At 47.0% G+C, this 288,358-nt stretch overlaps 1 protein-coding gene across 1 annotated transcript; it reads right to left on the minus strand.

Moving 5' to 3' along the window:
• Positions 1-15,660: 15,660 nt before the first annotated feature.
• CMTM6 (CKLF like MARVEL transmembrane domain containing 6) lies at positions 15,661-239,313 on the minus strand. Its single transcript, XM_069648811.1, has 4 exons — positions 238,806-239,313; positions 114,530-114,706; positions 41,920-42,018; positions 15,661-17,116 (listed from the first exon to the last, which is right to left on the minus strand). The coding sequence occupies exons 1-4, from the start codon at positions 238,929-238,931 to the stop codon at positions 16,946-16,948; spliced, it is 573 nt and encodes a 190-aa protein (XP_069504912.1). The 5' UTR covers positions 238,932-239,313; the 3' UTR covers positions 15,661-16,945.
• Positions 239,314-288,358: the final 49,045 nt, after the last annotated feature.

Consider the following 288,358-nt stretch of genomic DNA (forward strand, 5'->3'; position numbering starts at 1 on the left):
CCCCGAGACCATGTGTTATCCATTGCACATTTTCCTTATACTACATAACGCAATCCCCAATCTTCCATGTATTGTGCCCATTGATGTCCACTCTTACTGGACCTATTCATGGGACCATTATGACAACTTAATAACCTATTAGAACAGCAAGCATTGAAATCACCACCCAAAATGATAACAGCATAATACGTAGTAGCTGATACAATTTTGAAACATTTGCCAACTTCACAGAACATTTCTTCGATCAAATTTTTTTGAGGGTTCCAGTAAAGAGTAATCAGCGTCAGGAGTTTCTGATTTTTTATCCAAGATAATCTCCACCGCCGTAATATACTGAGAGACAGAGAAGCTCTGATGGACAGTCTATGCTGTTGTCAATTGCAATTGCCAAACCCCCCATTGGTCTACCCTCTTTGCCTTTGAGTGCATTAGATGAATATGTACAATACCCACCTATCCTAAGTTCATCGATTTTCACGGTTTCTTGAAGGAGTAACAATCTTGGCTTCCAGAGCTTTCTCTCGGCATCCCTCTGTCGGTTTAACACTTGCCTCAGTTCGCAGCTTTCCTCTTGGCTACGGGTCAAAGACATTTGACAGTACAAGGGTTTTTACTTGACCCTTGTATGACCACTTTGACCTCTTTACTTCAGGCTCTCCTAGGGCCTTCTGGTATCCAGTTTCAACAAAAAGGTGGACCAGCCAGAGCCTTTTGCGTGAGCACCCACGTGGCACTGGACCACTCTGCAGTTGGTCTTTCCTTATGCTATTAAAAGTTGAGTAACACACCAGTTTGTTGTTCACAGGTTCATTCATATTATGTTGCCGTTTACAACCTTCTCTCAACACAGTTCGGTTTACTAACGGCTCTCCCTCCTACTCACCGCTGTGATGAATCGCTTACTATTTCTTGTCTCTGGAGTCAAGTATGGTACCACCGTAGCAGTTGTCTCTCCCTGCCTTAGTTATCAGTATGGGAGGGCACTGTGTACGGTTGACATCTGTTACACCACACGCTAGCTGTAGTTCCTGGTCTTATGATTCCTTTCACGCAGGCTTTGCGGTTCTGGGTCAAAAAGCAAAGGGCACTTCCCTCCTTGTCCTTTCAGCTCTTGCTGTCTTTCTCCTCCTTTTGAACTGCCATCCTAGAATAGCCATCTTCTTGTGCGGTTTTTCCCTGCTCAATGTGTGCTTCTGTGATCTGCCTTTTTTATTTATTTATTTATTTATTTCATTTGTAAAGCACACATACAACCCGGAGGCATTGAGGAGCTGTTGCAGGTACAAGTCGAGAACATACTTTGTATTACGATTGTGGTTTTTGTGCATAAAAACATAAGGTAGCCTAGGTCCCAGTTCCAGTTGTAGCACAATAACATGATTGAAAGGGATTTCCATGCAACAAAAAGGCTAGCATAGGGACAGTTACTGATATAGCACAATACATAACTGAGAAAAGGTAGCCTAGGCGCAGTTACCGTTGTAGTGAAATTACATGATTGAAAGGCATTACCTAACAACAAGGGTAACATAAGTGCCGTTACAGGTGTAGCACAATTATCAAATTGAGAGGCAATACCAAATATGTTAATGGTATAGTGTGGGGAGAGATGGCAATCCTATTTGATGAGGGGGCAGTGTGCCAGTGGTGTTGTGATTTTAGGCAAACCGCTGAGTTTTGAGAGCTTTCCGAAAGATCCAGGAGGATTTCTCAGCCCTCAGGGTGGGTGGGAGGTCATTCCAGAGTTTGGCTGCAATGTAGGGGAAGCTTGAGCCTCCGGCTTTGAATCTCTTGACTTTGGGAACGACAAGTCGATCAGCGTAGGGAGTCCTATTGGGTCTTGTGGTGTGAGTTTTGTTGATTCTTCGGATGAGGTATTGGGGCGCTGTATGTGGGGAAGGGAAAGAGCCGCCAGGTGTGTGTAGTTATTGTCAATTGCCTGACTCTGCCTGTCCCTTGTGTTGGGACAGGACAGGTAAAAGGCTCTGGTGCAAGTCAGTTGTCTTTCGGGGTGTAACAAAGTGTTTGTGTTGGAAAGGGGGGGGGGGCGGGTTAGAGTTTCTACTTATCCTGCTAAGCTGGATGGCGAAAAGGTGTCATAAGAAATCATATCCCTCGTCCTAGGGGTTTTGCTAAGCTAAGAAGGATGAGTTTGGTACGGTTTTGTCAAGGTGGACTGCGAGTTCGGGAAATAATAATCAGAGGGACGTGGAGAAGAATGACTAGGAGGACTTGGGTAGGTAACAGAAAGGCAGGGAAACTGGAAGATCTAGTTAATGGGGTTTCAATTTCTAATAGGTTTACCAGATGCATACGGATTGTTGGATTCGGGTAAGTGAGACTCGTTGGGTAGAAGGGAGGTAGATTTGGAGCAGCCTACAAAAGCTTCAGGGACTTAGTCCTCCTCACCTTCTTCCCTTGTATGATACCACAACTCACCTGGGGGATTCCCTCAAGCATAACCGCGGGCTCCCCTACCCAGGTGATCCTACGTCACTCGTCCACCCCCAGGGTTGGGATCTGAGAGCGCCAGCCCTTCCCTGGCCACCTGAATAAGGGATTCATGAGGTCGACTTGGGACAATACCCTCAGGTTTCTCACAGGATGTAAGCACTAAAAAGAAACAGTGATCAAAGTAAAGTTCTGAGTTTCTTCCAGGCTCTGGCTGCTTTACAGCTTCATCTTTTTTTCCAAGTTCAACACAGTAGCAAAATGTCTCAGGATTCCCTTCCCCAAGTTAAACACAATTCACAGAAACCTTGGGGTTCTGTTAAGTCTTACACAGTTCACAAAGTCTCGGGGTTCACTTCCCCAAAGAGGCAGCTCTTCCACTAGAACTGCTACGAGACTCTTGACTTGTAAGAATGTTTTCAGTCTAACTTTGGAAACCTCTAGGCTCTTAAAATGGCTCAAACAAATGTGTTCTTTCACTTCAGCAATTGTCATGTAGCATAGCCTTTGTATTGTGGCTTTCTTTGGTTCTTCCTTCAGTAGGGCTACTCGGTCTAGGTGCAGTTGGCAGACCACACAGTGCATCCATTACAGGTCACACAACCGATAACCCTTGGCACTTTGTGATGCACATGGTTTTCCTTGGTTCTTTCTGAGGAAATCAGGAGCCGGTCGTTCTGTCTAGGCGCAGTTGTCGAACCAAATAGTTGGCCCACTACAGGTCACGCAACCAATGACTCATGATAGTTGACTATCACCTTATGTACTTGACAACTTGTATCAAATGTCAATATTCGATGCCACATTTCTTTACCCACCACCTGGGGATGCCACCACGGGTTTCCTGTTTCCCCCGATCTCGGTTTGATATTTGGTTCAGACTGGCCTTGTTACCATTCACATTTCATACATTATATCCAGCCTCCCGCCAAAATAGGCTTCCTCTCTGAAACCATGTCAGTAAGTCACAATGATTGTAGATTTCCCAAAGGCAGTCTCTTGGCTTTGCCACAACTTGTATTCAAGTCACTCTGTACTTGGCTTTTCTTAATATCCATTCAATTTCATCAACTTGTATTTCACACTTGCTTTTCTGCTTAATTCAATAGTGCTTCATCTGATTTCCTCATCTTTCTCTTGAAATCGATATTCAATCAATCTTGTGGCATTTCAAAAAGTGCTTTGCAGTTTGCTCAGTATTCAATATTCTTCCCTTAGGATTTCAAACCCCACTATTATACTTGCAAAAGTCCAATTCATGCCCATGCTGTGCGCCCCGGTAGGAGTGTTCCATCTATCACACTCACCGGTACTCGGTTGCTCCTCCGGGCGTCTCTGCAGTCTTCTCAGACTTCCACTTTCCTCCCAGGTAAGAGTCGGTAGCTCCAGCAGTGTTTGAATGTCTTTTGTGTTCCCCAGCTCTAGGTGGGAGCACGCGGATCAGATAGTTGCTGGGGCTATGTTCCTCTCATGGCCCGCTCCGGTTGAGTTACCTCTCACCACTGGCAACACACAGCACACTCTCTGCCAGCCCTGCTCCAGCCTGCTCCTCGCCTTTCAGCTGCCACCTTCTCACCAGGAAGGTTCCCCCTTCTCTCTCGGTTTACCATTTTATGATGCACCCGTGGCCTTTCAATTGGTGGCAGGTGCAAGTCTTTTTCCTGACCACAATGACAGTAATCAACAGGACATACCTGGCCTTCCATAGTCCTCTTCCTAGTCTGAGTACCATAATGGTGAAACTGACTAGAAATGTGCATTACTCCTAGTTGCCATTGCCTCGTCCCAGTTGTAATGGTATGTAAATGTGGGATAGTAGGTGTGTAGGAAAGACTGAATGACGGGGGGTATTATTCCCAGTTGTTTACTCCCTCGTTTGGCATAGGCTTGAGGTGTCTTGGACTAACATAGGAATGTTGAGGTGTGTTTACCTTGCCCATATAAAGAGCAGTCCTTCAAGGTGTTCTGTTACTAAAAAATGTATTATAAGGGCGTTTCCAAGGATCATTCCGAAAGGAAGGCAAGGGGGTTGGTCGATAATAATAAATAATAATAATAATAAATAGTACCCTATAAAGCTTCTGGGACTGAAGGTTCATCATGAAAATGGAATGGGGACTACTGTGTCTCACCTAAGGACCCCCTTCAGTCCATTCCCCAAATCTCCTCCACCCCGGTGATTCTCCCTCGCATATCCAACCCCAGGACCGGGATCCAAAAGCGATGGCGTATCCCTGGCCAGTTGAGCAGAGGATGTTGGGGAGAAGGAAGTGAGGACACCCTCATATTTCTCACAACCCACATCATATAATGCAGTCACTGTTAGGATTCATAATGGCCTATTCAATTGGTTTAGGAACCATAAGTAGACTTACATTTTCAACAAAAGATATGGCTTATTCACGCTCTCCTATTCATCTAATTCTTGAAACAGCTTGGGGGATTTGATTCAGAATTCTACTGTGCAGGAGCAATATTTTTTCCTATATGGGGGAAGCCTGGCATTTAGGAATTGTAGGTGCAGACTTGTTCAGTACTGTAAGGTAGTTAAGTGGTCATCTAGGCACATGACTGGCTCTCTGGGAAATATGCAATAGAAGTAAGAATATAGCCACGCTCCAGGAGTAGGTATGTTGTATTGCTGTGCAACACCACATCTTGTTCCTTTTCAGCATCACACCTCAGAATGATATCTGGAGAAAACAAGTACCAAAGGAAGTCTAGAAAGCATCCACCAAGGGCAGAGATGTGTGCCAAAGCAGAGGAGGGTCTCTTCTATCTGCAACCAGATATTATGAATCACCTTGATAGTCTGAAGCAGGCCCATCTAACTTCAAACATAATGAGGAAAAGTCCAGTGATTCTTGTGGGATTAGAGGTTTACATAAGCAAACTCTTCAATGGATTGGGCTCCATAAAGAATGCCACGTAGGAAAAAGTTTAGAGGGCATAGACACTTAAGGCATAAGACCAAGTCTCCATGATGGGAATACAGAAATCTGATGGCAAATGAGACCCCCCTCAGGTTAGGTTACAGAGCTGTGTGGCAGCCTAAAAAACCCTTAGGTGTTGGTACTATTTGGAAAACTAGGCTGTGGCATATTTCCATGCAACCTGTTCAGTAGAAAATATGGAACATGAAAAATAGAGGCAGCTCGTCCATAATGAGGGACGGGGGAGTCAACCCGCCATCCATTATGGAAGTGTCACTCCAGCCCAGTGAAAATACTGAGCGCTCCCTCATCCTCAGCAAGCAGCTAAATGAGGGCTCCTGGGCTGGCTTTATAGTACCCCAGCCGCCCAGCGCATGCTCAATAAGTCATGCAAGGTCAGGGCATGTGCCTTTCCAGCCTTGCAAGGCCCACTGGGGAAGCAGGCTCGAGTATTGCAGGCCTGAATCTGAGAGACTTACAGAGCCTGACTTGTGTCATGAGCAAAACGCTCTGTCTCCACCGCCACTCCCCGCTTCCTGGTGTATGATGCGTGGGAGCCGAGAGGACCAGAATCGGGAGCGATGTGCGAATGTGAGTGATTAATCAATGATGCGCGTGTGAGTGAAGAATCAATGATACGCGTATGAATGTGAGTGAAGAATCAATGATACGTGTGTGAATGTGAGTGAAGAATCAATGATGCGCGTGTGAGTGAAGAATCAATGATGCGCGTGTGAGTGAAGAATCAATGATGCGCGTGTGAGTGAAGAATCAATGATGCGCGTGTGAGTGAAGAATCAATGATGCGCATGTGAATGTGAGTGAAGAATCAATGATGCGCGTGTGAGTGAAGAATCAATGATGCGCGTGTGAGTGAAGAATCAATGATGCGCGTGTGAGTGAAGAATCAATGATGCGCGTGTGAATGTGAGTGAAGAATCAATGATGCGCATGTGAGTGAAGAATCAATGATGCGCGTGTGAATGTGAGTGAAGAATCAATGATGCGCGTGTGCATGTGAGTGAAGAATCAATGATGCACGTGTGAGTGAAGAATCAATGATGCGCGTGTGAGTGAAGAATCAATGATGCGCGTGTGAATGTGAGTGAAGAATCAATGATGCGCATGTGAATGTGAGTGAAGAATCAATGATGCGCGTGTGAATGTGAGTGAAGAATCAATGATGCGCGTGTGCATGTGAGTGAAGAATCAATGATGCACGTGTGAGTGAAGAATCAATGATACGCGTGTGAATGTGAGTGAAGAATCAATGATACGTGTGTGAATGTGAGTGAAGAATCAATGATGCGCGTGTGAGTGAAGAATCAATGATGCACGTGTGAATGTGAGTGAAGAATCAATGATGCGCGTGTGAATGTGAGTGAAGAATCAATGATGCGCGTGTGAATGTGAGTGAAGAATCAATGATGCGCATGTGAATGTGAGTGAAGAATCAATGATGCGCGTGAGTGAAGAATCAATGATGCGCGTGTGAATGTGAGTGAAGAATCAATGATGTGTGTGTGTCAATGAATGATGTTGTATGAATACTGAGGAGTGTGTATGTGACTGTTAGAGTGCATGAAGAATGAATGCTGTATGAATGATCATTGATGAATGCAGATGTGTGTGCGCCAGCTGGGCACCAGATATATTGATGGGTCAGAAAGAGCAGGCGGCCAGTCAGGCTTTAAAAAAATAAAAAAGGTTGAGGTGAATATTGGCCCACACTGGACATACCAAATTGGTGTGTCCAGTTTAGACACATTTTCACAGTGCCATGGCATTTTTTTTTTACTGTGCAACAACAACATAAAACCTGGATGTTCTCCTTAAAGCTCCCCGAGATTACAGACTAAGACATTTGGATACATGTGTCTCCATCCTCCCCCCCCCCTCGGACAAGACACAGCCCTCCCACACCATTGTTCTCGTTTCTTTCCTGTATTCTCTATATTCTGTATTTTTTGTCTCACTACTCTGTATTTCTATTTGTCACAATGTAACTGGCGCATAGATACCCAAGGGTTCAGTGTGCTGCAACAAATGTAAAAGTAAATAAATAATGAGAGTTCCTACTGGTCCTACTGGAACTGGCCCACATTGGTGGGGCCAGTATGGGCATATTGTTGTTTTACTATGGCGTGGCATTTTCTATTGGGTTAAAGTAGAGGTAAGTGTACCTACATGGTACTGGCCCACTGGTAGGCCCAATTTGGACACATTTTCTTACTGTGGCATGGCATTTGGTACTGGTAAAGCCAACAGGAGTATGTTCTTATATGGTAATACTGACACATATTGGTGCATTCTCCATGGGCATGGGCACAGGTAACTTGAAAATGGTTTTATACTTGCATATACTGCATGTAAAGGCATCAAGTAAATGAGGTAGACAATCCTCCTGTGCAATGGTGATGACTTGTATCTATTGGATTTTTTCATGCGCCTCAACAAAACCCACAAACTGTTGCTTTTTACCTACTTTTGTTTACATAAAGTGTGGTCAAAATGATTTTAACCCAATATTTGAAAAAAGATTTTGGGGGTGGTTCGGGCTCACTCACTACACTCGGTCGCTCCCTCCTATTCGGGGAACACTCCAATTAAATAATTAATCATCCACCACTGGATAGAGGGTTATTGGTTAGCCTTGCATGTGCTCTGGCCTCACCACATTTTGCTTTATCGCACATTTCCAGTACCATCCAATAGGCAGCAGTAGCCCCAAATATTGGGCCTTTTGATTGCTATATTGTACAATTTAAAAAATAAAGAAAAGTACTTATGCACCCATTGGCTCCAGGGTAAAGCGCATTCCCCTCCTGCAGATATGAAGTACAGAAAATAAGGTGCTTTTGTATGACAACACCACCACATTCAAAATAGCCACTATTCAACACTCTTTGTCATAGCATACGACAAACCACATCACACAATAAAATGAATGCTTCGCCGAGATTCCCTTATCAAAAGACAAGCATATATTTATAGTGTACAATAATTTTACATTTGAAAAAACAAATACAAAAGAAGTTACAACACACTTCATGACAGCATATTTCATGGAAAAGGCACTTTTGGTTCATAAAGTAGTCTACAAAAAAGCTGGATGATTTGGGCCCTTGCAAGATAAAGGGACCAACACAGTGAAGTAGTTTTAATTATTAATTACAATGCTTCTTTACATAGTTTCAGCCATTACCAAAATAGCAGAATTAAGAATATGAGTTTGTACATGCTTAAATTGATTCAAAGAAAGATGGAAAAAAGCCGCTAGGCCACACATTTAGTTGTAGAAATAAATGTATATTTTGCATAGAGGGTTTAAACAACAGCGTGACAAAGGAAACGTGTGCCTTCGGACCTTCATTTACAAACAGCAGTAAACAGACTCGGATTACAAATTAAATTCAGCTAAAAAAATAAAAAATAAAAAAAAAAACCAGCACACAGAATTCAGGGAAAGTGATGGGCAATTTTGAAAATACAAAATCACTAATAAAAAAGTTGTTCCTTTTTTCAAGAGGCTCTGCGGTGTGAATTTTCGCTCACATGCAGTAGTGTAAGTGGGTTGGTTGAGAATTCGAGTGGGTAGCATGGCACAAAATAAAGCGTGTTGTGCGTGGGTTAAAGGTAGCAGGCAGCCTAGGCAAGGGCAACCAGCCCCAAACAATACTAAGACTTGCAAGGGGTTGGTAGGAAACATCCTACTTTGTTGCACTCTGACGGCCTTGTTTGCATCCAGTCTGGGATGGCGGCTGCATGGCGTGAATGCAAAGGTCATTCCCACAGCAAACCCAATGTACAATAGGTTATAGAAATCCACTGGTGGTTTTCCGTTAATAAATCTGTTTTACCTGGTAACTTAGTCTACTGCATTGGTGTGCAATCTACAGACCTATAGCTATTTTTAATATCTGACTGCCATAATTTCTCACCACGAAATATACTGGGTTGGGCTGATGGGGAAACATCCGGATAGCCAAAAAACCCTGTAACTCAGGCTATATTTTTTGCATAGTTGTAATCCAGAGGTATGAAGACCAACAGTGAAGAGTATTTGTTTTAAGCAAAATTCACGGGATCTTCAGAGTAAATAACAAGGTTGTGTAGAGAAAGAAGACAAGAAAGGGCAACGCAACCTCACCGAAAACTATACATGCACGGGATGAGTTCCCTCTATGAAATGGCCCCGGCCGGCAGGGCTAAGCCTCAACAACATAGTTTAATTTAGTTGCCTTTAGTTTAGGACATGTCCCAGAATCCACCTCAGATGAACACGAAGGTCACCGAAACTGAAGCTCTTACTTTGGGAAGAGACCAGAGTTTAGTGACTTAAAATACCATGCGATTTTCAAAAGTTGACTAGTGGTCTAGCAGATGTGTGGGAACAAGAACCAAGGAGATCCTACTCAACACTTCTTCCTAGAAGACACACAATGAGATCAGCACTTGGCCAAATGGCTGGGGGCGGACTTCAGTTAAAGGTGCCCCACAAGGAATTAAGGTTCATTTCAATTAACACCAAAAGAGAATGAATTACATTTGTTGAGCCACAATTAATCAATAAAAGGTGAGAATGAGGGGCGTGGGACTCTTTTCCTAATCTCAGCTTAATATCAATTCTGATCTTACATGAAAATGTACCTTGGTCCCGTCTATCCTATACTTCAGGAAGGACCAGAAGACCCTACTCTTCAAAGAACATCTTGGCAATTAATGATCACTCCACTCAACTGTAATTCTCCCCTGTACATCCAGCTCCTCTACTACGCTCACAGGCTTACTCAGAAACCTTCTGGGTATATCCCATATGTACATCGCTCCATTGGTTCCAAGTAAGGTCCTATATATGCATGCCCCATACGACCAGATGCCTAAGGCTGCCACGCCACCGCCCACTTGCCGTTGAGCCATCCAAGTACAAGCTGTGTATGCAAAGATCAACCGCCTGAAACGCATTCACCTCAGACTCGCTGGCAAGGTCACACTGTTTCAAAAAAGCCCCCAAGATCCATCCCCTTAATGACTTGGGTAGCCTTGGAGAAACCAAATGGTGCCTGGAAATCTTTTATTAACATGGCCTTCTGGACTATCCCATAACCCTCAACTTCTTCCCCTCCTCATCATCATCATCATCTGCAAGTGTCTTGAAGTTTCGAAAAACCTGCTATAAAAAAACAACATATAGAATAAACATATTGTCTTACAGTAGGAGACTGCAACTAAAAAGTGGAGATACTAAAATAAAACTATGGTTTATTCAGTTTCATGATGTATTACCCCCAGTCCAGTTTTGCCCAGGCCTGATTTCAACAATGCAGCAAAGCAGCCTACTTCTCTGCAGCTCCCCCATGGGTCTTTCAGTGCAAGGGACACACCGCTGCAAAGCTCTGCTGATCATAATGTTGACAGGCAAACTAATACGACATTCATGGCGTCAGCCCACCCCCCCCCACCTCCTTCGTAGAAACGAGAGTAAAACGTCATTTATGGTGACTGCCCCTCTCCCATCTCTAACCAGCAAATGCGAGAGACGCTATTCACTAAGACAACCTTACCGACCTTATCCTGGAACAAAAGAGGAAGAGAAGAATCTGCAAGCTCAAGAAGATATGAACATGATGTAACTGAAGATGACGAGAGCAAGTGACATCACTGCCAAGCTGACAAACGTAGACGCACTAGACATGAAGCACATATGCATTCACCAAGAAAAAACGCAGACATTAGGTCAAACTTACATGAAGAATATTACCTACATCATATAGACACTAGTAAAAATCTATGTACACGCTGAAACGCAAAATAAACTAAGTACATATAAAACTTGCTAAACGTAGAAACGAGACAGTAATGAGTGGCCATTTAGGAGAAAATGGATGGCGAAAACACATATGAGTGAATGGGAAGCCTGGAAGCAGTAGGAAGATTTGACTGACTGAAATTAGCTAAAATACAGACCTGTGCGGACCAGACATTAGCTGCACAGCCCTTTCCAAGGTTACTGCAAAAAGGGAAGAGAAAAGAAGATAATAAATCTGAAGCTTTAAGCATATTCTGCTTAGATTGGGTAAAAGAATAAACAGCCTTTCAATGCCAGGTGCCCGTTAATTAGAAGCATATTATTGCATGAAGAATAGCTTGAACAAGTTTGCAGTGGCCAGAGCGAGAATGGCACCTGCATTAATATGAGCTAAAATCCTAATAAAAGTCAAGCAGAATAATCCAAAACGGTCTCCTCATAAGTGACCTATAATTGAAGAACAGTGTCTATTCATGAACTTTTGACAATGAAAGGCACCTGCCCTCACTCCCTACAGATTCTAGAAAGAGAGACACTAGACAAGTACAAAGGTACATACCATGGTATCTGGCCTAAGAAATCAGGGATGGTGTCTTATTCAAGTAAAAGAAGCAGTTCCTTGATGTCACTCCTCCTACCACTATTTTGGCTCATGTGCTGATGACCAAAGCCAAGCAATCACAGCTCTCAAAATGATGCTGCCACGTGACTGTTGCAGTAGCCAATTACCTGTTGCAAAGATGATGTTTTTCTTACCTGTATCAATATAGGGATGGTCCACGGGGTGGCCATTAGATATTCCTGACCAATGAAAATACTAATCCCTATGTATCCTATATATAGACGATTCCCCTAACCAATCCTCAGACTGTAGGTTTTTGGAACGAAGATTGCAGTGTAACGTCAGTGTGACGTATTTTTGGCTTATAACCTACTATCCCCCATTGTAGAGAACGCAAAGCATTGGACACTGGAGTGCTTTTCTGCCCTCCCTGTTTTTGTCCCTGCTTTATATGGATTGTTAATAAAACAGGCATTTGCCATTTATCTCGACTATTTCCCTTATTGGGTGCAGGAATCCCTGCCCTGTCCGTTTTGCTAGCGCTGGGACTTTCCAGCGTCTGTTTACAATAACATGGCGCAAGTCCCCATGTGAGTGTGGGGGAGACTCACGCAACCCGGATTTCCTCTGCTTCTGTGAGCAGGGATCATGTAACTGCCTAGCATCTATTCCCATCTCTCTCCTCCTTACCGGTACCTGCTGATGCGGTCTCACCACACGCACTTCCTGCTCTCGCCCCATTCATGAGTGAATATTGCATGGGTTAATATTTGTGCAAGAACAGGGTTAAGAAGCCGTTCCACTACACAGATGCAATGCCTGAGCTATGCAGTAATATACATGAAGGCTGAAAACTCAACAAGAAGGGTTAGCGAGAGGCCATCAAGAATCTGTCCTGCAGGACTGGTCAATATCGCTTCACGAATGGCCCACAAACAAGAACAGACTAGATGTATAGTAACAAGAAAAAAAACAAGTAATTCTTCATAATCACCTGAATGCAAACTATACAAGCATAAAACACGTTGTAAATACTTTAGCACCAGAAAGGGGATGAATGACCTGGGGGCGGGTAAACAAGAGATTTGCTAATAGGAAAGATCCTCTTGTACCAGAAACCACGACTTTGCTCCTTGTACAATAAGTACAGCAGTTTGAAATCTGCAGTGGAAGAGGAAGTTTGAAAGAAAGTAGTTGCTTTGTAAATTTAAAAAAGGCCATAAACTATAAACAAATGTTTCCATTTAGATTTGGAGAAATATTATCCTATGGATTTATTTGCCCTTTTACACAGGCGCTTCGACAACTCCTAGAGTGCAAAGGTGATGCATCTGTCATGTTGGCTATGTATGCCACAATAAAATGCAAACTTGATGCATTAAAGGACACTCCATCTCAATACATTTTAGCTACATTTTGTATTACGTGAACTTTTTAAAATGTTATTCCTACAAAAGCCCACGCAGCCATTCCTTTTGCCTCCAAATCGTTCACCTGTTCTTTTTACCTGCATTTCACATTTTTCAGCGCCAAATTCCTGCCTCAATCCTTATGTATATTTTAATTATAACACACATTTATGTTTAGTTTTACGCATACAAAAACGTGCAAACTTTCTGAGGCATGTACCTGCATTGAGATGGTTTTACCCTAAGTTGTATTTTAGTGAGGGAAAAAAAAAAAGAATGGGTCGGATGGCAGTCTCCTCTTAGGATTACTGAACACAATGTAAGCTTGAGAAATAAACCACAATTCTCTTTTCTTAAACAAGGTTTTCATTTTCTTTGGAAGCTTATTTCTATTTATTTTGTGCTTGAACTTAAGGTTTCAACGTTTTGTAAAAGGGTTTCTTAAAGGAATAGTCCAGTAAAAAAAATGTATTTAAAAAAATAGATAGGCAATATAAAAAAAAAAAAAAAAAAGAATACTAGCACTATTTTTTTTTAAACTTCCTATGGAAAATTTTGAGCTATTCAAGCTCAAAATTTGCAAAAGCAAGCACATGGGCGCATCCATTTTGTGAAATGGATGCCCGCCCGTGCTGGCTTTTGCTTTTGCGGCACTAATGAAGGAAAAGCCAGCCAGCTGTAGTAAACAAAAGCTACCGCTGGGTGGCTTTTCCTTCATTGGTGCCGGGACTCGGAGGACGCGGACCGGAGACCAGAGCAGGAAAGCTGCAGCTGAATCTCGGTAAGTGCTATTTATTTATTTTTTAAAATAAGCACTAGCTGCGTTTTTTTTCCTACGTTTTCCGGGCTGGAGGAGCCTGGAAAACTTAGAAATAAAACCGCAGCTTTAAAAACGTTGTATTTATGTTTGCGGTCGCTTTTGAAGCGACCACAAACATAAATACAACGCTGTGTTTGAAAACGCTGCTGTTTTTCTTTCCAAGTTTCTCAGGCTCCTCCGGCTGCGTTGTGTTTATGCCTGCTGTGGCTATCACTTTGGGTCTTCGGTGAAAGCCAAGGCAGGCAGAAACACAACACGGTTGTGTTTACATGGCGCTGTGTTTCTCCCTACAGCTGATTTCCCATTTGGGGCTCTCGGGCTCCCGACGGGGGGCCCGAGAGCCCCAAATGGGAAATGCTAAATGCTGCAGTGTTTCTGCCTAAATCTGATTTCCCATTTGGGGCTCTCGGGCTCTCCACGGGGGGCCCGAGAGCCCCAAATGGGAAATGCTAAATGCTGCAGTGTTTCTGCATAAATCTGCCTTCCCATTTGGGGCTCTCGGGCCCCCCGTGGGGAGCCCGAGAGCCCCAAATGGGAAAGCAGATTTAGGCAAAAACACAACCGTGTTGTGTTTCTGCCTGCCTTGGCTTTCACTTTGGGTCTCCGGAGTGATAGCCACAGCAGGCATAAACACAACACGGTAGATTTTAGCAATAATGGGTATTATGTCCAATGTTCATTAAAATATGTATTTTCTAAATATAAGTAGCAGTATTTAAGTTTTATTTGGTCACTAGCAAAAGTACTCATTATCCGAACGGGTTCTGTAGACAGACATAGCACTCATCCATTGTTGAAAATCAATGATCTTTTAGGTGACTTACAAATGATGTGCTTTGCACCTTGAAGTAAACTGCCCTGAGAATGGGCACGTGTGGCTGGCTGACATACCCCGGAGCAGACGTTCGGGGGGGAGGAGAGAGTTGGTGTGCTCCTGCATACTGGGACTTTGTGCTCTCTCACCCTGGCGTGGTGCAGTTCATTGCGATGCAAATATCTCGAAAACCACGCATCCTAGTGCCTTGAAACTTGTTTTTTGTGTCAGGACCGGTCCTTGTACGACCACATTGATGTTTCGCGGATTTCAGGCAACCGTCTCATGTGAGAGAGAAGGTGGTGAAATCTGGGGTGGGGTGTCCTAATGTCATGTACCCAGGTAACTAAGTAAAATGTGTTGCAGATGCGCGAAACGGTGTGGAATGGTATAAGGAACAACGCTCCGCCAAGTCACAAACCCACACATTTTGACTTTTATTCATATAGATGGCAATACGCTTTTTGCTCTAACTTTCATCTTGCACCACGCATTGCCTCTCAGAGAAAACGAACACATTGGTGGATGGGGATCCTGGGTCACCCCACACGTCAGCAGGTGTTGGGAAGACACGCTCGTGGCAAAACACTGGCCTTAATCATGATCGTTTCTTCCCTGCCTGTTCAAAGTCTAGCATTGCAAATTCTATTTTAACGCTGGGGCAGGAAGGCTGCATTTTCTTGGGTTACACCCCCCTGAAAATTGTAAATGCACGGAAGGACGGACCAGTGTATTCATCCAATAAGTTTTCCCCGCTGCTGGAATGTCGTCTCAGCTCAACCGAACGTTCCACAATGGGCGATACCGCTAGCGAGCAGAACCTAATGTGATTCTCTAAATTGAATTGTCCATTAGATAACAATTTTAAAAGAATCTGCTTTTATTAAGGTTTTAAAGCGAAATTATAATAATGTTCGCATTATTAGGAAATATGAGATCAAGTAAAGCAGCAAGCCAGACTAAAGAAAGAAAATGTATGTTTCTAGAAATATAAGGAGAGAACAAATCATTACCTATGAAAAGCAGAGACATGCTATAACCATGCATAAAGTGATTTATTTAGAACTTTGCATGGGTTTTTGTAAAGAAATATTAAGTTTTCCTAAAAATGCTGATAGTTTTTAGACAATTTACAATCGTTTGTTTTTATAAACATGAAGTATGGACGTAAATGCAGGAGCCTTATAAAAGTAGGAATTATTTGAAGGTTACGGGGATATCAATTCCCTCATGGGATTTGCTGTCATTTATCAATTTCGAATATTGAATATATTTTAGGTAGCCAACCTTCTTCACACGAGACCAACTGGTAAAGAGTAGGCGATCGGCCATAAGCAGTAATGAAATCGACATCATATGTACTTAAACCTCGCGTTGCAATGCTCCCCTCTGCCCCCCATTACTGTATGCCACGACATGTTAGGATTGGCGGGTGCTTTGGGCAACAATCATTTGAGGGACTGGAAATCATTTCATGTTTTGCCTCAGTATCGACCGTAGACTAGCGTCTTACATCTTGACACATTACCTTACATTACATTCTTTAAGTAATGTAATTCAAGATGATTGCTTATGCTTTTCAAATATCTTTATACAAACGTTGGGAATGTAAATACGAAGACAGCCTTGCGCATGGGCTTTGTATCAGTTTTCATTCCCATTCCTTTACTTTTAGTACAGCGATTTCTAGAGCTAATCCATCATGTAATATCAAATTTGTGCTAGTAAAGTTAGTCATTTATTTTGCGCATGTGTTTCACCTCACAAGTCAGCAAAACTACAATCCGAATTATGTATAAACAGTTCAACTGCTGCGTGGCATTTATGACTAATTCAAACAGTCTCGACTTTGTATTCAATGGCACTTTCTATTTCAGCTCTCGTACTTCTCATGGGCAGAAATAAACTACGAGGGCCAGAATGCAAAGTGCTGATAGTTAAAAAATGTTTTTAAAAATGCAGGATCCGCTTAAGGTGCCAATGATGACATTGCTCCACGTGGCTTCTATCGCTATATTTTATGTTGTACCATTTCAGGCCTTGGAAGTCTGCATTAGTCGAAAATTCAGAAATGCAAGTTAATAAAATATCTACAATGTGTCCTTGATGTGGTCCTGAACAAACAAAAGCAACAGGTTCTCATGTATTTAGGGCTGGTCAGGGGAAGATGCTCTCAGTTGTTCACTCTCAGCTGCTTCACCGTGCTGATTTTCTTCCGGTTGCTTTGTTGTCTTATTATAGGACAGTGGTCGGACTCCTCGTCTCAAGAGACAGCCAAAATCAACCAGAAAAACAATACTGGCCAAAATACCAAAGACCTACACAAAGGGGAAGAAAGACAGAAAAGGTTCATGAACAGGTTTTGCACATATCCCCTAGATGACAGATATTCCGTTTCAACAGTCATGGACACCATTTACTAGCACTAGCCTAACTAGGCAAAATGACAGCGATGATAACATAAGCCATGCCACCCAATGACTGTTTACAACAGAAATTGCAGCAGTTCTTACATGAGGAGCTTCTGAAATACAAGGTGCTCTGCCTAGAACATGATGGTGGCCTAGAGGAACACAACGTGAGGGATCTAGTTCAGAGAGGGTCGCGGAGGCCAGGGTGTAGGTGGGCATGGAGCTGTGAACATGCATTAGGGACAGCACCAGAGGGCAGACTGACTGCATGGTCGATTTTACAGATTTACATTGTGCAAGGAAAGAGGTAAAGGTAGAGATACGCTCGCATAAATGGTTCGCTCATTGTTTCAATATGTTATGGTTCATTTATATGTTGGATCACTTGTTTTTTTGTTTTTGGTTTCTTACAAAAAAACCTTTACAAAAAATAGCATTTACAATAACATTTTCCATTACATCTTTTAAGACATGTGAAGAGTTAAAATATATATAATCTTCCATTTAAAAAAAAAACCTCAAATTTGTTCTCCAATATTTGGTTTGTTTCATTTCGTTAAAAGCATTCATTTTATAGTACAGGATTGTTATTTGTTACACACCCTACAGAGTTTACTATGACTTTAAAAGAACTAGTGTCCATTAGACCGCATACTATAGACAAGAATCATACAACCGCCATTTTTAGAGATACCAATTTTCTGTGGAGCACATTCCACCAAATTACCTCTGGAAAAACTAAATCTGCATTAGCCACAAATTTACCAAAGTATTCAAGTCTTTTTGCAGATAGAGACTCACATTCCAAAAGCAAATGTCTGATGGTTTCCTTAACAGTTTTACTCTTGCAAAACCGACACGGCACATGCCCCCCCCCCCCCAAACCCACCTGTGCGACCTCTAATCTCAATAATTTCTCCTGTTTGCAGCACATTAAAACGAAAGCTCAATGGCGTATCCGCACCCTCTGTCTGGGAATCTAATCAGGTATAGTTCCAAGGTTCCCTGACACTTCCAGTTTGATATTAATTACCTGTATAACGCTGCATTAGATACTTTCTGCATTGTTTCAGCCCAATCAAAATGCTGCAACAAGAATATCACTTTCTTTGGGTTTGAGACCAAAAGTTCAATGTTCACTTCAGTTTTATCTAATGTCTTTCCACAGCCTTCTTGCATTGATGAACTAGAAGTTACTCACCGTTGTGACTAGTACTTAGTCCCATTTCCTCCATGCAGCATCAGCGTCCATTCCGAGGGAGGGGAGACAGAACCTTTTTCACCAGTAAAAAACCTTCCCCTTTAAATTTGTAGGCGCGGCTCTGGGAGCATGCGCTGCCCTGACTCCACCCTCCAGTGCCACACCTCAGTCCCCATAGACGCGTCAACAATAGATTAATATTGCTTATGACACCAGTTTTATTAGGGGGATGATGGTGGGACGTATGGAGGAAAGGGGACTAAGGTTAGTCACTACGGTGAGTATATTAGAATTACTCTTATGTCCCGTCCCCTTTCCTACATACTGCATTGGCGATTACAACTGAATGTAGCCCCAGGGTGGAGTGGAGTCCCTCATTAAGCAAATAGGTTTCTAAGAACTGCCTGGTCGAAAGCAGCATCTGACCTAGAGCCAGCATCAAAACAGTAATGGTTGCAGAAAGCCGAAGGGGTAGCCCAGGTGGTCGCCCTGCTTATGACCTGCCAGGGACATGTCGCTGGAAGCTAATGCCTTCTGACTGCATGGGCATGCATGTTGGCCGGCGGTGGCTTATGCTGCCCCTCGTAAGCTTCTTTGAGGGCTGAGACCATCCACCGGGCTATGGAGGCCTTGGATGCACGATAACCCGGTCTTGAACCTCCGAAGGTTATAAATAGAGCGTCCGACTTGCGGAAGCCCTTGGTCCTGTCCAAGTAGAATTCTAGTGCACGCTTGACACCAAGGTAGTGCAGGACTCCCTGTGCCTCGTCCTTAGGATCAGAGAAGAATGTAGGCACCACTATATCCACGTTTAGGTGGAACACAGTCGGCACCTTAGGCAGAAATGCTGGGTGTGTCCGGAGGGCCACCTTGTTCTTGTGGAATGTAGTGTATGTTTCCGAGGCGACCAGCGCCTGGATTTCGCTGATTCTGCGAGCCGAAGTGAGGCAGACTAACAAGGCCGTCTTAATGGTGACCAGCCTGATGTCCGCAGACGCCATTGGTTCGAATGGTTTGTGCGGTTGCCAGACATTTGGTCGAAAAAAATTGGTCGACCAGACAAATGGTCGAACCAATTTGGTCGAATTTTTTTTTTTTATTTTAACCCTTTTTTTTATTTTTTTGGGGGGTCCCCCCAACCCCCTTTTTTCTCTAAAAAACCCTTTTTTTACTAAACGAAAACCCGAAAAATAAATATATAAATAAAAAAAAAAATTAGACCATTTGGTTTTCGACCAAATTGCGTCGACCAAATTGCAGTCGACCAGTTTTTTTTCGACCAATTGACTGGACACCGGTTTGTGCGCCAGGACTATGTTGAGATCCCACACGGGGTGATGGGTGGGTAGAGCCTGGCGAGATACGTCAAATGTCTCTTAACAATTGGTTTGTAAGAGGAAAACCTCTCCTCCTCCGAGTTTCTGTACGCCCCAGTGGCTGCCAGGTAGGTGCGGCAAGTGTCCACCTGCACCCCTAAATGGGCGAGATGCGCCGAAATAAAGAGCACGTTGTCCAGGGAACATGCCAGGGGGGTCGATGTCCTTAGAGTCTACCCAGTGACAGAACATGGTGCACTTGCTCTTATACTGGGCCCTGGTAGATTTTCTTCTGGTGCCCTGTATGATCTCTAGATTAGCCTGAGAGAGGCTGAGATGTCCTAGCGTGACCTGTTCAGGAACCACGCTGTGAGGGCTAGTTTCTCTGGTGCAGGGTGGATGACCCTGCTCCCCTGCTGCGCCAGAAGATGTGCTGGGCCTAAAGGCAGGCGGACGGGGGGCCTCTCCGAGAGGCTGAGCAGCTCCAAAAACCATGGCCTGGCTGGCCACCATGGAGCAATTAGGATGACGTGGAGGAAGCCAGACTTCTTGATCTTGCATATCACCCTGTGAATCAGAGGAGTGGGGGGGAAAGGTGTATGCTGTCCTTCCGTCCCACCTGATCTGAAACGCATCGCCCAGGGAGCCCGAGCCCCGGCCCTACCAGGAGGGAAACAGATGGCACTTCCTGTTGCCCCTGGAGGCAAAGAGATCCACCCGAGGGTGACCCCAATTGTGAAATATATCCTGCAGGACTATGTCGTTCAACTGCCACTCTTAGTTGTCTGCTCCCAGTCTGCTCAGCCTGTCTTCCTCCAGGTTGGGTTCCCCCGGCAGGTGGACCGCTGTGAGGTAGATGTTGTCCAGGGACCAGCCTACACCGTGGCGGTGGGGGGGGGGCTTGGGTCTGGTGCCTCCCTGCTTGTTGACATAGAACATGCTGGTTGAGTGGTCTGTCTGAATGAGGACAACCTTGCCCTCTATAACCGGAAGGAAGGCACTGAGCGCCAGCCAGATGGCCTTCAATTCCAGCTAATTGATGTGGGTCTCCTGCTCTTGCCGGGTCCAGGTGCCATGGATGCAGTGGTTGTCGAGAGTGGCCCCCCCAACCCTCGAGAGAGGAGTCCATGGTGATGGTGACCTGTGGAGTAGGCTGCCGGAAGGGCTTGCCCGTCCTCAGGTTGCAGTACCTGGACCACCATGTGAGGTCTGGGTGAAGCGACAGAGGAATGTTGATCATCTCTGACTGATGGCCCCGTTCCTGGTTCCAAGATGCTGCAACGTGCAGCGGTATCCTCCTCATCCAGAGTCTTGTGTGGGGGACGGCCAAGAGGACTGCTGCCATGAGACCGAGTAGGTGTTGGTACCACCAGGCCAAGGTCACTTCTTTGCTTAGGAAGTGCGCTGTGGCCCTCAGGATGGCCGTGATCTTGTCCTCCGAGGGAAAAACATTCTCGGAGCACGTGTCCCAAATGAGGCCCACGGTCAGTCTCTGCGTGGGCTGCAGCTGCGACTTCTTGAGGTTGAGTGAAAAACCCAGCTTGTGCAGGGTGTTCATAAGAGCGTGGGAAGTATGGTGCATTGCTTCCAGAGATGTGGCCCCGACAAGCCAGTTGTCGAGGTACGGGTAGATGTGGTGGCCCTGCGACCTGAGGAGGGCCGCCACAGTGTTCATCAGCCTGGTAAAGACTCTGGGGGCCGAGTTGAGGAGGAAAGGAAGTACCTTGTATTGGAAATGGTAGCCCACGATCCTGAATCATAAAAAGGAACAATGAGGCTGCCATGTCAGGACGTGTAGGTACGCGTCCTTCAGATCCAGGGAGCACATCCAATCTCCCTTGCGTAAAGTCTCCACTATCAAAGCGGGAGTAACCATCTTGAATGTTTGTAGAGGTAGGGAGAGGTTGAGGGTGGAAAGCTCCAGCACAACTCTCAGGCCCGCCTGGTTTTTCTTTTAAATGGTGAAAATCCTGGAGTAAAAGCCCAAGCCTCGCTGGGAGGCTGGGACTTCCTCCACTGCCTGGATCTCGACGAGCGACCGGACCTCCGCCAAAAAAAGAGTTGCTGTCCCAACCTGTGGGAGTGGAGGGGAGGAGGGAGGAGAGGCTGGGATAGGGCGGCGGTGCCCCGTGGAGACTACCAAGAGGATTCAGGGGTCCACAAATTTCTGGTGCCAGAAAGGTGCATGAAGAGCAAGCCTGCCCCCATCGGAGACACATGGACCCGGCGGGAGTGTATCATGCCTTCTTTCCTTCTGAGGCTGTTGCGGAGGAGGGGGACTGGAAAAAACCCTTACTCCCGCCCCTTCCCCCACCCCTTTTTGTTGTTTGCGCCACTGCTGGGACGGCGAATGGTCAGGCTGCCTGGACCTCCGTTCTTGGAAGCAGCGGAACCTTACATACGTACGTCCCTTCTCAGAGCGCTGCTGTGACTGGGTGTACGTTTTGGGCGTGGTCATTGTTAGAATGGATAAAGACCTGTCCGTTTGTGAGCTGTTTTTCTTTTTGTCCAGCTCCTCATCAGTTAGAGTGAAAGAGGTCACCCCCTTCGAATGGAAGATCTAATGTGCGTTCCTGGACGTCCGGGTTGAATTTCATAGCACAGAGCCAGGCTGTTCTTCTGATGTCCATGGCAATACAGATGGCACGGCCCGAGGTGTCGATATGGGCCACAGGCCCCCACGATGACCTGCGCCCCAATCTTGACCTCTGCCGATCCCGCCTTGAATCTGGATTGGCTTTGCGCCAGAAGCTCTGGGAGGAAATCCTCAATTTCCTGCCAGAGCCTCTGGTTAAAGGCGGCCAGCATGGCATCCGTGTTGGTTTGACGCAGGTGCAAGGATGCGCTGGAATACAGCTTCTTCCCGTATGCCTCCAAGATTTTCTCCTCCTTGCCTAGCAGCGCCACAGAGGAGGAGGCGGAGGATGACTGAGGCTTGGAGTACAGTGTGGCGGAGGATGGGCCGATAGCAAGAGCGTATCCCCCTCCATCTGCCTATACTTGGTGTCCAGGCGTTTATTTACCGGCTGGGCTGAGTGGGGCTTGAGCCAACCCTTCTTGGCCAAGGAAGCTACATCCTTCTGCATTGGAATCCCCGTCCGGGCACGGGACGTAGCGTGAGGACTTCCACGAGGACCCCCCCCTCTGCTGGTTGCTCGACCTCAGGTTGAGGAAGGCCCAAATACTCTGCCAGACATTTGTGGAAGGCCTTGGCTGAAGATGGCGTGTTGGGGTCCTCCTCCTCATCTGTGTCCACCTGCAGGTCTGCAGGGTCTGGCACCGGAGGGGGTGGGTGCTAGGAGTTGAGGGCTGAGGTACAGGGACTGGAGCCCGAGGCTGCAGCGGGGGCTGGTACAGAACCGCCTGTGCAATCGGTTGGGGGGACGAGGCGGGCTGCTGAGGCTGAACAGAGACCAGAGGAGCCTGTACTGGGACCCGAGGCGCCGGGGCCATTGAAGGGAGCAAGTCTCTAATGGCGTCCTTGAGGATGACTCCCATCTGGGGAGACTTCATGAGCCCAAGGAACTTTTCAAAGAACCTGCCCTTGCAGGCTGGATTGGTGGTAGGCGATATTGACGGGGTAGCGGGCGGCTGCTGGAGCCGTTGCATGCCCTGCCCATACGGATGCAGCGGGAACCTGCCTTGCACAAAGGAAGGGAAAGCTGTAGGCCTCGTACCTGGTTGACACCAGTCCCATCTGGACACATGGTCCTCCACCTGCCTTCCTTGGAGCGGCATCGACCAGATGTCTGGATTTTCTGGCGCAGCAGCCATTTTTTCGAGCTACCTTCCATGTGCCTTTGTCGTGTTGCTCAGGTCACAGGGCCCGCCCCATAAGTGTGGCTCATGGGGCCTACTCTGTTCCTCGGGCCGAGGTCCGGTAGGTGTTTCGTGCTCAGTGGATCTGCCGGTAGAACTGCGTAAAGGCGCCCCCTAGGACATTCTGCCGGTACGAGGGTGCAGCCCCTCGGGTGAAGACCTGGTAAAAGAACCTTCCTGACCATCAGCAGCGTCACTGGGAGGATCTACTGACCCCTCCGCCTGTCGGCCGGTAGCTGATACAGCCTAAGTATTTGTGCTGGTACCAGGACCTGGGCAGTCCCTACCATGGGGGCGAGTCCTTGGGAAGGAGTCTCCCTTGTGGGGTGCACTGGAAAAGAGCGGCCCTACCTTGGACTTGGATCAATGATAGACAAAGTCCTTCAGGCCCTCTGGAGGTGATCTGTGGAACAGCTCCCTCCACCTGGCTAGTCTGTCCGTCAAAGACCTCGAGGAAAGCGCATTGCACGCGGTACAAGCTTACCAGCCGTGGTCAGGGCCAAGGCACCGTAGGCATAGGGCGTGGGGGTCTTTAGTCGGGAAGATGGACACCTGCTGAACCCTGTCTAAGTCGACATGCGCCGGGGAGGAGCGTGATGCCTCAGGACGGAGTACCTGAATGATAAAAAGACAAAAGACAAAGAAGAAGTATCCGCGCGTAGAATTACATGGCTGAAGCCAAACCCAGGAGCGCTGGCGAATTCAGCCCGTTCCCGTCGACACGGAAAAGGGGACTGAGGTGTGGCGCCGGAGGGCAGAGTCAGGGCAGCGCATGCTCCCAGGGCCGCACCTCCGCGCGCCTCTTAATTTAAAGGGGAAGAAGGTTTTTTTCTGGTGAAAAAGGTACAGTCTCCCATCCGTTGGAAGGGATGCCCATGCAGTATGGAGGAAAGGGGACAGGACATAGGAGTACAATTGTTACCAGTCACCTGAATCAACTTTCTGAAGAGTGCAATTTTTCTCCATTCAACTATACTTGACAATGACTGCAGCCCCAACTCATACCCGAGAGCTGCCAGGATCACTTGTTGCCTGTGTACAATGTGACTTTAAAAACTAAAAAGATGTTTGAACCAGTCAAACTTGTGGCATTCAATTTTTGCAGTTCGTGCGCACCACTGACTTGTGTTTACGAGCTTCACCTAGCACATATGAGCTTTTTTATGGCAGTGTTTAAATAAATGTATGTATATGGAAGGTGTTATATGCTGGGTTTCACATAGCGTATTTGTAATGCAACGAAGCACCTTAGAACAAGAGAATAGAGTAACTGGGTAGAACAACATGTTTCAGTTGAACTAAGAGTACAACTGAAAAGACATGGACAGAGGGAATACCAGAGGGTTTCAGGTGGTGGCTACAGGTTAGGGAGTGAAAGATATACCACATCTGGATTAATTTTTTGGTTTGGGGAATCCACAGATGTGCTCCTGTTGAACCAAATTCTGCTGGGTTCCACAAGCTCTTCTCCTTCCAACTCCATTTTTGAATCCCTGATCTGCATTAACGATTCCAGACCTGGCTACCTTCTGTTATGGGTGAGGAAGAGTGTACCTTATAATCTCTCCCTCTCAGAAGATCCTTAAGGCAACAAGAAATTAAGCGGCGCCCACATTTTTCCTACTTTTCTCTACACCAATCCCTCTCAGAGAAAACTAAAGAGGCACCGAGTCATTAAGCAACTCCACCTCCTTTTTTCTGTGGGTTTACTGGCTTTAGAAACCAACTCTGGGAAAAAAATATGCGTGCATCAGTTCAGGGGGCTAATGCACCTAGTGCAGACACGGAAATTATGAGATCAATCATGCACGTAGAAATGGTGGAATAATGACTCTGGTGTGCCCTCCACCCTGCGCCTTTCACCCGGTGCATATCACTTCCTGCCATATGAGTCCTAATCTAGCTTTCAAAAAACTAGTGGTACCTCTCTGATCAATGCCAGCTCCTCCCTCACTTACGGCCTTCATGCCCACTGGTTTCAGCCCCCTTTTTCTGTCAGACTGAGCTGATCCAAAAAATGGCCAACCACGTCTTGCACCCATACCAGACTCTGCAAGACCTTCTCTCAACTCACGAGGAACCTTGGTTTCATCCTGTGGTTTAACTTGCACACATGTCATGGTGGCCACTGACTGGACATTATCTTCACCTTCAACGTCCCACCTGGTGTGTCCATAGCGACCATGCATAGTGTGAGAAACCTGAAGGCGTCTCCCTAGCTAGTGCCCAGGATCTGTCATCCAGGTGGCGCTATTGGATCCAGTTCCTGGGGATGGACCAGTGAGGGAGGATCACCTGGATTGGGGGTCCTCTGGGACGACGGGCGAGACGCGGTAGCCCCCTTCTTCTTTCAACACCTTTTCCCCTTCCTACCACATAGGACATTCTAAAGCACTGACCCCCAACCCCTTTCCAACACGGACACTTTTGCATAATGGACTAACACCAGAGCCATTTACCTGACATGTCCCAATACAAGGTTCAGACACCCGACGGCCTTTGCCCTACCCCACAGGGATAAAAGGTAGAGCAAGAGAGCACATACGAGCAAGTCAGACCTCACGACGAGACAGCTATCCAGATCCGGCAGTTGAAGAGGAGGAGAAAGGCGGCAAATATCGAGAGGCTGATGAGGCCAGACACGACTTTGCCATTTTCGACAAAACCCTGCGAAACCTCTGCAGACTGAATCGTAAGACCGAGGACAATAGCCCAAATGTGCTGCAACAGATGCCACCGGTACACAGAGCGTGCCTATGCTGATAGGCAGCAGCAAGGGAGGCTCCCGCTAGTGTGGTACCAGCCTTGACTCAAGATACGAGAAGAAGCAAAGTGGTTCATCACAACCGGTGAGTTGAAGGGAGAACCGATAAGAACCGGGCTGTGGTGAATCAAAGTCTGAAAGTGGCAAAGTGAGAGAAGTTCAAAGAACTAAGATTGTAAAGGGGAGACCAGCTGCAGAAGGGGACCCGCACCACGTGGGTGCTGCTCTGAGAAACTCTGGTCGATTCCTGTCTGAGTGAAACTAAAGATTCTAGAAGGCTGTAGGAGGGCCGCCAACATAGGTTGAAGAGGTCATACAGGAGGTCACGCTAAATCCCTGTTCAGTCGAAAGCCTTTGACCCAAGAACTGAAGAGGAAGGGGAGTAAATCCTGCTTCATGAGAAAGCATGGGAAGTGAATCCCATAAACATTGAAAACAAGTGTGAGGTTGGCAAGAGTGAATCCAGAAGAGGGATGCTGATGAAGAGCGGGCAAAGTCTAAAGTCACAAGAAACTGTGTTGACAAGAGTGAACCCGGCCGGGGCATGTGCACTTGAACTGTTTAAGATATTAAGATTCGTGCAGCAATAAGTATTGCAAGACGAGAGGAAGGGAAGCACCCCTCGTCATTTGGGATTCGAGCCCGGCCGAGGAAGATCCAGGGTTGGAAAGCGGTCACCTTGAAGTATACCTGAAGCACAACTTTTATTTTGTTTTTTGAATATGTTAGACCCTCGAAGGTGAGACACTTCTAAAGTAAAAGAGACTTGGCCATCGAGGCTCCTGATCAACTGGAACAGAGCTGTCGACTTCTGCTGGGAAAGCTCGAGTGTGTGTTGTGCTCCAAGATACTACCTTTTCCCTTGCTTAAAACATGGGGAAGGGAGAGCCAAGCTACCGAATCCTGACATTATTTGTGAATACTTCTTTCTTTTCTTGAAAGCCATCCCACACCCCTTTGTGTATTAGTTGTAAGGTTTGGCAATAGGTTTCTTAGTGTAGGCCCTTTTTAATTTGACAACGTCACTAGGACTGCCTTATTTTCAATTGATGGTGGATTCTTGCTCCAATCTTAGATTTAGGTTTAGATTAGACATTTTCCAACCGGCATACAGTTTAATAAAGACCATTGCGCTGTGATCACTTGTGTGTGTCTTTACTGTTGCCACCATGAGTTGTAGCCAAGAAGGTCTGGTCTCAGCTGTCACCATTCCAGGACAGCAATGTTTTTTTCCATGAAGAGCCCATTCGAAAGGTGAAAAGAAGGGTACACCTTTTTCCTCTGTGCAACTAGCAGATGAGTCACACAGATCAGAGAATATTCCATGGACTATGTGGTAAGGGAAATAAAATAAAGACTGTGCATCGTCACCCAGTGTCTGTCATTCTTCAGACAGAACACCACCCGCCATGTTCCCCTCCGTTGTTCAGATCACCATCTCCTGCTCGATGGTCAAGCCGACCCGCCTTTACTCCACCAACCCAAAGTCTCAGGATACTCGACAGTCCTCACAATTTCTTAAAACAAGACCAAATTCAGATAAACCTTCATACCTCCCACTCGTGCCACCTTGTCTTTCACAGACCCTGCCCTCTGCAATCTCTAAATTGCGACAACCAGAAGACTCAGCATCCTTGCTCCTACCAAAGCGCACTTTGGCATAACCCCTCAAACAAGACAACAAATGGTATGATGAAGGACTTGCCATGATGGCTGGAGCACTGAGAATACTACAAAGTCTTCGTAGGAAGGCACGCTAACCAGAGCCCACTACCCCAACTACCACTATGCATTTGAAAGTTAAAGGAGCATCTACTTTCAGAACCGCATCATCTATAGTGAGACAAGACAGCTGAAGTATTTTAAAATGCATGCTGAACTTGGCAAACCATCTCACGCCAACTCTACTCTCCCTCCACCCCCCCCAAACATCCCTCCCGTCGCTCTGGCCTTAAAACCTGGTCTCGGTTTTCCAGGAAAAGGTTAAATAAGTGCACAACTGGGTCAAACAATACTCGCACATCATTCACCATTATTTACTGGTTCTATCACTGCCACGTTTTCCCAGCAGGACCTGCTGCACTCACTTTACCAGAACCACACCTTTGCTAAAGAAACCCTTAGCTGACCCTCCAACCTGGAAAAAGTCTGACCCATTAGCACTGCCTGCCTGAGGAAATTCCTAGAAAGGATCAGGGCTACAAAGCACATGTCACTGTGCAAGATCCATAAATTGGTACATGGCCAGCCACACTCGTTCCTGCACCCTGAAAGCCGGTCCCTTTTTTATGAGCAAGAAATTCCTTGACGCTCTGGACAAGAACATCCCCGTAACACTGATTCTTCTGAACTTTGTCGCGTTTGATACTATGAAACACACATTGCTCATTAACAGACTCACTCCACATATTAGCATCGCTGGCACGGCACTTAACATGGTCAATAAGTACCTTTAGGGATGCCCCTTGCTGGAATAAATGGGCGATTTGACCCCCCCCCCCAACAGCAGAAAACCTGTGGCCCACCAAAGCTCCATTATATTGCCTGGGCTCGGAATAGGATGAAATTCCTGAGGTAGAAAAGTCTGACCCTTATTTATTCGCATATGTATATGTGGGGGGGGTAATAAAAATGGATAGGTGTAAGGTGAGGAGGATATGGGGGGACTCCCCGAAATATATATGAAAAAATGGGGGGGAACCTGACTTTCGGTGGTCAGACTTTTCATCTCGGTCATTTCATGCAGATCCCCTGGGCTCTATAAGATATGCGAGTCCCACCACCAATCCGAGGAATTTACCATCCACTTTCAGATCTATGCTGATGACTCCCAAATCTGCTTGAAGACCTTACCTTGCCCAAAGATAGTTGTACGTGGATTGGATTCTAACCTTCTGCGACTTGATTTACCAGCCCTCAAGGGATCTTCTATCCACTTGGCAATGGGGGTGAGCGTGCAGTGGCAGGCGGCTTATCACAGCAGAGTGGATTTATTTTCCACCTGCATAACAATTTGGCTCCCGTCACCAACGCTGCAGAGAATTACAAGTGTACTGGGGACCATTACCAGACTAATCTAGATATCGGAATTGTCTTCCACCCAAGCACGAGTACCGTCTCGGGGTTCCTTAATGATCTTGTGTCTTATCATTCAAAGAAAAGCGTATGTTCCTTGGAATCCACTCTATAAAGGACCTTGCTTACCGCTGGGCACTATCCAGTCCCTGACAAGCTGTTCATTAATTCTGGCACTCGCTCAGCTCTCCCTGCATAAAGACTTTAGCTATTGGGTTTTCACTCTACTGTTCCGGCATCTTAACCATCTCCCTTTATCTCTGAACCAAGTTAGAGGAGCACCCATGGATCACCCTTTAAGTTTAGTTCCCATCACACTAATATGAAGGAAAGCCTCATAATTTGTGAACCATATCAGAGTCTGAATGTACACTATCCAACATAACGAAAACCTGCTCAGCATGTTCACTGGCTTGAGTAGTATATCCCATCTTACATCTTTTGGAATCCTTTGTGCACCTTTCGTGGCGACATCTGCACCACAGAGTACCACCCTGCCCTTCTAGGAAAAGTCCACCATAACTGTTTCAATGTTTGGAATATATAGTCACCATTTACTTTGATTGAGGGGTCTTCACTTACATAGAATAGAATTCCATATATTAATCTTCCCCTTCCATGAACCTTGAACTTCTTAAACTGCTCAAACTAGAAAAGTCTACAGTGACGCATTGGATTCTGCCCTGCAAAAGTACAAGGCTGAGTATAGGCTAAAATGCTCATTCGGCCCCACTGCTACAAACCAAGAGCCAACACAATCATAAAAGGTAGAACAGTCACAGTTAAGAGATAAACATCCTCCGTCTTTTATTGTAACTTGGGCCGAGGCAAGGCTATACTCTCAATAGGGGTGTGAATGTGATTCAGTAGCGACCCAAACTGCAAAGCATAACAGTCCAAAATAAAAGGAATGTCCAAGCAAGTTTCTATGAAAAATAGATATACTTTAATAAGACACACCATCTGCAAAATAATTAAAGATGAGAGAATAAGCAAAGATAACACAATGCAGAAATCTGGGTAATGAATCAGGGGTGCAAGGCAAGTGAAAACCACAAAGTGCATGTAAAAGGATACGTTTCTTGTAGATAAGAAGGGATTTAGTGACCTCACCAGTCTCTAAGACCCAAACTGGACCAAGGGGGCTGTTAATAGTATTTTTTAATGTTGCTTGGCGGATCGACAGTATTGCACCAGGCTTTTGGGTGCTTCTCCAGCAGTTCGAATTTGGTTTGACTTGGTCGCCCGCGTTGTTCCGGACTGGGAGCAGGCGTCGACGAATGTGTTGGGCTAAGTTTGTTGCAGTTCAAAGAAGTGGGGATCGTGAGGGCGAACCGCGTTGTTTCAGTAATGAAGTGGCTGATGATTGGATACGTGGTTTGAGTTGAACAGCTTGAGTGCAGTGTTCGAAGATTGCGATTCAAAATTACATCCAGGGTCTGGCCGACTGCTAAGGTAGGTCAGCAGTAAAGATGCTGGTGGTTCCAAAAGGCAGTTAGTAGACGGCTGGTGAAACGACAAGCTTCATATACGAGCGGGGGCACCATGCCTTAAATCAGAAATATCTTACCTTCAGAATTTACCCTGCCACCAGCCTGGGCTATTTATGATCATCATATTTTTGGCACAGAGATGCATAACCTGCAGGCAGAGACTGCGCTGCAGAGACCTGGCCGTCACTGCCTTTGTCAAAGGTGCACCTGTAACCTCTGAACCTGCTCTGTGGCACTGGTAGAGCAGGCGTTGCAGATCAGGATACTGATGCAGTAAGGCACAGACACACACTATGCTTTTGAAATGGAGTTTATGCCCGGGGAATCTGATCTGCAGATTATTCTTCCAGAGATGGGGTTACCTGCATCGTTTTATTAATTAATAAAAAAGCCAGGGCTTCACCAACCTTGCCAAATGGCAATCCTTCACACTTAACTAAACAATTTTAGCACCTATTTGGCCACTCGAGCATTATAATTTTAAGATACAGGAACTGTAACATACTGATTAATTTGAAGATGTCTGACAGATTCATTGTTTGATATATTTTGGACATAGCATACGCCCAATCAGCTCAGGCCATATGCTGGTACTTTTAGTTAAATCTGGGTCACTTTTGCTAAGACTTAAGTTAGTGGCTCTTCCTTAATAAGTATTTTTCTTGTAATAGAATTGCTTGCAGCTTGTTTTCACCGATGCACTCTATGTATGGACTATTGCTGTAATGTTATTTTGCTGAAATATAAATAGTAAATTGATCTCTGCCAATAAGATGACAACCAAAGATTTTTACCAACTAATTTCAGTGCATGACGCTGCTGGCCAAGCCTATTTCTAGTGCACTTCAATATGCTTGCTGTTTGCATCTCTTGTTCGTAAATCACACTATACGAAAGGAGTTTTCGTTCATAGTTACAGGTTTATATTGTGTTTTATCCATTTTTGATGGACATATTGATCTACTAACCATATTTCCATCCCATAAAAATCATGGGACAATTTTGAGACTTATAGATGTTTGTTTACATTTTCGGGGAAACCTATTTTCCATATATATTAAATCACCTTGTTATCACTTAGGTAATACACTTTTTGAGTTTTCAGAAACATCAGGATCTCTAACGAATAAGGATCTATAGGATAGTTAAATATGCGTTCGATGTTTAACGTGTCAACATTGTGACGTCATTGCGCCGCCGCATCAGAGGATGCGATGATGTCACTAGTCAAATAGCGGCCATTTTGTGATGCCGTTCTTTCACGGCTTGGGAGATTCGGAGACGGACGTTATACGAATACAAGGTAAGAGACCAGTTAGCTACTACCCCCTGTTAATATCAGAGGCAGCAGTCGATTTCTTTAGGCGCTTTACTCATACTGAGATATTTTTACATTGTTTACCCAGATACTTCGGCACGAGCGGCTAAACACCCTCCTGAATCTCGAGTCCTTTTTGCAAGGATTCCATCACAGATGCACAAGAGAGGAGGATATTTCCCACCCACTTGACAAATTAAGATATCTAATCTTGTTAGTAGGAACTACCTGTGATTTGAACAGATGTCATTTATTTCATCATAATTACTCCCCAGATGGTCTTGAAATTCTGATTCGACCATGCATGGATAGATGACGTGACCCAGGGGTTGAATTACTGAACCATGGTGACCACAACATTGGGACATCTGCTTCTGATAACGGAGTTCTCCACCTTTAGAATGTACAGGATACACATTTTTACCCATTGTTATTTTATACTATGTGATTGATATTGGTTTTTTATGAGGCTATGACACAATATTCATATTAGATCTATGCGATTTATTTTAGGCCAGCTAGCAACCCAGGATACAGAAAGTGGCCGAAATAAGTTGAAGATTCGAAAGTAGAACTGGACATCCAGGTGATTATTGCTGGTCAATGCAGAAATGCTTAACAAATCATGACAGGTTTAAAGTTTGATATAGGACACTAAAATATTGTTATTAAATATTATAGATTTAAACAGTGAAGAAAAAAGAGAGGTTGAACACCTCCTGAAGAAGAGACTGTTAGTCTGGAAACGCGTGTTATATGAATCACTCTTAGGCATATGCCAGGAACCGGATGAATACAATTGTTCACCTATAGCAAGCCATTTGAGAATTGCAAATGCTTCACGATTGAATTGTTACATATATGTTCATTAATTGGCGACACCTGATATTGTAAAGAAAATATATATACAGCCGATGTTAAATGCATTATAGTTTTTTCATATAAAAATGTATGTTTTCACAAATATATAATTGAGCAAACGTGGTTATCAGGCAATTTATTCAAAAAGCATTTTTTGATAAATATAAAAAATAATTACAAATATTGATTGTATTATACAATAACCTTTGGGTGTGCAGGGGACGGGAGAGTTGCAAAAGAGTGTGGACATCTCTTGGCTATACAAATTATAGACTTTGACTCACCTGGTGTTTCTGTGGCTTCATAGCCACTGGGCAGCACCAGCACCATCTTGGTTTCTTGTCCATAACAGCTCTTCCGTCTGCAGTGTACCCTGTCTTACAGAGAGTGGCAAGCGGACTTCTACGATGACACTGCCTGGCTTTGTGGTATTAGTGTTTCTTCTCTTCCGCAGGTAATTTCAGGGGTTTTTACTAGAAGAATCCTTGAACTTTGCATGCTCCCAAATGAACATTCAGCACCTCCTACCAATGTTCTAGTTTGACATCAGTTTCAGCAGTGCTTAAATGAGTTTTCACATTGCAGGGCCAATTGAAGAAGGTTCGGTGTTGGACAATACTGATCGCATAAAACTGCACCTTGCTGGGGCTGGTGAGCCTGCGAGATCCCACCCCATCCGCCGAAAGAGGACTGACCAACCCAGTCCTTTACAGCACTCCCCGCTCACCAGGGGCATAGACCGGGTAGGGCCTGCGTGGCCCAGGCCCACCCAGAATCTCCAAATGCCCACTCCGCAGAGCTGTGTGGGCATTTACAGATGTTAATATCACTGTGGTGGACCCAACTACATTAGCTTCAGGCCTCATGTGTTTGACAATCCTGGCTACGCCTCTGCCCCTCACATAGAAGAATGGGAAGTTCTGTCAATAGCATGCCCAGGTGGAGTGAGAATTTGACATCAGAATAGACTGGGTAAGACTCAAAAGTCATTAGTTGTAGGCAGGTTCACTTGGGAGATCTGGTGAGACATTATTCCAGTGCTTGGAGCCAAATGCAGCAAGAGTGTCTATCCGCTGTGCCAGTTTTTTCAGAATTTACGATTCAGTATGGTAAACCTTAAATCGGCAGTGGGGATGACTCTCTTGATGCTGGATGTGAGGTAGTTAAGCCTTTAATTAGAAAGGCTCTTGTTGGCCACGCAGCGACTCTTAAAAAGGGATTTACTCTATTCCGAGACAATTCAGAGATGGTGAAATGGGATGGCAGGGTTTAAGGGGGAAGGATAGGTCTTGCTACCTTCTTTTGGAGGAGCTGTAACTGGAACACCGTGTCAAGTTGAAAGCTACTAGCCAGCCATCAAAAAGTCACTCACCACCTCAATTCTATACATACAGCAGCACACCATTTCTTACTTGCCTAGAGTCAATTACCACTTGCCAATTTTGCGCTCCGATTATTGTAGACTGAGTTACAAGTAGTCTTGATAAAAGGAGGCCTTGTGCAAGCTCAATGATTTTGGGGCAAACAAGACAGGGAGCCATTTTTCTCAATATGTGCATTTGGCAGTACCTCTTTTGGGCAAGCATGTTCGAGAGCCAAAGGACATGTTGTCGAAGAGAATCCGCATGTTCCTGACTTGAAGTCTCCCAAGAGGCAGCTGTAGGGAAGACATGGTATCACAAGTATGACACTGACAGAATATATACAATTTGTAAAAACCTTTATTGAAAATGTGGGGGTCGGAGTAACTCCTATTTTGACCTAAAACTAATATGGGACTAGTCTCAACCATCAAACGATAAACAAAACAGTCTTAGTGACGTCAGTCAAATCAAAATGACCTATGCTAACAAAACCGAATGCCTTCCCTATCTCTTATACAAAAGTGTAAAAGGAGAAATGAATACAAAAGAAAAAAAAAATCAGTGTTCAAAAGAATAAAAAGGTAGTTGAACCAGCGGAGTGCGGCTCTCCCTGTAGGCAGGATGACGCACTCTGGCTCGGTTTCTAAAACTCTAACCAGTTCCAAACCGTGGATTGAGACCTGCCTGGCCTTCCACATTAAAACATTTTTCTTGACTTTCCAAAATGTTATTTCCAATGTAAACTCCACAAAGGTCCCCCCCTGCCGGGCTCTGACCTCACAGCACATAATTCACAAAGGTCCCCCTCTGCAGGGCTCCCTTCCCCAAGTTTATTGTACTTCGGGTCTCCCTCAATCGGGCTCGGATCCCTTTCTAATGTGTGTGGCGCTTTTTCCAGACCACCGTAGGACCACTGACTCAAAGTTCACGGTTACTTTCACTTAATTTGCTTTTCCTGTCTGTTTGCTTTATAACTTCAAACAATGTACCTTTCACTGAGACTTCCTTTTGCCAGACCACTCCGTTACTTAGAAGTATTACTGATCTCACAGCTGCTTTTCAATTCAAAGTTCATTCACAGGTCTGCCTTTCTTTGCGTCTCATCCACATGCGTGCAGCCTTCACTTGTGATATAATGTTGCTACATCATTCACTTTAACACACACCAGTCTCTCAGGTCGCTTGCTAGCTCACAGGCTGAGTGCGCCTCTTTCTTGTTTTGCCATTTCCAATTCACGAGTCAAGATTAGTACCATAGGCTTGGCCTCGCCTCTCCAACTCTGCCGTTCACCCCAGAGGGTGGCTGGCGTCATTGGAACGCAATTCAATCTTCACTTATGGGATCTTGCCTTCTCCACGTGTCTTTCACAGTCTGTCTGAGGCAACGACCTCCAGTAGGAATCCTTGGGGGTTTCGGCCTGCTGATCTCGTCCCTTGGTCCGTTGCTCTGCTCCAGTAGGTGTGCTCTCGTCCTGGAAGTTCTGCTTGTGCTCTGCCTTGCTCACAGTGTGTCTTTAGGTGTTGCCTTTTATTCATGCGAGGAGAGCTAACTGGTATTAGGTGTATGCACTTAGTGTAAAGTGCCTTACTTTGCCTGACTCATTTAACGGGACATGTCCAGTATGATGTGAGAGTTAGTCTGATTGCTCTCAGTCCTCCTCTTCCTAGTGTTTGTAAAACAAGAGGGGGGGCGGAGTTGAGACAGTTAGGAGGTCCAGATAAGGGGGACCAAAGCAGAACAATGCAGTCTAAGTTTCATACAGAGCATATTATTGATACTGCAGTCTTTGAACAAGAGGATTGATTCTCTCATGTTAGAGCAAGGTCTATGAGACCACAGGTGAACATTGGGGAGTAATGAGCATATGCCAACTTGATACATAAATGTCCCAAAATAGTGCACCTGCTGATTCTTACTAGCCCCCCTATATGTAAATGGAGGACTGGTGCATAGTCAAGACTAATGTATTCAAAAATCAAACTGCTTCTGCTTGTGTCGGGGTGGGCATGTGACAAAAAGGCAGGAAATGAAGGCGCAAGAGGGGAAAGGGGAAATGGCTGGTAGAAGTAGGGATAGACGTTTCAGGGAATTACCTGAGAAGGATGGGTGTCTGAGTGGGGGTAAACAAGTATGACAAAAATGAAGCCTATGGTAAGGGCAGATGATGGTAAAATGACAAAAGGCATTGATTAACAAGATAGTTTGTGGTTTTGTGCAGGGACGTCATTTTGGTGTCACCAGGGGTCACTGCTGCGTCCCATGAGGTCTCCCTTGCTACCCCTGTGGTCTCCCTTACTACCCCTAAAAAAAGAAATAAAAATACAATTATTATTGCCATGGGGCTCTGTTTCTGGAGTGGCTGGCTTTCTGGTTTAGGCCTCTTAAAAAAAAAAAACAGGTGGTTCCCACAAGTGTAACACTGAGCAGTGACCATAAATAAGAAAGACTAGGAATAACAAATAATTTGTCTTTCTGGAATACTACACAATAATTGCTAGACTCATTAAAGGTTTATTTCAGGCACACTTCAGGAGCCGAATCACTGATTTAGTCTGTTCTTAAACACCTCAAATTCACAATGCAGACAAACACTTACAAAAAGCATTTAAAGTAGAATAAGCATCCATTTCGGACTATGTATTTTGATTTTCACAAGTTGCAGTTATAGTATGTTTTTTTCTGCCGGTGTGTCTGTTAAGATCATCACAAGACAATCCGTCTCAGTGTCCTCGGTCACTTCTCAAAACCCTTGTGCCTAAAAGCTTGTGTACAGTGAGAAATGTTTGACCGAAGCACATAAAGTGGCTCTTGATTTCATTGTGCCACAATTAATGCTTTGTTGTAATGTGTCTATCATTCCTATCTCCCTGGCATGCTGATCGGGATGTTTGTTTGAATGTATGAGGCAACGAGTGCCCAGAGTACGGGATGGCGTATGAGTGCACTGTTTTCTCTGTGCTACTACTCTAAATTCTTTAATACAAAGTTATGAACCCTCCCAATGGTATGTATTTTGCCAACCTCTGAAGCATGAAAAGTAGATCCATGCAGGCTTGACATGTGACCAACTTTGCACTACACCTGCAGATGAACTGGCCTGCTGTTAAATCTCAGTTATCAGTTTAATGGTATCCACTACAGAGTGTAATTAGCCGGTAAAATAGCTCAGTGGGTTGAGCACCCAATGCTGCGATGTGTGTGCGATTTGCAGGTTCGAATCCCGGCAAGGCAAACTCAGCCTTTCATCCTTAAGAGGTTGATAAATGAGCCCCAACACAGGTTGGGTGATAGTGTATGCATATTTGTTCTATATAAAGTGCTATATAATAGCACATCATCATTTGGCCTTGGATGTCTGCGTGCATGCTCAGTAATTTGGTAATATGGGCCTATACACACTGATATTAACGATACACATGGTGATCCATTTTTGTATGAAATGTAGATCACATTTACAGTGATATCGTAACCATTTTTTCCGTAGTGAACTTAGGAACAATGCTATGCAATGCCACTTCCTGTCTTGTCAAGCGGTGAATGGTCGAGTTCCATCGCTTCACATGATGTACTTTGACCCCACCCCGAAGTGACATCACGTCCTCTGATGTCGTCAAAGGTGTGTGATGTGACTCCCGCTACCCCTGGCATTTTGGTGAAACGACGCCCCTGGTGTTGTGTCTCCCTGTGGTCACCAGCAGAAGGAACGATTGTGAAGATTAAGAGCCGGGGTTTATAGTCTTACTCTACTCGAATAGCAAGACGTACAGCTCAAGATTTTCACACAGAAAGGAGACGATGGTGGGGGCTGAGGGGGGATATAGACCCTAGGAATTTATTTGGAATCCTCTCTAGGAGCCAACGCCCATCGCCCATGTAGCATATCTAAAAATAGAATTGCAGATACTACCACAGACTACTCATACACAGAAGACCCTTCTTAAATGAAGAAAAGAAAATAGCACAACCATTGTTGGAGTCGTCATCCTCTCAAGACTTGACTATGGCAAAGAGGATTGCATCGATCACTGCCATCTCATTCAGAATGATGCAGTGAGAAACCTCGACATAATCACCTCACAGAAGACCGTAAAGCCTTACACTGGCTGGCGGTAGATGACCGCATTACATTCAAAGCGGCCTCAATCGTCCACCATGGCCTATACAGATCTGCTCCTATCTACCTAAAGGAACACATTTCCTTGTACAAACTAGGACGATCGCTGAGATCAAAAAACCAAGGTCTAGTTAAGATCATCCAGACTAAGAAAGCAAACGGAATGGGGCGCTCTTGCCCCATTAAAGCATCACTCAAATGGAATAGCCTGCCTACTGCGCTCAGACTAGAAACCAACTTTCAGATTTTCAAAAAGAAATTGAAAACGCTGCTCTTTAAATAATGTCACATAATAACTCGAGCTAGATTCTTGTTCCTGTCCTGTTCTACTCACAGTCCTCATCTGTATGTCCGTGCCCGGATGCCTGCGGGCTTTAGGCGTGTAATAAAAATAAATACAAGCTACTGATTCCATGCCGAGCCTTCTTATCTGGGGCCAGGGCTGTGGGGTGTCAAACGGACAGGATGATTCCCGCTTAGTTCATACATTGGGGTGTGCATGTGCGGTGACAAGGAGATGAATGAACCAACGAGACAAGGAATTCCAAAATGCACGTACAATGTCATCCGGGTGCACCAAATTATCCAGCCACCTCCCAACCCCCGTCCCCACCCATGGAAATTACAAGTCTGGTTTTTCACTGCCTTTTAATATGGCACCCGGAAATTACCAGAATAGTGCATCAAATGAATAAAGAGTAGGAAAAGTGACCATTCAGCTAAGAAAGTTAAAAACAAATAATTGTACTAACTACCCCCCACATACGGCCACCCGAGCGATAGCGGTCACCCAATACAAAGCTAACAAAAATGAAGAGAAGGAATTCTTGGCCTACCCTAGTTCCCATTGAGCTGAAAGGAGTCGTAATGTGAATAGGGTAAGCATGGGTCACTAAATAGCGCGGTCAAAAGATGGACGTTTGGAGCATAGAAACACGGAGCATAACTTTCACATATTTATAAAGTTCATAAGTCATAACAAGGCCCCTTACCTTCTTTCACCGGACCTTCTAGTCGGTTAGGGATGTGCTGTTTTGATCTGCAATGGGCCAACTTGAAACTCCCCCACCATCCTCAGATACGCGTGCTGGCGCATCTGTGGATGTTTCACAGCCAGTTTCCCAAGACTCTTCACTAAACTGCCATATTCGGGCTAAAGGGTCCCCTTCCTCCCTCCTGTCCCTTTGCCACAATCCCCTAATACCCATTCCCACATTAAACCAATTTGGCCTCAGTCTGCCCTGGTCCAAGGACCTACTAAAATGAGAAGTCCCCACCCAGCTGCTAAGTGGCACGAATTAGGAGTTCAGGAAGAACTCCTGGTCCTCCAATCATGAGCCTGCCCAAGGGTGCCGAGGTCTTCTATAATCCCTGCCCTCACTGACCTCAATGCTAATGATGCCTCCCTGTGTAGGACCCATGACATGCCGGAGAGTCTACCTCATACACTCCCCTAAGCAGAACTCTAATATACGACCACTGAAATGTTCACTCCCCTGATGCAAATTAAAGATCTAGACCTTTCCTCTGATGCATGTAAACATTTTCAACATTGATCCGTTTCATTCCAAATATCGTAGCCCAGGCTATCCATCATCTGGACAGACCCACATATTCATGCACTGTCCCAAACATACCCTTTCACCCAATCCGGGAACTTAACCGATATGCCCCATCAAGATCACCTCCTAAAAAACATGATGCACCCCCCTTTCACCATACTATATGCGCTGGAGAACACAACTGAGGAGTCGGACACCTGATACATTTCCCACTTTGTGTTGATGTTGATCAATCCCTTATTAAGAACATCCTTATATTTTATAGGGCTTCCCCTAGTTATAGGTGTTTAGTACAACCCCTTCACTAATTTCACTGATTTAAGACTAAATAAACCCACTTGTTTGAACCACATTTGTCTAGAGCAGGGTAGTCCAACTCCAGTCCCCAAGGGGTGGAAACATGTCAGAATTTCAGGATACCTAATTAATATTCATTAGATAAATTCATATACTAGGATTCTAAATGTATGCAAATGTGTTCTCCATGAATATAAATGAGGTGATATGCCCCAAGGCAGTGAGCTGACCCAGTCGGTAAGAGCTTGCCGCCCAAGGGCATGAGCGAAGAGAGGGTCCATTAATGCGGGCGGCGGTACTGTTACCGACAGGGTCAGTCTGCCGCCTCAAGGAATATGGTTTGATATAGCTGAAAATAATAAAAATTTACCTCGCTGTGCTGCCCGGAGCTGCAGTATTTCCACAATGACAATGATGTCATCAACAATAAAATGGAATCCACGAAACAGCCCGGTGCCAGTGGTCAAAGTGTACAAAAAGATGTAGTGGAACTATGTTCCCTGCTGGCCTGCACCCACCCCCCACAAACCCCATCACCACGTCCTCTCCCATACACAATACACACTCCCAAACACTTGCACCTGCTGTTTAAGGGAAGGTTCCGTGCAGTGCACTGAAAGGGCAAGTTTCAACTTCTTCCTGCACTTTTATTTTCACACGAAACCATTCCGGAACGGTTTCTTTTTAAAATAAAAGTATAGGAGTTGTAAAAGGTCATTTAAAAAAGTAGAGGAGCCCCACTCACGACCGCTCCCGCCCACTTCGACCACTGCCCGGTGCTGGACACACAGCAAGGTAAGTATTTTTGTTGTTTAATATTAGACACTCCACCCGCGTAGGAAAATACATGGGTGCTAAGAGGAGCAGGGAATGGAAGGGGGCACTGGCTAGCAGCTGCTCGGAACACAGGCTTGTACCATATAATACAGCCTGCGTTCGGAACATCCTGATTGGCCAGCACCCACATAGAGGGTACCAATGAGGGATATCCTGACAATCCATCAAGATTCCGACTATTGAGGCCAGGAGTTGAACAACCCTGGTCTAGTGCCATGCGCGTCATTACAGACCTCCTTACAAGGATCAAACCAGGCCTTCCTCCTTCTATATTTATATATTTATATATTATTTATTTGTACTTCTGCACCCCTCCCCCCTTTGCAGTGCTTGGTGTACCATCATTCCACCATCCATGAATGTGATTTGCTGCATTGTGATCTGATGTGAATGTGTCCCCTTTTCCCTGCACTTCGAAGTGGTTGCACTACAATTTGGCACTTTGCAAAACGTTTGAATAAATAAAAGGCATTCTGACCTGTAGCTGCGCACTGTGAATCTGCTTATTGTCATCTCAGTATCTGCACAACTCCTAATTCCAGATGGCCATTCAAGCCTTGCATTATAGTTCGGGGTTATGAATGGCGACAAAAGGTTTAAACATACATGGCGCCTGCAACTCAAAGGAATGTATGTGTGTTGCACATGCAGACATGGTTGTCAACTGAGAAACCAGTTCACTACTTACGCCTGATGTCCGCTCCAGGGGAGCGTTGTAGCTGGTGGAAAGAAACGCAATGGAAGAAATAAGGAAGAGAATCCCAGTGATCCCAGTCCACCAAAGATCCTGTACCAAAAACAGAAAAAACACAGAAATGTAAACATGCAAAGCTCTCACGAAGCAGTGTAAAATCACAAAGACTTCCTTATTGTGTCAAGTTTTAGAATGATAATGGCCAAGTCCTTCATTTCTGGTGGAAAAGAGTTCTGTATTTTCTTGCCAGGACATTGAATATGCAATTCTTCCAGTACTTTAAAAAAGGCATTCAAAGGCACTCTGAGGCAAACATTTTTCTCCTCCCTCATTCTAATAAAACTGGGCATATCCTTATAATAGTCTTCCATCTGATTAATAGATATTTTCAAGTTGTGGGTGGTACATTTGTTCAATATGCATATCCTAATTCCATACACAGTAGGCAAACAATATATACATTCCATAAGTATTCATCCCAAGTGTGGCAATTCCATTTAATAACTGCATAATGTTACCAATCATTAAATGTGCATGTAAGCACCATTTTGTGAACCGATATTGATATTTTATTTGTATCGCGCTCGTATACAGTGTTTCGGAGCGCGACGAGGCAAGGGAGAACAAAACAACGATCTTACTAGGCCCAGTGTCATTGAGAACGCACAAGTGCACGGGAGAGGGAAAGGGGGAAGTGCATTGGAGGGGGAGTGGGGAGAAGTAGAAAGTGCTGAGCAAAGGAATAACAAATCATAAAAAGCAGCAAACATTGGGGGCGTGGCTAGGCAGCACGCCATGCGGACGGGGTCTGCTGTAAGCTCCATGGAAGGGCGCCTGACAGAGCCACTTTTAATGCCCTAAATACTGCAACTTGATCCTGGATCCTGGCGGAGGGATCCCCCGGCCTGGAAGAGCTATGCTGGAGCTTTTTTTTAGGCTGCGCTGAAGGATATCCAGGGTCCGGAACCCTGATCTGCTAGGAGGTGCGAGCACCGACATACAAAATGGCGGGTGGACCGTTGGAACCCTGGCACCGTTAAGATTCGGTTCTGTGAAGCTGGCGGGCGGCTCAGCGCTGAGGCCCAGGAGAAGCTGAGCCCTGCAGAGACCCGTGCGGCGGAGACACAGTGAGGCGGGCACGCTGCTTGAGAGGAAGAACCCGTGCAGGCGAGGGATGAAGTGCGGGAGACCCAGGTTCCCTCTGGGCAGCGGCCGCGCTGCAGAACTCGTCCCCAGCATAGAGCGGCCTGTGGGGGAGAGCAGAGGAAGAGATTGGATCTGCCTGGGTGAGGCATCGAAGAAGGTAAGGGGTGGGTTAATTTCCCCTGTCGGGAGCGCCTGTGCAGCTGGGCTGTCGCCGGGGCACCCCCCTTTCCCCTGAGAGCAGCACTGCCTCGATGTACCGATGTGCGCTCTTGCAGGTGAGGCGGAGGGACGGCACGAGCAGGGCTGCGCCCCTAAGCGGTAAAGCACGCTTGCCTGCATCGACCTGCGGAGGCCGAGGAGAGAAGGAGCGACACCCTCTAGGCAATCGCCTGGTCTGCTGGAGGACGACAGGGAGAGCGGATAGCTGGTGCGCCCGTTTTCTGGTCTTGGTCGCCCGGATCCTGTTGGGGATTGCCCCGGGCAATTAGCGGTCCTACTCCAGAAAGCCCACAAATTGAGACACTGTTGGCGTCTGAGCGAGTCCCTGGTGCTTCAATAAATTTGCGCATTGCGGAATGCTCCATTGAGGTGGACTCTCACCTGGTGATCCCCCTCCTGCCTGGCACGAGTTTGTCACCTGCTTCCTCTGAAAATGCCCAGAAGTGCACACAAACATAAAAGGAGTGCAATTACTGCATTCCTGACTCCCTCCACCTCTGTAGCCCAGAAGATGCAATCTACGAAAGCTGATCTCCATGACTCACTGGGGGCGGAGTCATCTCTTGAACCTGCTTTGTCCAAGCAATGCTTTGAAGAAATACTAAGAACTCTCAAGCAAGATATTACCCAAGAGATAAAATTGGAAATAAAATCTTCTAAGGACTCCCAAGCTCATTCTATTGCTAATCTGAGTTCCCACTTGACAGGCCTAGAGGGCAGAGTTAATGACTCGGGTGAGCTGATCTTGGACAGGACCCACCGAGTCTACTCATCAGTCGTGGAGGAGAGGCGAAACCTGCTTCCCTACGTGCCACTTCTTTCATCATAAGGTGCCCACCGCACCTGCGACCAAGACCACAACTAAGGACAGCATTAAGGCCACTAGCTCGTCATCTCTAAAAGGGGCACTACTCAACGTTAGATCCCTAGTAGCCCACCCCACTGAAATTGCCGACATTATCCTTTCAGGAGACCTTGACTTCCTTGCTACCACAGAAACATGGCTACACGAAGCAGCAGGACCCTACCTCACTCTCGCTATTCCCGATAACTACTCCATCCTCAGAGCGGATAGACCTAATGCTCGCGGAGGAGGTGTAGCAATCATATTCAAGTCCTTGCTTGACTTCAGACTCATAACCTCCCCCCCGCTTAAGTCCTGCGAGCACCTCACCATCAAAGTACAAACTACCCCTAAGAGTACCATTACCCTGCAACTCATATACAGGCATCCAGGCCCCATAAGCTCCCTCGAGGAAGACATTACCTCTCTCATAGCAGAGAATTCCAAGCCCCACTCCCAAAATATCATTCTAGGAGACTTTAACCTAGGGTTTAATGACCCTAACGACTCTCCAGCTGCCTCCCTGGCTAACGCCTTATCCGAGCATGACTTCACCCAAGTCGTTACACTACCTACCCACCAGAAAGGTAGAACTATTGACTGGGTCGTAGCCCACAACTGCAATATCACCTGCAAAGCCCTTCAACCTCTTGTATGGACTGACCACTGCCTCATATTATTCGACATCTACCAAAACAATCCAAACCTAAAACAGCGCCCTTACACACCAGCCTGCCTGACTAGAAACAAGCGCAACATCACTGCAGAAAACCTTACACCACTGATCCTCCCCCTTCTAAACACAATCCCAGCTATCGCCGACCTTAACCTTCTGTTCGACTCCTACAATGATGCCCTAACCAGCACCATTGATGCAGTTGCCCCATTAAAGCAACGCAAATGTAAGCCTATAGCTCACTTGAACCCTTGGTACTAGCGATGTAATGGTATTACGGTATACCGTTAAAGATACCGTGAATCACTTAATTGAACAATAATAACCGTCACATTGTTTATACCGGTATACCGTTCATACCATTAAGTGTGCTTTTCAATCTGATTTGTAGAGGCTGCAGTAAGCAAGTGCTGCACAGTCTTGGTCTTGCACTGTTGGATGTGCCATCTGCCAAGTAGTTTCAGTTGGAGCAGTTTTTAATGCCATTCCATAAACCACACGTGCCTGACGCAAAATCAATATGTTAGCAATAGGAAGAATAAAAACAGTGCCAAGAAGGAAAAGGGTTTACTTTGGGTTGGCGGCTTTGTGGATTATATATTTATAATGGATAATGTTTTCTAAACATATGACAATGGGGGATTTCCCTGGTTCCATCATTGAATTTATATATAATAAGCCATACTGCGAAATTTACTAATCTCTGTGGGTATTCCCTGCTGCCATACCAAAGGGTAACATGTCTGTGATTACTGAACACCTTTTGGCCCGCAAGTAAACTTAAGGCTGTAACGTAAAGAGAGAAGTGTGTGAATATGCGCACAAGCGCATACTACCTTCAGCCTCCATTGATCTGTGGCATGCTGATTATCAAGATGACATGTTCATCTTCACCAGTAGCCAGTGGGGGAGCTAAAAGCCTAAATGATCACTTAAGAAAAGCTATTAAGTTTGCTTTGCCAGTCGCTGCAGGGCTTCCTCCGCCCCCTCCTCCGCTCCATACGTGTGTTTTTCTGTTTGGTGGAAGCAAGGGGTGGCATTTCAGTGGAAAGTATGTTGAAACACCCAATTCTGGCCCTGGGTGCCTGGGTTTGTTTGTGATGATAAATCTGACAATGTACGACCTTTTAAGAAAATATTTGTTAAGATTAGTTAACTCCACCTGCTATACCGCGATAACCATGATATATCGTCATTTGGCAAGAAGGTTATCGTACCGTCATAAAACTAATACCGTGACACCCCTACTTGGTACACACCGGAACTCAAAATTCTTAGAAAAAAGAAAGCCAAGATGGAAACCCTTTGGAAAAATAACCCCTCTGCAGAAAACAAAGTTACTCTTACGACCATTTCCTCCCACTACAAGAAGGAGATAATCCGGACTAAAAAAGAAGCCTATAATGTCAGAATAAATAATGCCCAATCCTTTGCTAAAGAACTCTTCACCATCCTGAAGGAATTAGAAAATCCGAATCCTCCAACCGATACCTGCGTGAAGGACAAGGCATGGTGCACCAGCATCCAAAATGCCCTAGCTAACAAAATCACTGGTCTTCAAAACAAAATCGAATCCAAAAGACTACAACTCTCCAACAGCAACGCCTTCATACCTAGCACACCCACCCCTACTAGCAATACCTCCGGCTTTACATTCAAACCGGTTACTATACCCGAAATTCAAAAAATCATAGCATCCCTTAAACCATCTAATTGTAAAGGGGACAGCTGCCCCGCACAGATCATCAAAGACGTGGCGCAAGACCTCGCCCCATTTATATCCAAACTAGTAAACCTATCCTTCGCAACTAATTCTGTACCTAACAACCTAAGTCTTGGGTTCTCCCCCTCCTAAAAAAACAATCTCTCGACCCAGCCATTCCCACCAATTACAGGCCTATCACCACGGTCCCCTTCCTGCTAAAAATCCTCGACAGAGTTGCCCATCTGCAAATCCAGGATTACTTGGAGTCTAATCAACTGCTTGGCCTGCGTCAATCTGGCTTTCGCCCTCAACATGGAACGGAAACTGCCCTTGTTGACCTTAAAAGCCAGAATGATGACAAAGGACAAAAACAAAGAAGCTATCCTACTCCTCCTAGACCTTTCAGCAGCCTTCGACCTGGTTGACCACAAAATACTCTGCAACCACCTTTCTTCTGCTGCCCACTCCCCCCCCCTGCTGTCATGTGGATACAATCCTTCCTAGCCAACAGAACCATGAGGGTTTTTCATCTGTGGCTGCAGCTGACCCCATCCCCATCACCTGTGGTGTCCCACAAGGGTCCTGCGTCTCCCCTACCCTCTATAACATCTTTACGAAGCCCCTCTTCGATAAATTGGACCATCTGGGTGTCACCTACACCAACTATGCAGATGACACCCAGATACTCCTCACCATCTCTGGCAACTACAACACTGACGCCACCAGGATTAACGAAATCTTCGCCATCATTCAGGCATGGATGGCCACACACGGCCTCTGCCTGAATGATGAGAAGACTGAGCTTCTCCTAGTCGGGTCCCCTAATAATCTACAGAAACTCAGCCCCGATTATTCAAACTTCACCATAGATGGCAACATCATCCCAGTTGTGAAAAACGTGAAAAAGTTAGGCTTCTACCTTGACGCCAATACTAACCTCGCCAAACAAGTTAATATGACTGCCTCAGCCACCGCATACACGGGAAAACTAATCAGGGCCTGTAGACCGTTTCTATCTACAAACAGTTGCCTCATTCTGGCGAGGGCCCTTATACAATCAAAGCTTGACTACTGTAATAGCCTTTAACTTGGTGCCAACCAAGCTATAATCAAGAAACTTCAGATCCTCCAAAATAATGCGCTGAGAGCAGCACTAAATATTCCCAAGAGAGAGCACATCTCCCACACAAGAACATCTTACAAATGGTTATCCATTCAGCAAAAAATTGACCTAAAAACCCTTTGCCTCACCTACAAAGCCTTAAACTACCTAGCCCCCCAGTACCTGACCAACAAACTCACTCTTAAACCCAACACAAGAGTCACCAGATCATCCAATACCCTCAGCCTCATCGTGCCCAGATTCACTGCCAAAAGAGCGGGAGGCTCGAACTTCACTGTCCTCGCCCCTCAACTCTGCAACACCCTGCCACTGAATATTAAACTGGCCAAATCCTTCCAATTGTTCAGAAAACTAGTCATTAGCTGGCTTCTGGAGAAGGTAATGCTCAGATAGACTAAGCTTAGTACTTATTGTATATATTGTACATATTCTGAAATGTTTCCCAATACCTGCCTGTACATACCATATATGGCATACTTCCGCCACAATTGTTTAACTGTTTGTATACTGTAACCTTGTAACTTGTCCTTTAAGCGCCCATTTACCCCTGGGTCTGGAGCGCTATACTAAATAAAAAAAACAAACAAGGAGGAAATAATGGCAGCAGCTAATTACTTCTATCTATTCTGTTATATATGACTCTTTCTTGATTTCTAGGTATGGGCGATCTTATAGTTTCTTGTTTTTGGTGCTTTTTTCACAATGCCGGCTCTAAAGCCGCTCTTAACTTGCAATTGGTTATCATCTGATTGTGGAAATACTATGATATTCAGAATGTATCATGGCAGCGTGCATTATGGAAATGCTGGGGAACATGAGGGATGGAAGCTGGAGGGACTAGTTATTACAATGGGGAAATATGTATATGGGGCTGCGCAGAGGCAGATGCGATACCAGAGTGACTACCCCGCCCATTAACTGCCTCACGTTGAACGTGCAGGGCCTAAATTGCCTTTAAAACGTAAAGCACTTTTTCACAGATTGGTTACCCTCAACCCTGAGGTCTTATTTCTTCAGGAAACCCATCTACAGTGGTCTGATATGTTTCGTCTGGACAATAAAACATACCCCATTAGATATTGTGCCTCCTCTGGATAAAAGAAGCGAGTAGTGGCTATTTAAATGCACAGGGATCTCCCCTTGAAAGTGCAGAAAGTGTTGCGGGATAAAGATGGCAGATATATTCTACTGGTTGCAGCACTTTGGGGGACGAATAGTGACTCTGGTCTCGTTATAAGTGCCTAATTCTCATCAGGATCTGTTTTTCACCTCCTTATCTAAAGAGGTATTTGAACAGGCGGAAGGGGAGCTCAATGTGGGGGGGTGATTTTAATGCTGTGGTCAATCCATTGGTAGATAAGTCTCTACCTCCTACTGCTGGTGACAAAAGGAACTTTCTAACGCTCACTTCCCTGCTCCGTGAGCACTCGCTTATAGGGTTCTGGTGATTCTCCCACCAGGAGGAGCAGGATTATACCTTTCATTCTGCAGTACATGGGCGCTTCTCTAGATTCGATAGGTTTCTCATCTCAGATAAAATTGTTCCCCAGTTATTAGATAGAGATCCTCCCACAAGCCTTGTCTAATCATGCCCCAGTGATGCGTACATTGGCCCCCTTTAGTGGCAATCCACGGCCTACGAGTACTTGGCGTCTGAATGATCTTATATTACAGGAGCCCCAGTTCAGAACTAGCGTCTCTGCAGTCATATCCCAATTCTTCACTGAGAATGACACATGGGAGGTGAATTACCTCACGGTATGGGATGCGGGGAAAGCTGTGATCAGGAGACACATCATAGCCCAAATGGTAGCCAGACGGGAAAATAGGAGACAGGTACAATCCCAGTTAGAGGAAGAGCTACGTAGAAGGGAAGAATTGCATAAAGAAAGACGCTCCCTACGGGCACTTCGAGATGTGCGAATAGCCCGCAAAGCCCTGGAGGCTCACCACATGAGTCAAGCGGCATATGGCATTATGAGAACCAGACAATATTACTATTCGAAAGGGAATAAGGCTAATTGTCTCTTAGCGGCCAAGCTGAAAAAACTGGTTGGGCGCAATCGTATTGATTCTTTGAGGGACCCAAGTGGGAGGCATATCAACAAAATAGAGGGTAAGCTTCAGGTAATAGAGCATTTTGTTTAAAGAACACTCAGCCCCTTTTCATACTGATTAGAGTATGGGCCGCAAATTTATACGTGAGGCATATCTCCCTCAAGTCTCCCGGGAGCACCGAGACCGACTGGAGGAGCCTATTACGTTAGAGGAAACGGAATTGCCAATTTGCTCCCTCCCTCTTGGAAAGGTCCCGGGCCCAGATGGCCTTACGATCAAATTCTATAAAACTTTTAGTGCTGTTCTTTCCCCCTACCTGACAAAATTGTTTAATACTATTTGGGACACCGGCTCTGTATCTAAATCTATGGCTGAATCTGCAACTACTTTGCTCTTGAAGCCGGAGAAGGATCCCACAGATTGTACGTCCTATCGGCCGATCGCCTTACTCAACACAAATGCAAAATTATTAGGCAAAATAATAGCTGGGCGCTTGGGGGAAATTCTTCCATCACTAATAGAGAGAGATCAAACAGGCTTTATTCACAACCCTTCTACACATGACAGCATCCGCCGTGCGATAAATCTAATTGCCCTTGCTCCCAAAATCCCAGGGAGGTTGTCCCTTTTATCTCTGGATGCCCATAGGGCTTTTGATAGTATGTCCCAGGGATATTTGGGGCTAGTAATGAATGGGTTTGGCTTTGGGTCTAGATTTTCGAAAGGAACAAGTTACTTACCTGTAACTGTTGTTCTCCAGCATGGGTCTGGCATGGATTCACATGCTCATGAATATTCCCCGTTGTCAGGCTGGGAATCCTCGGTAAAGAAAAAACCAGTATCAGTTTTGTTTCTGATCTGTCTTTCGTAGTAATAACCAATCACTGGTCTCTGCGTCATACTGACCACAGCCAATGACTGCCCTCTACCTAAGCACCGCCTCTGGCAGCCATCTTCAGATTTGGAAGCACGTGAAGTGGCAGTATGACCAAGTGAAGAGCCGCAGAGGGGTAGGCGGGAGGGTTCGCATGTGCATCCATGCCAGACCCATGCTGGAGAACAACAGTTACAGGTAAGTAACTTGTTCCTTCTCCAGCATGGGGTCTGGCATGGATTCACATGCTCATGAATAAAGAATACATAGCAGTACACACATGCACAACCACGGGAGGTGGCAAAGGCTCAACATTAAGCAGTACATCAAACTCAACATTAAGCATCTTACCTCCTCACCAGGCTCACCTCAGGCGAACAGGTTGCGCAGCACTGCTTGGCCGACCCTGGACTCCTCCCTGGAATCCCGATCGACGCAGTAGAATTTCGTGAAGGTGTGCGTCGACCTCCACGTAGCAGCCCTGCATATGTCCAGCAGGGGCACACCAGAAAGGAACGCCGTGGTAGCTGCGATCGCTCTGGTGGAATGGGCTCTCGGACGGCCAGGCAGCGGTCGGTTTGCCAACCGATGACAGTACATGATACAGCCGGAGAGCCATCTGGAAATGGAAGCCTTCGAGAGAGCCTTCCCCTGATTGACAGGTCCAAAGTTCACAAAGAGTTGTGACGTCTTCCGAAAACACTTCGTGCGGTCCACGTAGAACTTCAGCGCTCTAGCCACATCCAGCGAGTGCAAAGTCCTCTCAGCCGGCGACGAAGGCGACGGGAAGAACACAGGCAACACCAAGGGTTCGTTGAGATGGAAGTCCGACGGTACCTTGGGCATGAAGGAGGGGTGCGTCCTGAGCACTACCCTCGTGTTGTGAAAAGTCAAGTACGGGGCCTTGCAGGAAAGGGCCTGGATCTCTCCCACCCGTCGTGCGGAGGTGATGGCCACAAGAAACGCTGTTTTCCACGACAGAAACTTCAACGGGGCCGAGTGCAGAGGCTCGAACGGAGGTCCCATGAGCTTGGTCAGCACCACGTTGAGCTCCCACGCCGGGGCCGGAGCCTTCACCGGCGGGAACGATCTGAACAGTCCCTTCATGAACTCTTTCACCAGACGATGAGACCACAAGGACGTCCGGCCCGTGGTTCTGGTGTATCGGGAGATCGCAGCAAGATGAATCTTGATGGACGCTTGTGCCAGTCCAGCTTTGGCCAGCGTCAGCAGGTACGGCAGTACCTGGGGAGCCGTAATCCGTAGAGGGTTAATCTTCTGTGCGTGGCACCAGACAGAGAACCTCTTCCATTTGTGTCCGTAGCATTTAAGAGTCGAGGACGCCCTGGCCTTTGCAAGAACCTCTCTGCAGTCGGCCGGTATGTCGTATCCTCCAAACTCTAGCGCTGCAGGAGCCAGGCCTGCAAGTTCAGCGATTTCGGGTCGTGGTAGAGGATGGCGCCTCCTTCCCTGGAGAGTAGATCCGCGTCCACCGGCAGCTTGATTGGCGGGGACGCTGACAAGTCCAGAAGGTCCGGGAACCATATCTGCCTCGGCCCACGCAGGTGCGACGAGGATCATCCTGCACCGTGACCTCTTGAGCTGGTTGACGAGCCGGATTAGCAGTGGCAAAGGAGGGAACGCATAGAGGAACAGGCCCTCCCAGGGGAACGAGAAAGCATCGCCCATGCTCCTCGCCTGGGGAAACCTGCTGGCGAACCTCCGGCACTTGGAATTCGTCGCCGTCGCGAACAGGTCGATCTGGGGTGTGCCCCACCGTCGGAAGAGGCGATCCACTAGATCCTGCCGTAGTTCCCACTCGTGGCACGAGCGCAGCTCCCTGCTGAGTGAGTCGGCGATGGTGTTTTTTATCCCTGCCAGATGAAACGGCACCAGAAACATCCTTTGGGCGACGGCCCAATGCCACAGGTCCTGCGCCTCCTTGGACAGTGCTGGGGACCTGGTTCCGCCCTGTTTCCTGATGTAAAACATGGTGGTGGTGTTGTCGGTGAAGATCCTCACCACCTTGCCCTTGAGGGACGGAAGGAAGGACCTGAGGGCCCAGAACACTGCACGGAGCTCCAGGACGTTGATATGGAGGGACTTCTCCATCGGGAGCCAAAGGCCTCTCGCGTGCAGATTTTCGGTGTGCGCTCCCCACCCTTCCAGGGAGGCATCCGTGGTCACTGTCTCCTGGTGGTCTGGGGTCTGGAAGTCCATGCCCGCCGTCAGATGCGCGCGGTTGCCCCACCACCGGACCGCTCGGCGGAAACTCTCGTCGAGTGTGATCCTCTCCTCGAAGCCGCCCGTCGTTTGGATCAAGCGCGCCTCCAGGAACTCCTGCAACGGGCGCATCCGGAGCCTGCACATGGGAATGAGGTAGATGCAAGAAGACATCATTCCGAGGAGGGACTTGATGGACCTCACCTTGGCCGCGTCGGAAACCAACATCCGCTGTACCTTGCCCAGGATGGACCTGGTCCTTTCCTCCGACGGGGAGGCCAGAAGGGACACTGTGTCGAGCTTCGCTCCCAGAAACAGTGCGTTTTGCGCGGGTACCAGGTGGGACTTGGCGTAGTTCACGGAGAATCCCAGGTCCGTGAGAAATTGGACGGTCCTTGCCGTGTGCTCCACGGCGAGCTCCCTCATCTTGGCTCGGATGAGCCAGTCGTCCACCGCCACCGGTGCAAGGCACTTGGTGAATACCCTGGGTGCCGACCGTAGTCCGAAGGGGAGGGCTTTGAACTGGTAGTGACGCCCTTGGACCACAAACCTGAGGAATTTTCGGTGCCCCTTTAGGATGGGAATATGGAAGTAGGCATCCTCCAAATCCAACGACGACAGGAAGTCTCCTTCCTCCAGCTGACCCAGGACGTGCTGGAGGGTGACCATCCGGAACTTCTGCGCCTTGATGAACTTGTTCAGACGTCGCAGGTCTAGGATGGGGCGCCATCCTCCCGTCTTCTTCTTCACGAGGAAGTATCTCGAGTAAACTCCGGAGCCCCAAAGCCTCTTTGGGACGAGTTCGATGGCGCCCTTCCTGAGCATCGCCTTTACCTCCAGGAGAAGCTGAGGGACGTGAAGCTCTTTCCTGGCCACGGGGGGGACGCGCGGGCACCTTCTTTGAAACTCGAGCGCGTGGCCCCGGGCTAAGGCGTCCAGCACCCAACGGCCGGGGTGCTTCGGTGGGGGCCCGACCCCACGGCCGGTTCAATCCTGTTTCGACGAGGCTTTGCCGCCTTGACCTCCTTGGCAACGACGGCGGGGTCCGCCAGACTTGCCTCGTCCTCTGTAGGCCTCCTGAGACGACGAGCGGGCCGCTTGACGGTAGGTGGAGAAACCGCCGCCGGAACCTTTGGAGGCGCCCTTGCCTCCGCTGCTCCGAAAGGGCGTCCGTCGTTGCTGCAGAACCCCAAGGGCCCGGGCCGTCTCAGTGTCCACTTTAATGGCCTGAAGGGAATCGTCCACTGTTTTCCCAAACAGGTTGTTCCCATCGAACGGCATGTCCAGGACTCTGGTCTGTACGTCTTGACGGAAGTCCGTAGCCTTGAGCCATCCACGCCGCCTAAGGCACACGCCGTTGCCCAACTGGCGAAACCCAGTGTCGGCGATGTCCGTCGCAATAGTGATGGCGTGGTCCGACGCCACCTCACCTTCCTGTAGGATCTCCAGGGCATCCGCCCTCTTGTCATCCGGTAGGAAGTCCAGCAGGGGAGCCAGTTTGTACCATAGCTCCCTGTCGTAGCTGGCCACGATAGCCAAGGCATTGGCCGCTTTAATCGTCGTCGCTGCAGACGAGATGACCCTGCGTCCCATAGCGTCCAATTTCTTTCCCTCGCCGTCCGGTGGGGAAGTCGATGTGGAGGCCGCACCCCCCCCGCTTTCTTCCTGGCCGCCGCGGAGACGACGGAGTCCGGGGTAGGCTGCGCCCAGAGGCACAGGGGGGCCGCGTCCGGGACCCGGTACTTCTTCTCGTACGGGTCTCTTCTAGCTGGCGTCGTGGAAGGGTTCTTGAGGAGGGCGAGGCCCTCATCCCAAATGTCGTCCAGTAGAGGCACCGCGAGGACCGTCTTCCTCTTGGCCTCGCGCCGTTGATAAAGGAATCCTTCCTTTTTCTTCTCCTCAGGGCAGAGTTGGAAAAGCTCGGATGCCCTGACGATCATGGAGTGGAACGATCCAATCTCGTCGGGCGGAGAAGCCCTGGTGGGAGGTGACGACGGTAGATCCTCGTCGTATACCTAGTCGTCCGTACCCGTCGCTGCCTTGTCAGTCCCCGTATCATCCCCTCGGGTGGACGGGGAGGAGGGCTGGATGGGGCGCGACGGCTGAAAAGGAGGTGGAGGGTGAATCCTTCTTTTCTTGGGCGGGGGAACACCAGAAGGTCCCGGTTCAGGATCCCCCGACGGGAGAGGTTCCTCCGTCGGCAACGGTAGTCTCGTCCTTATCTCTGAACATAAGGACTGTATAGCCAACAAAATGGCCGCCGAGTTGTCTTGCGGCGCTGGCAGAGGGGAATCCGACGGGCGATCAGGGGCCCCGTCGGCACCCTCGACGATGTCGTCGTCACCTGCGTCGGGATCCATCCCGACGGGCCGGTCTTCTTCCACGCCAAGGCCGTGGCTTAAGACCTCAATCAGCTCTTCCTCCGAGGTTGAGGCCGAATCTACGACAACGCCCTGCCCCCCCTTTTTCTTCCCCGCCGGGGATTTCACGGGGGTCCTATCAATGGGCACAAAAGAGGACTCCCTCCGAGGTGGCAGGGAGACTCTGAGCCCCGAGGTCGCCACCACTGGTGTAGCCTCCACAGGCTGAGCCAGGGCCGCCGCGACAGTATCGATAGAGGGCTTGGCCGGATGGATTAAGGCCTTCACCACCTTAGGTGCGCTCACCGCCTTATCCTTGAGGCGGGGGACACTGCCTCGCTCCCCCTCCGATGGGGCCTTCGAGCTCGACCGGTGCCTCTCCAGGAGCTTCGCCGGGTGCTCGCCCTTCCTCTTACCCGACCCAGAGCGTTGGGCTCGTGGCTGAAGGTGCCGGGGAGGGTGCGCCCTGCCTGGCGCCCGTAGAGCCCGACCGTTCGGCGCTCCCGGTGCCAGCGGACTTGCGGTGCTTGGCCTTGTGTTGGACCCCCGTCGCCGGGGCGTCCTCAAAGGTCTTAGAAGACCGCTCGGATTTCTTCCTCTTCTTCTCGCCTGACGGGCTCTTCCCTTCCAGCCAGTTGGCGAGACGTTGATGGCGGTCCTTCATGGTCCGCTCCGACATATTGCCGCAAAACGCACAGTCCTTCTCCACGTGCGTCTTGTCCTCATGTAAGCAGTAGAGACAAAAGGAGTGTTCGTCCTCCTTAAAGACGTTCTGCAGCTGGCATCCAGGGCAGATCCTGAACAGCTTTCCGGGCGTCGAGCTTCCCTTCTCCTGGGCCATGTCCGGGCCTGAGAAGCTTCTGGAGTCCTCCAAAAGCGTAGCTCGACGAAATCTTCACCCTTGAGGGGCGCAGACGAATCCGACACGGGTCCCCGTTGATCGGATGGAGAGTCGGTGGAGCTTGAGGCTCTTTTGACCGAAAAAACGAAGTTTTTGAGAAAAAACGTGAAAAAATAGCACTAACGCTCGAGAGCAATAGCACGAGGATCCCAACACATGAACGTGCAGTAAAAATCTGAAGATGGCTGCCAGAGGCGGTGCTTAGGTAGAGGGCAGTCATTGGCTGTGGTCAGTATGACGCAGAGACCAGTGATTGGTTATTACTACGAAAGACAGATCAGAAACGAAACTGATACTGGTTTTTTCTTTACCGAGGATTCCCAGCCTGACGACGGGGAATATTCATGAGCATGTGAATCCATGCCAGACCCCATGCTGGAGAACTGATTCATTCAAAATTCCAGTTTCCAACAACCATGGTAAACATGAACGCTCAATGCACGCCTCGGATTACCCTGGGCAAAGGCACGAGGCAGGGTTGTCCCCTGTCACCTTTAGTATTCGCCTTGGCGATGGAGCGCCTAGCTCAACAAATTCGATTCTACCCTGAGATACTAGGCTTTGAATATGCAGGACAATGCCATAAAATAGCCTTATATGTGGATGATTTGCTTTGCTTTGCTTCTTAAATGATGCCGGTAGATCCATCCCTCCGCTGCTGAACCTTCTGTCCCGCTTATCGGGCTTCGAGATGAACCCATCCAAATCTTTCAGGTTGGCTTTGACTGAGACCCCCCCAGTGAGGTGGCATCTATCCAGGCACAGTTTCCTATTCCTTGGTCCGATACAGGGATCCCCCATCTGGGAATAAAATTTACCTCATCTTTCTCGGAGCTCTTTAAGGCTAACATACCTGTTCTATGGAAGGAGACCAAAGATTGGCTTTCGCGTTGTGATTCTCAAGAGATCTCTTGGCTGGGATGGATTAGCGTGGTTAAGATGACCTTGCTTCCGAAGCTCTTATATGCGTTCCAATCTTTACCAGTACGGATCCCGAAAGGAGACCTTATCAATATGCAAAAGGCGCTGGGCCATTTTGTTTGGAAGGGGGGAAAGCCCAGAATTTCCCATAAACTCCTTACTAGGGGAAAGGCATCATGCGGCTTGGGGCTCCCCTCAATTCAGCGTCATTAAAGGGCCGCACAGGTTGCCGCCATGCTGACCTGGGTTAACTCTCCAGAGCCCCCTAAATGGCAGGAAATTGAACAGGCAGTGGCCCCATTCCCGTATGACCATCTCCCGTTTATCCCTAGAGAAGCCCGAAGACACCAGAGCGTGCTTCTGCCTACCACGTTGACAACGCTCCAGAATTGGGACAAGTCAAGTGCGCAAAAACGTATCAAATCCGGCCTGGGTCCTCTTTCCCCGGTCACCCAAAACTCGGCATTCACGCCAGGCCTAGATGCTGGCTCCTTTCAGAGCTGGGAATTGGTTGGACCCCTGAGCCACTGACGTTTATGGAATGCAAAGCAAAGTTTAATTTGCTGGAATCGGAACGTTTTCGGTACATTCAGCTTTGCCACTGGATAACCAATGGGGATACTCGCCGTGCGGTGCGATGGCCAGGGATCCGATCGGGATAGAACTTAAAATTATAGAGGGTCAGCAGGCGCATAAAGTCTCAACCTGTTATAGACTTTTAGAGAATGTCTCCCCTGGGGAGAAACTTCCGTAGATGATAGCGTGGGAGAGGGAACTGGGTCTGGAGATCCCAGAGGAATCTTGGTCCAGGATCTGGCACAGAGCTCAGAAGAGCTCCCGATGCTCTTTGTGAAGGAGAATGCTATTAAGCTATGTTACCAGTGGTACCTGCCCCCAAGCAGGCTGCATGCAATGAACCCGGACTACTTCTCCCTCTGCTACTCCCATCTCTCAACGTGGCCACACACTCCTGCACTGATCCCACTTCCTTCGCAGATACCTACAATCTTAGTATGCACTCGGCCATTAACGCCATAGCCCCCATCAAATTGAGGAAATCCAAACCACGCGCACATCTCAACTCCTGGTTTACAGCACAGTTAAGAGTGCTCTGCAAAGCCAAACGCTGCACAGAAAACCGCTGGAAAAGCCATCCCTCTGATAACCATAAAGATGAATTCTACCTTGCTTCCCTTACCTACAAAGATGCCATTATCACAGAGAAAAAAGAATCCCTTAATAACCGCATCCTGCATGCAGACTCAAACACAAAGGAACTTTTTAAGATCCTAAAAGAACTCGAATCTCCAGTCACCCCTCCGGACACCTGCACTAAAGATGGTAAATGGAGTGCCAATATCCAGTCAGCGTTATTAAATAAAATGTCTACGCTACAATCTAAAATCAAAGAAAACCGTCCACCCACCCCTGCTAGGGTGCTCACACCCAATATCAAACCTTTTGCATTCTCCCTTCTCACTATTGCCGAGGTGGAAAATATCATCCTAAGAATCAAGCCTTCCAACTGTCAAGGCGACGCTTGCCCCGCTCTAATCATCAAGGAATCTGCCCATGAGCTGGCCCCATTCATCACGGCCTTCATCAACTCCTCCTTTAAAACCGGCATTGTCCCTGACAACATAAAAGATGCATGGGTGATCCCACTGCTCAAAAAACCCTCTTGACCCAAGTATAGCCACTAACTTCAGACCTATAACCACTGTGCCGTTCCTACTCAAGATCTTGGACCGTGCAGCATACCTGCAGATCCAAGACTACCTGGAATCGAGTAATCTCTTAGGTCTATGGCAATCTGGATTTCGCCCGAGACATGGAACCGAAACGGCTCTGACAGACTTAAAAACCCAAATCGAGGTCCTGAAGGACAAGGGCAAATTAGCTAGGCTACTTCTACTTGACCTCTCCGCGGCATTCGATTTGGTCAACCACCAAATCCTATGCAGGGACCTGCACTCGGCCGCCCACTTCTCGGCCTCAGCTTCAGCCTGGATCAAATCCTTCCTGAGTAACAGGTCCACGAGGGTCTTCTCCCCTACAGCAGCGGCGGACCCCGCTCCGATCTTCTGCAGCGTCCCCCAAGGATCTTGTGTGCCCCCGACACTCGTTTTTACCAAACCACTCTTTGATGCACTTGACTATCTGGGTGTCTCCTACACAAACGACACCCAGATACTCATCCCCATCATGGGAGACTATCTAGTTGACACCAGGGCCCTTAACGACATCTACCTGGTCATTGGCCCCAACACCAATTATGCCTCAATGACGACAAGACGGAGCTCCTCATTCTGGGCTCTGCGCAGCGTCTAAGCAAACTAGATCCCTCCTACCAGTCTTTTAACATAGATGGTAATACCATCAAAGTCTTAAAAGACACAAAAACATTAGGCTTCTACATTGACGCCACTCTTACCAGGTAAATGCAGTCAGATCATACTCTGCATATACCTGCAAATTCATCGCAGCCTGCAGACCATACCTGACCACTGCTAACAGTGTCACACTAGCCAGAACCCTAAAATCGACTATTGTAGTGCCCTTTACCTAGGAACTAGTCAAGGGAACCTGAACAAACTTCAAATCACCCATAACAACGCTTTTAGAGCAGCATTAAACATCCCACGCAACCACCACATCTCTGAATCTAGAACTAACTTACCTTGGTTACCCGTCAAGCAGAGAATCTCCTTGAAAACTCTTGCCCTCACACACAAATGCCTGGCTAACAAAGCCCCCCCTTACCTTAGTAGACAGATCTCACCCCATTCTTCAACCCGACCTCAAAGAACTGCCCAGACCCATTGTCTCTCGATCCAAAGATTCAAACTCCAAAAAGCTGGGGGCACGAGCTTCCCCGTCCTTGCCTCCAAGCTTTGGAACACCCTCCTTGTTACCATTAGATCTGAAGACTCCTCTAACTCCTTCAAGTCTAAAACGAAATCCTGGCTTTTCAACCAGAACTGAGACACTCTCATATGCTTCCGCATACCTTTGCCTGATCCACATGCTCGGCTCTACGCCTCCAATGACCAACACAGGGCAACCCACGTACTCTGACAAATCTGTATTTTTCATGTACTCAAGCTTATAATGTATGTATTGTATATAATATTTTTTGTACTCATGCACATAATGTATGTATTTCATATAAGTCGTTTGTAACCCTTGCACAAGTAACATGTATATAATGTATGTATAAATATAACCCTGCATGTAACGCCTGCACAAGTAGCGCCCTGTTACCTCCAGGCCGGATGGTGCGCATTATAAATAAACAAAATACAAATACCCCGACACCTGCTGGCACGGGTGTGGAGAGAAAGGTGATCTGGCACACATGTGGTACCACTGTTCAGTCATTCAGTCGTTCGAGTTGGATGTGCGCTCCAAAATTAAAGAGGTCACAGAGGTATTGCTTCCTATGGACCCACGGGTTTTGGTGCTGGGGGACGTCCCGGAAGACGGGTCCCTCCCGATGTCGGGCCCTAGGGCAACCCTACTCTCCCAGCTACTCCCAGCAGCTCGAATCACGAGAGCCCGCTTTTGGAAGTCAGTGGAGGGACCTTATTTAGCATACTGGTGGGTGAAGGTGTGGAAGCTATTGGGCCAGGAAAAGCTCACAGCTATGTTGGAGGGGAAGGTGTCAAGGTTTATGCGCACCTGGGGACCATTTCTGGAGTTTGTACAGGATAGAGAGCAGATGTTTTTTTGCCCGTTGCTACTGAAACACTTCATGAAACCTTGATGTCAGCACTATAATTTCTATATAGAACCCCGACGCTGGCATTGTGAGCTAGAAAATATATATATTTTTTTTTTTTTTACTTTTCGTCTCTCTCTCTCCCTCTTCAGGCTATGTTTTTCTTTTCTCTTCTTCCTCTCTTTGCTCATAGTGCTCCTAGATGATCGCTTCTACTGTACGGGCCCAGGTTGGAGTTAAAGAGGAGACTGTTATGCTTAATGAATTGCGTCAACTAAATGTGATTGGGGATGGAAATGAATGGTTGTTTACGCTGCAAGCCTTTGGGCAAGGCGTTGTCTGTTGATTCGCATTGCTGCCTTGCTCATCCATCTCCGATTGAACTTACAGACAAGGTCCAGTTGTTTTAGGAATTATGACTATCAAATGCAAATGGAGGAGAGGGGCTGACGCTTGATGAATTTTATTATGAGCCTCTATGAATGTTCTGTTATTGGTTGATTATTATACTTTGAAAACTCAAAATAAAAAAAAAGATACAAACTGGTCGTGCAGCCAGCAAGTGACAGGTGCTAGGTTTAAGGCAACAGACAGGGTGTGTCTGATAAGTGCAGAAAAAAGAAAAGGGGGGTGGGTGGACTGTAGGGTTACAGATACAGTCCCCAGTGCAAGGGATTGCCAGGAGGCAATGCAGGTGGGTGGCAGGGTGAGCAGGTATCTGGGCCCGAAAGTCAGAGGGTAACCAGGTACACGATGCCGAGACAGAACAGATCAGCAGGGGAGAAGAGGATCGAAGGCAGAAGCAAAGAGGAAGGTCTTGAGGTGCTTCCAGAACCGGCGAAGGTTCTCCTCAGGTTTCAGAATGGAAGGGAGGCTGTTCCAGAGGAAGGCCCCAGCCGAAGACAGATCTACCCCCAGCTCGTTTCTTTGAAAAACGACTGACCGTCGGGTAGTTAGAGGTGAAGGACCCATGAGCTAGGGAGGGAAGGTATTTAAGAAGGGACAGCTGAAGGTATTTTGGACACAGGCCCCAGAAAGCCTTGTGGACAATGCAAAGGGTCTTGAATTTAATCCTTGCACTGGGAGCCAGTGGAGAGATTTCAGGGCTGGAGAGATACGATCCCAAGGCTTGAGGCCAATGGCAAGTCTTGCGGTCCTGTTCTGGATTAGTTGCAAAGTGCGGAGAGTAGAAGCAGGGAAACTGAGAACGAGGCTGTTGCAGTAATCCAACCTAGTGAGAACCAGGGCTCGAGAGACAGTGAGCTTCTGGGGGAAGGAGAGGAAAGGCAGAATAAATCTGAGGAGGTGCAGTAGGAAGTTTGACCTTTTAGAGACAGAGATGTGGGCAGAGAAGGAAAACGTGGAGTCAAAGATGACCCCAAAACATATATCAAAACCTATCATATGATATATCATATGATACAAACATAACATATCAAAACGAGTTTGCCTTAGGTTTCAATGTGACCACTATTTATTGATTGAACAGGTCTTCGCGTCCTTGCAATTCTCAATTGAAGAAATCTGGGTAGAAGCGGTATCCATTGCTTAAAGCTGGCTGTGAAGAGCATCAATTACTACTGAAACACAGTTCTTGACTGCTCACCTGGAAACTCAACACAAGTAAAGCATCCCATGCTAAAAAGGTATGGAGTAGTGGAGTGAAACTGTGCCAGGGTCTGGTTCTTTCCAAGTGGTGTGAAGGCACAGCATGAACGGCAGCTGCCTTCTGAACATCGGAAACTCGAGAGTCAAAGGAAGGAGTGCTAACGGTGGCAGCCACTCAGCGTGTAAAGAGCCTAATGAAGAGAATGTGTGCACGACCCTTGACATTGTGGCTTGGTAAGCCAAAATTACAATCTCGATTACTGAGACTACAGGACTCTCCCAGCACTCTCCCAGCCAGCTGTTCTGCCACATGGGCGCTTAGTCCTGCAGTTGATGCCGCAAAGAGTTGACTTTAAAGTTTATGGTTTCTGTGAGCATTATGCAGGGTGTAATCAATGGCACTGAACCAACCGAACTGAAGGGACCACTGGGAAACTGATCTTCCAGCATTTATAACAAAGCTTTCACACCAGAAATTAGTCTATTAAGGCAGACTGTGGGGTTTCTGCAAGTAACACAAGGAAGGGCCACGTGATAAGGCCTACCTGTCATTGCAAAGGGAAAAGCAGCATTTTAATTCACAAAGGTAGAAGAAATTCAAAGGTCCCTTTCACATGGAATATAGGATATAGGATTCGTTTTAAACATGGACTCCAAAATGGCTCTGCATGTGTGTTTGTAGTATAAATGTGAAAGATATACCCCTGCGAACATAAAAATCAGGGAAAAGACGTGGTGTATGTTGACTAAATAAATAAATAAAATGAAAAAAAAGGTAATGTATATCATGTTTCGCATGCAAAATACCAGAAAACGTATGAAAAGAAAAGCCAACTTTGTTTCCATGAAACCCTGACACCAAAACGGCTTTGCATGTGTGTTTGCTGTTTAAATGTGAAAAATAGACCACTGCCAATATAAAAATGTGAGGGAGATGGGGCGTGGCCGGCCAGCTCGCGATGAGGATGGGACTCCTCGGAGCTCTGCGGCCGCCAGCCATATTATACAAATATCCTGCAAAAAGCTGAATGGCGACAGGTCAAAAAGACACTGTTCGGCTTCGGAACCTGGTGGCGCTGTTTCGCTGCAGTGAGAAGCAAAATCAGACAGCGAAGACAGTGTAAATGACCACCTGAGGCGACGAGGTGCACGGCCGTGTTCCAAGAAAGATGGCTGCCGCAAGTGTGCGTCGGCAAGGAATGCCGAGGGCTGGAAGAGGAAAGGCGGTGGCCCCTGCCCGCTGAGCTGCTGGTCCACGGGGGGACTGTGGGGAAGCCAGGGGACCCAGCTGACCCATGACTAGGAGTCGGAGCCTCGCACACAAGGATGTGCGAAGGTGGGAAAAGTGCCAGATACCTACGCGGCGGTTCAAACGGACCCGCGCGGACGAGCAGAGCAGCCAACGGCGCCATAACAGGAATACAACTGGAGCCCTGCGGGTGCCGGTGCGCAAGGGAAGCACGAACCACCAGAGCAGCAGCAACTAGCTGGGAAGCATATACAACATGCGCCCGAGCAACCACACAACGCTGGGGCAAGGCAGAGCCCCTGGCCTGCCAACATCGGAAACGGTCCATCAACAAAACCCTGGGACAACACCCTCGAGCGAACAGGTGATGGTGGGGAGCAAACACATGGCAGGGAGGGAAACACAGGCGAGATACCCCCCAATGACTCCTGAACATAGAAAGACTGATCCAACGACCCGGCAAGCATAGGACGCGCTGGAACCTGGTAGGACTAACATACAAAGGCGACTCTCTGTGAAGAACCTCCAGAACAAAAACCTAATTCGCCCTGTCAGAGGACTGGTCCCCACACACGGCGTGACCTCCCAGTCTGCTTAGTGCAATCCCGGTGTGAAGGGAGTTGGTAAAGAAGCAGACACAACATCCAAACTGCGGCTACCCTGCAGAACGATAATCATCAACCAACCCCTGTCACCAAGAAGCGACAAAGTGATACTCTCAGGCATATGCCCATACCCCAAACTGCCTCACAGGCTAAACCACGAACTTGCGATATATAATCGTCAAAGGGAAGGAAACCCAAATAACTAGCAGCCCGCACGGGGGTTACAAAGATAAGCTGCCCGGGAGGCTAGGATACCGGAGGGACGCACCGCCACTACGCCATAGAGACAAGGCGTGAGGGTGCCGCGGAACTACCTCTGAAACACAGGCACCCCGCGGAAAGGCGAGATATAACAACGGACTGCGCTCTGCCCTGTAAAGTACCAAATACCGGAAGTTCATAGACATAAACGCACAAACTTCAAAATGGGCAAAGAGAAGGCTAGGAACCTGGGCACATAGAGCACAATGGAACAATTCACGATGTCCACCTCGACTCCCCCAGCAGAACAAAACAAAGCCGGTGATACACAAGACGCTGAGGATGATATATCCCTTAGAGATGTGATGAATGCCATTTCCAGCTCCCGGACCTCAATGGAAGTGAAAATGGACAGTATTAGCACTTAGGTGTCCCTACTGCATCACGACCTGCAGAAATTGTCATCCCGCACGGGAGAGGCCGAAACTCGAATATCCAGAAGATGAGCTACGGGGTATGGGACAACAGATGAACAATGTGTTGCAACGCATTAAATCACAGGAGGAGCGAGTAGAGGAGTGAGAGGGACGCTCGAGGAGAAACAACATCCGAATCCTCGGCCTCCTTGATAAGACAGAAGGGCCAAGCATGGAGCTCTTCCTAGAACAATGGCTCGCTGACTTATTCGCACCAAAAGCTCTGTCAAAATTCTTCTCCGTTGAACGTGCTCACCGGGTACCGACTGGCAGACTGATTCCAGGTGCACCGCCAAGGACGATAATTGCTAAGATTCTGAACTATAGAGACTGACGCGGTGCTCCAAATGGCCAGAGTAAAAGGCTCCATAACGTACAACGGCTCCAGAATTGCCTTTTTTCCTGACTTCACCTAAGAGGTACAAAAGGCAAGACAATCATTTGATCCTCTGAAGAAACGACTACAGATGCTGAAGGTGAAATACGGCCTGCTATTCCCGGCGCAACTAAAGATATACCATGGAGGCACGACTATACACTTCACCGATCCAAAAGAGGCATGGTCCTGGGCGGAAAAACACCTGCAAGGCGACTGGGGCCCAGGGAGAAGGCAAGACAATCGAAGGAACAGACCTCGCCCAGAGAGACCTCCGGACGAGAGACCGCAGCAATAAGCAGAGGCAGTGCCGCAGATGGAAGCTGAATAAGTGTGAACAATGGACAGACAGGCATGTATACTCACTGCACTTATGCAACTACAATTCCGCCTTATGACACCACCAATATATAACAAACTCAGCAAGCAGAATGGCTGGCGGCCCGCGATTTGCCGCCCCGTTACCCGCCTTAGTTGCAGTAACAGTTGTATAATCTGGTAACGATGTACCAACCCTACCACAGGCCGGGAAGCCGACCAGACGAGAGTTAATGCATGAGTGTTGAAGTTTAGTATTTTTTAAGTTTGTAATGGGGCGACAGATGCTTCACTTGGGGATGTAGTATAGGGAGGAGGGAGTTGGGAATGAGTTTCTAATTCAATAGTTTGTGTGCAAAGGCACTGTGATCACACTAAACACAAATGACACAACGACAATACAAATGCTGGCACTTGCAGAACAGACATCTCCCATAGGGCACGAGCATGAACCACAAAGCCCAGATACCCAATGGCGCTGCCTACTGCGATAATTAACAAGCGCTTAACAATGACATGGAATGTTAATGGGCTAGGGTCTAGCATTAAGAGACACCTGTTGACACAATACATAAATAGGCATTCACCGGATATAGTGCTCCTAACAGAAACATTTGGCCGGGATGGTATGCAATCTCTTTAAAAGATCCAACTATCGGACTGCGATAAATGCAGGCATCTCCATGGGAGCTAGAGGGGTGTTGATCCTAATTCATAAGACGTTACCACTAACGATATCAAAGGTGACTCATGACACTGGGGGAAGATATATACACATAAACGCTACACTATTGAACCACAGACTTGCGATCATGGCAGCATACGCCCCGCCGGCACTCCTACCTACACTACTAGCCGACATTACACCCATTCTCGCTGCGAACACTGCTGATATCTGGGTAGTGGGCGGGGACTTCAATGAGGTCATCGATAACACACTGGTTCGAACACACATAAGGAGGAGGAATCCAACATCTAACACCAAGATAGCTACCTTTGCCTCTGCACTAGGCTTGAGAGACGTATGGCGCGACTTTCACAGACACACGCAAATACTCCTTCCATTCAGGCATACACACCTCACTATCCAGAATAGACTACTTCTTTCTACCAGCTCATAATATTCACAAGGCATACAGCGCATCCCTACTCCCACGTGGCATCTCCGACCACTCCCCATTGCTGATAGAACTCGAAACCGAAAGGCCACGACACCATCCCGCCTGGCGACTAAACAATTATTACCTGGGGTTCCTGGACCTAATAGAACAGATAAGCAACACTACCTCTACCTATTTTGAACTCAATACAGGTTCCGTGGACAATCCTGGAACACTATGGGAAGCCTAAAAGCCAGTACTGAGAGGAGAAATCCTCGCATGGACAGCAGCACACCAAAAGACACACCGTAAGGAGGTTGTAGACGCTGAAAAGGAGGTGGCACACAGGGAAACAGCACATAAAAAATAACACCTGAGACAAACAGATTTAATATTAGCACAAAGAAAACTGCATAACCTATCACTAGATTGTGCCAAAAAGGCACACAGAGCCATGAGAGCACGACTATATGAAATGGGGGAGAATGCAGGGAAATTACTAGCCTGGCTGGAAAGGCGCGATGAAGGGCATCAGCAAATAAGAAGCATTAAAGATGTGAACGCAGAGCTAGTCTCAACTGACAGGGCGATAGCAGAATGCTTTGCAACAAACTATGAAGGGCTCCATAGCTCCCCGAAAACCCCAGTAGATAAAACAGCACTAGATGTAGTTGACCTCCCCTCACTAGACGCAGAACAAGCAGACACACTGGAAAGTAATATTACGGAGAAGGAAATATCGACAGCCATCTCCCAACTGCAATCAGGCAAAACGCCAGGTCCGCATGGTCTCCCCGTTGATGTTTGGAAGAAACTAAGCCATGAAGCCATCGCACCCCACCTGCTCAATATGTTCGAACACTCAAGAAGGAAGGGAAAACTCCCGATGGACCTGCGCAAGGCTACCATAATGGTATTGCCAAAAGAGGGTAAACCCCCAGACGAATGCAGTTCATATAGGCCTATATCCCTGATAAACAGCGAAGCTAAGATACTGGCAAAAATACTTGCCAACAGACTCCAAAAGGTAATCGCGTCCCTGATCCACCCCGATCAATGCGGCTTCATGCCAGAGAGATCCACGAGAATGAATATCCGTAGACTGCATTGACCGCTTGAAAGAGCACCAACCCTACAGCAATCACTGGCGCTATTGGCTATAGATTTTGAGAAGGACTTCGACTCTGTCCACTGGGAGGCACTATGGATAATCATGAAGAAAATGAGCTTTGGGGAACAATTCATAAAATGGGTTCAGCTCCTGTACAATGCCCCCATAGCCGAAGTGAGAGTAAACGGCTGGCCCTCCTACAACATCCAACTGGGAAAAGATACCAGACAAGATTGCCCGCTATTTGCCATGCTATTCGCGCTGATAATTGAGCCCCTGGCTATAATCCTAAGGAACACAAACAATGTCATGTTCAGGGTTCCGATAGAACCCAACATGGGAAGACAGGATCTCGCTCTATGCCGATGACCTATTGATTTATTTGGGTAATCCGGCAGTCTCCTGTCCAGTAGTCGCACAAATACTGATAAAATATGGCACTTTCAGTGGCTTAAGAGTGAATTGGAGCAAATCGATACTCTTCCCGGTTAAAGGAATAGACTGTATACCTCCCGAAGGCTCCCCATTCAAAGTCGAAATAGAACATTTCCGTTACCTGGGCATCCTGATTTCGAATAGACTGGAAGACTATGTGACCCTTAACTTACACTCAATTATAAAACGCTTTACACAAGACGTAGGCCACTGGGTGACACTACCACTGACCCTACTAGGAAGAGAAGCACTCTTCAAAATGCTGGCTCTGCCTCGCTTTTTATATATATTACAAAATGCCCCTCTACACATTCCCACAGCTGAATTCCGCAAAGTAGACAAGACACTACGGAAATTATTGTGGTGGGTGCGAGGGACACCCAAGGATAGCATTGAGTATCCTCAGTGTGGGAGGGAGGATTTGGGCTCCCACACATCCAAGCATATTACTGGGCAAGTCAAATGGCAACTGTAAACGACATACTACATGGTAACCCAGAACTACCCCACATGCGAGCAGAAAAAGCAGCAAGGCATGGCATACCCCCACTCGAGAGCTTTTATAGCACAGCGGGCCATCCCCTCTCCCACACAATAACAGCCCATACGACCCAAATCTGGGTGGAAACACACAAACACATTGGTTGGGGAAACAAAATCACCCCCGCACACCCCCTCTGGAATAACACCTTCCTTCCGGAGCTATGCAAACTACCTAAATGGCCAATTTGGGAAACGGCGGGAATACTAACAATTCAACAAGTGTTTAAAGATGGCAAAATCATACCCTTTGCTGAAATGTCGACCACTCATGGTCTCCCACCTACTGAACACTACGTTCATACGCAGCCGTCCCATGCACTCACCAAACACATAACACACCTTGCTGATCTACCAGAGTGCACACCTATAGAAAGGAACATCGTCTTAGATAGCGTGAATACTAAAACTACATCTGTCATGTATAATGCAATCTCTTCTTTTGCTACGAAAGAAATGTGTATCCTAAGGGCAAAGTGGGAGAGGGATGTGGGCCCGTTGTTACCTGAGGAATGGACACCAACTCTAATGTACCCCAGAGAGACGGCAATATCGGCTAGAATAAGACTCATACAAAGTGCTACACAGAATATACTATCCCCGAGTAGCACTGTATCGTTGGGGAAAGACTACAGATGCTAAATGCCTACGCTGTAAACAGGAAGAGGGTACCTTTTATCACATCCTGTGGCAATTTACACGCATACAGTACTTCTGGCAAAAATGCTGTGACAGGTTGTCGAGGGTTATGGGTCGACCAACCCCAAACGAACCAAAACTCCTACTACTGGGGATTGAAGAAGAGGGGGAAATGACCCGATTTGAAAAACCTTTGCTCTCAATGACCACAGAGCTGGCCAAAAGGAATATCGCACAATTATGGGGCTCGGAGATCACCCCTCAATATGACCAATGGGTAGCAGATGTGGACGCCTGCATAGTAATGGAGCATCGAATCTACAAAGCTAGGGGCTGTCCTGGCAAAGCCAGTAAAATATGGCACAAGTGGGAACAAACAACGTAATACACAAATAAGAACTGTGGCACCTTGAGAGGCAATAACTGCACAATACGGTGATGACCCAGCCGTGGACATCTTGTGCTACGAACTATTGTGCCATTGCGCTATTGTGTTTTAGCTATGAGAAGGAAATAATTACAATGCCTTTGTAGCAATTATGCATGTTTGTTTGTATATTGTATACTGTTGTTTGAAGTAACAAAATACAATAAAATGTGTTATAAAAAAAATATAAAATGTCAGGGAAAAGACATGGGCCCTCATTACGAGGTATGCCGGTAAGGGAAAAACGATGCCGGTATGTAAATAGCATTCCGACCCGCAAACCCGGTATTACCGGCATACCAAACAACCGGTGCCGCTAATAGCGGCATAGGTGCGTACACACGCCCCTTCAGGGAGCAAATACCGGCATGCCGGTAATAGGGGGTAATTCCAACCCACGCATACATGCAAATACCGGCATTGCAAAGCCGGTAATCACGGCCTGCACGATGCCGGCCATACAGGCATCTCAGACGACCCCGCAAACAGCAAGCAAGATACAAGGCAGCTGCCACAGGTGCACACAATCCCCACAGGTGGAATCAAAGGAGGCTGTGCCAGTATAAACTGAGCACACCCACACACCACAACCCCCCCCCGGTGTAGGCAATGCAGAGTTGCCCAGTACAAAAGGAGCACAACTAAACACCACACCCCTTCCTACACCAAAATGCCACCACTAGCATTTGCAAACATGGTCCAGGAGTACCTGCCTATACTGATACAACTACAGCAACAACTGCAACAACAGCAGCAGCAAGAACAGGCAGCACAGAGGAGACACAGGAGAAGGAGGTTGAGACAGGCCCATCCATTACCACCAGCGCAGCCACCAGAGCCTCGTAGGCAGCCAGCAATACCTCGCACCAGACCCAGCCCATTCAACCCTACCCCTGAGCAGATCCACACCCTGTACCGGTTGGACCGTGACACCATCAGCACCATAGTGCACATGATACAGAATGACATTGCCAGCCATATACAAATATGCACTGTCATCCCCCCACTACTAATGGTGGTGTCTGTGCCACACTTCCTGGCGACAGGCACCTACCAACACACAGTGGGCCAGCTGCATGGCATTTCACAACCACTATTTTCACGCATGCTGAACCAAGTGCTGGATGCCCTCCTGAAGCACGCAAGCACCATCATATCCCTACCACGACTGCCCAGGAGATAGCCGAAACCAAAGTAGGCTCCCATGCACTGGCAGGCATGCCCAATTGTGTCTGGGCCATTGACTGCACCCATGTGGAATTGATAGTCCCCCATGCCATAGAGGCCGTGTACCGCAATCGCAAACAACACCACTCCATCAATGTGCAAATGGTATGCGACTCCAGGAAGATCATCACCCATTACTGCGCCCGATTTCCTGGATCAACACAGGATTCCCTGTTACTGGGTAAATCCATGGTACCCCATCAAATGGCGTGACATGCCGGATCACGTGCCTGGCTGCTTGGTGAGTTGCACAACCGTCCCATGGCAGTGCTTTGGGGTACTGATGTGTGGGGATGCATGAGGGGGGGCAATACTGCACCTGGGTCTGAATAGCCAGGGATTGGAGAATGCATGCAGAACCAAACACTCCTGACCTGAACCAGTGAAACGGTACATGACACTTCCTGGGCCACATATCACAAATAATGCATATCAATGAGAACAAGTAAGAGGCACAACCAGGCCACCATGGTTATGGCAAGCAATGCATGAATGAACAGGACGGCAAGTGTGGCTATGTGGGCAGTGTGACCATGCATAGTAAATAATGAACAGCATGAATTGGAGTCAAAACATTGTTGCACTACCACAGCATATCTGCCTCAGCATGCAAGGAAAGTTGAGGATGAAGCCGATGACCCCCCGCTTTCTTCTTGGTCGCCGCTGAGACGACCGAATCTGGGGTCGGCTGCGCCCTAAGGCACAACGGGGCGGCGTCGGGGACCCGGTACTTCTTCTCGTACCGGTCCCTCTTGGCAGGTGTCGTGGACGGGTTCTTGAGGAGGGCAAGTCCCTCGTCCCAGATGTCATCCAGCAACGGCACCGCGAGAACTGTCTCCCATTTGGCCTCTCGCTGTTGGTAGAGGAAGCCTTCCTTCTTCTCCTCAGGGCAGAGTTGAAAAAGCTTGGATGCCCTGGCAATCATGGCGTGGAAGGAGCCAATCTAGTCGGGCGGGGACGCCCGAGGAATCGGAGACGGGAGGACAGTCCCGTTTTCACCGACGTCGTCATCCGTCCACGTCGTGGCCGTTCCTGTGTTGTCCCTCGGGATCGGGGAAGGCGACAAAGGCTGAGAAGGCTGTGAGGGCTGAAGGGGCACTGGATGAATTCTCCTTTTGTTCGGAGGGCTTCCCGACGGCTGGGTCGTCCGTCGGGGGCAGGGGGAGTCTCGTCCTTATCTCCGTGCATAAGGCTTGGATCGCCGTCAAAATGGCCACCGAGTTGTCCTGAGGCTCGGGCTGTGACGGGCGTGCCGGGAGCGACGGTTGTTCCTCCACGGGAACCTTGTTGTTGTTGCCACCCTCGCTCTCTTCATCCCCCTCCTCGGGATTCCTCCCGTGGGGCTGGGCCTCTTCCAAATTCTCGGCCCCCCCCCTCTTTTTCCACTGGGGTCTTCACGGGGGTCTTCTCGATGGGCCTAAAAGAGGATTCCCTCCACGGAGGCAGGGAAACTCTGGGCCCAAGGTCGCCTCCACTGGGATAGCCACCACAGGCTTCACCAGGGCCGCAGCGACTCCCTCGATAGAAGCCTTAGCCGGGTGAATCAAGGCCTTCACCACCTTGGGCGCGCTTGAGGCCTTCCCCTTAGGGGGGAGGGTCACCGCCTGGCACCCCCTCGGCCGGTTCCTCCGAGATCGACCGGGGCCTCTCCAGAAGCTTAGCCGGGTTCTCTGATTTTCTCTTCCCCAAGCTAGAGCGTTGGCTCGCGGTTGATGGCGTCTGTGAAGGTGCGCCCTGCCTGATAGCCGAGGAGCCCGACCGTTCGGCGCTCCTGGTGCCCGCGGACTCATGTTGCTTTGCCTTCTGTTGGGCCCCCGTCGCCGGGGCGCCCTCACAGGACTTAGAAGACCGCTCGGACGACTTATTCTCACCTGCTGGGCTCTTGCCTTCCAGCCAGTTGGAGACGGGTCCGGCGATCCCTCACCGTCCGATCCGACATGTTAAAGCAAAACGCACAGTCCTTCTCCACGTGCGTTTTGTCCTCGTGGAGGCAGTAAAGGCATTTCGAATGCTCGTCCTCCTTGAACACATTTTGTAGGTTGCATCCCTGGCAGATCCTGAAGAGTTTGCCGGGAGTCGAGCTTCCCTTCTCCTGAGCCATGTTCTTCTCGTCCACGAGGTAGGCCTCAGAAACTTCTGGAGTCCTCCAAGAAGCGTAACTCGACAAAAAACTTCACCCTTGAAGGGCGTAGATAAATCGGAAATGGGTCTCCGTTGATCAGATGTAGAAACGGTGGAGCTTGAGGCTCGATTAAACCGGAAAATTAGATAAATCTCTTTGAAAAAGCGCAAAACGCAGTAAAAGCTCGAGAGCTATAGCACGGGGACTCCCAACACTTGAGCGTGCGGTAAAAATATGAGGATGGCTGCCAGGGGCGGGGCTTAGGGAGAGGGCAGTCATTGGCTGGGGGCAGTATGACCCAGAGACCAGTGATTGGTTACTACTAAGAAAGACAGATCAGAAACAAAACTAATACTGATACTGATTTTTTTCCCTTACCGATTCCCAGCCTGACGATGGGGAATATTCATGAGCATGTGAATCCATGCCAGACCCCATGCTGGAGAAAACCACCTTCCACGAGAGGAACTTCAAAGAAGCCATCGACATGGATGGTTTCATCAAAGCCGAAAGAACTACATTGAGGCTCCACACCGTTGCAAACCTATTCACAGGAGGAAAGGTCCTAACACAACCCTTACAGAAAATGTTTCACCAAGTGATCACTGAACAGTGGAGCAGTATGGCGCTTTCTCGTGAACCTAGAAATAGCCGCCAAATGCACGTTTATGGATGACAATGCCAGGCCCCCTTCTGCAAGGTGTAACAAGTATGAGAGAACCTGAGCCGGGGAGACGTCCAAAGGCTCCATCTCAGGATGACCCTCGCACCAGGTACAGAATCTCGCTCATTTATGACATACGAGACATTCGTAGAAGGAGCCCTTGCTGCCTCAAAGATCCGTCGACACTCCCTGGATATTCCTAGATGATCAAACTCAGAGTGATCAGGAGCCACGCCGCCAGGCTGAAAGATGCCAGATCATGATGCCACATTCTGCCGTTGTCCTGAGACAGGAGATCCGGATTCGCTCCCAACCAAACCGGCTCTTCCACCGCCATATTGAAGGAGATCTGAAAACCACGTCTGCCTGGGCCAGAACGGGGCATACAAAATCACCCTGCACTGGTACTTCCGAATCCACTGGATCATCCTCCGAATGAGTGGAAACGGGTAAAACGCATACATGAAGAGGCCCATCCACGGGAATGAAAACACGTCCCCCCAATGACTACGGATGAGCCCCTCTGCTGGCAAACTCCAGCAGAGTTCCCTCGTAGCAAACCAATCTATCGGAGGATGCCGCCATCGCCAGAAGATTCTTGCCACCTGCTGCGCCTTCAGCCTCCACTCGTGCAGCTGACTGGCGTCCCTGCTGAGCGCGTCCGCTTGAACATTCAGAAACCTGGGCAAATAGAAAGCGACAATATTGATCCCCTGAGCGAGAGACCAATGCCAAACGTCCTGCGCCTCCTTTGACAGGACTCTGGAATGCATGCCCCCCTGTTTCCTTAAATAGAACATTGTGGTGGTATTGTCTGTTAACACCCTCACCACTGATCCGCGGAAGAAACGACTTCAGGGCCCAGTGCACCGCCCTCAACTCGAGCACATTGACATGCAACGCAGTCTCCACCCGAGACCATAGGCCTCGTACCTGTGATTCGTCGAGGTGCACCCCCCACCCTATCTGGGAAGAGTCTGCCACAATCGTGAATTGGAACGGCACCAGCAAGGGCATGCCCTTCACAAGATTGGTCGTGCACGCCCACCATTGAAGGGCGTTCACCAAGCCCTCATCGACCACCAGCTTGTCCGCCCATACTCCTCGACTTTGCGACCACCTGTCTGCGAGGAACTCCTGCACCGGCCTCATGAACAGGCGGCAATTGGGAAGAAGAGGGATACATGACGTCATGGCCCCAAACAGTGACATGTAACCTCGGACCGAGACCAATGTGCCCCCTTTCCACTCACCTGCCTTGGACCACAACTTTTCCACTCGCTCGCAGATTGTCCAGGGTAAGAAACTGCACCCCGGGAAACACCAATTCTCTGGACGGCGTCAATTATGATTTGTCGAAGTTGACAGTGAATCCCAGCCGTTGCAAAAGCTCCATGGTTGCCATGAGAGACTCTCGTGCCCTTTCCCGGGTCTAACCCCTCACCAACCAATCGTCCAGGTAGGGATACATATGATGACCTTCCCTAGGGAGGAAGGCAGCCACCGGGGCCAGACACTTCGTGAACGTCCTGGGGAAGACTTCAGGCCAGACGGGAGTACCCGAAACTGATAGTGATCCTCTCCAACCACAAAACGCAGGAACTTGCGGTGTTTCAGCCTCATAGGGATGTGAAAATAGGCATCCTGCAGATCTAATGATGCCAGGAACTCACATGGTTGCACTGAGCGGATGACTTCTTGAAGGGTGAGCATCTTGAACTTAAGGCATTGCAGATTCTTGGTCAACACCCGAAGATCTAGAATAGGTCTCCACTTGCTGTTTTCTTTATGACGAAGTACCAGTAGTAGACCCCGTGTCACCGCTCCGCAACCGGAACTGGTTCTATCGCCCCTTTCTCTAGCAGGAGAACCACCTCCTGCCGCAGGATTGGAAGATTCGGCTGCACCACATGCCCTGGCGGAATAGGGACCGTAGGTTGCCGAAACTCCGAGTGGCCGAGGCGCACCATGTCCAGCAGCCAGCGATCTGATGTTATCCGTTGCCACTTGTCGACATGAATTGCCACCCTGCCCCCAGCAGATTGTCCATATGACAGTCATTGTTGAGCTTTTGATAGCCTTCCCTGTTCCGCTGAGGACTGCAAACCTTTCTTTCATTGAGCTTGAATATCCCTGCTCTTCTGAGCCAACCTTGAGATGAGTAGCTGGAGCGCCCGTAACTTCGATCTCCGGAGGAGGCAAACCTGGCCATTCCCCCGAGGCTCCCCGAAAAGCAACCACTTTGCAAGGAACCCATAGATTTTGCTGTCTTCGTATCCTCTTTCATTCCTTTCAGGGCCTCATCAATTTTTTTGCCGAACAAGTGTTCACCCTCACAGGGCATATCGATGACCTATTGGACTTCAAGACGAAAATCTGTACACTTCAGCCAGGCCTGCAGTTGTAGCACCACCCCATTATTAATTTGCTTAAAACCAGACTCCGCCAGGTCCACAGCAATATTGATGCTGTGGTTGGAGGCCTCCTCCCCCTCTCGAACCAACAGCATTGCCTCCTTTCGGTGTTGCTCCGGAAGATGTTCAAGAATCGGGGCTAGCCGATGCCACATTTCTCAATCATATCTGGCCATAATAACTAAGGAATTTGCAGCCTTCACAGGCGTAGGTAGCCCCTCCCGTCAAGACCTTCTTTCCAAAGGCGTCCCATTTCCTGGCTTCACTGTCGGAGGCCTAACACATTTGTGTTGGCTTCTGACCTTACGGCTGGCAGCCACCAAAACCACAGACTTGGGCTGCAACACCAGACATCTAGTGGTAGACTCAGGAGCCTTCCATTTCTTTTCAAGGTGACCCTTCACCGCTGGTTCCGAAAACAGGTGGCTCATCGTGCGCAGGCCCTCCTGCCACACGTGGTTGAGAATCGGCACAGAGAAGACCACCTTCCTTCGCTTTCCCATATGGTCGAAGAAAAAGCAGTCCTTACGTTCCTCTTCAGGCGCCAGTCCAAGCTCCACACAAGCCTTTGACACCATGGCGTGGAATGCCCCAATATCATCCGGCGGAGATAGTTGTGCTGGACTACGGGGCTGCTGGACTACGGGGCTGCTCCACCTCTGGGTCAGTGTCGCATGCGTCATCCCTCGTCGGCGACGAAGGCACTGTTAATCGGGTGTCCCGCAGAGCACTCTCAAGGTCCGATTTAGGCAACTCTCCCTCCTCAGGATGAGACCATGGACGGCCCAACCCCACCTGCAAGGGCAATGGCAACCTTGCTGGAGGAGACTTCCTAGACGCCTCACCAGGCAATCCGCCAACCACCGGCACGGCCGGACTCGGAGGAGGTGGCAACCTCGCATCCAGTTGCCCCAACAAAGACTGGAGCGTAGATAGCACCTGCAACTACAGCAGGGATTACTGATTAACCACCGGGTAAAGGGGTGGCCCAGCCCCCACCCCACTCGACGTCAACAGCCTCGCACTCTGCAGACTCAGCGCCGACAGGTAAAAAACTGGCTCCTGTTCCTCCTCCATCCCAGAGGAAACAGAAAACGTAGCTGGATCCTGCTGCAAAATGTTCTCAGGAAGTATGGACTCAAAGGCGGTGGACTGACACGCCGATCCCATCCTCAACAATCCTTCAGACTCCATCTGCGACAACGACAACAGCAGTGGACTGTCCGTCAAAGCCGTGGACAGCGCTGATGACACCACCGTGGACGACAGAACCGTAGATTGCATCATCATCGTCGAGGAAGGAATATCCGTCGACTAGCTCGTCATCGGAACCACGGCCTCCCCAGGCTTTGATTTCACCAGAAACCCAGACTTTTTGGAAGACGAACCAGAACGGTGCTTCGAAGACTCCCAGCTGGACGAAGACTTGTGATGATCCCTGGACAAGTTCTTCGATAAGTATGATGTGAGTAAAGATAGTCCATATGACCATCCCCTTCATACACATTCTTCAGGCCGCAGGTAGCACAAGGCCAAGGCCAAAAGAGACTTCCTCTGGGCTACCGATGACATCCTAGCCCACAAACCAAAACGCACGTGCAGAGCACGAAGAAACACGAGGTGATCTCAACAGTTTGGAGACAGTTGAAATCTGAAGGGAAGCCACAGGGGCGGGGATATTTATATCAGACGTCCTATTGGTGTGGCCTAAAGCACCCAAAAAGAACGTTGATAGGACACTAAAGTGTCAAAGGTTTCCATAGGAAAACGTTATGTTAAAGTTACTGAGGTTTCCCAGCCTGACGACGGGGAAATATTCACAGCATGTGAATCCATGAAAGATCCAATGCTGGAGAAACATATGAAATGAAAAGCCCACTTTGTTTCCATTAAAATGTTCTGTAGGCCCAAGGCAGACCCTGTTTGCTTGCTGTGGGACAAATGTCCCAAAACTCCCCCCGCCCCCCTCCCCAAGGAAAGCCTGGCTTTCATCCCAGTGGTTTACTACAACAATAAAATGTGTCCTGCCTGAAAGGTGTGGAAACCAAGTGTCCTTTAGACTTGCTGTCTCTAAAGGCAGTTATATGCAGGCCAACTGTTTTGGCTGATGCATGACCAGAATGTAAGAAGGTGTGAAAACTGGGGCTACAATTAAGGAAGACTGAAACGCCAACTTCAAACAGCAAGCTTCATACACAAAGAGACTAATTAAAAACTGTGGTTACAAGCTGGCATAGTGAAAACAAATGGCCTGGAGATGGAGAGCAATCATTTGTCCAACATGGAAGATTTACTGTTCATTTAAAAAGACTATTATAGTTTGGGCAACCATAACTTGTACTGATTACATGTTAGTGTAATTTTTCTTTTTTTTTTAAAAAAGGTAATTACTAGGTAATTTTGGGGATATCAAATTCTTCCGCCTACGACTCAGGGAACTGTAATGGCCATCTAAAATGGGTTTCTGGCTGATGTGAACATTTTCCAAATTTGAGAGTTGGTGAGCGGGTTGAGGGTAAATTACATGTTCCTAACTATTATGCTTTTTGGTAAAAACGGCTGGAAATTGCCACACACCGTGCAACATGGTGCAGACCCGTCTGTTGTCTTAACTGCCCCATGATTAGCTGAATCAGAAAATATATTATATATATTATATATATATATATATATATATATATATATATATATATATTATGGCAGTTATTAGTAAAATTATCTTGTTTTGCCACAACTAGTTTTTGCCAAATTTGACAGGACAACAAATGGGGATTGCAAATAGAAGCTGCCATATGTCTGCTCCATACTCGTAAGCCAATCCTTATAGATGGCCTGGAGTTGGGAGGAGAGAGAAGGGTAACTGTCCAATCCTATTTGCGAGAACATTTGCAGGGTACTCCCCCAAGATTGTAAACTTGATGGTGTCATCACTGCCATATAATGTGGAATGCACTATGAGGAAGGGAGAGCTGCTGAAATGTACCAACTGACAGCTGCCAGGAAACTCCAAAAGAACATTTTTCAGAGACTGTCTCTGGGTGGAGCGGTCTATATCTGGGAAGGCCTAAAAGCTGACTGGGTCCTATGATGGAGAGCAGGAGGCCATCCTTGAAAGTGGAGTGACCAGACCCCATGCTCCATCTTTCCAGAGCGCCTGGACATGCAGCTGGCTGTCCTCAACTTTAAACAGAGGGTTTCAATGGAAGTAGACTTTTGCCCTTTGAAACCAAAAGGTGGGGGTAATATGCAGGACTAAAATCCTTTCCCTTTTATAGTGGGTGGGGGTGGGAAAACCTGTGGAGATCCTAAGCCCATTTAACTAAAAATATTTGTTTAATTCCCCCATGACGGGACACCATGAGGTGATTTTTGTTCAAATTCAAAATTAATAAAGCTCATTCCTGGTGTGCGCTAAAAACTATAGACTGTAATTTAATTGGGTGAATCAATTTGTCCTGTTGACCCTGATGTCTTTAGGAAGAGGGGCGTCTTTGTCCCTAAACTAAAAATAAATCCCTAAACTACGAACTTCCCCTAACACAAGCCTTTAAGTGGGGGAAGGGAGCTGAAAATCCCAAATTCTCAAATCATCCCAATTTTGACTGTCCAACTTCCCCGCCAGACCTTTCAGTGAGTGGGACTGGGGGGGCCTAAAAGCAAACTGCTAAATCGCCCTGTATTTATTTGAAACCAAACGTGTGGATGAAATCATGATTGCCATATGCCTTTGTCCAAATCTGAAAAACGAAACTGCTAGCCTTTTAAGTGCGCAGGAAAATCGAAATTGTACAGCACTACATTTGTTAATTGTGTTCACTGACCAGCACTAATTATTTCTTGAAGTGAAATTTGTAGAAAGTAAAGAATTGGCATTTGTGTTCTTTTCAATTCACTTGTGTGATTTATTTATGTTGAGTCAAGTTTATTGTGTTGTGCCACTGATAAAGTGGTTTATGACATATCAGTGCGAGTTTTGTAACATCTAATTAAAAAATAAGTGATACATTACTCACCGTAATCGTATTTCTGATGCTTGTATCTGCTTAGATTCACGTGCTGTGCATAGCCCGACATCTAGTGGATGCTGCAGAGTGTTACAGTTGTTGTTTTCGAAACGGGACGTCGACAGGGTGTGCCCGTAATACTATCCCTAGTGTGACGTCCACTGTACCTATGATCCCTCACGCATTGAGGTCCCTCAGATTGTTATTTTTTCTGTCATGAGGTAGCATGAGGTGTAGCGTGAGTACAGTTATATCCAAGCAGATACGTATTAGACAACCTCATAAGCATCCATGCGCCTTCTCTGAGAAGGGAGGAAGGACGGGCGCATGTGAATCTAAACAGATACAAGCATCAGAAATACGATTACGGTGAGAAATGTATCCCTTTTGAGGCTTGTGGAATCTGCTTAGATCACATGCTGTGCATAGATTAGCGAGCAGTGGAAGAAGGTGGGACGTGAGCAGGTTCACGAGCGAATAAGTGTCTTAGAACCGCTTGTCCCACTTGTGTGTCTTTGAATGGGTGTCAATGCAGTAGTGCTGAGTGAAAGTATATATAGAGCTCCATGTAGCTGCTTTGTAAATACTGTCTAAAGGAACATTTGCAATGAAAGCCAGCGTGGCTCCAGTACCTCTTGTCGAGTGGGCCCTGCGCGTAAAAGGCAGTGTCTTCTTTGAAAGGGAATAGCACAGTTGGATACATCTGACTATCCACCTTGAGATAGCGTACTTAGAGACGCAATTTCCTCCTCTGCCTGGCGCTATGGAGAAAAACAGCTGATCTGTTTTTCTTAGCGGTCTGGTCTTGTCTACATAGTAGAGGACCGCCCTCCTCACATCTAGTGTATGGAGTTTTACCTCAGCTGAGCTTTTGGGTTCTTGGAAGAAAGCCGGTAGCTCAATAGACTGGTTAACATGGAATTTCGAAATGAATTTAGGTGAAAACCTAGGGTGAGTTCATAAAACCAGTTTGTCCTTGTGTACAGTAAAGAAAGGATCCTGCACTGAAAGAGCTTGGATTTCACGGACCCTTCTTATGGAATTGATGGCTACTAAGAAGGCAGTTTTATAAGTCAAATGTTTGAGACTAGATTTGTGCATGGGCTCAAAGGGGGGCCCATGAGCTAAGCAATTACCACATTAAGAACCCAACCTGGTGGTGGGTTACAGATTGGAGGGTAGAGTCTCTTTACCCCTTCCATAAATGCTTTGACAACTGACGCTTTCCACTATGACACTTTGTTATGGGAAGTGGTGTAGGCTGATAACGCTGCCAGGGGCACTTTAAGCGAGTTAAACACTAACCCTGCATCCAATAGGTGGAGCATATAGGTGACGACATTAGAAGGAGTACAATCAACTGGGCTGATTTGCTTATTCTGGCACCAAATGATGAATCATTTCCATTTGTCGTAGTAACAGTGCCTTGTGTTAGGTTTTCTTGACTCTTTCAAGATCTCCATACATCTCTGGGGTAAATAGAGATGTCCGAACTCTAGGACTCCAGGAGCCATACTGCTAAGTTCATTGAGTTGGGCTGAGGATGCACGGTTAGCCCCTCGTGCTGGGGGGAGTAGGTTGTACCGGCACAGGAGTTTGATGGGGTCGCACACCGACAGTTTGCGTAGGTGTGGATACCATGGTTGTCTCGCCCACATAGGAGCAACTAGGATAAGCGTCATCGGTTCCCTGTGGATCTTGTTCACCACCTTCCTCATCAGAGGGGTTGGTGGAAAAGTGTAGGCAAACATCCTTGACCAATTCATCCATAGGGTGTTCCCCTTGGAGCCTGGCTGGGGGAACCTGGACGCGAAGTCTGGGCATTGACGATTTACGCTTGTGGTGAATAGGTCTATCGTTGGAAAACCTCACAGGGAAAGGAGGTGTTCTACGACCTCTTTGTGTAGATGCCACTCGTGTTCTTCTGGCAGGGGGTCTCTGCTCAGTGAGTTTGCTAGAGCGTTCAGTTCCCCTCGAAAATGTTGAGATGCCAGGAACATCTTCCGTCCGAGTGTCCATCTCCAGATTTTCTGTGCAAGTCTGGATAGATTTGGAGAACGTGTCCCCCCCTTCTTTATTGATATAAAACATTGCTGTGGTGCTGTCTGTTATGATCTGCACCGACAGACTTGTTAAATGGGGTTCGAATGCTTGGAGGGCTTTGAACACTGCTAGAAGTTCCATCACGTTGATGTGGTTATGAGCCGTAGAGTGAGACCACAGACCCTGAGCTGTGTGGTTAAGGTAGGCATCTGTTGTGACCACTGCTTCTATCTGTGGATCGTAGAAGGGTTTCCCCTTGGTCAGATTCTCTCTCGTCCACCAGCGAAGATTTTGTACTAGTGTTGGCGAAATGACCACTAGATCGTCCCACTGACCGCTTGCCTGAGACCATTGTTTCGACAACCCCTCCTGTATGGGACGCATGCACAGGTGTGCGTGGGGAACCAGGTAAATGCAAGATGCCATCATGCCTATTAAACGCATTGCTTTGCATACCCTTATCTGGCGGTCAGCCTGATAGTGTGGTATTTTCAGTAACAAGTTGTTTACTCTCTCCTCTGAGGGAAAAGACTAACCCTTCCTCTGGAATGCCTTTAGAATAGGTCCTAAGAACTGTTTGGAGTTGCTGGGCATCAGGCTTGATTTTTTTATCGTTGATCGAGAAGCCCAATTGAAAGAGGAGGTTGATTGTTGTCTGAATGTTTTGTCTGCAAATCAGAGGTGATTCCCCCTTTATGAGCCAGTCGTCCAAGTAAGGGTACACTGGGATTGCCTCCCTGCGCAGGTGCGCTGCTACCACCACCAGTACCATGGTATACCCTTGGAGCTGAGGCTATTCCGAAGGGCAGCACCTTGAATTGGAAGTGCTGGTTCGCTATCTTGAAACGCAAGAACCTTCTGTGCGCTGGAAACATTGGAATAGGAAAATAGGCATCTTTCATATCCAGTGTTGCCATGTAATCCCCTTTTTTAGAAGCGGATTACTTCATGTAGGGTGGTCATGCGGAACTTTTGCGGCTTGACATACTTGTTTGCAGGCCTCAAGTATAATTCTGGATAGGGACCCCAAAAGTCAGACTTGTGGCTGCGATGAAATCGACTTACACTTAGACTCCCCTGCTCCTTGTAGGAGCAATCATAACTAGGTTCTTCTTTGCTGGGGCTTCATATCATTATGTTTCTGTAGAACACATCCTGCTGAATTTCTAATGCGTCTATCGAGCTTGGTGACCGTTTCATTTGCAGAGCTTTCTCACCGACCCTTCATGAATCTGGACTCTTGTGTGTGTGCAGGTATCCTAACGTCCCCGCCCACTGTACTGCTGCAACAGACCACCTCGACTCAACACTGCAGAACTTGAGCGCATGTTTTCAAATGTTAAAGCAGTGATTAATGACCTTTGAAGGGAGCCATAACTTCATTAATGGTCGAGTTACTTTTATAAAATATATTCGTTTTTGGGGGGCTATTTTTAAAGCGTTATTGTAATAATAACGCATGAAAAATATAAACCAGATAGTAGTATGTGCCATGTGGACCTCCCCCCGTAGCGCCCCTTCAGGCACCGCTTGCTGCTCTTATGGTCACGCTTGCGTACAGGCAGGGCTCTTGCAGGAGCACTTGGCATGAAGAATATTAAACCTCTCTGTAGACGCAAAACGTACATAGGTGCCACTCCAGGTGACCCCTTATTTCTCGACGCTCAAAGCCATATGTCCACCTCTAGGGTTTGGCTAAGAGCCTCCTACAGTTCAAAGCATCAGAAGGCCACTCTACAGTGCGCACCTGTCCTATGACTGGAGAGGGCCCATTAGGGCCCAGTTCCGGGGCTCCATACGCGGTATCAGCTTGAGCTAATTCAGGGAGTAGCGCGGCATATTTGTGACAGTCTAAGCCTGCCTTACCACATAAGTATCACGCATAGGAGGAGTGATTCCCACTTTCATACACAGATCAGCCCTGGGCTGCAGCAGTACATTTTGCCAGCCTTCCATGGAAGCTGAGTGGTTAACACGTTTCACACCTTTTAAATGTGGGTGCTAGGTTTGTCCTTCTTAGTGGACGCTTAAGTTCTGCGAGACTGGTGTGCGGGTGCTTATAATCGTTTATTTATTCCTAGGATGGGAAATTCTGGCGTTCACCTGGCTAAGCCCTACAAGGCACACCTCCGAGAAAGAATTCCTGGTTCACAACCTTCAACCTTAACTGGGGGGAGTAAGTGCAGCCTACAATGATTCCTTATGGGAAAGCAGGACAAAAAAGCACGACCTTAGCACTCAATGCAAGCGCCTACATCTGGAACGAGATCCTGCCCAGCCCATGTCGCCCCCGGGTAAAGGAGCAAGTCGATGAAGGTACACAGCCCGTTCTGGCGAAAACTTGGTATTGCTACACTGATCTCGAATGCTGACATATTAATCCCATAAACTATTTAGCTAAGCGGGCAGGCTCTGCTCCTCAGGGGCGCGAAGTGCACGGGCTCTAGGGCCTGAGCACCCAGAGGCCGAAGTCTGCTCATCAATCAGGCCCCAGAAGTGTTCTCGCCCTTTCATTCGTGCTCCTGCCTTATACAAGTTATTGGTTAATCTACTGTGTTTGTGGCTATAATCATTTATTAGACCATCTGTGCTAACAATAACAAAAATATTACTAGAGAAAGATTTTAAGCAGAGATCACCAAGGCGACGAGTTAATAGAAACATTCGTAACATTATTTTTTAAAACTGTGAAAAACCCTTCCCAGCCATATCAAAGTAAAGAATAAAGGCCATTGCAAATTACTAAATGCCAATCAGTTGTCCTTCCCTTAATGTAACCTCTACATAAACAGGCTGATGCATTGCTCTGCTATACTCCCTTTAGCTGTGGTTACTGGCCGGGATGTAACATTAACGACCCCAAGCAGTGCTCCAGAAAAGGTTTTGCAGTGGGAGTATTTTATTTATATGAGCTTCTGTTTCTACTGTGGGGAAGCCGGCCACCCTGTGCGATATTTGTAGCAAAAGAGCTCCTCAATCATTTTACTCCCAACTTTAGAAAATAGCCCACTCATCATGGAGAGGAAAGGAAATGACGAGCCCCCCTAAACCACTTGCTTGCATCATTTGTATCCAACTCCTCAACCTTACCTAAAGATACATAGGGAGGATAGCTCAGCGGTAACTCGAAAGGATAGCTCAGCAGGAACGTGCTCGCCCTGGAAGCAAGACACGGAGCGACGCAGGTTCAACCCCCGGGTCCGCGCTTAGAAACCTCTGGGTATTAAGCGCATTATAAATAACCTATCATATCATATCATCTCTACGCCTTCCAGCAACAGACCTTGCTTTTGCCAGGCATCAAGAAATCCCGTTAATATACAAAGAAACCCCAGAACTAATAGTGTGAGTTGATGGATGGTGTTTAACCTCTGTGCCCGTTTCACAATGAACTCCTGCTCTCCGCATAGTTTTTGATATGAACCATCAAGAGATTATCAGTTTCAACACCATAGCAGTCACACTTTTACTAATCATCATTTTAGGTGTCCATGGCTGCGTGGTCATAATCCACACATCTACTGGAAGCGGATGTTGTTACCAGTGCTCCAGATAAGATTGTGAAGTGGGAGTGTTATACTCCCTATTTTCTAACGTTGTGAGTAAAATGATCTGCTAGGGGACAAAAAAAAAGTAAGCCCCATTCAATAGGGGAGTATTTTATAAGCAAGTAGAAATTATTTTGTAGTAAATATTTATTTGCCCGTAGTTCTTCATGCACTTTAATAGATACATTTTCCCCTCTTCAGATCACGCTGTAATAATGGTAGTTTCTTCCTGTGGCACTACGTGCACGTGAATCAGAAAGTTTAACTCTCGAGCCGCCAGGCCGGGTGGGCTACCAAATGTATTTAAAAATTATCCGGCCCTGTGGGCGAGAATCCTCTATTCACTTTTTCCTCTAATTATTTCAAGGAAACAGATCCTGACCTCGGGGCAGACTGCTCTTGTGGGCTCTATATTTAAAAAAAGGAGAGTGGATGGATCCCGCTAATTATCGTCCAATCACTCTCTTGGATACAAGCTATAAAAAAATATCTTTCTTACTGGATGGTCTTCTTGAGTGGATCACAGACTAACAGGTCCGAGATACATCAATCGGGGGTTCAGAAAAAGGGTGGGCACAGGGCTTAATGGCCTTCTACTGGCCCTTTTGATGCAAGCCTTGAGAGACGAACACCACTGTATATGGCTTTCATAGATTTGTCAAGTGCATTTGACAAAGTGAACAGAGCAACCCTTTGGGATAAGCTTAGATCATGGGACCTGCCTAACTCTTTATCAGATATTCTGATTCACTTGCACTCCAACTCTTCACTTATGGTTTGACTGGATAAATCAGGATTGACCACCAGAGAAATACCAATATCTGATGGGTTACGACAGGGATGTGTATTGGCACCCATTTTAATTTTGTAGGTTTCTGATTTACACACTTTTTGGTTACGAGCAATTAATCCCCTCCTAAAATTGGTCACATTAATTACATACTTAGCTTATGCCGAGGACGTCCAAATTCTTGGCAAAACACAAATAGGCCTTCAAAGAACCAATAATGTTTGAGGATTGTTACCTAGCCATCAACAAGGAAAAAACGAAAATCCAGTTACAATAGCTAGAAAACCTTCCGTAAATACTTGGATAATGGGTTCATTTGGGCTAGAAATTGGCAAGGAATTTATATATATTGGGTACCACATCTGCAGCAAGCCTATTCAGACCGAATTATACAAAAATGTGTGTCAAAAAGCTATGGTCTTTTTAGTTCAAATGATTAGGCACGACTGCAAACATTGCCGCTTTACAAGTCTGCCAGTTATTACGTTTTTAGTCAAAAGGTGACTCTGTCTTTACTCTATGGTGCCAAATGTATGCGTCGTAGACACTTTCTTTGGGATCATATCAAGGGAATCATTTGGAGGAAGGTTTTAAAACTCCAGAATTCTACCCCAGTGCTGGTTATACGATTCGAATTGGGGCTTACATCATTGGTCACTAGAATTAAATGGCAAAATCTGCTACTGTACAGGAAAATCTGGGATTGCCCCAAGAATTCCCCTTTCCCATTGCTACAAAACTCAATTTTAATTGGAGATTCCCCGCCTCTCTAAAACTGGATGACATCCTGTGAAAGTATACTTACGGAAATAAATAGGTCCAGAGATTGGCTTGTGTGCTCTAGCACCTTGAAGCGCCTCACGTGCTGGATGGAATTACCAACAACGATCGCAGACCTAAATAACCGGACAGACTCAAAGAATATGGCAAAGTTTATTATTAGCATAAACTAAAGTAGGGCAATCTGGCAAACAACAAACCGTGGCCGATGAATTCACACTCAAACTTTATTATACAGAGGTTTTATACCTCAATGTATGTCACCTATGATGTCATCCTACATGGCAAATTGTAAAACCTATTGAAGGGAGGGATTGGTTAAGAGAACATATATATACGTGTACATCATATAAGTATTACTAATATTACTGGATGCAGCTCATCTGGTGGGCATGCATTGAACCACCTCTAAATATGTATAGTACAGATTATAGCAGAATACTAACAGTGGATTGGCCTATGCAACATTGTATAGCATGTTGCTACATAGACCCTCTGATGGGTTGGCATGCTTTCCCAACCTTGTTAGCAGCACGTAAGCGAAATGGAACCCAGGTGCCCAGAGTAATTTCAGACTACTCCCCACTTTCCTGATTAGTCCATCATGTCTAATCTGTCCGGTCCTAAACCAAGGGTGCTCCTTTGTAGTTTGACCTTGCAGCCTGTTCTCTATTCTGGGATGTTTAGGTGCACCATTATCTTCATCGACTTCTGAACAAGAATGTGTCCATTTCGACCTTCCATTTACTGCCATTTAATTCAATTGTGATGTCATTACTTCTCTCGGCTTCTAGAGATTTGCTCACTCCACCTTGAAGAGGCTTTTTGCATCTTTACTTGTCCAATACTTGGCTCTTGCAGATGTTACCTTGCGGTTCTGCGTATATACATATACACTTATTAGTCAGCAGGTTTATATTCTTTGCATATATGATTTCATCATACTCTATTACATGTTTCTCTTGTTACTTCAGTTACACCTTCATTCTTTAACTATTTGCATATCGTTTCAGTGTGTCTCCGTATCTTTCCTTCATGTCAGACCACCCTTGTCCGATTTTCACTTGTAACTCCAACTCCATGATGTCCAATTGTGTGTGCAGACATCCTTCCATACTAAGTGCGAGGATACATTCCATACGCATGTCTATGTGCATATCGTCCCTCATACACTTGATGCGGTATTGGGATGATACCTGGTGTCCCACGTAGGGCCCTTCTCCTACTGTTCCAGTATGACAGAGGTGAGGGGGAGAGAGCTAGGGATGACGTGTCTACCTGCTACTCTACACTTGTAAGGGACCCCTTGAGGGTAAGGAAAGCATTATATTGATTGGTGCTGGATGTGCAACCATAGCTCATCCTATAGGTTGTTCAGAAATGTGCACGTGGAGGAGAAGACACGCAATACTAATCCCCCATATCTAATCAAAGCTCCGTCAAAATGTATTTGGACAAATTACATGAGAATAAGATTAAATCTTCACCGTACGCATGAAATTGTGGGGGAGCAGAACCGATATGCAATAGCATCTGCAAACCTGTAGATGATGTAAGAATAAGAATGAAATTGAAACTTTGGACCACTGTTTTTTAGATTGTATTTTTTTGTAGGATTTAAGAAATGTGCCTTTTAAACGGTTTGCTTATGATTTAGCCTCTCTTGAAACTTTCAAGCTCCAGTATTATGGTGAAAGCTACATAAAGTCAGTGCTTGATCTCCAACTCCTCCTGTACTTTGCTCGCTGATTCCATAAAAAGGAAGAAAAAAAAAAAACAAAAGCCGATCCTCTGCAAATCCATCAACAGTGAATCCAAGACTTTAAGTACCCAACACCCTGACCCCATTTAAAGACATTTCAGTAGGGCTGCGCTCATGATCCACGTGAATATAGTATGTAGAGTATGCATAAGAAAAATGGACATAAAATGGGTTTCAGTGAAGATATGTGTCTATTTCTTGGTCATTAAAGAAGGAGTTGAAATTTAGAATTCAATGCCACGGTGACCCCAGCCCAACTTTTCTATATACAATCTGCAGGTCTTCCTTACATTAATGGTCAGATAGCACATAGCTGGTCAGATAGCACAGTGAGTAGAGTGCTCGCTGTGCAGAGCTTGCAGATGCAGGTTCGAATCCGGCAGGGCCAAACTCAGCCTTTCATGCTTCCGAGGTCGTTAAATGAGCACCACACACGGTGGGTAATAATAAGCAGCGCTCAGGTGCCTTAGGGTTTGTAGCGCTATATAAATGCAAATTATTATTAAAAGTTTATATGGGCCTTTCATCCTGCTTATGCCGATGCCCCCGGGGCTGACGTGTGCTTTAAATAAATAAACTGTACATTATACAATGGACATTTTAGATAAATATTTAGGGCCAACACACAAAGAAGTTACCAATAGTAACTCTAACGTACTCTTAGAGAGGGGAATCGCAAATAAATACGAAAATACAAAATACAACTATTGGATTCACAAAGCACTTACCAGGAGTAATTCTTCTCTTTCTAAAAGTACGTTTGCAGTCATTTCTTGGTGAACCAAAAAAAAATCTCTACAGGAGTAACTAAAAGTTACAACTGTAAACCAGTCCCTTGGGTTTCTGCTCCACTGTTCTGCCCCCCCCCCCCTTAGGGAAATGTACTCGTTAGATGTGCATTTCATTCTTTTAATCATCCTATGCCCAGCTAACACAGCAGCCCATCCTTTGTCTTCTTCTGGCGCAGTATAGAATATCAGAGACTTGTGCAGTGCTACAATATTAGCTCTTTACCACTCTAGGACACAAGCGGCGCGTGCATATGCCACCTTCAAGGCAGACTATCAAACACACCGGGCCCAATGCACCAGAGCGGTGACATGTTTAAGACGCAGGACAACACAATAGAATAGTGAACGCATAAGCCCTTCTGTAACGTTTGATTACTTGTCAATGTGATTATTTTACTTAACTTGAAAAATACATTAATTAAAAACACTTTAGACGGGCCTAGTGTACGAACTAATACAGTAAGACATAATGTGTATGTTGTGAGCAGTGAATGCAGTTAATCTTTAACCACGGAGCGACCTTAGACACGCATCCCCATTCTGTACCCTGGAACGGGCATGCAAAGTGGCAGAGCTACAGGGCAAAGCTCACGCCATTAAAGCAGCTTTTGAAATGGGGGATGCAGATGGCTGCCATGGTCCCTTCGCCCGGGCCCCAGCCCACCATGCCATTGGGTGCGTTTCTGGGATGTTCCCACTCATCAAAACTAACGTTCATTAATCCAAGTGGAGATCCTATTTTTAGTTTAGTCCTGTCCAGGTGACAAAGCTTCCTCTACAAATCTCTGATAAGGTTTCAATTGATACGATGGGAACTGCCTAGCAGAGAAACACAATGAGGAACAGATGGCAAAACATGCCTAAAAAGAAACCGGGAGTTAAAACTCAGCTTCGATCTTAAATCTACTTGTAAAGCGCATTGTTCCCCCGAAGGCATCATGGCGCTACAACTGTGGAGGTGGGGGCCAGCCAGGCGACTCAAGAATACTTCAAAAATAAAGGTTTTGAGAGCCTGCCGAAAAGGGAGGTGTTAGGAAAGATTTCGTTATTGTAGGGAACTTTCCTTCCATGTGGCAACCCCTAAACTTTTTGCTATTGTATTCAACCTGTTTTCTTGACTTTGCCAGAGAAGTGCAGCCTTCTGCCGTACTCCTCTGGGCTTTCGCTCCTTTCTTACGGGGAAACTGACATGCCCTTAAGACAGTCAGTACCGGGGAACGCTGTTTCCCGTAGTTTCTTTTATCGTGTCGCCATTTTAGTGCAACACGACACAAGAGGGCACTGTAAGCTAAGTTACAGCTCTCTTGGGTCTCTAGCCTTCTACAGACCCTAGACACTCTTGTAGGATGGTTTTTGGATCGGTGCAAGTCATTCAGGGACTGGGCTGGTGGCAGCGATCATTTGGTTTATTTTGAGCTCCTTTTGCCGTTCTGCGCACCTTTTTGCCGCGAACACAAAAGGGTGGCCCGGCTACCCAAAATGGCCGGACCACGAGGCTCCTTTGTCTCGTCCACTGTCCGTCTTGCTCCCTTTACCTTCCCCCGGGTCAGGCGACCCGGGGCCTTCCTTATTTGGGCATGTAGTTTCCCGCGAAACACGGTTGCTTTCGCGGGCTTCTACATGTCGTTTGAGTGCCCCCAGGATGTGGGCTGGGCTGTCTGGTCCCAATACACATCCTGGGTGCCAGAGAGTCTAGGGTGGTGTGAATGCCTGGGACCACTGTGGTCCGTGATTGGTCCACGTATGGTATGTGTGTTGATGAGCGGATCTCCCATTGGCTCCCCTCCGTTTTGGCGCGAAGGGAACCGTGGATAAGAGGGAGCTGGAAACACCACTGCCATGTCGATCTCCTGAGTTCTTACGAACCCAGGGATACAGGAGCCAAGTATCCTGCGAACACGAGGCTGGACCGAGGAATCGCTGGTGACCCCCTGAAGAACTTCTGCTCCTCATTGCTGTCGTCCGGTGAAGCCCTTTCCACCTAAGATCGAACAAGAAGGCCTGTACTGGCGCTTCGACCTATTGGAATAGCAGGACCAGCTATTCCCGGCACCTTCATCAACTCCTGCCGTAAGCCTTCGGAAGTGTCTCTGGGCCATCCAGTTGACTGACCAGCTTACTAAGGAGTCCTGCTCTGTAATCGCCGACAGGTTGGGTGGTATTCTGAGTCCGGGGCACGCTCACACGCTTCGTTTGCTTAGCAACCCTAAGCTAGAGGTGAACGGTGCTCGTTTGGCTTGAATACACCCGGCCGTTCCGTTGCCCTGCCGTGGCGACAAAACTGTGCAGGATTCTTCGATCGGGACGTCTTTTTACTCTGCACGACGACGAGACGTTCCCTGCTCTTCAGAACCTGCCAGAAGCTGCATCTATCGAGGAGAAGCTCGGGCCTGCTTGCTTCGGGGACCGGTGAGTAGATTAGCTAGGATCTGGTCGCCCTCCTGCAGTGCCCCTTGCTTTTCCCCGCTGTAAATACAGCTCCCCTTGTCCGTACTCGCGCCCTACTTCTGCCTCACAGTGGAGGCTGCGCTAGAGTCGCGGACCGTGTTCTCCTTCATTAGGGCACCCTACAGAGCTGTCCAACGTCCTCCGAAGAGCTTCACCTTTTGGCCATTGGCACCGGCGTGTGCAGGTACTTTTGAGCGCTAGGCTCCACTCTTCGTAGGGATTGGACTACCATCTAGTTAGGGGCCTCAGAAGGCGGACATATCACACGCATTGGTTCGCACTGCCTGTTTTCCTTCCCCTGCAGGTGGATAACATATTTCGTGCTGCTAATGCTGTGAAACTGTATTCTGTATATATATTGGGTGGATAGTGTATGTGTTGGTTTAATATCGTTGTATATTGCTGCTTTTACTGTGGTTATTACTTTCAAGGCCTTATAATAAATGTGTATCTATTTTTGATATAAACAACTGTTTGGAGTAGTTTGTAAGCGCTCTTGCTTTGTGTGCTCACTGCGGGCTTTCAGTCACCCTCACCCCTCTTGAGACCTAGTCTTGACCGCCGCGATCGCTACCTTGATTGGTCTGGCTTGTCCAGAGGTTACCCTGTTCCAAGTAATTAGGTTGGCCTTCTGAACTTCTGCGCCACCAGGACAGAGTTCAGAAATCCGTCTTAACAAATTGGTGTACAGCGGTGGGATACGACTGAAGGTATCCAGTGTTGCGCACGAGCTAAGGCGTTTTCAGGTTATTCCAACCAGGACACGCAGTAAAGTATTGAATATAACGTTAAAAAGGCCATAGTCCTATCAACAGTATGGAAACGAATACTTTATTAACCTTAAATGCTTCGAAATCTGAAACATTGAAGAAGATGTGTGCGGAGAGAGGGGTTTCCTCTCAAGGCACTAAATTGGAAATGATCCAGAGAATCGTGGCGTGGCAAGAAGCGCAGCTTGACGCTATAACTTCCGAGGACAGTGCAGAAGGTGGTGGGGCTGCTCTCACTGGCAGAACCGACGGTTCTGCCGCTGCACTGATCCATCACGACCACGAGGACAGGGAGGATGTAATGTCTAACGTTTCCTCTGCCAGTGTTGATGGGGAGGCTATGCTTTAATTCAAGAAGCAAGAGCTGCGGTTTAGGCAGCAGGAGCTTGAATTCAGCATAGCCAAACTGAAAATCGACCAGGCAGAAAAACAAAAAGACAGGGATCACCAGTTGGAACTGGCCAAGCTTCAGTTCGCAAATGGGTCCAAGGGTCCTGGACATGGTTCTGGGGCTTCCTCTCATCCACGGTTTCCAAAAGATCTGCTCAGTGTGTATGAGGAACGAAATGACATTATGGACTGGTTAAATGCGTTTGAGTATGCATGCGAGGTTCAAGAGGTTGATAATGCGGATAAGATTGCATGGTTACTCAGCAGACTGCCCCATTCTGGTTGCAGTGCCATTATGGAAATGTCGAAGGCTGAGCGCGCTGATTTTGCAATGTTGAAGCAGACTCTCATTTTAAAGTTTGGGAAGACTCCGACCCAATACTTGAAAAGGTTTAGAGAGTATAAGAAAAAGGAAGGTGGTACTTGGGTGTCGTATGTAGCGGAGTCCCTGAAAAACTTAACTGGCTGGGTTGAAGGTTATAAGGTTTCTACCTTCGAAGGCATGATCAATCTGGTCATGCTGGAACACATTTTTGCTTCTTCTTCCCCGGAGCTTAAGCAGCATTTGGCCGATTCGATAGATCCTAAGAAGCTGGCCATTGCAGCAGACTTATGGGTGTCACATCGAGTGTCCCATAAGGACAAAACTCATCCTGGTAAGCAGGAGGAAGGGAAAAAGTCCAAAGATATGGAGGGTGGGGAATCTGCTAAATCTTCTTCCCATAAGGGCCACAAAAAGAAAAATAAGGGTAAGCCATACGAGAACTCACAGGGTAGTGGAGGTTCGCCTCCGAAACAGAACTCTGGTTATAATAAGCCTCCCTACGTAAACAGACCCAATGGGGCTTGTTTTTCTTGTGGAGCAACTGACCATGTGAAGGGGGATCCCCGTTGTAAGGTTAAACCTTTGGGGGTCCACTCCGCTAATCTGGCCTTCTCCTCCTACGAGGAAGAAGAGATTACAGGAGCATCCTTCTCCTCAGACTCATTTCCCAGCGGAATAGAGGCTGAGGTAGTTTTAGTGTCCCTGGGTTCCTGGGAGCCTAAAGTCGCAGAGGCGTATGCTAGGATTCCGGATAATACCAAGCACTACTTTAAAGACAGTGTGCTGATCAATGGAGTGGATACTCCAGCTCTTAGGGATAGTGGGTGCAGTCGAACTGTAGTGGATTCTACCTTGGTAGACTCAGAGGAAGTTGCCAGAGCTCCTCTGATGCCCACTAAGTTGGCTGACGGCCCCCTCCGTATGTTTCCCGTGATCCCTGTTAATCTAACTTTAAATGGTACAGCAGTTAGGATTCCAGTGAGCATTCAGAGAAACGTCCCGGGAAAGGTCTTGTTGGGCAATGATCTCAGAGCTCTAGGGCTCGTAGGAGACACTGCCGAAAGACCCTACACACGGTCTCAAGCACGGGCAGCATTGGCCAAGTCCAATACGCCGCCCCAGCCGAAGGGGAAACCCAAGGCGAAAGGAGTCAACAAGTCCCGACGGGGGAAAGAGAATATTCCCCCGAGCTCGCCTACCACTGCGGTGGAGGGAGTTGGTCAATCGCCCGAGCCTGACGAGGAGGTGGCGATGCCTGAAGTGTTCGACCCCAACGACCATCCTGAACTAAAAGACTTGTTAGTTGAAGGAGGTCCTGATAGGGACGACTTCAGTAAGGGCCAACGTGAGTGCCCATCTCTGGAAGGCCTAAGGAGACAGGCCTGCTCCCAGCTTGAGGGGGAACCTCCTGGGAAGCATCGGATTTATTGGGAAGGTGGACTCCTGTACAGTGAGCCCACAGAGTCTACAGAAGGAGACCATAGGAGGTTGGTGGTTCCCCTTTCTGTTAGACCCTTCCTCCTGCAGTTGGCGCATGAAGTTCCCCTTGCTGGTCACCTTGGCATGAAGAGGACCAAGCAAAGGTTATCTATGCACTTCTACTGGCCCAAGATGGGGGTGCAAGTAGAAAGTCACTGCAGGAGTTGTGCCTCCTGCCAGTTGTCTGGTAAGGTTGGCGCGACAATCCAAGCTCCGTTGGTACCGCTCCCAGTTGTGGGGGTACCATTTGAAAGGGTAGGGATCGACATCGTTGGTCCCCTTGACCCGCAAACATCCTCAGGCAATAGGTTTATCCTGGTGCTGGTCGACCATGCAACCAGGTATCCTGAGGCCATCCCATTGAAAACTGTAACTGCCAAGTCGGTTGCAAAAGCTTTACTCGGCATATTTACTAGGGTTGGCTTCCCTAAAGAAGTTGTGTCAGATCGTGGCAGCAACTTTATGTCGAAGTATATGCAGGCTATGTGGAAAGAATGTGGGGTCACCTACAAGTTCTCTTCTGCATATCACCCCCAGACCAATGGTCTGGTGGAACGTTTCAACAGAAGGTTAAAGAGCATGATTGGGGCTCTGGAGGAGCCCCAGAGAAGAAAATGGGATCTTCTTTTACCATGCTTGCTGTTTGCCTACAGAGAGGTACCACAGGAGGGTGTTGGCTTCAGCCCCTTCGAACTTCTGTTCGGTCATCCCGTACGGGGACCCTTAGCCATCGTCAAAGAGGGATGGGAGATGCCCACTCCCCCTGTTACTACCAATGTAGTTGACTATGTGCTAGGGCTCAGAAAGCGGATGGTACTTCTGATGGGCTTGGCTAGTGATAAATTGAAGGCAGGGCAAGCGCTGGTGAAACATTGGTATGACCAGAAAGCTTCCCTCATCAACTTTACACCTGGTCAGCAAGTCCTGATCATGAATCCAATAAGGCCTCGCGCTTTACAGGACAAATGGTCAGGCCCTTACACAGTGGTGGAGCCCCTGGGTGAGGTGAACTATTTAGTGGACCTTGGAAGGCCTGGACAGGCTCCAAAAGTGTTCCACGTAAATAGGCTGAAGGCTTTCGTCCCAAGAGTCGAAATCGCAGCACTGCTACTGGCGTCAGACGTTGAGGAAGAGGAGTCAGAACCTCTTCCCGACCTGTTCCAAAGCGGTCCTTCAGATAGCTCCGTTGAGGGTGTCCGAGTGGCCCCTCACCTGACTTCTGATCAGCAGGCTGAGGTGAAAAGTTTGCTTAGGCAGTTTTCCCCCCTGTTTTCACAGTCGCCTGGTTTGACACCTTGGTGCAAACATAACATTGACACAGGAGACAGTGTACCTACAAAAAGTAGGGGATACAGGATGTCGGATAAAGTACGGTCTTATATTAAGACCGAGGTCAACAAGATGTTAGACCTTGGGGTGATTGAACCCTCTAGTAGTCCTTGGTCCAGTCCTGTGGTATTGGTTCCAAAGGCAGGCACTTCTGAATTGAGGTTCTGCGTGGATTACAGGGCTCTGAATGCTGTCACCAAGACAGACGCTCACCCCTTGCCTCGAACTGACGAGCTGGTGGATACCTTGGGTGCCTCCAAGTACCTCAGCACGTTTGACCTGACTGCGGGCTATTGGCAAATAGCTTTAGCAGAACATGCCAAGGAGAAGACAGCATTTTCAACTCCCGACGGGCTTTACCAATTCCGGGTAATGCCGTTCGGATTGAAGAATGCACCTGCCACTTTCCAGAGGCTTGTGAATCATGTGTTGAATGGGTTGGACGAATTCTGTCTTGCATATCTGGACGATATAGCAGTTTTCAGTGCCACCTGGGAAGACCATGTGAAACACCTCGGGATTGTGCTCCAGGCTCTTCAGAAAGCCCACTTGACCATCAAGGCGAGTAAATGCCAGATTGGACAAGGCTCAGTGGTTTACCTTGGGCATGAGTAGGTGGAGGAAGGATACAGCCTCTCCCCAGTAAAGTACAAGCAGTACAAGACTGGCCTACCCCCACTACGCAAACCCAAGTGAGAGCCTTTTTAGGACTCACGGGGTATTACCGCAATTTTGTGGCAGACTATGGCACCATAGCTGCTCCTCTGACTGCCCTCACAACTCCGAAGAAACCCAAGAAGGTAACTTGGACTGACGAGTGTGAGAAGGCCTTCAATGGCTTGAAAGACTCCTTGTGCCAGGCCCCTGTGCTCAGGGCCCCTGATTATCAAAGACCTTTTATCGTGCAGACGGATGCCTCTGACACTGGGATAGGAGCTGTACTATCACAAGTAGATGAGAAGGGTAAGGAACACCCTATCGGTTTTATTAGTCGCCAGCTTAAGGACAGAGAGCTCAGATGGTCCACGGTAGAGAAAGAATGTTTCTCTGTTGTGTGGGCCCTAAGGAAGCTGCGGCCCTACCTCTATGGGCCCCACTTCACTGTGCAGACTGACCATAAGCCGTTAAAGTGGCTAATGAACATGAAGGGGGAGAATCCAAAGTTGCTTAGGTGGTCCATAAGTCTACAAGGCTTCGACTTCACTATTGAGCATAGGCCAGGTGTCCAACATAGCAATGCTGATGGGTTGTCCAGAATGTTTTACCGACCTGAACAAGAGACTCATCCAGGGGTGGATTAGTTCCCCCTGTCCATAGTCTGGGAGGGGCGAGTGTTAGGAAAGATTTCGTTATTGTAGGGAACTTTCCTTCCATGTGGCAACCCCTAAACTTTTTGCTATTGTATTCAACCTGTTTTCTTGACTTTGCCAGAGAAGTGCAGCCTTCTGCCGTACTCCTCTGGGCTTTCGCTCCTTTCTTACGGGGAAACTGACATGCCCTTAAGACAGTCAGTACCGGGGAACGCTGTTTCCCGTAGTTTCTTTTATCGTGTCGCCATTTTAGTGCAACACGACACAAGAGGGCACTGTAAGCTAAGTTACAGCTCTCTTGGGTCTCTAGCCTTCTACAGACCCTAGACACTCTTGTAGGATGGTTTTTGGATCGGTGCAAGTCATTCAGGGACTGGGCTGGTGGCAGCGATCATTTGGTTTATTTTGAGCTCCTTTTGCCGTTCTGAGCACCTTTTTGCCGCGAACACAAAAGGGTGGCCCGGCTACCCAAAATGGCCGGACCACGAGGCTCCTTTGTCTCGTCCACTGTCCGTCTTGCTCCCTTTACCTTCCCCCGGGTCAGGCAACCCGGGGCCTTCCTTATTTGGGCATGTAGTTTCCCGCGAAACACGGTTGCTTTCGCGGGCTTCTACATGTCGTTTGAGTGCCCCCAGGATGTGGGCTGGGCTGTCTGGTCCCAATACACATCCTGGGTGCCAGAGAGTCTAGGGTGGTGTGAATGCCTGGGACCACTGTGGTCCGTGATTGGTCCACGTATGGTATGTGTGTTGATGAGCGGATCTCCCATTGGCTCCCCTCCGTTTTGGCGCGAAGGGAACCGTGGATAAGAGGGAGCTGGAAACACCACTGCCATGTCGATCTCCTGAGTTCTTACGAACCCAGGGATACAGGAGCCAAGTATCCTGCGAACACGAGGCTGGACCGAGGAATCGCTGGTGACCCCCTGAAGAACTTCTGCTCCTCATTGCTGTCGTCCGGTGAAGCCCTTTCCACCTAAGATCGAACAAGAAGGCCTGTACTGGCGCTTCGACCTATTGGAATAGCAGGACCAGCTATTCCCGGCACCTTCATCAACTCCTGCCGTAAGCCTTCGGAAGTGTCTCTGGGCCATCCAGTTGACTGACCAGCTTACTAAGGAGTCCTGCTCTGTAATCGCCGACAGGTTGGGTGGTATTCTGAGTCCGGGGCACGCTCACACGCTTCGTTTGCTTAGCAACCCTAAGCTAGAGGTGAACGGTGCTCGTTTGGCTTGAATACACCCGGCCGTTCCGTTGCCCTGCCGTGGCGACAAAACTGTGCAGGATTCTTCGATCGGGACGTCTTTTTACTCTGCACGACGACGAGACGTTCCCTGCTCTTCAGAACCTGCCAGAAGCTGCATCTATCGAGGAGAAGCTCGGGCCTGCTTGCTTCGGGGACCGGTGAGTAGATTAGCTAGGATCTGGTCGCCCTCCTGCAGTGCCCCTTGCTTTTCCCCGCTGTAAATACAGCTCCCCTTGTCCGTACTCGCGCCCTACTTCTGCCTCACAGTGGAGGCTGCGCTAGAGTCGCGGACCGTGTTCTCCTTCATTAGGGCACCCTACAGAGCTGTCCAACGTCCTCCGAAGAGCTTCACCTTTTGGCCATTGGCACCGGCGTGTGCAGGTACTTTTGAGCGCTAGGCTCCACTCTTCGTAGGGATTGGACTACCATCTAGTTAGGGGCCTCAGAAGGCGGACATATCACACGCATTGGTTCGCACTGCCTGTTTTCCTTCCCCTGCAGGTGGATAACATATTTCGTGCTGCTAATGCTGTGAAACTGTATTCTGTATATATATTGGGTGGATAGTGTATGTGTTGGTTTAATATCGTTGTATATTGCTGCTTTTACTGTGGTTATTACTTTCAAGGCCTTATAATAAATGTGTATCTATTTTTGATATAAACAACTGTTTGGAGTAGTTTGTAAGCGCTCTTGCTTTGTGTGCTCACTGCGGGCTTTCAGTCACCCTCACCCCTCTTGAGACCTAGTCTTGACCGCCGCGATCGCTACCTTGATTGGTCTGGCTTGTCCAGAGGTTACCCTGTTCCAAGTAATTAGGTTGGCCTTCTGAACTTCTGCGCCACCAGGACAGAGTTCAGAAATCCGTCTTAACAGGAGGTGGGCCTCAATGTCACGCAGACAGAAAGGGAGATAATTCCCCGCGTTAGCCGCAGCCACAGAGAAGGCTTGTCCGCAGACCCGAGGGAGTCCAGCTGTAGGGGGCTGGACAGTTTTCAAAGATTGGGAGCAAAGAGACCTGCCGGGTTTGTAAGGGCAAAACATCATCTGAAGGTATTTAAGAGGATGCGCTGTGAGACTGGAAGCTAGTGAAGCTGGAGCAGAAGCAGCGGCATATGGGCGCGGAAAGGTGGGTGAAGTACCGTTCTAGCTGCCATATTCTGCAGCAGCTGCCGGCGATGGAGCAAGTGTCACAGAAGAGCCAAATACAATCCTGCACCGGTCATCACTGCAGTGATCCTGGGTCCTTGTGGGCTTTGTGCTCAAAGGGAGTTTGGAGGAGGAGTGGGGGGGGGGCTGGTTTTATGCTTGACAGGTGGCTTGACATTTTTACAGCTGTATAGTGATAGAGAGATATCTCACTATTACACTTAACTCCTTACGTCTCCAGACATACTTTCCTGCATGATTGCAATCCTTCTCTGCCCACCACGCCCTGCCCCGCCAAGACACAATGGCCATCAGCCAATGGCCAGAGCATACCCCGGGATACAGGTTACGCTATATTATCCTGTTTTTGTATAGACCCTCCTGCCATTTGTTATGGCGCCCAAGTGCTAAGAATAAAGGAAACCGCAAGCACCTTCTAGAACATGGAAGTGTACAGTGTGATTACCAGGCCTGTTTTGGATTTCTGTAATAAGGCAATAGTCCTCCAAGTCATTCATCATTCAGTTTAATGGGCAAATGGTGGTGGTAGGGCAGCGATGAAGAATGGTAGATGGCCCCAAAACGAGAGCGGCCTGCTCGATATTCCATCCTGGAAGCGTCCCCCCACCCCCGACCCACGCTGGGGCTCAGCTTGAGGAACACTATTCCATGTGTAGATGCTAAACTTGGCTGTTTGACGTGTGACACCTCTCTGCTTGGCAATCTGTGCCCACAAACTGAGAATCTATGAGACAAGACAGGAGTGTAATGCCAAGGTGCCTCCCTGTAGCAAACCTGCAACACTTAAGACTGTTTCATTCCATTCCAAATGTCTTCTGTGCATTCCCAGCTAAGCTACGTCCATAGTGGCTCACTTGAGTGGTTTTCTGGGTTTGGAATTCAAGGGTTAGATCAGTGCTCCAGGTAAGACTTTAAAAAATAGGGAGTAAAATACATCCAATTCAAAGTTGGTCGTAAAAGGATTTTTTTCGGGAGTACAAATGTAAGTACAATTCTTAATGTGAGTATTTTAGAAACGAGTAAAAATGTTGTAACTGAAAAACCTAATTGTTTTATGTAATAATGATTCCTTAGCATCTAGTTATTCATACACATTAAAAGATACTGGTTTACTACTTCCAATCGGGCAGTAATAGCAGTTGTTTCTTCCTGTGGCTCTCTCTATGTGGACTACTGAGCCAAACATTTCCATGGAGCTGTGTGGCTGAAAGCTGCAGCACAAGGTCGAACGGGTCAGTTTTCTATTGTTTGTTGGGAGTATTGTTATTCCCCATTTTTTGGGGGAGTACTTGCCTATTTTTAGGGAGTAAAAGGGACTGGTACACTCCTTATATGTAGGTCTGGGTGAAATGCACAAGGGGCATTGAAGTGTTACAAGTGGGATAGACGTGCTGGCATGTAGAGTGAACCACATGGCTGTTCTACAGACCTCAAAATCCAAACTTGGGTAGATAAAGTCATGAAAGCTGCTTTTTGCACTAATGAGTGCAGAATGTGTCGCTCACGGATGAAGGCACACAAGGTATTGTACTAATGTGGGATAAGAGCTCTGCTTGCTTGCATGCAGACTGCAGAAATTGGCGTATTTAACAGGTGATGGGTTTCATTCAGAACGTTCTACTTGTTCAAGGTCGATAACAAATACAACGGAGTTGTGCAATATACACATCCGCGTACCTTTGCTTAGAAACAGGACTACTACTTCCTGTTGAGTGCTAGACAGAATCGGGTACAATTATTATTCATGCAAAACAGAAAGATGATGCCTGCAAGCTTATTAATTAACCAAAACCACTGGCATTTCCCCCCCCCCCCTGAGTATGACCGGTATGCACATGCATGGGCTCGGAAACTGCGCTGGATAGAGGCTAAAACTACACCTCACTGATGATGCCCAATGTCTGGGGTTGCTTGTGGTCTCGTGTAGAAGGGATGTGAGCTAGCGGTTTCGTCTGGAATGCCCCGTTTCGGGTGGGACCACACCCAACTGGCATATGGTCTTTCCCCTTCTGTTATGAAATGGTAAGCTGAAAGACGGTGGTCTGGAGGTTTGCTCGGAGCAATGCCAGTGGTTTCGATTAATTGAAAACCTTCCAGCCATCAATTCCCCTACTACCATCATGGACAGATTCTAGGTAAAGAGCAGGTAGTCAGCAGAGACACGGAAGCTCGGATCCCAGTCAATCTCTCTGTGGCCTTTGACAGAGTAGACCAACACATTCTCATATGTTAATCGAATGTATATAGCGCACGTACGCCCAAAGGCATCATGGCGCTGGCTAAGTGAAAGGAGATTTTAATGATATGTCAGATTCTAGAATTATGTCATTTTCAGTAGTCAACGTATGGCGAAAGGGTCAGCAATCCCCCATAGGACAAAAGGTAATTCCAAGTTGTAGCCGCTTGATCAAATAGCGTGGCTGTGCAAAATAAGAGTGAATTGCAATAATCCAATAGACTCAAAAACAGAGCTGCTACCACCGGGGCCTGACACACTGTAGGAATGAAAGGAAGGACCTTCCAAGAATCCTAAGCTTAAAATGGCCCGTCTTGCAGACCGCTGAAACCTGCTCATCCTTGACAAGGGATGCAGACATTTTTACCCCCAGATTCCTGATCGACAATACAGGCGTGGGGAGAGGGCCAAGAGAAGAAGGCCAGAAGTTTGCAGTCCAAAACAGATGGGGAGATGTAGTCCCCACAACCAAAACCTCGGTCTTACTGCCATTGAGCTTTAACCAATTAGTCCTCATCCATGCCCCCAAATCCTCAAGACACTTCCTAAGCCGGTCGGCTGTCTCAGATTGGGTGAGGTCCAGATGGACCAAGATTTGGGTATCGTCCGTGTAAGAGTAATAGCGGAACCCATGAGACTGAATGAGGAGCAGGAGAGGCCTAACGTAAACATTAAACAAAATAGGGGACAGCGCTGATCCCGGAGGAACCCCACAAAAAGGTGAGACAGGGCTAAGCGAAAGAGAGGAAGGGAAACTGACTGGGATCGATCTGCCAGAAATGTGGTAAACCATTCAAGGACTTGGCCAGACAAGCCAGCCGTAGAGAGACGGGAGATGAGGTGGGATGATCAACTGTGTCGAAAGCAGCCGAAAGATCACTAACAGCAGGACTGCCCAGACACCCCCCTGATCCACCAAGCGAACCAAGTCATCCAGCACTGAATTCAGTGCAGATTCAGTGCCTCTCCCACGCCAAAACCCGGACTGAAACGAGTCAAAGTACTGAGAAGACTCCAGGAAAGTAGACAGAAGAGGGGATATCAGAGCTTCCAAGACCTTCGTCAAAAACGGCATGAGCGAAATTGGATAATAATTAGCCAGCACTTCAAGGTCTAAAGAAGGCTTCTTAAGCAGAGGGATTACCAAGGCATGCTTAGGTGAAGGCGGAATCACGCCACTTGTAAATGAAGCATTAAGTGCAGTAGTGATATGAGCAATCTGATCACCAGACACTTCCTTTAGAAGAGCCAGAGGTATAGCATCCGCAGGGGAGGCTCCGAACCGTGCTTCCAGGGTAAGAATCCTGAACTGGATTTGTTCTGTTCTGAGCAACCGCTCTCAATTGATGGAATTGAGCCCTTTCTCACCTAATGAAAAAACATTTTAAAACGTATTATACGCAGTGACATTTTACTTCCCCATTTATGCTGAAAACAACAAACAGATTTTTGTAAAAGTAAAATCGGGAGCTCACCTCCAAGACCTTGAAAGTGTGTCTCTGCTCAATAACTTGGTAGATGGATCAAAATGCCATACATATCAATCTCACAAAAACGCAGGTGCTGACAATCAACTCTATGGTCTGGTATTAGAGCCAACCGCCCAGGCTCGTGCCCCACTACAGTTCCCTCAATAAACATCTGTAAATATTCATGGTCTTTGACCTCTCCCTGCTTCAAGAAGTGGAGAGGTCACGAAGAGTTCTTTTTCTTCTTAAAGATAAATATCTCCTGTCATTTCTGACTTTTCCACAGTGAGTGAAAGATGTTCATGCCTTCATCTCACCAATGGTAGACTTCGGCTACAGCGGGTTTAGAACACTTGTTTTTGTCGTCTTCACATCCCCTCTTCCTAAGAACCTATGTGCAGTGCCCATCACCCAGGTGGTGCACCTACACGATATCGACCTAAAGGGGGTTGAACATCAATAATCAAACCCAGAGGGCAGCCAAAAAGGTACATTTAGGTTAGACTTACAGTAGTAGTCACAAGGACTCCTTGCACAACTAGAAAAGACACAATAGTACAAAAGGTAGCCACAAGCATAACCAAGTAAAGCCAATCCATAGGCAGGAGTGTGATGCTGGAATTTACAAAAAGCTGACATTCTATTCTTTGGTCCCAAGACTCAGGGACCCGGGGATTGGGGGTCCCCGAAAAATGTCAATGTTCATGGAAGAACCTGGAAAAGTAACTTCAGAAACGTTTCAGGTAAGCTGCAAAAGTTCCCCATATGAAAAACAGGACAAAGTCAGTAGGCAAACCCAGGGTTGTGGTGAAAAGCCAGGTAAGTCCCTCTTCTACCTCACGGGTCATAGAAGATGACCACAAAGAACACCAAAGAAGTCCCTCCATCAAGTGCCAGGTTCGCGATCCAGCAGCCCCCAGCAGAAGAGATACAGAAGTGAATCTGAGCCAATGACATGACCAAACACAGTTTAAGAGGTTCTGAAAGAACTCACAATGGACCAAGAGGACTACCATGGGTGAGTATTTTAGATAACCCACCAGCCCAAGACCCATTGGTAGGTATCACAGTGGCAGTCCGTGAAAACCTGTCAGAGGAACAGCGAAACAAACCAGTGAGTAAACTGCCTTCATTTGCAGGTGAAATGCAGGATCCAGTCACCCAGGAACTTGAACCCCGGACCAAAGATGACCAGACTGCCCAAAAGAAGAACAATCGGCCATCCTTGAAGTACGACCCATCAGACAGGAATGGAACTAATGACTGAGGTCTACAGAAGGATGGAAGAATCCAACCAAGCAGGTTCCAGCAGCTTGAAGGACAGAGGTAGGCCACCAGCAGAAGACAGACCCACAAACAACTGTCCCTTGACGAGAGCACTGTGGGGGAAATAGAGGATGGAGGGGTCAGGGCTGGACTGCCCCACTGGGACATCCCCTGCTAGGCTTCTGGCCATAGAGCCTCTTGGGAGTGGAAGGATACTCATGCAGCACATCGCGTGATTGCGCCTCTGCCTGGATGGTTTGCCTTGAATTGGCTGCCTGCAGTGCTGACTGCCACCACCGACCGAGGCAGGCGCTGCGTTTTTTTCTTTTTTCCCCCAGCAGGGCTGGTCCCGTGCCTAAGCAGGAGGGCCTCCTGGGCTGTCCTGGGCACCGGGACCGCACATGCCCTGCACAGTGCAGTCATTGCCAGCGAGGTCAGCAGAGCAGCCTGCAGCAGCCGGCCCGGGCTGCGTCACGTGAGGCCTTCGGCTGGAATCTTCGATGTCAACTAAGGTAAGCTGAACAACAACATCACTATATCTATGAAGGAAGTTAAGGAACTTTTGCTATGAATGAGATTCTACTGGAGTGTACTACCTCAGCCCGATGCTTTAATATTCCTTCCACATACGCAAAATCGCCTTCCATATTATGTAATCTCTTATCCCTGCATAATGACAGTCCTGTACTCTAGCATGACCTACTCATGATGTAATCTGTATTTGTGCCATAATTGTCCAGCTATGTGCTGTAATATTTCACCCTATGCATTAAAATTCACATTTGCCATGATACACTCCCATGCCGTGGGATTCCTGTACTGTAATATTCACTCCACGGTCTCTTATCCTCATCTCTGTGCTGTATTTGTATTCGTTTGGGCTATTAGATGGCTCTAGCACCACCGAAACTATTGCATTAAAGTACAGATAGGGAGACATGGAATATGAGGGGGGGACCCAACTTCTAGGTGTTCTTTGGTCATTTGCCCACTCATGCTAATCTCTGTTGAATCATGGCAGTTAGCCACGTTCCACGCCCTCCCCGCCCCGTGCTGCTGCTCCATTCTTATGACCAGATCAGGTCCTACTGGCTTGTCCCTGTGCCCTGGGCTCAGCTCAGCTTGAACATTTGAGTGCTCGATGTCTATCCAGGGCTGTCCTCCTGGTTGTCCTCGTTGGCTGGTTCAGGCATCTTGTGATGAGACCACCTTCTGGGCTTTTTTACTTCACACTGATGAGTACCTGGACATATAATAGCACTGCCTGGTGAATGCCTAATATTGATACACAAGCTTAAACTGTCGGCTTTGCCAATGCTGGTTTATATGCTGAAGGCAGACCTGGTTGACATTTTTATTCCACCAGTAGCACCATTAAATCTCCAATTAAGTCATGAACTGTGAGAAGACAGTTTTGAAAAAACACTGTCTGGCACTTTGAGTCCAATGTTTGATGGTAAGGCTTGTTTAAAGCGAAGTAAAAGAGTTCCCCAGCGGCGGTGTTTTGGGCAGGGATGGGCAGGAACTGAGTTGGAATGGCCATAGGGATCAGGATAACAAGATTCTAACAGCACTATTAGCGAATAGGCTCAGGAGAGTAATAACAGAATTAATACACCCTGATCAAACGGGTATGTACCGGGAAGGAACATTTCCTGGAACTTGCATAGATTACATCATGTGATTAGCAGTACTAAAGATTGGGATGAGTGCTGCGCAGTGGCTTCGTTAGATGCAACAAAAGCATTTGACTCAGTCCAGTGGGACTGACAATGAGGAATTTAGGCTTTGGGCCGAAGTATATGCAGTGAATAAAACAGATTTAAACTAAACCCATGGCCAGGTTGAGAACAGGGGTATTTTCCATGAGAGATGGGATTTGAGAAAAGGAACCAGACAAGGCTGCCCACTATCCCCGATGTTGTATATCATAGCAATGAAACCAATAGCAGCATTCCTGAAGCGCGAATACCAAGATGCGGGAATCAGGATAGATGGTGTGAGGCACATAATATCTATGTATGCGGAAGACACGCTACTATATATACACACATGACCCTCAGAAAAATCGGCAGCACATATTTGATGTATTGGACATTTTTAGCGCGTTGTCTGGCATCACGATCAATAGGAGCAAATCCTGTGTATTCCCGCTAGCCAAGTTCACCTCTGGAAACCAGGTGGAGCTTCAATTACTACCACTCCACTACCATGGGCAAAAGACAACTTTAGATATCTGGGACTGGGTATATACCACACCCCTGAGCAGGAGCATGCAAACAGTACTGTAAAGGCATTAGCAGGACTAGTGAATTCAATGAAATTCTGGGCCAAGTTGCCATTGTCGGTAATGGGAAGGGCAGCACTGTTGAAGATGGTGGCACTACCCAGAATCCTACATTGCTTTGGGAATATCCCCTACAATATACCCCAAACATTCTTTGCCAGACTAGAAAAAGTGCAGAAGGTTCCTATGGCAGGTTGGTAGACAGAGTAGCGCTAAGTACTCTACAGGGACCTTTTGAGAAAGGTCTAAGTGTGGCAGATGCTAACATTCACAATCCTATCTAGATGCGACGCAGGCTAATGTTCACAATTCTAAGTGTGGCACATGCCAACATGTGGTAAAAACAGTTTGACTTAGGATGCTCAAATTGTTTTGCACGCGTACTGGGAGGCAGGTGGAAACCACACTTTGTTGCTCATGTTCTGTATGAGCAACATGTGGTACAATACTAGATTGATATTTTCTATTTTGAGTCCTCTCTACCCTAAAGGTAAGTAGGCTGGTTATCCCGGCAGGCTGGACGTCCTCCTTACCACTCATTATCAGCCTGGGGCGCACAGTTCTCCCTCTCAGCACTTGGGAGACTCAAAAAGGGCACAAGCTGCAGCAATTATTGATGTATTATTAGTGTAAGCAGCCTGCTCAACCGTCATCCCTATCAAAGGTATTCTATCAGTGCCCGAGGAGAGTGCATAGGACTTACTTCGGCGATCGCCTCCAGTACTTCGGTAATCCACATGGCGCAGAAAGAAATAGAAACAGAGTAGCTTGCCGCACCCGCACGTCCCAGCACCGGCTGGCAGAGACCGGCGAGCTCATCCGCTCCGGCGCGTTAGAGCCGGGTTTCAAATAAAATGCGCGCTTTGAACTACAAGAGACGCTGGGAAATGTAATTCAGAGCTGTACCAGTGGGTGCGTGCATAGTAAGACAGTCATTCTGTTATTACGCACCGTCAAATTTAAAACAATCAGAACACTTGTCTCAAAGTTACCAGTAAAATACAATGAATACAGTATTTAAAAAGGCTAAACATGATTACAAATCAGGCTAAAACAACAAGCAGACTGGAAGCAGTAGTATATAAATCTCTGGGGCACAAACAGAAACAAGCCCATAAATACTGGCGGGCTCCTTCCCGCCGGTTTTCAAGTAAAATGCACGCTCTGAACTAAAAGAGCTCGTCATTGATTACTTAAAAATGCTGTGGGGAATCCGTCTCGCGAGATCACGGACATATGAACTTGCGAGATTTACGGAGTGCGAAGCCCACGAAGGAGACAAAGAGAACAGAAACCGCCGGAGGCTGCAAGGGTCAGTCTGCCCCAGTGCTCCTTCTGCCCTAAGAACTACAGATGGTGGAGGGCCTGCCCTCTGAGGCCCCAAGACAGCCAGAGCGCAATACCAAGGCTGAGGGCAGCCTCATGGGTGCTCTGGTTGTCCTGAGTGCGTTAATGCTAGCACACCCACATGTAGTGTAGACAACTAATTGACATGACTGCTCCACAGTGAGTAAATATCCCAGCCCTGCCTAGAACTTGAAATACCATAGATACGATGTAATAAGGTGTCTCAAACACCCTTGAACACAATCAGTGTCCTGTCATATGTCTAGGCCTCTACAGATGATGGGGACTAAGACCCACCCAGACAGATCATGCAGGGCGCCACTCTGCCCCCCTCCCCTGCTTTCCTCCCCTCTCCGAGAACCCCCACCATACCATGGCAGCAATGGGAACCTTTGTTTTCCACTTACCTGGAGGCACTGAATACACACTGGCCAGGAAGAAAGACATGCTGCTCAATGCCATGGGGGTAGAAGGGCAGCGCATCTTTGCAGGGCTCAAAGCCATGCCCGTGACGGACAATGATGATGTCTATAAAGAGACGGCCCGCTGCACTGTGAAGAGATTCACAAACAAAGAAAACGTAGTACTTCACAGACTCAAATTCTATACCAGGAAGCAAGAAAGCAATGAGCCCGTAGACGACTACATCACCAGAATGAGGCAACTAGCAGCATCGTGTGGGTTTGGCGACAACATCGAGCAAGCCATCTGCGACATGCTGGTGGTCCATACCAACTCCAGAATGGTCCAGGACAAGTTTATTCAAGAGAAAGAGATTGACCTGGATAAAGCAGTACAGATCACCAGGGCTGAAGAGGAAACCTCCAGCAGGCGCGAAGTCGTCGGAGGGCCATCACCAGTCCCCGAACGGATCGCCCTACAGTGGAAAGGGCGCAGGGACAGGCAGCCCCACAATGCCAAAAATGATAAGACTCCCAAACAGAGAGAAGCACCAAAGTGCTATAGGTGCACCAGCACCAAGCACATGGCAAGCTACCCGGACTGTCCAGCCAGGAATAAAGAATGTTCCAAATGCAGACGATACAGCCACGTGGCTGCAGCCTGCACTTGGCGAGGAAAAGCCGTCACACCTGTCGATGGCGACAGGGACGCTGGCGACGACAACGACCGGCACGACAAGCCCATGGTGATCATGGTCAACGCACCCAGTGTCAGGAGAGAGAAACCCCACTGGGTTGTGAAAGTCGATGGCATAGAGCCGCGGGTTATGGCAGATTCAGGGTCGGACCTCACCATCCTCCCCATCCAGACGTACAAAGAAATGATGGGATGGGATCAAGTCGAAATCAGGAGCACCAGCCAGAAACCGACAGACTTCGGAGGGGCCACCGTGGACCTTCTAGGATACATAAAGGCAAAAATTGAATTCAAGGACAGGTCCGCCACCACGAAAGTGTACTTCTCCTCCCTAGGGCCCAGCCATGTTGGGATGGGACAACCAACATAAGCTGAGCATATGGCTAGACCCCAGCACCCCCGATCAAGTTCTGCTGGTCTCAGCAGGAGGAGCGCCTAGCCTGAGAGAAGCATTTCCTGGCTTGATCTCCGAAAATGCCAGGGAAAATAAGAGACTATGTGAACAAGAGTTCCAGTGAAGCACAAGGTCAGACCAGTTCCGGCCACAGCAAGGGCAGCACTCGAAGCTCAACTCCAGAAGATGTCATAGAAGGCACATAGAGACAGAGGAATCCTCCGAATGGCTGAGACCGGTGGTACTCATCAAAAGAAAATCTTCCAATGAGCTAAGAATCTGCATAGACCTACGCAGTTTGAACTTGGAAGTGGTCACGGATAGCTTTCCACTTCCCAGCATCAATGAAATAGTACTCATGATAAAAGAAGCAACCATATTTACAAGGCTTGACATGCGAGATGCATACCATCAAATTAGCCTGCACAAGTCCTCACAACCTCTCACTGCCTTCATCACCCCTTTCCAATACACATGCATGCCGTTCGTCCTATCCTCAGCAGCTTCGGCGTGCCAGAGGATGATGAACTCTGTATTGCATGGCATTGCAAATGTTTCGTACTTCCGGGACGACATCCTGGTATACGCCAAGGACACAGCAACTCAGGACGAAGCCCTGAACGAAGTATTGAGCAAGCTACAAGACACGGGCGTCCACCTGCGCCATGAAAAATGTATATTCAGCGCTCGAGAAGTTGAATACCTGGGCTACCGCATCTCGAGAGAAGGGATGAGCCCCAACAAAAACCTCCTCAAAGCCATAACCAATTCCCTGGCCCCGATGTCAAAGGACTAACTTCGGTCTTTCCTGGGGCTCGCGGAATACTATGCGAAGTTAGTCCCCAGATTTTTCGAAACTACATCACCCCTGAGGGAGCTACTAAAAAAGCGCACAGCCTACACATGGGAACGCCAACAAAATGACGCCTTTGCGGAGATCAAAAAAAGGATCCTGCACGCACCCGGTCTCAAACCTTTCAATCCCGAATGGGAATCATGCATCACGACAGAAGCTAGCCCCTATGGTTTAGGCGCCACCCGTACTCCAAAAATAGGCGACTCAAAAAAATATTGTGGCTTTCGCGTCCAAAGCACTATCCACATAGGAGAAAAACTACTCCACCGTGGAAAAAGAAATGCTGGCATGCGCCTGGGCCATAGAATACTTCAGATAGTACGTTTGGGGCACAAAATGCCGGCTGATTACCGACCACAGGCCTTTGATACACATGCTGAGCCCTGGCGGCACCAAAACAGCCACTCCAAGACTGGCCAGAATTACTGCGAAGTGCCAAGAGTTTACCTACGAAATCACCCACATTGCAGGCTGGAAGAATTCACAAGCAGACTGCATGTCCAGGCTACTCGACCAAAACACCACAGGGACCACATTCCTCCGAGATGAATACGTGGTGGCTTCCATAAGCGACCTGAGAAACAGGGACTTCATGGAGATGAGCGAGCGACATTGGCAAGAAGAAATTGAACAAGATGGCACTCTGCGCCGAATAGCAGACTGGGCCTGTGAGGGTTTGCCCAACGAGAAAACAGTTTCTGAAAGTCTTCGCTCGTATTGGAAAGTCAGCGACGAGATCACAATGATGAATGGCTTCGTACCGAGAGGTGACTGCGTCATTGCCCCAACAGTAATCCGCAAAGTAATACTCTGCAGAGAACATTCAGGGCACTTGGGAAGCAACATGACAAGACGCAGAGTATGCGACGCCTATTGGTGGCCCGGAATGGATCAAGAAAAAAGGGCGATGGTCAAAAGGTGCCACGAGTGCGCGAACAGTGACAAGCGGCTCACAGTGAGACAGGCACCCATGGTACCCACGGAAATCCCACACAGTGTATGGTACAAGTTAGGATTGGACTTCGCTGGCCCGCTGGATGGCTTGTCAGCAGATCACAAGTACGGAGTAGTAATGGTGGACTACTTTTCCAAGTGGGTAGAGGTCGAATTCGTGCCAGACATCACCACAAGCACAGTCATTGAAGTGCTCAGCGTCTGTCTTCCAGAGGGAGGGGTTCCCTGAGGAGATCGTAACCGACAATGGCGTGCAGTTAGTCTCCAGGGAAATGGAGAAATTCCCGAGGAAGCACAATATTCGCCAACTGAGGGCAAGTTTGTACCACCCGCAAGCAAATGGACAAGTGGAAAGGGCGAACTGTTTTATTAAAGGCACTCTGCAACTGGCCTGTGCATCAGGCCTAGAACCCCACAAGATAGTGAAAGAGGCCGTTGCGGCCCACCACATCACGCCAAATGCAATCACTGGGGTTTCCCCATTTCAACTGTTGAGGGAGAAGGGCTGCATCCATACTAGTACCCCCACTGGCTACATCAAGTCAGAGAAGATGAAGACGTTGACATGAGAGACATTGTGTTCCGCATGCAAAGGAACAAGGAAGCAATGAAATCCCAAGGCGACAACCGTCGGGTGGCCCATCGCACAGAGGTCAATGAAGGCAACCTTGTAAAGATACGCCTGCAACACAAATACACCACTACAGGTTCCAAATATAGCAGGGCAATAGAAGTAGCCAGCAAAGGGACCAACCATGTCCACACCAGCAATGGAAGATGATGGAATCTGAAAAGAGTGGCCGTGTACTGCAAGAGAGCATCCACCAACCACCCCTCCATGGAAGCAGGAAGCGACAGTGACCAATGGGGTTCTGTCAGCGACCACCAACACTCAGGAACTGACAACTCAGGAAGAAAGGACCAAATAGAACACGTTTACCTCAGGCCCCCGACCCAGTCCCAATAGCCACACTGGGAGGCATCCCCAGAGGACCTCACACCACCCAACACGCCCCACACCACCCAAGACCCAGGCGTCATTCCCAGCCTGGACAGAACCCAAAGGGAGAGAAGGAAGCCCACCAGGTTCACTGACTTTGTCATGAACGAACATCCATGTTTTCCCACCTACGGAGATGTGTGGGGACTCCATCTTGCGAGATCACGGACATATGATCTTGTGAAATTTGTGGAGCGCGAAGGAGACAAAGAACAGAAACCGACGGAGGCTGCAAGGGTCAGTCAGCCCCAGCGCTCCTCCCCTAAGGACTACAGATGGTGCAGGGCCTACCCTCCGAGGCCCCAAGACAGCCAGAGCGTAATACCAAGGCTGAGGGCAGCCTCCTGGGTGCTCTGGCTGTCCCGAGTGTTAATGCTAGCACACCCACATGTAGTGAAGACAATTACATGACAGGACTGATCCACAGTGAGTAAATACCCCAGCCCTGCCCAGAACTTGAAATACCACATACAATGCAATAAGGTGTCTCAAACACCCTTGAACACAATCCGTGTCCTGTAATATGCCCAGGCCTCTACAAATGCATTTTCTTTAAAAGACAGGTTTTGTGGTTTATACTAAGTGAGTTATAAAGTAAAGCAGCACATTCAAAAAGATAAATGAGCCAATCCTCTAAACGTCTGCTTTCCAGATAATGAGTGTGAATAAATCTAGATAGAGGTCAGAAGAAAGGAATGTGGATTGCTTTTAATGGTTTCAATGTTTTTGCTCAAAGAGCTGCCTTTGGCACCCTCTTTTGTGTCGGGCCGCAGGCACTGTGACATTACAAATCCACTGCAATATGTGAGAACCGTGGAGTAGTGATATTTTCTTATTCCAGGCAAGCAAGCGGTGATGCTACAACTACACGGTATAGGCTTTCAAAACAGATATTGCAGGCTTACATACCATTATTGTAATAATAATTCCATGTCACATACAACTCAACCACACACTGCACTGTCTAGTGGTGCTTAATGACGGGATCAATCCCCACCAGATTGATTCCCATTTCTCTTCATCAGAAGGGAGCATGGTTGAATCAGGCTAACCCAGACTCGTAACCAGGAGCCAAGCCGAGCCAGTTTATTGGCCAGTAGACACTGCTAAAGTTTACATACATTTCGGTTCTGGAATGAGGCGCTTTTCAAGTTTGCGGGATGGTGCTTAGGTGAAAGGGAAAGAACATCTCGTTTGTGGAAGACTGTAAAAAAAAAATAAAGTTCTTACCCAACACATCAACTTTTCCAATGTAATTTTTTCTGCAAGTTTTGTGCAATACACAACTAATACGACGATGGTCAAGAGAGAAGCCGTGCAGCTCATGAACTCAAAAAAGTAGAGTGTGCCGCAGTTCAGACAGTGCTCCACAATCTCCTCGCAGATGAAGGCAATGGCCGAGCATACCTATAGGGAAAGAAACAACACAGTTACGACGCAGAAAGAAGGGCAGTCAGCATACCCTTACAGTCCCATACACCTGGCTATTTGAGACAAATCCCTTCGCACTGCTTTAACCCCAATGACTGTCCCAACTCCATCCATTAGACCTGGGCTTTTAGCCTAAACTTATCTCGGAGGAGAGATTTGCATGAGGGGGGGGGGGGGGAGTACTTATCACTGCCAAGTCGTATGAGACTTCTTAAATGATCTCCTGACTGATGATAGTTAATTCTACGTTTCTTCAAAAGCACCTGTCCAAAAAGGCGCTAACAAACATGCTTTACTTTTCTCTTTACTATCTCTCTGTTCTCAAGTTACTTGCCTGTAAGTGATCCAGGTGTCTGTTACACAGGCTTTCTTCAGTGGGCGAAGTTTACAAAAAGAAGTAGTGGAACTATGTCCCCTGGTGGCCTGGCCCCGCTTCCCACAATCCCCATCGCCAAGCCCCCTTCCATGCACAATACAAACACCCAAACAAACACCTGCTGCTTAAGGGAATGTTCAGTGCAGTGCACTGAAGTGCGAGTTTCAACTTTTTCCTACACTTATTTTAAAAGCAATCTATTCCTGAACGGTTTCTTTTTAAAATAAAAAGTATAAGAACAGTTCCACTTTATTTTTATTTTTTTTTTAAGTAGAGGAGCACCGCTCCAGCCCATTTCACCATTGGCTTTCCAGGTTTAACCACGTTACTCACCGTAGTGACCACCTTACTCCAAGTCCATAGTCCCCTTTCCTCCATACTTATGGGACATCTCTCCGTCCTGTGGGATGGGACCGGAGCACTTTGTAAAAAGCATCCAAAAATTTTGCAAATATTTGTCCTTCCTCTCTTTCTTGCACGGGGCCGGAACACTGCCGTAACCCCGGCCATCTCGGTTCTGCCCCGCGCATTGCCCATTAGTCCTTTTCTATCGCCAGGTCTAATACCTATTAGCAATAACAGAGGAACCTTATTAGAGGGGGCGGCGGGCGGCTTATGGAGGAAAGGGGACTATGGACTAGGAGTAAGGTGGTCACTATGGTGAGTAACCTGGTTATACTCCTACGTCCCATCCCCTTTCCTCCAAACTTATGGGAGATTCCCAAGCACGCCTAACAGGAACTATGGGTGGATTGAAATACCCCTTACTGAAAAAGGTTCTTCAGCACAGCCTGACCAAAGTGAGCATCAGCTCTTGAGCTCATGTCTAGACAATAATGCTTACAAAAAGCAGATGGGGAGGCACAAGTAGCTGCCCTAGCAATGGTCGCCCAGGGGACATATTTCTTAAAGGCAACCGAGGCTGCCTTGCCCCGCACCAGGTGTGCATGAATGCCTTTAGGAGGCTTCAGCCCTTGGACAGTGAAAGACTCCATAATGCAGGTGGCGATCCACCGAGAAATAGTCGCCTTAGATGCCTGCTTACCTTGTGGGTTACCAAAGGTCACAAACAGTTGAGAAGAAGTCCTAAGCTCGGATGTTCTGTCCAGATAGAACTTAAGAGCCCTTCTGACATCGAGACAATGCAGAACCCTTTCTGCCTCTGAGGCAGGGTTCGGAAAAAAGACTGGCAGGGAGATCTACTGCTTCAGATGGAACTCAGATAGCACATTCGGCAGGAAAGCAGGATTTGTCCGTAGGACCACCTTATCCTTGTGAAATACCAAGAAGGGATGCTCCACCGACAAGGCCTGGAGCTCACTCACCCGCCTTGCTGACGTAACAACAACCAAAAAAGGACACTTTCCAGGATAGGTACTTGAAGTCCACCGTGGCCATCGGTTCGAAAGGTTTATGGCACAACGCCGTCAGGACCACATTCAGATCCCACGTCGGGTGCGGACTACGAATTGGAGGATAGAGGCGTGTCAAGCCTGCAAAATGCCCCTTAACCACTGAGTTACACAGAGAGTAAGAGCATTGGTCCGTAGAAAGGTAAGCGGAAACCGCTGAAAGATAATGACAGAACGTGGACACCCGACTCTGCTAAGAAGGATACAAAGGACAGTACCGTGTAAATTGTCGCCCCCCCTTGGGTCCAACTGCTTGCTTAAACACCAATGACGGAACCTGAGCCATTTGCTTCTGTACTGGGACCTAGTCGAGGGTTTCTTGGCTGCCTGGATAATACGCATGTTATCCGCAGACAAGTTAAGATGTTGTAAAGACTTGAACCATGCCGCCAAGCTGAGCGATTGTGGGGAGGGGTGCCACAGCTGCTGCTGCTCCCCTTGGTGAAGAAGATCGGGGGTCACTGGTAACCTGATCGGTGGATACACCGACAGGTGTTGAAGTTCTGAGAGCTAAAACCTGGCCGGCCACCAAGTGGCTAGGAGTAGAAGAGAACAGCTCACCGAGTTCTTCAATCTGCAAATTGCTCGGTGAACCAGAGGCAGAGGCGGGAAAGTGCAAGCCCTCATGTTGTGCCATGGAATCTCGAGAGCATCCCCCAGAGAGGAGGCTCCCAGCCCCCCTCTGGAGGCATACTGAGGAAGCTTCTTGTTTGCTGCCGTAGCGAAGAGGTTCACTTCCAGTGTGCCCCAACGCAGGAAAATCCATGAGAGGCCCTCCACCTTCAATTCCCACTCGTAGCTGACCATTGTCCGCCGGCTAAGGGCATCCGCTGTGACATTCAGCTGGCCCGGTATGTGCACTGCAAGCAGCCAAACACCACGAAGAACAGCCCACTCCCAAATCTGGATGGACAGGTCCACGAGAGGGGGGGACTTGGTTCCCCCTTGCTTGTTGATGTAATACATCAACACCACATTGTCCGTGTGTATACGGACCACCTTGTTGGCAATGATCGGTCTGAACGCCCTGAGCGCTAGGAAGACCACCAGAAGCTCCAGATTTATGTGGAGGAGCTTGTCCTGAGGCTACCAAAGATCCGAGACCTGAAGAAGATCCAACATCCCACCCCAGAAGGGAGGAGTCCGTTTCGACTGTCACCTTTGGGTCTGGGTCCTGAAACTCTGTACCCACCGACAGGTTGATGAGAGATGACCACCACTCCAGGTCCACTCTCATGGAAGCCGGAATCATTAACTTGGAGTCCGGATCCACAGCCTGACTCCAAGAACTGTGAAGAGCCATCTGAGTTCGCCTCATCTTTAGACGAGCAAGAGGAAGAGCCAACACGCACAAGGCCATGAAGCCCAGAAGCCTCTGAAACACCAGGCCGACATGCTCTCTGACTGCGCAAACATCTGACACGTGGCTAACAGATCCGCCATTCTGTCCCCGGTCAGGTACACTCTGCAGTCGAACGTGTTCCAGCGAAAACCCAGGCAAATCAAGTCCTGCGAGACTGTCATGGAAGATTTCTGCCAGTTCACCGACAGCCCAAGATGGAACAGGAGCTGAAGGAGAGACTGAAGATTGCACGCGGCTTTCAACGGGCAAGGACTGCGTAAGAGCCAGTCGTCCAAATACAGATACACATGGATACCCTGCAGACAAAGATAGGGCGCAATCACTGACATCTTCGTGAAGACACGCAGCGCCGAGCTGAGGCTAAAAGGAAGTGCTCCTCTCCCAAAGAGAAACGGAGGTACCTCCTGTGTGTATTCCAAATCAGAATATGCATGTACGCATCCTGAAGATCCACCAGGCTGAGCCAATCGCCCATCTGCAAGGAAGAACGTATCTGGCTGGGCGTGATCATCTTAAATTTCTCTTGGGGTAGGAGAAGATTGAACTGGGAAAGGTCTAGGATGGTGCGCAGGCCAGCCTGGTTGGGTTTAGGCACCGTAAACAGCGGGAGTAGAAGCCCTCCCCTCGTTCCCCAAGGGGAACGGGTTCCACCGCTCTGAGGTCCAGAAGCTTCTGCACCTCGGCATTCAGGGAGGGCGATCCAACAGCTGGAAAGGAGGGTCGAAGGGTGGGGTAGGGGTAAGCGGAAGCCCGCCCGAGCGACTGACAAGACCCATCTGTCTTCGGTGATGGTCTGCCATGCCTCCCAATGAGACGCAATGCGCGCTCCCACCGGGGTCTCGTGCGGGTCCCTGAAAACCAGAGGAGGGCCGACTTTGCAACAGCGGTCTCTGGATTTTAAAGGGGGTTTTAACCAGGACCGACAAGGACTTAGCTGTCTGCGTGCTATCCTTAGTCTTGGTCGGCTCTACATCCGTTGTAGAATGAAACAGCTCCTTACCGTCAAACGGAAGGTCCAACACCTTGTCCTGTACTTCCTTCGAAAACTTGGTGGCATGTAGCTACACCTGTCGGGAGGTATCAACCCCCAGCATAAGGCCCCGAGCCGAGATGTCTACGTGGTGAGCCGCAGCCTCCAGGAGATCCTGGGCCAAGACCCTGGCGTCTGATAATCTTGCCTTAAAATCCTCCAGCTTCTCGACCGGAATTAACTCCTCAAACTACGACAGACCTTTCCACATCCGCATATTAGCCCCCGCTAACACTAGTTCGACATTGGTCTGCCGAAGCTGCAAGGCCGAGTTAGCGAAATCTTCCTCCGAAGGGAGTCAAGGAGCTTGTCCTCTTTCCCCAGAACCTGAATAGCCATCGTGGAAGAGGACGCCGCAGCCACCACTGTGGAGGAGGGGGCGGACAAGACGACAGGGCCACCTCTTCCGAAGAATACAACCTAATTTTCTTATTGACGAAAAGTCCAGAGTGTGGCTTTTCCCAGACCCTATGGACCTCGGCTAGAAGGTCCTTCTGCAAGAACAGGCCGGTACGCTCCAGAGGAGACAGGGTGAACGCCCCAGAAAGAACGCCCTCCTATGGAGCGGGTGCCTCGGGCACCGGAACATCCAAGAAACACATGTCCAGTACCCGGTCATGAAAAGCTCTAATAGAGCGGGGCAGGTCCTCGTTGTCCTGGTCGCCCTGTGCGTCATCCGACAGGTCAGGATCCTGCTGAGCCGTGTCGGGCACCGCATTGTCGAAGGGGGACAATGGGGCAAAGGCGGAAGACTCGGCGAAGGCACCATAGGCAAGGGAGGCGCCGGCGGGACCACCGTAGGAACGGGTGGAGCCAGAGGCGCGGGTGGACATATCTCCCTAAAGAGCCCTTTGAAATATTCCCTCATGTGGGCGGTACGCATGAGCGTCTGAAATTTGCCGAAAAAGGCCTCCTCCAGGGACTGTTTCGGAACCAGAGAATGCCTCTCATGAGGAGGATAATTCCAAGGACGTAACGGGGAAGGTAGCCACACCGGCCCATCTCCCAATGTATCCACAAAAATCAGAGGTGCCGACCCCACAGGCAACAAAACATTGTGCGGAAGGGGGATCCGAGCGTTCCAATCATAGGCTGGCCGAAAGGGATGCGCACAAGGAACTCCATGTTCACCCACAGAGCCAAGCCCTACACCTGAGGCCGATGGCGTAGTTGTAGGGGTAGTGCCCAAAATGGCCACCGTGGTCGTGGTGGGAACAGCCACCATTTTGTCATCACCTGAGGGGAACTGCGGGACATGAGGAAGTGAGGCCGGGGTCCCCGTCGATGGATCAGGGGTCTTAACTTTAGCCTCAACATAATGAACCTCGGCAGAGCCGGTATTATGCGGCCTGGAATGTTTCTACGACATACCAACCGCCAAATTAGCCTTCCCAGGAAGGACCTCGGCACTGCTGGTAAAAGAAGAGCTCTCCTTCTTTGCCCCCTCAACAGATCTGGCATCGCTGCAAGAGCGGGAACGGTGAGGAACACCCTTCACCGATAAGGCCTTGCCAGGCCTTCAGAAATGTTGGTAACCTTAACCTCTGTACGAGGGACCTCGAACCCAGGTCCGGTAACAGCCTTACTAGCGCGGGCCTCGAACATCCTTTCAGTAACACCAAGCCCCACCAAGGCATCGGGGCAAACCCCGGTCTTATTTTTGAGGGAAGCCGATAGAGAGGCCTAAGAGCAAACTCCGGTACACCACAACTCAGTAGAACTGGGTCTACAAGCAGCCCCCACAGGAGGGGCCTCAGAGCGCACTCCGGTATCCACAGGCCCCTTACGGAGACCCTCAGAGAAAACTCTGGTACAATTATTAGGCCCCACGGGCACCTCAAGGCAATACCCGGTGACAGAGCGATCAACGCCCCTCCCGGCTTGGGAAGAACCCGGTAAGGTGTCTCCCGGCCGGGGTGCTCTGAAAAGTAACAAACCGATTGGGCGTTTCTTCTTTTCGTCGATAAACGCTTGAAAATGCGAAGGAGGAGTTTGTCGGAACACCCCCTCCCACCGCGCTAACCGATGCGGAAGTGCCCGGACCGAAAGGGAATCACAGTAAAAACAGGAGTCCCAACGGTGATCCAGACCCAAACACTCTAGACAAAGAGGATGGGGATCCGCCGTCGTGAAAAGTCAGTGACACGATGAACAATCTGGAAAGTCTAGTTTGAAAGACAGACAGACTAATACACGATCGCTAGCGAGAGCCAGAGAGGAAAAAGGAAAGAAATCTTCCGCGGATGCAAGTGCGTCCAGTCCTGAACGAGCAGAGAAAAGGACTGATGGGCGATGCGGAGCCGAGGTGGGCAGGGTTACGTCCACGTTCCCTGCCCAGCACAAGAAAGAGAGGAAGGACACATTTTAGCAACATTTCTGGATGCTTTTTACAAAGTGCTCCGGTCCCGTCCCACAGGACGGAGAGATGTCCCATAAGTATGGAGGAAAGGGGACGGGAAGTAGGAGTAAAAACTTCTACGCTTCAGGTGTCTGTCTGTGAGCATGTGCCTGGGTGCTTAATTCTGTGTACACGAGCTCTAAAGGGTGTTGTGCAGGCGTACTGGCCTAGTTACTTTTAACAGCAGTAAATGGAGAGCAAATAGAGGATGCAGGCACACAACTGGGTGTAGATAACTGGACCACACCTTACATCAGTGCTCGGGCTTCATTTGCTCTGCCGCATCACAACATCCCTTCCCAAAATATCCCCAGGGTGCAAAATGTGCACACACTTCTATATATTCGCTAGTAATATCTGACTCTTGGCAAGTAATAGAGTGCAGCGTGTATGCATAGAAATGATGGGGTTAGAGACTTTTTGCTTGATTTAATTACCTTTCTGCTTCCTATTAGGGACCTAAAATAAGGCTTTATAGTCCTTACACATAGTAAATCAGGAGTCTGCAACCTCTGCCTCTCCAGATTTTTCGAACTACCACCATCTCTTACCTCTACCCAGTCCAGTAAATGGTGAGGGATAAAAGGTAGGTTTAGTCCAAAATAGACACTGCCCTGTAGGCTGCATATGCATGTAGTAGGGTTGGGAGTCAAAAGAGGCCCTGGAAATAATTTTCAGTGTGGCTCCATATTACACACTCTCAGCAAACCCGACCCCTTTCCTATGGGAAAATGTGGAAATACCATACAAAACAGGCCATAGGTGCAGAGGCCTGCCGGGAAATCTCCAGAGGTCCCTATAGGCCAGCCCACCGCTGCCCGGAAGTAAATAGCTATGAAGCTTTTTTGGAATTCTTCCTGCTCTTTTGTCTGGTATACTTCCTTGGGCAATCTGCTGCTTGCTATGCTACCCATTTCCTGTAATGAAGAATGCGATGCTACTCCTAAGCCCGGTATTCCTTTTTCTAGGGAGATCTCCTGTGCTGACCCCTCATGTCAAGCTTCAACTTGCAGAACCAGTACGTGTTTCTTGCTATTTGATCGTGACCATTGTTTGCAATTACATAACGTGTATTTGTAGAGTGCACAGTTCACACCCAGAGGGGTATCTTGGCGCTATTGACAGATGACTGATGTTTATGGTTACCCAACTCAATGGTACGCATTTTATCAACCTCAGAAGGATGAAAGGCTGAGTGGACCTGGCAGGATTTGAACGTGTGACAATGAGGTCAATCACAATGCCCAACCAGGAATGCATTAGTCCATTGAGCCACAGGCCCAGCTAGTCACATGGAGCCTTTGCTCACCAACATTATCCACAGGTGAGGGTTTCAGAGTAAACTGAAATTATGGTGAGGATCTCTGTTATGAGAAACGTATGGCCCATTTTAAGGCTTCTCCATTAACCCTTGGGACCATAACACAGGTGTTTATCTTCCTGCCCAGAAAGCATTAGCTGGGGAGCTGCTCATCTTCGGGGTGCCCCGGCAGAGTTTCCCCTTGCTCACAAGTAATTACAAAAAAACTTTGAGGGTTCTGATAAACAATCAGTAATTGCTTAATCCGGCACATTTGCCTTTAGTACACACAATTAATCATCATTATTAATACATAGATTTCATGCCAAAATGTGGAATTCATATAGATAATACAATTAAAATTTCATACAAAGGCACGACTAAAATACATTAAAAGCCACAACAAGTCAGTCAGTTAACAAATAAGCGTTCTCCGAAACCAAGCACGATTAACATATTTCACAACAAAATATGTATCTTTTCCCACCACATTACATCGGCATAGAGCAACGGCTTCTGTAATGTTTCTAATCTGGGCTTTTCTAAACAATGGGACCAAATACATTTTTCTCAAATCGCTGTAGCGCTCACAAAAAAGCAAAAAATGTCTATCAGACTCCTGAACCAACCCACACACCGGACATATTTGCAAATTGTCATCCGTCCAGCCACGAGCAAAAGTTGCAACCTGAGTACCAATCCTGAACTCCAGGTACAAAGGGCACGCGTAAACTGTGGTTATTAAATCCAGGTATCTCTTCCCACATTGGTCGGGTTTCGAGGAGAGGTAGTCCAGCCCCAGTTACGAATTTAAGCACCATTTTATAAGCCGTTCCTGAATATCACGTTTGGAAACCAGCTTAACATCTCTTTTGGAGCTAACGGGCACGTTTAGCAGATGCCCCCAAATTTCCTCCAGACCCACCATTTCAAGTTGGTGCCTTTCGTGCGTCGGCCTTTGCAGAGAACGTCCTCCCAGATAATTCAACAGGTCTGCATATGCTTCCTCATACTTACCAAGCACTGGAGACCCCGATACTCTAACCCAGCAGAAGACAGTTTCCAACCCAATTGCTAAATAATAGTTTCTACCCCACATTCCATTGGTAATGGGGCACTTGGAGAGCTGCTGAGTAATCTCAGTAACTTTTAAAAAAACTGTTCTCGGCCACTCCCAGGTTTGAACAATTTGTATGGCCCCATATCTCGGCTCCATAAAGTAGCGCTGATATGGTCTGGATTAAATAAATATTAATGGCAAGTTTAACCGTTTGCTCTCCATGGGAGACAACACGTATTTAAGCGGCTAACAATAGCAACCTGCACCCTTGTTCCGCACGACACGCGGAACAATTAATGAAATTGAACTTGCCAATTAATCGTTAACAGTGTAATAAGGCTCCATTAGGACGATATAACGTTACAGAAAATGTATTTCTCGCGCAGCCTTCTGACCAACTGAATGGTACCGAAACAAGCATTAGATGCTGTAAACACGTTAACAATCTAACTTTACATATGGACCGGCGTAAATCAGAAAGTAGAAATCAATTCTATTCGGACTCGCATAAATACGTAAAACTAAAATAGAATTAAGTCAAAAGAATATCAAACTATTTTTTTGAGCTGCTGAAAAGCTACGTTCCGAAATATAAAGCAATACTATTCGGTAAGACGCAATTTTTTCTGCTCTAAATTGAAGATTTTTCATTTTTTACGTTTATTTTTGCAAATTAATACTGAAAAGACACATGAACTCATGAAGAATTATACTTCCCTTCTTTTTCTTATTTTTTCCCCCTTCTTTTCCGTCTCCCTTACTCTTAGATTGTATTGTTTCCATTGGATTTAAAGAAAAAGTGGCAGAAAAGGCCAGCAGGATACAGCGCATAGAACGGTAACTTATGTGGCTGTGATAGGGCTGCGGCTGAGAGCTTGAGTAGGAGCCTGCCAAATTCCCACTGGAAATTGGAAGTAGAGAAAGAAAGGGTTTGCTCTCAAACTGCGCACACACATAGAATAATAAGCAATTGCAAATTAAATGAGTGGTTTTAATCAGAATTGGTGCAGCCTGACACGTGTTTCGAGCTTCCCGCTCTTCTACTGAGGCTGCTTGTGCAAAATTATAAAACATTGATGTACAACGAAAACATTTGTTAAGCATGATTCAATAGCAAAACAAACCAGTCCCCAGACCCAGGGCAAGGAGGCAGTTAGGTTTGCCAAACCAACACATTGAGTATATGGTTTAAAGTAACAGACAGTTGCAACGAATGCACATATCAAATCAACCCAATTCAAAGAAAGAAAATGAAAACACAAAAAGTGCGTAATTCGGTGGAAAAAACATAACACATTATAAAACAATGAAAAGAGGGAGGAGAGAGAAAAAAGACAAAAGAACAACAAAATTATTCAGTGAGAGAAGATGCTCATGGTAATCAGCCAGAAATACATGTATAAGGCCACTGACTGTTAAAATTGTACCTTAATCTTGGCTAGTGTGTATTTTGAATACTAGAGAAAAATGCAAAATTAAAAAATGTTTTATCAAGTGGCAACTTAATGAATCGAATACGATAAAAAGAGGGGTTGCAAATATATTGCGTCATAGAAAATTGTTTTAATATTATATATATAGTTTTATCCCACTTACCAAAGGTAGAAGTTGAGTAATCTGACAAAGTTAGGCGTGGGCTCCCTATAAAGCAAAAGACGGGATGGCTATTTATGTAGGAATCTGACTGACTAGATTTCCACCTAGCAGTCATTTGAAAATAAAGAAATGACATACCATTATTTTGCAGTTGCACGAATGAATTTTCAGTAAATTATTATCTTGCTGCAGCACAGGCAGGAAACGAAGAATGCAGGTGCGGCAAGAGCCAAAGAAAACAAAGCAACAAAAGGTCAATTAGCTAATTGAGTGGTTTATCTCTGTGGACATCTGAAGCAGCAAGAATTCTTGCTGGAAGGGTCCGTGTACAAATTGTCAACGTTGACTCACCAGTACTTTCACTGCTATGTGGGGAACTGGAGCCAAACGGGAACCCTCTGTGTGCCGAGTATAACTCGGAGATGTGAGGGAAGCAACAGTGAAAACGCCCGTGCACAGGCGAGTCACCACAGAGTTAATGGGAAAACAAGAGCGCCATGATGGACTAGTGTAGATATCATGTAAAGGAAATCATTAAGGCTACTCCATATAGACAAGGATATGTTTGAGGTGTGCGTATGCCGGAAATAAATTGCGCATGGTAAATGCACAAATAGAATTGGAATTACAAAAAAATAAATAAAAAATAAATAAATAAATAAATAAAAAAAAAATATTTAAAAAAAAAATTGCGAGACAGAAGGACAGAGATCCGGAAGACATTAGTTAATTAATTGGAGTATGAAGTCACTTGAGCTGTCCACGGATGGCAGTAGTGTATTTTAAAACACCTGTGCCTGCATCTATAATAAAGAGTGTTGCATGTGCTGAAAAAGATGCTAAATAAAGGAAGTGCGCCTCGACCTGACTGGATATGCAAGGATTGTGTTAAAACGGTTGCGCCCATGCTAGCAAGTGTATTCATTAAAAAAAAAAAAAAAAAAAAGGGGGGGGGCGCTGCACCCGGGTAGATAGCATGATAGTTGAGTAATGACATGTAAATAGCGGCTGATTACCATTGACATCCATACAAATAATCGGTACCTATTGGCATGACATGTGCGAAGACCTTAAAAAACACACGTGTACCATAACTTTTAAACAACATGTAATCACAAAAAGACAGATAGTTCATGGTCTGTGTTCAGGCCAAACTCTACAGTACGGTATTGACAAATCAATCGAGCTTCCAATTGTCTAAGTTTGAGTATCTGGTTGCCTCCACGTTGTGGAAGTGACACCTTCATCATTCCAGCAAATTTGATCATTGTCTTGTTATCCATTTGATGGGATCTTTGCCAATGCAAAGCTAGGGGATATTTGGAGTCAGATTGAGTAATTGAGTACAGATGTTCCCTGATACGAATTTTCAGCGGGCGTATTGTACTGCCAATATAGAATAGGCCGCAGACACATTTAATACAGTAAATGCAGAATTTCGAATTACAATTAATAAAAGACAAAATCTTATGTGTACCTAAGTGTCCGAAGTCGATGGAGGTAGTCTCCAGTGCATGTGAACACGTGGAGCAGCCCCCACACTTGTAAAAACCAGGGCGTGGGGGCTGGTGTAACCAAGTATGTTGCTTGGGTGGGATTGACATGAATGAAGGAGAAAGTATGTTCTTGAGGTTGTTTGCCTTAGTATAGATAAAACTTGGTGAGTTGTCCACCCAAGGAGTAATATCACGATCAAGTTGTAGGATGTGCCAATGCCGTTTGATTATATTGTAAAGCAGCGAACTATCGGAATTAAATCTAGTAATAAATTTGAGTTTCTGAGAATGAACAGTCTCGTTCCTTATTTTCGGAGTGAGTAGATCGCATCTCTTCATGGTCCGTACATCATGTTCTGCTTTTACTACTGAGCGTACGTCATAGCCTCTAGCTATAAACCTTTGGCGTATCAATGAACATTCCTGGTCGAAGTCTTTCGTAAGCAGACAATTCCGTCTTGCCCGAATGAATTCGCCTTTGGGTATATTGGAAACTACAGTTTTCCTATGACAGCTAGTAGCATGCAGAACTGCATTCACGGATGTAGATTTTCTAAAAGTTTTAGTTACAAACTGATTATCTGAGATACTGATAGTAAGGTCTAAGAAATTAACACATATGGGGCTATACGTGTGTGTAAATTGAATGCCCCAATTGTTGGAATTGAGATAAGCAACAAATTCATTTAAAAGCTCAATAGAACCATTCCAAACCAAAAGCACATCATCGATATAACGTTTCCACATGTGAATATGTGGCGTGAAAAGCTGGTTAGAGAAAACGAGTTGTTGTTCATAATTATGCATGAAAATATTAGCTAACGCTGGGGCATAACTTGCCCCCATTGCAACTCCGATCAACTGTCTGTAGTAAGTGTTATTGAAAAGAAATACATTGTTGGTAAGGGCAACAGATAGTAAATCTTTGATCATTTCGATATGTTCGAAAAACGAGGCTGAATGAGCACGAAAGATAAAGTCTATACTGCTGATTGCTTGCTGATGATTAATGGATGTGTAAAGCGCTTTTACATCAAGTGTAACCAGGACAAGATTAGGTAACATAGGCAGTTGGTTAAGCATCTGGAGAATGTGCATTGTGTCACGAATGAAAGTAGGTATGTTGTTGACTAATGGTGAAATGCATTCATTGATGTACAGGGAGGTGGGCTCCAGGATACCACCACCTCCACTCAGTATAGGTCTCCCTTCTGGTATTTTAACAAACGGTTTGTGAATTTTTGGCAGGAAATAAGCAGTTGGCATTGTTGGCCCATCAACAATTAAGAATTGTCTTTCCACATCGGTTAACAGGCCTGCTGTAAGCCATTTGTCCACCACTAATTTGATTGTTGCACGGAGGGAGGTCGTAGGGTTACCAGGTAAAATTTCGTAACATCCAGGAGAATCAAGGTGGGCGAGGCCCATTGTGATGTAGTCTACTTTGTCCAGAATCACAACATTGCCTCCCTTATCTGCCTCCTTTATGATAATCGTATCAATTGAAGCCAGAGTGTGCAGAGCTTGTTGTTCTTTGATAGAGAGGTTAAATCTCGTGTTCTTTTGTTTGACAGAGTCTTGTAATTTGTGGATGTCATTGGTTACGACTTGGATGTTACGAAATTTTACCTGGTAACCCTACGACCTCCCTCCGTGCAACAATCAAATTAGTGGTGGACAAATGGCTTACAGCAGGCCTGTTAACCGATGTGGAAAGACAATTCTTAATTGTTGATGGGCCAACAATGCCAACTGCTTATTTCCTGCCAAAAATTCACAAACCGTTTGTTAAAATACCAGAAGGGAGACCTATACTGAGTGGAGGTGGTGGTATCCTGGAGCCCACCTCCCTGTACATCAATGAATGCATTTCACCATTAGTCAACAACATACCTACTTTCATTCGTGACACAATGCACATTCTCCAGATGCTTAACCAACTGCCTATGTTACCTAATCTTGTCCTGGTTACACTTGATGTAAAAGCGCTTTACACATCCATTAATCATCAGCAAGCAATCAGCAGTATAGACTTTATCTTTCGTGCTCATTCAGCCTCGTTTTTCGAACATATCGAAATGATCAAAGATTTACTATCTGTTGCCCTTACCAACAATGTATTTCTTTTCAATAACACTTACTACAGACAGTTGATCGGAGTTGCAATGGGGGCAAGTTATGCCCCAGCGTTAGCTAATATTTTCATGCATAATTATGAACAACAACTCGTTTTCTCTAACCAGCTTTTCACGCCACATATTCACATGTGGAAACGTTATATCGATGATGTGCTTTTGGTTTGGAATGGTTCTATTGAGCTTTTAAATGAATTTGTTGCTTATCTCAATTCCAACAATTGGGGCATTCAATTTACACACACGTATAGCCCCATATGTGTTAATTTCTTAGACCTTACTATCAGTATCTCAGATAATCAGTTTGTAACTAAAACTTTTAGAAAATCTACATCCGTGAATGCAGTTCTGCATGCTACTAGCTGTCATAGGAAAACTGTAGTTTCCAATATACCCAAAGGCGAATTCATTCGGGCAAGACGGAATTGTCTGCTTACGAAAGACTTCGACCAGGAATGTTCATTGATACGCCAAAGGTTTATAGCTAGAGGCTATGACGTACGCTCAGTAGTAAAAGCAGAACATGATGTACGGACCATGAAGAGATGCGATCTACTCACTCCGAAAATAAGGAACGAGACTGTTCATTCTCAGAAACTCAAATTTATTACTAGATTTAATTCCGATAGTTCGCTGCTTTACAATATAATCAAACGGCATTGGCACATCCTACAACTTGATCGTGATATTACTCCTTGGGTGGACAACTCACCAAGTTTTATCTATACTAAGGCAAACAACCTCAAGAACATACTTTCTCCTTCATTCATGTCAATCCCACCCAAGCAACATACTTGGTTACACCAGCCCCCACGCCCTGGTTTTTACAAGTGTGGGGGCTGCTCCACGTGTTCACATGCACTGGAGACTACCTCCATCGACTTCGGACACTTAGGTACACATAAGATTTTGTCTTTTATTAATTGTAATTCGAAATTCTGCATTTACTGTATTAAATGTGTCTGCGGCCTATTCTATATTGGCAGTACAATACGCCCGCTGAAAATTCGTATCAGGGAACATCTGTACTCAATTACTCAATCTGACTCCAAATATCCCCTAGCTTTGCATTGGCAAAGATCCCATCAAATGGATAACAAGACAATGATCAAATTTGCTGGAATGATGAAGGTGTCACTTCCACAACGTGGAGGCAACCAGATACTCAAACTTAGACAATTGGAAGCTCGATTGATTTGTCAATACCGTACTGTAGAGTTTGGCCTGAACACAGACCATGAACTATCTGTCTTTTTGTGATTACATGTTGTTTAAAAGTTATGGTACACGTGTGTTTTTTAAGGTCTTCGCACATGTCATGCCAATAGGTACCGATTATTTGTATGGATGTCAATGGTAATCAGCCGCTATTTACATGTCATTACTCAACTATCATGCTATCTACCCGGGTGCAGCGCCCCCCCCCTTTTTTTTTTTTTTTTTTTTAATGAATACACTTGCTAGCATGGGCGCAACCGTTTTAACACAATCCTTGCATATCCAGTCAGGTCGAGGCGCACTTCCTTTATTTAGCATCTTTTTCAGCACATGCAACACTCTTTATTATAGATGCAGGCACAGGTGTTTTAAAATACACTACTGCCATCCGTGGACAGCTCAAGTGACTTCATACTCCAATTAATTAACTAATGTCTTCCGGATCTCTGTCCTTCTGTCTCGCAATTTTTTTTTTAAATATTTTTTTATTTATTTATTTATTTATTTATTTTTTATTTATTTTTTTGTAATTCCAATTCTATTTGTGCATTTACCATGCGCAATTTATTTCCGGCATACGCACACCTCAAACATATCCTTGTCTATATGGAGTAGCCTTAATGATTTCCTTTACATGATATCTACACTAGTCCATCATGGCGCTCTTGTTTTCCCATTAACTCTGTGGTGACTCGCCTGTGCACGGGCGTTTTCACTGTTGCTTCCCTCACATCTCCGAGTTATACTCGGCACACAGAGGGTTCCCGTTTGGCTCCAGTTCCCCACATAGCAGTGAAAGTACTGGTGAGTCAACGTTGACAATTTGTACACGGACCCTTCCAGCAAGAATTCTTGCTGCTTCAGATGTCCACAGAGATAAACCACTCAATTAGCTAATTGACCTTTTGTTGCTTTGTTTTCTTTGGCTCTTGCCGCACCTGCATTCTTCGTTTCCTGCCTGTGCTGCAGCAAGATAATAATTTACTGAAAATTCATTCGTGCAACTGCAAAATAATGGTATGTCATTTCTTTATTTTCAAATGACTGCTAGGTGGAAATCTAGTCAGTCAGATTCCTACATAAATAGCCATCCCGTCTTTTGCTTTATAGGGAGCCCACGCCTAACTTTGTCAGATTACTCAACTTCTACCTTTGGTAAGTGGGATAAAACTATATATATAATATTAAAACAATTTTCTATGACGCAATATATTTGCAACCCCTCTTTTTATCGTATTCGATTCATTAAGTTGCCACTTGATAAAACATTTTTTAATTTTGCATTTTTCTCTAGTATTCAAAATACACACTAGCCAAGATTAAGGTACAATTTTAACAGTCAGTGGCCTTATACATGTATTTCTGGCTGATTACCATGAGCATCTTCTCTCACTGAATAATTTTGTTGTTCTTTTGTCTTTTTTCTCTCTCCTCCCTCTTTTCATTGTTTTATAATGTGTTATGTTTTTTCCACCGAATTACGCACTTTTTGTGTTTTCATTTTCTTTCTTTGAATTGGGTTGATTTGATATGTGCATTCGTTGCAACTGTCTGTTACTTTAAACCATATACTCAATGTGTTGGTTTGGCAAACCCTAACTGCCTCCTTGCCCTGGGTCTGGGGACTGGTTTGTTTTGCTATTGAATCATGCTTAACAAATGTTTTCGTTGTACATCAATGTTTTATAATTTTGCACAAGCAGCCTCAGTAGAAGAGCGGGAAGCTCGAAACACGTGTCAGGCTGCACCAATTCTGATTAAAACCACTCATTTAATTTGCAATTGCTTATTATTCTATGTGTGTGCGCAGTTTGAGAGCAAACCCTTTCTTTCTCTACTTCTTGTTTCCATTGGATATTCATGCTTTTTAATACTCCTTTTCTTTAAATGTGACACTGTTCATCCATATCAATCCTCCTCTAATCCCCCTCCCTTGAAGTCTGTGCTACATACGACAATTTTTCTTTTGCACTTACTCTATTACCTAATGAATATCAATGTCTGATTTAAATATATGATGTTTTCACTCACTAGCCCTGATTTGAAAAAGACGGCTGACTCCGTTGAACCACGTGTCATCCTAAAGGGCACTTGCTTATTACAAATATACAGTCTTAAAAAACTAGACTTCGACTAAGTGTAGTCTTTACATTCTTTTTTGGCGTGTGAATGACAAAATGTAACTACCTTTTCACTAATACTTTACACAACGGAGTGGAGGAACCACATTTTCTCCATTTTCTCTGTTACATAATTCATGCGACTAATATCCAGCTTTTTCGATAAGAAACAGAAGGGCGCTGAGGTCTACCTTAACAAGTGTCCGCTGTGAAAAGGTTCCTCAATCGAATTTGTTTTATGTATTTAATACACCCCCAGTTCTCTCTAAAATAGTCTGTGCCCTACTAGACTAGGGCACCCATGTTCCTGTATCAGTGAACCTCACTCCCAGGTAGTCTTAATAGCTAACCTGTTCAAGGGCAGTCCCGTGCACCTGATCCCCATATGAGACGTAGCCAATAAGACTGAATCGACAGCAAAATAAAATGTGCTGGGTACACATCAACACCAGGTTTCGGAGGATCGAGTTTTTGCCCCAGAGCATTCTGCCACCAAGTCCAAAATAATGTAATTAAAATAGAGACAAAACAGAAGCGGGGCAAGGACACAGCCGTGCCGCACGCCTCTGTCAACTGGGAACTGTATGGTAGTCTCTCCTGCCAAGCCTCACCTCACAACCACCTTATCAGAGTAAAGCGGGATAATCACTGGCACCAATTGAGCAGGCACCCCCCAGGTCGGCAAAACCTGCCATAGCTGGGCCCTAGGTACGCTATCTAAAGAGGTCTGTAAGCCTACCAACACTGCATAGACCCGCATTCTTTTTAGCACAGTGTATTTCTGCATAATTGTAGACAGGCGAAAGCACAGGTCAACTGTGCTCAGCCCTTGCTGGAACCCAGCCTATAGATGAGACCCTTAGTAGCTACTTAGTCCTGCAATTGTTGTAGGACCGATTTAGCAAATAGTTTCCCTGTTGTGTCGAGTAGTGACATGTGCCTGTAATTACCACTTTTTTCTCTCCCACCTTTCTTGTATACAGGTACTATCTCAGCACAAAGCCTTGATTCTGAAACCTTATTGAGGCTGACCAGTGCTTGGAACAGCCTCAATTATTTTGGCACCCAGAAATCGGGCTCATTCTTCCACAGGTCGGTCTGGATTTTTGTCGGGACCAAGAGCATTCTGGCCCTTAATGATCAATAATGCATTTTTTACATCTGCCAAGGTGATATGTGAGCTACTGTGGTTAGTTGGAACCCAGCCTGTGCCAGCAGCTCCCACTTTATAAACTCCTTCACTAGGGGCCTACTCTACATGTAAGCCACAAAAATGGGGAAACCATTCCTCTGCAGTAATCATACAATCAGAGGGTAGGGACTAAAAAAAACCTTGCTACCCTTTTGGACGGCTACTTCTACAAGTTCTTGCCATTTAGCTTCAGTTTATGATGTTCCTGCTTCACTTTTTTTCTTATATTTACTCCTCTTGGTGTGTAACACCTCCTTGTTCACCTTGTCTTCTGTTGTAAGGTAAAACATAAGCTACCTTTGGCCAACCCACACGCATGATCAAACCAGGCGGGCTTCTGCACTTTTATTTGCTTTTGCAAAGATGCTAAACTAGTAAACCAAGGATTAAGCTCAGCAGTCAAGATGATTGTATTCAGCCAATACCCTACCAGCTCTGAGATTATGTTCACATACATTTTCAATAGAGAGGAGAACTGAATCATATATAGAATGCTTCAACCCTACGGTCATATTATCCCATTTGACAGCATGTCTGGCATTCCCAGATATCATAATCGGCACAGCAGGCACAATACCGGCTTGCTTCTTACCCAATCATCCTAGCTTTAGCAAACAAGGTTTATGATCACATTCCATACAGTCAGAGATGGAGAACTCCTCCACTTCCCAAATCATCCATCTCAACCAGATTATAATCTGATAAAGCACTGCTCATCAACATTGGCCATCAGCCAGTATGGTGTGATGCATTTGTGATTAACATGCCGTATGTTAAGGAATGATCTGTAATAGGCGCTCTGGAACGGTGCCTGTTGCCTGACCGTACCAAATTCAGCCCTCCCATATGCAGCATATAAACATTACAACACCGGGATCACCACATTTGGCTGTCGTGGATTGATGGAATCAAGTCTACCAGATACCTGGAGAATCTATCCATGACCACCACAAAGTGTTTGTCGTGGATCACGGGGCCAAAATACATAGCTTGCCAGGGTCCGTTGCTGTATGAAAGGGATTCAAACGGGGGCTGTTTGGCCCTCAAACATGTGGCCTGACACTTTGTGCATCTATAGATCATGTTCTTCACTCACTTCCAGGCCAGGAATACAGACAATCTCTCTAAGACAGAAGTGGCCTTCACGGCTTACTAGTGTCCAGTATGGACAATGTCACGGTCTACAAAGGGGGAGGGGACACTCGTAGACACCCTTAGGTAGTAGAGAATTAGGCATGCATGCTTCACAGTCCTTGTAGGACTTCCTTCACATCTGGGGCGAAGTGACTATATGGCTAAGAAATCTTTAAATTTCCGTAACAGCAAATGAAGTTTGGCAAACGAAATGCACTTCTGTGGCCAGTACAACATTTTCTTCAGTCTGGGTGTCTTCCACTCTTTTTTCTTGGAGAATTCATCGCGGGTTGAGAGAGATAATCTGCTGGGTTATCGACACCTGCTCGGTAGCACAGGTTTCATCTTCCTCAATCATCTGAAGTAACTGCTCCAAGCCCAGAGGGGGCTCACACCCATCATCACTTCCATAGCTCTCCAGTCATGAAATGCCATTGTAGCGTCTACTGCTAGCTTTGCTTCATCAAAAGCCATTTGTTCCTTCTTGCCCCGTTCCTTTGGACAGCGTTTGCATATGAGACGCTAAAGGGGATGTATCAGCTACATATATTGACCATCCCCAAGAAACCTTTGATTTCGCATTGTTTACTGGGGGGCAGCTGCAGCTTTTATGTCAGCCACCTTCTTTGGACATGCAGACAAACCACAGTCCTGGTAGACTGGTAGATATAGCAGAGAATTTTTTTGTAAAAACACCGATTTGGTCCTGGTTCAAAGACAGACCATCCCCTTTTAGGTTTTGAAAAACATTGGCCAGTCTCACTAAATGTTCTTGCACGGATGAAGCATAAATCAACACTGTCACCGATATGGAGTCCTCCTGGCAAATACATGCTGAATTGCGTTGAAGTACTTCCGCTGAAGAGTACACAACAAAGCTGAGCCGTTTATATCAGAATATCAGATGTGGAAAGAAAAGAACTATAGCATATCTTTAATTCTTATGCAATGGCACCTGATGGTATCCAGCAGTGAAGTCTACATTAGAGAAAAGGGTAACCCCTTGGGTGTCAGCCACAATGTCACAGTGTCAAGCAACCTCCCGTCCATACATATTCATACTGGCTCAGGGTGCTATGGCTTGGCTACAACAGGGAACCCCCATGGTGTGGGCCCAGTCACTTTCTCTAGGATGCCTTGCACCTACAGTTTTGCCAACTCATTTAATTTTCTTCTGAAGATGAACATGCACTCTACAGTGATGCAGAACTACCGGCTGGACCGTGGGGATCTACATGGAGAGACACCTGGTGCCCTCCCAGGCAGCCAGCGCCTGCAAACAAATAACCAGATTCCATAGAAAAAGGGTTTCAACATCTTCCTGGTACACTCAGTATGCTAAGTGAACTAACCTTTGGGCTTTAGCCGTGCCACAGCAGAGTCAATTGTCCCTGCCCTCAATAGGGACTTCTATTTTGCTTGCAACTGGTCTTGTTCATGGTGTTACTCAGTGAAAATTGCACTCTGCAGAGACAACTGTGTCAATGCTCCAAACACAAAATGTTTCACCTTGGGCTTAAGAAAATGAGGGAAGTGGATAAATGACACTTGGGTCTGAATGTGAGCTGGAACCTCCATCAATTGGATAGTCACTTTGCAGTGGGACAGCCATTGCTTTCCTTTCTTGCTGCCAAAAATCGCACAGATAAAGCTGCTACACCCTACTCTCCACTAGGCAGGTTGGTCTTGACATCCACTGCCAGCTCTATGTTAGCCACTTTGTCCATCAGTCCTACAATTTGGAGTCAATTTACTGCACAGAAATTGCTGCATGGCACATCTTAGCATAATGGTTGGGTCCGACACTGTCCCCCTACTGGATTATGCCCTATGTGTGGTACACAAACTCTGCAATACTCACAGGGAGATCATGGAGTCATAAGTACCGTGGTTGTCACTGGCCTCCTCCGCCTCTGGGCAGCCTCGCAATGCAGGTGTCACAAACAACCTTGATTACAACATCCCATCATTTTTAGCGCATTCTCCAGCTGGTCAGCCCCCATGGTGGCTACTTCATGAGATCAGCCATGTTCCAAAACTGGTTGCAGCCTGTTACCGAGCTTACATAGTATCTGTAGACACAGACTAGTTGAAAACCGGAACTGCAGCAAAAGTTGGTCACCAGGTCTTCACAGGTCTTCCGACGTCTTCACAGCTGGGCAGGATATTTGGCTTCCCACAGAATCTCTGGGGAATGGCTGCAGCGCTCCTCAGGTGAGACAAACTCAGCCCACGCAATGGAAGATCTGCCCCTCATACACAGCCCAGCAGTGGTCCAAACAGGACCACTGATGGTGAAACTCATGCATACTCTCTAGACATACAGGAACCAGTTTGTGGATTGGGACCAGACAGTCCCAACCCCCTTCCTGGAAACACACACATGGCTCTGCACTAGTCCGCAAAAGCCAAGGCTTTCCTGGGCAGTGCATTACCATAAAAGGAATTTCTTTACCTTCCACACAACGGGCAAGTAACGGTAAGTGTCCAATAGTGGAGTGATCTAATACCACAAATGGAGGACTTAGGCTCACGGACTGTTCAATGTGGTACACAGAGTAGCCATAACAATGGCCTGAAGATGACCTAGTCCAGGGTTCGAAATTGAGGGGAGCTGGGAGTTATTTAGCTCCTGCTTCTAGCATAGTGGAGCCTGGTTAGCTTGAAACCAACAGCTACCAGGAGCTATTTCTGGCACCTGAGGCCAACTGGTGCCTTCCAAACATGTAAATGTGACATTAACTTTGAGTATTTGATCATGTTCATAAAGAAGAATTACTACACATCCAATACACATTAAAAACACAATGGTTCATACAAAATGGGTAAAATTTTAAAAGGAGCATCTCAGGTAGTGCCTGGTTCTCCTGCAGTAGCCCCTGCCTACAGGACACCCAGGAGCTGGTTTTGGCTCCTACTTATCGAATCTCTGTTCCGAACCGTGCAAGCTGAAAACAATTTCCTAGGATTCCTCGTTTGCCCATGTAGGGGCGGACCCCTAATTACCTTAGCTCAAACCAGGTCCACTGCCCGATGAATGAGTGCACGTTTTGTATATAAAGCAAGGCTTATTGTAGCGAGATTCCAGGGAGCTGTTGGATAGTCCCATGGAACCAAACCAACCCAAGACTCAAACTACATCAATTGTTACATTTTTATAACTTTTGGCAACAGTAAAACACTCCCAGATATTTTATTACTGCCCACTCCTCACACATGATTGGGCAATAACAATGAGTAAAAGCGATTGGACAAAACTTTTACAAAGAAATTCCATCTTTTACAAATTAATTCTCTCTCATTGGTCATCAACAATCTTTACAACCATCTTCAGATCACATTCGAAGTCCGCCTTTGCAGGGAATGGTTCTGTGGTAGGTTGTGACATCATGGTACAATGAAACATTCACAGATAACATAACTCATTACTTAGGAGCAACTGGCCTAGAGCCTTAAGTGTGATTTGCACATGATCTGCTCGGATATTGTAGCAATACGAGGAAGGGCTGAATAAACAGGTTCTCTTTGAAATATAGATTGCGATCTCATCCACCCCAAACTCCTGGCTCCTCTTAAGACATTCAAATGTATTGTGTGTTTCTTAGAGAGGAGAAAGGAGACTGCTGCGGGGGGTGCAATAGGAAGTCACAGCTGTAAGGAGAAGATAGAGGGCCCACTGCCCCACCAAAGATGTTGCCCACCAACGAGGGAGAGTGATATTGGCACACAGGGGAAGATAACTTGCACAGGATAGGTGCCAGGAGACTCTTGTCGCCGGATAAGCTGTGTGCCAGAAGGCATTCAGCAAGGACCTTTCAAGACTGCACAGAGTGCTTTTGGGAGGACCTAGGGTGTCTAATCAGCCACCATAGGGTTACCCGGGGGGCACTTGTGTGGCTATCGCATATGACCACAGGGATGCAGAAGTGCCCAGGACTGTTGCTGGCCAGAGGGCCCTGAGCCCAGTCCAGATATCCTCCCAACAACGTAGTTCTTGATTGAAAACATGTGTACGATTGGTGCAGGCCAGGCCTCACTTGCCTTGGATGTGCTGGTAACCGCTGCAGTCGTTAGATGTCCGCAGCTCTGTCGAACTCCAAGCCTAATTCAAGTATGGTGCTGCTGGGGGTGATGGTGAGGCCCTGGAACGCTACCATCGAACGCCACCAACTGTGTGAGCACTACCATCCATCTTCAAGGGAAGGAGTGTATCCCATAGTTGTAGATGTGAAGAGAGGACCTTGCAGCGTGCCTTGCGTGACAGGGAAGTTGGGAACGTTTGGCATGTGTGCTGTAGCATAGGTCCAATCTCTGTGCATGGTCAGCACTGAAGCGGTCCATGGGACATTCCTCATGTGCCAGGCTGCTAAAAAAGTAAGAAATAAAAACTGCTTCTGTGTAGACATCGTATCTGTCACAGAGTTACTGCCGTGAGACCGCATTGGAGAGTGAACTCGAGTGGCATGTTATGTGCTCCTCCCGGCAGCCCAGAACATACAAGGAGTATGTTCCTTTTCTGGATGTCGGTCACTGCGCTCGGATGAGTGACCAATGGTTTCAGACGGTAAAAGCTACGTTTTGACATTTCCATGAGGAATTGTGGTTGGGAAGCATCATTGTTATTGCGGACACTGTTTTCTTTGTGCAGAGTTTTGGAACTGTAACGTTTGACTTGCAAATATTTACATGTCATGGAAATCTGTGTGACTTCTCGTGCGGCAGCCTTGGCTGTTGTGCTGCCATGGAAGTAATGTCTACATTGTCATTTATTGTTATAGGAGCCGTTAAGTGGGAAGCGGAGCTGGGAGTAGATATCACTGAAAAGGAATGGGAGAGAATCCTAATATACCCCAGAGAGGTGTCGAGGAACGCCAGGTTCAGACTAATCCAACTAAAAGTCCTATACAGAACATATGACACCAGAAAGAATAGCCAAATTCAGTAAGAACAATATCCCTCTATGTCCCCGACGTAACTCAGAAGGAGCGGGGATGATGCATATGTCCTGGGGATGTCAGAAGATCCAAAACTTCTGGTCCAGAATAGAGCAGACCCGCAGAAGAGCAGGGGTGACATGATACGAATGGTCCCCGAAAGAATGCCTACTGGGAGCATACCCAAGAATAAGCAAACTATGACACATAGTGAAACTTATGGACATGGTATGCGTTCTAGCGAAAGGATCTATAGTTATGGCTTGGAAATCACCCAGGGCCCCCCAATTTGACAGGTGGCACAAAACTGGAGCACTGGTCAGAAGCCGAAACAACGGTATGGGGAGATGGAGCAGACAGAGCGGGAAGAGAAGTAAGCCCAACCTACGAGGACTGGAAAACTCTAATACGGGATGTGTTCCACCCATCGGACGACAAGCCTCCCTGAGCTACCACTACCAGCTACCAAAGACAGATTCCAACACCCAGTGAGGGAACTTCTAGAACTGTTAGACTTGGCACCCCAAGCCAAGCCATCACCCGGGAATTTCCGAAGTCCATCAGACCAAATAAACCGGGCCTTGAGCCCCAGTACACCTATGTGGCAACAAAGACAATTTGTTTAGTTTGTTCATTTCTCCATTTCTCCCCCCCCCACTCTTAATGTTAATGATAACTAATTGTTTATTATGTAAATGTTGACAGATAACAAATGCCAATAAAAACATTTGAAAATAAATAGGAGCCGTTAGCACTGTGCAGTGTTGTGGGGTTGTACTTTTGTTTTGACTCTGAATGGAATGGATCAAAGTGATTCAGAATGTGTGTGGGATACAGGACCATATCTGCAGTAATGCGTTTGCTAGCTGGTGTGCCTGCCCACACCCAGTTAGGTGTGTAGGGTTTTGTGTAGGCATGTTCTCACACCAGTGTTTTATGGAGTATCCAGTGGAAAAAGGCAACTGCAGCGCTTGCTGGATGGTTTGAGGTGGTTGTTGTATGCACGGTTTACATGGTTGATGTACGTTTTTATTTTCCTGTGTATGGTGTAGTGTGACCAGTGGTAAAGGGCCACACTCGTGGTTTGCTGGTCGAGAATGGCTCCAGTTGTGGCACCAGTATCCAGTGGCGCAGGCTGTGGATGGAGGCAGTTTTATTTCAAATGTAGATGGGGTTTGTAGATTCCTGTGTGGATGTGAGAATAGGATTTGATGGTTTGTTTGTGTGAGCCCCATCTAGGATAATTTCATTCTATCCAAACTTTACATTTTCTGGTTTTCTGGAATCATCTGTGGTGAGGCAAAGGACTTGCACCCGCAACCAATTGAAAGTATGATTGAAAGGCCGCAGGTGCATAAAATGAGAATGGCAGAGAGGAAGAGGGTATCTGCCTGGTGAGAGGGACGCAGCTACGAAGCGAGGAGCAGGATGGAGAGGGGCCAGCGGAGAGGATGCTGTCTATTGCCCAGGGGTGAGGGAGGCGCTGTGACCACAACGGGACGCGAGAGGGTCGGAGTCCCTGAAATCCCCTGTTGTACGTGTTCCCAGCTTGAGCGGAGGAATACAGAAGACTCTGAATTGCTGTGGGCCACTGCAACAAGGTTCACAGGTGGGGAGCGCTGCTCGCTGCAGCTCCCAACGCATACCTGGGAAGCGAGTGGAAGCCAGAGAAAGCTGCGAAGATGCCCAGATGAGCAGCCGAGCACCAGTGAGTGTGAGAAAGGGAGCACTTGTACCGGGGCGCTCCAGGGGCAGGAATTGACATTGGCAATTTCCGATCGAACTGAAACATCTACTGAATGCAAGAATATTGAATACCAAACAAACTGCAAAGTACTTTTTGAAATGCAAAAAGATTTCTTGAATACTAAACTAAAGAGAAGATATGGAAATGTGAAAATACAGCACGAGGGGAAAGCAAATGATGTGCAGTTGTGAACGTAATGAAAACCCATTCAGAAGCATTTATGAACAAAGTGAAAGCCTCTAAGGAGCACTTATGAATTAAGAGGAAAGCAAGTGTGAAAAGCATGTTGATGAACATTAATAAACACTGTGAAAGCAAAGTGGTGGAAAAGGATAAACATCACAGAGTGAATTGAATACAAACTGCGGCAAAGCCAAAACACTGCCAATGAGAAATCTACAGTGAATGCGGATTACTGGCAACGGACCAGGGAGAAACCCTGTTTTGGCCAAGGAAAACCAAGAGCGTCACAAAGTGCCAAGGATTATTGGCTGTATGCACTGTAATGGGTGGACCGTGTGGTCTGAAAACTGCGCCTAGACCGAGGAGCCCCTACTTGGGAAAGAACCAAGGAAAGCCAAGATACCAAGGCTGTGTTGTATAATAAGTGCTAAAGTAAAAGAAATCATCTGTTTAAACTATTAAAGAGCTTAGAGGATCACAAAGTTAAACTAGAAGTATTATTGAAAGCCAAGAGACTTGAACTGATTGTAGCTCTGTTGGAGGAGCAGCCTTCTTGGGGAAGAGACCCCCAAGATGAACTGTGTTGAACTTGGGGAAGGGAACCCTGAGATATCTTCGAATTGTGTTGAACTTGGAAAGGGGAATACCAAGGCTTCTTTGAAATGTGTGGAACTTGAGGAAGGGAACCCCTGGAATTATTTTGAACATGGGAAAGCTGAAGCTGAAAACAAGCCAGAGCTGGAAGAAGATTGCAACTTTATTTTGAACACTTTATTTTAGTGCAGACATCCCTACACATTGTATAACTTTAGTTGTGAGGTTAAGTATAGGTTTTGGACACTGATAGACTTTTGAGTTGAACTTAATGACACAGACTGTCCTTAGTTTTATTTTAGGTAGGGAGATCCCACCTTAGCTTAGGGCAAGTTAGGCCTTACTCCATCCTGACCATTAAGAAACACCAATCCTTTTGTTAAGAAAAGAAAATCTGTTGTCTGCGACTTGTTTCATGATGCCTTCACAAGTACAAAAATCAAAAAAGCATGTCATTGCCAAATGATGGCATTCTTTCACAACAATGGTCAGTGTGGAATTGACCAATAGAGGGCCTATTCACTTCTGGGGCAAATAGCAGCATGACAAGTTACTCTTTGGGAATTAGCAAGATGGCAGGGCAGGCCGTTGCCGAAATCCAGTGTGCAAGTACCTTTTCATTCTTTTCAGCACGAGTGTCCTTCTTAAGTACTTGGGACCAAACAACCCCATCACGGGTGAATGAGTAGTCTGGAAGTGAAGACATGGTCCAGTGACGCTGTGTGCCAGATAATGCTTACCAATTATGGGAATGTTCCCTGCCCTATGGCTGGACTCTGCTGTTCCATTGGTGGCCCGCTGTGTCCCCTCACCCCTGAGGGCGTGCCCTTTATCTGTGGGAAGTTCTGGGGACAGACGACAAGGTGCCAATGCTTTAAGCTGCACTCATTTGACGATTTGTTAACCTTATGGGAAAAGCATGAATATGTCTCAATGAGTCTTCAGTGAGCTGGAGCACGATGTGGCTAGCTGGAAAGAAGGGGTAAACTGAAGACAATGGGAAGATCATGAGGTAAAAGTTGAATATATTCAAACCAGTTTCATAGGGTTTTCACACAGAGAACGATGGCCGGGGTCATTGCAGGAGGAACCATATGAGAGATTATGATAATTATGAGACCACCACAAAGAAATGCATATCACCAAAAAAAGCATTTGAGATCTTGAAAATGGTCAACATGTATATATCGTGTACAGGGGCAAGGAACATTATTTTCTACAAGAGATTACCTGGCGTTGAAATCTTTGTTTACCATGCAGGTGTCCTTACAAGTGATAAAACTAGGCCCGCAGGAAGTCACTGCAGCCATATCAATGATGGCTTAATAGAATTGCCTGATCGCAGGGACAGTATCAGTATCCTGTTCTTTCTGAAGCATGGCTAGAAGAAACCAAAATGCACTTTAAGGCAGACAGCTTGGCCGTAATAACCTTCCTTGGAAATATTGGTACTGAATGTATTATTCAGTGTAAAAAAGTAAAAAATTAAGATAGTTAAGCAAGTGTAGAATCCAAAGAGTGATCTTCCTATTCTCAATTTCCATCTCTGGGTTAGCATTTCTGGTGCTGTTCGTAACATGATCCATTACAGAAGGACAAGGCCCTGGAAAGGAATACCAGAGTGGATGTTGGAAGGCATCATCATATTGTACTGCAGAAGCAGGAGTTGGGTATTTTTGCCTTGTCCTCTTTAAATTTTAAAGCGTTTCGCATCTACTAGCGATCAAGCTGTAACACAGCGGGAGGAACTGGGGACACAATTCGATCCAAGATCCAAACAAAAATTTACCTGGGTGTAATACACTTACCATTACAGGTTAGACCATGTCTCTGCAGGATCTCTATAAGGTGAGGAGTGGAAGAGACTCTGCAGTGGCGACTGGTGAAGGAAGACTTTTTGCTTTATAGCAAAGTAGCAATAGATCCTGCCCCAATAGAAGGGAACCTGGGAGACTATGCACACAGTAGAGATGGGGGTAGTGGGATCCCTACCATTGCAGCAAAGGTAAGAGACCATGCGCTTGCATATAGGAAAGTGAGAGACCCTGTAAAGTGGGAGAGGAGGGAGGAGTATCCCTAGTCTTATGGGGTAAGGAAAGGGACCAAGCACTTAAATATGGGAAAGTGTGAGACCATGCAAAGTGGGGGGAAGGAGGATCCTTGGACTTATGGGAAAGGAGAGAGACACTGCACCAAGAGATGAGGCAGTTGGAGGGTCTGCACTATAGAAAAACGAAAGGGGCGATAGCTGGAAGGATTATAATTAATCATAACCTCTGGCATAGCTCTAGGTAACCCACCGGACCATCGTTCTTCACCTGCCAAGCCATTACAGAAGGGGGAGAAAATCAAGCTTGGTCTTATACCAAAAGGGGAAGTCCAGCCCGGACTGCTGCGTTACATCCCTTCTGTACAAAAACACAAGCAAGGAGAGTCTGCACTAACCTGAGGGTAGAGGAAGACGCACTCCGGTTGCGGAACAGAAAAAGGAAGGATGGGGAGAAGAGACCCATAAGACACATGTCTATTTTTTCCCGTTTGGTTCGTTTTGTCCCAGGTTTACGACCTGTAATATGGAATATCCAAGCTATTAAAGCCGTAATCTCCCCCTTCCACCGTCCTCTGTTAAATCCACATTACTTGTACAGTGTTCATAGGTTTGTGCTATAGAACCTCAAATACAAAGTCAACAAAGTATTAAACTTCAAATCCCACACTCTCTACAACCTCTCACGTGCCTCGCCCACCTCTGCATACCACCGACAAGTGGGATAGTTCTGCATGCGAAACCAGTCCCTCTACAAATTATTCCTCCTTGAATTAGAATCCTATGGGCTGCCACCCACAGCTAATAAGCTTGGTCTCCTTTTACTCCTCATCCCAGTGATGTCATTTAGGGCTCCCTTGCGACCCCCTTTTTTTTTTTTTTTAAACTACAAGCTCCTGCGCTGTGGCCAGCACCATGTGGCTTTTTGGTTCGGGAGATGCTGACTTTCTTGTTCAAGCCCCTTAAAAAAAAAAAGAAGAAAAATAAGAACCCGAGTGCCACAAGTCTAACACTTTCAGCACTAACCCTAAATCAGAAAGAATAGGAATACCAAATGTGTCTTTCTGGAATTCTATACAATAATTGAGTCATTAGAGGTTTATTTCAGGCACACTTCGGGGGGGGGGGGGGTAGTCACTGATTTAGTCTGTTCTTAAATGCCTCAACTCAGCCTTTCATCCTTCTGAGGTCGATAAATGGCTACCAACACAGGTTGGGTGATATTGAGTGTATATTTCTTCTATGTAAAGCGCTTAAGCGCAAGTGCTATATAATAACACATCATTATCATTTGGTCATGGACGTCTGCTTACATTCACAGTAATTTGGTAATATGGGCCTTTACACACTGATCTTAACGATACATATGGTGATCCATTCTTGTATGAAATGTACATCACAGTGATATCGTAACTATATTTTTCGTAGTGTACAATGCTATGTTATGCCACTTTGTTTTGTCAATGGTTGAAAGGTCATTTTCCGTCGCTTCCCGCAATATCACTTCAGGGTGGGGTCAAATGACATCACTTCCTGTGGTGTCATCAGGGGGTCAAGGGTCGTGTGATGTCACTTCCGCTACCCTTGGCATTTTGGTGAAAGGACGTCCCTGCCTCATCCACTGACCATCACTACACTACACCAGGCTTTTAAAATGGCTCTTAAGAATCACATTTCCTTAGCCGCGAGGTGGCAGACATGACGTGCAGTTTTGTCCTCCTTCTCTACGATCTCGCCACCCCATCATGGCCTGTATAAGGCTGTGAACAATGAATATTATGTGCAATGTTTCCATCCTTGATCCCCAACCCCATCCTCACACATTCAAAGCTGCACATAATGTATATTATGCTGAAGGGGTGTCTTTAGCGTTCCTCTATGATGTTCGCAATTTCACCTTTCGTGTAGCGCTCTTCCATTGCCGTTCACCCAGAAAAGGTCACACTCCACTGCCTGGTATACCATTTTATATGGTGTTTTCCAGTAGAAGCACTATTCCCGCTTCTAAAAAATGCAAATGTGCCACTATGTCTTGGAGAGAACATGCACTCATTTTGAGTTCCACAGTACCCTTAGTTTGTGTGAACTCTTGCACATCTACAGCTTTATGGCACCAATAGGAAACCTCCTGGCATCATGGACAGTCGCTAATGCGACAGGTGACACTTCTGTGACTGTTGTATCAAAGGCCCAATAAAAAGGTGCGAAAACCTACGCCGTGCAACATGGTTGGGTGTGTTAGGGGCTTGACTACTATGCTGCTGGTTGCATCAGCCAACACACCTCCCTGAACTTTCAATTTTATTATCACAGCATGGCTCATCTTATCCCATGATACGCCCTTCACACAAGTCCTGAAAGAGAATAGCAATTAGTTTATTGTTGTGCATTGGTGGGGTGAGTGAGGCTTTCAGGAGTGATAGTTGCAGGGTTTTATAACAGTCTTCCACCCTGGAGACAGCAACTACTTAAGATTGGAGAGCTACGGTCTCAGTGTCGATGGCCGTCTCCCACACTGGGATTCTGTCTGGCCCTTACAGTCCCCACAATACACTACCACCACGGAAGCTACTCAGGCCGCAGAAAGGATGCCACATTGAGCCAAGTACTTGAGGACTTCATTGTTTACCCACTCAAATGGAGAAGTAACAGAAGTGGCTCACTCTATATTTATAAAAAGTTTTGCCTGGTGGGAGTAGACAGTTGCAGGTCACAAAATAGGACAATTGAAGTTTAGTTCTAATGAGTTAGTGTTAATCTGCAGTCACAATCGAATGTTCCTGACCTTTATTGGTAAAAATCAGATGTGTCACCTTAAAGGTAATTTCATCACCTGGCCACAAGATTCTTTAATTTACCAAATTTGTCAGCTGGGACAACCTCATGTTACTGTGAGTTTATAACGTGCCAAATTTACCACTGTAGTAAGTCCGAGAGCCTGATCCTCGTCCGAAACCAGCAAGGTTGCTAACAGGAGCTTTTTCATGTTACAGGACTTCGGTCAAATGTTGCACATAATCGCCCATAGTATAGCAACAGAGTTTCATTGAAATGAGGAAAGGTTATATTAACACAGGAGCTGCACTCAAAAACTCTTAGTCACATTTAGGCTGGTTTTACAAAACAGACTTTTTTCCTTTCTCCACGATGGCTCTTTGGAGAGGAGGGCGCGGACGGTGCCTGGGGAGAATGGGAGGGGCGGGGCGGGTCTATAGACCATCTTCTAAAAGACAAACGCATTATAAAAACCCAGCGCAGATAAGGTTGCCCGTGGTGCTAGATTAGCCTTGCTCTTTAAAGGGCCAAATAACTAAAATAAATACGCATACGCGATTACGGAATTTAACAACGCCTGATGAAACAATTCTTAGATGGCAACTTCTTCCTCTGTAATTTTCCAACACAAGGCAAATAAGAGACCCCCAGCTGTAGGAACTTAGTTGCTGAGCAGTAAAAATACTGAAACAGGACATCCTGAAGTCACGGCTTGTATGGAAACACGCTAGACTGGTCACCACATCCAAGGGTGGGGGCTACCCGAGCTGACCATCACCACACTCAGTCGGATAAGCCACTGTGCAGCTCATGTTGGACTGAGCCCTAAGGTCAATGCAAGGTGTAAGCTTTGACTTGTAATGGGTGCATTCATGCTACGGCTCATTTTCTAGCATTTGTACGGAGGGAGGAATGCAACTTGCATTTCCACCGCTCCGTTCCTCTCCGCCACACTAATGCTCCAGGATCTGCACTGCCACGAATTTTCATGCCGGCGCAAATGCTAGAGATCCCATTTAGACCACCCTCTTTATGCACCAGAAAAGAGCCGGCGGACCCCCGACATGGGTTTCATTCTATTTGGGAACACTAATTACCATGCCCACGTGGACAAGCGAGCATGTGGGAGAACGTTTAATTGCAATTGGGAGCGCCACTTGCCATGCAAGCATGACAATCAGCACTCACAATGACAAGTAAATTCTGCCTGGAATGCTAGCCTGTTATGTCAAGGGGTGCTTGTACCGTGTAATGTCGCCACTTGTGTGGCTCTTTGGCACTCTGGCGGCTCTGTAAAACAAAGGGCACACAAGGAAGTGCACACAAGTGTACGCTGCCTTTTTCCACCACGGCAGTGCATGAGAAAAATTTGGCGGCGGGTAGCCGTGTTTTTTGCTGTGCAAAAGTAACGGCTCCCCGCCACCAAATTACACTTTTGCAAAATGTGCTCCTATGTGTCCATCACCGCCATTTTCAAACACTGGTCGAGTAGGAGAAAAGCCAGACAAAATCTCCAAAAATTATGCGCACACGTAGAAACAGGCAGATCCATGTTTTGCAGTCATTTAGAAACGTACTGAATTGCAGGCAAGAAAGTAAAAAAAAAGAAAGTCCATCATTACTTCTCCATAACTATCCAGGGCTCGAGTCCTACATATAAAAAGTGTGGGGGCTGTGGCGCACTCATTGGAAAGTGACGGCCCTGGGAGTGGAAATAGGAGACATTTTAACTGTCTCCCTGCATCTGGTCTTGCAGCTTTGTGTGGCCTTTCCACCATGCGGCCCAGGTTCGCGTCCCAGCCGCGGAAATTGCACAGTGGGTGTAGGAAATGTACATACACTAATTCCTTAAAAGCACGGGGTGGGGCGCTGTCCACCCGCCAGATGCCTCGACTTTTGCACACCCTGGATGGTCCGACACCAATTCAATAAGTATGCAGCTCAACAAGGAAACAAAACAAGAGACTCTTCCAGCACGAGCTCCGTCCATGCAGCTCGCGGGACATGGAAGCAAGTGGTACAATGGCAAAACCCAAGGCTTTCAGAAAACAAGGCTCCTTGTTGATGGACAGCAGCAATGAATACCGAAGTCTGTCATTTTAGCACAATAACCACCACGGAATAAGACAAGAGTACACAGACCATCCACTGTACCGAGCCAATTGAGAAGACAGGATGAAGTATTGGCTCACACAGTATTGTAAATAAATTGGTTTAGTTGAGATCCATAGATAAACCCACCGGCTCCACCACAGCTCCTCTCTGTTCACTCAGCTCAGCATCCTTTCTCCTGGGTTCCACATTCTATATTCCCTCTTCTATTACATCACTGTCCCACAATTAAATATAAAAGGTGTTAACTAAATGCATTTTCATGTACTAAGATATTACACAGGACCCGTATCCAGCCAGCTGCTTGGCATGCATTAGTTTCCGTCTGAACTCACTCTGATGAGTCCCTGAGGTACAGGATACCAGAGCGGGTCTGCATGAGGGAGGCCGGGCCTTGAGCGTGCACGTCAGTTACAGTGGATTCGCTACCCAAAGCCAGCCAATCAGGGACACCTATATTGGGTCCGGTGCCCTTTGAAGAGGACTTGCGGCACTGGTTGGGGCAGGTGAGGGAGGGTAAATCACCCCTATGTGGGGCAAAGTACGTCTACTGCTCGAGTCTTAAAGAGCCATTTCTGCAAATAAAAGCAGCCATTAAAGGCAACCATGTTGTCCGCTCCTCGATGTTGCTTAGCCCTCTGTAGCAGATGAGTAACTTTGCTGAAAATGTTGGGGGTGCGGACATGACATCTAAATGAAAAGGGACCCTGCCAAATGAGTGGGACAAAATAGTATGCCACAAAAGTGGAAGGTGGGAGGCAAACACCCCTGTCCCCCCCCCTAAAATTGGACCCATGCTCTCGAGGGTACAGTTCAGAACTCCAAGGGCCCTGGACTGGGAGGATAGCTCAGCAGCAACATGCTCGCCTTGGAAACAAGACGACACGAAGCAACACAGGTTCGATCCCCAGGTCCGCGCTTAGAAACCTTTGGGTATTAAACGCATTATAAATACGCAACTAAGACATAATCCTGTAACAGCGCCTCAATGCCCCCGGGCTGTGTGAGCACTTTAAAAATGTAAATAAAATTGTACAAATAAAACATTTTACAAAAAAATATTGGACTGGGGTTGGCAGTGGAAGGCAAGCAGGGCTAAGTTATAACCGGGTGCATGAAGAGCAGTACCCCCAAACTCTACTGAACTGGGCAGTAGAGTGCATAAATGTATCGAGTATAGCGTTTACTCGAGCTTTTTTCAGGCTTGGTCCCACCCCAAAGCTACTCCTCACTGATGAGGCCCAACAAGGGGATGCTTGTGGTTTCGTGCAGAAGGGATGTGACATAGCAGTTCGGTCTTTCCTCTTCTGTAATGGCTCGGCAGGCGAATAACGATGGTCTGGAGGGTTGCCCAGAGCAATGGCAGTGGTAAAGATTCACTCTAAACCTTCCAGCCATCACCTCTTTGTTTTTGCTTTGTCACCCCGAATGGGACAGGTATGCCCAGACTTGGGTCCCGTGCCTGCTAGGCCTAGAGACCCAAGCTACACCTAACTGATGAGGCCCAACAAGGCTGAAACATGTTTGGGAATGCTAATGGTATCGTACAGAAGGGATGTGACCTAGCAGCTCGGGCTTGACTGCCCCTTTTGGGGTGGGACCAAGCCTGATCTGCAGGTGAAGAACGATGGTCTGGAGGGTTGCCCAGAGCAATGCCAGTGGTTAAGATTCACTCTAAACCTTCCAGCCATCACCTCCTTGTTTTTGATATGAGTAATCCTAACCTTGCCAGAGTTTGGAGCCATTTCCCAGGCGCATCCAGTAACCCTAGTGCTCAGATTAAAAAAAAAAAAAAAAAAAAAAAAAAAAAAAAAAAAAAAAACTTTCTCTGTATACTTGAGCCTTCGAGTAAGTGGGGAGGCTACAGAGAGCACTGCTCAGCACAGCAATCTTACAGGTGCTTCCAATGTTAGCATCTAGTGATTTCAAGGCATACAAAAGTTAGTTAAACAGGATCACATAACTGGATCAAGCTGTGATTTGAGGAAACGATACAGCTAGAGAGTGAGCTAGCTGGGGTGTATATGGCCCAGTGGTGTATATTTCCTTACTTATCTAATGTAACCAAGTGACTTACTGGAATAGGAATAAACCTACTTACCCAAGTCCAGCGTGTGTACCTTTCATATGGGAACCAGGTTACCAGTTTCAATGTTCATCAATTTGCATTTTGGCAGTACACACTTTTATGCAGATTATTTGACACCATTTTCTTTTCTTTTTTTAAATAGCCCTTTTTATAGTCGTCACTGTTTTGTTTATACAATCCCAAAATGTTTCTTTAAAAAACAAAAAACAAATCCCAGCTTTGCCAAATAAGCAATCAAAGGCACAAAGAGGTGAGCTGATTTGTGCAGGATCACACCATTTTTGAGATGCGAGGAAGCCAAAATTAGAATTCAAGTCTCCTGGTGCCAACTTCTACATCACCTGATGCATCACTTTCACACGAAAATCAAGCTACAGTCACCCCAACAGATAAGAGGCACACCAGCCGCTTTTACTCCTGAAAAAGAGGCAAAAGCAACCCCCAAAAAAGTAGAGTACAAATACTGCCAACAAAAAATAGGAAACAAGGGGCACACAGGAGCTAGAGCCCTGCTTCCACCCACACAGCAAAGTGTGCTGCCACGGCAAGGTGCTCCAATGCCACTTTTGAATTGAATGTGGGCATTTAAGATAAAATGCATCTCTTCATTTGCATCAATTTCTCGGTTCAAAACAGGACGGATTACAAAAAGAAGCTACTTGCCATAAAAAAAAATATCTTCCAAACGAGGTAGTGTTAACTGCCTACAAATCATTAGACTCTCACTCTTCAGAGAATAGTGTGTAGATGGGGCCCTAGACTGTTTGAGCTCTGTAACAGAAAATGGAGTCATCACTGGTCCACTTGGGTTTACGCTTCCTCCTCTGCGCAACTTCAGGCGATGTTCCTTGCATGAACGGGCCTCAGTCTAAAAGAGCAGATGTTTCCATTGTGAAGAAAGCAGAATGAATAGTTGGTGAAACATACACTTAAATTATTTTGTATGTAGAAATTAAACCATAATGAGCATATATGTTTTTAAAACCAAGTAAAATACTTCCGCTTCAGATTCTTCTCTGGAGCCCCTACTACAGCTAGGAAAGGCAAACTCAACATCAGCCCCCCCCCCCCACATAAAACCTATAGAACATGGAATCTGCTTTGGAGCCATCGCACTGGTACATTATTTCTGGGGTGAGAAAGGAGGGGTGTGTACATATGCATCATGAACTTGCCTTTCTTCGCAAATGACGGCACACGGTTTTTAAGTGTTGCAAGTAGCTCACAACTTGGCATTTTACACCCTGATCAAATTAAGACCCAAGCTACACCTCACGGATGACACCCAATGATGCCGAGGCATGCCCGGGATCGCTTGTGGTCTCGTGCAGAAGGGATGTGACCTAGATGTTAGGGCTGGACTGCCCCTTTTAAGCTGGGGCCAAGCCCGATTTGCCTATGGTCGTTCCTCTTCTAGAATTGCCTCGCAGGCACACAAAAATAATTGCCTGGAGGGTTTTGTCAGGGTGAGGGGAGCTGTGAGCTATTTAACTCCTGCTTCTAGCATGGTAGAGCCTGGTTAGCTTGAAACCAACAGCTACCAGGAGCTACGTTTGGCTCCTGGGGCCGACTGGTGTCTTCCCAACATGTAAATGTGATATTAACTTCGATTATTTGAGAATGTTAATGAAGAAGAAATAGAACACATCTAATACACAGTTAAACAAAACGGTTGATACACAATGGGAAAATAAGTTCGAGCATCTCTGGTAGCTTCTGGTCCCCCTGCAGTAGCTCCTGCCTGCTGGGTGATGGCCGACATCCAGGAGAAGGTTGCAGTAGCTCCTGCCTGCTGGGTGATGGCCGACACCCAGGAGAAGGTTGCAGTAGCTCCTGCCTGCTGGGTGATGGCCGACACCCAGGAGAAGGTTGCAGCAGCTCCTGCCTGCTGGGTGATGGCCGACACCCAGGAGAAGGTTGCAGTAGCTCCTGCTCAATGAATCTCAATTTCGAACCCTGGGTTGTCCAGAGCTATGCCGTGTTGATTCATTCAGAACCTTCCACCCATCACCTTTTGGTTTCACCACCCACCGGTCCCCACCACCCAGGTAGCTCTTCCAACAGTAACTCCTGGAACCTTTTGGAGGGAACCTTCCAGATATGCATGCATTCCGGCACTCATTCTGACATCACAGCTATAGGCTAAGATACACACAGGGAAGGGACACAAGACACTACAGTTTTGCTTAAGTAATTAAAGTCAGGCATGCACTTTCCCCTACACCAATCGTCCCTCCTCCATCTTATCCTCTTCCCTCCAAAGCAATACTAAATCCAACTTTTCACCACCTGTCCTGTGTGGTCTCTAGTTTCGGCTGCTTCTGCCTCCATATTGGTCTATTTCCACTATCAAAAACAAAACGATCATTTAAAATCCTCCTCAAACACTGTTGCTCTCTGGATGCTTCCCACCATATCTCCCTACCACCTTAACTCTCCCCCTAGCCCTACAGCACAAGGAGTCCATCAGCCACTTTTTGCTCCCTGAAAATAAGCAAACATTTCCAACAAAGAAAAATAGGGAATACAAAACATTCCCAATGATATATAGGAAACAGACATAGGAGCCGGTGTCTAATGTTTTACCCACACAGCGCGACCGAGATGTTTGGATCAGTAGTGCACGGAGTGCCACCGAACAACACGCCAATATCACTTCCTGATCTGAAGAGGTAAAGCATCGGTTCATGTGTATGAATAACTAGGTACAAACAAATATGTATTTCAAAGAAATCTGTATTGCAAAAACATGTATAGAGTTAAAACATACCTTACAAAATTGGGACTGGGCCTTACTGTTTTGCTCCCTAAACCTCATGTTACTCCCAAGTTTGAAAAATGGGGAGTAAAAATGTTCCCACTTCACAAACTCACCTGTAGCAATGCCTCCAGCACCACAGCCTATGCATCACTAGCATGGCTGACTGTATTCACACGACTACTATTAGTAATACTACTACCACCAATAGCACTACGATCAGTAGTAGAATTAGTATTTCAAAGTTGCAAGTAACTAGCCAGGCATAACAATTAAATGACAACCCCACCCCCACCCCCTCAATCCCCCATATGGACATAATTTCTTACTTGGAAAGAGTCAAATATCACTAGCCAAAGACTAGTGGTGAGTGCAAATGTTGATGCGCAGTATTACTGGCAATGCCATAAGTGGCATTACAAGTAGGAGTGCTTGTAGTCAGAGGTTCAATGGGTGGAGCTAGGCAGAGCGGAGTCTGGGCAGTCTCCAAAAAGTGGCTTTGTCCCTAGGGCACCACCAGAAGCCCCATTTTGCCCCCCAATCTATGGGCAGTACTAAGGTCAGTTTGAATGGCGGGCTAATGGTTATTATGGCTTTTGCTGTGCTTCCCTCTCCTTGTGCTTCCTAATCTGTGGCCAGACCCCTGCAGGCTGCCCTTTCACGCAGCAACAGCAACCATTGCGGATGAGTGGGGAAGGGCTTGCGGTGAAAGGCCCACCTGCAGGAATCGCGCCACAGATTAACAACCGGAAAGGCGACCAGAGCAAGATGAATGATGGCAAAGCGCACTGCTCTCCCATCTGCTTCTGTAGAGCATTCCCTTACTCCCCAATTCCGTACCCAAGCCACACTCCCCTATCAGAACCCCTCCTAGATTTCACATCCCACTTAAAGCACCGTTTGTACCCTATACCATTTTTACTAAAAGTACTTCTACTGGCTGGAACAGTATTTAGGATACGTGTACGAGTGCGACTACTACGTTCGGTACTACCACACGTTTGGGTACAAGTGGTGGGTAAATGCATGTGGTGGTCTAAAGAAAAATAAAAGGCACCCTTTAACTCCTCTATGAGCCTGTCAGATAGCACAGCGAGCTGAGCTCTCGTTTCTGCCATCTGTGTAGTAGCCTGCTGATGCAGGTTCGAATCCCAGCAGAGACAACTCAGCCGTTTATCCTTCCGAGGTCGATAAATGGAGTACCATAAGGTGGGTAATGATATCAATAGATATTACAGCGCTTTGATGCCCTCGGGTGAGTTGGCGATGTATACAAAATGGTATTATTATAATTACTCTCAGGGGTGTTGCTAAGTCTGGAAAAGATCCGGGCTACGCCAATTTTGGGACTGTCAAGTCTGGCGGCTAGATAGCCTTTTTGGTTGTAACCCCTGAGCTTCTATCCGGGGCTACAACCTAAAGACCCCAGGGCTATAGCACCCCCCAACACCCTCCCCCCAGCAACGCCTCTGATTATTCTGCACTTCTCCAATGTCATTTCCCATTTAAGGGCTTCAAAAGCAGCTTATTAAATGCTGGAAATTACAAAATAAAATATGAACAGTTAAACTACGAACATTTTATATAAAACCTGTGTGACCATTTTTACTTGCCAAATAGAACGACAACACTACCTATCTTAGGTGTTACCTAGGAGGCACCACATCGGAGCAATAGCAACCCTGATTGGCATCCATCCTGCCTACAAGCTGATCGTGGAGACTTGAGACTTCTAGATTTGGGATTTTTAAGCACTTCTCACCTTTCCTCGGGTAATTGATAGTTGCAGGCACAGAAAGCCATCTGGACCTGCCATCAGCAAAGCTTGAACATAACAATTAGCGTTCCTACATAGAGCTTCATGCTGGATTCCTCACACTTCTAAGAGGAGTCATAATAGCTGGGGCAATTGCCCAACTTAATGGCATTCAATGGACCACCCTCGGAAGGATGAAAGGCAGCTAAATTCGCCCAACAGGGTATCAAAGCAGGACTCACTGGCACATTTCATTACCGCCCTACCATGCACCCCTATCTTTAGGACTTCCCTTGATAGTAGGACTATAGGGTAACAAAAAACACATAACAGTCTCCCCAAACGGGGTATGACGTTAAAAAGTGTGGTCAGAAGCGCCTTGGGCAGCATAATCGCTTAACCATCTGTCGAACAGTATAAATGCTCCACGCCCTGTATAGCACAAAGACATGAACATAAAATATAACATTCACTGAAATAAAGACAACCAAATAGCGAGCCACGCACGTTTACAGAGATAGGCGCATAATCGAAGACACGTGCCTGGAAACTTTGGCTCTCCAGATGATTTAGACTACAACTGCCATCAGCCCCGGCTAGAACAGTCAATGGTTGGGACGGGTGGGGAAATCATGGGAAATAGTCCAAGACATCTAGAGAGCCGCAGGTTGCAGACTCCTGCTCTAAGAATTAGATATGTAACGACCTATGTTAGCAAGACTAACACTGAGGGCCGATTCTCATCTTGGCGCAGTAAGCGTGCTAAATCGCACGACTCACTGCACCATTTCTTGACGCCCAGGCACCACTGCTATTCTCATTTGGGCCTGGGCGTCGTCGCAAAGCACGACAGTGCTTTCGCTGTAATCCGCCTGTTTCTAATGGAAACAGGCGGATTGCAGAATCTCAGCAGCATTTTCGTCAAATAACGAGGGAATCGTAATTTAACGAAAATGCTGCCGAGAACACAGTTCCTATACACCAAAGTGAGCAGCTTCAACGTTGCCGGATGCGTGTTGGGATCTGCCACAATGGGTTCCCCGATCTGCATTAGATAGTCCGGTTGCAAGATCTTGAGGATAAGCAGTCATCATTTTGTATTAGCCAAGCACTCTGTGGGTTCCATCTAGCTCAAATGATTGAAAAAATATATATTATTGAGGAGACTTGGACAAATGTCTCGGTAGATACCCTGATGTCTTCAACTATGCCTTCTAGGAGTGCAAACATTCTCAGGTTGTACAGGTGGGTGCAGATCTCCAACTTAAGAAGGTCCTTAGCAGATCAACATCAGCAATGATGGACTTCATGTCAGCACAGTTTTTCTAACAGCGCACCACTTTGATGCATGCCGCATCTGCATCCATCATGCACAGGTTCATGCATGCTTTGCCATGAATGCTAGGTCTGCCTCGATTTCTTCTGTAATTGTCAATGACGCTTCAAACATTTTGAGGAGACCCTTTAAAGAGTGTTGCTAATTAACTCCCCATTGAGCACTGCTTGAGGTTGGTGGAGATGATCACACATTAGTACCCGGCGAGGGGGGTGTGGCGGCCTCCCAGCCAAGGAGGAAGCTTGGAACGGGGTCCTTACTATAGGATAAGACCCCACTCCAAGCCTACTCGGAACGGGAGTCCACCATCTTCCCTCACCAGGAATTCGGTAAATGAACTCCCCGCACCCTAATACTCCCACCCCTCCACATATTTAGGGCCCCCCCATTCCCCTCTCCACTTACCTTCTTCAGCGTTGTTCCTTGCTGGCACTGGGTACTGGATGGTGCGTGATTATCTGCCATGGAAAGGGAGAAGGGACTACGTGTAGTCCCGGCCCCTTTCGACGGCAGCCATTTTGCTTATTTTTTTTAAAATGTATTTCAATTGCCCCATGCAAAGAGAGAAAGGATTACGTGTAGTCCCTTCAGCCTGATCCCTGGGGCCCTTTTCTTTCCCCCCCCCCCAAGCTCGATTCGAGAAACCATTTACCGGGGTACTAATAGCAAAAGAACCCTCAGAGGGGTGCATTACCGTTAAGCAATAGAACCCGACGAGCGGGGCATTAACGGTAATGTCCCCCTCCGAGGGCTCTATTGCTTAAGTAGGACCTTTATAACCTACAGCAGGTGTGGGATCCTTAGCGTCCGTGTAATTTCGAGTCACATGAACCTGTGACCTAAAGATACTGCAAACAAGTACATTTATAGCAACACTGATGATAATGTGTCTAAGGTGGGGGTGCATAGTTTACGGTGGGTAGTTTGTTGTCATGTTAGAATGTAGAGTCCAAACGTAATTTTATAGAGCATTTGACCTTGCAGTCGTTGTGTAAAGGCTGTTTGGCGAAATGGGAAGCCTTTTATCAAGTTGGCTTGAGGCCAAGTAGCTCCCTTGTTAAGTGTGAGACCACATATGATAGGAGGGTGGCTACTCCAGTACATTACATTTATAAAAGCACACCCTATCGGAAGTCCAGCTTCACAGCGCTTCATCACTTAAACCGGCAATAAAAGTGTCAAGTAATGAACAAAGCACGATGACCAGATCGATCTAAGTGCCCCATAAAGTCCCCAAGGAACCAATAACACAATGCAAGATTTAACTGTGCTCTAATCAAAACAATTCTAAGGACTTTGTTGAACAGCATATACATGAAATCTAGAGAGGGAGCCAAAAGGCAAACCACCAAGATTGCTAACATTTGTCACCAAGCTTCTTGCATTCATTACAAGACGGACAAGATTATGTTCCCTGGAGGATCACGAAAAAGCAGACAGAGCCAGAGCTGGGCGATTAGGAGACCCAGAAAACAGAGCTTTAGAAAGGATAGTAGATGCTTTTCCTGGGCCTACTGAATATTAGGTATCCAGCCTAGTTTATTACTCCTTCTAACATCATAAGCCCCAGATCAGACAAACAACGTGATTCTGAACTAGCTGGAACTCATCCATTCGTTCTCTGGGCAAGCCCCATGTAGCTTCTGTTGGCTCTGGAAATAGATAGTGCCTGGGTGAAATAGGGGCTGATTTTCAGAACCTAGGAGGGGACAGAATTTAGCAAGGTGGTTAAACTGGCAATGAGCAAACCTCACGTAGCATTTAACTTTATCTCCAATGCAATAACAGAATCGAGCAAAACACCCAGATTTCTCAAACCCCAGCGTAGGAATTGGGCCGGAACATGACAGAGCGGTACTCTGGCAAAGCGTCTCTTGCTGGAGTGAAGCTAGCCCAGATCTGCTCCCAAGCAGAGTCTAGCGAACAAGCAGTCTGCGCTTCAGAATACTCAACGTGTGAGACCAAACGTAGAAACCTCCGAAGCCTCACATCCTATTCAAAAGCAGTCCAACTTAGTATATAGGTCTTGCAATTTACAGAAATGTTTGAGTTAGGATAAGTATTGTGACCAATGAAAAGAGCAGAGTCCAACTACCATTACTCACTCAAAAGAGTTTCTTGCACAATCACTATCACAGGCATGTTTCAAATGTAAAATTCTGGGCCTTCTTATGTTCCCAAAATGCTCTTTGCTTTTATGCAAATGGCCAAGCTTGGGTTCCATGAACAGATACTTGGGCTCATTACGAGTTCAGCAGTAAATGGAACAAGTGGTGGGTACGGAATTACCTCCACTACTACCGCTCTGGCGAAATAAGGGTACCAGAAAATGGGAAACCTTCGGAAATACCACAGGTATCTGGCAGAATTAGCCCCAACACTAATTTCGCCAACTGAATTAGTGGCGTGGGGAAAAATGGTAATTCAGCCGTATCACAAGTCAAAATACCACCATAAATGGGTGGTAATTCCGCAAAACACACAGTGTATACAGATGATGGCAATCATGCCAAAGATGCACCAATATACTTAGTGTTAGGGAAAATTCTCAGAAATGTGCCAATTCTCTTCTACCTTAGAAACCCACAGCTCTTTTTGCTGGACTTTAGGATTTTTTTATCTCTCATGTAATTTTAATGGGATTTATTCTCTGTGTTTCTTTTAACTTTGGAGTCTGACAACCTCCGTAGGCATCATCTTTACATTGTGACACACAGCACCTTCAGTGCAGTGACACAGGGAAGTCTCCTAGATTTCCCAAAGGTTTAAATACCTTCTCTTGGATAAACTACTGTTCCCGAGAGCAGTGAAGTGAAATTGACTTTACTTACATTTTGTAACTTTCTAGACCCGCACACACCATCTTGCCATAGGGTGCTGGAGGGGTTACTTAGTATCCCCTTTGTCTAGTTTCTCATGTAACATTTTGATGTTACCCTTTCCACAATGAATGGCTGGTGGCAGTGGTTTACTTTTTACTACCATTGTGTGATTTTACCGCGGGCTGCAATTGCAGCCTGGGTAAAGCACCCATGGGTGCCCATTTTATCAAAATGGCCATGGTCTTCTTTGTCCCCCCATTTTCTGTTGGAAATGTCCTTGAGATTTACTCTGCGCGCCAAACCAGGTTTGGTCCCTTTGTTCATTTTGTCTTTGGCGGGATTCACGAGTGAAGTCCGCCTCTGGCTCCAGTATGTCTGGCAGGGGCAGGAAGTGAGGGAGATGCCCGAAACTCCCTGTGCTCAATCCCCTTGGTTACAGGAATGCACCCAAAGGTGATTGGCCGGCTGGCTGTGCAGCAAGGACAGCCAACCTGCTGTGTGATTGACAGCTAGGCTGGAATGAATGGAAGAAACATGCATTAAAAAAATAAGTATTTTAGGCTTGGAAGGCAGAGTCGACCACTGGACAAAGGAATCCGAAGAAGAACTTGGAAGAGACGCCTGCTGCAACTCCTGGACCGTTGGTTTGCCCGGTGAAGCCCTGCTGCTGTGCTGAAGCTCTGAATTCACCTCGACTGAAGAAGCCCTGCAAGGACGTAGCCAGTCAGGATATCCTCTCGAAGCTGGTTGTATTTCCACTGCTGCTGGAACCAAAGTGCCAGGGAGAGGAACACCAGATTGTGTGCGTTGCTTTTAAGTCGGACCCGAGCACTAGGAAGATCCTCCGGACTTCCCCGATGCAGGACTGACCAAGCCTGAGCCACCTCAACAGAGTGCTGTACCCCAGAAGAAAGGAAAGTCTGAAGCGGTATCCAAGTATTTGCTGTCAGATGCGAGGAACTGAAACACTGATCGACCGCTGAATTGAAGTTTGCCCATTGCTGCCACTGACTGTCCCATTGCAGAGCAGGAGTCCCCAAATGTCCTCCATCTTGTCCCCACGACTGAGGCTCAGGAACAACAGGATCTGCAGAGCTGTACAGGAACAGAAGCCAGCTGGAACCATTTCCTCTAACCAGAGGCACTGTAAAGTCGAAGAGAACTTACCTCTTGTTGTGTTGCCATGCTGGCTCTCAGTTGAGACCGGTCTTGGTTACCTTCCAGAGTTGCTGAAACTTTGCCCCCTCACAAGCCTCCCAGCTTGTGGCTCTTCAAGTGTTCCATTTTCTACAAACATTTCTAAAAACACTGTGCAAGACCTTTTTTTTTTTAACCTACCTACAAAGAAGATCTCCAGCCCCGTTGACATTGTGCAATTTACATTGGCTGTCCTGGCTACCAGAGAGACTCCTCTTTACCTTTCACTCTGTGCTTTATCCTTTCCCCAGGAAAGGGTTAAACTTATTTGCCATTGGAAGGTTTCCTTAAAAGTACTTACCTGTTTGTGAATTATTTGTTAACCTATGTTTTATTCCATCTTGTTCACCACACTCAGTATTGCTCTGAATGTACCAGTGATAAATCAATGTCCACAGCGTTCTAGCTATTTGAGTCACCTGAGGGTGCAGGAAGTGTGTGTGTGCACCATCCCCAATGGGTATCAACTAATTTAGAGAAACTAAGAGTGTGTTTTGAAGTATATTTGTATTGTTACATACATTGCTTCCTTCTGAAGAAGGCTTTACAACTGACTGTGAAATACATTATTAATTGTTTTATCAAGAAACCTTGAGTAGAGTGTTTATTTGGACGATTACTACTGTGAAACTCTTGTGTCACAACATTACTGCTCACATTGACCCATCTTGAGATATGCCTGGCTGCTCGACCACACTACCAACCTGTGTACTTCAGACTTAGCAAAAGTTTGGGTCCCTATTGCCAGGAGCTCAAGTTTGTTTTTAGTGCACCCGAAAGGGCACTGCATACAAATCTTGCCCAACATTCATAAAGGGTACATAAGGCCCACACTTTCCCCAAACACACTTTCCAACACCATGTGCCACTAACAGTTGCACACTTGGAAATGCAGCCCCTCCTGGTCTACATTGAGTTGCAGGGGCAGGAACAGCACCATAGAGCACAAGGAACAGAGAGGCAGAGGAGATACCTTGCAAGGCAAGCACCCATTCCCTGAGTCAGGCCAATCACCCTGGGCACTAGCAGATGGCCAGATGATAAACCTGTACCACCTCAAGAGAGACCATTGCTGACCTTCTCTCCCTGAACCAGGAAGATATTCAGAGTAGGATCAACATCTGACCTGCCTGACCACTGCAGCTGAAGTTTGTGTCAGTGCTGCATTTCCTGGCTACTGGCACCTGCCAGCCCACTGTTGGAATGCTGCGTGGCATGTATCGGCTCACTTTATAAATTGTGCTTGTGATACGCTTTAAATGGTGCTACCCACAAAAACCATGATCCTGCGGAACATCACACTTCCTGCATACCCGGAGAGCCACATAGGGCAACTGACATGGATACTGGGCGTGTAAGTGCCATCACACTGTTGCATTCCAAGTTGCATGCCATGTGAAGGGGGGCCTCACAATGACTAATCAATGCATGCCCTGAAGGAGCTGCGCATGTATAACCTGCACTCTAACCCTACTCAATACATCTGAAAACCCACAGGACAAGACCCTGCAGGACATGTGTTAGCATGTTAGCAACACATAATTCTCAAGCAAGTAATTATAGGGAAGACATGCCTACTGTGAGAAACCAGAAGGTGTCTCAGTCACTAGTCCCCGGGAATCTGTCATCCAGGTGGCCAGGATATTGCCATCGCTTTTGGATCCAATTCCTGGTAGTGGGCCAGTGTGGGAGGATCACCTGGGTGAGGGGTCTTCGGAGAGTGGGACACCGGATGGCGAGACGCGCTATCCCCTTCCCTGTAACACCTTTACCCCATCCTACCAGGTAGGATATTTAGGAACTGTACCCCCGAATCCCTTTTACAACATGAACACCTTCTCATGGACAGCCCACTATGAGAGAAAACAGACTAACACCAAAGCCGTAAACCTGACGTGTCCCAATACAATGGTCGGGTAGGGTCAGGCAATTACTGACCATCACACACACACCTGACTTCTATTAAGCTTCCCCATACGGATAAAAGGCAGAGCACGAGAGTGCACTGAGTGAGACAAAGCACACTAGGAAACATCAATTTCGAGGCGGCAGCTGGACGACAGAAGGAAGACGGCCAAACCGGAGAGGATCACAAGGAGGGACGTTCCCTTGACCTTTTCGACAAGGAACTGTCGCTTTAAAAAATCCTCGAGATTAGAAAGCGTAACACCAGGGAACCAGGCTGAATAATCCTGCATTGTGTGCCTGACATACTCCTGTGTCAGTAATCGAGGCGTGGAGAACAGACAGCCGTTGTGGTACCGTCCTTGGCTCCAAGAACCAAGTAGTGTCAGTGAAATCAACACAGCCAGTGAGTCGGGGAGATCGATACAAGACCGGCCTGTGTTGAAGCCAAGGCTGCAAGGGGCAACATTATAAGGTGAAAACGCAGGTGATAAAAGACACAAGTAAAGTTGAACTGCTGATGAGTGATTGAACTTTGAAACCAAGATACAATACCTTTGACAAAGTGGTCTGGCGCCGCGTACGTGCTCAATCGAAGGTCTCTGTAAGGTATCCAACTGAGAAGTGCCAAAAGTGACAGCTAAATAGGAGTGAGGAGAAAGAATTGTGAATCGAAGTGGGCCTGCAACGGGTCAAGCTAAATCCTGCGCACAATTGAAAGTCTTCGATTGATACAGTAAAGAAAGTGTGTGTTAAAGTAGATAAAATGGTGCGAGCCCGGTGGAGGGAGACTAATTGAAGGTTTTGTGTTAAAGTGGGGCTGAGCCCGGCAGAGGGGGACCCAGGGTCAACCACCCAAGCAATTGGATGAGTGAAAATCCAGAGAACGTTGTGTCAACGAGGGTATGAGCCCGGCAGAGGAGGACCCGAGGTGAACAATGAATCACCCAAGAAATTGTGTACATGTGAAATCCTAAGAAGAGTGGAACTTTAATGTTTGTTTGTTGCATCAGGCCCTCTGAAATAAGAGACTATCAATGGCAAAGAGACTTTGGCGCAGAAGGCCCTGATGCTAAGGTTCTGAACTGCATTCTCGTGCTAGAGAAGCCAGAGAGGGTGCCGCCTTGTCCTGTGCTGAAAATGTGGAGAAGGGGAGCCAACAGTTCAGATATCTTGACATATCATTTCTTGAACACTTTTTTTTTTGCATAACATTGTTTCCCATACTATTTGTACTTGGAGGTAAGGATTGATATTGAGGATTTATTACGTGCATATCCTTGTGGTACCAAGCAGCATACACTGCATCTAGGCGCTGATGGTAATTTAAAATGCTCAGATGGCCTCCTTAACAGTTCTAAGTTTAATCAAACGGATGTGTTTTTAGCTTAGAGTGAAACATAGCAAAGGAGGCGATGTTTCGCAATTCAGCTGGTAGTAGGATCCATAAGCGAGGGCCTTTGATGGAAAAGCAGCGGTCTCCCAGAGTAGCATACTGGAATGAGGGGACGAGCAATACGTTTTTACCAGATGATCTCAGGGTTCGAGGTGACTGATCGGGATGCATTTCCGATGCCAGAAACTTGGGTGCAGAACCCTGGATACATTTATGTACCAGACACAATGTTCGAAACTCAATCCATCTCCTCACAGGGAGCCAATACAATCTTCTTCGATAAACAGATATAGGGGGGCTCTCTGAGGTAAATTGAAGATCAATCTGACGGCCACATTCTGGGCCACCTAGAGATGATGTATTTGGGTCTCCGTGGCTCCCAGGAGGCGAGTGCCTACATAATCAAAGTCTAGTATTCACCATTGTCCCTACAACTCCTGCGCACTCAGGTTTAGGTATAAATGGCAAAATGGGTTTCAGAAGTCTGTTGATAAAAGACCCCTTTCACTATTTCCAGAACCTGAGCTGTATAGTCCAGTTTGGCCAAGATTTTTCACCTTACTAGGGAAGGGGGTATCTGTGTCAAATATTTTCATGCAAACAGAGTATAGATAATTTTTGAGCAGATGTTTTGGGCCAAGCACCATGACTTCGTTTTTTTGGGTTGAGCTGAAGCTTGCTTTTGGTCATTCAAGCATTGGCACAAGCAATAATTCGGTCAGTTGCTTCAGGTGCAGTTTTTAGTCTAACATAGATTTGTGTATCGTCAGCATAGGAATGATATTGCAGGCCACATTTTAAAAAAATGGCCATCAGGGGTCGGATATACACATTAAATAGTATTGGCGGCAGTGTCGACCCCTTGATGAACTGTGCATTGAACAGGAAGGCCATCACAAAAGTACCCCCCTAGTTTAACTACTTGGGTCCTATGCTGTAGAAATGAGGAACACCATTCAACGCATCTTCTGACACCTGAGCTACCTCAAAGTCTGTTCAAAAGTAGATCAAAATTCACTTTGTCAAAGGCCGCTGACAGATCGAGCATGATCAACATGCTCAAATCACCATTGTCAGCGGCACGTAATATACTGTCCCAGACTGTCACCAAAGCGGTTTCAGTCCCATGACCGGGTCTGAAACAGGATTGATACCTATCTAGGATAAGATTAGCCTCCAAGTGATCCTGCAACTGTGTCGTAACTATATTTTCCAGGATCTTTGCGGTCCATGGTAACCCTGCAATAGTTCGATAGTTTTCCAGTGCCTGGTGATTCATAGAGGGCGTCTTCAGCAAGGGCGCGAGAACCGACCGCTCTAGATCACAAGGCACCCTGAGTCAGGGAAGCATTCACAAAATTGGTCAAAAGAAATTTAAGAGATAATGCTGATTGCACCGCCAAATAGGCGGGAATTAAATCATAATCAACATTGGTTGGTTTCAATTTCTGGATTAAGTGTTCAATATCATCTGCGTTTACCAATGAAAAGGAAAATTTGGATGGCTGAGAGGTAGACACAGTTGCACAATTTTGGAGGTGGGTAAGTAGGGGTAGAGGAAGGTTGTAAAATCAATGTTTGTACGGATAGAATTAACATTATCATGAAAGTAGGCGTTAATCTCATTTACCAGAGTATAAAATGGGGAAGAGTTTAAAATATATGCAAGATGGGGAAGAGATATTTTTAATTATGGTAAATAGTTCTTTTGTTTGATTTTTCGAAGAGGCAATCTGCAATTGAAAGAAGAGGGTTTTCGCCTTCACAATACTGTTTTTTTGAAAGCAGACAGTGCTTCTTTAGCTGCTTGACGCAGAAGGGGGCATTGTGGTTTTTGCCAGCGTTTTACCTTTCTTCAGTAGTTTAGTTTCAGTGCTTTTAATGAGTCCGAAAACCAAACATTGTTTTTTTATTTTACTCCTGTTTCATTAGCTTCAAGGGTGCCCTAGTATTGCAGTAATTTTTCAACAAAGTTGTATTAGTTTGAGAATACGTCACAGTTTAAATTCACTGAGTTTGGCATATCTGCTGCCAATTGAGGTCCTGTGATTGCATTCAGGGCCTTTTTACTACTTGTCAATAAGTTTATTGGTATACTGCCTTTTATTTTCACAGACTCAACTAGGACTGCGTTATTATTGTTATTTCATGGTCGTAGCTTGCTCTCATCTTTAGATTTAGGATTAGATAGGTGTCTTTCAAACCCTTTTTGAAGATAAAAAAACACCCTTGAATTGTGATCCCTACCATGCCTTCCTTACACTACCCAGCCAATAGCACAGTTCACCACTGCACAATGATAATGGAACTCTGCCAGACAGTGATGACAAACCATGTATGTAATTCCATAACCGCAGGAATGCAGAAGCATCAAACATGCACAACAACCAAACACCCATCAGGGCACATGCATGACAGCACTGCACAGGGCCTCCTCAGACATTGACAGAGCAAATCACATCACAGGTGATGAATGTAACAACTTGTGTTTGTGAGATGTGTCACCGGGTATCTAGAAGTGACAGTGCACAAGTACTCCCTAGTATATTAGACATGAAATGTAAGGAATGTACAACCATGTTGTACAACAATGAGCCATGACTGAATCAAGAGAGCGTCCATCAACATGCCATGAAATTTGCCACCTATCCTCAATTTCACTGTTGCCGACACCCGCGACTTTTGCAGTTGCAGTGATCCCGGGTACCCCCAGCTTCCAGAGCTGATGACATCTGTGTGCAATCCAACACCACATGAAGTGGCATACACTGAGGCACATGTAAGGGAAAAAGCTGTGCACTGAGCGGACCTTTGGTCTACTGAAGGGACGTTTCCGGTGTCTCCACCTGACTGGAGGGGCCCTGATGTAAATGTCAGAGAAGGTTGGGAAAATATGTTGTCTGTGCCATGCACCACAACATGTGCATCAGGCGACAAGTCTCCCTTCCCCCCCCCGATTATGACGACATGCCTTGTCCCCCTTCCCCGAGGACAACACACTTATTGCAGATGAAGTGCTGCCGCACAGTGAGCATGAGGAACGCGTGGACGGCTGTCTGGTGTGGCAAGAAATCTGACAATTATTTAGACACATTTCTGTGCACCTGCTTCACTCAGTTGTACATAGTTCACGCTCACTCAAAAAGCATGGTCCTGGCAAGTGTGCAGGTTTACATGTGAATTATTTAGAATAGTGCAAAACACCCATGCACTCCCACCACCTTGTGCGACGGTAAATAGTCCAATCACAAATAGTATAATTTCTGTGCACTCTTGGGCTTGGCAGGCTGTTCCAGCGGTGAACATGTTACATTTCTCAGGTAGCTGCGACGTGGGTTCCCAGCCAACAAGCCCTTTATGAGAGCGACAAAGGAGGACGGTTCTGACTCATGGCCCCAGACGCGCTGGAGGTCATGAGCATGGTGCTGTGCATGGATTCTGCAAATTACCTTATGCCCTCAATGAGCTCCCTCAGCCTATGGCCCACCACAATAAGGACAGCACTTGCCACTGAAAATTGCCAATACTGCCAGTCCATGTACCTGGCAATCCTTCGCGATAATCCCTGGACAGAATCACGAATTGCCTGCAGATGCTGTAAATGCATTTCGGCAATATTCTCAATCCGCACATGGTGCGGTTCTATTGTGTTCAGCATCCTGCAGATGGCATTGAGGGAATGCTGTGGAACCCACTCATGGCTATGGATAGGGCTGGGGCTGGGGCTGAAGCAGCAGGACCTGAACTCCCCATCACCTGCATCTACTGGTCCAATGCCATCATCCTCACTCCCTGTGTCTGTCACGCTGCTGATGGCATTGGATCAGTGACTCAGGTGAGATGGGAGGTTAGGGGGCGGATGGGTGGGTGTCACGCATGTCAACATGTTTGGCAGTGGTGGCATCTGGCTCCTCAACTATCTCCACAACTATCTCCACAGGGGCCAGCTGTGGCGTGGCCACAGCAGTTAGTGGGGGTGCAGCACCTGCAGCTGTGTCGGCTGTACTGCCATCAGGTGCTGTTCCAGCAATGGCAAGTGCACTGCTGGTGGAGGGGCCCATTGCCCACCTGAGGGAAAAATTGCAACGTATCTGCTCGCCACAGTTTTCATGCTGCTACTGTGCCAAGTGTCGTTCCTGCTCATCTTCCTGCTCTTGTCATGGCTGAGCAGTAGAAGGTGGAGGTGGAGTTGCTTGCTGTGGTGGATGAGACCTGGGATGTGACCCTGCATCTTCTCCCAGACTGTGAACCTGTTGGGTGGACAATGATTTGTAGTCAGTCATCATGCATACTTGTACGCGGCAGACCCTAGCCTTGAGGTCACTCCATCTCTTACGGCAGTCCTCGCCATCATGTGGGACTGTGCCCACTGCCGGCACCTTGCCCTGTATTGAGGCCCAGATGGTAGTCTTCCTCTGGACAGATGTCTTCCTATGCCTTCCGCCAAACAGCTCCTCTGCATGGCCGACTACCTCATCAGTGAGGACCTGCAGCTCCACCGTGCTGAATTATTTTCTTGTGTCTCCTCGTTTGTCACTTTTGATTTTCCTTTGTCCTGGGACATTTCTGCCTCCACTTCGGTCTTCGGATACCAACAAGAAATGGGAGATTGGATTGAATTTTTAAAGATGGCACTGCCAGACTTTCCATTTCCCACATGTTGCTATTTCCGCCCCCGGCAGGAAGTATTTCCACCAGCGGAATTTCAACTGATTTGAACAGCGGTAAAGGTAAATCCGCCGATACATGGTAGAATTCCTGTCCACAGTTGCTTTTCAGCAGTAATTCTGCCGGATGGAATTACTGTAACCGCAATGGTCTGTGTGTGCTCCGTCACCAGCTTGGGTAACCTTGGTCAGGACTACTACTCCTTCATTATTGATAACACACCCATCAAGGTATCCAACAACATCAAAACACTTGGTGTCTATTTAGACTCAGATCTCACCATGGACAGACAAGTGAATGCCATTGCTACTTCGTCAGCATACTACTCTAAAATCATCAAGGCAGCCAGACCCTTCCTATCACACCAGAATTGCCTTACCATTGCTAGGGCTATAATTGGATCCAGACTGGACTATTGCAACACCCTCCTAACAGGGACCTTATGCAAAAACCTGGCCAAACTCCAATTGGCTCAAAACAACGCCCTTAGGGCGGCCACTGGAACTTCAAGGAAAGAGCACATCTCTGAAATTAGAAGGCAGGCTCACTGGCTCCCTGTCAAACAGAATCATTTTCAAAATCCTCTCCCTCGCACACAAATGCCTTCATGATCTTGCTCCCCCATACCTTGTCCAAAGAATTGTTAAGCACACTGCCACAAGACCTCGGAGGGAGGGGTACTCCAACATGATTCTTATGCCAAAGACCAAAAGAGTCCGCGCAGGGGGATCCAGCTTTCCCACGATGGCCGCCCCCCACCTAAGAATGATTGAGTCTCACCAAGCTTTCTGCAAAGCAATCAAAACCAAACTCTTCATATGAATACTATTCGAATGCTCTCCGCTGTAATTTTTGTATGTATACTGATGTACCAACCAACTTAAACCAAAACTCTGCTAAACATTCATCTACCAGCGCCTCCATGCCTCTGGGCTGCAAGTGCGCTATACAAATGCAAATAAATAAATACTACTAATGGGGTGGTAATTCTGCCGGATAACAAAGTGGTAATGGTAATTCCGCCCGCAGGAATTACAGCTGTACTCACCTCAGAACTAGTAATGAGGCCAACTGCTTTGCAACCTGCCCGGGGCCATGCCTCTCACCGCTGCTCCCTCCCACTACCCCTTCACCCCTCCCTCCCCCGCATTTCCGGCACCGACAACCCGTACCAGGCATCGGGCACCTCCCAGCTCACTTAGCCAGGCAAAATGGACATCCCCTGTCCGGGGCCGCAGCCTAGAAGGAGAACCTCCGATTTTAGCACTTTCAGGCAAACCAAGCTGTGCTTCATTCAGGGCGCGTGGTGCGGATGGTCTTGTATGGTGAAGTGTGCTTGTTTTGAGGCAAGTGTCGCCATATTCAACTACTTTCCTCTCGATAGTTAATGCTAACAAGTGAGGGGGCTGCGGGGGCGTTGTATTTATACATGCCAGCATTTCAAGTGCCCCAACTTAGCCCCCAGCTCCATCACAATTATCAAAACGTTAGGTTCGTTGCACTGGACATTTCATCGATGGGTTTCGAAGAGGGAAATTTCGGGGGGAGATTGTAGCAAAGACAGACCAGTGGAAGAATGCACGAATGTTGTGAGGAAACGAAGAGCCTCTCCGCGGGACCCAGTGGACTTCCGAAGGAAGATGAAAGGCCAAGCCGGCCCTGGCAGGGTGTACATATATCTCTGCCACATGCGCAATAACTTACTGAGCTGCCATAAGACTAAGTGGAAAAGACTTCGCTAACAAATCTTTACAAAGCACTATGCTCTTCTACTAAAAAAAAAAAAAGGCTAACTTTAAGGCTCACAGTCAGTAAGTTAAGTGTGCAAAGCTTTACGGTGCATTTTATTTGGTGGCGCTGCGCATGACCCCAACACAGCTGCCCCCAAGTGAGTGGTTACGTGGCAGCCCGTAAAATTCACATTACTACAAAACGTAGATTCCTGGAAAACGCCACCTCACCTTTTACATCTTGCCATAATCTTGAACTATATAAAAGGTAACAGAGATAAGTGTGGAAAAGAATGCGGCTGGCAAATGGACCTTAGCACCAAGGTGCATTGGAACACTTGGATCACCTGTTCGCTCTGGCCCACCATGGCTCGGGTGAGCAGGCCTTCACCAGTCAAGCCTGCCCCCGAACCAAGGGGTACAAGTATAACAACCAGAGTACGAATATCCACCAGCAAACGCTCCAGGCCCTACAATGGTGCCTTAAGGACCGAGCACCGTTCAGCACACCGTTTAAAGACACTGAAGAAAACGTCATGTTGGTGCAGCTCTGCTGTTTCCAGAGCACGAGGACACCACAAATTGGGCAAAGTTCCTTATAACTGGACGACAAGCAGCAGGCGATTGCGCATTAATGGCCCTGGGCGGGGGGCAGTGGCAACATTTCATGAAAGGGGCCTGAAGAGTAGGCAAATATTAAACACAATGAAGCCCCGGTTTCTGTTCGTGTAGGCGTGACACAGACACTAGCGGTTCACCAGGTGCAACACCTGCTGCTGTAGCTTTTATATGAGCGCCCACGCCCTGTCTGTTTGGCCTGCAACGCCATTGGGTTTGAGATGTCCCCTCCTCCCTCCACCCCTCTCACCTGGGCCCATTGACCTTTCTGCCTTCAGAGCTTCCTTATGGACAGGAAGAAGATTTACACTGGCCGGGACACTTGCTGTAGCACTTAACAAGGGTGTGCAATTCCCTAGTTAACGTGCGAGTGAAAAGGTAACGGGGCATTTCCACTAAAAGGCTGCAGGAGCACTCCAGTGTGTGCCTTCTTTTAAGAAAAAGTGAGTGACAAAAAAAATGCCCTTTGTTAGGCTTAGTGTGTATGATGCATGATGACTGCCAATTTCTTTTTTACGCACAAAAAGGTACGTTTTTTCCAGAATACACAGATCTCATGTTTCCTGTGGCCATATAATCCTTTTTTGTTTTGAAATCTGGGACTGTCATTTTCTTCAATTTCAAATGCAAACGAAAATTTCACAGAATCAAAAGTGCAAAGGATGGCATTCTAAACTTGAGAGCTTTGAACATTCATATTTCCTTTGTACTATACATAAAGCAAACGGATGTTTGTACTAAACAATTACTGTAATCTAACATTATAGTGATGTAAAACAGAGGAGACTTTTCACACTTGCAATATGCATTCTTGACATTTTAGTGGGTCATTTTCATTCCCATTTTAATTGCACCAGAGGGGACTCGCTCCTTTTGCAGTATTGTCCAAAACCTCCTCTTTCCTGAAATGTCCCTCCTTTCCACCCAGTGGTTGTGAAGTGAGGAATAAAAACATAGGCACAATCACCTTTACTCCTCCCTCATTTTTAGGTGGCAATGGATTCTTATGGAGGAGCCACCTGCTTTTTACCCGGAGTCATTTCAGCCCAGATTCCAAAGGAATCCATTACATTAAGGCCAGCATGAAAAGCCACGCTCGTGTTAATGCTCTCACATTAATATGGCAGAGAGGAAATCGTTATACCTCCCCAGCCCCCGTGCTCTCCAACTGCCCCACACACATTTAGCAAAATGAGGCAGAGGTGGGAAAAAATGACAACATTTACCCGCCATTCTTTGTTGCTTTGTATCAGAATGAACATATCCCCCTTAGTCGTTGATTCAGGATGCGAAAAATTAAGCTACACGCATTCTCTATTCGCTTAACATAGGCCTATATGAAATTATATATATTTTTTGGTTGCTTTACTGTGTGATTTGTGTACTTTGCAAGCATGCTTTCTAAAACAGTATTATTCGAGGTATTGAAAGCAAAGACCTAAATATTTGTACCAACTAGAGCTCTGAATGTATTGTGTCAAGTGGTTAAATTGCAGAGCAGGTTTCCATCTTGGCTTCACTACTTAATCAAAGTGTGTGATCCTGGGCAGATTATTTAATGTCTCTGTGCTCTTTGTCTGCAAACACTGGGAGAAGCTAGAATGGATTAATTAAAAGCCTCCCTTACAATAGGGTAGAAATCATGTTTAGGAGACGAAATGGTGTCCCTTTGTGCTCCTCTGCTAGTGGTATTGCGGGCAGTCACCTAGAATTGTGTTATTGTAACACTGAGCCCGTTTCAGTCTCATATTGCTTGATTTGGGAGGGGAGATTTAGTGGGACCAGCCAACACACCAGAGATTCTACTACAGTAGACTGGCTGCAGCAGAACCAACATTAATGATCGCCCTTGATAGGGTCAGTCACCACAGTAGCTTGGACAAGGCAGAGCTCTACCCGAAAGTAGAATGATATACTATTTGATATGTAATTATGTTATTATTGGGTCTTGTACAGCACAGTTAGCCATTTCATGGTCTTTTGGCACTTCATGACCTGCAAGTGTAACAGGTGGTGTAGGGCAGTAATGTAGAAGAAACGGCATGGTTGGTTTATTGTGGCATTAATGTGTTCAGATCTGAAAAGGTACGGCTCTTCGTGGCGTGCACCTTTTAGGTATTTTGAAAGCTATCTGGAGCAATGGTTCATGTGTGCTGGAGGTTGGTAATGTGAATTGTGTGCGATTGTCTGTGGTGCCATGCACAGGGGCCTGTAAGCAGATTGTGGAGGGGTGGGTTGGTGTAACTGAGGTGGGTTGGTGTGGTGCTTAGGGACATTTTGTGGAGACGCATGTGTCTTGGGGCGGTGTATGTTCCATTGTGCTATCATCAATAGGGAATGGTCAAGCTCTACATTGGACCATCACCCTTCCCTGCGTCACACATTCCCTGAACACTTCTGTCTGAAGTTTTGGAAAACTGCCTTTGTGGGAAAATACTAGTTTCCATGAGGAATCACGTTTTCCTTTTCTTTCATCATGCCCATTTTTCTAACATCACGCAATACATATTCATGTACCCATAATGACACCCCTTCTTCCCCCATCCCTATGGTGCTCATTCCTTGGTGCCTCAATGTATCTCTGTACCTCATTATTTCAGTCTATTGTTTATTTTCACCTTACTACTCTCATTTACTCGAGTCTAAGCAATGGCCCAGGTATCTCGGGTGGGGTCACTCGGGACCCATTTATCGGACACAGTCTCATTGCCTTAAAACCACTGCAGTGGTGATTGCAGTGGCATAAAATACACTATGCATGTGTCTTTTCGGTGTTGGGGTAATGCGTAACAAGGTGTTGTCAGAGAGTGAGGAATAATGATTTCAATGGGAATGTGAAGAAGCAGGCGGCAGAGTAAGTCAGTATTATCCTCAGCGCTTGCACCAGTAATTATATTGTGCACGAGAGGCTGCAGGTCTCTGGGAGGTGTGGGTATACTGCCAAATAACTACAACAGAAAAATGACCATTAACAAATAATGGTCACAGTAACACTGCTCCACATTGATGCAATAGTTGGATGCCAATTGGTATTTATACGTAGACAGCCTGACACGTGTTTCGAGCTTTTCTAGCTCTTCATCGGAGGCTGATGTTACACACAATTAACATAGGTAAAATAAATTGACCAAAGTAAAATACAAGTTAACCAAAGTCAATTAATAATTGTATCCCTGGTAAACACAGGGGATCACACGAGGTGGAGCACCAAAATAGCCGACAAGGTAGATGAATAATAGAGTACACATTTGATATATCATTAAAAGTCACACATCGCTAAGTAGCATGAAAACCAAGGCAGAAGAAGCCACATTAATAGCAAAGGACTGGCTGCAGCATGTCGGCTCGGAAGTGCTACATTTGTCTTTATCCATTGACATTTCAATAATGTCCGCTAGCATTCCTCTTCCGAACCATCCCACCCAATTGGTCAGGATATCTCTAGTATGCGACTTTACCTTTTAAACCCTGTCCCATGGGCCACACATCGTAGCCTCCACAACTGCATTACTGGCGTAGATCGAGTGGAGCCTTGGATCAGCTGGTGCAAGGAGTCTCGGAACACCACACTGTAGAGTTGACATGGACAGGTGCTATAAATTTGCAGTGCTAGGAAATATTATGAGCAGGACACTAGCATGAATGTATTTTACAGTGGAAATACTGGCATGAGTTTCATCACAGGCAACATGAAAACACGTTTTAAAGACAATGCCAGCATAGCTCAAAGACATTGGCACATGTGCTTCCCAGTGGCAGTGTTGGCATATATTTAGGGTACCATCATGAAAGTGTCACAGTGGCCATACTGGCATATATCTGATCACAATGTTTCTTAGGGCAATATATAGATATAGCTCTCAAACAGGTGCATTAGAGTGACAATTAAGTGACAATGCTGCCATAATTGCACAATGCCCTGTGTACACCTTTTGACCTGGCATCGATCAATAGGATTTTTTGTAAATTGTATGGCTTTTTACCAAGTATTCTATCAAACATTTTATTGTATAGTGCCCATTTTCACCCATTATTTAAACAAATTTCCCAGGGGAAGAAAGCCACCTCAAACCCTCTCCTTCCTTTGCTTGATCGCTGATGCAAATTGAGGGGCAACATTAGCGCACCATCAATGAAAACATTTACAGCTGCTACTGGCCTGTTATAATTTGTAACAGAAGTGCTCTCTTATTAACCTCGCTCCACCGAGCAACAAAAGCTGCCTCAACCACCTCCACCACTGCAGAGTAGCATCACCCTTTGCCAGGTTTCGACTGGGAGAAGGATGAATAAAGTCAGTGAGCAAAGACTGTAGACTGGTTTTCTATGACTAAACATGCGCTGTGATAGAACATGCAACATGAAAGTGATACCGATGACGTGCTCCACCCCTGAAAAACATGTCCCTTCATTCAAATGAAGAGTAGCAGTGCCCCCTTGGAAGGCAGACTTTCTCCATTTCCAATTTAATATTCTTTCATATTCCACCAAATTATTTGGGGAGTAAAACAAGTGTCTTTTTTCAAATGCAACCCTACTATTGACGTAACCAATCGATACGTTTTCTTTTTCATGCTGTTTCCACAAATGGATGGTACATATCACACACGCACGCTCTGGCAATGTGTGGCTAGCCACAGAGGAATTTATTAGCAATCATAAAAGTGAGAAATCCCCCAAAGTCCCCTGTGTTGAAGTAGCAATCCTTGGATAAGACAAGTCCCAGCATGCAAAGTGCAAAGCTAGGACTGTTTCAAAGGACATGCATGATATGGATCCACGTGACAGCTTTGCACCTCTTGCAATGTACATATATATATATCTTCATAAGGAACCTCACAAATATGAAAACAAAGTCTAAAGGAATGCAGGCATAAGGGTAAGAGAGTGGGCTTCAGACAGGTTAAGCGAGATCTGCATATTAAAGAAGCATTGGCAGTTCACCAGCTCTAGCATGTGCAATAACCCCATTACCCACTACCTATCCACCTCTATCTAGCACTTTTCCTTCTCTGTGACCAGCACTAGGAATTCTGAAAACATTTAAAAGTGGCAAACGTTGGTCAGGCGAACATTATGATGATCTCTGGGCACAAGCAGCATAATTTACAATGGCATATATTGTTGAAGCAAAACCCCCGATGGTCTTGGGCAGAAGCTGCAAGACATGTTTTAAAGTGGCAGTGCTGGCATGCGTTATTTGGACGTGGGTTTGAATTTTCTTTGAGCACACCTAACTGAAAAGAGGCCCTGCACTGGTAAATAGCCTTAGAACGGTCTTTTTTCGTACAGAAAACATGAACATCCTTTGCAGTGGCAATGCTTGCGTGTATTATTTGGAAGGAGTTGGATTTTTCCTTGGGAGCGCCTAACTTAAAAGGGGGCATTGCTGGCATACATTGGACAGCTTTCTAGAGCATTGAGACCACTAAAGGCTACAGGGTGTTCTAACAACCAGAAGTACACTGTAAATAGAGGTGGAAACTGCTGGCATAGCAATTCTCTTTCATTATGGACTACATTGTGTATGCGAATGTTATTATATGTGAGTACTTAAAATCTGTGTCTTTAGTGCCACGCCTAAGGGTTGAAGCCACACACACAACTTCATGACTCCGACCCCCCCCCCCTCCTTGGTGTTGCACCTTTCCAAATTGTCGAGAGCCGCCAGTGCACCGATGGATATAATGAATGATCAATATGCAATCCATCCTGATAAAAACCTACCAGCAATAACACCATTTTACTTGCAACCCCATACTATGTCAAAGCACACTCGCAACATATGCCGTAAGTCAAAGGCATTTTAAACTAATAATACCCTTCATATCGTTACTGAATCAAGATAGCAATTGAAGTACATCATTATCACACAACATTTCAATACCATTACTGGCAAGGGGGTCCTACTTTTCTTTTCTGGACGCATTTAGAGTTCCATAAAAAGAGACATATTTACCATGCAGTGTATTCGACACTGTGTTTTGGTCTATGATGGTTACACCCAGTTTGCCAAGTAAATGCCAAACATGTCAAAAGAACCACCCACCTACATGCAAACACAAATACTTCCCTGAGATATAGAACACTCACTAGAAAGCGCTTTGTGGTGGGTTGCATTGTGTGTTGCATTTCTGTAGGTTTCATTTTCTGAAAGGTGAACCTTTTGGTTGCATCTGCTCTCAATTTAATGGAGCGTTCCAGATGCTTATGGCATGACAGAACGGTGTTTTGCTCTACCTTGTAGGTGTGAAGCGTGTGCCGCTTTTGTGTTGAGGCTGGTTCTCACTTGCAATAGCGCGAACTTCATTGCTGTGCTTTAGTCTTGGCGTGAAAAATATTGGAGCATGTCAGGCTGCGACATACACACAGAACATACTTGCTTCGATATTACAACTGAACATCTCGTGACGATTTATAAATGGCTGCATCGCAAGCATTGTAAAAGTCAAAGCTTGTTGGCCTGTGTAGAGGTGACCTACTATGACAGTGTACGTTATTGAATAGTGCTTCCAGTTTTCAACAACATGCCTGCATTACTGTGTTACTGTAGCAGGGTCCATCGGCATAGGGCCGTCACTGGTTCATGAAATGTATAGCTGCACTGCCAGCAAGCATTGCCAATGTCCCCTAGAATGTGTAGCAGACACACAGGGAACCACGGGGACTGCACAGTACTCTATACACTGAGAAGGGCAGGCCCGATATAGCATCCATGACGAGAAGGACTTGTGCTGTCCTATTTCAAGCATTGAAGCTGCGCCAAGTGCTACTGTCCCATTAACCCCGTAAGTGCCAAGGACGAATATGCTCGTCCTTTTTGCATAGACTTGCATAATAGACTGGCATTTAAATGAAGGGTATAGAAGTCCGGCTGTTAAGTGCTGGTCCTAGAACATCGAATATATAGCATTCGTGCTCATTATTGATATTGATTTCTTAATGACTAGTTTTCTCCCAGCCATCTAATACTCCAAGAAAAGTGAAGCGAGTAAGTGAAATTGTTAGAAAAGAAAAATGCCACTAAAACTAGTGAAATAATTGTGTATACAAATGTTCTACGTACAGCGCTTCGGAGAAACCGCTGCATAAACTATTACATATGAATGGGACAGATGGCTGTGCCCTCATGGGGTCAAGGATGATTTTGTCCAGAGTAAGGTGGAAGTGCTTTTTTCCAAGGCTGCTACACTGCCAGCGTGTAAAGGCTTAAACTCTCCCCTGGAAAGTCAGCAGCACTGAAAAGGTCCTGAAACACTTAGAATTAGACAACTTACACAGCTGCACACCCCACCCAAGGTCACATGGTTCAGGCAAGGTTTACACATAGGCAGTGCTTTGAGTGGGAGGAAGAATCGGGGGACGGGGGTGGGGGCGGGGATCAGTTAGGAGGGGTGGCCTATGAATGGGGACGGGGGTGGGGGATCAGTTAGGGGGAATGGCCTAAGAATGGGGACGGGGTGGGGGATCAGTTAGGGGGAATGGCCTAAGAATGGGGACGGGGTGGGGGATCAGTTAGGCGGAATGGCCCAAGAATGGGGACGGGGTGGGGGATCAGTTAGGGGGAATGGCCTAAGAATGGGTGTGTATGGTGGCATGGAGGTGGGGTTGTGGAATGACAACTGCTTGGTTCCCGGGAAGTGGGAGCCAAGGAGGAGAGGCGGGGTGCACTGCGATCATCCTTAGGGTGTGTAGCCCCCCCCCTCCTTATTAATACTTAATTACAAGCTCCGACCCCTGAAGCCTGTGATGAAGAAACAAAAGTAGAGGTGGGGCACATCATAAGGGAAGCATAACAGTGTGCCCTGCCTGTTCTTTTGTTTCTTCCTGAGATCCCCCCAAACAGCCCTTTAACTCAAGTAAGCTGCTCGGTTAAAGGCCTGCCTGCGGGCTCCGCGCCTCGGATTAAGAAACAAAAAGGAGGGTGGGCAGCAAGATCATACTTTTTGGTGCGCCAGCCTCTCTTATGTTTCTAATCAGAAGCGCAGACCCCCACAGCATGTCCCTTACCCATGCAGCACTGGAGTGAAAGGGCTGCCTGAGGGGGTTGGCGCTTCTACGGCTAGTCAGCGGTGGCTGGCAGAGCCCTGGCTTAGGAGCACTTTTTGTAGAGTACCAGCGCTCCACTTAAAGCCCTGCTTACTACCTTACAACATTGCTTAGTCCTTGAGGGAAGCTGCCATTGCTGCACGTAGGGGAATGTTGTACCGATGCCTGCAATGTACTGTGCCTGTGCTGTTTGGGAGGCATCCTCGCTCCATTACGGCCAGTGTTGTACCTCATCGGTTGTTCCGATGAAGCCTAGCCTGCAGCACATAGGGTAGGGGAGTGTGCGCTTGTCTGTTTAGGACGCTTGCGCTCGCTGCTGCTGCCCACGCAGCACCTGCTTTGTGAGGGGGAAGCTTGTGCTGCATCTGCTCATGGAACACTTTCTGCTGATGCCTTGCATTAGCTCTTGTGCAAGTGGCTGCCGCCCACGTGGGGAAGAGAGGAAGATGCACTGCCACTGCACACGTGGTCTGTGTGAGGGGTGGAGTTGCCCCCCCCCCCCATGACAGGTGACTGTTCCAGGTTCATAGATCGTGAAAGAAGGGCCAAGAGATCTTCTGGGATATAAACCTGTAAACTGCAGGTTGCAGTCACCCCTCAGAAAAATGCACATTTGCCCACTCGGGCATCCGTGGCTCCTGTTCACAAGTAAACCAGTCAAGCCGCCCAAAGCTCTGGTGCAATGAGTTGTAGCAGAACGTACTGTCAGTCGCTCTACCCTTTGCACCCAGATCCGCCGCATTACGGGCCCTCTTCCAGCGGCCATATAGCTAGACCAGACGGCCACAAACCTGTGGCCTACAACCAGGGCTCAAGACCAGGGTACACGCGGGGGTTCGAGAGGGGGAGGAGGGAGTCCAGCCACTTTTTTCAGAGGGTGGACTCAGTCCCCCCAAGGTAAAATGAGAAACATTGAATGTCCTCTTTGAATTTAAGCCGACGTCGGGGATCGAACATCAGTCATCGGGCTTGCCAGCCAGACACTTCACTTCACTGACCTATACAACCTGATGAAAAATAACAAACAACTGTCCCATTTTGGTACTGCAAGGTCCAGGGAAAACATTTGTATTGGTTCTTGGGAGTTTAACACATGTACACCTTTTAACGTTTTCAGAAACGCTATTAAAAGAAAATATCCTCTTGGTTTTGAGTGTGTGTCGATTTTAAGAAAGGCAAATGCCATTCGTCCTGTGCAATTTGGGTGCGTATGCAAAGCCAACTTAATGAAAGGTGCAGATTTCACCTTAATATGCTAATTTCTGGCGGCATTACATCCCATTCAGTTTGTTGAGGAGTTCCCCCCCCCCCTTTTACATTTTGTGGACTGGACCCCTGCCTGCGACTCCCATCAGTCTTAGCCAGCACATGGATGATGAGGTATCGTGGGAGTTGCAGGCGTAGTATGCACACCCTCGAGCGGTACACACGAAGGGAAGGCATCCTAACAGCAGGGCACAGTCACATGGTTTAATTAACCATAACCCTCAGAAAGAAGCGACTCGTGGCAGCTGCCTCGACAGCGTGCCACAGGCTTTCTCAGAAAAGGTTCCATTTACAGGAAGTAGCTGGTGACTCGGGGAGATTAAGGAGGGACGCGGACAGCCCATTTACCAGCGGTTCTGTTCTGTGAATCCGGTTTCAGGGAAAGGAACACCCGTTGGTTGGCATCACGTGCGTAGCGGCACACCCCAATTAAGAAATGTACGTCTGCTGATGACGGCGAGGGTCAAACTGAAACGGATATTGAAGTAGCGCAGTATCACGCACAAGCCCTGGCCATAGATGTGCAAGCTGGAAAAGGAAATGTGGAGAGCCAACACCTCTTGTAGTCCCCCTTATCGCCACTACCACGCTTTCTGCTACCACCATCATTCGCATTTATCGAGCGCAACATTAGTCACAGGTTGTTGTTTTTAAATTGGGTTTATGGTTTACAAAATTAAAAAACTTTTATACAAACCCTTCTATTTACAGCAGCATCATAATCTCAAAATTTCACAATTTTACAATTTCTAATAACATCAAGATCACAAATTAATTAAAGCAGTCCCTTCTCGCTCCTTAAAAAACTCAGCAAATTGCATTACTGCTAAAACTAAACCCATTTCCATTTTCCCAACCGTTAAAAACCTGACCCACCATTTTAGAGCCGTTAGCTGTCCTGTTCGTATCTGTCCAAGCAGGGACTTGATTTACACCTCTTAGTTCATCAGCTTGTAGCTACTTCTCGTCTCTAGAGTGGAGAGGCAGCCAAGATAATGCAGCCGTTGTTTGGCCTTCACCGGGTTTACCATTAGCATGTCTGTCGTAATATCACATGCTTTCAGATAGTTCTCACATGTTTTACCCTTCCAGCTCTTGAGTTCACCTCCCAGGGCATTCTTTTCACTGTCTCAAAATATCAAATGGTTGCAAATTTTCGGGAACAATGTATTCCCTAAACAGGGACAAGGTTTTCCATGCTACAATTGATTCCATGGACTGCAGTCCCAGCTCGAATCGAATACAGGCCATTGGTAAAGAGTTGGGGAGTTTCAACACCTTCCTCCAAAACAGACCCCACAGTGTTTCCCATAGTTTCCAAGATAAATAGAACACAGCTTCCGCTCCAAACGTTAAAATAAATCTGCATCCCCCTTTGTTTATAAAAGGCTAGTACTAGAAGACCCCATATCTCCTATGCAGGGCAACTCCCTGCGTAGCGAGCCGCCCTACCGTATTTTGCAACATTGCAAGGTAAGTACTTTCATCAAGTTTATTATTAACTATAGAACATGGATAGCTGATGAATTCGGCTCCCTCTAATCTCTCCTTACCAGCTCTCCATGTGAACCCTACTTTATAGGTCCTACACAACGATGACATGGTAAGGACTTTAGATTTATTTTCATTCACACGCAGGTCGACTCCAAATACTTCATAAAAAGGTGTTTAGCCTGCGCTGAAGTCCAATGAGAGTACGATCTATAAAAACCAAGTCATCGCCGTATAACACCCAAGGCAAATCAATAGCATTCATTTTCGGTGGGAAAGCCTGCACATTCTGTTGAGACTCCCTTAGATCGGAAATATAAAGGTTAAATAGTATGGGGGCCAGGGAGCAGCCCTGCTTCAGCCCTCGGTATGTATAGATTCTTCTCGAAAGAGCACCATTAGCCAAAAGACTCACTTGAACGGATGTATTTGTTTATAGTACTCCGATTGCCTCTACCAGGTCTATGGGACAATTCCATTCCAGTAATTTCAACCAGATCCTCTCCCTAGACACCCCCTCAAAGGCTTGTTTCAGATCTATTAAGGCAAAGTAGGCGTTTTCTTTGGATTCCATTGATCTCCACTTCAGCAGGAAGAGGTTTAAGGAAGTGCCAACTCCCTTTACGAAGCCCGTCTGGCGGGGTTCTAGTCGTCCAGAATGCACCGCCCAGGCATTCAGATTTCTCAGCAAGATCGATGCAAATAATTTACCCAAGGTGTCAGGGAGGGCAAAAGGATGATAGTTTTGGGGATCTCCTCGGTCTCCTCTCTTGAAAATTGGCACCAGTATTGCCTTTCTCTATGTAGGACGGATCTCTTTGCTCTCCATGACCTTGTTAAAAAGCTTGATCGTAAAATCCGACCAAACCTCTGCATTTCCCTTCAATACATCGTTTGCTAGTCCATAAGGTCCAGCAGCCTTCGACAAGCTCAACTTCGCAATCAGCCTTTCAATCTCATCTTTATCAATGCTGAAACACCATTTGCCCCCTTACTCTGAGTATTACTAGAGGGTAAGCCTCCCCTAAAGGTGAATAGTTTCGTGAAGTGGTCTACTGAACAGGCTTCTGTTACTTGACCAATTGTAACTGCCGTCTGCAAATGGCCCCCCCATTATTGGTCAATTCCCACAGATTCCTAGTATCCGGTTTACAGACTGCCCGATCCTGCTGCATTCTCAGTGCTGTAGATGTTTGAAGTCAGTTACGGTATACTTGCTCCCTTTTTCTAATTTGCATATTGGCTGAATCGTCTTTGGATCGCTTCAGTTTCCCAATATCAGCTCCAAGTGCCTTTCTAGCCAACACCACATCCCAATTATAGGAGTGGGTAGCTACAACATTCACTTTACCTCTCTGGTTACACTCTACTCTTTATGCCTTAAAAATGGAAGCATATTCAGTGCTACTTGGATTGTTTGCTGTAAATCTCTCAAAATTGGCTGTTAGCTGTGGAACCTCAGATGTATAGATAGCGTACAAAACATTTGCTGACAAAACACAGTAGTCCAGTGTGGGATGTATTTACCCATGCATCCGAGCCCTACCTCAAAACTGTGCAGTACTGACATGGAAAACATCATGATGGCCAGAGCTTCCCAGAAAATGCACAGGGAAATGCATGAAGAATAGGCTGCCACTCATTTTTGCCGATGTTATGGGCACAGAAGGACACTGCCTAAAACCACCATTGGACTACCCACACAGTGGTCTGAAACCATTGGGAATGGCAATGCTGATTGCCAAAAGCAAACCCATAACTGTGGAGAATTCATTTTCTTAAATCCCAAAAAGGGGTGCAGTACCAGTACTCACCACTATCCAAAAGCCGGCGTTTTAAAACCACCAGATTTTACTTTTTTTGTATAAAACTGAATAAATGAACCCAAAACATGCCAAAGAAAGACTTACTGAGAGGTGGATCCAATGTAAAGTTATATTCTGAAGTGACTTGAAGGTTTATAACAAGACTGGCTGAGCTGTGGATTTCAGCAGTTTAAGTAAATTTGGACTGAAAGACATTAAAAATCTCAATGTTTAAGAGAAATGAGTGACCTACTTTTGAGTGTCACATAGGTTGCAATTGTTTAAATGTCATAGTTTTAAACTTAGAATCAGCATTCTAGCTGCATATGTGAAATTGTTAGTTTATTTGAATGCAGAAACTGGGGAACAGAAATGACATGTAGCTAAAAACTGGCTTAAAGAGATTCCAATTTGCCTGGCAACTACCCCCATCAGGAGTGAAACTTGAGTCACAGCTGTGTTCCCAGGCCTAGCTGCCCTTTTGCTGCTCACACCAAAAGGGATATGACACTTCCCTGATTGAATTACCTGGGCTCTGCAGGAAATTGAACAAAGCCCTGTCTTGACTCAGGCAAATGTTTTATGGCGGGAGTCGTAAATGGAGATTTCTCCTGGAAGCACAGGGGAGGGGCACTGCCTGTGAGAGCAAGCTGGCTTGGCAGAACTGGAAAAACCAGAAATTCAACCTTGTGCTGGAGGAAAACCACACCCCTTTGGGGCCAGAACATAACTCTAAAAAGATGAATAACTCATAGTACGGACATGTGAAAATTTTATAAATGACACCATAATTCTTGTGATTTTTCTCCCCACATTTTAAGAGGTTTTTAGAACCGGTGGCATGTTCAGGGGGTTTTAGCGGAAAAGAGGATATTACTCAAAATGTGTGCATGTGAAAAATCTGACACTTCATCAACTAATGTCCATACTCCTTGCGCACATGTGTGTAAATTTGGGGTAATGTACGGTATTGCAAACCAGTTAAAAAGTGCAAAATATTGCCATTTCTGAATGCAAGCTCCCAGGAAGAGCAGAGTTTGAACAGGAGATACCTCCTGTGATATGTGAGGGGTGCGTGTAATTTTAAAACAATATGTACCTCTGCAAATATGTATTTGGTTCAAATCTAGATTTGTGTGCAAGTTGACAGGAGGAGTGGACTTTCTGCAGGCTGTAAAATGACATCACTCTGACACAACTTAGCTCCCCCAATCAGGGGAGAAATGAAAGCTTGGCCAATGATAAGTGGAGAGGGGCTGGCTAGCGATGCTGCTCACACACACCCATTTTAAAAACACATAAAAGCAGAGAGACAGGACAGATAGAGACCTTCAAATCCATTTGCAGCTGGAAGCTCTGCCGGGAAAATCCATACCTTGCCTCCATCAAACCTCCAGAGAGCCAAACTAGAGACTTCAATCTATCCAGAACCAGAGACCCAGACCAGACCAGCAGAGTAGAGCTGACCTGTTAGCAGAACCAGAGAGAGCTGACCCAGATCACTGTGAAGTGCAGAGACCAGAGGCGAGTCTAAAACCTGACCAGATCCGTGGCGTGGCCCATTTCATTCAAGAATATAGTGTGAGTACCTAGAAAACTGTGCAGAACCAATCTCTTAGTTAAAATAATATAATTCAATCCTATTTTAATCTAAGTAGAACTGTCTCTTAACTGTCACCTGTCATTTGTAAAGCTGTCACTTGTCATTTTCTAGCTGCAAGCTGCACTTGTCTTTTTGAACTTTAAAACTTCAAATCTGAAAAACGACCTTTATTTAATCGCTCATATCTCCGTGACTTGCAAAAAGATAGCTGCTTTTGCTTTCCTCTGAAAAAAATCGTTTGCCTCATAAAAACTATCCCTGCATCACTGCTAGAGTGAGCCTGAGCTAATATTAACTAGATACCACTCACCTGAACCTCTAGAGGGAATTAAAAGCATTTTAGCATATTTTTTTTCTTCATTTCCAGCACATTTAAAAGCATTTGGGCCTGTGTTTCCAACTTCTGTAGTCTAAGCTTGCTGGGGTTAACTGAATCACATTTAATTGCATTTCTGAGAACTGTGTGCTTCCTTCCATTTCCTTGCATTGCATAAAAGGGGGGGGGGGTGAATTGTCCAAGGAAGTGATTACATTGTCTTTTGCTGAAATCCTATCAAGTATTTTCTGTACTGCATTTCATTCCACATTGCATCCATTTGAAACCATAAAAGTATTGTTGCTATCGTATCCATTTCATGTCAACTCCTTAGTGATTATCAAGAAGTGTGCTAGTGCCAGATTCTCCGTTGTTAATCTTGATCATCTCAGATTAAGTGTGATATTCGATTATTAATTTATTCTAAAGTGTGATATATATATATTTATTGTTTAAACTATCAATTAAACCTTTTAACTTGCAAAACAGAACTACTTCTTGGCTCAGTGGGGTCAGGGGGATTCTGAGAGAGGGGTGTTATATAGGGGTAGTCATCCAGAACGCATGAACTGGACATAAAGATATATCAATAAGGGTTTTCCTTCAATATTATAGACTAGGTGTTGACTTAGCTGTAGTGTTGAATTGAATCCTCTTACACCAGGGAGGCCCGTTTGACCCCCCCTGGACCACGTATACGCCCTCGGTATATCCCCCTTTGTTAGGCCATTCAGCATTGATAGAGCTTGAGTTCTCCTCTCGTTGGTCAGGTACCATGCCCTTTTGCCCAGCAGCATATCACTAAGAACATTCCTCTCAATGTTTAATAAATGCACATTAAAATCTCCACAAATAAAAATTACGGTTTCCTCAAGTACTTCATCCATCAATGACATTATAGAATTTGTGAAGTCTTGTTCTGGGCACATGCTCACACTCCAATAGAGATTCATAATTATCATCTTACTGCCCTCCCCACTTGGACAATGTATCTTCAGCATTTGAACAAAGAGGTTGGGCTGGGCCAGGCTTTCCACTGAACGGCCTCGGTCAATTGGTCACAGGTGTTGTCTTTTGACAGGACACCTTGATGGCAACAGAAGAGTTGGCATGTCAACTTTGTTGGAAAAGCCAGGTCTTTATGGCTTGACAGTAGGGGTGTACCAAACCTTTACCAGGGAGAGTTTAGCCTCTGGGGGTTAGCAAAAGACTAGAATCATTGGACCTCAGAGCCCGTTTGACTGGATGCCAGCTTAACAGTAAGGAAAGATAAATCGGACTCTTTACAAAAAGACATACATGCACAACGCAAAATGTACGAACTGTAATTCTTTTCCTTGCGCAACCACTGCAGAGATTTTCTGGCCAAGCAAATGTGGTCGAATTTATGCATTGTTTCACACCACACTAACTGTTATTCTGGACCACCTAAATCTTGATTCAGTTCACCCTGCCTGGGTTCTAGCAATAGGATCGAGAACCAATAATGGCACGAGTAATGGTGGCACAACTGCTTGTGCGGAGGAAAGGACTAATCATAGCTAAAAGCTTCAGGTAATAGGAGGAGCAGGAGCCTAAATCACCAACATGAGCATTCATGGTTAATTCCTGATTCAGAAGGACAACGAGGGTCTTGATCTTTGGTAAAGTTTTAACAGTACAGTCAGCACCAAATGATTGGAACGAAGGGTGTAATTTACAAAGCTTGTGACTAGTGCCTAGAACCATCATTTCAGTTTTTTAATCGTAGGCAATGTTGATAGTTTAAGAATCAGTTGCATGTTTACCAGTGAGGGGAAAGAAACACTGGTTATCATCCGGGTATCTTGCATACGTTATTCCTTCAACATCCAGCATCTCAAAAAGAGGCAAGGTGAAGAGGTTAAATAGGGTAGGTGACAAACATGAGCCCTGTGGCCCGCCACATGCAAGTACAAAGCCTTCTGCGGTCGCCTTCTCGCTGTACACTCTGCAGGCCGATCAGATATAAAACGACAAAATTCAGCTTGCAGCTTCTCTGGAGAAGGAGGCTGATTCTTGAAGCCTGAAAACTAGCAAGGCATGATCAATCAAGTCAAAAGCAGCAGTAGGGTCCAGAAGCATCAAGAGAGGACTGGCCTTTGTCCATAGACCTCAAGATATTTGTTTATTAAGTCTAATAGAGTAGAATCAGTACTGTGATGGCTTCTAAACCCTGACTGCATAGGACCTAGGATAGTACACCGACTCAAATGATCCTGGATTTGTTGGTGCACAATTTTGTCCAGAATTGTAACCAGAAAAGGTGCGTTAGTTATGGGGCGGTAATTACCAGCCACTGTGGGATCAAGGGAAGGTTTTTTCCAATCGAGGGGCAATCCAAGCTTGTTTAATGGATGAAGGGACTAAGCTTTCTTTGAAGTAACAATTAACAAATTTAGCAATCAAAGGGACGAGCGTGCTAGCACAGGTTTTAACAATGGCTGCCCGTCAGGGATCGCCCTTGCAATTGGTTGGTTTCATTGTTCCCAGTGTGGCTGATATCATGGTTTCTGTGACTTCAGAGAAGGCAAAAAGGTGGATTATGCACCGAGTGCTTTTTAGAGTTGCAGCCGAGCTGGATTTTGGGCAGGGGAGTTAGCTTAGTGTAAAACTCTGGGTTCCCAATGATGACTGACACCTCTTGATGTTCCAGTTGTCGCTTTAATGAGTTTCCAGTACATCTTTTATGTTTCTTATGTCAAGTTCATCTGAGCTTCAGGCAACATGCACCGGCATCCTCCCAGGTAGGCTACATCTCACCAACTCTCTCACTCAGAACTCTCAACCAAACAACAACATTCTCACCAGCAAGATTCCATGTCACTCACTCAGCATTCTACTCATTCTGCAAAGACAACATGGAAACCTAAATCACTACACTTAGCTACAATGTCGGCCTTGATGTCCTCAACCTTGCCGCACATGTAATTCTGAATCTGCGGACACCATTATCTATATTAATCAATGAGGGGGTGGGCATGGATCCTCTAGTTCACGTAAAATTTTAAAGAGCTCCTTGGAATAAGAGGCTTTGTTGATCCGTTTCGCATGGGACCACTTTTTTGCCTCTAAAAATGCTTTTTGTGACTCTTGACCCCGGCCAGATAACGGACTTTTCTGTGGTGGGAGATTTTTGCCATTGTTTGAAAGCTTTGCCTTTTATGACCTTCAGTTTATGTATGTCTGCAGAATACCATGTTTCAACAACTGAGTTTTAACCATTCTCTGTTTTAGAGGTGCCAGAGTGTTGACTGCCAATGACATCATGTCGCCTATTTAGCTACTGAATCCAGACAGGCAAGATTACATACTATTGGGTAAAGAAAGTGTGCAATGCCTTGGGGGTCAGTTTATGCAGATTGCGACAGTCTTTTTTTACAGCAGGCAATATCTTGGGCAGCTGAAAGCAGATAAAAGAATGGTCAGAACATGGACAGGGATCAACTCTGATGTTGTCCACCGATAGGCCATGGGCAGCCACCCAATCCAGAGTCCTTCCTGCACTGTGGATAGGTTGCAGGATGTGTTGCACAAAGTTAAACCCTTCAAGAGATGTCTGTACAGGCTGCGCCTTGGTATCATTTGGGTCATATAACCCTATACTCCGGTCTCCTACAGTACCCTGGATTGGGGTTTGAGTGTAGAAGAGACCCAGTCATTAAATTGAATCAAGAAGTCTGGCATACTCCGAGGAGGGCGATAAATAAGGAGGATGGTCACCGTGGTATTAGGATCTAGAAGCATTTTAATATGCAGAGTTTCACAACCACCAATACCCACTGTGTCAATCCAGTATATGTTGAGAGCCTTAAGGAAAATAAGTGCTACTCCTCCTCCCTTCCCAAATGGACTGTAAGCATTCGGCCAAATTCCAGCTGCGGCTGAATAATACTTTATATAAAAAGTATAAAGCGCACCAAATAACCCTGAGGCTTACAGGCGCGGACAAAACATAACAAAATTGAACATAAACAGAGCAACATGGCACAGGCTCCAAGAAATATACAGCAGAAACCAGTGCTCCTATCAGCAAGCCAGGAAGCTTTATCTGAATAGGAGGGTCTTCAGCTTTTTTCGGAACATTGCAGAAGATCTCATTTCCCTAGGATCAGAAAGAATGGCATTCCAAACCCAAAGGACAGCTAGAAAGAAGGCACATTTTGTGACCGGAGTCAGTTTGCAAGCAGGTATTTTAAACTAATTCATAATGTTAGATCCAAGCGTCCTTATGCTAAATTTATTAACCAATACTTCACTTAAGTATAAAGGACTTAATTCCATCAAACATTTACGGGTAATCAATAGGTGGCAGAATTTAATTCTGGCCTCTATTGGCAGCCAGTGCAGATTGCGTCAGATCTCCGACACATGATCTCTCCTATTGAGACCAGAGATTACTTTTACTGTGCTGTTTGAGGGATTGTAATCTTGCACACTATGAATTGGTTATGAGGCTGCCACAATCTTTGACCCTATCATGGCTCTTTCCACAGTCTCACTGTTGGCACGGGAGATGTATGGGTGAAGCTGCGCTAACAGCTCAATATAGTCAGCAGTAGTGGAGACCAGGCTACTCACATCAGCCCGCATATTCAAGTTCTGGTCCAAATAGACCCCCAATGTTTTAACTTTTTCTTTTGTCTTAATGTCACATCCTGCCACTGGAAAGAGTATAGCCTTTTCCCAGTTTCTTTATTCTTAACTCTATGCCAATTACCATCAGTTCGGTCTTTTCCTCATTAAGAGCCAGACCATTTCTTACCATCCACATTTGTAGATTTTATAAATGTTTTTTTCATCATCTCGATGATTGCCAGACAACAGGATAGCACATAGTGCGTCATCAGCATAGTTAGTGAAAACCCCACACCATTTTCTTCCAAAAGATCAAAGAACGGCACAGTAAATAGACAAGCCCCCTGTGGCACACCATATGCCAGGACAGCTGGTTGTGCATCCGCGTACCTGCGACATACGCTGCACCATCGACTGCTCAAGAATGAGCTAATCCAGAAGGCAGCACTATCTGAAAAAGCCACTAGTTCCCTTAACATGGTGACCATCAACTCATGGTTCACCAGATCAAAGGCCGTAGATCGGTCCAAAGGCATAAGCACTGCAGTTTGCCCCCTGTTAATGATCTGTAACTGTCTTGAGTTCAGATCAAGCAAGGCCATTTCAATCCCATGCCCCTGCCTGAAACCTGAATGCCATTTATTTATAATCCCATGTACATTCAGATGGGCTGATATTCAGGTATATGCTACCCGGTCCAGGATTTTCAGTAGAAACAAAGTATTAGTAATGGGGCAGTAGTTTTTTTTTTAAATATATTTTTATTTTATATATAAACCAAACAACAATACAACAGAACATAAATAAACACATTTAACAACAAAAGCACTGCAATCCCCATCCCTCCCCCCTATGAGCCTGTATGGTGTCCGCCATCGGTATCCGCTGTGAACGGACGGCGCCATCGCTCTCAGATTCAATTGGAGCCAACCCCGTTCCAAACAGTTCGGCTATCATCAATTTCCATGCCGCGAGGGAGCACATTTCCTCCTCCTCCCCTGCAATACTGGTATCCCCCCACACCGCTGTCTCGGCCTCCGCCATTTTTGGAGATCCCTCCACCAGATCTCCACTCGTGGCTTATGACACTCCTTCCATCCCATTGCAATCCTACGCTTAGCAAGCACATAAGCCAGATCTTTCAATTTCTCAACATGTCTGAGTTTACGCGCTCTGGGATATCCTCCCAGCAAGCAGGCCCGGGCTGAATCCACTTTGAGCGTGATACCCTTCCCTGCCAGTTTCTGCGCCACTTCACCCCAGTAGCCCGCAATTACTGGGCACGCCCAGAACATGTGTATCATGTCTGCATTCTCCTCGTCACACTTGGGGCACGCCTGGCGTCCAACGTCCCGAAATTTGGATATTCTCAGGGGGGTCATGTATGCCCTGTGCGTTATATAAAGCTGTATTTGCTTAAACCTGGCATTCCTCGATACTTTTTTATGATACCCCAAGGCACGCTCCCACAACCCATCTGCCATCGGGGCCCCCATCTCCATTTCCCATTCCAGTCTCAAGTGCACTAAATCACTTCCAACCTTTGTCATCAACATCTCATACAACCTAGAGACCTCATGCCCGCCCTCCGATGTGTCGTATAGTATCTCCACCGTGGCGTCCGGTTCATCGGCCAGGGTAGTTTCAGGCCACCTACTCCGGATCTCCTGCACTATCCTGTGATATGCCACATATTGATCCCTGTGCAATCCCGACCCTGCCTCCAGTTCTTCGAACTCCATGATGGTCCCATCCTGCCAAATATCTCCCATGGTGACCAACCCCACTGACTCCCAGTATGTCCGGATGATTGCTCTGAGCTGCCCGTCTCCCTTCGCCAGTGCGACCAGTGGTAACTGCGGCACACACGGCAAAGGATTACCCATCATCCGGCAGGCCCGTCTCCACACGTTCCGTCCCAAAGCTAGCATTCTAGGCCGCTCCCTCACACATGCATTAGTCACCCAGATCACTTCTCGCAGATAAAAAGGGGAACAATCCCTCCCAAACAGCCTGTGTTCAGGGGTCTCGTCATCAGAGAGCCACCTGGACACATATTGCAGCTGCGCTGCCACATAATATGCCTCAAAGTTCGGCAGTTTAACTCCGCCCTTCTCGTAGAAGTTCTGCAGCTTCCACAGTGCGACTCTGTTACGCGTGCCGTGCCACAGGAATTCCCTGCAAACACTATGTAGCCTCACAAAAAACTTCTTAGGAATCATGTAAGGGATGTTGTTAAAATAATGCAAAAGCCTGGCCAGTACCACCATTTTAAGCATAGCTCCCTGGCCCATCATCGCTAATGGCAATCTTTCCCAGAACCTCATGCATTTCTCGATCTTCCCCACAGCAAGTTCAGTGTTATGCTTGTGCTCTTCCTCAGTCGTGTGATATACGTCAATTCCCAAGTATCGGAAGGAGCTCGTCGCCCACGGGATCTGCAACACTGGCAACCTCTCCACCGGGGTCCCCACATAGCCTCCCAGCGGAAATAAAGTGGATTTCTGGGGGTTTTCCGCTATACCGGACAACCAGGCATACCTCCCCATCACCTCTAAGACATACTGCAAATTTTCTTCTGGATATCTTAGGTATAGCAGCATATCATCTGCATACAGGGATATAAGGTGACACTCTCCTCCTACATCGATGCTGACCGGGTCATATTGCTGCCCGAGGTAAATTGCCAAGGGTTCTAGGGCCAGGATATACAACATTGGGGACCAGGGACACCCCTGCCTAGTGCCTCTGCCCAACTGCCACCTCTCTGACACCACTGCACCCGTGCGGACCCTGGCCAGTGGTGCACTGTATAGCATCTCGGCCCACCTAACGTAACCTGGTCCCATCCCATACCATCTCAGAGCCGCCAGCAGCCAAGGCCACCGAATAGAGTCGAACGCTTTAACCGCGTCCAATGCCACTATCGCCATTTCGCCGTCATCACTACATCCCCATTCGACCACCCTGTGGAGGCGTCTGTGGTTGTGAGTAATGTTCCTGTTTGGGACATAGCCCGTCTGATCAGGGTGGATCAACTTGCTGATCACTCTACGCATTCTAGTAGCCAGGACAGCTGTCAGGATCTTGCTGTCCTGGTTCAGCATCGACAGGGGCCTGTAGGAGCCACAATCGTGTTCCGGTTTATTTGGCTTGGGGAGCGGTATTATAATCGCCTCCCTGAGTGACTCCGGCAGCCGTCCCACCTCGTACGCTTCGTTGAGCATTTCCAGCATGGGCGGGAGCACCTCCTCCGCATATACTTTATAAAATTCACTGGGGAATCCATCCGCCCCTGGGGCCTTGCTAGTGGGCAACTGCCTCACAATCTCCTTCAACTCTTCCAGGGTGATCGGAGCATCCAGCTCCTCTCGCTCCTCGTCACTGACCCTGGGCAAGCCTACATCTTCCAGCACTTCGTCTATCTCCTCCTGGCTGCCCCCCTCACAATCTTCGTATAGGGCCTTATAGTAATCCACGAATGCCCTGTTTACGCCTTCTTGGGTGTCCACCTCCTCACCCTTTTCATTGATTACCAATCTGATAGGGGATCGTGGGGTCTCGCTCTTGTACAGCCAAGCTAGGAGTCGGCCCGTTTTGTCTCCCCCCCGCATGCAGTCTCTCAATATACTTTCTATAGTTCAGATTACAGAGCCTGTCCCAATGTTCCGCACACTTCTGTTGCAATTTGGAGACCGCCTCCGCATCTATCCCACCACATTCCAGCTCCTCCTCCAGCTCAGTCTCAGCTCTATGCAGATCCGCCAGGACTCCCCCCCCATCAATCCCTTAGACTTCGCAATGGCGATCCCCCGCATTACGACCTTAAAGGCCTCCCATAGGGTGCCAGCCGACTTAACGCTCCCTGTTTTCACCTCAAAATAAGCAGTTATCTCCTCCCTCATATCCTCTCTGAAGGCAGGGTCCTTGAGCGCCTCCGCCCTGAGGCGCCATGTTGGTATACGCGCTCGTGGGGAATACAGCTGCCATCGCATGACCAGGGGCGAGTGATCAGAGAGGACTCTCGCCCTGTAGTCTATTTGGTCGCACTCCGCGACTATATCCGGCGTGGCAAAAAAGTAATCAAGCCTCGTGTGCAGTAGATGCGGGGCCGAATAATGCGAGTATTGCCTCCTGCCCGGGTGTTTCGCTCTCCACACATCTACCAGGCCAAAATCCGCCAGCAGCGTCTGCAATACCTTGGCCGCCGGACTGGGCTTAGCCATCTTGTCATCCGACCTATCCTCCCTGGGATTCAACACGCAATTAAAGTCGCCACCCCATATCACCGTACCCCCCATCCCGACACTGAGCTTAGTACACAGCGTCCTATAATATGTTGCCGTGTCCTGGTTAGGCGCATATGTGTTTACAATGCACACTACTTTGTTCTCTACCAGCCCCCTCACCATAACCAACCTCCCATCCGCCTCCACAACCTCCTCGATTAGCTTAAATGGGACATGTGGCGCCACCCACACCAGCACTCCTCTGGCATAGGCGGAGTACGTTGATCCTACCACTGTCCCCTTCAACTTCCTCCCTACCAGCTCCAGTTTCTCTCGCTTTAGATGTGTCTCCTGTAGCAGGGCTACGTCTATCTTCTGCCTCTTAAGATACAACATGACTTTATTTCGCTTAAGATAACTGTTAAGCCCGCTAACGTTCCACGTTAATATCCTGAGGTCTCCCATGGCCTATCAGTAGTTTCCTCCCCCCATCCGAGGCAATCCCTCCCCACTTTGCGGACACCCAATCCCAATGTCACTCCCAGGCTCATACAAAAACTAAAACACCCCAAACCCCTACCCCAAACAACTGCCCAGCTCCATCCCTGGATCTCAGGCATCCCTGTGTTCGGTCCTCTCTGGGGAACCCAAATAGAGAACCCGACAGGGTGTCACCCCACTAACAGTGACTAAACTAAACACAAAAAAGGGGTGTAAAGAGCGGCCTCTGGAGGCTCCTCTCCCTCGCAACCATGTCCGTGCTCACGGACCATGTTTCATAACCACTGACGCGCACATGTCCTCCATCGAGTTCAATGACTATATTCAAGTCCCATTGTTCGTGACCCGACCGGGCCTACAGCGTTACTTATCTCGTCTTTTTTTCGCCAGCCGTCTGAACATCTGGCTCCTGAGGGCAGTTTTGCGCATCCAGCCACTCCATGGCATCCTCCGGAGTGTCAAAGAACAGCAGCTTGCTCTGAAAGAAAACCTTCAGTTTGGCCGGATAGAGCAACATGTATTTAAACCCCGCTTCCCGCAATCTCCTCTTCACCGATCCAAAGTTCATACGACTGCGCTGTACCTGCATGGTATAATCGGGATAGGCAGTTAGGTTCGCCGCTCCTCGTTGTATTGTGCCTCCCTTGCAGAAGTGTTCAAGGATCCTTTCCCGGTCCCGGTAATTAAGAATCTTGGCAATCACCGGCCTGGGCGGGTTTCCCGGCGGTGGCTTCCTAGTTAAGGCCCTGTGCGCTCTCTCCACCGCAAAACCCTGCGACAGGGTGCCTCCTGTGATCTCCTGTAGTAGCATGTTCTCGATAAATTCCGTTGGATTATGGCCCTCAGTTCCCTCCGGCAGGCCCACGATACGGATGTTGTTCCTCAGGGCGCGTCCTTCAGCCTCCTCTGCCCTACTCTCCAAATTGCCCACACGTTGCACAGGGCATGGAGTTCACGCTTATGCACAGCGCAGTCCGCCGCGGTAGGGCCCATTTCTTTTTCCAAAGTCTCTGTGCGCTCTGCCAGAGTACGCATGTCTTGCCTTAGGAGGTTCACGTCCTCCTGCACCGCCCCAACCTGGAGTTCCATTGCGGTCTTCAGTTCAGCCACAGCGAGCTGGAGCTTAGTCTCCCAGGTCGCTTTCACGTCTGCGATCGCAGCGAGGATCTCCTGGTTCGCACCCCCGGCGGCCATTTCCTTGGCCTGAGTTTTATCTTTGCTTCTGGCTCCGTCTGGGCCGGGAGGCGTCTTAGCATATTCGTCGAGCGTGGGCTGTTTGTTCTTCGCTCTCAGGAGCTTATTAGACATGTCTCCCGTCCTTCTATCCCCGCTCGGATCTGGGGCAGGGTGTCACAGTGCGCTCTTCGGGTGTCCCCTCGCTATCGCCACATCTCCGACACAAAGTTCCTTTGTCCTCCGGCTCCCCCGGCCATCTTGTCTACTACCTAGCTAGGCCAGGTCGCGTCTCACCCTTTGAAGCGCACTTTAGGCCATGAAGAGTCAGGGGCACAGTTTCAGGTCACACTGCACGCTCCCCTGCAATCCGCACGTCCGGTTACAAAGTACCTTCGGCCAGGCCCTGCTCCCTTCCCAGGTCCACGCCGTCGGCCTCGCGGGACCGGGTGTCCTTAATGACCACGATGCACCCGAGTCATGCTCTTTCACTACCACCACGCTCCAGTGCGATCGTCAGGCACCCAGATCAATCACTCCTTTGTTCCTTCGTTAAGCGGCGGCGGCCATTTTCTCGTTCATCGCACTCTCGCCTCCAAGTCTTCTCTCAGCTTCTTGTTGCGCTTTCACGGTGCAGGCCCGTATCGAAATGTGTCCACACGTTCACCTGAGATTCATGTACGCAGCCATATCAGTCTCAGCCAAATTACATCGGTCCTTGCACGGTTTTCAGTCGGATAATGTACGGATCTTCGGGAGCCCCCGTACAGACACGTCCTTTCACATGGCTTCCTAGCCACGCCAGTAATGGGGCAGTAGTTCACTGGTGTATCTGGGCACAGACCTGTTTTTTTTCTAAATAAGGGAGTAATCCAGGCATTTTTAAGACTTGCTGGTACATAATTTTCTCTGAAGGATCCATTGACAAACTTCCAGAGAATGCCTATTAATAAAGGAGTACATGCCTTTATTACAATAGCTAGGCAGACATTCCCCCCTACAGCTGGCCAGTTTAACAATAAGCAGTGCAAGTTCAGTTTCTGATAAAGGTTTAAAATTGAACTGGTTTTTTAGCGTCTTGGTCGTGCAAACTGCTGCATCTAGACCATCTACCGCCGGTTCACTAATTTCCTGGGTCATATCAATCTTATGTTTTATTTGATTAAGCTTTCCCAGCATTGCGTCCTGAATGGACCTGCATCAGGCAGTGTCTTTAATAATAATAAGATAGCTTTACGAACCCTCAAGCATTTGAGCGCGGCTTATTATCACCCACAGTGTGTGGTGCTCATTTATTGACCTTGGAAGGATGAAAGACTGAGTGTGGCCCCGCCGGTATTCGAACATGGGTCGGCAGGCTCTGCACGGATGTCAAAGTGAGCACTCTACTCGCTATGCAATCTGACCAGCTATGCTTAAATTGTATCAAATTTATTAGAACAAGGGCTCTAACTCTTTCAGAATCTTGAAGAGTTTTTGGACTCAAATTGGGCTTTGTTGATCCTGGCCTCAAAGGTCACTTTTCTAGCTGCTATAACAGCCTCTTTATCCTTTTTGGTCGCCATTTTACAAGCCTACCTATCCTGGGCATCCTGCGAGGATCTCCATGCATATACGCCCTTGGTTTTAATGGTCTTAAGTCTGGTGGGGAAAAAAAAAAACAGGCATTACCATTTCTTTGCACAACCTGCTTAGTTTTGAGCAGGGCAAGAGTGTTAGTGGCTTCATTCAGTGTTTTCTGATAGGCACACGCAATGTCTTCCGCCAGTGTAAGACCATTAACCTCAGCCATAAGCCGTAGCCAGGGTTCCATCACGTCTGGGGTGAGTTTCTTAAAATTCCTTGAAGTTATAGTAACTTTTTTCAACTCCCTCATTTTGACAGTCTTTTCACACACTATTGTGAAATGAACAAAGAAATGGTCCGAGCATGGGCAGGGAGAGACCACCAGATCAGTGGTTTCAATATTGTACGTGGCAGCCCAATCTAGGTCGTGGGTGTTTTGATGAGTTGCTCAAAGCCCAAGTTTCCTAAAGAGGTTCCAAGAAACCAGGCATAAGAGTAATTCTCGTTACCCAGCCAAAAGTTAAAATCTCCCAAAACCACCGCTTTATGAGAAGCAGCGTGTGACATATTTGTGTGGGAAAACTCTGCCATCGGAGGTGGGGGTGGAGGGGGCGGCGGGAGGTCTGTAGACCAGAACCAGATTATAGGTAGATTCTGCATCTGTCCTAATTTTTAGCTGTACCAAGTCACTACCCTTGATAACTGGTAATGCAACCTCACACACTTCCAGATTAGTTTTAAAAATGAAGGCAACCCCACTAGTGGGAGGTGAATCTGGTTTGTTCCTGTGGGAAGTTATAACGGAAAAACAGATTAATTATAGGTAGTGGACACCAGGCAGACTAGGGTAATCTGCAATATTTCTGACAGAGTGGCATACCACCCCTCCCCCCATCTAAGAGATCACTGGGAAACCGTATAGTGGGATATCGCTCCTGCTTTCCTGTGTGACTGTCTGCCAAAGGCAGTATAGAGAGACTAGTGTAACAGCCCGTGTAAAGAAAGACATTTGTGTATATATTTTATTAATGTAATATATTCATTGTCATAGAAAGTTATCAGTGGGATGCAGATGATACAGTAGGTTTTCATTACAACAGTAGGACCACTGTCTCCCAAGGCAACCGCTCCCTCTAACAGTGACAACAAGCGAAGCTATGCATATTGGCATTCCGGTCCTGCGTACGACTGCCTTGGACAAACATACATCTGGCCTTTTATTATAGAGAAAAGGGTGTGGAGACTGTACGGAAAGGCTTGGTGGTATCAATGAAGACCGACAAAAATGAAAAACAGTTCAAGGGTGTTTATTGAATTTTAACGGGTTAGTTACAAGCCTATCAAAACCTAAACCCAAGGATGGGCGCAAGCTACAACCATCAAATAAAAATAATGCAGTCCTAGTCGAGTCTTTCAAAATAAAAGGGCCTATGCTAATAAACCTATTGCCAATCCTTACTTCTAAATACAAAATGGTGTGGGACTGTAATGTATGCAAAAAAGGAAAAGTGCCCAAGAAACAATATGTCAGGACAGTTGAGCAGTTGGCCTCCCTTCACCCACGCTTTCAGCACAGGACAAGGCAGCACGCTCGAGCCTCGCGCACACTCTGGCTTCCTTGGCATGAGGAAGCAGTTCAATGGTTCAGCTGGTCTCACACCGCTCTGGCAAAGTCTTTAAGAAACAAAGTATTCTTGAAAAAACACACCTCTTGTCAAGCACCGGCTTACATCCGCCTTGAAACAAAGTTCACTTTGCTTGCCAAATGCAGACTTCCTTTGTGAGAATACAGGCTTCCTTTGCCTTGAAACAGAAGTTCACTTTACTTGTCAAAACATACAGTATTACCTTCTTTCCCAGCAACTGCTGGTACTTGTAGTTCCTATTGTTACTCGTACAGTTCAATATCTCAGTATCAGGAACTTCTGTGCCAAAGTCTCTTTGCCATTGAAAGTCTCTTACTGCAGAGGGTCTGATGTAGCAAACAAAAACACAAAAGTTCCTTTACTTGGTCAAGATTCTCGCATTCATAAGATCACGATTGGTCTCCCTCGTTCGGGCTCGGACCCCTTTTCTACAAAGTTCACAATTCACAACTTGGTCTTACAAAATGGGTTTGAGAAATGTAGCAATTGCAAAATGTGTATATATGCGGACAGGAAAGAAACAGTGAATTATGGTTACAATTTGAAAACATTTTGGAAGATTAAGCCGAAAATCAATTAAAGTTTGTTGTGCACGCAATTGTGTGTCCCTTTGAACTGATGTATATTGGTTCTACCATATACCAACTTTAAATACGTATTTTGCAACACTACAGAGCTATTCTCAATAAGGACAGCAATTATCCTTTGGCTGTTCATTTTGTCGAAAAGCATATTAGTGATGCTACGTAGAAAAATTCTTTGCACAGGCCCATATACCTATCCATAAAAGGAGTTGCAATAGGGAACGCAAATTAAGGAATTTGGAGTCAAGGCTCACAGAGACAACACCAAAAAACCGAGAGGACATAATGCTGGAGAGGACCTGGCAATACATCTAACCGAAGATTAATAGGATCTATGAACTATTGAATTCATCTGAATGTATATAGACTGAGCAATAGAGAACACGAATGTAAACACTAACATCGTAATGTAACATATTTGTTGGAAGGCTAGCTGCATTACATTGGTCGATAGCTATCAATTGTCCATACAAGAGCTGTACAGAGAGTGTATATATATATGTATCAATGTTTGTATACTTGCGGGTTGCACACCGTTGTCGAGGATAGATCATGCACTTTAAAGCACAGACGCCCTTTATTTACCTGTAGATAGTAACAGATTTGTAGCCCACTAGGGCAGGACGAGCTTTGATACTACATTTAATTCATTCATTTGGGAAATCAGGTGGCAGGAAACAAAATCCTGGAATATTCAGAAATGCAGAAAATTAACTAACGTGCCGCTGCACGAGATTTGATTTGATATGTTAACAAATCCCCAGCCGCAGCCATGCAGGATTGACTGCAAAGGTTTCTGGTACTTATTATGATTGGGGCATTCGATTATATACATAACATAGCCAAACACATAATGGAAGACACAAGATAACACTTGTTAGAATAACAAGAAGGTATTTTACCTGTATGTATGGCTTTGAGCCATAGAAAACTAGCCTAAAACGGCCACCTGGATTTCGCCAGGATCCATGGTTTTGAAGCTCCGGTCACATGACCAAACATAAGATGTTCCCTTAAAAATGGTAAAAATAAAAGTCGTCTGATTCGGTTAGGCTTTAACTATTTACCTATATCCCCTAGCAGGAATGGAACGCGTTCCAAGAATCAGCGGTTTGAGGACTTTGTAAACTGGTCTAAGTCCATGCTGACTGACTGGTATGTGGTTTCATGTGATGTTGAACTTTTAATAAGAATAAAGATATGTTTTAGCACTAAGCATATTGGATGGAGTGCTTTGTTCATTCTCGCTGAGCCGAAGTTGTTGTTCATTGATGGGTGGACAACACTATAAGCTTAGCAGTTGTTTATATATAGTTTATATGAAGCCACTCTGTAAACAGGGAACAGTGAGTTTTGCTGAGTCAGCGTCAAGATTTGGACGTGTCAAGAAGTGTGCGTTGGAAAACATAGGGCACAGGGTGAAGAGGTGGAAATGGAGAAATGAAATTAAAATACCACTCCTTCTCTTAATATCCAACAGCAGCGTCCTGCCTACGATCTAGTGTGATAGAGACAACCACCGCCTCTGTGTCCTTACAGGGAAATGCAGAGGGACAAGCTGAAGTTTAAATGATGCATGGAGTTTGTTTGCCTTATTTACCCATTTGTTTTGTGTTATAGACAGCGCCAACATACTGCCAAGAAGTAGCTTCTTACTGCCTGGAGACCATGCAATGTGTTGCAAAGCACTGGAAAGAAAATTCATTAAGCTGCCTCAAAGAGGATTTAGAGTGCCACCATATAGAAAGTACACATACCTTTTGTAATCCATACTTATTTGCACATAGTTTTCACGCCAATTAAAATATATATTTTGATTGCCATGAAAACGAAGTGTTCCTTTTCACAATAGGAATGAATAAAAGCAGAGCTCCTACCCATATCGCTGCTTGGCTGGCATCACTGACCTATGCAGGACCGTGGAGGTGTGCGTGTGTGGAAGCAGTGGGCAGGATATTATGGACGAGTTGTTTACGATTTCCTTTGGGACCCTTTGCCTGTTTTTAGGGAGTAAAAGCAGCTGGTGCACCACGTATCGGGCTGTGGCTATTTAAACAACTGCAAGACGATAATGCACGATCTCTTGCATGTCGCCAGATGCGGGCCAAACTCAGCATCTCATCATTTATTCTTCGGCACAATGAATAACGTTTTTCCTGATATTTAACTGGTTGTCAGACACAGTGAAGAATGTCTGCTATGTATCAGAAAGCAGCATATTCCCCCAAACATTTTTTAAAAACATTTAAAAAGCTCTAGCACTTGCCGAAAATGAGGACTAGGATATTTATCTGGCAGTCAGTGAACAAGGGAAACACGTCTGAATGCATCGGACAGGTTCATTAAATGGTTAAAAATATCCAGTACATCTGTGGTATCTGGATAAATAGGGAGTATCTGCCACAGTATGTAGCCCATCAGTTGGGTATATAGTGAGTATCTGGCACAGTATGGGGCCCATCAGTTGGATATATAGTGAGTATCTTGCAGAGTATGTAGCCCATCAGTTGGATATATAGGGAGTATCTGGCACAGTATGTAGCCCATCAGTTGGATATATAGGGAGTATCTGGCACAGAATGTAGCCCATCAGTTGGATATATAGGGTGTATCTGGCACAGTATGTATCCCATCAGTTGCATAAATAGTGAGTATCTAGCACAGTATGTATCCATCAGTTGGATATATAGGGAGTATCTGGCACAGTATGTAGCCCATCAGTTGGATATATAAGGAGCATCTGGCACAGTATGTAGCCCATCCGTTGGATATATAGGGAGTATCTGGCACAGTATGCATCCATCAGTTGGATATATAGGAAGTATCTGGCACAGTGTGTAGCCCATCAGTTGGATATATAGGGAGTATCTGGCACAGTATGTAGCCCATCAGTTGGATATATAGGGAGTATCTGGCACAGTATACATCCATCAGTTGGATAAATAATGAGGATTCTTTGCAACATATCTGCTAGCTTGATAAATAGTGAAGCTCAGTGGTTAGACCGGGCAGATAAACTGAGAAGAATCTTTACTATCAGTCAGATGAAGAAGCCCTGCTATGAATCCATCACCTGTACAGATAGTGGATCATCTGCTGTTAAGGGGTCAATGGCAACTGCATATATAGTCCAGCGTCTCGCTTATGCCTTTGAGACGAACGCCCAGATTTTAGGCCATGTGCCACCACCTGCTCCATGATGTACGGCTCAGAGGAGGTAAACTGTGGCTCCTATCCTTCAGAAACACACCCTAGTAACTAAACCCTGGGGGACAACAGGATATGAAACAATCCCGCCGGGTATTGGGAACTACAGAATAAGGGACACGTGGGACAAGTATGAGGACCCCAGACTCTTGTTCAGAAGGTGCTATCTAGCAGGCACAGAATGCAGACTGTTCTTGCCAGGGATACTTAATTCATGTTAGAAGCTATTCCTTCGAGATTTGTCCTAATAACTTCGAGCCTGATGAGGCAGGCCCTAGCATCTACAACGCTTTCAGTGAGAAGAAGCGGTCCCCTAAAACCTCCACTCCAAGTAACCTGGCACTTAAATAACCATGCCACAGCCGACACAATCAGACCTCGGGAGTAGAGAGCGAGGTGAAGGTCTCATCTCTATCCTCAGGCATGGGTCCCATCGAGACAAACCCATATCAAGCAGAGCACTGAAGGCCCCTATTCAAGGGGTGAACATCAGTGCTTAACAGGAGACTGCCTACAAAACCCATCAATGCAAAACATGAGCCACCACTAGAAAACTAAAGCAGAAACTGGGAATTGGTGTGCTACGCAGGAAAAAGAACAGGCCTAGGACCCTGTACTTGCAGAGACAATAACAATTAACTTTGTTTTGAATAAAAAAATTGCCAGCTGCCCATGAAACTGGAGAGCGGGTGGTTTGTGAGTGCAGAGGGGAGACATTCTGGCAGGTTCACAAGATACAGTGTTTAACCACAACAACAATGCTGCAGCTCTGTCTAGCTAGTGATAACTAAATGCTTGTCCCCCAAAGGAAAGCGTAGGAAGAAAGACTCTGGCACCGTAGGGTTTTGGGGGGCATGGTGGTTGTGTGGGAGCGACCCAAGAATGGGCTTGGCAGGGGAGCAATTAATCCAAACAGAAGGATAGAGATGAAAACAGAAAGACAGAAGAACATGAAACTAACCCCTGGGGGTGGAAGGGGCACAAAGACATCAAGGCCATCGGGCCACGTGTGTTGGGAGCCCCACAGAGCCAACTGTGGGTCCGACCTGCTTGATAGGGGCGGTTCAGCCACCCACAGGGCTGTGACGGGTGGTGGCCCATCCAGGGCCACACCGGACCAACCCAAGAATATCCAAGAGCCCAGGCAGCATGCATGGAGCTGCCTAGGCCAAAGAGGGGCCGTCCAGTCCAGGCCGCATGCGGAGACGGGCCAAACCTGCAGCCTGGCCATGCCACAGCCAGCCCGCCTCATGGCTGGTGAGGCGGGCTCTTTCTAAAAGTCATCCCAGGCAGTGCATTTCAGGCAGCAGAGGAGATGAAAAGCGGAAGCCCGCTCTGCCCTGGAAGGCGGAGCAGTGAAGATGAAGTCTCAGGCTGCCTTGTATGGCAGCCCGGGTCAACAGCAAGATGCCGAATGTCCCGGGCTGTCTCCTTGTGGCAATCCACGTGAAGAAAAGCCCTGGGTTGCTGCAAGGAAGTAACCCAGGTGAACCTCTGGTGGCCCGCCCCAGGATCGGGCCACACCCGTACATCGGTGACCCACGACAGCATCCCCAGACGCCGGACTTCCAAATGGCATCCGGAGCACAGCAGCGAGTATGGCAGCATTCTTGCGGCAACGGGACACTGCCTTAATTCGATATGGCCCCACAGTGGTGATGCGGGCAGCCCCCATGCCAATGGGCCGGCCTGATGATTTTAAAGAAGGCCGCGTCCGCGGAAGTGACTGCAGGCGGAATCTCACATTTGCAGGGGGCCATCCATAGACCAGATTAGAGGCGCGTGTGCTGCAAGTGAGTGCGAGTGGCCCCACGTGGTGGACGGGAGAACCCAGAGACAAGAAGAAGTGGGACTAGGCCTCATATTATAAGGGGTTGGCACCCATTCACCTCACCTGACCACCATGGACAGCACCACAGGTACTGTGAAGGGTGTGACAGACTGCAGCAGTAACCTCCAGTGTGACATAAAATATGTGTTTTATATGTTGTACGTCATTGTTACAGTCATTGTATATTTAGATATCAATAGTTCCTTGTATAGCAAATGTTATGCAGTGTAGTGTATACGTATTAATAGTAGTAAACGTTAAGTAGGGGAAAGTAGATTGGGATATTAGTAGAGGGAATGTTAAGTAGGATGATGTTAAGTAGGGGTAGAATTATAGGAATATATGAAAGGGAATGGAGGCGAGGTGCCCTTGTGAGATGCTGAGGGAGGGCGTGGTGGCCTGCTTGAGGCTCCCTAGGTAGTGGAACCGCCCCGAGAGGCCATCTTCTGGCCTCACACCCCATATGGGTGGTACCTGGAGTTAAGGAAGGGGTCTCTTGTATTGGACTCACTCTATGGTTCCCCAAGACTTTACCCCCCGCCCCTCGACTCCCCCAGGGAAGGGTGGGCTGACATAGCAGATTCCCATTTAGATGGGGCTCATGTCAGGGGGATGTTAGGAAGGAGATTAGAAAAGTTTAATTGAGGGTATAAATAAAGAGGGGTCCCGATTCACCTTGGTATCTGTGTCCATTACTAAGACAATAACGCAGGGTGTAGCCCATCTCCAGTAACATCAATTTTAGTTTGGGGGGGGGGGTTGATGGTTCAAATGGGGACTGTACCTGTGGGTCTGGGGTGGGGGATGCGTGCACCCTTGCCTGGACCAGGGCTGGAAAACAGGGGCTACATCTGACAATCAATATGTCTGGATGCCCTTACGAGACCTCGTTCTGTGATACTGTCCACGGCCATGAGTAACAAAGTGAAATATCTGTGGAGACAAATTCAAAGACAGAACAATTCCTGGTGCTCAGTCCTAATAGCAACACCCCGAAGTATGGCCCAGCAGGTTCAGAAATGTGCAAGCATAAAGAGTCCCTGCTTTTTTGCAATGGTGGTCAGGGGAGCCGACTTATGAATTTCCGGGGGGGGGGATAAAGGGGGCAAATACAGGGAGTGACATCACTGGCAATTATATGACCGCAGATGTGCATGTAGTCACCCACCTGGTGCAACAGCGCGGGTTGGTGGGGGCGCGCACAGCGCAGAACAGTGGAAACAAAACATTGGCTAGCATGCACTGCATATACTAAAGTCAAATAAGAAGGAGATTTAAGCCTTCGAGTTGCATTCCAGTAAGACATCACTGACCCTACTCCACCGCTCTATAATCGTCCAGGTTGTAGTAGCCCTCCCTCAAAAGGCAGAGCAACACAACTCGGATGGGAGAATTAAATGCTTGCTAAACAGAAGGTACAGCTGCAAGGTGGAGTACCACCACCAAAAAAAAGTTCCCAATTCAAGGGAAACGAGAAGTAAAGACGTTACTACCAAGCAAGACGTGTGTGGTGCCATAGTTCAGTAAAAAATCAACAATTCAAACTTACAATAGTGCTGCTGTAGATTGGCCAGCCACAAGTGACATTTGCTAAGATGTTACCTCTGGGTAACCAGATAGAGTTAGGGGTGTAGCTTAATCTTAAACATTTCAGTGGACATATCAGATGTTCTGCTGAAGTATAATGCAATCCTTGCTGAAGCATAATGCAATCAAGTGTGGTTTCAGACTTGGGGGGTGGGGGGGGAAAGAGTTAACTGCTTTTAACATTGTAGTTTACCAGAAATTCTGGTAAAGTAGTGTACAATGTTAAAAAGCAGTTACCCAGGCTCACCCTGCACCCAAGTGATGTTTGGGACTGATGGAAGCACTCGCGGTTAAATGTTGTAGCCATGGTTGTTTCCATGTTTTAAAAACTCCCACTTTCCTGGTTTTCAACATTCATTTGAAACACCCCTTATTCAAAAAGTGAAGGAGTCAGTAAAAGAAGTACACCCCACTTATGCTTAATAACGTCTTACCTTCCAAGAAACAAGCATACACCTCATTTGTCAGGGACTGCTATAGAGGCCATGGCAGGGCCAGTGCTATCACTAGGCAAGGTTAGGCGCTTGCCTATATGTTGGAAATGTTAGAGCTGCAAAATGATTTTTTTTTTTTTTAAACACCCCCCACTACTGCCTTGCCTGGTGATAGCACCGGTCCTGTTAGTTACTGTCTGCAGTAAGGCTGGCTGCAGCAGCAGACCAGGTGGTGCAGTGAAGGCAGGGACTTGGGGCCTGGTCAGGGTCACGATGGGTGAATGGGCGTGGTGGCAGCGCTGGCACCTGTGCAATGTGCATTAGCACGCCACCAAGCACCACAAGTGCCCCCTTGACCAATCCGATCGTCAACTCAATGGTATGAATGCTGCAGTGCGACGACCACGACGCAGGACTCAGGACAGGTGAGGAGGACCCCTGGACTGAGGTGCTGTGCCGACTACACTGCCAACCAAGTACGTAGATGTACCAGTGCGCAAACCCATGTTAAACGTGCTTACTTACTTGCAGAACACACATGCTGAAAAACTGCATTGAAGGGCTATGTGGCGGCTCAAGAATGGGTTCCACATCAAGCCCAAAGCAGACTATTCAAATCAACAAAGCCAGAGTCAGTGCCTGCGAGATATCTCAGCAGGATTGGGGGTGGGGGACTGGGGTGTGGTTGCTGAAGATGGCAGTGTGTCGGTGACGATCAGCGCCGCCGCCAGCAAGTCGAGGCCCAGTGCCAGGCTCAGCGCCGTCACCCGTCTCCGGGGCTCTGTGGCTGGGGGCGCAGGGCATCAGGGGCTGAGAGCGGAACTACTGTGGGGGGCAGTGGCCAGCATGGAGCCTACGGGCCCCCCTGCAGACTGCAGTCCTCACTCAGTGTGGGTGGCTCTACCGCTTGCTTCCCAGGAGCGAGCGCTACAGATCTGCCTAAACCACAGTACTTCCATATGTGGCTCAAAGGCTCTGTCAACCTGTGGTAACATAATATTGCCTGAGCTTTACAAAATGTCATGTCATGAGGGTCCGTCTGAAGTCTCCCAAAAAGTGCAACTCTTGGTACGACTCCGATCTGGTAGCCCTAAAACGCAAGTGTAGGGCAGCTGAGCGGAAATGGAATTTGTCGGGTGAACCCTCTGACAAACTGGCCTGCCGCCTCCTTCAAAGCCGATATCGACTCTGCATCCGCACCAAGAAAAGAGCCTTTATTCAAGCCTGCATCTCCGTGGTATCAAGCAACACCACCAACCTTTTCAGTCTGTAAGGAACTGACCAATTCTGAAGCAGTCTCTTCTTCGGTCACACCCACCCAGGACCTTTGCTTGGCCCTGGCTGCACACTTCATCACAAAAACCGAAGAAATCCTTTCCTCCCTCCCTTCCACACCACAACATACACCTACACTGGAGCCTCTTTTGCCCACCCCCCCCCCCCCACCCCCACCACTTCCCCTCTCTTCCCTCTCACCCGTCTCACCCGCTGAGGTCGCCAGACAAGTCCAGTCCATGAAGGCCTCATCCAAATAGGTGGACCTCTGCCCCTCCAAACCATTAAGGACAACATTGACTCCCTCGCCCAAGCCTTGGCTGATCTCTGGAATCTCTCCTTTTCCACTGGAGTTTTCCCAACGGCTCTTAAGCACTCCCTTGTGCACCCTGTGCTCAAGAAACCCTCTGTTGATGTCATGAGCACTGCTCCCGAGAAGCCAAGCCAAGCCCAGCAACCCCGGAAGCAGGCTCACGACCCTCGTCCCCGGCTCCAGCAAACCCCTATTGGGGCCCTTTGGACCATGTCCTGGCGCCTCTGGCACCAGGCTCATAAGGAACCTCAGTCCCGGCGCCAGGGGCGCCGGGCTCATAATTCTTGCAAAGGTGCTTGGGTGGACCTACCTGTAGCAGACCATGCTGCATACTCACCTTTGCAAATGCTGGCAGGATGAAGTCCCCAGCCTTCTGCTGGGAGGAACTATTCCCTGAACTGGGACTACTTTCTTACCTGGGTGGGGCTGGTGCCACTCCTTAGCTCTGGAACACAGGAACTCTTTTACCTGGGCGAGGCTGAGGAAGAAGACACCCAATCACTCCAACACTATTTAAACCACACCCGATTGGGAAAACGTGCTTCGCGTTATTCTGCATCTGCAGCAGGACGCTCACCGAGTCAGCTCCAGCATTCCAGTGACATCTCCAGCTTCAGCTCAGCAACCTGTGGAAGAAAGACACGAGAACTATACTTACCATCCAGGAATCCAGACACCGGCAGAACCTGCAAGCAAAAGAAACATAAGGTTAGCAAGTTGCAACACGTTTGCAGCCGCGCTCGCTTACCTGATCCATCTGTGCTTTCACGGATTCTTCGCGGCCTTCTCTTCAGCAGCCTAACGGCACCTGTAAAGACAAAGAACATTGTTAAGTAGGAATCGGGTCAAGGCGGCCGCATTTACTTTTCTTACCTGCTTTTTTGCGCGTATTACGATCTCTTCAACCGCAGCAGCCCGGCACCTGAAAACAAGAAAAGAAATTATTTAAGTGCCATTAAAGACTGCAAGAAAGCCTAACACTTACGTGTTTCCCCACGTGCAACCGCGACTGGGAAAACGACCGCAAGGTCCCGACACCTGCAAATAAGAAAAGAACATTGTTAGAGGTGCTATAATAAGGTCACAGATCATAATACTCACGTACTTCGCACGTGCAATGGCAACGGACGAACAACGCCCGCAACATCTCAAGACCTGAAAACAGAAAACAAGGGACATTATTGAGGTGTCATTGAAATTCCCATACCTACGTACAACCGCACGTGTCGCGCTCTCAGTGACCACGCCCTCAACATCCAGGCACCTGAAAAAGACAATGCAAAGACTTCATCAAAGGTGCCCATCTCTTCAAGACTATAAACTCTTTATACCTACTAGCATCCGCTCGTGCAGTAACGGCGGCATCACCTTTTGGCATCTCAGCACCTGTGCCACTTCTAAGGCCACAAAAGACTTTGAGGACCTCCAGTGACGTAACTGGAACCCACGCACCCCTGCATAAGTCGCAGGATGGAGAGCCCAGCATTTATACGCCTAAGGTGAGAGCTCACCAGGACATTGGACTTTCGGAGAGTTGCCGATTAGTGAGGAGGAAGTCCAGCCAAACGGTCATTAACCCTTTTTTCTTCCGCCTGCAGAAACCTTACCCTGCAAGCCAGACGGTCAATAAGAGGAGGCCCAGTCCAGAGAGTCATCCGAGCTCTACGCTTCTCAATTGAAGAGACTATAACAATTCAGCCGGGACCAGCGCCTCCGTGGGAATCAGGTGAGCGTTACAGTCGACCCCTCCATTCTGGCAAACTACCACCCAATCTCCATCACTCCTTTCCTGGGCAAACTCCTGGAGAAGTTGGCTCTCAGCTGACCCTCCACACTGAATCTTTTGGGTGCTTCCACGACCATCAGTCTGTTTTAGAGTATCCAGAGGCACAGAAACTGCTCTTCTGAACACCTGTGTAGAACTGCTCTCAAACTTCCCTGGGCCCTGGTACTCCCACCATTTTGCACCTGCTACAATCAATGGTCAGTTAATACCACTATGGCTGTGTCTGGCAAGTGCCTTTCCCCTGCCTGCACAAAAGCCCAAACGGTTGGCATTGCCAATGCTTGTTTGAGGTTACTGTAGACGGATGAAGAGAGAATTAAAGTGTGCAAAATAAAAAATGGTATTCACCGAAATATTCCAAATTGCGAACACTTGGGCAGTTCCACACCACTGCTGCCACCCAGGCCAAGTCCCTGCCCCTGGCTGGAGGGGTTCACAGGTCTGGGTTTGTGGCGGCGATTGTCGAGGGCAGAGAGTGTGGCAGCGCCGTAGCAGGTGCTGCCTCTTCTGACTAATGTCACGTAGTAGACACTACGCAAGTACTACGTGACATTACGGAAGTCAGAGCAGGCTCCCAGCCCACCCCCTCCCTTGACTTTCGCGCCACTTGGGGTGGGGGTGGGCTGGGGCATAAAAAGGCGCCTATCCTGATGGCTGCCCACCTTTGCTGCTGGCTGTATCCTGTGCTCCAGTCAGCTGCTGTCCTTTCTGTGTTCCTGGCTTGCCGGTGTTGGACCCTGCGATTCGAAGACTTCACTGCTTTCCTTGCAGCGTTCCTGGCAGAAACATTTCTTTGCAGCTCGGGCTTGCTTGTGTGCACGGTGCACCGCTTCATCAGAAAGAAGGTAGGTGCCATGTTTATTTTATTATGATTTGTTCTTCTAAGTCCTTAACCCCTTTGTTTGCATTTTCCCTGTCGGAGCCGTACTATGCATGATTGCTCTCGTGTGCGTGTACTACGTGTGTGTTTGTGTCAGCATGAGAGAGTGTGTTTTCACTGGTTCCCTTTTCCCACTGTGTGCCCCCACTGCAATGTGTGCCCCCACTGTGTCCCAATGTGTGCTCCCAATGTGTCCCAGTGTGTGCCCCCACTGGTTCCCTCCCCCACTGGTCCCCTTTTCACACTGTGTGCCCCCACTGGTCCCTGTGTCACAATGTGTGCACCCACTGGTCCCCGTGCCACAATGTGTGCCCCCACTGGTCCCCGTGTCCCACTGTGTCCCAATGTGTGCCTCCACTGATCCCCGTGTCCCAACGTGTGCCCCCACTGTGTCCCAATGTGTGCCCCCCACTGGTCTCCGTGTCCCAGTGTGTGCACCCACAGGTCCTCTTTTCACACTGTGTGCCCCCACCAGTCCCTGTGTCAATGTGTGTGCCCCCACTGGTCCCTGTGTCACAATGTGTGCCACCACTGGTCCCCGTGCCACAATGTGTGCCCCCACTGGTCCACGTGCCATAATGTGTCCCAATGTGTGCCCCGACTGGTCCCCGTGTCCCAATGTGTGCCCCCACTGGTCCCCATGTCCCAATGTGTGCCCCCACTGGTCCTCATGTCCCAATGTGTGCCCCCACTGATCCCTGTGTCCCAATGTGTGCCCCCACTGGTCCCTGTGTCCCACTGTTGTGCCTCTACTATCCCCGTGTCCCACTGTTGTGCAGTGTTATATTGAGTTTGGGAGCGGCGCGCGGGGTGTGGTGGGAGTGGGGTGCGAGTGTGGCGTGAGGTGGGGGGGTGCATTCCTAGTGTTTCACCCTGGGCACCAAATGGGCTAGAAACGACCCTGCTGCCACCACCCATAGTGCGACAGAGGCCAGGCCTTTGTCGGGCCTCAGGCTCCATTAGGAGCCTATTCATGAAAAAAAATAAAAAAGCACACACCTTCTTTTGTCTTCATAAATAGGCTGTTAATGGAGCCCGAGGCCTCACAAAGGCCCGGCACCTGTCACACTAAGCATGTGTGGCAGGGGCCGTGGATCAGGCTGCTGCTTGTTGATGAAGCAACAGCCCGATCCTTGGTAATTTATCATCTTTTTTTTTTCTTTTCAAACTGTGGATCTGCGCCCCCCTGGGCATGAGGCTGTGGCCAACAAGAGGGGCGCGCCCCACAGTTTGAATACCGCTGCCATAAGCCCTCCCCTCCAGGACCATACACCAATATGAGTCCTAGAGGGGAGGGCTTACTCGGACATGTTCGCACTTTTACCCAGCCGGAGAGAAGTGATGCAGTATCGATGGAAATGGCCATCGATGCTGCATCACTTGACTCCGGCCACGGGGGGCTCAGCCCCGACTTGATTTTGCCGGGGGGGGGGGCTCGGGCCTCAGAGCCCCCCGTACTCGGCGTCCCTGCTGGTGGTGTTAATGAACGGGGTCAGAGCAAGAAGGAGGTGGCGTTTTGGAGGGGCGAGGAGGGTATCAGGTAATATTATCCCCATATATATGGTCGCCATAAATAATATCGCCGGGAAAAGGTCGTGGCGATATTATTTGAGTGACCATATATATGGTGACAGGGGCAAAAACTTTTTTTTTTTTTTAAAACAAATTTGGGGGTTGCGGGGGTGTCCCCCGCATGTTCCATGCAATAATGTCGCCACAAAAAACAGCCATTTTACGGCGATATTTTTGTATGGCGAGATTTTTGTGGCGACATTACATGGAATCGCGAGGAGGTGAAAGAGAGAAGAGAGAGGAAGAGTGGAGGTGGAGTAATAGAAGGAACAGGGAAGGAATAAGATTGCCAGGAGGTGGGAATGGTGGCACAGCGGGAGAAGGAGTGCGAGGAGAGAGTTTTGATCTGATGGGGTTGGAAGAGAGTGGCTGGAGCGGGGAGGGGAGGGGAAAAAGAAGAGGAAGAGTGAACGAGGCAGCAGAAGACCCACTGGTGCAGAGAGGAGTATGTGAAGGGCACAGCTAACGCCACCAACCCCCAGAGATTTTTACTGAATAGGCAGGTGGCGGTGCCAGTGAGTAGAGAGGGACAGTCTGTGGTCCTTAAGCAAGCTGGAATTTCTCATCCTTGGCTTCAGCCTGCCCGAACCTTTACTTTCTGGACATTTAGTGGTCTGTTCAGTCCTGGGTCCATGGCAGACTAAAGGAGCAGCATAAATGGTGAAATGTTATCTAAAATGTCATCAAATGTCGGAAAGTGCACTGCATCATCCACAAGGCTGTCTGGGGCCATGCGCCACACTATCTGCAACTTGCTCCCATTAAATACTCTCCCTGCAGATCTTTACATTCCTCCCGCACCAAGTCTCTTTGTGTTAAACGCTTGGCTAAACAGCGAGCTGGTGGCCAATCTCTTTCCTCAGCAGGCTCCCTCCTTTGGAACAGCCTCCCCCTTCCTCTTCATCTTCATCTTGAGCCGGATCGCCACAAATCCTCTCACCTCTGCTAAACCTTACAGCTGCTGAGATTGGTGACCAGGGCACTTATGGGCCTCCCACACCCAATCGCCTACAGCCTATGCCCCTCCCAGCACTTTGCATTGGCACCCACTGGCCTGTGCCACCAAAGGCTTGCACTTGGTGGTATACCACTCCACCTAGGCACTTACAGCCGCTTACTCCCTAGCACTTCCCACTTGATACACCTAGCACTTACCCCTTAGTCCCTCACCCCTTCTCTCTCCCTGCACTTGCACGTTGTGAATGCTCACATGGCCTAGTAGATACAGTGTTATATCTAATTGTACTCCCATGTTCCCTCCCTGTTGCCGTTTGGGCACTTTAAAACACCATTTACTTTTTGTATAAGCGTCTTACAAATGCACAAAAAATAAAATAACTTGGATATATGATGTATCCAGCAGCTGGATACATAGATTAAAATGTGTTTCGTGTAAAAGGAAGCTGAATGCACAGTGCAGAATCTATATGTAGACATACATACATACATACATACATACACAAATTGTGTGTTAGGAATTTGATATAGCACGGTCCAAGAGCAGTGGAGAACATTATGCTGAGTGTTGCCTGTACCGGGAGCATCTGGAACACGCGCTGCTATACATAGGACATTATGTGCCGTCCGGATTACAGAAACCAGAACATGCCAGGGAATGAAGGTAACATGCAAGTGCCAAGGCAATGATTGGAACCCAGGTTTGTCCGTCCAGAAGCATAGCCAGTAGATTTCCAGCCTGATAAAAAGTGAAAGAGGAAAGGGTGCCTGTGCTAAAGTAAATCCAGCTTCTACTCCAATAGGCTATGCATCCAGCAGCCTCATTAATAAAATGCATGTTCTGCATGTGTGGACAGCACGTAAATGTCGATATAAGAAAGGTTGCACGTTAGACACACTTTGAAAATGAATGCAAATGGTAGACAACATCTCCATGACACAAAGGACTTCAGGTGAATTTCCACCTGTTCCAAGTAGGCAATGCTTGTTTTGAGAAAGCTCTTGTCCTTGAAACGTGCAAACTTTCTGTGCCCCTTTATAGGTTTTGACGGAGTCAAAAAAGCTGCCCGGACACCGGCTAAAAGTGACCCACATTTCAATGGTGCAATTCGTGCTGCTTTATAGCATACGGTTCGAGTAATAGCCTTAACTCACCATTCTCCGAAGCTGCGTCAAATGGGTAATTTTAAAGCACACTGCACAGTAAAATTGGTTTAAAAGTTTTTTTTAAAAATGCATCTGCACAGTGGCCCAAGTCATCTAAAGGTCCTGTTGATACCATTGCCACTTGGTATGAAACCCATTACTTAGTCATTAAACCCACACACTTTTCTCTTAAAGATAAAATGCAAACACTGGGTTAACAATTTTGAAGGCACAACGTTACCCCATCCCCCCCAAAAACAAGAAAACGCAGGATTGTTGCATCTGAATAATGAATTGCCCGGCAATTCACAGTACAGAATTGAGACTCCATCATGAAGGGGTGCAGGGGAGGCTTGTTAGTTCTACAATAGGCTCTTTATTTTTCATTTGCCCATTGTGTGTCAGCAAAACCGCACTGTGGAAATAGCAGTTTCTATGTCCCTTTTCATTTGCAATTTAGTAAATGACTTAATTCCCCCACTGTATTCAATGTATTACACAACTTAATTTTCCAAAGTATTGGGTGATTTTTCCCCAAATGTATTTTCCTCTGTGTCCCTTGCACAGTGTGGAGGGCAGGGGGGCAGGGGGGGGAGAAGGAGTGGACCCAAGCCATGATCCCTCCAAGAACAAGTTCTACCTATTGCTCAGCTGCAGCCTGGACCCTCCCTTTCAACTCTTCCTCCCACTCGCCCCACCCTTTCATTTCCATCTTCCCTTTGTCTTAGCATGAAGTTGCACTTGGGTCCATCATGGGTGGGGGGCTCTGGAACGCCACTTCTACCACACCCCGTTATTATCCTGCATTCTGCAAGTCACCAAGTTAACGCCTGGCCTCTTCTGGGAACCTCCTCCATTCCCCAGTCCAGCAATTAATCTCCCCTTGGGCTCCAATTACCCTGCATCTAGAATTAATGTCAACTCCCCTGACCTGGCAATCACGCAGAATACCTGAAAATGTGTGCTCAGCCCTGCATCCCACCTCCCCTCGAAACCAAAAGAAATGTGTCCTAGCGATAGCCAAACAAACACTTGTCTGGGTGAGAGGCAGTCATGGAGTGGGTGGCAGCAACAGCCTTATATAAGCCTGTGGAGAAAGGGCTCTGGGCCCTCTCTTTCTTGGTTGCTGGCAGTGGTGTGCTGACGGGAGGGGGGAGCAGCAGAGCTCATGAGGCCTATGCCACAGTTACCCTGGTCTTCCCTCTACACTCTTCCCCTCCTTTTCTCCTCACCCAGTCTTCTATTTCCACCAGTATGGTCTCTCCCTGTGTCTCTGTGCCTGTCCCCACTCTCCCTGTGCATATTTCAATGTGCCCTTGTCTCTCCCTCTCCCTGTGTCTCTGCGCCTATCTCCCTCTGCCCCTGTCTGTGTCCATCAATGTCTATCCCATATCTATGTCCATGTCCCCCAGCAGGTCTCTCTCCCTGTGAGTCTCTCTCTGTACCCCTCTGCGCCTGCCCCTCTCTCTCTCTCTTCCTCCCCTCACCATCTCTACCGGCCCCCTCCTCCAACTCCCTCTCCAACCCTTCTTTCTCCCGTGGGGTCCCGACTCCTCCCCTTGCCTTCAAGGGTACTGCCCAGGCCCCCGGGTTCCATGCCATTGGGTGTGCCTAGCTGGTATGCCTGCCATCAATGCCCTGCCTTGTGCCTGCAGACCAGTGCAGGCAATCACCTGTGTCCAGTGTGTATAGTCTATCCTGCCGGCCTCGGGTTTACTGCTTTTCCTGTAATAAATCTGTTCCTAGTTTCTACAAAGTCGTTGGTGCCTTCATTGTGTTCCCACTGGTCAGTGCAGCCTGCCTGTTATTTCCATACACAACGCACCCCCACCGGGACAGTTGACTCCCTGGTCCAAAACTATGGCCCTGTCTGGGGTCTCCCTCACAGCCTCCCTTATGTTGGCCTGCCTCTCACTTCCACTAGTACCTGCCCAGTATGTTCAGTTTCAATACGGCTTGATTTCGATCGAAAATGAGTTTTAAATTGTTCACAGCGAGTCACTGCTGCTTTACAGAAAACATTCTGAATCGGAGAAATGCCACTACTGTAATACATCAGTGAATATGAATACAAGCTTATGACCACACCTAAAAAAAAAATAAAAAAAAAGTGATTTTCTAAAAATGAGACTTGTGCACATATCTTGCTCACTATACAAATTCACAGTCAATATTAGTTGACACACTTTTGCTCTTTCAGACTTGTAGCCCAGAAGAGCCTTTTAAGCTTGTTGACACAAACAACTGGCTACTTTTGACTTCCTAGGCCGACTAGTGCCAACATATTTGTGCCACATAAGCTGTATGTGTCTAGAGGGCATGTCAAGGCATGAGGTGTGTGTGTGTGTGTGTGGGGGCGAGGGGGGGTTTAAAAATGTACGAAACAAAGATTTTAGTTTGAATTGCATGTGTAAGTTATATTTGCTGCAGGCTATATGCGAGCCCCTGGCTCCCCAGAGTTAGCTTCTGCTCACTGGGCCCCTTCCACTACCCAAAGGTTTGCGTGCTTATGCAGAATCACTATGCATATTTTTTCTTGATATGTAAACTAAATCTATTATGATCCCAAGGATTTAGGGATTTAAACAATTGAAAATGTAGACAGACTGGCCACAAGGGGGCGCACGGACGATGATCGCCTCCGTGTGAGCTCTCGACCCACGGGCCCCAAAAGTGACTTGAGCTCCCACTTTTGCCTCCCCCCCGTGCCCAACAACAGCAGATTGAGCCGTCGGAATTGCCCCCCCACCCTCTGAGCGAAAATCGACAAAAATCGGACCCCCCACCCAGGAGAAGAGTTCCCCTGAATCGACCTCCCCTCCACCCACGCGGACACCTGCTAAAAGGTAGGCCGCGATCACACGCGGCCTGCGGCACTCGACCCCTCCCTCCATTCCCCCGTGGCGGATCCAGACCCTGCTGTGACTCGTGAGATAGCCGCGGCCACCCCACCGCTCCAGTGTTCTTCGGGGGCCGGACAAACACCTTCCGCAGGCGTTCCCGCGCGCACTCCCTGTGCAGCCGCCCCGCGCCTCCAGACACAGGCCCCACGATGGATAGAGCCAACCTGCGGAGCGGGTAAGTGCACACCCCCCCCTGAAGTGCTCCGAAGCGCCTCACCCGGACTGGGGCTCATTTCCCTCCCCGGACCGTGCTCTACCCGGGGCCTGAACCTGAACAGCGGAGCGGGGGGGGTGCTGAAGGGGCCCCCACCCCTCCGCTCCCACTGAGGACCCAGCAGCGCCACAACAGAGGACGGCTGAGGCCTTTCATTGGCTGCCTAGCCCCGAACTACGAGGGCCCCTCGGCAGGCCATCCACCCGCCCGACGCCCCCAGCATCTTCTTCCCGACACCCCCGGGGGACCCCATCGACCAAAACACTAAAGGCCCACAGGGGGCAGCCCCAACCTCCAGGCGAAGCCCCCGGCCCAGCGCACCCCACATGCTGGCTACGACGTTGGTTCCCGCTTCACTCAACAGCCACCTCACGGGCCACCAAAGTCACCCCCTGCACACTGCGTGCCACGCCCGCCTTCCAGATACGAGGCCCTCACATACCAGCGAAAGTGCCTTTTAGGCTCCAGCCTTCATCGCTCCCAACCAGGCCTACCCACATAATCCCCTCGGACTCCATCACCCGAGGATACAGTTTACACGGCACCGAATTCAGCCTTGCACCAAGTCTAAGCAGAGGGTTGGGCCCCACTTCTGGGGCATGTGCCCTCCTCTGGGAAAGCCTCAACCTATTGCCCGACCAGGTGCTCTCCCCTCCACTCCGCCCGAAGCCAAGACCCCCTCGTCAGCGGTCTTGCCCCACACACGCTCTCCGGAGCCTTTAGCACGGGCCGGCACTGATACCTCGGCCCCCTTGACACAGCATCGAGCCCACCAATGGAAATTGGCCTGTACGGGAGGTAGAGCCCCTGGACCCAGGGCGTGTGCCTCCTCCCACCAAAGAGCTCTCGATCCAAGGGACACCACTCTGTTGCCCCGCAACACAGCTCACATGCCTCCCATCAGACCAGGACAGAGGGTAGGGCCCCCGCGGCGTGTGCCTCTTCACATGCAAGTGCCCTATGAACATTAAAAGTAAACTTGCCAAATATGCCTATACCGCGCTGCCCCAGGCTCCTGAACCAAGAACAATAATGTTGCTAGAAGCCTCCGAAATGGGTGCAGCGGCTACCAAGGGAGACATCGCTGCCCTTCTAAGTGAAATCCGGAATATGGGGGCCAACCTTGGTGGTAAAATGGACAAGATGACCCAGAGGGTGGATAATATCGAGGAGAGGCTAGAGGGAGTCGAGAACAACCAAGCCTCAATCGATACCCTAGAAGCCCAAATGGAGCTCAGAATACGGAACATAGAGAAGAGGGAGGACGAGATTCGCCTTAAGTTAGACGATTTGGAAAATAGAGAAAGGAGGAACAACCTACTTTTTTTTGGAATTCCAGAGAGAGAAGGGAAGACAGAAGAAGAAGACCTCAAACAAACTATACATGATATTGTCAAAATCCTAGCGGCGGACGAGGCCATTGATGAACTCAAGATCGAGAGGATTCACAGAGCTGGTGGCCCCCCAGGTGGCCCGAGATCGGTCCTCGCCAGATTCCACAGATATCAGGACAGAACAAGAATACTCGCTAAAGCCAGGTCCGGAGGCACTCTCACCCTTGGAGGGGCCTAAATCACCATCTTCCAGGATCTATCATCGCTTACACTGGCCCTACGCCGTCTCGGTGGTCCCCTCACGCGATGGCTTAAAGGTCAAGGCACGAGATACAGATGGGGATATCCCTTTTCCCCTCGCGTTCGAACATGGTAGCAGGAAGATACTACTCCGCTCTGAAGAAGAAATCTGAGAATGCCTTGCAGACCTCCTTGTGCCGGCCCCGGGGGAGGGAACACAGGACGCCCCTGCACAGGAAAGATCGAGATGGGAACTTCAGGGCCCGAGAAGGAACTAGTAAAGGGATCCAGGAAGTACAGGCAACCCAACGACACGCAAGACAACAACTAGTGATATTGTGCGACCAAGTTCTGCATTCCGACAATGTTTGCTTCGAGAGTTCCTGCAAAGGACCTACTTATATTCTGGATCTCGGCACTCCCGTATCACTGGCTCCATCTCACGGCATGTGAACTGCTTGAACTGCAAACACAAGCTGCCAATGAACAAAGACTCCGGAAACCGCATGTATCATTACATATACTAGTTCACAGTATAAGTTGCTGTTGTTTAACATAATGTTTGTTACACAATTTTACATAAGGGGGTGTGGGGGCTCATAATGTTATGTTGATGATAGTAGTTGACGGGGCCGTGCGGCTACGACCATTGCTGGTGGTCTGACAGTAGACCAGCTGTTCACATCCAGTCCAACTCAGATGCCACCACAAACAGACACAAACCCTCATTGAAGGTCCGTAGAGCAACGAGACAAGACTGAGGGCAACGGGTATGATGTCCAATACCCTAAAGGGGAGGGCTGGGGGAGGGAGGCAGGGAATGGCACAGCCTCAGTTTTCCAGAGGTGCTTATTTGAACACTTCCTCTATGGCGACCTTCCGAGGCGAACGACACAACATGATGAGCGAACTCAGAGTGCATCTCTGACCGATGGACATGACAACCGAAGTGACAAGCATGGCACACTCAGAATTGGCACATTGAATGTAAAGGGACTAAATTCCCCCACCAAGAGATCGCTAGTCTACAGAGAGTTCAAGAGAGCACAACTTAACATCCTTTTTCTACAGGAGACCCGATATGCCAGGGGGAGAAAAGGAAGATCCTAGGTACCAAAGCTGGCATTGAATATTGGTGCTCCGGCCCTCTCAAGAAAGCCAGAGTCCGCATCTTAATCAACAGCGCAGTCCGGTTCGAACACCTCAAAACTTGGGCTGACGTAAGTGGTAGAGCGCTCGCCCTTGTTGGTCATATACAGGGCACCATTCTCACGCTCCCATCCATATACGCGCCCAACACTGGTCAGTCAAGGTCATCCAACAAACAGTCCCCAAGATCATGATCGAAGCAGAAGGCGAAGTGATCCTCGGAGGGGACTTAAATTTATGGATGGATCCAGATCTAGATAGACAAGCAGGCAACCCATTCGCAGCCCCCCCCCAGCTGGACCTGGTCATTCACAGGTCACGAACATGATGGAGGCCTACAACCTCGAGGATGCATGGAGACACATGAACCCGAATTCAACAGGCTTCACTTTCTACTCAGCACCACACACGACGTTCACCAGAATTGACTATATATACCTCACTCCACAACTCACCGAGGCTATGGCCGACTCCAAGATAATTCCTATAACATGGTCTGACTACGACATGGTCACAGCCACGGTTGACCGGATGGCCCTCCCCCAGAGGAGCTCTAAATGGCGATGCAATGAGACACTCCTCAAAGACCCGATTTTTCGAGACCAACTGGAGCAGGACATCACCCACTACTTTGAACTAAATAACACAGGCGGCACCTCTCTAAATACTGTGTGGGAAGCAGGTAAAGCCACCTGGAGAGGACTACTCATTAAGGAAGAGGCCACCAAAAAAAGAGAACGGCAACTCATAGAACACAGACTCCAAGAAGAAATTTCTCAACTCTATCTTATCGCTCGATCCTCAGCCACCGACAGACTACAAAACATAGAACAAGCTAACAAGAGGGAAGAACTACGGCAATTAGAAACTGATAACATCGTCCATAAACTCCAACGCCTCAAGCAGAAACAATATGAACATGGAGACAAGGCGGGTGCCCTACTAGCTGCAAGACTCCGAGGGCAACGCAAAGAGCGATGGGTATCAACAATACACAACAGTAAGACATCCCATGACCATCGTCCTCCCAATATCCCCGAAGTCTTCGCCGACTTCTACGAAAAGCTGTATTCCTCAGATGCTGCCCCACACCCAGAGGCGGTCAACAAATATATGGACAAGGTCTCCCTCCCGTCCCTCCCCCTGGATGTGGCACAAACCACAGATGCCCCGATCACAGGAGAGGAGATTGAAGAGGCGATCAAAAGACTTCCCGTGGGGAAAGCCCCCAATAACGATGGCTACACAGCAGGCTTCTATAAGACCTTCAAGAATGCACTCCTCCCATTCCTCATCGAGCTGTTTAATAATATACTTCAATCAGGCACTGCGCCGGACACCTTCTCAGAAGCATTAATAACTGTCATACCCAAGGAAGGCAGGGACCCCACCCTGTGCGCCTCCTACTGTCCAATTTCCCTCTTGAACATTGATGCAAAGATTTACACGAGAGTCCTTACCGCCTATGCGCGCCTTGAATCTCATATGCCAGCGATAATCCATAATGATCAGGTGGGGTTCATCCTTGGGAGGCAAGGTGCGGACTCTACCCGGAAGACCCTCCACCTCATACATGAGGCCAGGAAAATGCCAGACATGCCTGCATTATTTTCGATTGACGCTGAAAAGGCATTCGACAGAGTTGAGTGGCACTTCCTAGAAGCCACACTGGTGAAAATAGGCCTGAACCCGCTCTCCGACGAGGGATCAAAGCTGTCTACACGGCACCACGTGCCTCGGTAGCAGTAAACTCCCAATACTCGTGCTGGTTCCCCCTTAGCAGAGGAACGAGACAAGGATGCCCTCTCTCGGCTATTCTCTTCGTGCTCTCGCTCGAACCCCCTCACCCACACACTCCGAGCAGACCCCGATGTAGAGGGATTGCGAGTGAGTGGCAGAGAGTACAAACTGGCATTGTACGCAGATGACATCCTGCTTCACGTCCTGAACCCGATGTCCTCGATTCACCTGATAGAAGAATATGGTAAGCTTTCAGGCTTCAAAAAAAACAAATCCAAATCGATTCTCTTCCCACTCCACGAACCCTCCCCGGAACAACAGGCGGTCCTTGAAACCCTGGGACTAATCATCAGAGGTCCAACACTGAGATACCTGGGGATCAACCTACCAAGAGACCTCGAACATCTTTATGAGGTGAACTTACCTCAACTCCTCGATGCCCTCAAAGCGGACCTTGCAAAATGGAAACCTCTTACGATCTCTTGATGGGACGACTGAATGCCATCAAGATGGTGAGCCTCCCACGTCTCTTGTATCCCTTACAGGTTCTTCCCATCACAATCCCGGACCAATTCTTCAAACAAGTCAAGAAAGCCATATTAGATTTCCTTTGGAATGGGAAGAAACCTAGACTATCCTATGAAAACCTGATACTACCAAAAGAGCACGGGGGAGTCGGTCTACCGGACATAGAGCGATACTACCAGGCGACTCAGTTTAGGATCCCGATTCCTCATCTACGTGACAGAAGAGACCTGCAATGGATTCAACTAGACAACGACAACCTGACCCCCGTTACCCTCGCTGAGTGGCTATGGGTCCCAGACCAAAACTGACGAGAAGATTGCGCAACCACCCGATACTGGGGACGCTGTGGAACATATGGAAGGAAGGGAAGGGAACGTCTGGAGTCACCACATGGCCCTCTCCCCTGAGCCATCTCTGGTCTCCCGGGATCAGAGAATACATCCCTGAACACCCCAGATACCAAGCCTGTTTCGACGCGGGACTTGAGTAGGCCAGCTGTGGAGAAACAGGAAATTCATTCCAATTGCGGACCTTGAGGAAGCCCTCCAATTACACCCGATCCCGGTTTTTCTGTATCTCCGATTGAAAGGTGTATTGTCCAGGAAAGAATGGAAGACCAAAACACAGAGGGAGCTCACGCTCTTCGAAACAATTTTGGACACGACCACCACAAACAAAGGCCTAATGGCACGCATGTACAGCGCTCTGATCACAAAGGATCAACCCTCGAGTTCCCGCCTGAAAGAGAGATGGGAGAAAGACTTCGGTAGAGAATTTGACCAACAAGTCTGGGACAGAATTTGTGAAACTCCATCTAAAATGTCAATCGCAGCCCAATATAAGCTACACGCAACAAAGCTACTCCACAGATGGCAGTATGACCCACGCCGCCTCTCCAGAATGTTTCAGTCCTCCAGCCCCAGGTGCTGGCGTCAATGTGGCATGGATACTGATTATTGGCATATGTGGTGGGGCTGCCCCAAGGCCCGCATCTATTGGCAGGAAGTCCTGGGATGGATCAAACAGCTAGACGGCATAGAAAGCGAACTGTCCCCCCCCTTCTGATCCTCTTCGGTCTGGAAGAAGAGGACGATGAGCTGATCAGAGTCAGAGGACTAGTATCCCCCCTGCTATTGGCCGCTAGAGCGAACTTAATCAAATGGAAGTCTTTACACCACCCGACTAAAAAGGACTGGATACAAATTGCAACAAACATCTACATGGAAAAAATCACGGCGGCACTGCATAACAAGACCGCATGACACAAAGAAGCCTTGTGCGACTTCGCCAACTAATGCATTTCAAACGCAGTGACGAACGACCCAGCCCATCAGCAAAACCAAACGTCCTCCCCTGGCCTGGACAGGACGCCCCAGCGCAACCCGCCAATTTAACATGCCTGTCACAAATCTACACTGTGCAACCAGCGAACTCCAAACCGAACGTTGATCAGCGCCACACATGTCGCTCGCCACAAATCGCCATGACGAACGCCGATGAACCCGAAGTTGCATGTGCAAGGACAAGGGGTGGTTGGGAGGGGGGTATGGGATCAAAATGTTCCCCCACGAAGGAGAGACGAATAGTCGATGTTAAAAGTTGACGCAGGTGTTGAGGAAATCGTTTCCTGGTGCTACTATGTGAATGTAACATGTACCCACCTGTATGTCTGTTACTGACGTTTAAAATCAATACAAATCTAAATAAAAAAAAAAAAAGAAAATGTAGACACAAGATGGATTAAGAAACTAATACAATTTTCCTAATCTTGTGGTTTGACTTGGATCCTTTTGACTAAATTAAAAGTAAATATCAGCGCACTGTTGCACTCAGTGATATTTATTCACAATTTGTATAGGTTTAGGTATAAGAAATACATTTATTTTGGGATAAATTACCATAGTGGCTTAGGGAATAAAGACTGCTGAAGGCGGGAAGTTCGTCCCTGTTGTAGGAAGGGCAGGAGGAATCGTGAATAGATATAAAATAAAAAAGTAGAGTTGGCACGCAGGAGAAATTTCATGCAAAAAGAGGTTGGCAGGGGAGGAAGACGATGAACAATTGTGGGTGATGTGGTGGGTGGATGAGGTGGACAGTCGATGGAGAGGTTGATCAGTATCCCGTAAAGTCATTTGGGGTAGGCAGTCGGCAGGTTGGTGTTGGCCATGGGCCCGGCCATTTGGTTGTGAAGAGGTACTGTTTAACTATCCCCTTGGATGGTTTCATATTGTTTGAGATTATTTTTTAAAGTGAAGTAGTAAAAAGAAATTGCCCTTTAACACAATTCATACCAAATCCTTACATCCAAGACATAAAATTGATAAACATTTCAAAAAAAATATACAAAATCATCATTCATCATAAAAGCCACTTAAGAAGCAAGTTCTACAACATTTTCAAAAGTACATAAAACACTTTCCACAGAGCTACTTAAACATCACTAGTCCTACTTCATTCCCCGCACTTCGCCTATGCCAAAAGTCATCCGAATTCAGCCCTTCTATCTTATGGACAAATCAGCCCAAAGACTTCTGTCGAAGGTTTTCCAACCCCTGGCATTAGCGTTTGCTTTGTATCTTGTTCAAAGCATATTTTGCATACACCATTTGTCCCTGTTTGTTATGACGAACTTCGAGGGTCTCTTCTTTAGACAGTAAATTTGAATGAAATCTCGAAAATTGTTCTTGAAAAAAAACCATTAGGAAATTTCTCAAGAAACTTGAAGAATTCCCAATGGATTATTTAACTTAGAGAAGGTAGAATAGAGGCGATCATTTTGCAGCTTATTCATTGTTGCAATCTAATCCGTCTCATTATGCATTTTTACCCAGCATCAGTTCTCAGTTAAATCCAACTGTAATCTACCACATTGTTCCAGAATTAGTTCTGCCGCTGTTTTTACTGCTTTAACAAAGGTTCTGACTCATTGCTACTTTGAATTCTTCATACATATATTGGGGGAGACAACAGCCTACCAATTAATGATAGTACCCACCACCGAAACCAAGCCTTGATTGCCATTAAACCTAGCTCAAAAAGTATGGATGGCATATGGATTGAGGAGGGAAGATTTAACATCTTTTTCCATACTCCCACCTCCAATCGCTCCCATGCCAAAACGCAAGCCTGTGGCTTGATTTCCATGCCATATAAGAGGGACGGAATGACCTTTCCTTTATAGAAATTAATCAATGCTTTAATTAAAATTCTACAGTGCTTTCGATAAATCCTTCTCATCTGAAATAACAGTTGATCCATTTTCTTCTCTATTCTTATTTGGATCTTTCTCATCTACAAACCACTTGAAACCTATGCATGATATTTGATTTTTTTTTAATTAATCTTAACGTCATTAGTGCAAGACATAATTAAAAAGGGCAGCAAGAAGCCGCAGGAGGCTTACTGGTGTAGCATCTAATAAGACTGTTGTCTGCATAGGTCATCCAGTAGATCCCAATCCCTATAGGACTTATGAATGCAAATTCTTGCAATTTTTTGTAATTTTTTTATTGTGTATATAGTTTAATAAACAAACTTTAACACATTCTTAGATAAAAGTAATTTGAAAAGAAAATTATCACATACTCTATTCTTATACAGCAAGAGGCTATTACAGCAAAGAGAAGAAATTACTAAAAATAGAAAATGATTCCAAATATTAACAAATAGCAAAATTATATAAAAAGGATATCAGGCAACAGAATAGAGAACATTTGCATATCCTTAGTAAAATAACAATACAGAGCAATCATCTAACACGGTCCATTTGTAGTGATTGTAAAAATAAATTAATTAGGCATCAATCAAATCCCAAGGCGCAATTCACACATAAATGGATCCTATGTTCATCGCACAGCATATGAGGTATACTCAGATTTAGGAGCAAAGAATTCACTTAGTTCCTCCAATAGTCTCATGTCACTTTCAAATTTCTGTAGTTGCTTATTTACACATTTCCATACTTGTGTTATAGAGATGATCCTACTACGACTATTCCCAGACAAACAATTTAACCAGAAGTATTCATGGGTTATATCATCCAGATCTTTTACACATTTAGAGTAGTAATGAGCATAGATGGATTTCATCATTGGGCAATTTGTAAGCACATGTCTTGCTGTCTCTATTTCTAACTTATTACAGCAAAGTCTGCATGTTCTTTCATGAGCTGGCATTCCAGTCCATGCCCCTTTGACTCCTAAAACATCAAGACGGTTTGGACGGATGTTCATAAACAGCTTCTGCGTTATCAAGGATGGAAGGAGCTTTAGAAATTATTGTGGCTCCTTAAAGTTAAAAAACATCCTTGAGAAGTGGCTTTTTCGTGGCGGTTTACCCAGTCTTGCTTCTCAGCCGCATTTTTCAAGGATTTCAGCATTGCACCTTCACCATATTCCCACCTCAGTGTCCAGCATAGCTTCTTAAAAAAAAAAACTCATTCATTGTTTTGAATTTAGTCATTGCCGCTTTGGCGCTAGTCTCCAACGGCGAGCGAAGGATCGTAAGAAAGGAGTCTGGTGTAGAGAACATAATCTTAATATAGTGCTTTGCTCTATTCAGGTTAATCAGGGTAGAGAGGGAAAGAAGGCCCATCTCTAGCCTAATTGCCCTAGTAGGAGTGTAATTGTTTAGCCCCATTATTTTCTACCATAGCAACCCTTCAATTATATCTGCCCACTTAGATCAATCACAGTATGAAGCCTCAAGACCACAAATAAAGGCAGACACTAATTTCTGTCTGTAGATGGCACTTCTTGCAATATCTCACCCAAATCAGCCAGATATAAATTGAAGAGGCAGTGGGCAAAAATGCATCCCTGCTGCAATCCTCATGCAGTATTTACTGGACTAGACAGATTTCCTGCTTTGTCTAGTTTGATCAAAACCGGAGTGTTCTCATGCATGTACTAAATTATTGCTAATAAGGGAGGAGGTATTCCCTAAACGTATAGCTTCTGCCACAGACGGCCATGATGCACCGCATCAAAAGCTTCTGGAAAATCTCCCAAAGCTCCATACAAAGTGCCATCCGTTTTAGACCATAAGTTTGCTTGCATGGTATTCAATAACAAGCAATTTAGATTATAATTAGAATCTTTTTTTATAACACGCTTAATACAGAAGAGGTTTCTAAGTACGGACCCGGGATTCAAACCTGTGTTGCTCTGCGTCGTCTTGCTTCCAAATGAGCACGTTGCCACTGAGCTATACTACCCGTGCCCTAGAAATGAAGATAGGCTTCAGGAAGGGTATATTTGGAGCTTTGGTAGCATACCTTTTTGAGTCATCCATACTTCCAAGCTTTCCAGCACAAGTGCCGAAAAGATCTTACTATCGGTATCCAAAAGGGCGATCAGCCTATAATTCATAGAATCCGACTGATTGCCCCTCTTGTAAATAGGCACAATGATTGACAACTTCCACCGATCTAGCATGTATCAACAGAGCAGAATGGCCTTAAAGAGCAGAAATAGTATATGGAACTAGAACTGTTTATCTGCCTTTAGTATTTGATTTGTCAGGTCATTAGGACAAGCCACTCTGGAGCGACAATCCTTTGTAATTATTCAATCTATGTCCTCTTTTCCAAAATGAAGATCCCATATAGGGTATTCCCCAATTCTTCTGCGTTCCTTATCTGTATTTTCATATGTTTTTTCGGTGTTCTATCCATCTAGCTTCAGTAACAAAATTACTTTGCACATGAGTGAGATTTTGATTAATTGTTTATCAACATCAGGAATTATGGGTGTTTTTCTCTATAGACGTACCCAAAATTCTCCCCCCTTTTTAATCAAATAATTATCTTCATTAACACATATTCTTCTCAAAACCCAAAGTTGTTTTCTATGTAGCCTTTTCCTTTCCCATACTTCCTATTCAAATATAAGAATATGGTCCACCTTCAGACCCACTCCTCGGCATTTCAACAGATTTCCATTCCACAAAAACTCCCTAAAAATTCGAACATTGTCAGTTGGAAGGAGATTCCAATTGGGGACAGCTGAGATTACATTTTTCAATTCTATATTAAGTCTATCTCCACCTCCTCCAAACTTCATTATCCGATTTCCACCTGGGTTAACTATCAATCCTGTATGTTCTATTGATTGATGGAATTTGTTTACTAGGGCCATCATCGCGACTAGCACATTGTGTTCACTTAACTGTGTCTCAACCACTCTAAACATAGTACATATCTTCTGTTTGGGTCGAGAGAAGACCATATGATCTATTATTCTTCCATGTGGACCCCACTTTTATATCGCCTTGTATATTCCCATTAGCGAACACTCTTGAAAAAATTTGCTCCACCATTGCCCATTTTTAATTTGTTCTATAGTCCTGTGAGGTAAGAGGACGAAGTGCTGGAACCTCATGAGAAAGTTTAAAATGTTCGACCGGTTTAAAATAACATCCATTTATGGTTTTACTCCAAGTTCACCAAAAATCCTCTTTCCCTGCAGATCTTCAATTAGACTCTTATTTGGGCTTTATGAGGTCCATTGGCTAAGATTGTAGGAGTTTAAAGGCTGTTTAGATATAGTAGACATCCAGTCACTATAACCCCTTTAGGAATCTTTACCCATGTCCTCTTTTGGATGTCCTTCCTTGCCGAAGATCATCAGTCAGTCCTTATCAGGAGATGGCTCTGCCACATTTCCCTCTAAACTCACCGTCTGGGTACTCATTTATGGTCCTTTTTTCGGGAGCACTTATTTTTTTCCCTGTAAAAATTGTTCCAAGCGAAGCGAGCTGAGGGAAGCCATCCCTCGCGTCTCCCTCGCTTTCCCAATCCCACGTATCTGCTCAAACTTCACCTAAACTAGAGGTTGATTGAATGTCTCTACTCCTGGTTTGTGATGCACTGGATGCTATGCATTTCTCTTTACTTCTAGCATCTCCATCCCAATATAAAGTTTCTATCCTACACCTATCGGGTTTGGCAGCTAGATCTCCTACGTAGCTTTCTGTTGGTGTGTTCTTTTCCTGTTTTAAGGGCACTTTTTTCTTAAGTTAAAAGATTGGTTTGAGCGTTGAGGATTGGCTAAGGGAGACATCCTCTGGTCAGGAACTACTCCACTCAAATCTAATGGGCCCTTAAGTGTGTCGTTGGGCTCAGTTCGTGTTGAAACTTTATTCTTCTTGTCAGGCTGCAGATTAAGAGAATTTAGGGATTCGGCATCAACATAGATAACACTTATCGACTACGAGGAGGCTCCAGATCTTTCCACTTCTTCTCTGTAAAGTGTAAATCTCTGAGAAATGTTCTAGAATTGTTTCTGGTTTCATTCTTTCTGCCATTTTTACAATTTTGGTTATGCCTTTCTTGAATTCTTTCCACGGCACGACTGCAATTCCTTGGCACCTGGCTTGGGCCCCCGATCTTTGGCAGTGTGCTGTCGCAATTCCCGGGGTGCTTCTTTATTACATTTCTCCATCTCCCTCACCTTTTCACACCTTTTATTCTGCGTTTCCTTTCTTATAGCGTCTCTCACTGTCGCCACCTCACTTTGAGCTGATGCAGCAGGTAGAATCACTATGACACTATTTTGGTCTCTGTGAGAAGAAGGGTGCTCCAGCTCAAACTCATGCCCACCGTCTTGATTAAAATAAGAAGGAATTAACACTGAATTTCCCCTAATCGAATTACACATTGGTGTTTTGGTGTTTTGTGATGTTCCAGTATGCTTCTTCAATCTAGGAAAAGTAGACCTTGGGCACAAAGCCCAATAATTCAACATTTATTTTTTCATGTAATGTTAACGTGTGTGCCCTAACCTCATCTCTAATGTTGTACATTTCAAAGAATGCACAGAGTACTGTTTTGAAAGCCGAGATGGAGGGTGATGCGAATTTAATTCTCCCGTCTGCTTCTAGTAGTGTATGATGTGGCATTACTCTATCTCAGACTGGCGTTATGGCTTTGCAAATGACTGCTTAATGAAAGCAGTTCCGTTCGTGGTCCTAGGCATTCCTCTTGACGCATTGGTGAGATAGATCCATCTAGTATTCTATCATTCATATCCAGCTCTCCTTCAGCTGTTTTTGATCAGGCATCAGGTAGCCCATTTCAGCAGCAGCTTCAAGTAGGCTGCGATTGTTCATATTTGATCCATCTGCCATAAGAGTGGCTCACATCGGCAAACGTGTTCCAATTTCTGTGCCCGCTTTCAGAAAAGTCTGATCTTCTGTCCGGCTATGGGGTCGTATGGGTAATGGTCAAGTTCTAAGACTTGTCTCCCTGGGGACTGGTGCTAGACAGACCTGTGGCTCTCCTAATTTAGCTCTGAGCCGATTAACTGTAACCGCCTCAGAACAACCCTCATCACAAAGCCCCTCCAAGAACGCACCCATTCTAGTGGGGCCACTCTTTGTGGTCCTCGCATTGTCCTTATCCTTAACCGATGGGTGCTCCCCATTCGTTTCGCTATTTTGGTAATCAGCGTCCAACGATAATACCTACACTTCATTATTGACACTCACTGACGCAAAGTGACGTCTAAGCTGATTATTTACTTTAGTCATTGTTAACCAAGATGCCTTTCCACTCATCAATTAATATCAGCTGCTTAATCGCAGAGTCAATTAAGTGGTGGCAATAGGTTACAATAGGTTAAATTGTTGCGAGACAGGGATCGTTGAATGATGTTCTTTTCCAAATATATGTGACCCCTAATACAGTATGGGCTCACTGAACTGCACACTTCTTACGACGTTCGTTCAGCTACAGCATAACTACAATCACTGTGGACTCTTCACATGCACCAGGTGGGGCTTCGATGCACGGGCTCTCGCCACGAGCACCGGCACTTCCAAGCCACGTCACTTTTTAACCCCCCTCCCCCCCACCTTAACTATATGCACTGGCGAAAAGAATGCAGGAGCTACATTTTTACAATCAGCTGAATATCTACTGCTACAGTTCCCCCTCCAGCCCCCCACCCCCTCAGTATGCGCTGGGGGCTAGGGTGCGAGACACAAGAAGTTCTGATGTAGATAACGAGCCATCTCGTCCTTTTTGGCACTTCATTTTGTGCGATCCCTGCAAAGCACAGATTGTAAAAAACAGAAATCCAATCCTCGGGCTATGTGAGGGGGAAGGCTCCTTCCTTCTCACGGCCCGGGGGGTTGGATTTCTTTCAGTTTCCCGTTAGGGTGCTTAACGTACGCCGACACAAAACCGAAAGCAATTTCACCGAAAGAGAGAAGGCGAGTGCCCTTCTCTCTCGATCTCCGGCATTATTGAGCCGTAGAGATCGAGGGAGGTGTCATTGGAAAGAGGAGACTCTCCCTTTTCCAACAACAACTGAAGCATTGCTAGGCGCAGAGCGCTCGATCCACACCCAGCAATGCCAATAGACCACCAGGGATCTGTTGGTGACGTGGGGGGCTGCTTACTATGTAAGCGGCCCTCTCACCCCCCTGTACCCCCAAAGCATGGGGCTGCCGGTTTGGGCCCATCTGCCCCTAGGGAAGGGCCCAAACAAAAAAATGGGTAGATTTGGGTGTGGGTGGGATGGTCCACTGAAGGATTCACCAATGAAAGGAGGGTGCCCCTCTCATCCCACCCCAGGTGGATGGGGGCACCTCATGTAGCCCTCCCTGGGGGCAGATTCTTGCTCCTAGGAAGGGGCATCTGCACCCAGGGACGGCTACATGAGATGCCTCCCCATCATTTTGAAGGGGGGGGCACCAGAAAACGTGGGACAGGCCCGTCAATGGATGGGGCAGTAGGTTTTGAGCACCGTGGGGGCTAATCTGCCCCAAGGGAAGTTGGCAAAACAAAAAACAACTAGTAGGATTCATTTTAGGGGGCGCTGGAGGGCACCCTAAACAACCAGTGAATTTTGTAATTGAAAGGGGGGTGGCCCTCCCCCCCCCACCCAAAATGGAGGGGGGCATCTCATGCAGCCTTCCCTGGGGGCAGAATCTTGCCCCTATGTGGCCCCAGGGAGGGCTACATGAGATGCCCCTCCACCATTTGGCGTGGGGGGAGAGGGCCTGTACAAAACCTGACACAGGGCCTCCAAAGCATGGGGCAGTGCGTTTTGCCCACCTTGGGTGCAGATAGACACACTAATGTGCCCATCTGCCACACGGCAAAGGGGCAAAACAAAACAAAAAGAAGAAAACTTGTTTTTTCTGTTGGTGTTTTAGGAGATTGGGGGGTGCACTAGACACCAAGGATTATGATAAATGGAAGGAGGCTGGCTGCTTTGCAAGGAAAGCAAGTGCTGTGCTGGGTGTGGATCGCTGGATCTGCACCTAGCAATAGCACAGCACATTGGTGTGGCGCTTACTTCCTGTGCACAGTGTTCAGACAGGGGAAGTGAGCACCATAGTCAGTGGGCATTGTGCATTTTGAAGGAATTAATGTTGCGAGTACCCCCCGGTGCTCAGTAGAGGAAGTTGATGATGGGAGCATGGCAGTGTGGATTGGTTTTTGCTGGACTGACACCGATAATATATGGGTTTCTTTTCCGTTTACAGGTCTTATACAATTCTAGCTTCTCCTTTGTTATGCAAGTATGGCATTTGTATTTTTTCAACATTGTACATTATGCAGGGGGGGTGGATTGTTAGTAGGGTGGGAACTAGGGCTGGAGTGTTGGTGTGAGCAGGAGTAGTTGCTTGCGGGAGGTATTGTGGTGGCCTGGGACACACTTGCAGGGGCAGGCCACAAATTGCCCCAAAGACCAGTTGTACAGTGCTGTTCCCCTGGGAGGGCAGTTTTCCACTATGCCATCTGCACAATGTTTACTTAGTGGTGGGGGTTTCAATAAAAGAATCAGACCAAGGCAGGTTAAAAAGAACCAATGTTGCCAAAGACAAAATGGGACAAATAAGACAGCAATTGGTTGTGAAACACGTTGTCTATATGTAAAAGAAGTCATAAGAGAAACTGGCTTAAACCCACATTGCCAAAGCCAAAGAAGTATACAAGTGAGAGAACCAGTGTCAGCATTTGGTTATTGCAGAACTGGGGAAACAAGAGTGACAGGAGGGATGCCCTTCTGATAAATGATATTCAGGAGGAGTGGAGCATAACCTATATTGCGTATTGCAAACACAATAGTTTAACAAACAGCAGCAGTGCGGGTCTTGTTTTACCAGAAGAAATACTTAAAAATGAAGTTGTGAAGCAAGAGGCATTGCTGACTTGGTGGAAGATAAACTTTACCACAGAAGTACTTGTAGTTAGTAGTTTACTCTGTCCTGGCATGAGACTACACCAGAGCAGAGAACCTTATAGTTGTAGGCCTGGCAGGAGAGTGGACCAGGTTGAATTCATTGAAGTACTGTAGTGTGGTAAAATGGCTCGAAGAGGAAGTAGTGGAACCACTAAAAGGTTTTTGTGAGCTGGTAAAGAAGCATCCTGAAATTCATATTGCTGAAAGAAGTGTTATTTGAAGTGCTGCAGAAATAGCTAACATTGTTAAAACGAGTGTTCTTGCGAACAGTTGTAGAGGTATCTTGGCAAAGACATTGTTGTTGATCATAATGAACTATGAAACATCTTCTTCATGAGAAGTTGTTTTGAGTTCTTTGTCACAAATTGAAAGAGGAAAACCTTGTTGAAGAATTTTTAACTGTTTGTTTAATTCAAGTTGGAACTTTTTGTTGGCAAGTTGGAACTAATAACCTAAAGTGGAACTTGTGACAAGACCGGATTTGCTCATGCTTTCCTTATTGAACAGTTTTGGGCTGTTGGTTGAATTCAAGTTAGAACCTTTCCTTGACAAGGTGAAACCAAAAGACCTAAAGTGGAACGTTGTGACAAGACCGGATTTCCTTATCCTTTTGGAACTGTTGAATAGAATCCTGCTTGAATCTAGGGAAGGGGGACAGTTATTGAATTGTGAACATAACTGATATATTTGTTTTGTTTGAACTGCCATATATTAACTTATTGAGTTATTGCATGTACAAGTTTGAGGAACAGAAACCTTTTGTTAGAGGGTTTCCTTTAACTTATTTTAGGCAGGGGAATCCTCGTCAGGGTAGGTATAGTGAGGATTTTATCCAACCTTTTGAGTTAATAAAATGGCATCTTTTGAAAAATCTTCACAAAGTTGTCCGCCTCACATTTCTGACACCTCACATACCTAAGACGACAACTTTGGCCAAATACGTTGCAATTGTTGCATTTTAAAGCACATCTGATCAGTAACATAAGTTGGATTGTTTTGTAAGTCACTTGGAACGCGCAATGCCACAAAAGAATTGGTGCAAAACAGTCCTGTTGGCTAATCAAGCTATTGTCACAAATACAAAAGTATGAATTGCAAAGAAAAGAGTTTAATCCACAGGTGAACAGCCAACACGTGTTTCGACTTCAAACAGGTTGTTCTGAAGGGCTTGTATCAGGGTTACAGTAGCATACCAAGAAATGGTGTCGTCAGTAGAGAGGCACCAAGCTGTCTCTGTAGATGGCAGTTGTGAAGAGAAAAATGCTATAGGACTCTTGTCAGAAGTAGGCGACTGTATTAGCCAGCAATGTCATCACGAGGGATTAGCAAATCAATAAGAGTCCTGGGTCGATACTTCAAATAGTGTGAAAAAATGGTCATGCCTTAAGTGCCATCAAAAAAGGAACTTCGTACAGAATACAGGGGTTAGATCCCCAAACACAGGTCACGCTCGAGACTTCTACCTCTCAGTTGTGAGGCAGGCCCTTCGGTGAAGCAAACCCCAGCAGCAAGCTGGGTCGGGGGAGCTGGACATAGAAGAGCAATGAGAGGGCTGGGGGAGAGGGGAGGGGAGCATGCTCAATGACGTCAGCAACGAGCGTCGTGGGACACAGAGTACTGGTCGCGTAAGCTAGCTGGGCATTTGTCAGGATAAAACAGGATCCGAATGAGGTGCAAGCCTCCTTTTTATGGTGGCGTTCCTGCAATCCTCACCTTCAGGTTTCCAACCTACCACTCCCTGCATTTTGGGTAAAAGGAATGAAGGCGGGGTGCTAGGTGTTGCGATCAGAAGCAATGTTTTTTTTTTTGCAGCGCTTGTATGGAAATAGTGAAGAAAAAAAAAATCAAGGGCTCGAATATGGATTACATTTAGGAAGATAGTTTTGCTCCTAGGTGTGTACCAGTGCTCAGTACATGTGGAGTGAAGTTGCCAGGGGAGTGTTCGCTGCTGAGCCAGTATGGACGCAGGAGCCAGGGGAACTGGTCTTGTGTGGCCAGGCGAAATCCCGCTACCATGCGGCTCCCCAGTTTATCCACATCTTAATTAACTTAAAGGATGGGTAAACATTTGAAGTTGCAAGCTACTAGCCAGGCATAAAAAGTCTCGCCCCCTCAGTTTTCCACATGCACGCAGCACACCATTTCTTACTCGGCAACGGCTAGGCCTGAGCGCACATTTTGAGGCCCACTTTATGCAACTTAACAGCTTCTCAAATAATTCAATGAGCATAAAAAAAAGAAGTTTTGCCTTCCTGGCATTGCGCATGGATAGCAATTTAGCTCTTGAAAGAGTTATGCCGAGAGCAGTTTTAGGGGTTGTATGGGAGATACTGCCTAAATTCCAAACGGTAGGACCACTAGGCCTGGGCCTTCCCCACGTGACCAAATGATGTGATCCTGGGCAAGTCCCTGTCTTATTTAGCAAACATTGCAAAGTTGGAATAATGGGGAGGTGAGTCAGTTAACCACGTGCTACAGAAAAAGTCCCCTTCCTACATACTAGAACAGCCGACTGCAATGCTCCGATAACAATTCTGAACATTAACATATGACGCTGAATGTTGTTTTCTACCTTTTTCTCGCTCATATAAAAGTACATTCAAACCATAGTTCTTGCCATTTAGGGGTGTACTGGGAACCAAAAAAGGCCCTGGAAATCATTTTCAAAGAGTCCCCACACTAGACGTTTTCAGCAAGCTCAACCCTTTCCCTATGGGGACATTTGGAAATAAAGTATGTAACTACACAAACTGAAGAGGCCCAGGGTGCAGAGGCCCACTGGGAAAACTCCAGAGTTCCCAATAGGCCAGTAAAGCCCTGCTTATCAGAAAGACGGAAATACATTAGCCAATGTGTGTGTGCTGAAAAAAACAGGTGCATGTATACAAATAGACATTTGCTCCACTATTTGCGTTTTGCTTTGTCAACCCCACCGCAAACAAAAACTCCAGAGTGTAGGTTTTACATATCCCCTGCTCTTTTCTGCAACGTCTCTGTTTACTTTAAACATTGCCCACTCCCACCATATACAGAATGGAAAGCGATCCCCAATCGGGGTGAAGGGCTGCAAGCAGCCTCCTGGTCGGAAAGTGAAAACATGACATTCTTTAGGGCAGAAATTCACATTCTAGCTATGAAAAGGAAGCACATTGTCTGATCTCTGGCTAAAATGCATGTTTGATTTAACAGGCAGACACCCCAACACATTTCCAATCACACATTTGAAATCACGATCTACCTCACCTAAACTGAACTGGTTGCAGTTTTCATGTTTGTAGTAGTCGCGGCCTTGTTGACCAGTGACTTTATTTTCCATGTTACACATTTTGAACCTTGTGCCTTATCTTGCCATCATTATCTGCAGATTTGATGGATGGGCGGCACTGGCCAGAAAGGCACCATCTTTCCTCACAAGCTTTTACTTTTACTTTAATTAATTTATAGAGCGCAACCATAAACCCTTAGGTGTGAGGGCGCGTTCAAGACAATACTCATGGCACAAAAAAAACAGATAAGCGCAGACGAGAAGGAAAGTCAAGAAAGACAGGCAGGCACCAGAGTCTGATTATTTAGCGAAACAATCATGTTTTAAACTCCTTTTTGAACACAGCCAGGAATTGATGGGTTCTCAGAGTGATAGGTAATGCGTTCCATAAGGAGGCCGGGGCATACCGAAGAATGCTCCTCCCTGCACCTTCTTAGTCTTAGATCTTGGCAGAAATAATAGCTTCCTATTGCTAGATCTCAGGTTTCTATGGTAAAGTTTTTCCTTTAGCATCCTTTCGGCTGGACTTCCTGGTGGAGCGGCATTAAGGCATTGAAGTCTGGGCACTTCCTGGATTCCGTGCCCTTTAACATCCTGACTAGGAAACAATCGGCAAATACAGCCACTAGGTGGATACAGGTCTGCCTACAATGAACCTCTATGGAGACCGCTGCTTTTTACCTGCCTACAATGAATCTCTATGGAGTCCGCTGCTTTTTACCTGCCTACAATGAATCTCTATGGAGTCCGCTGCTTTTTACCCGCCTACAATGAATCTCTATGGAGTCCGCCTGCTTTTTACCCTTCTATACCAGAACGTGGGGGCGGGGATGCTGGTGGCTTTCTCTACAATAGCACATTTTCTTTTTTCTGTCCATCACCAGGCAGACCAAAAATGAGCCTGAAAGTCGATTAACGCCCTACCAAACACTGAATTGTAACAGTAAAAAAATAAAATTAAAAAAACAACTTGGACGTTCATGTTGAAAAATAAATAAAAAATGTCCTGGTTAAAACTCAACAATAAAAAAAACGTGAAATGTGTGCCCCCTAAAATGCCCACCTGGGATCACCAAACGTGCATCACCTGCCCAAACAAGGGGCGTATTGCCATTCTCGCCTACATGGACCTTCTCCTTCAGCAGTTTGTCATACTGTGGGTGGGCCCTCGGGGGCCCAGCCTGCGTTTGCACTCACCAGCTCCAGAGCCTTCAGGGCGAAGCGCGGCATCTCCGGGTGCTGCAACCACACGCAGGTGCGCTCCCCCTTTTCCTCTTTAGGGACCGTGGTGGCGGTGTACACGCCATTCCCCGCTTCGGCCATTATCGCCGAGGAGACGAGACCGAACACCCCCAATAAACACTCGTTTCAAGCAGCGACACACAGGTGTCAGTCAGGTCCGTCCGGGCGGTGCAGCGAGGGTGGCCGCTCCCGGGGGCCCTCGACGTCCTCCTCAGTGAAGTGCACACGGAAAGGCAGTTCCTCCAGTGCCACCCAGTCAGGACCGCAAAAGCGAAACCAAAAGTATAGTGCCAGCAGGGAAAGCACTGCGGGGCTGCTTACTTCCTCAGTGTACGCGGCAGTGTGTCACTGATGCACCCCCCGCAAAACTAGATGTGCACACTAGATGCTCCCCTCCCCGTTCAATTCCTGCTGCTTGCGAAGGAAAGATCTGTGGAGCCAAACAAAAGGAGGGGGGGTAAAGAGAAACTCGGTTACAATTCGCCTTTTATTTTTTTTACTGCAGAAAGACACCGCCCTCCTCGTTAGACATGGCCCAGATGACATCATTATATGCCAGAGGCCGAGCGGGTGCGGGGATACAGGCTGCAGCTCTCTAACCCGGCTCTGAATTGAGATTGAGTGTTTACGCTGCTCACTTCCTGTCGCAACAACAGGGCTTCCTCAAAAAAAGGTCATGTGATGCGCCGCCTCTGTGCTGGGCAACTGCTCTTACAAACAGCTTCTCTGTTGACTGACAACGTAGTCCCTATCTACACGTGTGACGAAAGGACTGCTGCTCGTCACAAATCCCGGTGGTTGGGGTCTACAACTGCACCCATTTTTGAAAAAAAACACCCTCTTTCCTTGCTTTCCACATTCATTCTAAACACCCCTTATTCCCGAAATCAAAGTCAGTAAAATCATTACAGTACCCTTATGATTGATAATGTCTTACACAGTGCTTTAAGTGGGCCGGCCAGCCTACGGGCGCATGTGCAAAGAAAATAAAGTGGCCATGCCCGGGATCGCTGTTGCGCGGCGGGAACCCAAAGCATCAACACCTATGTCCCATGTCTCCTTCCAAGTCCAGGGGGGGGCAAAGCCTGAACACGGGGGTCCTCGGGGCAAACCTCCAATATCACAGGATGCAGTTTTGTGCACCGCAGGTGTTAGGCGCTGTGATATGGTGCCTCAAAGACTTCACAGCCACAAGCTCTGCTCCGGCTCCCAAGTTTGGACTGCTTTTTGCTTGCAACCCCTCCTGTCTCAGCGACTTGTGACGTGCACCTGATTAGATTGTGCCTGTCTGGCTGCTAGGCAGCCTGGTAAATTCCTTGTGCACTGTGCAGTTCCTCTGTCTATTTCTCACCCCCTACCTCCCAAGTGCTCTCCATCTCCCCCTATCTACTCTCAGGGCTACTCTATCACCTACCTCTACCTCTCTCGAAGCTATCACCTATCCTACCTCTCTCGAAGCCTGGAAGGGCAACGTTTAAGAAAGTGCTCCTGGTCTCTAACCCAGGCCTGCCCATCGCTGCCACCTATGTCAATGCTTCCTCCAGGCAGACTATCACTGACATTCTCTGTCGTCCCACAACCAGTCTGGAGGCGGAGTTGCCCTGATCTTTCCTGAATGGGTCCCCGCTAATATCATATCCACTCAATGCTACTCTTCCTTCAAATGCCTTGTCTGCAGGCTTGGTGTCTCTCCTATCCTCTCGCTTACTCTCGCCACCATCCACAGACCCTCTGGCCCATTCTCCCTCTTCCTTTCTGAATGGGCTGACCTCACCTCGGATCTCCTGACCCCCTACCTCCAAGCTTCTCCTCCTCGTAGACTTCAAAATTTATCTTGGCTCTCCTGAAGCAGCCACTGTACTCTTCCACGATCTCTGTGACTCTCTTTTCCGCAGCATTCTTCCCTCCGGTCCGACCCACTCAGCCGGACACACCTTGGATGCGCTCATCTCAGCAGACATCCCTATCTCTAACCATCTCACTACAGCTCTCTCCTGGTCTGACCATGTTCTCCTCCCCTCTCACTTGGAGCTCCTGGGGCCCCTGGCTAAGCTGCTGCCAGCACAGCCAGTCTCCTTCTCCATCATTCGACTGATAAAGTGAGTGTCAGTCACTGCTTTTCCTGCCACTTTCATGTAGTCCCTTCTCCCTTTCCATGGTGGCCTAATGGGAGAATCCGATATGCAAAAGCGAATTTGTAAGGAACTGGAAGGAATGCTGGGGACCAGCGCACAGGAGATTCAATTACGCGATTACTTGCAGGTACTGCTTCAAAAAGCACAAATCGGTGCATAGATGAGGGAGAAAATATGGCACGCCATGTACTAATCTCCCACCCTGACTGGGAGACTAAAAATACCAGAATGCAATTCAGCAAAAAAATGGCCTATTGGTTTTGAAAATGTGTTTTCATGTTGTAAAACAGCATTTAATATGTGAAAAGGTTACCTCATTGTGTTTCAATGTTTGACAAATGAAGGGTTCATAAATGATCTGATGAAAATATCACACACCCAAAAAGAAACTCTTTTTTTGTACATTAACTATGAACAACTGAAAATAATGCCGATAATTTAAAACAGTTTTGTTTCATATAAATAGCATTGGCTCAGAGGAGAGCGCAGATTGAAGCATCTAACTGGTGCTTTTTGTGTGCTTTTACAATGTTGCATTTCTTAACACAGAAACCTTACAAATATCTCCCCCAAAACAATGGTCTCTTAAATGGGCCATCATTTGTAAATCGCCCCCACTTTTATGCGCTGCTTGAAGAAAGAAAGTGATTAGCAGTCATTAAAGGGCCTGCAGCATCTGATGGCCCACTGGGAACAGGTGTCTCTCTGAGAGTCGCAGGAGGTTGTGAGGCAACACCGCGGCCTCACGCAAGCTTCATACATGGAAGCTGTGTGGCAGTTCAAGCAGACACTGGTGCTTGCCTTGTGAGGCCCCTCTGACAGCTTATGACACAGAGGTCCGGTACCAACGCACACACTGCCAATGCCTCTTGCCGGCTCTGGGCACCCTTTTCCCCATTTTCAGGGACGCGGATGTACAAGCGCCACCACCTGGGCAGATGTACAGGGATGAAAAGTGACTAAACCGCCTATTCAGCACCAGACTACTTTACTAAACCAAGAGTGATGCCAATCATAAAGTTAAAGTGGTCAGAGGGCAGGCTTTATCTTCAGGAGGAGTGTGATTTGCTAATTAAAGCAACCAAAACTGAAATACTATGTGTTTTCCCCAATACATTTCAAATAATGGTTATATAAAAATAGTGACTTTAGTAAAACAATCAAATGCAAACAACTAATTAAAACCACTCCTGTAAAAGAAATCCAGAGAATACAGACATATAAGGGTGTTCAGGCAAGAGACTTGGCCACAATGTTAACTGTTCAAGAATATGTCTTTGGAAGGTATAGAAAAATCACAATGATATGATATATGGTATGATATGTCATTTATAACCCACCTATACACAAGTGTTTCAAGGCGTGACGAGGCAAGGGAGGGGAACAAAGGGAGGAAAGGACAACGATCCTACTAGGCCAGGTGTCAGTCAGATCGCGCAAGTGCGTGGGAAGGGGGCTGGGACAGTGCAGTACACGTGAAAAGATGATAACAATAAATAAGTAAAAAGGCCAGCATGTGGTAAGTGCGGGCATCAGGAGTCAAGAGCTGGTAGGGGGACTGTAGGGATACAGAAACAGTCGCCAAGTGCAGGGGTTGCCAGGTGGGCAGTGCAGGTGTGTGACGCTGGCGAGGGAAGGACCTGGGCCCAAGATCGGAGGGTGTCCAGGTAGCCAGTGCAGTTCCGGTTACAGCCAGGAGGTCAGCAGAGAGGAGGAGAAAAAGCAGAAGCAAAGAGAAAGGTTTTGAGGTGCTTCAGGAGATGGTTCTCCTCAGGTTTAAGGGAGGCAGGGAGGCTGTTCCAGAGGGAGGCGCCAGCCGAAGAAAGAGATCTACCACCAACTCGTTGCTTGGAGAAGCGACTGACCCTGAGGGAGTTGGAGGCAGATGAGCGAAGAGCTCGGGAAGGAAAATGGTCCTTTAAAATGGACCCGGGGATAAAGCATCTTCAAAATACCTTCATTCTTTCTTTTGGGTGTTGGACAGCATTGATTCATGCTTCAAGGCACTCACTGAAATTGAGCCAAAGTTGACACATTCCAGTCGTGCGATCCCACTGACGAGTCAGTATAGACCTGGTTAGGAATTCAGGCTTCCACTGGATCAAGACAGCATTCAAAACAGTTGAGTCGATGGCGTCCAATGGTTGAGGATAGCAGTTAAGTCAGCAGTCCAACAATGCTTCTGCTGGGTTGAGCCAGCGCTCGAGTCAGTTGCTTCCATGGATCTGGCAATCTGTTCAGGGTGATGGAGTCGGCTTCCGAGGGTCGAGCTGGCGTCTGGATGGCTCGAAGTGCAGCAAGCGGTCTGAAGATTCGTAGGGTGCCAAAAGCAGCACTGCAGGTAATGTGACTGGACTAAGTGCATCAAGCCAGCTTGCAGATGTCACGAGGCAATGAAACAGGGTCCATGCTCATTCTGAACTTATGAGTCACTGGGAAGCCCAACCCAAGGTCTCCAAGACAAGGGGATTCCTTACGTTCTGCCTTTCCACTCAGGGAAGTTGGCAAGCAATTACAGAGGGTCTTTCACTTCAAGTGAGCAGGATCCTGGTTCAAGTGCAACCATTAGTAGAGAAACATTGTTCCACAGCAGTTCAGCCCCATTCTTCTCTGTGGATGGATGGGGGACAGAGCTCTCTTCAGCCTTGTATGTCTTCTGTGGCAGAGGACTTTGGAATAGAATGCATTTCCAACAAAGGTCCAGGGAATCCTCTGCCTTGTCTTGAAAGTCCAAAAAGGAATCAAAGAAGGAGGAGGTTTCCCCTCCTTTTGTAGGCAGAATGTTGCAGGGGATTGGACCAAAGTATCCCCGCTCTAGGGAACCCAATCCAGGCTGTTGTAACAAGTGCCCCTTGCCTTCTGGCATCATACCTAGAGTGCCTTGTCCTGCAGGAAATAGGGGAGGTGAGGCAGGAAGTTGTAGAGAGCCTTAGCAGAAACCAAACAATTGGAACCCCTCCTTCAGGCTACCTCTCACCTATAGCTACTCTAGCTCTGGCCTCCACATGTCTGCTGATTTTAAAGAGACTACAGTGGTCAGCACTCTGGTGTGACTTTTGCATGTTATTGCTGTCTTTGAATCACAGTTTACCAGGAGATCTCCTGGGGCCAGCTCATGTGCCCTGGCATTTACCCTTCCTGCAATAGGATCAAAGTGGAAGCTTCCTGGTCATTTTCCTACACAGTACTTGTGGAGAAATTCAAGGCAGATGGCTTAAACACATTTCCCTGACTTAGCTGAACCCTGCTCAGAAATGCAACACTGGCAAGATATCAAATTACTGTGGCTTTACAATTGTGTGACCATAGCAGCCACCATGCCACAACCAGGTATAGCTTATCATGCCCTAGAGTACACAAGAAGTATTATTTGCATCGGAGGTTCAGAGAGTAAAACAATAGACTACCTGCTGTCACTTTGTGTTCCAGCTGCTGCCAGGGATGGACCTGAGACCTTTGAATCTGGCCTGTGCCTCCTGCCTCTCTTAAAAATAGTCTTTTGTATACTACAATGTGTCCCACTGTATATTTCATTATATTGATGTTATCTATATAATTCTACAGTGTTCTGGGATGAATACTGTAGTATTTGATTTGTGCACCACAGTATTTGTATGAATTATTGGTGTATTTACTATAGTTAACTACAGTATTCACAGTTAAAATGCAGTAATTTCTATAATTTCTAGTACATGAATTGTGTCTGCAGTATATTGCAATTTAGTCTGCAGTATATGTCAGTGTACTGTAGAATATTACACTACTAGACAATTGTATGTGATAAAGCAGTAAATGGTTTTCACACAAGTATTTGTACACATGTATAGTGTTTTAAGGTGTTCACAGCTATACTGTAGTAATTTCTAGTAGAAATTGTAGTACATGAATTGCATCACTAATACATCACAATACATCCTTCCTACACTATATAATAGTGTACTGCTGAATATTAGAAATCTGTACAATTGTTGAAGTGAGGGGGAACTGTCAGGAACAGAGTTCCACTATGTTACCTATTATAGTTAACAGTTCCACTACTTTTTGGAACCATTTTCACCATCATGGATCACTTCTCTATGAAGTTAAAGAATACCCCGAATGTAACTACCATATAGCAGTTACTAGTAAACTGAAATGTGTTAATCGTGCATTCATGAAGCATGGATGACATCTCTGCCTTTAGAGTTCTACCAACACTAATATGACATTTCTCCTCACACCACATGATTTTTGGACAACATGTCAAGTTATTATCACAGGTGTACTAAGAAAATGCAAAAGAAGCAATAGATACAATGGTGTGCAAAAAGGAGGCTTACAAGTTTATTCGGCTTGGAGATGTTACACAGCCACGCAGGGCTGTTTGTAAGATCTCTCTAATGTAAGGTCTGCTTCAGCTTTTATACTTTTTCCATACAAGGAACATACCATGGTCTCACCTTCACGTCTTTCCTGCCCCTCCCAAGTTACCCATTCTGATTGGTCAGTCACAAATATGTACATTTGTTGCTATATCTGGGGACACAAACAACAACTCGATATATGGTCCTTTGCATCACAATTCAATATAAGGTAACCGTCCAAAACAGCAACTAATTCTGCTGACTACAACCTATTAGTACAGCTACCCCTACCCACCAACCCACTCCAGGGCACATACATTCATGCTGAATAACATGTTTTTGCAGATGGACAAGAGCAACATAAGTAAAATCCTAGAACAACAGTTTAAAAGACTATGAAGAAAATGGATGTAAAATGGATGAAAATGGATGAAACAAAAAAAGAAATCACATATGCAGGCCATTTTACATTGTTTTCCGTCATTCCCCCCCTTTTTGGTGATGCAGTCACCATACCTGAATGATCATGGCAAACATGGGTAAATACGGGTGGACGAACATTCTGTGACGGAATGAGAGAGAGAACCAGCTTCAGAAGAAGGTGATAAGACTGGCAGGAAAGTGGATAATCTTTTAGAATATCTTTTGATACATGCTATAAGCAGGTGAATATATAGTGCAACACAAAATAATGAACACCGGTGCGAAGGGTAAAAGCAATTTAAAAAGAGAAGAACCAGCCAGGTGCGTCCAATGACCACCCAGAGAATGAGACCCCAGCAACTCTTTCATTGTAGAGTCTCTTGTGTAATGTTGCAAGAGTGGAAATGGGAAAACGAGATTCATTGTAAGCATAATTTGCAGGTGTGTAGGTGCAGCAAATGTCATGAAGCATGTGGCAAACGCCACCTTGTGCAGTAGTGAGCATGTCCAGAATGTATCTGTTCTGCAGCACTGTTAGGCAAAGTTCTTCCTTGATAGAGTTAAACCAGTCTTCTGTAGCATTCATAAACTGCATCATGGCATAATGCATTTTTTGCAGCCATTTAGTATTTGCAGCAACTTGAACAGGGGCAATTATGGAAGCGAAGATAATCTCAGTTTTACTAAAAATTCAGTGTTCCAAGGGAACCCCAGCATCAGAAGTGAAATACTTGCCGCTTTTTTCCAATGTAATAGTGTCTTTGAATTAACATTCCTGAAAAAAGGTGTGAAAATCCGGTACTGGAACAATGAAGACAGGAGTTTGCAAGATAGCCAGGGAGCACACTCACGCCCAGGAGGGTGGCAGCTGGTCATATGCCAACTACCCACAAAACAAGTAAAAATCCATGATGACAAGAGCTCATGTTGCAAGTTAGGCATTTATACAGTAGAGTTACAATATCAATTAGCAAGAAGATATGTTGTTCCATTTCCTACAAAGCATAAGCGAGGTGTAAGCAACTTAACGGATGGTTCTGGTGCCATGATCAGAGGTATCCATGTGAGATAAGAAGCACCATTTTCCCAAATATGTCGACGAGTGTCAAAAGTGTCCTTGGAAACATCTGTATTATTAAACCGCATGCTCACACCCCCGCAAAATGGTGGATAGGTGGTGTGGAACCAAATTCCTGGTCACCACCACACAAGACCATTGGCTATCAGAAATGGACACTTCCTACACGCGAAAGCATCTGTAGATAGGCACCTTAGGAGAGGGCCTATCACACCTTGAGCTATTGCAGTGTTTTTTACTCCTCCCATCGCCAACAGTAACATTTAATATTGCTGACATAACAGAATAATTTCATAACTCCACCCTGCCTCCTAGTCTGCATTGGGCTAGGTGTGCAACACATTTTGCAACTTGGGGGATCAAGTTCTTTGGGAATATGCAGTGTGTGTTGCCCAACAGCATGAGGGATAGCAGACCATATGAAACATGAGTCATTTAACTTGTCCCATACCACCATCTACATGGGGCAGTACCATATGTTATCCTCCCCATGGTTGTGTAGACTAGACCTATTACTTATTAAGTGGGGTGAGACCATAGAACGGGTAAATACAAATAGTCCATTTGTTTCTATGTCATTTTACAGACTTGAGTTTTTTTGATGGATTTTATACTGACAGAAATCCATAGAAATGGCCTGCCATTCACTATTTCATTTGGGAGGATATGGTGATCGGTCCCTACTTCGTTTCTTAGCGAAAACAATGCGAGGGGCAAACAATAAAAACAATTTGTCCCTGTAGTAGCACTCATTTTATTCAATTGGCTATCAGCAACCCATTCATTCTTTCTACCAATCCATTAGCTTGTGGGTGGTAAACAGTAACAAGTTTGTGTTTGATATTCAACAATTCACATACATTTATCAAGAGATCATTGACAAAGTGTGAGCCATTGTCTGACTTAATCTGGGCACAGATACCAAACCGTGAAAACACTTCTCGCACCAAAAACGTTGCTTTACTTTTAGCTTCCGTATAGACAGATGGGCATGCCTCAATCCACCTAGAGAAAATACAAACCACCGCTAATAAATACCTGAAATGTTTACATTGTTCTATCAGGTCTACAAAATCCAGATGCAAGTGTTGGGACGGGCCACTAGGACGAGGAATAGTTGCTCATATTTTTCCTAAGGACTAGGGTTGTTGAGTATTACTGACACACCTGACATTCCCTGATGAACATCATCATTAGTACAGATAGATTTGGAACAAACCAATATTGCATTATTTGAACCAACATGTACTCTTTGGACTCATGAGGAGGGTAGTGTAATTGAGTGAGTGCAAGGAAAATTAGTGCCTGAGGCATCACTATCTTGCCTGACTTTTTGGGGTGCCAAATACCATTGTGTAGTTCAACTGCAAAACCACGTTCCTCCCAAAGCTGGTGCTCGTGCTATGTGGTTTTATGCTGTATCTTCAACATGTCGCATCTGGCTATAACAGAGTAAGAGGTTTCTGCTGCTTCTATTGCAGAAAAGGCCCGTGATATTTGAAAGGGTGTGTTCACTGGCAAATATGCTGATTGTTTAGCACCATCATCAGCTGCAATATTACCCATTGACACATAATCCATTCCATTAGTATGTGCGTCACATTTCACTACCACCACTTGAAAGGGTACAGAGAGCACCTCAGTGAGCAAGGCCAGCAGCCGCACATGCACAACAGGAGATCCATCTGATTTCTTAAAGCTCCTTCTTTCCTACCTTTGTAACCCTGAGTGTACTGTCAAAACTACATATGTTGAATCTGAAAAAATAGTTGCCCCTTGTCCTGGGATCTCAGGTACCATAATAATGGCAGCTAATTCATCAGCTTGGTTGTCTAATGAGAGGGTAGGGCAAATTGCTGGGCAACCACATACCTAATCATTTAACTCCACCACAGCGGCTCCCATGTGCCTCGTACCCATGTCTTGATCAATCTGTGAGGAACTATCGACAAAGAATACTCTTGCCACCGGAAGTGGATCTTCAAAGACATGGGTATTAGTGCATGAGAGTGGAATGTATATACCACCATTGCAATCTTCTTCACTCCTTTTAACTAGCTGTTTTAAGGAAGGCATGGTAGGCATGGTATCACAAATATGACACTAACACAAGAGGTACAAATTTAAAACGTTTATTCAGTTTTCAGGGTTTGGAAAAATTCCTACTTTGCTCTATAGATACAATGGGAGTAGTCTCGACCACCAAATAATAAATAAAACAGTCCTAGTCAGACTTCATCAAATCAAAATGGCCTATACTAACAAAACCTAATGCCTGCCCTATCTCCATACAAACAGTGTTTAACCCCTTAAGTGCCAAGAGCGAGCTATCTCGTCCTTGACATTACCTCTGTGCTGCCAAAGACGAGATAGCTAATCCTTTTTGGCATTTTGGTTTGAGCGATCCCTGGGAACCCCATGCATTTCCAGAAAGAGGACTCCCTTGGGAATCCGCAGAGGTCTGCCTTGCGCAAATTGCGCCAGTTTTTATTAGCCACAATCCCCAACAAATTGTGATATTTGGTGGGGGGAAAACACAATGTTCACTTTGTCGGGGGTTCTGTTCTGCTTCGCGCATGTCAGACCTCTGTGCATTCCCATGGGTGTCCTCTTTTCAGAAATGCATGGGGTTCCCAGTTTTCCTTGGTGGCTTGGACACCATAGGCCCAAATCTGTATGGTGCGCACATGAGTCAAAATCCTGCAATCCTGCTGTGCGAAAAGAATTGGGGTTACCCGTGTTTTCGGCTTTGTCCCTTTGCGCCCCGGTAGGTGTGCCCACACATGTGAGGTACCGTTTTTGTCAGGACACCAGTGGGAACGCAGGACGGTAGGCCATGTATTGTTGGCGGCTTGTTTCAGTGGGTGACCAGAGTAAAATGTGTGGAAATTGTGTTTTTTTCCCCAAATATGGACTTTGCCGGGGGTTCTGGGTAATGCATTCTGGGGAGATGTGCACAAGTCAGACCTCTGTGGATTGCCACGGGTGTCTTCTTTTAGGAAATGCATGGGGTTCCCTGTTGTCCTTGCTGGCTTTGACACCCTAGGGCCAAATCTGTAGGTTGCTCACATGAACAAAATGTGCGGTGCCGAAAGAAAGGCTTGGGGTTACCAGTGGGTTAGCCTTTTCCTTTTGCGCCTCGGTAGGTGCACCCACACATGTGAGGTACCATTGTTGTCAGGACACCTGTGGGAACGCGGGAAGGTATGACATCTGTTGTTGGCGACGTGTTCGGTGAGTGGACCGAGGGAAATGTCTCTGAAATTGGCTGGAAATAAAGTTAATTCTCAGACATTTCGCTCTGGCCACCCACCGAAACACACGGCCAACAACACATGGCCTACCTTTCGCGTCCCCACATGTGTCCCAATGGAAACGGTACCTCACATGTGGAGGTGCACCTCCCTGGGCACAAAGGGGAAAGCCTACAACACGGCTAACCCCAAGTCTTTCGGCACAGCATCATTTCAGGAATTCTGCGCATTTGGCCACAGAGGTGATTCCTCCATGACCTGGACTGGGGGCAGACCTGAGCGGCACTGAGGATAATGGAGAAGAGCTGCCCCAGGGGATCACTGCAGAGAAAGTTACGAAGTGCAGCCTAAGGTAAAGATACTGTTAGGTAACTGGTAGAGTCTGCTGCAGGGCAGGGAAACTGCTCTGAGCCTGCCGAGGATGGAGGGGGCACAGGCGGCACAAGACTGAAAGCTATCCTCCAGCAGTTGGGGAAGGATGGTCTGCAAGTGGAACCCCTTACATGCCTGGGGAAGAAGGAGGCACACTTCGTGCCAGGTTCCTCCTGCACGTCCACAACCCACATGTATGCCCACTGAAGAGGCGACATTGCCCCAGAGACTGTGGACCGAGCAGGCACTGATGGTCCAACAGAGAGGTTTCGCCGAGGTACAGCAATGGAGACCGAGGGGTGACCAGAGGGGCTCAATGGCGTTTCTGCATGAGGACATGGACAATGTGACGACATTTCCAATGGTTATTTATCAAATGATAAGAATAAAGCCCTCTTTCTCTATTTCTATATGGGTGTTCCCTGCCTATATAAATAACTAAGGTGCTCGTCAGTCATCAGGAAGTCTGAAAAAGAATAAGTCAGCTGTCTAAAAACTAGTTTTAACTGACCCTGCCACTATTCTAATCAACTTAAAAAGGTCAGGTGAATGCTTCCCTTCTCCTGATTGTCTCTTCTCGCAATGTTTCACCTTCACGTTGGGGTTTGTTTTAGCATGCTAGTTTTAAGCAGTCTCTTATCAGCTTATGTATAAATTCTTGCAACTCTTGCACAAGGTCTTTGCGGTTTTCCTCTTCTCCAGGGATAGTTTTCCAACTACCCCTTTTTTATACTGAGTCTTATCTTTTGATCCAGGTTGGCATGCCTTTTTGATTTCTCTAATATATACTTTCCTAGGTGGCGTATCCTTTTGACAGTTAATGTTCACCCTCTCCTGGGGTGGCTTACTTTGAGTATCTTTTCCCTTATGGGTTTCACTTGCCCTCACTTCATAACCATAAACTACTCTTTCTGGTATGCTCCACTCTGTATTTCTTGAAATATGGGATACTTTCCCCTATTCCCAGGGTATATATGCCCAAGTCTTAATGATCTCTTATGATTTGCTTTCTCACATTATTACAGTTCCATTTCATTGACTTTATATTCAATATCTCATCAATATCTCGTCAATTTCACTGGGGCAAATTCTTCCTGCTTCATAACGATTTCCCAACGGCCTCCCGGTTCTCCCGTTCTCCCAGTTACCTATGGGTCTGTAGAAAAACGTTCTGGCCTGCATTCACTCTCGGTCTCTTTGTTAGTTCCTTTTCTCTGCCTTCTCAATTCTGCCAGCATCCCATACTTGGTCCTCTCACTGTTACGCTCACCTGATATCCCCAGGGGCGTCTGGAAGGCTCTGAGAACTGGAACCCTGGATGCGTAGTTGCCCAGTGCTGAATAATGAATCTGCAATTACAGAAGGGAGGATTTGTGATAACTGTCTCTAATGGGGGAATCTCCCACCTCCCTCTGACCGATTCCCTTCCCACTGGGTTTTTTTCTCACCTTAGTTATTTGTAGGGTGAGCTATCCGTCCTGCGTTTCTTGTGCAGAGGCGCTTGACGTTTGTTGGCGAGCTGCCCGAGTTGCTTCACTGGTGCAGTACGCCTTCCTTGGGCCTAGGCCTGCTGTGACCCCGAATCTGCTGGTAGGCAGGTAGGTTTGTTAATTGTAAGTCTTTGTTCTGTTTATCGTGGGAATTTGTTAATGTCTTTATCTCCTTCTTTTCAGGTGCGAAGGTCTTGATACTGGCGTGCCGGATGGAGAGGCACGTTTTCTAGGTAAGAGAAAGCGCAAAGCACAGCGCCTTTATTGTCTTTTAAAGCTAACCTGTGGTTTCTTCTTCTTCACCTCGCAGGACGCTGTGGTGCTGCGAGTGGATGAGAGCGCGACGAAAAAGTGGGCTCCCAGAATCCGTTAAGGTAAGTACAGCACTGTGCGGTTGTTTAATATTGAAAGCGAACCTGAATATGTCTCTTTTCCTTTGCAGATGTTGCTGGGATGCTCCGGATGGAAGCGTGGCGTAGCGCGATGGAATTCAGGTAAGACTGGTGGAATTCGATATTTTGGAAGCGTACGTTCTAATATTGTTTTTCCCTTTCTCATTATTGCAGGTCGCAATGTTCGAACAGCAGCAGTGGTAGCGGTTCGCTGGAAGTCCTTAAGCTAGTACTCACAGGTGAGTGATGTTTCTTCTTCTCTCGGTTTCCACAGATTGCAGTCCTGTTGAGATGCTGAGTGCTGGATGGTGTTTTCTCAGGTAAAACAGAATAATCTTGTTCTTGTTCTTGCAGGATTACAGGAAGATTCTGAAGACCAGGAGCTGGACATAGTGAGCGTCACGCTGCTGGTTGCAGAAAAACACAAAGCTTGTACTGCAGTCAGGGTGTGGTTTGTATAGCCCAGGTAAAGTAGCACCAGGGAAAGTAGTTCCAGGCCTGCCACACCCAAAACACTAGACCGCATTGCTTGGTACTTAGAACTAGAGTGGGTGGGTGCTTCCATGTTGGACTTAAAGGCCCTTGTACATAAGTGGGACCTAGTTTGAATAGCCCTTCCTCCCTACATATGAGCCTGGTGCCAAAGGCACCAGGACTGGCTCCAGGAGCCCTTTTGCAGTGGTTTTAAGGCCCTCAGGGTTCTGGTGGGACCCTCACAGTGGTCATGACACTCAACCTGCGACCAGGTACGGGTGCAGATAACCAGACATTTTGCTGATTCCTCACCATCTTGGTTTCAGCGTCATTTGACGTGCGCACTGCCCACCACAAAGTTGTCGTGGTCACGTAACTACCAGGTTCCCATTTCTTCTGGTTCTCACTGCGGGTAAACGCCCGGACTCCAATGTTTCACGCTTGCGTTCAGGCTGCTTCTGAAAGTCATGGGCTCCGCGGATCTCCTCAGCTCCGCCACTCTCAGGTGTTACGCAGTCAGGGGACTTCCCCTGCTTACATTCACCTCTCTCTGCTTCTCCTTGGCGTGTGCTCTATTATTAGCCTACTCATCTCAGTTAAATGTAGGTCTCCCCTTAAAGAGACAAATCCTGTTTCTTATCTGTAAAGGTATATTTTGGTTTTGTCTTCAACCAAATCTCTGGACTTCACAACGTTCTTCATAGTCCCATATATGCCACAATGGGGAATGGCTTAGGGAGTTCTTCACAGGAACAGAAGTCATTGTCCCCTAAGTGAAGCCTCTCCAAGTGGAGGTCCCACTTGCCCAGATCCCTAGGGAGGATCTTGGAAAGCGGGCTCACCTCCCTAGCCACAAAGGGCGAGGCTTCCCCTTGGGGAGAAGGGACCAATTCCCACTATTTGCTACGACCCACAGAGCATTCCACACCTAGCCACAAAAGAGGATATAGTAGGTATACTGCTGGAGATAAAGGCAATGCGAGGGGACATTCAAGCCTCTACACTGGGACTGCGAGCTAGAGTGTACTCCATAGAGGGGTAATTGGAGGGCCTAGACAACAACCAGTTCAAGGCGGATTTGGCGGAGATTCAGCTGGACACCTGCTTATTAGATCTGGAGTTCAAGGATGAGGAAATCTGCTTGAAGATCAATGATTTAGAAAATGTGGCTGCGAAAGTTCAGGACATTGTCAATGGCCTGTTTGATGAAGAGGGTGGCCAGGAGGTATAGTTTGAGAGGGGCCACAGGACAGAGCTACAATAAGGGTTCGAGAGCAGTGGTGGTGCGGGTCCATTGCTAAAGAGATAAGGACAAAGTGCTGGCTAGGGCCAGGTGACTGAAAGAAGCCCTGTTTGAAGGTGAGAAGATAACTATTTACTAGGATCTTTCGTGGCCTCACCCTTGCAAAAGGGACAGATTGCCGCCAGCTTACTCAATGGCTCATCTTGAAGGGGACTAGATACCGATGGGCCTTTCGCTTTGCCCTGGTTTTCTAATATGATGAGGACTAAGAATCACAAAGGCATCAGAGGTCCTAGGTTTTACAATGTCTCTCCAAGGATGATGTGGAGGGTTTGGGCCGGTCCAGGGGCATGAGAGAGCTGAGCGGGAGAGAGCCCCCCCAGGGGCCCAAACTCCAGAAAAAGGGGAACTGGCAGCCGGAAATGTATGGGGTTGGGTAACAGTTGCCCTATGGATTGACAGCAGGATCCCTGTTGGACGCAATATTAAAGGCAAGAGAGTATAATGAAGGAAATCGTCACAGACTGAAGGAGAAAAGCTTATGGAAATGTAGCCAGCCTTTGAGGGGGAAGATTGTTATCGAGTTCATTCAGGTTGGTGGGAAGAGAGGGGGTTGCTCAGTGTTTTGGATGAGGGGGGTACAGGAGAGTTTTTGGGGAAGAAAAAGGGGGAACAGAGGGGTGGGGGGCACTGAGAAGTGGGCTTACAAGGAGGTTGTGCAGTCAAATGCTATGCTTCAGCACAAGCCCGATACATTGGATTGCTTTGGAGATTATTGCTGGGTGAAATGAAATGGTGGCACAAGTAGATAAGGAAACACTATGGGGGCAGCTGAGATTTGGAATGCTAAATGTTAAGGGACGGAATTCCCCCATGAAGAGGGCTTTGGTGGCAAGAGAATTCAAACGTGCGGGTGTTGACTTGATATTCCTGCAAGAAACTAGGTTGAAGGCTGTGGAAGAGAGCCGTTTGGGGTGGCGGGTTGGCCACTCGTTGTGGGCATCAGGGAATGGAATCAAGGGTGGGGATCCTGATACATAGGGATATGACATTCTGTGTGCAGATGGCCATCATGGCATTGAAGGGCATTGAAGTCTCCTGGTAGTGCAGGGGATACGGGTAGAAAACAAATTGTTGTAGTTTCAGTATATAGCCCAAACCAGGGAGGGCTGTGCTGCAAGCAAGTTATGGCACGTACTCCGAGAATCGAAGCAGATCTGTTGATATTTGGGGGGGGGTTTTGTCAGATACCAGAGTTGCCCTCGTAGTGTAGCCGATGAGTTCTTCTTCCCAATGTGCCCCTCTGGTTTTGGTTTAGAAAGAACCAGAGCGATCTATTGGAGAAAAGAATGGATGCCGATGGAAGTCCCGGAGTATCAATGGAACAACTCAGGTCGAGACGCGGGATGCCAAAGGAGGACTGGAGATGAATAATACAACAGGAATTCGAAGCCGGACCTGCAAAGGTGAGATATAACAACACACCACAGCAGCAAGATTGAGTTGCGTTATACCAAAGATTTACCATGCAAGGCAAAAAGGGAGTTTAAGTAAATGTACCCCACCAGTAATAGTAAGAGAAAGATACACAAGCCACCCCCCTTCTTCCACCCAGGCTTATCAGAAAAGGTTAACCGCTTACCAGTGGTTTTGTACCAGGAGAGGAAATTCACACGTAGGCAAGATCCAAGCAATCCACATAGTAGCAGTCCAACCTAGCCCGACGTTAGGGTTAACGTTAGGGTGTTATTAGGCACGAGGACGCCTAATAACACCCTAACCCGACGGCACGAGGACGGTAGTACACCCAGGGAGTCTCTAGTCCGTGTACCAATTCTAAACTCCAAAGTTCCAGGTAAGCGGGAGAAAACCAGAAGTTCCAAGAACAACAATCCAAAGGTGGAAAAACGTATGCAGACGAGGTCTGGCCTGAAGTAACGTGGCATCCAAGGAGCAGGCAAGAGAAGTCCAGTAGCGGTCCGTGATCAAGATACCAGACGAGGCAATTCAAGGCAAGGCGATAAGAAGGGCAATCCAATAAACAATCCGCGTCGAGGAACCAAGGTGATCATAAACTGTGGGGAAAAAACAGGGAAACCAGGACAGGAACAGAGAGAACAAGATAACTTTAGACAGATTTCGAAACGCCACTAATCAGCGATCAGAAGCACCGACCTAGAGGGAGGAGGTGCTAATAAGGAGGCAAGTCACCTGACAACACAGCGCGCTACTCGGCGTGATCCCTGGGAGGAGTAGAGCGGATGCCAGCATTGCCATGCCAATTTCCAGGCACCAGGTTTTGCGTTTCTTAAAGGGACACGAGCCCGTAGTCTAGAACGGAACAAGTGCCCATACATAACAGTATCCTCCCGCAAAGGGGCCCTCACCCCCCGAGCGGACCAAAAACGGGCCATAAGGACAGGGGCGTGAATGTTTTCAGTCGGTTCCCATGTGCGGTCCTCCGGACCATAGCCCTTCCAATCGACCAAGTACAAACGCCGACCCCTGCACACCTTGGTATCCAGGATAGCAGCCACCTCGTATTCGTTGAAACCATGCACCCTGACAGGAGACGGGTGTATAGGTAGTTTGGTCAATGGGTGACAAGGTTTCACCAAGGACACATGAAACACCGGATGTATCCTCCAAGTAGAAGGTAGGGCTAGACGGACCACTGCCGGATTTATGACTTGCAGAACATTATAGGGACCCACAAAACGTGGTAACAAGGCCCGTCGACCTGGCAATCGTAGGTTTTTCGTAGACAACCAGACCTTCATGCCCGGAGCATACATAGGAGCCGGGGAGCGGTGTACATCCGCATATTTTTTCGAACGGCTCTGGGCCAGAACCAGTTGGCTCTTCACTAAGGCATGAGTGTCTGAGAGTCTTTTAAAACAACTCAAAGCAGCGGGATTGTGGAATGGTGGTTCGGCACCAAGAGGCAAGGAACGTGGATGTCGACCATGCATCGCGTAAAACGGGGACTTGTGGGTCGCAGAGTGGAGGGAATTATTGTAGGCAAATTCCGCCAACGGCAATACGGAGACCCAGGTACCTTGACGTTGGAAAGTGAGGCAACAGAGGTACTGTTCCATGGTTGCATTAAGCCTCTCCGTTTGACCATTTGTTTGAGGATGATAGGCGCTGGAGTATCTGCCATCGATGCCTAGGGTTGTGGTCAAAGACCTCCAAAAGCGAGAAGTAAACCTCGGTCCCCGATCTGCGACGATCATAGTAGGTAGGCCGAACCTTCTAAACACGTTCTTCAAGAATAGATCCGCCAACACCGGAGCAGTAGGGACACCATGGCATGGTACAAACATAGCCATCTTGGTGAAGTAATCAACCACTACCCAGATAGTGTTGTAACCGTCCACCAAAGGTAGTTCTACGACAAAATCCATAGAAAGCATCTTCCATGGGGCATCGGGTATAGGCATGGGTTGCAGCAGGCCCACAGGTTTCCCATGATGACGTTTGCACTGGGCACAAACGGCACAAATAGCTATATATTCCCTTACATCTTGGTTCATAGAAGGCCACCAGCACCATCTTCCCAAGAGGTCCAAGGTCTTTCCAACCCCTGGATGGGCTGCTGTAGTAGCATCATGACACCACTGCATGGCGGTACGCCGGGTATCAACATCTGGCAAAAATATCTTACCCTGCTTATAGGGTAGTGAGTGAACGAGCTCCAAACCAAGGCTGGCAACCTCGGAGGGATGGTTCCTCGCCCAATCCTTGATGGCTGCGTTTAATGAGGGACGTAACGTGCAACCACACACCACTTGAGTAGGCAGTAACAGGGAGCCGTGAAGGTTGGAAGGAGTCGGAGGTCCATGAAGTCGAGAAAGGGCATCTGCTTTTGAGTTCAAGGAACCAGGACGGTAGGTGATGATGAAATTGAACATCGAGAAAAATTCATGCCACCTAGCATGGCGAGCCGTGGTGCATTTTACCGACTGCAGGGCTAAGAGATTCCTGTGATCAGTAAAGACCTGTACCGGCTCGGGAGAGCCCAACAGATGATGCCTCCAAACCAAGAATGCGTCTCTGACAGCCAATAGCTCGCGCTCCGTGATAGTGTAATTTCTTTCATAGGGCGTAAGTTTTCTGGAGTGATAAGCCACTGGATGGAGGCTTTTGGTGTCTGGACATTGCTGGGACAAAACCGCGCCCAAGACTACATCAGCGGCATTGGCTTCAATAACAAATGGTGTATTTGTATCCGGATGCTGGAGAACAGGAGCAGAAGTAAAGGCGGACTTCAGGGCTTCGAAGGCAATTTGTGCCTGCGCATTCCATTTGAACGGATGTTTAGTGCTGGTGAGGGCCGTCAGTGGAGAAGCTAGGGCAGAATAACCTTGGATAAACCGCCGGTAGAAATTGGCAAAACCAAGAAACGATTGCAAGGCTTTCAATGTGTTGGGACGCGGCCAGTCCAAAATAGCAGAGACCTTGGAACGGCTCATCTGCACGCCCTGGTTGGTAATGTTATAGCCCAGAAATTCCACCTCAGTAACATGAAACATGCACTTCTCCAGTTTGGCGTACAGACTATTATCCCTTAGTCGTTGCAATACGTTAGAAACATGAGTGACATGGAAGGCAATCGAAGGGGAATAGATCAAGATGTCATCCAAGTATACAACATATTGGTCCAACATGTCATGGAATGCCTCATTGATGAAATACTGAAAGGTAGCTGGAGCGTTGCACAGACCAAAAGGCATAACGCAGTACTCAAAGAGGCCATACTTGGTTTTGAAAGCGGTTTCCATTCGTCGCCTTCGCGTATCCGTACAAGATTGTATGCACCCCTTAAGTCCAGTTTAGTAAACACCTTGGCCGAACCCAATTGATCCAGTAGAACCGAAATCAGAGGGATCGGATATTGGTTTTTGATTGTGACTGCGTTCAATGCCCGATAATCGATGCAAGGACGAAGGTCTCCCTCCTTTTTTGGGACGAAGAACAAGGGGGAGGCAGCAGGTGAACGAGAAGGGCGTATAAACCCGGAGTCCAAGGACCGCTTAATATAGTCCTTCAAAATCAAGTCTTCCCTTGGGGTCAAAGAGTATATGCGTCCTGAAGGTACCTTGGCCCCTGGGACCAATTCAATAGGACAGTCATAGGGTCTGTGAGGTGGAAGCACCTCCGCCCCTTGAGCATCGAAGACATCCTTGTACTTTTGGTATGCCACAGGAAGCGTAGTATTGATAAGTGCCCCTACGGTACCAGCTAGCTCAGAGAGAACGCGGCCTGCATTGACCACCGCAGGGGTTGTCAGACAATGACTCTCGCAGAAATCAGAGAGAAAACACACGTCCCCTGAACACCAGTCCACGGAAGGATTATGCAGCCTGAACCAAGGCAGACCTAATATAAACCTGAACTGTGGTGCGGCAATAAGATCAAAGGATATGCTTTCCTGATGACCACAATCCGTGGTCATGACCAGATCGATAGTGCGTTCTGTCACTAGCCCAGAGACCAGGGAAGAACCGTCAACAGCATTCACCATTTCAGGACAAGATTTAAGGACAATCGGAAGACCCAATTCTCTTGCATAGGAGGCATCCACGTAATTCCCTGTGGCTCCGGAGTCCAATACCATGCTAACCTCCTTTCTCTCAAGACCGGAGGCCGTGAGTGACACAGCCAGACAATAAGGGCTACACAAAGCGGGATCTGTAGATGAAACACCCGGCGTCTGGATCCCTTCGGTCACCGGGTTTTGGCGTTTCCCTGTTTCTTGGTAGGTCTTTTGGGGCATTCCCTGAGCAAGTGTTCAGATGCTCCACAGTAAAAACATAGGCCGTTCTTCTTACGGTGTTCCCTGATTTCTGCCGATAGAGGGTTTCTCAGAGCCCCTATTTGCATAGGTTCAGAGGATCCCGAAGCAGGAACGGGAACAGAAAGAGAAACCGGAGGAGCTGTTCTTTTCTCTCCTTTCCTTGCTGCCTGTCGAGAATCGATCTGAAGAACCAAATCCAATAGCTCGGGGAATGTCTTGGGTATCAGTGGAACCGTAGCTAGGGTGTCCTTCAAGGAATCAGACAAGCCCTTATAGAAGAGCGAGGCCTTCTTATCTTCGGGCCAACCGGTCTCTGCCACCAGTTGGTTAAACTTGGCCACGTAGGCTAGCAGAGAGAGACCACCTTGTTGCAAATTGAGCAGATCTAAGTCAGTAGCCTGTGTAGTATAACGTGTGTCAAAGACACGACTCATGGCGTCTATTAATGCGTCACAATTATATAGAAGATGGCTCCCTTCTTCCAGCAGTGGATTCGCCCAGGCGGCCGCAGTGCCCCCTAAATGGGACAACAAAAATGCTGCCTTGGTGGTTGCATCAGGAAAAGAGGCAGGACGACAAAGAAAGTGCAACCTACACTGATTCAGGAAGGTCCTGAATGTTTTGGGGTCTCTATGGAACTGTTCAGGAGGAGCCAAGGGAAACTGGGCCGTCATATAAACAGGTCCCGTGCCCTGTTCAGAAGGGAGAGGAGCTGCGTCAGAGATACCCGCCAAAGGAGCCGCCTCGGCCCCCCGAGGCGACAAACCTGCTTGCAAATCATCTATGCGCCGCTGCGTAGCAGTATGGGCAGCGGTCATATCATTGCGGAGTTCGGCCACCAATTGCAAAATGGTGGCCAATGTCTCATTGGCATCCATTAAGGCTTCTGATTCTGTCAGATACCAGAGTTGCCCTCGTAGTGTAGCCGATGAGTTCTTCTTCCCAATGTGCCCCTCTGGTTTTGGTTTAGAAAGAACCAGAGCGATCTATTGGAGAAAAGAATGGATGCCGATGGAAGTCCCGGAGTATCAATGGAACAACTCAGGTCGAGACGCGGGATGCCAAAGGAGGACTGGAGATGAATAATACAACAGGAATTCGAAGCCGGACCTGCAAAGGTGAGATATAACAACACACCACAGCAGCAAGATTGAGTTGCGTTATACCAAAGATTTACCATGCAAGGCAAAAAGGGAGTTTAAGTAAATGTACCCCACCAGTAATAGTAAGAGAAAGATACACAAGCCACCCCCCTTCTTCCACCCAGGCTTATCAGAAAAGGTTAACCGCTTACCGGTGGTTTCGTACCAGGAGAGGAAATTCACACGTAGGCAAGATCCAAGCAATCCACATAGTAGCAGTCCAACCTAGCCCGACGGCACGAGGACGGCTAATAACACCCTAACCCGACGGCACGAGGACGGTAGTACACCCAGGGAGTCTCTAGTCCGTGTACCAATTCTAAACTCCAAAGTTCCAGGTAAGCGGGAGAAAACCAGAAGTTCCAAGAACAACAATCCAAAGGTGGAAAAACGTATGCAGACGAGGTCTGGCCTGAAGTAACGTGGCATCCAAGGAGCAGGCAAGAGAAGTCTAGTAGCGGTCCATGATCAAGATACTAGACGAGGCAATTCAAGGCAAGGCGATAAGAAGGGCAATCCAATAAACAATCCGCGTCAAGGAACCAAGGTGATCATAAACTGTGGGGAAAAAACAGGGAAACCAGGACAGGAACAGAGAGAACAAGATAACTTTAGACAGATTTCGAAACACCACTAATCAGCGATCAGAAGCACCGACCTAGAGGGAGGAGGTGCTAATAAGGAGGCAAGTCACCTGACAACACAGCGCGCTACTCGGCGTGATCCCTGGGAGGAGTAGAGCGGACGCCAGCGTTGCCATGCCAATTTCCAGGCACCAGGTTTCGCGTTTCTTAAAGGGACACGAGCCCGTAGTATAGAACGGAACGAGTGCCCATACATAACAGATTTCAACATTGTTGGGTGTCCTGACCCACGTTTGGACTATTATGCTGCAACATTTGGTGCTGTGGGCTTAGAAAATCCAAGATGGCCGAAAAAGCCCACATTGCGCCAGAATCCAGGAAAACCGCACAGTTTTGGCGCACACCAAAATGTTCCCCTGACCTGCCACCCACCAGTGCGAGCATGATGGGCCAGGAGTGCCATGGGTGAAATGTATGCCAAAGGAAAAACAGCAGTGCCGGTTGGCTCAAAAAGCGCTTTGAAATCACCTTTGTTTCTCTGAAATGCAAGCTAAAAATGCCTATTTTAAACATTGCAAGATATTCAAAAATCTCAATGAACACCAGCAGACATTTGGCAGAAGGTAGACTTGTGTGCATACAAAATCTGGAAAGAGAAAGAGCCTAAAATAATTTTCATAATGAAACTGGCTGAGCTGTGGATGTCAGCAGCCTAAGTTAAATTGGACTGAAAGACACTAAAATCTAAATGTTTAAAATAAATGAGTGACCTACTGTTGAGTGTCACATAGTTTGCAACTGTTAAATGTCATAGTTTTGAACTTAGAATCAGCATTCTAGCTGCATGTGAAAAAATTGTAAGTTTGTTTTGAATGAAGAAAAACTGGGAACAAAAGTGACATTTAGCTGAAGCCTGGCTTAAAGAGATTGAATTCTGCCTGACAACTACCCCCGACGGGAGTTGAAACTTGCTCAACAAATGTTCCCAGGCCTGGCCTGCATTCTCCTGCCCTCGCCAAAGGGAGATGACACCTCTCTGATTGGATTAGGGTAGGAGCATCTGGGGACTGCAGGAAACTGAACAATGAGCCTTCCTTGGCTCAGGCAAATGTTAAATTAGGGGGGGTCGTAAATGGCTTCCTCTTGAGAGAAACTGGGAGGGGCAGTGCCTGTGTGAGCAACTTGAGTTGGAGGAAGTGGACAAACCAGAAATTCCACCATGTGCTTTGGGAAACCACACCCCTCTGGGCCAGAGCATAATTTTAAAAAGATGGATAATTCATAGTACGGATTTGTCAAAATTATTATAATTATTATCATTATTCTTGTGATTTTTCTGTGCACATTTTAAGAGGTGTTAGGACTCTGTACCATGTTCTGAGGCAAAACCCCATGAATTATGGAGATTGCAGACACGGGGTTCATGCTAGAAAAATGAAAATTTACTGGAATATGTGTAGAAAGGCGGTGTACATCTTTGTAATTTTTTGTAAAAATCCAATATTGGTAAACCAACTAAAAACGAAAATAAGTTGCCATTTTTGAACCCTGGCTCTTAGAAACATCAGAGTTGGAACAGAGATCTACCCGAAGTAATATATGATATGTACATGTAATGTCAACCACTTGTGTATTTGGGAAATATGTTTAGTTATGAAAATGATTTTCTAAGGTAAAAGCAAGGGTGAGTGTTCTTTCTTTGGAGCCATAAACATGACACCTGATGACATAGGATGACTCACTGCTCCCTTCTCAAATCAGATCAAAGAGAAATCCTTGACCTATCAAATCATGAGTGGGTTGGGCATAGAAAGTTAGCATCCACACCCATTTTCAAAAGACATAAAAAGAGCCACTGGAAGCTAGACAGGGACATTCATTTTCCAACCTTCAACTGAATTCCTGCGCAGCACGCTGACGGAGAACTCCAGAATCCAGAACTCCAGAGACCCAGACTAACTCCAGAACAAAAACTCCAAAGAGCTGAACTCTTCAGCAGGCCTCAAAATCTTTTGCAAACTATTCAACCGCAAAGCGCATCTGTCATTCTGAAACTGTAATTTCATTTCTGAAAAACTACCTTTACAAAATCGTCTGTATCTTTGGAACCGTGCATCCTAGGAACGGAATTCAACTTTTATTGTAAAGCTAAGATTCCCAGCTTTCCAACAAGCTACTCCTTATAGCGCCTCCCTAATTGCGCTCGTTGGACTCGAAAAAAAAGTGCTGCGATTTGACATTTTGCTTCATTTCAACCATGTGTAGAAAGATCTGTCCTTTGCTTCCATTACTGAAATCCGTTTTCAACCTGATAATCCCTCATTAATCATTGTTAGTGTGGACCTCAACTGATTTAAAGTATCTCTCACTTACCCTGAACCTCTAGAGGGAATTAAAATCAATTTTAGCATATTTCACTCCCTTGCAAATCACCTGGAAGTCTTTCGCCTGTGTTTCAAAATCATCCCTTGTGTTATAAGCTTGCTAGGGGGGAACTGAATTCGTATTGTACTGTGATTGTATTCCTGAAGACTGTGTGTGTTACTTCCGTCTCCTTACATTGCATGTGGGGGGAGTGAATTGTCAGAAAAAAAGTGATCATATTATCTTTTGCTGAAATCATATCAAGTTTATTTCTGTACTGCCTTTTATTCATCTTTGCATCTCCTTGAAACCATAAAGCATTCTTAGCTACCTTATCCTCTATACTACTCCTAAGTAATTAAACCTGTGTGCTAGTATAACATCATCCATTGTGTATCACTGTCATATGTCTAAGTGTGATATCAAATATTAATTTATTATAAAAGTGTGATCTATATCTATTGTTTAATTTTTCAAATAAACCTTTTTATTTTGCAAAACAAACCTACTTCTTGGCTCAGTGGAGTCAGGAGGATTCTAAGAGAGGGGCGTTATACAAGGGTTCATCATCCAGATTATAACTTGTCATAAAAATATATAAATAAGGGCTTCCCTTGAGCAATCCCAGACAAGGCACTGACTTAGTGGGAATGCTTGATTGGAGTCATTAACAGAGTGGGGGCTCGTAGCCGGGGATTCTGGATTAGATCTACCGCTTGTGCAGCTTAATACAGTGTACTAACTGATAGGATACATAAATCCTGTTGGATCACCACGCTGTGCTATGCTGTGAAAACACCCCTCAAAAAGGAACGCTCTCAAGAAACGGTCTGTGTTGCAAAATAAAATACTAACTTCGGTAAGTCAGGAAGGAAATCAATTTCCAGAATGACGACACTGGTAGACATCAAAATAGCGAGAGAGCACCTCTTACATAAACTGTTTGTGAGAGGTGAATGGTCTGAACAGGACCAAAATGTATGGTTGCAGGCGATCACACAACAGGTCACTACAACTGGGTCAGATATCTGGAGAGATCAGGGTCCCTTACATGTGGCTTGAGTGAACTATATATGGCTCCTAAAGCTAAAGATGAACACGACAAGAGTGTCAGGATAACGGCATATTTGTATCTATATATGGAAGCCATGCAGGACAAATGTGCTGAAGGCCAAGATCTGGCAAGTAGACAACTGTTGGCATTAGAGAAGGCCCAATCTGATCTGGACTCTTCTGAGCAGAGGCTGCACAGGAGCCAGGAGTCAGAAAATGATAGTAGACAGTACATCATTAAAATCAAGGAGAATATGGATATCCTGCAACAGGAAAAGGCTGACCAGGATACCAGAATTCTGGCTTTGCAGAAGGAGCACCAAGACAGTTTGTACTCCTTACTGCAGTGCCAGAAAAAGCTGGAGCAACAGATCAATTTCAACAGGGCATGCACAGAGCAGGTAGCCACCCTGCAAATCCAACTAGACAGAGAGAAAGAGGAATGCAATAAATTGATTTTGAAAGACCTGGATACCCAGGCAGAGTTTGATGAAGAGCGCCAGAAAGCTGGTGCCTTTCAACGGCAGAGGGACGACCTGGCGGCACAGATGCAGGCTCTTGCTCAGGAAAGGGACACCTTAGGCCAGGAAGTCTGCACTTAAAAAGAAAAATTCAAGAAAATCACTTGGCCCTCCAGGGACTGGTTGACCTCCAAAAAGAGCATCAGAACTTGTTAGAGCACACCCGGAGGGTGGAAGATGCTCTGGCAAGAAAGGAGCACGCCAGTAGGGATGGGACTCAGGAGGTAAACCTCCTGCGGCAAAGACTGGCCCAGTATTCCAGGACAAACCAGGAAGCACAGAGAGAAAATGAGGCTCCCTGTCATCACAATGATAGGCTCCAGCAACAGGTAGCCATGCAGGAGAGACTGATAGAGTCTAGTAGGGCCTTAACTGAGGAACTGAAAGCGCAGGCTCTTGCATTGCAACAGGGAGCAGGGGCTGACAGAGATGAAGTTCGCTGGGAAAGGGAAACACCTGAGCATAACCTCAGGAGCCTTAGTACCAGAGGTCTTCATCTCTCCCAGTCCTTGGACTCTGCCACCCCATGTCCCCTGGCGCACATGAGCACAGGGCCACAGGGATGGCAGATTACTATCCAGCCAAAAGCATGGGGCTCATAGGCCAGTACCACCCAGGAATGGATGGGCGGGCATCTGGGTATGGGCACCTAAGTACAGTGCAATTTAGTGGGGAACCCCAGGAGAGTATGCCCACTAAGGGCATCCTGAAAACCTCTACCCAGTTAGTTCAGTTGGGGGGGGTACCCATCAAATCCTGGCAGCAAGGAGGAATCTGAAGACTCCTCTGAACGTCACAGGACAAAGGAGACCAGGTCCCCACATTCTGCCAGCCATTCCCAGGCTCGCAGAATCTGGGAAAACCTGGAAGATCAGATGCGCACCTCTGGGAGCAGTGCTTCTGAGTCGGAGGATGAATGGACCAGGGTTACCCGAACCAAAAAAGCCAATAAGGCAAAAAGGGCCTTGCTTAAGGACCCCTTAAAACAGATTAAGGCAATCAGGTGTCATCACACCTTATCACAAGAACTCCAAGTATTCTGTTTGGGAACACTTGGAGCTCTTTGAGCAAATGATGGAGACTTTCCATTTGAAAGACAGCAGTAGCTGCATCCAGTATGTCAAATGGACATTCTCCCCAGAATACTCCAGTTTCTTTGCAGGGCTGGAGGACCAAAATCATTCAAGATGGTCCATCTATGAGGCGGCAATCTTGAAACATTTTTCTGTTCATAGAAATCCTCAAGAGGCTCGCAAGGCAGCCTACAATTTGCAATGTGGGGAGGATCAGGCCCCACAAGAATTTGTGCAGGAGTTAAAGCGTGCTTTTGCGCAGACTACCAAAAGGGTGCGCACCGACAGTAAGGAATTTGTTAATACGTTTTTCCATGCCTTACCCAAATACATAATGACCCAGCTCGTGAGAGATTTTCACGAGAAAAGATTTTTAGACTGGGTCATTGAGCAAGCCACCCGCATCTATGAGGTGCAGAAACCGGTGGAAAATAAGAATCAGCCCAAAAACCCCAAAACCAACAGCACCCCTTCTGCTGCCAAGGTGGCAGAGGTAAAGGTTGCCCCGTTTTAGATTTGGAGATGGGGGGGCCTAAAAACCTGCCTGCACCGAACAATTCACAGCCCAGAAGGCCCTCAGGCCAGTCACAGACAGGGAGTCAAGGAGGTAATCCCACAAATGGGGTCCCTCGCTCCCCTGACTATGTAAGTTCCCGCTACAAGGGAAACAGACCCATCCTGGGTTACGTGTGGACTCCTCCAGCCCAAGGGGGGGATCCAGCCAGGCACCTGACCCAGGGAACTTCCCTCCTAACTTCCCACAGGGGGGCAGAAATTCACCAAATCCTGGGCAGAACTTGTTCCCCAGGTATCCACCCAACTTCCAGCCCCAAAATCATCCATCCTTCTTTCCCCAATTCCCTGAGCCCAGACAACCGAATCCGGGAGAGGGGAGGCCAAGGGTGGAGGGGTACCCAAATCTTCCCAACCCGGGGTATTACCAGAGATGGGATAGCTACCCTTCCCTGGATCAGCCCAGGGGAGAAAACAGAACCCCGTATCAGCCTGAGCGCCAGGTCCAAAATATGGCACGGGATCTGGGTCACATACTGAGGGCTCAACAGAACCCTCAGATGAGCATGCCACCGCAGAATGCCCCAAACGCTGGGCCTGGTGCTCCAGAACAATGACGGGGGGCAGCACCCCGATAACCCACCGGTTCCCAGGGAGGAGGCACAAGGGGAAGGGGGGTGTAAAGCCTTGGAGGAAGCTTCCTTCCCCACTTGTAAACAGCCCCTGGAAACCCAGGAACCGGAAACAAAATCTCCTACCCCTGAAAGTCTGCCACCCAAGGAGCAGAGAGGAGGTAGGAGAAACAAAGGACCCAAACAGACCCATTTTGTGGAGGAGGTACAGGTCTTCCAATTTGAGGGAGAGGGATCCTCAGAGGATCCTGGGAAAAGACCCTTCTCCTTCAGAGATGGGGGGAACTCCTCCCAAGGAAAAATGGGTCCCAAGGGATTCCAACCTAGACTGGGTAGATGTAGGGATTGAGCTGTTGCCGCCCATCATTCTATCCCAGAACCAACAAGACCGAAAACCCCTGGTTCAAACCCATCCTGGTGATTGCCTCCAAAAAGGGGGGGACGGCCCAGAACCGGAACCAGGGGAACCCAAAACCGCATCAATAGACTGGGTAGATCCCAGAACCAACAGCATCAAAATCCTCGGGTTCAAACCCATTCTGGTGAATGCCTCCAAAATGGGTTGGGGGGCAGCCGTGGATCGGAACCAGGGGAACTCGAATATCCACTTTCAAGTTGCCAACTTTTTCTTGCAGATTCCCATGACTCTCCAAAACCAGAAAATTAGCCCACCAGTTGTCCAAAAATGTGCATTATCTGTGCCCCCTTGAGGAGAAGGAGGGAAGATACTATGCCCCGGTACAAGTACAGGGGTAGGGTACAATTTTGGCACTGGTGGACACTGGATCCCAAGCTACCCTTCTGTCCAAAAGGGCCTTTGATGAACTAAATGCAGGAAGGAGGGATAATTACCGTATTCCTCTCACCTCTCTTCCTGGACAACTCCAGAACTTTGACGGGAAGGAAATTCCCATCGAGGGAACTGCAGATTTGGACATCAAAATTGGGCGACACAAGGTGAAACACCCGGTCATAGTAGTGACTCCAGAGGGCACCCCTTGTTTACTAGGGAATGACCTCCTGAGAAGGTTGTCACCCCTAATAGATTGCGTAAACAAGGTCCTCTGGACTCAGACAAGCCGACCAATAAAATTAAAACAGAGTGTCAACCATATTAGTTTAAACGGCACATGCCACATGGTTGAACAAAAATCTGACCAAGTAGAATTTCACTTCCAGAACAACCAGATTCCAGACGTGACAGTAATAGCAGTAGGACAACAGACTGGTGATGGGGGCTCCTCACTATTTCTGAAAATCAACCTTCCTTCCAGTTTAAGGTGGTATTCCACACTGGAAGAAAACACTCTGAAATTCTTTACTAATCCACAATCAGAAACTCCCACTCCTATGGTCCAGAAAGATGTGAAATCAGCTCAGAGCCTGGCTGATATTCAGCAAATTGGAGAGCAGTTGTTCATCCCTGTTCAGTTAAATGATGGGAAGGACTCTGTTCTCGCCCAAGTTTGTGTGAACAACGGTAAGAGCTTCATCAGCGAAGCCATGTTCCGCTAACTCCCTAAAGATCCAGCCATTCCCGCATTCAAACTGATAGACAAATGGGAAATGGATCTGGAAACACCCAATTCCAAACATCTCCTGCCAAGCAGGTGTATGTTCAAAATCTCCATTGGCAACAAGTGCATAGTCCATAATTGTTGGGTCGTGCGAGACGTCACTGCCGCCTTTTACTTAGGCAGTGACATTCTCAATCGCTTTGCCATTAGTGTGGACCTAATAAACTTCAAAGATTGGTCCCGATTAGCGGATAATCCCATGGGCTTTGATGATCCAGAAAAAGCATTTAGGTCAGCTCAATTGCTACCTTATGCAGTTGAAATTCAGGTTAAAGAGGAAGTCATCATCCCAGAAAGGACTCGACAATTCTCCCTGGAAGTGAAAGTTAAAAGAGGACAAAAATTGAAAAACCCTGATGCTTATATTCATCTAAATGCTTCTCTCCAACAGCAAGGGTTGGGGGTAAACCCAACACCATTAGTCAACATAGAACATGACACCATTCCAATAGAGGTGGATAACAGCGACTTAAAGAGTATTACTCTAGCCGCAGGCACCATTATTGGAATGGCGGTTGATGACCGACATTTCTCCATTGACTTAGGGAATGAACTGTTAGGACCAATCCCCAAGGACTGTTTTGACAGTGACAGTGATGACCATACTACACCAGACAGGATCTTTACCCGGCATGGGGGGAACTCCCTGGTGTACACTTCTTGCCCTTATGGTAAGGAAGATGTGACTTGTGACTTCAGAGGGGATGAGGTGATTTTCCAGGTCCATGAGGGCTGCCTTTCCCACCTGAAGCCTTCGGTCCAAATCAGCACTCTGACCAGGGACTTCTCCACCCAGCTGGAGGAGGCCACTGAGATAGCAAAACTAGAAGTCTTTCCAGACTTCAGGCAGATGGTGGAAGAGAGAGTCAACCTAGCTGATGCCTGTGTGACTCTGGAACAGAGGCAAAAGTTGAAACAAGTTTTCTTGGATTTCCAAGATCTCTTTGCGGTAGACTCATATGACTGTGGTTGCACCGACATCAACACAACAACAATTCCCACGGACCCTGGCATGACTCCAGTGTTTGTGAAGCAATATCACTTGCCTCTCGCATCAATGGAGTCCCTTACTGAAATAATTAAGAACCTTGAGTCCCGGGGAATAATCCGTCCAGTCCACAGCACCTTCAATAATCCGGTGCTGGGAATATTGAAGCCAAACGGCCAGTGGAGACTCTGCGCCGACCTTAGGGAGCTCAATAAACGGGTCCATACTTCCCGATGGCCTCTTCCCTACATTGACCAAGGGCTGGCCCAGATCCAGGGATCACAGGTATTAACTGCAATAGACCTGACCAATGGATACTGGACTGTGCCTGCCAGTAGGGAGGACCAATACAAAGTGGCTTTTACCTTTGGGGGCCAGCAGTACACATGGACCCGGACTCCCTTCGGATACCTCAACTCCGGCAATGAATTCAACATTTTCCTACACAAGGCCATGCCCGACCTGGGTGCGAGGGGTAACCTGGCTTATATAGATGATGTCCTCATCAAAAGTTCAACTGTGGAGGAACACATAGCGGAAATCCGTCATGTTCTGACCCAGTTGAGGGCCCGCCGGAGCAAAACTTTCCTTTCAGAAAGCACAGTGGTGTAGAACCCGTGTTAATTTCTTGGGGCATGAGATTACTCCTCAGGGTCTCTGTCCCCAAGAAAAGAAAGTGGAAGCACTTCAGAAATTGAAAGACCCCACAACTCTGCGGGAACTAAGGAGCCTCCTTGGACTGACTAATTACAGCAGAAAGTTCATTGAGGACTACGCAGAGATCACCAGACCCCTGATTCATCTCTTGAAGGGGGGGGGTCAAGTGGGAATGGGGTCCAGAACAAGCCGAGGCAGTAAGACAGCTCAAAAGAAGCCTCTCACAAGCGCCCTGCCTAGCTTACCCTGTCAGAAACAAGGAGTTTTTCCTGGACACAGGGTTCTTTAATACGTGCTTGACGGCAGTATTATACCAAAAGCATGACAAGGTCAATAAAGTAATCTCCTATGCAAGCAAAACTTTATCCTCTGTGGAGGAAAAATTCAACGATTGTGAGAAGGCACTCCTGGCAACGGTGTGGGCATTGAAGAATTACCGCCCGTTCATCCAGGGGGAACACATCATAGTGGAGACTCCACACCAGCCTCTGCAATATCTCCAAAGTGACAGAATCCGAGCCGGAAATGTGAGTAATTCCCATTTACTTCCTGGATTCTGTCAATGAAAGGCTTTCCTGTGGAGGTCAGATATGGCCAAAACAAGAAGAGTCCCCTCGCGCAAGGTCTGGCTGACTTGCATGATTGTGCCAGAGAAAACTGTCTCGAGGACGAAAGTCTAAAAATCAAGGACAACATGGAGGCATAGCTTAACTCCCCACACAAAGTCTTTGAAGAGGACAAGTGTGAGGGAATGCCCACTGTCTATGTGGATGGATGTTCTTACCATGTTGACAACAATGGGGAGAAAGAACTGGTGGCCGGCGTAGGGAATGCATAGGTGAAGGAGTCCCAGAACCCTCCGCTGGGTACAAAATTGGTCCCCGAAGTAGTCAGGTGGCAGAATTGATGGCTGTGTATCAAGCCATCCTCACTGCTGTCCAACATCAATTCCACGAACTGGTCATAATCACAGATTCAGATTATGTACCGAACGGGTTCGTGGAGCACCTGGTTAATTGGAAAACCAGAGGCATGTTATGTGCTAATAACAAACCCTTGAAACATGGGAAGTTAATCCAAAATATTGATGATCTGGTCACCTCGAATGGGATGACCATCTACTGGAAGAAGATCAAGGGTCATTCCAAAGTAGAGGGACCAGACAAAACTGGAAATGATTTAGCTGATCAGCTGGCCAAAACCGGGGCCATCCAAGGGAATCTAATAGAGATTGAGTCCCTGTTGGGGGAAATCCAGGTCACTGCTATCACTACATCCCAGACAAATGCTCACAATGATCTTTCAACTGCACAATGGAGTAAGGAGACCCCTGATGCTGATTTGATTACAGCTCAGACGGGGGATCCAATAATTGGTAAGTTTTACCAACACATTGAGGACCCTGAGAACTCTCCCCTGACGGATACCGATTATATTGGGAAGGAGGACCTAAGAGTGTTGATGAAATGTCCAAAAAGGTTCTGAATTCAAGACGGTTTGTTGGTAAGGAAATCCCAAGCTGGCCATGATCAGTGGGTGGTCCCTACCTCATTCCGAAGCCTGATGTTAAGTCACGCCCATGATGCGGCCACCGCCGGTCATAGGGGGTTTCATACAACACTTGAGATTTTAAGAGAGGTCGCTTACTGGCCCCACAGGGAGCAGGACCTCGACCAATACTTGAAGGGGTGTCTTGTGTGTGCACAATTTCAGCCAACATCCCTCACACACCGGGCGCCTCTCCAAAAGAGGGGGATGACACTGCCATGGTCAGATTTGCAAATCGACTTCATAGGCCCCGTGATTCGCTCCGCTAGGCGGAATAAGTACATGTTGACGGTGACATGCTTTTTTACCAAGTGGGTGGAATGTCTCCTGGCCCCAAACAGCAGCTGCCCTGATGATCAACCACATCTTTTCGCATTTTGATCTACCTCAAAGGATTGAGTCAGACAGAGGTAGCCATTTCACCAGCGAGGTAATGACAAAGATGTGCGAGATACTGGGGGTCAAAAGGAAGCTACATATTGCTTACCAGCCAGCCTCTTCTGGTGCAGTGGAGAGATACAACAGAACCATTGTGAGCATATTAAAAAAGTTTGGGGCAGATTCTGGGCCAAGTTGGGATATCCGATTACCTCTGGTCCTAATGGCCATCAGATCTACCCCTTCACCTGCAACTAAAATGTCACCGTTTGAGCTGATGACTGGACGCAAGATGGTGCTTCCCCAGCATTTACTCTACAGGACCCAAGAGCAGACATTGATGAATGCCTCAACAACTCATGAGTATGTGGAGAATTTAAGGAAACACCATCAACATGCTTTTGCCTATGCTCAGAGGAATCTAGAAAGATCAGCTGGTAGCATGAAAACCCATTACGACCTAAAGACTACCGGGAAGGAATATAATGTGGGAGACCGGGTCTATCTATACAATTTCCAAAGGAACCAGGCCAAACAGCGAAAATGTTTGCCTACATGGAAGGGACCTTGTGAAATCGTGGACAAGATCTCCCCAGTCGCTTACAAGATCCGCATCCCCAAAGGTAGTTTGGCAGAGGGGGAAGACAAGTGGGTCCATATTAATCAGCTAAAGTGTTGCCATCCCAGGCACGCTCTGCAACAACTGGAGGAGTCCTCTGCAATACCAGAGGGGGCCTCTCCAGAGTAATTCAGTTCCAACCCTAAAATATTCCACATATCAAAAATATAGTAACATAATGTAAATGTCTCCTAATTATATCCTGTTTTTAAAATAAGACTGCAAAATGTATCCTGATGTATAAAATATATGCCGCCCCACTATATCAATAGTGGGGGAGAAATGTCTACGAATAGGTATTGCCGCTTTGCTTTGTCATCCTAGGAGAAACAAAACCTGGAGACTGACCATGGAAGAAGACCTGGGGAACGGGAGCAAAGATCCGAGGGGCCCAGGGTACCGCCCAAAACTCCCATCAGGACCGGCGAGGAGAACTGATCGATCCACCCTGATGGAGGAAAAGATGCTGAACTTTGTCATCTGCGGAATCGGAAGAAGATGATGCGCACATCCCAAGCGTGGATCAAAACATCCTTTGCACCCGACTCCCCCTTGACTCGAAATCAAAGCGCAGTCAGGCGGGGGGGCTTGTTGGGTGTCCTGACCCACGTTTGGACTATTATGCTGCAACATTTGGTGCTGTGGGATTAGAAAATCCAAGATGGCCGTAAATGCCCACATTGCGCCAGAATCCAGGAAAACCACGCTGTTTTGGAGCACACCAAAATGTTCCCCTGACCTGCCACCCACCAGTGCGAGCGTGATGGGCCAGGAGTCCCATGGGTGAAATGTGTGCCAAAGGAAAAACAGCAGTGCCGGTTGGCTCAAAAAGCGCTTTGAAATCACCTTTGTTTCTCTGAAATGCAAGCTAAAAATGCCTATTTTAAACATTGCAAGATATTCAAAAATCTCAATGAACACCAGCAGACATTTGGCAGAAGGTAGACTTGTGTGCATACAAAATCTGGAAAGAGAAAGAGCCTAAAATAATGTTCATAATGAAACTGGCTGAGCTGTGGATGTCAGAAGCCTAAGTTAAATTGGACTGAAAGACACTAAAATCTAAATGTTTAAAATAAATGAGTGACCTACTGTTGAGTGTCACATAGTTTGCAACTGTTAAATGTCATAGTTTTGAACTTAGAATCAGCATTCTAGCTTCATGTGTGAAAATTGTAAGTTTGTTTTGAATGAAGAAAAATTGGGAACAAAAGTGACATTTAGCTGAAGCCCGGCTTAAAGAGATTGAATTCTGCCTGACAACTACCCCCGACGGGAGTTGATACTTGCTCAACAAATGTTCCCAGGCCTGGCCTGCATTCTCCTGCCCTCACCAAAGGGAGATGACACCTCTCTGATTGGATTAGGGGAAAAATCCAATATTGGTAAACCAACTAAAAACAAAAATAAGTTGCCATTTTTGAACCCTGGCTCTTAGAAACATCAGAGTTGGAACAGAGACCTACCCGAAGTAATATATGATATGTACATGTAATGTCAACCACTTGTGCATTTGGGGAAATATGTTTAGTTATGAAAATGATTTTCTAAGGTAAAAGGGGAGTGTTCTTTCTTTGGAGCCATAAACATGACACCTGATGACATAGGATGACTCACTGCTCCCTTCTCAAATCAGGTGAAAGAGAAATCCTTGACCTATCAAATCATGAGTGGGTTGGGCATAGAAAGTTAGCATCCACACCCATTTTCAAAAGACATAAAAAGAGCCACTGGAAGCTAGACAGGGACATTCATTTTCCAACCTTCAACTGAATTCCTGCGCAGCATGCTGACGGAGAACTCTAGAATCCAGAACTCAAGAGATCCAGACTAACTCCAGAACAAAAACTCCAAAGAGCTGAACTCTTCAGCAGGCCTCAAAATCTTTTGCAAACTATTCAACCGCCGGGCTGTGCGGTTTTCTGCTTGCCAGAACAGAACCAGTACCCAGAAAGCAGTGCGGTATCCAGAATCCACTTGATCCAGACCAGCAGAACCAGAGACCCAGACCAGACTGCTGTGAACAGAACGGGTGCCTGATTGACCCGCCGAGCAGAGAGAACCGCAGCTAAACTTGTTGACCAGATCCGTGACAAGGCCATTCCTTTCAAATTTATAGTGTGAGTACCCAGCTAGAACTGTGCAGAACCCATCTCTTAGCTTAAAATAATCTGATTCAAAACATTTGAACCTGTTTAGAACTGCATCATAAGAAAAATCGTGTGTTCCTCCTGTTGATTCAAACCTTTCAAAGCGCATCTGTCATTCCGAAACTGTAATTTCATTTCTGAAAAACTACCTTTACAAAATAGTCTGTATCTTTGGAACCGTGCATCCTAGGAACGGAATTCAACTTTTATTGTGAAGCTAAGATTCCCAGTTTTCCAACAAGCTCTAAAATGACTTGCTACTCCTCATAGCGTCCGTAATTGCGCTCGATGCACTTGAAAAAAAGTGCTGCAATTTGACATTTTGCTTCATTTCAACCACGTTTAGAAAGATCTGTCCCTTGCTTCCATTACTGAAATCCGTTTTCAACCTGATAATCTCTCATTAATCATTGTTAGTGTGGACCTGAACTGATTGAAAGTATCTCTCACTCACCCTGAACCTCTAGAGGGAATTAAAATCAATTTTAGCATATTTCACTCCCTTCCAAATCACCTGAAAGTCTTTCGCCTGTGTTTCAAAATCATCCCTGGTGCTATAAGCTTGCTAGGGGGGAACTGAATTCGTATTGTACTGTGATTGTATTCCTGAAGACTGTGTGCGTTACTTCCATCTCCTTACATTGCATAGAGGGGGAGTGAATTGTCAGAGAAAAAGTGATCATATTATCTTTTGCTGAAATCATATCAAGTTTATTTCTGTACTGCCTTTTATTCATCTTTGCATCTCCTTGAAACCATAAAGCATTCTCAGCTACCTTATCCTCTATACTACTCCTAAGTAATTAAACCAGTGTGCTAGTATAACATCATCCATTGTGGATCACTGTCATATGTCTAAGTGTGATATCAAATATTAATTTATTATAAAAGTGTGATCTATATCTATTGTTTAATTTTTCAAATAAACCTTTTTAATTTGCAAAACAAACCTACTTCTTGGCTCAGTGGAGTCAGGGGGATTCTAAGAGAGGGGCGTTATACAAGGGTTCATCATCCAGATTATAACTTGTCATAAAAATATATAAATAAGGGCTTCCCTTGAGCAATCCCAGACAAGGCACTGACTTAGTGGGAATGCTTGATTGGAGTCATTAACAACATGTGGGCAGACCTTAGCTGGGATAGGCTCGCTCTTGGGAGAGGTAGGAAGCAAGGTACCAAATAATAAGAAGAGGGGGTTCAAAAGTATTCTGGATTCCCCTGGCCTGATAGATTTATGGAGACACATACACCACCAGAGGAGAGGTTCCACCTCCTTTTCAGCTGCCTACAATACCTACATGTGAATAGACTATCTGTTGCTAGATAGAATGTTGGCTGAGAGGGTTACGAGTTGCGAGATGCAACCATTTGGGTGGTCAGACTGTAAATGATAAGTAACTCACCGTAGTGACTAACGTACTCCTAGTCCACAGTCCCCTTTCGTCCATACTGTATTTATGGGCGTCCCTTGCTAGGGACGCGAGAAGGAACCTTTTTCACCAGAAAAATCATCTTCCCCTTTAAATTTAGAGGCGTGCGGGAGCGTGGCCCACCGGTGCCTCTACTCAGTACCCTTTGACGCGTCGACAATATTAACATTGCCTAATGACACCAGTTCTATTGGGGGGAGGACGGTGGGACGTATGGGGTAAAGTGGACTATGGACTAGGAGTATGTTAGTCACTACTGTGAGTAACTTATAATTACTCCTACGTCCCGTCCCCTTTCCTCCATACTGTATGGGCGAGTACAAATGAATGTAGCCCCAGGGTGGAGAGTAGCCCCTCTTAAGAAAACAAGTTCCTCAACACTGCCTGGCCAAATGCTGCCTCCGACCTGGCACTGGCATCCAAGCAGTAGTGCTTGCAGAAGGCCTAGGAAGTAGCCCATGTAGCCGCTTTGTTGATACCCTGCCACGGAATGTGTCTTTGGAAAGCTACTGCCATGGTCTTATCTCTGATGGTGTGGGCATGCATGTTTGCTGGCAATGGCTTGTGCTGCCCCGCATATGCCTTCTTGATGGCCATAACCATCCACCTTGCTATGGAAGCCTTGGAGGCCTGACAGCCTGGTTTTGATCCCCAAAGGTGATGAAGAGGGCGTTTGATTTACTGAAGCTCTTGGTTCTTTCCAGGTAGCGCACGTCTGACATCCAGACAGTGCAATACCCTCTGAGCCTCATCCTTAGGGTCCGCAAAGAATGTCAGTAATACTGTCTCCTCATTCAGGTGAAAAGAGGAGACGACTTTAGGTAGAAATGGGAGGTGTGTTCTGAGCACCACCATGTCCTTGTGAAATGTAGTATATGGCTCTGAAGCCACTAGCGCCTGTATTTAGCTGATTTGGCGTGCCGAGGTAAGGCCCACTAACAGGGCCGTCTTGGTGGTAACTAGCCTGATGTCTAATGGACGCCATAGGCTCAAATGGTTTATGCGCCAGGGTGCCCAGGCCCATTAAGGTCCCACACCGGGTGTGGTTTCTTGATGGGTGGATACGGTCTAGTCAGACCCGCCAAGTGCCTCTTAACCACCATATTTGAGGATGAAAAGACTTCCTCTCCCGAGTTCTTGTAGGCCCCAATGGCCTCCAGATACGTGCAGCATGTGTCTACCTGCACCCCTGAATGGGTGAGGTGCGCTGAGAAGGATAGAATGTCGTCCAACGAGCAAGTCAATGGATCAATTTCCTTTTATTCTGCCCAGTCACAGAACCTGGTCCACTTGATTTTGTTCTGGCTCCTGGTAGCATCACTCCTAGACCCTTGTATGATAGCCAGGTTAGTTTGTGAAAGGTGCAGATGCTTCAGGGCAACCTGTCCAGGAACCACGCTGCAAGGGCTAACTTCTGTGGGGCGGGGTAAACCACTGTGCCCCCTTGCTGGGAAAGTAGGTGTGCTGGGCCCACAGGGAGGTGTACTGGGGGCTGATCTGACGACATACTGAAGTTCAGAAAACCAGGGTCTTACGGGCCACCATTGTCATATCAGGATGAGCTGAAGGCCCTGTGACTCCCTGACCCTGCAGATGACCCTGTGAACCAGGGAAGTGGGGGGAAAAGCATACGCGTTCATGTTGTTCCACGGGATCTGCATCGCATCGCCTAATGAACCCCTGGCTTTCCCTAGCCAGGAGGCAAACTGGGGGCATCTCCTGTTGGTACTGGTGGCAAAGAGGTCCACCTGCAGATGACCCCACCTGGTGAAGATCCCCTGAAGGATGACGTCGTTCAACTGCCATTCGTAGTTGTACGAGCCCAGCCAGCTGAGCCTGTCTGCCTCTAGGTTGGACTCCCACAGGAGGTGGATTGCCGACAAGTGCATGTTTTTCACCAGAGCCCACTCCCAAATGTCGATCGACAGTCTGCAGAGGGATGAGACCTGGTGCCACCCTGCTTGGTGATGTAATACATGCAGGTGGAGCTGTCTGTCTGAATGAGAATAGACTTGCTGGTGATCATGGGGAGGAAGGCTTTGAAGGAAAGCCAGATAGATACCATCTTGAGCCAGTTGATGTGTGCCAGCTGCTCCTGACGTGACCATACTCCATGGACACTGTGGCTGTCCAGGTTAGAGTCCCATCCCTCTAGGGATGAGTCTGTGGTAATGGTGATCTGAGGTGCCGGCTGCCGGAGGCCCTGCATATCCGCATGTTAATGTCTGTACCCCACCAGACTAGATCCTGGTGGAGATGTTGTGGTATGCTAACCTGCTCCGCCTGAGATTCCTTCTCCAGATTCCAGGAGGCTGAGAAGTGCAGCTGCAGCCTCCTCATTTTGATCCTCGTATGTGGCACTGCGAGAAGACATAGGGCCATAACTCCCAACAGATGTTGGTACCACCACACCAAGGTCATTGCTCTATTGAGGAAATGTCCAGTGCCCTCTTGATGCCTGCGATCTTGTCCGCTGAGGGGAAGATCCTCTCGGACCTCGTGTCCCATATAAGGCCCAGGAAGGCCAGACTCTGCATGGGCAATAACTGCAACTTTTTGAGATTGAAAGAAAATCCCAGGTCGTATAGTGTATCCATGAGGGCTGAGGTCTTGTGCTGGACCGCCTCTGGAGATCTCGCCCTGACTAGTCAGTCGTCTAGATATGGGTAAATATGATGTCCCTGTGCCCTGAGTAGGGCTGCCACCGTGTTCATTAGCCTTGTAAAGACCCTGGGGGCTGAATTGAGTCCAAAGGGTAGAACCCTGTAGAACCCTGTATTGAAAGTGAAAACCCATGATCCTGAACCTCAGGAAGACCCGATGGGGTTTCCAGACCGGGACTTGTAGGTAGACATTCTTCAGATCCAGAGAGCACATCCAGTCTCCCACACTCAATGTCTCCGCTATAAAGGCTGGGCTAACCCTCTTGAACTTTTGGAGGGGACGGAAAAGGTTCAAGGAGGAAAGGGCCAATACAACTCTCAGGCCAGCCTGGTTCATTTTGTGTATGGTGAGTGCGAGTGAGCGGATTTCCGCCAGCAGAGTTGCTGTACCAATCTGTGGGTGCGGAGGGGAGGAAGGAGGAGAAGGAGGAATCGGGAGCCGGAAGTCTGTGGATACCACAGAGAGGATCCATGGGTCAGTGAACTTTATACGCCAGCAGTGTACATGAAGGGCAAGCATGCCCCCCATCGAATACTCGTGGATCCGGATTAACCTGTCACAACTTCTTCCCCTCTAAGGCAGAGGGACTGGAAAAAAGCCTTGTTAGTCGCCTTGTGCTGCTTGCACCTGTGCTGACTAGGGGATCTGTCCAGTTGTCTGGACCATCTCTCCTGGAAGCCCCTAAAGCCTCCGGAGGACTGACCTTTGTCCGATCGCTGCTGCGTTTGGCTGTAGGTCTTGGATGTGGACTTAGTAAGAATAGATAAAGATTTTGCTTTTCTGGGAGCTATTCTTTTTCTTATCAAGTACCTCATCCGTTGGTGAATGGAACAGGTCGCCCCCGTCGAAAGACAGGTCTAGTATGCGCTGCTGCACATCTGGATTGAATTTTATCACCTTGCGCCAAGCCATCCTTCTCATTTCCTATCCTTAAAGGCTTACTGTGTGTAACTAGAAACCGTCATTGTGCATGCCGATTGGCTACCTTCAACTACTTTTCGGCCTATGGTGGACTGGCAGGCTTCAGCCGGCCCACCCCTTGAAAGGCCCTCTTTCTAAGGCCCTGTCTGTTCCCCTGTCCGTTGCCTGGCTGGGTCTGTGGGTCCTCTCCTACACCCCCCACGTGTACATGGAGGCTGAGTCAAATACCATGTTCACTGGACACACGGTAAGCAATGGACCACCTAACACTTCTTGGAAGGTGAGTTGCTTTATCTAACTACATTTCCTTCTCACCTGGACTGTTCGATCTCTCACTCACCTCATCTGGACTCAACTAGCTTTGCCAAGACACAGTATATATTTCACCTGCCTTGCTGAAAAATTGCATTCAGCCATTGCCCATTTGCTGCATGTATTTCACCTGCCTTGCTGAAAAATCACATTTAGCCTTGCCCAGTTGCTGCATGTATTTCACCTGCTTTGCTGAAAAATCACATTTAGCCTTGCCCAGTTGCTGCATGTATTTCACGTGCCTTGCTGAAAAATCACTTTTAGCCTTGTCCAGTTGCTGCATGTATTTCACCTGTCCTGCTGAAAACCGATTTTACCTTGGCCCAGTTGCTGCATGTATTTCACCTGCGCTGCTGAAAAATCGCATTTAGCCTTGCCCAGTTGCTGCATGTATTTCACCTGCCCGGCTGAAATTAAAATTTAGTTGTGCCTGAGCTGCTTGTGTCTTTGCTAGCTGGCATGCCACCCTCTGTCTAACCCTCCCTTTGCCCCCCACTGCACCCGGCCTCCTTCCTCCAAGTGCATCAGTGCTTCAGACTGGTAGGTGTCTCCCCCCTTCCACTGCAGCCAACCTTGTTGCGAACTATATTTCTTATCCTCTCCAACTGCTTCACTATCTCCTATCCTTCTCCTATCACTAAATCTGGCTGCAAGAAACTTAAGAAGGACATTTTGGGCTCCAACCCAGGCTTTCCTATTGCAGACACCTATGTAACGGCTTCCGCCAGAGAGACTATCACTGACATCCTCTTCTTCGTTAACTCATCTGATCTATGGACTCGCTACATGGTCAGCTTCCTCTCTCCTATCGCCTCTTCTCCCATTAATGGTGGCACTCGCTGGGAGGTTCTCCTTGATCTCTTCGCCATTTCCAGAGTCATCATTAATGTTTATCTCAATGGCACTATGATGGTTCAGGGTCCTCAACCCAACCTTCTTCTCTTTGACAGGCTCCTTCCTCCTCTCTCTAACCTCACTTCTCCCTCCGGCCAGGCTCCCTTGCCTTCTGTGCCTACCTCCCCCTCTGTACAGGCGCCCCTGCCCTAATGCCCTGGCTCCCGTGTTGGCCTCCACTCCTTTGCCATCCTCCACTATCCCTCTGGCCCTCTTGCCACCCTGTGGGGGGACCGCTGCCCCTTTGCCCCCACTCCGAGGAAGACCCTCAAAGATGGCAAGCTGCTCCACATTGCCACTCTCAACACCCGCTCTGCCATCAAACACTCGTCTGACATATGCAACAACCTCAGATTCATGGATCTTGATGTGCTCACCATCACTGAGACCTGGTTCAAGGATAGCCCCGTCACATGCTTTGATACTCTCCTCCCTGAAGGCTACAAAATCCTCTCTGCGCCCAGGCCCAAGAAGACAGATGGGGGAGTAGCGCTTATCTTTCCAGAATGGATACATGTATCCATCATCCCCACTCAGGCCTACTCCTCCTTTGAGTGCCTACTTTGCAGACTCACACTATCCCCTAAATCATCTCTCATTAGGGCCACCTTCTATCGGCCATCAGGTCAGTCCTCTCTCTTCTGAATGGGCTGACCTGGCTTCCTCCCTCCTCCCCTCCTGCCCTCCTCCTCCTCTCAACTCCTCCTGATGGGTGATCTTAACATCAATCTGGACTCTCCTGACATCTCAGGCCCTTTCCGCAACCTTTGCGACTCTCTCACCCTTTCTATCCTTCCCTCCGGCCCCACACACACTGCGGGCCACACCTTGGATGCTCTCATCTCTACTGACATACCCCCTCTCTACCCCTCTCACAACATGCCTCTCTTGGACTGAGCACTCTCTTCTCTCAACACACCAGAAGCTCACATCTCCTCTTGCAGCAATACATCCGGCTCAGGGTGTCCAGTCAAATGGTCGAAAACAAAGGATCGAATGACCATTTGATCGACAGTCAAATGGTCGGAAAAAAAAGGTCGATTTTTTTTATTTATTTATTTATATATATATTTTAGTTTGGGTTGGTAGAAAAATGCTTTTAATAAAGAAAGGGGAGGCCTGGGGGGCGACCCCCCCCCCCCATAAAAAAAATAAAATTAAAATAAATAAATAAAATCGACCCCTTTTTTTCGATCATTTTACTGTCGATCAAAAGGCATTCGATCCTTTTGTTTTCGACCATATGACCTACAACTCCGGCACAGCACTTGGCTTCAAAGTCATCAGACCCATGAAAAGAGTTGCAGTGGCTGCTTGTGCCTCCTCCTACTCTCCTCCATCCACTCCTTTGGCTGACTCCCACCCCGACACAGCCCTTTGCTAATCTCAATCTCTCTATCTCCAACACTCTTGACAATCTTGCCCCTGCCCTTAAACGCAGTCGAGTTTGGAATGCGTCGGGTAAACCATCTGACAAACTGGTCTGCCGCCTCCTTCAAAGGCAATATCGACTCTGCACCCTCTCAAAGAAAAGTCTTTATTCAAGCTTGCATCTGCGCGGCATCAAACAACACGGCCAAACTTTTCAAAGTCTGCAAGGAACTGACCAATCCTGCAGCAGCCTCTTCTTCTGTTACACCCACCCAGGACACCGGATGAGGTCACCAGACAAGTCCGATCTATGAAGGCTTCCTCCAAACAGGTGGACCCCTGCCCCTCCAAAACCATTAAAGACAATATTGGCTCCCTCGCCCCAGCCTGATCTCTGCAATCTCTCCTTTTCCACTGGAGCTTTCCCAACTGCCCTGAGGCACCTTCTGCTGAAACAACCCTCTGCCGATCCCTCCATTCCGGCAAACTACCACCCTATCTCCATCACTCCTTTCTTGGGCAATATCCTGGAGAAACTGCCTATCTCTCAGCAAACCCTCCACACTGAATATATTGGCTCCTTCCACGACCATCAATCTGGCTTTAGAGCATCCAGAGGCATAGAAACTGCTATTCTGAACACCCGTGAAGACCTGCTCTCAAATTTTGACACTAACACCACCTCTATCCTCTTTCTCCATGACCTCTCCTCTGCCTTTGACACGGTTAACCACGACATTCTAATCACACGTCTCCGTGACACCCTGGGAATCACAGGTCAGGCTCTGGCGTGGTTAACCTGCTTCCTCTCCGACAGCCCATCCCAGGTGGAACCCGGAACCTTTCACTCGACTATCACTTTCTCAACATATGGTGTTCCCCAGGGACCTAACCTATTCCCCTGGTTCTTCAACGACTATATGGCTGCCCTGGCACGTGTGATTGCCACTTTCTCCTCTAACTTCCAGTGCTATGCTGATGACACACAACTATCTTTCAGGCTACCCTCACCTGCCTCCTCTTCCCTGCTCATATTTGACTGTCTGTCCGCTATCCAGTCTTGGGGCCTCATCAAGAGTTGGGCGGTAATGCCAGCGGTATTAAAAAGCGGCGCTATTAGCCTACTGCCAAACCCCCCCTGCGCTATTAGAGCCGGATCACGGGTTTGGCGGAATGGTTAGTGCCCATTCCCCATTGGGCCCATTTAGCAATTCCTCATTCCCCATTGGGCCCAATGGGGAAAATTTGCACTAGTACCGCCGGCGGATTTCCTGCCGGCGGTAATAGTGCTGAAAATCGTCAATTTTGCCGCGGATTCCCCCCAGCGCAGAGCTGGGGGGGAAATCCACCAAGGCCATGATCTGGCGGACCCTTAAATGCAGCGATAATAGCGCTACCACCGCATTTACCGCCTTTGCCTCAATGCCACTAAGATTGAGATCGTTTGCATTGGGATCCCTGCTCGTGCTTTCCCACTTTTGCTCTGGCCAGCCTCCCTTGGCCCTGCGCCTGCACCCACCTGCGAAGCAAGAAACCTTTGGCTTTGGGGGCAGGTCCCATAGGTGTATTGAGGCGCTGCACTCAGAACATAGCGAACGAGTGGTAGTGAATGGGAAAACTTGCCTCCCTTTGCATTACATCGTGGGACGAGGCAAGGATACCCGCTGTCACTGCTCTTGTTCGCCTTGAGCCACCGGCAGAACATAAAAGGAATTCATTCATCGCAGGTTCAGGGCATCAGGGTTGGTGATCAAGAGTATAAATTGGGTACATATACGGATGACATCTTCCTGCAATTGTGCAAGCCACGGGAGTCAATCTCAGTGGCCATGGAGGTCATCAAGGAATACAGAGAACTAGCAGGGATTAGGGTGAATGTGGAAAAAAACATCCTCTTCCCATTTGACAGGCAACACAGTGCCGACTTTAGTGACCTTGCTCCGTTGTAACTGGAGGTTCAAACTGAGGGATTTAAATATTTATGGGTGGTAATAACTAGAAAGTTGGACGGTCTGTTCGAGGCCAATTATCCAGCTCTGCTTTCCAAGTTATTTGTGTGGGAAGGCTGACACACTCCTAAACTTGCTGGCCTTGACGATTGAATGCCCTGAAAATAACTTTGCTCCCCAAATTGTTATACCTATGTCAGATGTTGCCGATTGAGGTCCCTGTGGCAAGGGCTCAAGGAAGTTGAGTACTTGAGATTTCGTTGGCAAGGGAAAAGACAGAGGATTCTCTACAACACACTTATTTTGCCAAAGGGTAGTAGGGCAGGGGTGAGGTAGGGTTCCCTGATGTAGCAAGTTGTTATAGGGCATGCCAAATGGGGGCTCTGGTTCCCGCTCTATGTATAGATGAGGATAAACAGTGGGTGGACCTGGAGAATTACTGCCCGAGTCCGGTGACAGTAGGGGAATGGCTTTGGGCCCTTATGGAGAAGTTGCACAGGAGGGACGGGGATCACAAAATATGGGGATTATTTAGGGAATTTTGGAGAAAGGAAAGAGTATGAGAGGAGTCACTACATGGCCTTCAGCTTTGAGTCATCTCTGGAGCCCACCTATACGGGATGATGTCCCAGATCCATAACGTTTTCAGATGTAGTTCGTAGTGAGATTGGAGAAAGTGGGGCAATTTTGGTTAAGTGAGGATTTTTTGTCAATACAAGTGCTTGAAGACAGTTTGCAGATTGGGAAGTTGTAGGTAACAGAAAATCGACAATTCAACGTAGTGATCATGGCTATTAAATCGGAAATTCAGCGGGGTTTACCCCCACACAGCGAGTGCTTGACACACACCTCTCCTCGAAGGGACTGATCTAGTACCTCTACTCTGCCCTGTGAATCTTTACTGAGCGAAAGGGAGTAGTCGTTTGAGACAAGGGAGCTATTCGATATGGAAAACATTATGGCTATGCTACATGATGTCAGTCCCTCCAGAGAAGTCGATTGGTCTCCTTTTCCTGAGAAGTATGGTTCCAAGTCCAAGTGAGAGGCTATTATATGCAATTAGACAGTGCTCCTGAGGGTGAAGAGCCGATAGCTTTGGAGAATTGGATGGGCCGTGTTCCAAAAGCGGGCCTTGCAGAAATCGAAAAAGGTTGATGTGGTGCCAGTGATATAGAAAGTGTTTTTGCATTGGAGAAGACATTGTACGGGCGATGGGGTGGTTGGGGATGTTTTGAGAACAGAGGTTTTTATGATGGTGTAACTTGAGTTATGGTCAACAGAGAAATCCCAATAAAGTTGAATTTAAAAAAAAGAAGATAAGGAATAACCTTAATCTTTACATTAAGGTTATTCCTTAAAGTTAGGGTGAGCCACGCGGTTTATCTATTCAGTACCCCAAGTACCAATTTTACTAAATGCCGGATGTTTATACTTAGTGCTATAATGTCAGCGTTTGTGACATAGTGACATCATAACATACGTTATGTAAATAATTAGAGCGGAAGAGGTAGTAGTCTTAAGGAGAATTCCATGTGGAAGTATGGATGAATAGCAATACTCCAAATATGAATATTAATGAATAAATAATTAAATTAATATTTCACACCCACAATCTGATTAATGCAAAGAATAGGGAGTATCTTGGGTAAGTAGTATAAGAATAATCATTAGGAAGTAGTGTATTCTGTATCCTCAATTTTGTCAAGAATAATATAAGATTAAAGATGCTTTTCCTGAATCTCTGTTCTTTACATCACCACAGGAAGTATGGAACTGGTTGGTGTCCTGATCCGAGGGGAGCAGATGTGGAGGGAAACTGATTTTTGAAGCACTTCACTTGTGTATAAGCACTTTACAAATAAACAAAACACCTGTATGGGAGTTTGGAGCTCTGGGGATTTTTTGAGGCGTGGCAAAGGTGAGAAGTGACCATAGGAGCTGGTGGGAAGGAAGGTTGTTAGTGGGAGTTTACCAATAATATTGATGTAGTCGCCATGGTAGTGACAACCATAGATGGAATATCTCGCAACTCATGAGGGGCTATTGGCAAGGCCCAGTATTTTCATACTGTGTATGATGGGTGGTAGGCACTTAAAGATTGGAGCGTTCAGGGTTTAGGGTTTCGCTAAGAGATCCAAGAGTACTAGGTTGGCGGGGAGTGGTTCTGATGCGACATGAAATACAACTGGCGATGTTACAGGAGACATACTTACTACAGAAGGACCTGGATTACCTGAAATGTAAATGGGGAGGCCAGGTGGTGGAATCGTCATATTCGTCCTATGTGAGAGGAGTCTTCATTTGGGTGGCTCTAGGGGTTCCCTTGCCCATTGATAAAATTATAGGTGATGACGTATGGGAGAACGGTCAAGATATATGGGAGGCTGATGGGAGAGAAGTGCGTATTCAACTCATGCTCCCAACACAGATGACAAGAATTGTGTCCCATCGGTGATGAAACTGGTGGGGGGGTTTAAGGGCTGGTTTATTTGTATGGGGGAAGATTTTAATTGGCTTTTGGATCAGAATTTGGACAGCATGGGGAGATCGCATGGGCGAGAGAGGAGGTCCTCATTTTTTCCGGGGTACATGGCTTGCATTCCGGCATGAATAGAATTTTTGGTGGGTGGGAAATCTTTCTTTGGTTCTCTGAGACAGTATATCTGGATAGAATATTATCGGATCATTCGCCCCTGCTCACAAAATTAATGGGTCCCAAAGAGCGGTTGGGGTTCCGGCAGTGGCGACTAGACGCAGAGGTGTTGGAGGATGGGGCATTTGGCACATCATTGGGGGACGATATAGTTAAGTTTTTTTAAGTGAACAAGGGGACAGTGGAGGATGTAGGGATCATATGAGAAGCGGTCATGGTTATGAGTGGGTTATGCATTTCCATGATTTCGGGAATATCTAAGTCATTGAATAACTCCTTCCTGAAGTTAAAGGAATCTGTGGCACCCTTGGATGAAGAAATGGCAGGGGATTCGCTGGTAGGCAGTGTTTTGGCACGGGTGGTGGCAGATCATTGAGAGGATTTACAGAAATCTATCTAAATATGATAGGAGTCACCGGGATGTCAGGATTCAGAGGGAAGGAGACAAGGCTGGGCACGTACTGGCTTGGCTGATATCGTAGGAACAGTCTAGATTTGTAATTACCCA

Source organism: Ambystoma mexicanum, chromosome 2q (assembly GCF_040938575.1).
Source record: "Ambystoma mexicanum isolate Mex_15411 chromosome 2q, UKY_AmexF1_1, whole genome shotgun sequence".
NCBI classification, from domain to species: domain Eukaryota; kingdom Metazoa; phylum Chordata; class Amphibia; order Caudata; family Ambystomatidae; genus Ambystoma; species Ambystoma mexicanum.

Excerpts from the sequence above, each read along its gene's own strand:
- CMTM6 (XM_069648811.1), bottom strand. The coding sequence starts at position 238,931 with ATGGCCGAAGCGGGGAATGGCGTGTACACCGCCACCACGGTCCCTAAA. Across the intron at positions 114,707-238,805 it reads CCCTGAAGGCTCTGGAGCTG|GTATGCTCGGCCATTGCCTT; the intron begins GTGAGTGCAAAC and ends CTTTCCCTATAG. Across the intron at positions 42,019-114,529 it reads TGGAAAAGTTGATGTGTTGG|GATCTTTGGTGGACTGGGAT; the intron begins GTAAGAACTTTA and ends TTTTTGGTACAG.